At 40.3% G+C, this 276,667-nt stretch overlaps 14 protein-coding genes and 1 long non-coding RNA gene across 33 annotated transcripts in view; 5 read left to right on the forward strand and 10 right to left on the reverse strand.

Annotated features, from left to right (window-relative positions):
• The window catches only part of nuak1b (NUAK family, SNF1-like kinase, 1b), a 25,157-nt gene extending 19,469 nt beyond the window's left edge, over positions 1–5,688 (reverse strand). The window contains exon 1 of the mRNA XM_017706755.2: positions 4,406–5,688. Within this exon, the coding sequence (XP_017562244.1) occupies positions 4,406–4,666 (261 nt within the window). The 5' untranslated portion in view covers positions 4,667–5,688. The remainder of the gene's footprint in view (positions 1–4,405) is intronic.
• A 9,437-nt stretch (positions 5,689–15,125) lies between these two features.
• depdc7b (DEP domain containing 7, paralog b) lies at positions 15,126–23,638 on the forward strand. Of its 3 annotated transcripts, none has more exons than XM_017706756.2 (9): positions 15,126–15,242; positions 16,566–16,989; positions 17,916–18,037; positions 18,195–18,387; positions 20,584–20,849; positions 21,781–21,923; positions 22,436–22,561; positions 22,951–23,023; positions 23,256–23,638. In XM_017706756.2, the coding sequence occupies exons 1-9, from the start codon at positions 15,167–15,169 to the stop codon at positions 23,477–23,479; spliced, it is 1,647 nt and encodes a 548-aa protein (XP_017562245.1). In that variant the 5' UTR covers positions 15,126–15,166; the 3' UTR covers positions 23,480–23,638. The 3 variants fall into 3 exon arrangements, with proteins under 3 accessions (XP_017562245.1, XP_017562247.1, XP_037398681.1); XM_017706758.2 differs by having other exon boundaries at positions 17,943–18,037; XM_037542784.1 differs by lacking the exon at positions 22,951–23,023 and having other exon boundaries at positions 23,256–23,411.
• A 1,855-nt stretch (positions 23,639–25,493) lies between these two features.
• ppib (peptidylprolyl isomerase B (cyclophilin B)) lies at positions 25,494–28,411 on the forward strand. Its single transcript, XM_017706759.2, has 5 exons — positions 25,494–25,714; positions 26,589–26,702; positions 26,793–26,886; positions 27,685–27,869; positions 28,023–28,411. Exons 1-5 carry the CDS (start codon positions 25,580–25,582, stop codon positions 28,143–28,145), a joined length of 651 nt encoding a protein of 216 aa, XP_017562248.1. The 5' UTR covers positions 25,494–25,579; the 3' UTR covers positions 28,146–28,411.
• Positions 28,412–28,479: 68 nt separating this feature from the next.
• snx22 (sorting nexin 22) lies at positions 28,480–44,061 on the reverse strand. The gene is made up of 6 exons (XM_017706760.2): positions 43,782–44,061; positions 32,775–32,963; positions 32,582–32,676; positions 32,443–32,481; positions 30,553–30,620; positions 28,480–29,267 (listed from the first exon to the last, which is right to left on the reverse strand). Exons 1-6 carry the CDS (start codon positions 43,842–43,844, stop codon positions 29,080–29,082), a joined length of 642 nt encoding a protein of 213 aa, XP_017562249.1. The 5' UTR covers positions 43,845–44,061; the 3' UTR covers positions 28,480–29,079.
• LOC108432717 lies at positions 33,785–36,706 on the reverse strand. Its single transcript, XR_001858245.2, has 3 exons — positions 36,449–36,706; positions 36,273–36,327; positions 33,785–35,862 (listed from the first exon to the last, which is right to left on the reverse strand). It is a non-coding gene; the product is annotated as an uncharacterized LOC108432717 (long non-coding RNA).
• A 4,730-nt stretch (positions 44,062–48,791) lies between the features above and the next one.
• On the reverse strand, positions 48,792–60,653 carry snx1a (sorting nexin 1a). Its single transcript, XM_017706761.2, has 15 exons — positions 60,490–60,653; positions 58,324–59,056; positions 57,671–57,807; positions 56,539–56,605; positions 56,024–56,067; positions 55,701–55,842; positions 55,077–55,155; positions 54,864–54,939; positions 54,635–54,748; positions 53,542–53,635; positions 52,481–52,686; positions 52,066–52,209; positions 51,302–51,382; positions 50,864–50,935; positions 48,792–50,735 (listed from the first exon to the last, which is right to left on the reverse strand). The coding sequence occupies exons 1-15, from the start codon at positions 60,610–60,612 to the stop codon at positions 50,685–50,687; spliced, it is 2,163 nt and encodes a 720-aa protein (XP_017562250.1). The 5' UTR covers positions 60,613–60,653; the 3' UTR covers positions 48,792–50,684.
• Positions 60,654–61,478: 825 nt separating this feature from the next.
• sv2 (synaptic vesicle glycoprotein 2) lies at positions 61,479–75,917 on the forward strand. Of its 2 annotated transcripts, none has more exons than XM_017706762.2 (13): positions 61,479–61,737; positions 63,265–63,357; positions 64,477–64,638; positions 66,115–66,277; positions 66,783–66,904; positions 70,079–70,242; positions 70,606–70,686; positions 71,586–71,684; positions 71,975–72,063; positions 73,555–73,682; positions 73,875–73,970; positions 74,200–74,359; positions 74,575–75,917. In XM_017706762.2, the coding sequence occupies exons 1-13, from the start codon at positions 61,662–61,664 to the stop codon at positions 74,756–74,758; spliced, it is 1,617 nt and encodes a 538-aa protein (XP_017562251.1). In that variant the 5' UTR covers positions 61,479–61,661; the 3' UTR covers positions 74,759–75,917. The 2 variants fall into 2 exon arrangements, with proteins under 2 accessions (XP_017562251.1, XP_017562252.1); XM_017706763.2 differs by having other exon boundaries at positions 74,200–74,327.
• Positions 75,918–75,958: 41 nt separating this feature from the next.
• Positions 75,959–86,308, reverse strand: cpeb1a (cytoplasmic polyadenylation element binding protein 1a). The gene is made up of 11 exons (XM_017706764.2): positions 86,002–86,308; positions 85,571–85,756; positions 83,663–83,877; positions 82,734–82,983; positions 82,382–82,495; positions 80,660–80,749; positions 80,288–80,424; positions 79,277–79,475; positions 79,097–79,191; positions 78,868–78,948; positions 75,959–77,345 (listed from the first exon to the last, which is right to left on the reverse strand). The coding sequence occupies exons 1-11, from the start codon at positions 86,027–86,029 to the stop codon at positions 77,235–77,237; spliced, it is 1,506 nt and encodes a 501-aa protein (XP_017562253.1). The 5' UTR covers positions 86,030–86,308; the 3' UTR covers positions 75,959–77,234.
• A 6,479-nt stretch (positions 86,309–92,787) lies between these two features.
• LOC108432657 (ras-related protein Rab-13-like) lies at positions 92,788–97,544 on the reverse strand. Its single transcript, XM_017706644.2, has 8 exons — positions 97,447–97,544; positions 96,803–96,920; positions 96,333–96,450; positions 96,113–96,194; positions 94,915–95,029; positions 94,601–94,708; positions 94,445–94,521; positions 92,788–93,423 (listed from the first exon to the last, which is right to left on the reverse strand). Exons 1-8 carry the CDS (start codon positions 97,515–97,517, stop codon positions 93,336–93,338), a joined length of 777 nt encoding a protein of 258 aa, XP_017562133.1. The 5' UTR covers positions 97,518–97,544; the 3' UTR covers positions 92,788–93,335.
• A 241-nt stretch (positions 97,545–97,785) lies between these two features.
• LOC108432722 (EF-hand calcium-binding domain-containing protein 4A) lies at positions 97,786–110,176 on the reverse strand. Its single transcript, XM_037542337.1, has 10 exons — positions 110,055–110,176; positions 103,560–103,804; positions 103,045–103,156; positions 102,823–102,934; positions 101,854–102,000; positions 101,470–101,560; positions 101,085–101,180; positions 100,811–100,998; positions 100,390–100,461; positions 97,786–99,243 (listed from the first exon to the last, which is right to left on the reverse strand). The coding sequence occupies exons 2-10, from the start codon at positions 103,800–103,802 to the stop codon at positions 99,087–99,089; spliced, it is 1,218 nt and encodes a 405-aa protein (XP_037398234.1). The 5' UTR covers positions 103,803–103,804; positions 110,055–110,176; the 3' UTR covers positions 97,786–99,086.
• Positions 110,177–110,977: 801 nt separating this feature from the next.
• On the forward strand, positions 110,978–115,919 carry tmem138 (transmembrane protein 138). Of its 5 annotated transcripts, none has more exons than XM_017706768.2 (6): positions 110,978–111,118; positions 112,356–112,439; positions 112,569–113,216; positions 113,429–113,600; positions 114,462–114,537; positions 114,729–115,919. In XM_017706768.2, exons 3-6 carry the CDS (start codon positions 113,089–113,091, stop codon positions 114,839–114,841), a joined length of 489 nt encoding a protein of 162 aa, XP_017562257.1. In that variant the 5' UTR covers positions 110,978–111,118; positions 112,356–112,439; positions 112,569–113,088; the 3' UTR covers positions 114,842–115,919. The 5 variants fall into 5 exon arrangements, with proteins under 5 accessions (XP_017562257.1, XP_017562256.1, XP_017562260.1 ...); XM_017706767.2 differs by having other exon boundaries at positions 110,979–111,118; positions 112,283–112,439; XM_017706771.2 differs by lacking the exon at positions 112,356–112,439 and having other exon boundaries at positions 110,979–111,118; positions 112,554–113,216.
• A 774-nt stretch (positions 115,920–116,693) lies between these two features.
• Positions 116,694–119,182, reverse strand: tmem258 (transmembrane protein 258). Of its 2 annotated transcripts, none has more exons than XM_017706646.2 (4): positions 119,067–119,182; positions 117,817–117,926; positions 117,446–117,574; positions 116,694–116,905 (listed from the first exon to the last, which is right to left on the reverse strand). In XM_017706646.2, exons 1-3 carry the CDS (start codon positions 119,067–119,069, stop codon positions 117,448–117,450), a joined length of 240 nt encoding a protein of 79 aa, XP_017562135.1. In that variant the 5' UTR covers positions 119,070–119,182; the 3' UTR covers positions 116,694–116,905; positions 117,446–117,447. The 2 variants fall into 2 exon arrangements, with proteins under 2 accessions (XP_017562135.1, XP_017562134.1); XM_017706645.2 differs by having other exon boundaries at positions 116,694–116,858; positions 119,067–119,181.
• A 4,591-nt stretch (positions 119,183–123,773) lies between these two features.
• LOC108432724 (adaptor related protein complex 3 subunit beta 2) lies at positions 123,774–184,415 on the reverse strand. Of its 10 annotated transcripts, none has more exons than XM_037542716.1 (29): positions 184,217–184,415; positions 159,231–159,306; positions 154,398–154,472; positions 151,855–151,950; positions 150,987–151,147; positions 150,164–150,230; positions 149,622–149,804; positions 149,277–149,474; positions 149,005–149,102; positions 147,691–147,745; positions 147,040–147,111; positions 146,860–146,922; positions 146,636–146,768; positions 146,397–146,506; positions 143,533–143,709; positions 142,057–142,243; positions 141,218–141,336; positions 138,522–138,560; positions 137,751–137,865; positions 137,013–137,202; positions 136,754–136,922; positions 135,264–135,351; positions 135,025–135,134; positions 134,688–134,916; positions 132,535–132,619; positions 130,364–130,461; positions 129,857–129,871; positions 128,036–128,174; positions 123,774–126,855 (listed from the first exon to the last, which is right to left on the reverse strand). In XM_037542716.1, exons 1-29 carry the CDS (start codon positions 184,327–184,329, stop codon positions 126,705–126,707), a joined length of 3,411 nt encoding a protein of 1,136 aa, XP_037398613.1. In that variant the 5' UTR covers positions 184,330–184,415; the 3' UTR covers positions 123,774–126,704. The 10 variants fall into 10 exon arrangements, with proteins under 10 accessions (XP_037398613.1, XP_017562262.1, XP_017562269.1 ...); XM_017706773.2 differs by lacking the exon at positions 184,217–184,415 and adding an exon at positions 174,366–175,601; XM_017706780.2 differs by lacking the exon at positions 138,522–138,560.
• Positions 184,416–194,642: 10,227 nt separating this feature from the next.
• Positions 194,643–207,521, reverse strand: rbpms2a (RNA binding protein, mRNA processing factor 2a). Of its 2 annotated transcripts, none has more exons than XM_017706783.2 (8): positions 207,016–207,521; positions 203,745–203,822; positions 203,507–203,545; positions 203,366–203,428; positions 202,206–202,356; positions 200,664–200,827; positions 195,615–195,687; positions 194,643–195,500 (listed from the first exon to the last, which is right to left on the reverse strand). In XM_017706783.2, exons 1-7 carry the CDS (start codon positions 207,067–207,069, stop codon positions 195,622–195,624), a joined length of 615 nt encoding a protein of 204 aa, XP_017562272.1. In that variant the 5' UTR covers positions 207,070–207,521; the 3' UTR covers positions 194,643–195,500; positions 195,615–195,621. The 2 variants fall into 2 exon arrangements, with proteins under 2 accessions (XP_017562272.1, XP_017562273.1); XM_017706784.2 differs by having other exon boundaries at positions 200,679–200,827; positions 207,016–207,520.
• A 59,556-nt stretch (positions 207,522–267,077) lies between these two features.
• oaz2a (ornithine decarboxylase antizyme 2a) lies at positions 267,078–276,199 on the forward strand. Its single transcript, XM_017706785.2, is given in 6 exon segments — positions 267,078–267,304; positions 272,201–272,267; positions 272,269–272,349; positions 273,533–273,705; positions 274,314–274,399; positions 274,569–276,199. Coding segments are annotated over 6 exon segments (648 nt in total). The 5' UTR covers positions 267,078–267,194; the 3' UTR covers positions 274,700–276,199.
• The last annotated feature ends 468 nt before the right edge of the window (positions 276,200–276,667 follow it).

The raw sequence follows: 276,667 nt of genomic DNA on the forward strand, positions 1-276,667 counted from the left end.
TATTGAGGATTACAGTAGTGCTTAAAGAACACTGAACAGCTGTTTCAGTAGAAGGAGAGCACCATTAGTTCTGCTTAATTGAATACAGTGCAGCACAATTTGTGAAACGATGAATAAAAGCTATTGTGTTAATGACAGTATTTCTAATGTTACTCTACTGGATCTGTTTTTTCATTTTATCAAACCTTCAAAAAATGACATATATGTCGTGTATCATGAAAATGTCTTGGTGTTTTGTGATGTTATATGGTTGCCATATTGCTCATTCCTAACTCCAAGGATTCACATTAGCAGTAATCAGGATGAAGCCTTTAAGTCCTCAGCCTCTGCTACCTTATTGTCTTGTGGCTGCAGTTTCTAGGATGACTATCTGTGCTGAGGCTCTCTAAAGAAACCTCTGTCCCTACGAGAGATAACACAGGAATGTATGACTGTGAGTATTCACTGGTGATAACAAATATGTCCTGGTCTGGACAATAGCACACACACTGACACACACCCACACAATCCATGTCCACACAACACTCTTGATTTTTGTTTTGGTCCCTCAGGCAACAGTATGATAACACAATCATGTATTAAACACATTGGCTAAGCAAAACTGAAGGTGAAAGCTAAAACAAATGAAGGTGAAAGCAAAAATATTAATCTGGTGTATGTGTATTACAGATGTCATTAATTGCCATGGCCCACATTCATTTCCTAACCCAAAAACTGCCAACAGGACACACAGAAGGTCATGGTGAGAAGGACATGTTGGTGTGCATCAGAGTTGCAGTTCATATTTAGTTTCATTATCCAACAGTCATACACTCCCATACCACCAGCTGGAGAAAAAATGGACACAGACACAGACACAGTTCTGGCACAAGGCCCAAAAACATACCCCAGCCTCAGTGTGTGTATGTGTTTGTCTGGGTGGGTGATGTATAAACAAACACTGCTCCGTGCCAGACAGCACTGGTGGTGCTGTGATTTAAACGAAGGGAGGGACTACACAACTCACCCAACCATAAGAGTTTAAAGCGCTCCCAGTGGATCTGGTATTGCTATAGTGTCATAACATACCACATCAGTGATTCGTGTTGCCATGGAAACGAATGTCTTTCATGGTCTCTTAACCACATGCACCCACCCACAGGGATAGACTAGGCGTTCATTAATACACAATGCAGTCCATGGTAAGAGATACACGTTGACTGCATGACTATATGCTGTGTGCGTATGGGGTTTGGGTGTGTAAATGAGAGATAGGGGAAAAAGCTGCTCTGGTTTGCGTGCAGTTTGGCTCGTGACTGTGACACTCCACCTAAAAACCATGATGTCATTTTTTTTCAATTTTATGGTTGCCTTTATCTCCTATTCTCTGTTTTCTCTTTCTCTATTGCAGGGGTACACAGATACAAAAATTTGCACTGACCACTACATTAGGCCACCAATCCAATGAATATTGTGGCCAAAACATGTTTAAAAACACAAAACTTATGATAAAAAACATGCTGCCATACAAAAAAACACCAGGTTTTGTCCCACATCCACTTGTTTTTTTGGATTCACTATAAACTGTGGTTGTGTTTTTGAATATTACCTTATAGCTACAAATAACCTTCAGTGAAGAATGAACTTGTGGTGTTTGCCTCTCTTAGAAACTGACTATGCGCTCGACAGGACTTCAAAATCCTACCAGTCACACTGGCACTGGTAGTAAAGTCGTATTTTAACAACTAAGCCACTGGGGCAGGCTATGAAGCTCAGTGTTTTGGGAAGAAGTCGCTTGCTGTCTTGTTAACTACCATGGAAGTAACGTTAACGTTCCAGTTTGTGAAAGAGGCCCTGGGTCTTGTGCTCATTTTACTGAAAATTTGATTAAGCGATGCATAGATTACAAACAAGCACAACGGCTATATGCTGCGAAAGGTCATTGGCATCAGAGGCCCTAGAAGACTCCAAGCAGGGGTGGGCAATACGATATTTATTGCTGCCGTTATAAATTACTTTTATTATAAATCACTTAATGTTACCCTGGGCGCCTCCCTCGGGAGGTGCCACAGGCAAGTCCACCCGGGAGGAGACCCCGGGGAAGACCCAGGACACGCTGACGAGACTATATTGCCCAGCTGACCTGGGAGCTCCTCGGAATCCCCCCGGGGAGCTAGTGGAAGTGGCTGGGGAAAGGGCGGTCTGGGTTTCATTGCTTTGGATGCTGCCCCCACGACCCGAACCTCGGAGAAACAGAAGATAATGGATGGATGGATGGATGGATGGATGGATGGATGGATGGATGGATGGATGGATGGATGGATGGATGGCACTTAATGTTACAATATGTTTTTTCTGAGGCATATCGTGGACATGGTCAGTACTTAAAAAAACACTGAACAGGTCATTTTTAAATAGCCAAACCATCACGGCAAACTGCGAAGAAAGGCTCAGAGTTCAAGAAAGGAGCTGTCTTTAGTCGCCACATTAGCTATCATGGTAGCAATGTTAACATTTGAGTTGGCAAATTCCAACAAAATCTGATTTGAAGCACTAAGTTCTGTGACCTACAAAACAGGTTCTAGATATCACAGAATGAAAGAGAATGAAAAGTGGTTGTTTGGTTATAATTGGTGGATGTTTGTGAGCATGTGAAAATTCTGGTCATGTCCCAGTTTCATGGAAGTATCTTAGTGTTAAGATCACCTTAACTGGTAGAGAGAGTGACACTTGCTCTAATATTTAAGAATCATTTTGTGGTGAGATGCTTCATGTAACCTAGCTCTGGTGGTGCAACTTTAGTGGCCAACATATCCTACAGCATCAGCATGTACTGTATTTTGTTTACTTCATGATAATTTATGTGTGCATCTGTTTGTGGATTTGACCTTCTTTCTGTGCTTGGAGGCAAAGTCAACAAATAGGCATGCCATACTACCACATGGGTTAAAATGCAGTAGTGTCTAAACATGGATATACTGAGAACTGAGCTGCACTAACACTAACACACACATCTACACAGGCATTGCACTGGGCAAAGCAGACTGGGATTCTCCCCTTGGCCCCCCTCACACATGGAAATATCACCTAGTGCAGCCAAGCAGGCGGCTTTTCCGAAGTCCGATCCTGCAGCATGTGCAAATCCACCCTCATCATACAAAGTCCTGCTGGTTTTCAGATGCTGGAGCCAATGCAGGGAACTGTGATGCACTCGAATCCCATTACTGATCAAATAGCCAGACAGCTGCTGTGTTTGCAGATGACCATATCAAGCAGACATACTGCACAAGACACATCGTGCTTGACCCACATACCCTAAACACCAGTAATCTTGAAGTCCACGTCTGAGGGGAGCTATTTGTGTATTTAGGGACTTGCATGAGGCGAGGCATTGCTTTGACCATGTGGTACTAATATTAGATTACTTATGGATCTTCTCTATGTTTCTCATGGTCTTGGCATGTCGCAGGACTCTGAACTCTTTAACCGTGAGAAGGCGTTTTACGCATGCTGACTGGAGCACTGGGTTTTCCAAATGATGCATTTTATTGAGGCCATTAGAGGCATCGGTGCATCAGCATGGGGATTTGGAACAGCTGTGCACGCTCTTCATGTGAATGCACTTTCACTTCCCCAGGTCAACGTGTGCTCTGCGCATCCATGGCTACATGCAGGGGCGTTAGTATGGATGGGGGAACTAAGCTCTTACTAAGAGGTATAAATGTATGCGCTTAAAAAAGATGGTTCTTTAGTGAAGAAAATGGTTCTATATGTATTGCATATTGTAGAATCACGAACACTCAAAGAGCCCTGTCATGACAAAGGGTTCTGTGCATTCTGAAAGAGTTCTTCAGATTGATGGAGCATGTGCTTTAGATGGTTCTGTGTAGAATTTTTCTCAAAAAGGTTCTGTTTAGCACCAAAAGTGTTCCTCTATGGTTACAAGCTTGATATTGAAACAATAGCAAAACCCTTTTAGGTGCTATATAGAACCCTAAAAAGAACCATATATCACTGTTATATATATATATATATATATATATATATATATATATATATATACATACATACACATACACATACAGTGAACGTGGAGACAAGGTGGCACAGCTGAACAGTGAAGAATCATTTAAAAACACTGCTGATGATTTGAACTAACAATGAATATTCATTTAGGGGGTCTAAAATGTCCTACGCTGTGCACGGGACCCTTGGAGACGCGGAGCACGAGCGCGCATCCTGACAAGAGTCCTGCCGCGCGCGCTGTGCACGAGAGAACTCCCGAGAGGGGAGAGACGGGCGCTCGAGCCAAGCACAACACATTAGCCCCGTCCAGCAGCTGCCGCTGTTCAGCGCGCCTCCTCACTGCCTTCACTGACACACAGAGAGTTAAGGAATCACGGAGTGGTGAAGGGGCTGCGCTCACCTCTCTGCCGGAGTGCCTCTCGATGGCCTTCTTCACTTTGCCGTACGTGCCCCTCCCCAGCGTCTCCAGCAGCTCGTAGCGGTGCTTCAGGTTGTGCTTGTGGTGGTGTTTCTTCACGCCGGAGCCCCGTCTGCCCTCCGCGGAGTGAGACGGCGGCGAAGCAGAGAGCGGCTGCTCCCCGCTCGGCCCGCCCGCTGAAGGCTGAAGCACTGCGCCCTGAGAGCGGCACTGCCGCTGAGGCGAGGAGGCACAGACATCCATCACCAACCAGCGGGGAGATCGATTAAGAAACCCCCCCTTCTCCTCCTCCTCCTTCCTCTCTCTCCTTCTCCTTGATTAAATGTCTTTCTGAACTAGTTTCTCTTTCAAAATATCAATAATAGTACAAATTACTATTACTACTAATAGGCCTAATTATAGTATATATATAATCAATAAATAAATAAATAACGACGAAATGTTAACATGTTATGTCAACATGTAGGCTTTATGCCTGTCGCTTCCCTCATATCAGGCCACTGTAATCTACCTATAGCCGGCTACGGTAGGCTCTCTAAGAGCTACTCTCTAGGCTGAGGGACGAGCAGTGCGGGCTAACGCGGTCACTACAAACCACACGTATGTTACAAGGCATATTAAACACGCTGAGCTAACTAACTACGGCTATGAAATCAGACGTGGAGCAGATGCTGCGCGCTGAAGACGCCCCCCGTGTCCACTATCTGGATTTCATGCCTCCTCGCTGCAGTCCGCCACAGATACATTAGCTAGTTAGCCTGAGAAACGGACAGAAATAAAGGCTGTTTGCCCTCAGAGCGCACCGCCGACACCTTTCTCTTCTCTTCTCTCCTCTTCTCTTCTCTTCTCACTCTATCAGACCATCTCTGTCACACAGGGCGGCGCGCAGCCTACGACCTACCGCTAAACAACAGTTCACCGAAAAACCGAAGCCATGAGCAGTGAAAAAACAACAACAAACGAACGAGAGAAAAACCTCAACCGTCATTGCTTCCCGAGAAAGCAGCGACGAAGCCGGCGGCGGCGGCGGCGCGTGTCCCTCATTCTGTCCGCCGCTGCGGAGCGGCCTGGCTGAGCGGAGCTCCGGCCGAGGAGCGGGGGGTCCGTGACCGGGAGAGCAGGGGCTGAGGGTGGAGGAGCCGCGGGGTCTTCACTGCTGCCATCATCTCTACGGACTCCTCTGTGCAGGCCGGCTCTGTGTTTGTCTCTGTGTGTGTCTCTCTCTCTCTGTCTCTGATCTGCTCAGGTCTGCGGAGGGAGACGCGTATAAAGAGCGCGAGACAGGCTCGAGCAGGAGGCGGAGCTACAGCTCCAGACTTCAGAGTGCGGGGGTTTTCATTTCTGTTCGGGGGCTTTCCTCTCTCACAGAGCTCAGGCAACCAAGACACCCTTTACAAAGTATAAAGGGCTCTTTAGTACAGATAGTGGTTCTATATAGAACCACGGACACTCAAAGAACCGTTTACATGCTTAAAGGGTTATTTGCGTGGTGCAATGGTCCGTGATGGAGAATGTGCTGTTGATGGTTCTGTATAGCACCAAAACGGTTACTGCTATTGATATGATGTCAAGCTTGTAATAACAGAAGAACCCTTTTTAAATAGGTTCTGTATAGAGCCATGTCCAGCACATTCTTCGCCAATCTGGAGGACCATTTTACCATGCAAAGAACCCTTTAAGCATGCAAGAAGTTCTTTGAATGTTATCTATATAAATCTACACCAAACCACTATCATTACACAAGAACTACTGAAGAACCGTCTTTTTTTAAGAGTGTACTTATGTGCTATATCTGCAAGGACACCACTTTTTCCTCCATTTCAGCAGTTCTATTGTTTCTCTTCTGCTGGATCAGCCACTTTACTGTATCTCACAGCGCTCACTTTCAAGCTTTAGCACTTTGTTTTAGAATAAAGGTAGCACACAAGGAGAAGTATAGCACCTACAGACTGGATTTCCTGCTGACTGACATTGCTGGATTTATTAAAATGTTTCATTGCAGTTCTGTAGAGGACTCAGTGCTTGGGTAGTTTTTTGATCGGGTACTTTTTTCCTCCTACTCTGATTATTCTTGGTTTGGCAGCTTTCGCTTCTACGTGAGCCATTATTTCATTAAAGTAATTACACTTTTGCCTTAGTACAGGTTTAGGCTGCTCTCCTCTCTTCAACCCCCTTATCATCCAATGTTGTGTCAGTGAAATAGGCAATTGCAAGTTTGTCAGTGAAACTGCATGAATTATCATCTGTAAGTGTGGTCCTGTTTACACATTTGGCATTAAAATTTAAAAGACAAGTGTACAGTACCAAGAAAAGTCTTAGCCCCTCTCTTAGTTTCCTCTATTTTTGCATATTTGTCACACTAAATATAATCAGATCCTCCTACAAACTCTGATGACAGAAAGGAGAGAATGAGAAAACACAAAATACAGTTTTAAATAATCATTTAAGTAATGAAGAAGTAATTCCTCCCAAACTTAATTTTTTGCCACCTTTAGCAAGATGAACTGCAGCCTAACACTTCCTATAACTGGAGATCAGTCTTTTACATCGCTGTGAAGGCACTTTGGCCCACTCTTCTTTACAGAATTGCTTTACTTCAGCCACGCTGGATGGCTTTTGAGCATTAACAGGCCAGTTAATGTCCTGTCACAACATAACAGTGAGGTTCAAATCGAAGGACTTCAAAACTTCAATTTTGTTTTTTCTTTTTAAGATACTGAGAGGTGGACTTGCATTTGTGCTTTGGATCATTGTCTTGCTGCTTAACCCAAATGTGCTTGAGCTTCAGATCACAGACTGATGACTGAATGGTTTGGTAGAGAGCAGAATTCATGGTTCCTTCAGTTATGGCAAGTTGCCCAGTCAATGAAACACCAAAGCCTCCCCACACAATCACACTACCACTACCATGTTTGATTGTAGGCATGGTGTTCTTATGAAGTGCTGTGTTAGCTTTATACTACATGCAAGCAGATCCTCTTGTTCCAAAAAGAGCGACTTTTGACTCATCAGTCCACAGAACAATATTCTTAAAGGCTTAGGGGTCATAAAGGTGTTTTATTTGCCAAATTTGTGGCGAGCCATTATGCAAGCAGGCAAACAAGCAAAGTTTATTTATATAGTGCTTTTTACAACAGGTGTTGTCACAAAGCCTCTTTACAGAACAATCAGCATTACAGAAAGAAAGAAAAGAAAAATCTGGGTCCAAGCCCCATGAGCAAGCCTGTGGCGACAGTGGCAAGGAAAAACTCCCTAAAAGAGGAAGAAACCATGAAAGGAACCAAGACTCAGAAGGGGAACCCATCCTCCTACGGTCGATACCGGACAGCAAACATTGTTACTATGAAGTATTACAGAGTAAAGTGGGGAAAAAAAAGAAAGCAGTGGCTAATTTGATTAGTTTATGATTATGCTGCAGCAGCAGCAGCGGTGGTCAAGCCGATGGCTGGTGAGCAGTGGCACCCAATCAGGGCAGAAGGGCCAGCAGCATCAGACGCACAGGATGGGCAGCTGTTCAACTCGGCAAAGAAAGCAAGAAAACACAGAGTCAGTTCTGTAAAGAGTGACTGATCACAGCTTACAGTATAACAGAGCAGCAGAAACTCTGGCAGGTCTAGATCTGACAGGGAAGACTAATTACCAAAGGCTTGACTATACAAGTAAGTTTTTAGCCTAGACTTAAAGACTGAGGCTATGTCTGAGTCCCGAACATTAACCGGAAGATTATTCCAGAGCTGGGGGGCTTTGTATGAGAAAGCTCTCCCCCTGATGTAACTTTGTTAATTCTATGTACCAGTAGTGAGCCAGCACCTTGTGATCTAAGTAGGCGTGATAGTTCATAGTAGGAGAGAAGTTCACTCAGGTACTGAGGGGCAAGTCCATTTAGAGCTCTATAGGTCAGTAATAGAATTTTATAATCAATGCGAAATTTAACTGGTAACCAGTACAGGGTTGATAAATTTGGGCTAATATGGTCAAATTTTCTGGTTCTTGTGAGCTGAAGCTTGTTGAGGCTTTTGTTGGGACATCCAGACAGCAGGGCATTACAGTAATCTAGTCTTGAAGTAATGAATGCATGAACTAACTTTTCTGCATCCTGTAGAGATAATTCATTTCATAATTTAGCAATATTGCGGAGATGCAGGAAGGCTGTTCTAGTGATATTAGTTATATGTGCATCAAAGGACAGATCAGGGTCTATCACGACACCAAGATTTTTAACAGATGAGCTTTATGCAACTGAGAATTTGTTAAGTTTAAGAGGTAAGTTAGATAGTTTGTTTCTAGCTGCTTTTGGACCAAGAAGCAGGACCTCTGTTTTATTCAAGTTATGTAAGTGAAGGTTACTCGACCTCCAGTCTTTTATGTCTTTTACACAGTCCTCAATCTTGCCAAGTTTGATTTTTATCATCCGGTTTGCTTGATATGTATAAGTGTCATCAGCATAGCTGTGGAAATTTATACTGAGTTTACTGATAATGGTGCCCAATGGTAACATATAAATTGTGAATAATATAGGTCCTAAAACAGAGCCTTGTGGAACACCATACTTTACTTTTGCAAGGACATATGATTCACCCTTTACATTAACAAACTGATAGCAATCAGTGCGGTAGGACCTGAACCAGGAAAGAGTTATTCCTCTTATCCCTGCAAGATTTTCCAGTCTATCTAGTAAGATAGCATTGTCTATTGTGTCAAATGCTGCACTAAGGTTAAGAAGAACTAGCAGAGACACATTTCCTTTCTCAGAGAATAATAAAAGATCATTTACAATTTTTACTAGTGCTGTTTCTGTACTGTGATGTGGCCTAAAACCAGACTGAAATTTCTCAAATTGTGCTAAATAATAGTCTAGGATTATTCTTATTGTTTTCTATGAGAGAGGAGAGATAGCCTGAGCGTGCTGTAGTAAGAGCTCTTCTATAAGACTCTCCTTCCAGATGGACTGGAACACTTCTAATTTAGTCAGACGCCATTTTCGCTCTGGTTGTCTGTTTTAAAGCTCGGGTATAATCATTATACCAAGGGGTGAGTTTTTTCTGCCGTACTATTTAATTTTTTAATGGAGCCACATTATCTAGAGTAGATCGAAAAGTATCCTCTAGGCACTTGGTCAAAATAACTCGGTAGGGTTAGATGGACAGCTGGCAGAAGCTGACAACTACGGAAGGTTTCTGATGAAGCTGCCAGCTGTGGAGGAAGTTATAGTCCTCTTAATATGATAACATGGTGATGAACGCACATTACCACTAAACTGAATTTCGTATGAGATTAAGTAATGGTCTGAGACTGCTGTGCTCTGGGGGAGAATGGCTAAGTTATCTATGTCTACACCAAAGGTGCATACATGCTCCTCTTGCTTAGTAGTATTTGCAACTCTCCCATGGATAACATTTTTGCTCAGTCTCTTTCTAATGGATTGCTGACTTTACCTGAGGTTTTTGAGGCCTTCAGTTCCTTAGATATTCCTCCCGTTTTTTTTGTGACTTCCTAGATGACTCATTGAGTCATTGGAGGGTTTTTTGTAGGCTGAAACCTCTGAGAAGATTCACCATTGTTCCAAGCTCAGAGATTTGGACAAAATGGCTCGCTAGAGTCCCTTAGCCTTAGAAGACTTTGTAACCCTTGCCAGACTGATACATTTCAGAAACTTTCTTTGTCATGTCTTAGAAATTTCTGGGATAGTAGGTTGCTTGTTGAGACATTCACCTCAGTGTGTCTAGTTTAAACTAAATTTGGTTAACTGGTTGATTGAGTAACCAAGGGTGCAGTTACTTTTTCACACAGAGCCATTCAGTGTTTGATAACTACAATAAATGAAATGTTAATTTAAAACTATATGTTATGTTTACTGAGGTTGAAGCAAATAAGAGTGATGAGGATGCAAAAACAGAAGAAATTGATTTGGGGGCACTGTAACTGCACTGGGAATCGGAATATGTTCAGATCTAGCTGGTTGGATCCCAAAGTAGTCAAGCATGCACTGCGATCAGATCTAAGATAAATGAGGCCCACTGAAAACTGAGGCTTTTAGATAGAGTAGTTGGTACTGAAATTATCTTGAATAAAATACATGTGAACTCAAAGCTGGGAATGATACATAAAGCACTCATCAAGAAAGCACTTGACTTTAAGAAACAGAAAGTCAGATTCCCCCTCTGTAGAGTTTTAATGGTCTCCACTATATCAGTCTCATGGCCATAGTGAAGATTATTTTCAATCCTAAAAAAAACACACTTGTGTACACACACACAAACCCATACACTCCTCTGTGCAGCCCAAATACACTCATGTGCAGTGCAAACACACTCCAAGTTAAGAATGTCTCTGGAAATCAAGCCTCTTTTCCTTTGTTTGCTTCTGTTTGGATTTAGTACAGTGCACTACCCCAACTGATTGCACCAGAGGAAGTCTGAGTCAAACACTCTCTAAACTGAGCGAGTTGTGTCCATTTGATCTCAGTAGCTTCAGGAATCTGGGGCATTTGGTGTTTTGGTCTGCAGTGGGTCAATGGAGCATAAACTGAAATAGTAACTCTCTCTGTATGTGTGTGTCTAAGATTTGCATCTCTGTCAAAGCTTGGCCTTACATGCACCCTGGTATCAAATATCAAAAGTAGAACACTGTCATCTAGCGATGGAAATGCAACAGTCAGTCATACGCTGCCAGTTCTGCATTCCTCAGGGGACATTCAGGAGTTTTTAAAACACTGCAGTAACTTAGTCATAAAAGCTAAATACAAAGTTATCTGCAGTAACAAAATTAGAAAGAGCGCTCACACTGTTCTTTTCGGGAACCTGCAATTTAAAAGGACAGTTCTAGAAAGGAATTAAATGTACCAGTAAAAAGAAATCAAAGATAATAAAATGAAGATCTTAATCCACAAGTATCCATGCTACTAGAAGGTGTACTGTGAACTTTCACTGATTATTGTTTTTGAGAATTACAGTAAATCCCAGAGGAGAAGGCAGTAATAACTGAAAGTACGTACCCTAGTCTGTAGCAATAACATAATTTTTACATCACCAACAAATTTCCCATCTCTGACTGTGCAAGATAGAAAAATCAAGGAATTCTTAATACTTTCCACTGAAATTTGAAGCTTTCCTTTTCTACTGGACCCAGAACAAAGATTTCTTTGAAGATGTTTTATTCAGGTATTTGACCCCCTGCAGGCATTTGGCACAGCCTGCTGACTGCAGTCATTTCAACATCATCAGCAGCGTCTGCACACAGAAAGGACAACTGAGCAATGTACCACTCAAGGAGGATTTCTTCCAAAACAAGCCTGAATGAAACTTTAAGGATTAATCTTTTTCTATGGGAGAGTTGTATGGGAAGGTTTGGGCACCGCTTGTCAAATGACATGCTTTGTTGATTGACTAAGAAAAGAACAGATGTCCTCTACAGAGAACACACTTCTGCACATATTGGGAAAAAATAAGACATACAATGCGGCCTTTGCAAATGTTATGACACAATATATTTAAGTGTGCTCCCTGTAGAGGATGTGTTCACTTCGTCCATTCATCCATCTTCTAAACTGCTTATCCTTCTGGGTTGCAAGGGGGTGCTGCAGAATATCCCAGCACTCATCGGGCAGAAAGCAGGATACCCTGGACAGGTCACCAGTCCATCACAGGGCAGACAAAGATATCCATATTTATACACACACTCACACCTAGGGGGAATTTAGCATTTCCAGTTCACCAGACTGCATGTCTTTGGACTGTGGGAGGAAACTCCACACAGAAAGGACCCTGGCTGCCCAGCTGGGGAATTGAACCCAGAGGCCAGAGGGCAACAGCGCTACCCACTGCTGCCCTATTTTTACTTCAACAAAAAAAAAAGCAATAAAAGCTCTGTTCTAGAGAAACTTACCGACTCAGAATTCTTCACTGTAGTGGTAATAGGTACCATACGTCTGAAAAAGCCTCTTTTAAAGCCTCTAAAGATTACTCACAGAGGTTTATTACAATAAAATGGTTGTAGTATGCTGCCTGAGACATTGCTGTGCAATAGGCACATTTTTTTGGAATATTCATAAAATGGCTACATTTGTTTTGAAGACATCCTGACCTATGAATCCTATCAGTACCATTATAAAGAAGTCTGAACCTGTGCATTTATCCACAATGAAACATTTGACATCCAACCACTCTGAATGACTTTGTCTACATCTCAACTGAATTATGCAGGAATTATTAAAAATCCATGGAATTCCCCATTAACCATAACCACATACCTTAGACATTAAACCCATGGCTAACATTAATCTTAGCACCTAAATAACAGAAAAGAAAGAATCACATGTGTTTTTCTTCCACTTTCTGCACTTTTTCTCATGGAGACTTGCTATTCATCTGGACAAGGTCACTGCTCTGGCATTTGACTTTCCTTGTGTGCACATGGAGTTCCCACACAGAACAAAAACGTGTACTCACATGCTCATACACAAACACAGAGCCATGTTTTTCACTGACACCCTGTTTACGTGCATGGTGTGGAACATTGCTGACATGAGTTCACACGCACATCTTATATTCTGAACATTGACAAGAGGGATCCACCTGCTTCAGAGACGGAAAATGCATTCTGCTGCCAGCCGCCAAGCGAGGGAGACGAGAATAGTGCAGCTGAAAGGTTGTCCACAGGAGGACATGCAGGCATACACACTGTCAGATGAGGAAAATAGAGGCAGCAGGCAGACATACGGGCAGACAGGCTATATTAATGCGGCTTAAGTGATCTTACATATAACTAATGATATCACAACTAATGTTGAGCCAATGTTCTAACTGTTGTCTAATCACCTTCCTTTATTGTTTCCCCATTTTACTGCGTACATGTTGAAGAGGTGTCTGTTTTTTTGTTTGTTTCCTGTTTTGACCCAACTAATACAACTCATCCCTTCATTTGACCAACTGCATCAGACATATTAGAGCAAACAGTAAGTTTCCCTTTGTGTGGGAGCTTAGACTGGATCAAAAAATATACATAAAACAATGAAATAATGGAATTAATCTGTTTTACCAACCCGCCAAAAATACACAACAAGGGTATTCTGAAGTGACTAGTTACAAAGCAAACAGTTACATTATAATATATCTGTTCATAAACCTAAGCTATGAGTGCCAACGTTTACTGCTATAAATGAGATTTAAAAAGAAACGTTTCTAACTCAATCGATTCACAAAGCTGAAACAGCTGATGGTGCTGCCATTTGAAGAACACTGCTAAACTAAGGTGATATGTAATGTTCCACCAGTTTTCAAAATGTTTGCACAGTTCAATGGTTAAAATGTAAACAGCATCATTCGGAGTGATTTGGTGTAAAATTCTCCATTCTAAAGAACCTGAGTCAGATATTAGACTAGACTGCTACAAAGACTAGACTAGACTGCTGAGTAACATATTAGACTAGACTGCTACAAAGACATTGCCTAATGCCTAAAGTATGGTTTTACAATAGTTTTGGCCTAAAATGTATAATTTAAAAGTTGATTCATGGCAGAGACATACATTTAGGGTGTTATGAGGCAAAAGAGTCTACAGAAACAGTTGGTTTTCGTTGTTACTGTTGTTGTTCTTGTTGTTTTTAGCATATTATTAACAAATAATCTGAAGAGACACATGTAGGTGCATAAAATGGAGATACTTGCACCGTAGACATCTTAATCTATGGTTCCTAACACTCTGAATGTCTTTGTTAACATCTCAGTGACTGAATTACACAGACATTTTGAATAATCAGTGGAACTCCCCTTTAATACATCCAGCATCTTTTAAATCAAATTAAAATCATGTTTATTGTCACATCACATCTTAGGTGTATAGCCCCCTTATAGAATTTAAATACTGTATGTATGTATGTATATATATATATATATATATATATATATATATATATATATATATATATATATGAAAAAAGAAGTATATAAACACTGACTCTAAATATATACACATATACACAATATACACTACTATTTCCAATGTACAGTTGGTTAGGTTATGAAAAAAACTTACTGAATGAAATGAAGCTACGGTATGTACTGTTGTACACATATATAGGTGTATGAAATTAAGTTTGTTTTGGGATGTTTTTTCCTTTTTGTGCTACCTTTCTAAAAGGCCAAGGGACAACCAATCCATTAATTACTGATGTGTTATGGGAAAGTAGTAGAGCTGAGTGCTCCTCTGAGGGAGGGGGCTTTAGGGAGCTCCATGTGCTGTGTCTATGTTCTGCTGCCACCTGCTGTGCAGCTTGTTTTAAAGCTCTTTGTGACTGGAGAGCAGTGGTCCACCCAAGCTCTTCCCGGAGCTTGTTTTTCCTCTCTTTAAACCTTTTTTCTCTCGTTTTCTGTGGGCTGTGTTGGTACCTCCTTGCTTATTGGGTTCGACTGTTAAACATCATTTCCACCACTGCTGTTCAAGCTTTATCCGTTGCGATGTGCATCTGTTCCTTGTCTTGTTTTGTATATTTTCCTTGTGCTTAGTGAAAAAAGCGTGGTCGGAACTGGACTCTACAGGAAGCCAGATCTCCAGGACTGCGTCCAAAACCACACTCTACTGTTTGGGACGCAGCCTTGGTGATGCCTCTGTACGCTGATTGGCTGACTGCCGCAGCTGTGAGCCAATAGGCACAGGACCGACTAATTAATAGTGCGTAAAGCGCGTCCGGTCCAGCTGTGTTGAGTTCTGAGTGAGGGACCGTTCGGCTCTGGGTGAAGGAGAAGCATGGCGTCGGTGAGAGAGCGGGCAGCAGCGCTGGACCTGGCGGGGAAACTCTACAGCCCCATGCACCGGCCTGGGGGTAAGACCAAGCGCTCAGGACAGCTGAGTGAACTCCTCTTCATGACAGGAGTTCAAAACGTTGGTGCCATAAACATTTTTTATGAACCGAGGTTGATAAAGAATGTGAAGTCTTCTCTAAGCAGCTTCGCAGGTCGTTGTTTATGATCGGCTGACTAGCATGAACGGTAGGAAGGCAGCGGTTTCTCTGCCCTACATTTCCAAGGCCCTGTGTTCCTCGGGTCTTGTGTGCCCTCACAGTTTTCTAGAAAAACATATTTCTGATATATTTACAAATTTACATATTGTCCCTGTCCAAAGACGAGAAAACAAAAAAAAATCTGGTAACTTTACAGGAGACCGTAAAACGTTCTGTACTCTTAATGCAGATTGATGTAATAATGATTTTGGACCATTTCCGTTGAGCCTTTTATGAGGACACTTGACCAAAGTCCAGGACAGTTGCTTTGCACAACTAATAGAGAAATTGACTTTTTTTTTTTTAAACATTGGCAATATTTGATAAATGTTCATTAAATAATGTCTGAAATGGTGCTCTTATTGAAACACCAGTGAATGAGAAACTGTTTTTTTCTTTGGTAGTATTTAAATGTTTTTACACAATATTAATATTGCAAAACATCACTATCCAGTACTGGTTAGGCCTCTAGGTGGATGAGTATAGCATACTGTGTTTAAAATCGGTTTGAAAACCTGTTAGTTACCACTTGAGGGTCTGTTGAGGCCTGCAGTGACCCTTTGACCCCAATCATGGTCTTAGACAGTCTTTCATAGGTTCATTTGGTGCACCACATTTAGGTATGATGTATTATATAAGGATCTGAGGGAACCCTGAGGGGCCCTGGGAAAATGGTTTTACTCTCCTGAAATAGCATGCACTCATACTGTGATAGGATGTTAGCTGTGTATTCTTTTGCATGAAGTAGCAGAGTATTGGAGTAGTTTGAGTGTAATGGTCTACTTTGAGATGCTCAAAATAAATGAAGTGCATCAGTTGTAAATAGCTAATTTAAGTGTTTTAAAGGTAAAAAAAAATTGTGCCAATACCCATTGTTTTAATATCTGTATCTGCGTTGGAAAATAAAGCTAGGTATTTCCAGTTTTCTCCTTTCCTTGAAAATGTGACTTAGAAGTTTGTTTTTCCAGAGGTAAAACTTATGATTTGTTCCTTTTCAACTGTTCTTTTAAGGCCAGGTCTAATTACTTTATTTAAGCATAAACTGCCCTGTAAAGGGGGTGTGTGTGGGGAGTGGGAAGTGCAACTAAGCAGATTGGTTACCTAATGGTACCTTCATAATACAATTTAGAATCTTTTGTTCTGTAGATCACCGGATGGTCAGTAAGCCATTTCAGTGCAGCATCATTTGGAGCAACATCATTGCCCACCTCCAGGCAGAAGTGAAGGTGAAGCGGCGACGTCACTATCTGAAGTCTCACAGTAATTGCTTCCTGGGCTCGGACGCTGTAAGCGTGATTGAGGCTTATATCAATCAGAACAAGATCTTGGGTGACATTAATGCCACTAGGGCTAAAGTGGTGCGTGTGTGCCAGGCACTCCTTGACTGTAAGGTGTTTGAAGCGGTTGCTTGTAAAGCATTTGGGAAGGAGAATAAGCTCTCAGTGTTCCAGGACAGTGACAGCAGCCTGTACCGGTTCCTGGGTGCGAAGAATTCTCCACTGAGGAGTGGTGAAAACTCCCTTCCCTCTTCTACAGTACAGAGTCAAACACACAGCCAGCAGCTGTACAGGTGATCCTCTCCTACACTAACCCCATGCTGTCCCAAAGCCATTCTGGCAGCTCAGAATATAGATCTGTTCTCAGAGATGAGTTGTGTAAAACCAGACCTTTTGGAAAATTATTGCTGTCTCTTCTATACACACAACAGATTTAAACAGAGTTATAGAGCTTTATTTGCTTCACTTTCCTGGCCTGTTTCAAAGACCACACTTGTACTGAAGTGTCCTATTCCTCATACTTGCAAGAACACACTGAAGACAAGTGAGTCCTGCAGTTGAAAGCATTGTTGATATTCTAATTCAGAGCAATCACAAAAACACAAATGAAATTGTTGAGGAATCGTGGATAGCTATGACTAACTGATCACCAGTGGTGGACAGTAAATAAATGTAATTGGTTACTGTACTTAAGTAGTTTTTTTTGTGTATTTGTACTTTACTGAACTATTTACATTTGGAAACTCTTTGCCTTCAGTGTTTTGTGCTTATGATAATTTTAATAGACATCAGCATCAGACTAATTGACATTCTGTTAAGACTGGTTTACCAAGAGTGACACTGGAGTATTTTCACCTAAAAAAGAGTTAATGAAGCAAGACTCTTGATACAAGAATGATAATAGGAAATTAGTCATAATTTTTTAGTACTTTTGATACTTAAGTACATTTGAAGGCAAATGCTTTTGTACTTTCTCAAGTGGCGGTCTAAACTGAGGACTTATACTGGAGTAATATTTTATCTAGGTAATCTCTAACTCAAAGGATGTGGTTTGTGTATTTCATCCACCACTGCTGACCACAAAGACAACACGGTTTTGGAAGATCACAAATCACAAGTGTGGACAGACCATCTCTTATTGCTGTAGGCCGCTCTGTCCATTTGGAATCAATGTTGAATCTCCTCTCCTAGTGTTGCTAACTTCTGGATTACCATACAGGCAGGATGACCCTGTGTTATTCCACAGTACTCCAGTGAAGGCAGACCACATTATGGACCTCCTCCTGGAGGAGCCTGACCTTAGCCCCAGCTTTTTGCAGACTGAGACATTACCACAGTCAGGTAGTTCTTGGCACAGTTTTTGTTCATGCAGGCACAAGGTTGGGCAAGGCTTGTCGTCTCTTAACCACTTTAGCTTAAAGTCTGCCACAGAAAAGTAACTACAGGTTGTAAGTCCATTTGTAATTTTAAATGTTTATTGCTGTTCTCTCTCATTTAGTGATCAGTCAGGTTTGGCAGGAGCAAACAGTTCAGCGGCTTCTGCAGCTGATAGAGCTCCCTCTGCTGGATGGAGTGTTGGACTGCAGAGAGTGCAACACTCCTCTACCTGGTGCTGAAAATAATACAGTTGACCTACTCTATACCAGCAACTACCTGGACAGAGAAATCCTCAAGGCTTTTAAGGACTCACAGTAGGTTGTAATCACTTTCATGGGGTGGGGTCAATTACACCATGTAACAATTTTCAAAAAAAATTTTGTTCCCAGTTGTTAAGTGTGTTTTCCTGATTGTTTGTACCCTAAATGAATAGAAAAAAGTTATTCCCTGTAAACTTTGCTTTTGTGGTCAGCACAATGATATTTTGAAATTGATCTATTTTTAAGGATATTCGCCATATTTCAAGATACTTAAGAAGCTTCTGGAATTGTGAGAACTATCAAGAAGTTTCTAGAACTGTCCAGAATTATCTAGAACTTTCTGGGACTGTACAGAATTGTAGGTAGCTGTATAACTACAGTTATATAGGGCCACTATAGCCCTTCCTGAGAGACGGAGAGACATGATCTAATTGATTTGGAGTGCATAGTAAGTGGGCAACAGCCATCACAGACAAAGGGGAATTGACCTAGACAGACAGGTGTGAATTCATTCTCTATTCAGATTCTGATAACGACAGTATTCACACTTCACCCCACACCCATTACAGGAGGAGCTTAGGAAGGACCACTACTTTCATATATATATGTTGTGTTACTCTGCTACCGGGTGAACAGTCTTGCTCTGCTGAATCCTCAGTACACTCTTGTACTTTGATACTGCATGGAATAAAGATTGACCATTTTTATCGAGTTTGGAGAGACATCCTTTTTCCTTACAGTACACAGCAACATAGTCAATTTAGATGGCGTCAAGAGGTTGCATACATCCAGCAGACGCATTTTGCTATGTATGTGGCCATTTTATAAAGACGAGCGAAAAAGTACTCTGTGGAAGCATCTGCTAAGATGTGTGAGGCCTACAAAGCATACTTTAGCATGCCTGTTGGTGACCAAGACAAACCATGAGCTCATGGTTTCACCTGTATCACCTGTAACCCGAATGAGTGGCGTCTCTTCATAGACAGCTCATGCAAGAGCCTCAAAGCCGTGCTGCTTCACAATGGGAACAAGTACCCATCTCTTCCTGTAGCTCACTCGGTGCACCTGAAAGAGGAATACACCAGTGTCAAGATGTTGCTAGGTGCCTTGAAGTATGACGAGTACGGCTGGGAAGTTATTGGAGACTTCAAAATGGTGTCATTCCTGATGGGCCTCCAAGGTGGTTTTACTAAGTATCCTTGCTTTATTTGCCTTTGGGACAGCCGGGATACTAAAGCGCACTACCACAGGCGGGACTGGCCTCAGCGGACAGAGTTCACTGTGGGGAAGAACAATGTAAAGTGGGAGCCACTGGTGGACCCACGCAAGGTGCTGATGCCACCACTACACATCAAGTTGGGGCTCATAAAACAATTTGTCAGGGCTCTAGATAAGGAGTCGATAGCTTTCAATTACCTCCAAGATCTTTTCCCTAAGCTGTCTGAAGCAAAGATCAAAGCTGGTGTCTTCGTCGGACCACAAATCAAGAAGATCATAGAGTGCAGTGAATTTCCCAAGAAGCTGAATAGGAAAGAGAGAGCGGCTTGGAACAGTTTTGTCGCAGTGGTTCGCGGCTTCCTAGGCAATCATAAAGATAAACTATGTACAACTGGTCCAGACTCTGATAAAGAACTATGCTGCAATGGGCTGCAGGATGTCACTCGAGCATCAAGGATATGGATTTTATCTTAAGTTCAAAGAGAACATGGGAGCTTATTCAGAGGAGCAAGGCGAGCGCTTCCACCAGGACATTATGAACTTTGAATGCCGTTACCAAGGACAATATAACGAGAACATGATGGGCGACTATATTTGGGGATTGATTCGTGAATCTGATTTGCAGTATAGTCGTAAATCTCGGAAAACCACACACTTCTGAACAGTTTTTGGTAATCTGTGTAAATTTGCAATGCCTATAGTGTTCTTAGTCTGACTGTATAAATGAGAAGATGCAAAATCGTCTGTTTCTATAATAAAAATTCATAATTTTCGTTGCCGTGGTCACAAAAGCGAAGTTTATGATGAATGTAAGCAATTTTTAATTTGTTTTAGACATGAGCAATTGGAATATAACATTAAAAAGCTGGGAACAAAACTTGTTGCATAGTGTTATCAGTAAAGACAGGGTGTCTGAACTTAGTTGACTTCAGTTTTACGGATTTCATTTTCAACTTTCTGAGTGCCTTTCAGTATATTTGGATTCGGACTGACATGGGTTATGGTAGATGTTCTTTCTATCCTCCTCTGCAGAAAAGATGAGTGGATCTCAGCAGCATTAGACCTGCTGGAGTTCCTTCCAGACCAGTTGGTGGTTGAGGTGAGCAGGGAGCTGCCCAGCTTTTCATTGGAAAATGATGAGGGTGATGAAGGCCATGGCCCCTCCACATCCCTAGGTGTTGAGCAGTGCAAAACACTGCTGTTCGACATTCTGGCAAAACACTATGGACAGGCTACTGTCCAGCCTCTCCTCACCAGTGCCTTGAACGATGTCTGCACGCAGATTACTGAACTTCTGGGTAAGTTAGCAGTGGGACCACCAAAAAGGGTTTATGGTTATGCTTAAACTAGGGCTCATGGGAGAAATAAAATTTGAAGGGATTATATTGGTACATGTGATGGTTGTTTCATGCCTCCCATATGTAACACTTTGGGAGATGTAAACAGGGTGGTTTGATGCAACATGCTCCGTTCTGGAGAATGGGTCATGATGTTCACTATAGAAAGTCATTCTGGGTTTTTTTTTTTTTTTTTTTTTTTTTTTGTAGTGATGGTTTGATTTGAGTAATGGTAAAATAATGCCAAGTCTGACTTTCAATGGTCTTGTACCTCTCTGCCATGAATGGATTTTTTTTTTTTAAAGTACAATTTAGGTGAAAATCTGATCTCAGAACCATAGTAAAGCTGCGTCTAAGGCATTTGCCAATGTATTTGTACCCAATTTATGCAATAACTTTCTGTGAGGGAGCTTTTAGAGGCATTAAATACCTTGGACATCTGGTTTCTGTCATCCACCACTGTGAACAAATCTGACTTGAAGTTTCTCTAGAATGGAGCATTTTACATAAAACCGCTCTGAATGATTGTGTTTACGTCTTGATGTAAATTAGCCTACGTTATTTTTGAATAAAATTATTTACTCATTGAATCATGTAAACCTTGATTTATTATAAGTCAGAAAGCAATCTGGAACATGAGTTGTTTTAGGGTGATCAGGAAACAAAAAATAATTTGGTAGTTGGCTCTTGCATCCTGCTCTCGAGATCAGTATTGCAACGGGCAATACCGCAACAATGTCTAACAAATCTAAAACTATGAATTGCCAGAAGTAATTAATAAATGTTTCATTAATGCAAAAGCTTTAAAACCTTTTAAACTTTGTGTTGGTCTTCAGTGTTGCATAATGCATTTTTAAATTCCTGAAAATGTTGCAATCATGACTTTCTCTAGTGAATGGGAAGTTTGAGGTAGCTCTAGAGGTGCTGCAGCTGTGCCTGAAGTTGCTTCCTATGGACAACAGAGAAGAGCTTTACAGGCTACTGAGATTCATGTCGCTGGCTGCAGAACCAGAACATGTGCGTCTTCATAAAGAGGTTAGGATGAGGTGTGTGTGTGTGTGTGTGAGATCCTGTTGCATTTATCACCATATTTTTTCTTTAGTATAATTTTTATGCCTATATTTTATATATGCATGCCTGTTATTGATTTTCCTTGTAAAGCTTGTAAAAGATTTTGAAACTCTGGCTTGTTTTATGAAATGGAGGTTCCAGGCAAGACAAACCTTGGCGAAGTGTTCAGTTGTCTCTGAAAATGAACAAAATTGCCAGGAAATTTGTAGGAGTTTCATTGAATACTTGTTCTTTGAATCACATGGACACGCATTGTCTCAGGTTATCTGACCTGAGGCCAACAGAGAATGCAGCTGGATACCGGTTGCTTACAAATGTGAAATCAGTCTGGTCCATTCTAACATGCTGGACTTTAAGGTGGAGGTGAAAATAGTTGGTTCTAATGTCAGTTCTCAGCTTTTGTTTCGTTCTTGTGCTTGATTTTAGTTCTGCTTTGCATTTCTTCTTCTTTTAATAATTTTCACTTGTTTTTTCAGACTGAAAATCGGATGATGGTGAAGAAGACCTTTTCTAGAGCCATAATACAAAGCAAGTGTCTTCCAAAGGGCAAAGTGGACCTGCTTCTGCTCTTCATGCTTGACAACTATCAAGAAATCTTCAAGGTAATAAAGACTATGTTCCACTGTCATGGTTCCCACAGACATATGCTGTGTCCTTAAAATGCACATTCTCAGGTTTTAAAATTTGTTTTAGCATGTAGAAATTGCAGCACTTTTATAAACAGCATGTCCATCACAGGCTTTAGGGTTTTTTTTTTTCCCCTTTTGTGGCAGCATGTAGAAAAAAAAACTCAGCTTTGAAGCTCATTTAGTGAACAAAAAAGAAACCTGATTTATATACTAATGCTGTCAAGAAGAGCGTTACTCTTGTGCAGGGTCTTGACAGCAGCTTGATACTCTGCAGTAAGTCTTTTAATGCTTCATCATTATTGCTGGATGTAGCTTATGTTGAGTATGTATTGTTCATCAAGTAAGATAAATAATCTTATTAGATTCCAGGTTCTCTGCACAAGCTGGTCAGTGACAAACTGGATGATCTTTTGAAAAAGAACCCCAACACACACAGTATGTTATTTCACAACTAAAAACTACTGTTATCATTTTTTAAGCTCTTATTTACCACTTTATTCCACTCAAGAGTTAAGTAGTTAGGTTGCCATTGTATTGAACAGCTCTTGTCATTTCTTTAACATTTGCACCACAAGAGGTGTGAGGTAAAATAAGTGCCTCTCATGTGGATGAACACCCAGAAAACTAGTCTTTAACACCTCGCTTTGTTCTTTTTCTTTGTTCTCAGGTTATGCATTCTGTCAACAAATGTCACGCAGCTTGTATGAGAACACTGTAAAAGAACTGACGAAGAGCGAGCTGTTTGTGCTGCTCAGGAATATTGATGAAAATGAAAAGTATTCCACAAAGGAGAAGAACCGTCTGCTGTCACAGTTCAACAAAGGCCATCCTGATGTTTTTGCACAGTATTTTGGGTCTAGACTGAGCACCATCAACTTGTTTGAAGTGTAATTGTCATTTTGTTTTCCCCTGAAAAAGATGTGCTGTTGTGTGGTGTAAAAGTTGTTTAAATTTAGATAAATGTAAACTATTTTGTATATTGAAAAAGGCATGTAAGCCAGTGACTTAAGTTTTATAAAGAATGCAATAAAAATACCTCCCTCCACTTTCCTGCAGTCTCAGTGTAGGTGTACACTTAACAAAAAAAGTTACTCAAGGGTTTTTTTGTTTTTTTTTTTTAGTAAAGACTGGTTATAGAACTCATGGTTCTAAATGTGTGGTGAGCGGTTTCTCCAGATACTTTTTGGTGCGACATGGAACCATTTTAAAATATAGAACACGTTCTCTATCAGTTTGAAAGATTTTCACCACGCAAAAGAACCACTTGGGCATTAATGGTTCTATATAGAACATGTAGTTCTAATAATAAATTAAGACGCTTTACATTTGAAACAAGTCTCAGTGCTACAAAGCAGGGAGGGGGTTCCATAAATGAGCTGTGGCGCAGCAAAAAGCCTGATCACCCATGGTGCTGAGCTTGGTCCTGGGAACGCGAAGGCGATTTGAGTTTGTAGAGCAGAGAGATTGTGATGAGGTTTGTGGAGTGAAGTTCTTTCGAGTATGGAGGAGCATTTCCATGGATGCATTGGTAAGTGAGTAGGGAGACCTTGTATTCAACCGTAACGGAGATGGGAAGCCAGTGGAGAGAGTGAAGGATGGGTGTGATGTGTTGATGTTTCCGTACTCTCATCAGGATCCGAGCAGCACTGTTCTGTAGTTTTTGAAGACTCTTGTTAGGAATCCCACTGAAAAGTGTATTGCAGTAATCCAGTCTGGAGGAAACAAATGCGTGAACCAGCTTTTCAGTATCTGAAGCAGTGAGTGTAGGGTGAAGTTTGGTAATATTTCTGAGATGATGAAAGAAAATCTTGCGAAGATGTTTGATATGGGCTTCAAAAGTGAGCTGAGGGTCAAGTTTTATGCCAAGATTGGTAACTGTTGTTGATCAAGGCGTGGTGTGACCGGACAGTGTAATATTGGTTACGGGAGAGGACTGAATCTGATGTTTTTGTACTGTTCAGGTGAAGAAAATTGTGTTTCATCCACACGTTTATCTCTTCCAGAGACAGGCAGTGAGAATAGAAAAGGCTCATGATGATGGAGAGGTAGCATCAGACGAAGTTGTCAATCTTCCATGTAAAGTCGGCATAGCAGTGAAATGAAACTCCATAATGACTAATAAACTGGGGGGACCCTATACAAATTGAAGAGGATGGGCCCAAGGACTGACCCTTTGGGAACCCCGCAGGTCACTGCATATGATTGAGACTTTGCAGTTCCAGTGGAAATGTACTCAGTTCTGCAGGTGAGATAAGATTGAAACCAGGCGAAAGCAGTGTCCGAGAGTCCAATGGTATGGTACAACCGGTCAAGGAGTTCTAAATAAAACAATCCTCTTTACTAAAGAACATTTTGAAGAGCCACGATTTGCTTGTTTAAGAAATCACGGTCATTCTAGGTTGTCATGGTGCATAAGGTCTCTCTGACCTCGCCGGTCTGTGTCAGGACCCGTGTTCCCTTTTGAGTCAATATTTTAGTGGGAAAATCAAATTCCCAGTTCAACCCAAATGCCGTCTGTCAGCCAAGCCGGTTGATCAGAAGTTTCATTTTAGGCTCCACTGCAGTGGCGCTACTGATGTCGAGTTATTAAACCCGTACCGACCACAGCTGGGGTGAAGGGTGGAGGGGTTACACATGTTTAACATGACTGTCTCTTTATCTGCGGTGTCTTATTGTTAAACTCTCAGCCAGCTGTTCGTCCTTCCAACCTTTACGCGTTTCAAACTCTGATTGGCTCGTCCTCAGAGCGCTCGCCCAATCAGGGCTCAGTGCGTCGCGTCTGAGCCGCAGTCCGAAAAGTGCTCCTTGCTCTTAGCCGCTGATCTGGGACCTGTTCTTGGCTTTGTCTGTACGCATGTGTGGACGAGCTTCTGCGTGAGCCGAGCTTTTCCTAGATCAGCTCTAAGCAGCTGGCCGCGTCAAGCTCCTCCAGTCTCCTCCCCGGCGTCCCCCTCCAACATTTACCGCCACACGGACAGACTGGGCTTGTTCATGGTGCGGGGCTTCGAGAGAAAGATGAAGTTCCTGGTAGCGGTGACAGTTATCGTCGGGTCAGTCATCTTCCTGCTCTTCCCGAACGGCTCCGAGGCTGACGAGAAGAAGAAAGGGCCCAAAGTCACCGCCAAGGTAAAGAAACGACGGTGGAAAGAATGGGCCTCCGAGCAGCGCCGGAGCAGAGCGATGTGTAGCACGGCGCTAACGCCTCCAGGAGTTGTTGGAAGAGCACACATTGTCTGATTTAGCGCAGTGTTTCTCGGTCCTGATGCTCGAGGCTCGCTGTCCTGCACATTTTTGAGCTTTTCCTGCTGTTACCCGCTAACGGGCTGTTACTGAGCTGACTAGCTGGATCGGGATCCCTCCGGGACCAGGGTCGAGAAACACTGATTTAGCCGACACAATGAAGTCTGCTAAGTGCTGTAAATGTGTGTGCCGCATCTGCGCTGTGCTGCGTTAGTAGAGGAATGCGCTCTGAGCTGAAGGTGCAGTGTTTTGTTAAATGAGCTGAAAAACCAGAGCCGGTAAAAACCAGTCGAATTAGCGACTGCACGCGTTCATCATTAGCAGCTCTGTTTGCTAAAGGTTTACTTAAAGCGGAAATGTGCAGGTTGCCCATTTCGTATAAATGCACATAAGGCGTTTGTGAGACCTGGACATGTTAATGGTTTGTAATGGCGCATAGGCCACGTCTGCGTTAGCTCGTTCTGCGCGCCATGACGTCCAGGTTCGCCTGGTCCGGCCCTCCGAGTTCCGTTAGCATTTCCCACCCGTATTCCGTCAAGCCCCGCCTCCTGATTTGCTGGCAGACACACGTCTCCTGCGCTGCGATTGGCTCGGATTTCATAATTCAGGCGGGAGTGGGCGGGGTTTGTGTGGATACGAGTAGGAAAAGAACAATTTTTGTCATGGAAAAAATCCAAACTGCAGCGCCTGCGTTCTCACACATCACCGTCCTGCTGTGTGTGTTTCATCAGTCATACTAATAACCATTGTCTTCTCTAAGGTGTACTTCGACATCCGGATTGGAGATGAGGACGTGGGGCGCATTGTGATCGGCCTGTTTGGAAAAACAGTCCCGAAGACCACAGAGAACTTCATCACTCTGGCGACAGGAGAGGTGCAGATAATTACCGATTACATCTAGTACGAGTGATTGGGCATGAACAAACACAAAGACGATGTTGACTCACTGCACTTGTCTCAACAGAAAGGATTTGGTTACAAAGGCAGCAAATTTCACCGCGTCATCAAAGACTTCATGATCCAGGGAGGAGACTTCACCAGAGGAGATGGCACTGGGGGTAAGAGTCTCATCCAGAGCTTTACAACATCCTGAGATACCGTGTCTTTAGTGGATGTATTTGTGCATTGTAAAGAAATGTCATTTTACTTTTAATTAAATACTGCATAAAACTTTGTTCATCTATCTTTAAATAAGTCTCTTAGCACCACTTCACCATTCGCCTTTCAAACACTATAGGTGTACAGTTTGGGCACAACACTACTATTGCAGTTATATTGCTATATATATGCTGCGATGTGTCTAGCATAGACACATTTATATTAAAGTGCATTGATAAATCAATAACAATTATTTACTCTTTTTGGATTACATCCATACTCTGGTCAAAACGTTGTGCCCAGATGCTCCCTGAAAATCGTCAACATTTTTTATAGTTTAGAACACCACAGCCCAGTGTTTGCTTTTGTGGACAAGGTCTGAAAGTTACCCTAATCCCACTCTCTCAATCAGTGAGAGAATCTAACTAATTACTTTCTCATTTTCCTTTTTAAAATGGTCCTTTGAAGTAGTTTACTAATGGTGTGATGTTTTACAAATCTATTTAATAACCTTGATTTGAAATCTACCTAAAATCTTTATTTGCATATATTTTTTTTTTTTTGGCCTTCAGCTTACCAGACACTGCACTTTAGCCCACCAAGACAAAAATTTGGGCACTCCTGGCGTCAAGGGCTCGTTTGCATATTGCAGCCTGTTGCAGAATCAGGATTAAAATAGCATCCCTAAATGATCAATATTAGTGCTCTTCACTGGCAAGTATAACTTGGTCCCCACTAAAGTGAGATTTTTCTGATAGGAAAGAGTATCTATGGTGACCGTTTCCCTGATGAGAACTTCAAGCTGAAGCACTACGGCCCAGGTTGGCTGAGCATGGCCAATGCAGGCAAAGATACCAACGGCTCTCAGTTCTTTATCACTACTGTGCAGACACCGTGGCTTGATGGCAAGCATGTTGTCTTTGGCAAAATCCTCGAGGGCATGGTGAGTTTGGTTTTTTTTTTTTTTTTTTTTTTTAATTGAAGAGAATAGAATTTGGAAAGATTGTCATCTAGCTCAGTAGTAAAGTGCTGATCTTTGACCATTGTCTTTTGTTGCTGCTATTTATTGCTGTGTATTTGCTGACCTTTTCTACAGGATGTGGTGAGAAAGATTGAGACCACTAAAACAGATGGCAGAGATAAACCTCTTAAAGATGTCACCATCCATGATTGTGGCAAGATTGAGGTGGAGAAGCCTTTTGCTGTCGCAAAGGAGTAAATCACCCTCGGGGGGCGGGGGGAAAGCAGGACTGTGGTTTTCTGGGGATTTGACAGGTGTGCTGTACCACTAGTATTGTAGTGGTGTATGTGTATGTGTTTGGGGCTGTATATCGGGGCCCCTTGCGCTCATCTCTTCACCTGTAGCAGTCCGCAGAGCGGCACAGCTTGGGTCCATCTCGAACAAGCATTCCATGTGGTTGGTCAAACTGATTTAACAACTGTTTTTTGTAAACAAATCTCCAATAAAGGATCCAGGTTTTGTTACTTGTTTTGTTTCCCTCACTCTCGATGCCTTCTAAAATCGTTAAGGTAAGCACTTCAGAACATGGACAGAAACGTTCACTCATTTATTTTAAGAAATGTGTAAACAAAATTTACCCACATTTGAAATGCAGCTGTACTGAATGGAGCGCACTGTATATGACTGTTTATACTTTGAGTGGAAAAAATCTGTTGCACCAAGTTTGGTTTATATCAAATATCACACACAAACCACTTGTGAGATCTCAGGCTGTCTAATACTTGCTCCCTGTAGAAAGTGCAGTACTCTAAACACTCTGGTATTTGGTGCACAGTACTGATTTTGAAAGGATCACTTCAAATAAACCAATACTGACTAATTGAGACCTCCCTGTGAAAGTGTCATAAACTCATCCCAGTCTATGTGATGCAGTTATTGCAGAGACTTATTAGTTAGACTGCTGGACGCTATGTGAAGCATAAGTGAATCATACAGGACCGCTTACATCTATTGGTCTTTGTAAACCATGTGCTAGTATGAGCATCCACTCGTGTCCTTACAGAGATGAACAGAGCATCACTTTCAAAACATTTGTGATGTTGAGGGCACTCTTCACCTCTTAAGAGAACAAAATGCCAAAATTATTCCAAAAGCAAGAAGCATCATGAAAATTGGTCATGTGTCCAGTCTCTCAGGTCCTCTGTGTCTCTGGCAAGGAGCTTAGGCTACCTCTGTCTATGATGATTGAAGGGATGGAAGCATGCCTAGGCTGTCGTGGAGCAGGGTTTACGCTGGGTTTGGAACAAGCCTTAAAGCTCACTTTAGTGTCTCTGGGGTAGAGGCCCTGCAGGACACCAGCCACTACCACATCTGGGAGGTCTGTAAAGTTAAAAAAAAAAAAGTTAAAAAGGTCTATATATTTAATATATAGATATATTATAAATATATTTAAACATCAACACAAATGTTTAATGAAGCACAATTTTTTTTTGCAATGTTGACTTTAAATTATTCCAGAATAAGAAATTACAAACCAAACAAGTGTATGAAGGAAGGGATAACATTATAGTCTGTCAGCAACCGTCTCCCAAAAATCACAAGTCTCACAATTGTGCTTATAGAATGCTAGGCTGCAGTGCTCCAGTCTTAAATTATTACCAAGTACAAGATGAAATGACCATTAATGCATCAGCAGTTTAACATTCATTGAACACGCCTGTGTCAACGGAACTCTTTAGAACAAAGTGCAGTTAGGTAATTTTCCCGCTTTTACCACACCAGCTAAACCTGGCCATTAAATTGCTGAGTTTAATTGGCTGTGCTTGAGTAGGAAAATCAGGGGCAACTGGTTCCACCTCTACTGCAAGCAAAGGCAATGCAGCACCATGACTTCTTTGTTCATTTATACGGTCCACGTTTTCAGCAACTATGTTTGCTGCTTCCGCCCTAGAAGGCCATACTGTAAGCAGTTCAATGTTTTCTGCACTATAAAGTGTCTGTTTCTCAACACATCAATCAATCAACCTTTATTTTGACTCGGTAGTACATTGAGGGCAACCCTCATTTTCAATGTAGCCGTGACATGACAAAGAAAATAATAACTACATTTAATCATTATAAATTAAAAGAAAATGTAAAATAACAGTGAATAAAAGATAAAAGTAGATAAAATAGAACTTGAGATTTAAATGATAAGAAATTAAGATCAAAAGCAGATAAGAAATTAGTAAGGTAATAATATAATATCACAAATTTAAAAAAGTAATGATAAAAAAACAAAAATAAACTGAGAGGAAATAAATAAGAGATAAAGAACTAACACAAGGAGAACTAAGACAAAAATAAAAGTTACGATTAAATATGATTAAGTAAAACAGGTACAGGTTTGATATTAAAACATACGTAAATCATAAATATACGTAAAACATACGTACCTCAATGAGCTGATAAGATTGAATCAGGTGAGTTAAATGTGCAGCTGGTGTTGGGCTACTATCTTCAGTTGTCAAATAAGAAAGGTATAGACCACTGTGCACTACTGTGAAACACTAAAGTAGCTGTCCTCAACAACACTGAAGAAAAATACTGTTTTGAGGGGACACTCAGTGATAAATGTTGTCTAAAGAAAGATGTCTAAAGTTTATTAGTATAATGAATATGTTACCTGAGTCTGATGCGATGAGATAGGGGTCACCTGAGAAGCCCACCACTCTCTGATGCAGTAGCTGACAGCTACAAGAAAGAAAGACTAGTGAACCAAACTTTGAACTACTGGAAAACAGAGTCCAGCAATTTAGCAAATTGTAGTTGATGAGCACAAATGGAGGAATCAGTCTCTTTATGTGTGAAGTCCACTCTGGTCCATAATTAGTGGCACCCTTGACTAAAATGAGCACAGATAAAAGGGAGGAAGAGAGGAGGTCTGCTATTTAAAAATGAAGCTTTGAACCGCTAATGATGTCTAACAATGTACCAGATTGCACTCAGTGGAGACAAATGGAGGAATCAAGCTCTGTATGTGTTTAGTACAGTGTGATTACTTACAATCATAAAGAAAAAGAGATAAAGAAGCTAATTTTTCAAGAAATTGTTCGCAATATGAATGAAACATTAAGAGACTATAACACAGCAATGAGAATTCCTGCACTGGTAAATCTAATGTAGATTAACAACCAAAGTGTATTAGGTTATTTTAGCTACCCATTTAAAATGACGTAAGTATCGATATAAGGGGTACTACAAGGACGTTATGGGACGCAATCGCTCACCGCATTACGGACCCAAGAATGATTGTCCTGCATTGCAGGTAGCCAGGGCAAACAGTTGTCATTTTGGAATCACAATCTGAGGCTAATCCTCATGTTTTTGTCCTAGTACTTGGTGGAATTGATATTTTGCTGCTTATCTTAACAACAGCCAAACGCAAAAAAAAATGTATGAGGTGCTTTTTCCTTTCATGAAGCCCTGTTTTTGCACAAAAGCTCTATTTTTGTGCTTGTCCAGCCATGCTACTCAGTTCCTGTCAACATTTTAATGACAGTAAGCAAACTCCAGGCATGTGATTTTGCTGCAGATATGCTCTCATTAAGAGCTGTCCTTGGGCAACCCTTGCCACTCTTTCACTGGTTTTATAATTGGTGTCTTATGGCAGATTTTGAAACTCTGTGGCCTAAATACACACACCTAAAAGCTGTTGCTGATGTATAAAACTTTTTGATTATTTATATATTATTTGTTTAGTGGTGTCTGCTATGTGTGCTCCCTGGTTTTGTCCTTTAACCATAAAAATGTCAAAATTACAATGTTTGTCTTGACAGTAACAGTATATTTAGTGTAGAATTATATCTAAAAGTATTACACACATAAAATAGAGCTTACTTATTCTGCACCTCCCTCTACATATCAACATGAGGGATGAAAGAAAATATGGTCACTATATATTATTTTCCTTTCTAATGTAATTCTCTCTTCATATGCTCTCCTGTATCTGTTATTTTCTTATAATCTTAACCATGTTTATTTTAGAGTGCTAGCAAATGGTCTTTCGCTTGCCTAAGCTTGCCCCCTACCTCATTTTGTATTGAAATGACCCTTTGTCTCACAACCCTAAGGTGACAACAACCACCCCCCTATCTCTACCCCCTACATGTCTACTCATATTCTCCTTTTACAACCCCTCCTTATCTCTCCTCAAACTCCTTTTCCTCCTTCCTCCCCCTTAGTTTTCAATGCATATAAGGTCCTTCCAAAATATTCTTGTTAGACTGGACTGCAAACTGGAGTGCTGACCAGACTAGAATGGACTGCTGACCAAACTAGACTAGTGACATACTGATGATCAAGCTGTGCCCGTGCATGATCATCTGCATGCACGTGAATAAGACTAGACTCCTGATCCTGCTGATTGACTGTTGAACGACTGCGCTCTGTATATGGAAATAAACTCCAGTCAACGCTGAAACGCCAGTGTCCTGACTCTTGTCGAATTTCTAACAACGATGAAATCACATCCTGCATGTAAAAAATAGTTAACTGAACTCAAGAAGACTCTCACCTGTACCCGTGTTCTTGAGAGTCATTCCATTCTTCTTCACTAAAAGGAAAATAATCATGGTATGTGACTTACGGCATGTTTGACAAAATGACAAAATCTGATGAGAGCATATCTGTCTACTGGTAGGTACAGTACATACTGAAAACTGCAGATCTTGTTGGCTGAATGGAAGTGTTTAACCTGAAGAAAATCCAGCAACTCCTGAGGAACCACTTCATTCTGGTACAGGATTACCTACATGGAGAAAAGAGCACTAAAACACAACTTCTTGACTATGTACTACAGAGTTAAAGGAAGCAGTTAAGGAAGGTATGGTGTGATTCCTGCTGTACCTGTATGTAATCCTCTAGCTCCTGCCGTCTCTGCTCCAGTGGTTTAGTGCGTAGGTGCTGGTTCCTTTTGCTGGGGAAATCAGGTAGCTGCACGATCTTCTTGAGCTTCCGGTGTAACGTCTGGAACTCACTCTGCCGCCGCAGAACAAAGTGTTTCCTTCCATTGAACAAAATCTCCACCCTGAAGAGCTATAAAAAATACAGAAACCAGACAACGGGTCTGAACAAGTGGAAGAACAAACATATACCATGACTGTCCATTTTGAGGGAAGACCAAAACTGAGAAGTGTGCCCTCTACTAAACTGATTTGGTTATGTCCACCTTGAAATCTAAGCTGAAGCACAGCAAACAATACAGCCAACAAGTCTTTCACAAAAAAAAAAACATCTGCATGATCAAGGTAATGACATGAAATGAATGCTTTAAATTGTCTCTTTGATATTTCAAAAGAAGTCAACTTCTTGTTTTTTAACGTGATAACCAGTCAGGCTACTTTGAATGGGATGATGAAGCAGCTTCACAAGAGAAAATGTAAAGAGAGCTACTTCACGCCCAGGGTATTACAGCACAGGTTAGCAACAAGCCCTGCAGCACCTGGACTCACCTTTCCCCATTGTACATGACCTAAAGAAAAAGAGCTTACTGAGTTTTTGTGCCTGGTTTGAAACCTTACCAGCTATGGTTCACTAATGTTCCTTTCTCACAGGTACCTACAGAGTCCTACAGACCATTTTATGAACAGACAAGAGGAACAAGGCCTACAGCTGCTGGATGCAAACGGAAACCTAAAATGTTTCAGACTCATTTATAATAGTGTATACTGGTTAGCATTTTAAACTGTAACCAAGACGTTTAATTATGATACAATGAAGGGTGGTTGGTTAGTGTAGTAGTTAACACCTTTGCCTTCTACGCTGTAGACTGGGGTTCAATCCCAGGGCAAGCACCCTACACTATACCAATAAGGGTCCTTGGGCAAGACTCCTAACACCACCTTGGCCTACCTGTGTACAATGATCAAATTGATAATTGCTCTGGATAAGAGCGTCAGCAAACTGCTGTAAATGTAAGGGAGCCCACAAAAGAATTGCATTTCAGGGTAACGAACGCAGTTCGTTATGTCATGGAGTCATGTTTGGGTTCCAGTAAGAGCTGGCAAAGATTTTATGTCCTTGAAGTTTCTCATCTTCCCTGACTTACAGCGGAACTTTTGGTACACTGTGAATAAATGTTAAGGCGGCCAAACTTGAAATTACTTAGTAACTTGTTTGCACAGCTTTAAGAGTTTATTCAACTTTTTGTTCCATTGTTGCACAGACTTAAAGATCAACACTGACAAACAGTGGGCCAAACTGCTTAAGTTAGTTCGTCACTTCTTTACATTAACTTAATTAACTTTACATTTACACTGGGTTCCAAAACTAAAAAATGGTTTAATAAACTAAAAAAATTATTAATAAACTAATACATTTCCACTATATCTTTTAACAACACTGCGCCAGGACTGGCCTGATTCTGGTAACTAAAAAATATTTACATTGTGACTATTACTTACACAAAAATAACTATTATTTATTGTATAATTACATTATGCTTATCCTATAATTAAACATATATTGAAACATTTTATTTGGAATTTTTTTTTTCACATCCAATTACTTTCTGCATACATCTAAACTGCTTTCTTTATTAATCAAAAGCCCAGCTCAATCAAAAGCATCTGCTCAGATGTAACAGACCGAGCATAGCAGAGGATTCAAACAAGCTCATAAGAAAACCAAATTGCTCTTTCTCACCGCTTTCCTCAATTATTTAAGGTAAACATTACCACTCAGAAGAGACCAGGCAAGTCCAATCCCAGTGTAGACAGTACAACATAGGTGAACACACCTGAGCAAGCAACTTCCACAGGTTTAAAAATTAATGTGCATCATCAGGTATGAAGCCACGTTGTACTCTACCACGTCTTGAAAAGGTAACAATTCTTAAAGCTCAGCTGTGTCCACCTGTATGCATGTATGAACTGATTAACTGATTACATCAGAAATCTTTCTGAAACAATTGCTTTAATTGTCTAAACAAATTTTGCACACAAGTCAGACACACGGTTGGAATAGAAAATACACAGGTAAATAAAGTTACGATGGTGTTTACAAAAAACTGTCATGCGCAGTACATCATCATGCTTATATGTATAAACTCACTGGCCACTTTATTAGGTACAGCTACCTTGTATCTACACTCATTTTCCATTAAATCAGGTCCACTTAATATTAAGGTGCACTTTGTAGATCTTAAATTGAACACTGTAGTTCAGCTGCTTCTGTATATAACTTGTTAAGCCAATTCCACCCCGTTCATCAAAGACCAGGACCCCTACAAGACCACCACAGAGCAGGTATTATTGTTATTTGATTCACAGCACTGTAGCGGTGCTGACATGGTTGTGTGTATGGTACTGGTACTAGTGTATCAGATACAACAATGTTTTTAAACACCTCAGTGTCACTGCTGAACTGAGAATAGTCCACCAATCAAAAACATCCTGCCAACAGCGTCCTGTGACCACTGATGAAGGATTAGAGGATGACCAACACACACTGTGCAACAGATGAAGATACGCTATAATTTGTAACTTTATACATAGAAAGTGGCCAGAAGGTAGGAGTGCCTAATAGAGTGGACAGTGATGGACAGGGTGTTTAAGTACTGCTGTGTCTGATCCACTCGTACCAGTGCAACACACACTAACATACCCCGATCCACATCAGTGCTGACAATGATCCACCACCCAAATTACACTTGCTTTGTGGTGGTCCTGTCGGGGTCATAACCACAGTGAAAGGGGGCTAAGAATGTATGCAGCAAAACAGATGAATTACAATCTGTAAGTTAGGTGGACCTTAAAGAATGAGCACTGAGTGTATTTGTAGCATATGTGTGGGAAAGAAAGAGACAGCAAGAGAATGAACATCTGACCTCTACCCTGTAATGCTAAATATACTCAGTGCTTAACAGATGCAGAGGTCTCTGGTCAATTTCTTTGTCACTTGCAGTGTGTGAATGTGGATTCTTCATGAAATGCTTCTAAAATGAAGAAAAACATAAGCAAAATTAGTAATAAAACATACACTAGACAAAACATAAACATACAAATCATCCTGATAGAATAGCATACAGTATGGAAATAATAATAAATCTACAAAGTAATAACAAAAAAAGAGTGGTATGTGCAAAAGAATACTAAAAGGAGCAGGTTTTGTGAATAACAGTGTGCTATGTTTTTTCTCACAGTAACAGGGTCTTGAAAGCCATGTCACTTTTATACATTAGTTTTGCAAAGTAAAAAAACAAAGCAAAGCAAGTGAGCCACTGTTTCAAATACAGGTTAAAATACATAATACTGGCAATGTCTTATTCTAAAAAATGCAGTAAAATGTGCAATGAAATATGGATTAATATTACAAAGAGAAAGTCTATACTACAAATTAATGTACCTGGGACAAGCTGTAAGTCCTGAGCAGGCGAGAAACAGAGGCAGCAGATGGACGGCTGAAGGCAGACAAAACATTGGTGAAAGGTTTAAAAAACTAACTTCAACAACTGAAACAGATACAAACTCATTTATACAAACTCAAGCCTCTCAATTCCAGTAAAGATGTTGATTCCATACCTCAGAAATACCTTTCTTCCCAGCCTCTTTTAGGTTTAGGTGGTCAGCAAGGAGCAGGGTGGACAAAGTACACAACTTCTTACCCGTAATGTAAGACAAGTGTTACTTATTTGAATAAAACCAGAAATACTCTTGGTTAAATATTACTTAAATTAAGGTATTCTGTCAACATCTGTACATATTTGTTTTTAAAAATAAGAAGACTTGTGTGGCCACAGACATGAACAGTTAAGTCTAATGCCTGTAGCCGAATAGGCCTCCTTTACAGAGAGTAAATAAAAATATTATGAATTTTGAAAATAAATAAATAAATAAATAAACAATAATACTGCTTCAACACTGACTTCAGAAGCTTCAGACCTTTTAGAAGTAAAAACATAAACAGAATACTTTTACTTTACATTGAAAAAAAAAACACAGCTTTTAAATTTAAAGTAACCAGGTTAACTTGTGTTCTATGAACTCAAATGTTTAGGCTGACCTGGTAACTTACCTTTTTAAGTTTAAAAGCAGCATTTTTTTACAGTGTAACTCAAGTAACATTTTATGAAAAGAATTTCTACTTTTATTCAAGTTCAGAAGTTTTGCACTTTGTTCACTCCTGGCAAAAAGGCTCCTATACCTGAGAATGTGGTGGGTGGGTAGGGGGCCTATAAGTAGAAGAGAAACGATACACCAGTTTATTAGAAAGAGAAATGAAATTCAAAACGTCTCAAATTTAAAATGGTAACTTTTAAAAGGACTTTCTGATGGACTGTCTTCTACTTTGTGAGAGCAAACGTTCATGTAAAAGAGGTGGCTTGCTATCCTACCACAGTAGATAACTAGTTAGCAAACCGTTAGAAAGCAACAGAGTTCAAAATATAGGAGTAGGTTTGAGTAAATGTCAAAATAAAACACTACTGCTACTTCAAATAAACCAAACATCACTCACCAGTAACTGTTGCAGAGCCTTCAGAAGTTCCCACCACTCGTGGAGTGTTGGTGATGGCTCGGACCTTAGTATGGGTGAGATCCATTTTTTTGCTAACACTTAATTTGCCAGGCCGCTAGATGGGCTGAGTCCAGGTGTCAACACCACTGCCCAGCTGCTGAGGCCAACTCTTTATGTTATTGCCCATTAACATCTAATTAATCTAATGGTCAGACGTCTATAATGAGAGCAAAATTTGCTGAGTCCGGGTATAGAGAGCATAGGATATAAACCAAATAGGGTTTTTTCAGCAAAACTCTGTTTCTCTATGTAGTTTGCACATTGGGTGTGATTCACTCCATTACGTAGCTCCATGTTTAATCAGTTTGATGATATTTAGTCAGTTCCTTCAGACACCCACCCCCCTCGGCACACAAATGAACTGATTACATCGGATGTTTGTCTTTAAAGGGATCAGTTTGATAAAGTGAAGTACTATTTATTAGGCAAGGCAACTCAAGTAAATTAGGCAAGGCAACTCAATATTAGGCAATATTAGGCAAGGCAATATTAGGCAAGGCAACTCAAGTAAAACATAACATTAAATTGAAACCGTGAGTTGAGACAGTGTGTCTGCTATGAAGGGACTTCAGAGCTGTTCAGTCAATTAAACCATCATTAGAACAGTGGCTGGAGTTTTTACAGTGTACTCACTTCCACTTTATATTCTCATCCTGACCAACACGTTTCACTTCTCAGCTGCATCCCTTTTGAGAAAATACGCCTCTTTTACTTTCCGTTTGTCAGCACAGATTGAGAGAAACATAGAGATCTATTCAAGCAAGCTTTGACAAGTTAGAGTGAAAATGTACTCAACTGAGTGAAGGAAAACTACATGAGAGCCTGAGTGCTGAGTCTAAGGACCAGAGGGCTATGACTCATACACACAGAATCTAAAAAGGTAGACCCCACTGGAGTTCTAGAGGTGTCTACAGATTCAACATAGACTTCCTGAACTCACACAGATGAGTACTGTGCATTATTTGGGAACCCACTTTTCATTTATTTAGTTTCTGGTGCCAAAAAAGAAAGAAAGAAAAGAAAAAAAGCAGAAAACATACCTTACTGAAGATTACACAGAACCCTCGACAACTACATATAACATTTTTCAGTATTTATTGTGTCCACCTATTACAGCATCTATTCTTTTTGAAAGAAATTGCTTTGGGTTTTTGAAGTAAATGTGCAGAAATTTTTTCAAACCTCCAAAGTTCAGTCTTAGATGTTAGCTGCATTTTCTGCTTTTCACGTTCCAATCTCATTCAGTGACGCATCAGTCCATAAAAACTTTAAACTTCTGTTTGAGTGTTCTATTACTTGACAGTTACACATCCTTTCAAACTCACAGTGGAAGGATGGACAGAAACCCCTGTGGATGTGAAGAGTGGAGTTTGATTTTCTCCTCTCTCGCAGAGATGAAAGCTTTAACCCCTTAAAATCCCAGATTTTTACATAGTAAGGCTTATTATACAGTAACTACAGAGAATTCAACATAAGCTGGTTGAGTTATTATCAGGTTATACAAGTGTGTAAAGAAACGTTGGGCCCACTGGGCATTTAAGGGGTTAAGATAATGACTGTTAAGAGTCCCATTTTCTCTGTATGTTAGCACTCCTGTTTTTCATTTTCCTCTTCTGAATGCAAGTGGATTATCTTCAGAAATATCTCCTTTAGCCATTTTAGATGAAAAGAAATGTAAGACGGCTGCTGCTTGTGTGAGTGTCAGAATGGACAAATTAATAGATTTCATATTTTAGTTGGTGTTGGAGGCTTTTTCTCTGTTTTTGTCTGACCATGAAAAACTTTAACTAAATGAGCATTTACTGTAAATTAAATAAACAGTAGAAAACAAAACCTAGAATTTCAGCAGGCAAACACTCACATGATGAGCAGTGAGATCTCTCAGCGTTATTAGTTAAGTGAGTTGGAGGAAGCCGAGCAAAGCAAAGAGCACTCTTCTGTTCACTGTGCTGACAGCGGACAGTCTGTCTAGCAGACACTGATCTCTGTGCTCTGGAGACACTGCAGGAATGCGATAAACAGCATGACTAGCCCATAAACTCTGGGCTGAAGCTGCTCTTTTAGGTTATCTCGATCTTTTCTAAATAAATCCTGACCTTAGTCAGTATTAGCTCTATGTGGAAAGACAAAAAGGACGGTCTATCACTAACAGGGACAGCAGTCTTCCAAAGCCAGCTGGAAGCTGTGGAATGGCTTGCAGGAGAGTATGGCTTTCACTGTGTTGTTCTTAACCCTGAGCAGAAAGATTTGGAGGAACACAGGCTATGTGTAGGGTGCTGTGTGTTTTGGGTCATGAGCGCTGCTCGTAAAGAGCTCCATTCAGCCTCTCCGTCTCCTTCCCTCCCTCCCTCCCTCCCTCTCTCACTGACACACTCTCACACACTCTGTCTCTCACTCATAAACACAGAGCAGCCATTGTCACCGATGGGCAGATCTGGACGTTTCCGCTAGGATGAAGCTCTATCACACAGGAGCCCCCGTGTCCCCCCACACATATACACACACAACACCAATGTGTTCAACATACAGGCACCATACAGTAGAGTGGAGTCAAACATGGTCCACAGCGCACACAGTCAGTATTACATCACTGACGCCTCAGTTCTAGAATGCAAAAAAGTGAGAACTGTGGAACTCCAGTTCAGCTGATTCTAGAATAAGTGAGGTACAACACTGACTGTTCACACACAGACTGTTAGTTCAGTTCAAATTGTGGATTATTTACTTTTAAGGGGGCAGAACATTTTTTTTATTTAATTAATATACATGTTCTGTTTTTCAATATCCTATATTTCATTTCTTATGTAGTTCATGGCCCTTGCATGTTTAGAAACGGCCCTGCTGGCCAAGCACTTTGTAACAAACAGCAACATTCGACTATGTACTGTTGTCGTTGGAACATCTAGAAAAAGAATTGAACCAGACAAAACCAAAGGAACCAGAGTAAATAAGAAGAGAACATTTTAGACCACCTAACTGCCCAAGATGGTACCTGTGGGTCAAATCAAATATCCTTGCAGGCCAACTTTAGCCCGCAGGTTCCATGTTGTCAACCATAACTCGCACCACTGAGAGAACGTATTTTTATACAGATTCTTATTTTTTACCTTCATTTTTTTCTTTAAATATTTTATTCTTTAATTGCTTTCATTTTAAAAAAAAACATTGTTACTGTCAGAACAAAAACCTTGTATCTCCAAAAAAGTCATTTTTATAGGGGAAGGAAAATGCATTATTACTACATAATTTTCAGTGTAAGTTAAAGTAATAATCAGTTACAAGTTAACTGAGAGGAAATGGTGGTGGCACACAGAGAAGATGAGACTTGGAGACCACCAGAGTGAATTTTAAGGGAAGAAAGAGCACCTTGTATGTTAGGAAACAACTGGAGTTTTTAAGTGTACTGAATAAGAATTTACTGACAATGTGCAAATACCTAAGGCTTTCAAGTTGCTAGCTAACTGTTTTGTCATCAACCCACCATAAACACCCCCCCCCCCCGACAAACGTCTTTTGCACCTGTTCTAGATCAACCAAAGGTTTCTGTTTGTTTGTTTTTGTTTGGTCTGTGGCTCTGGTCTTCAGTGTCAACCATATGAAAAGGAAGCTTGTTCAGGGAAGTAACAGCAAATTCAGTCTTAATTCAAGTCTTAAAAACTTTTTAATTTAAGACATTTGAATGCTGCTTTAAGAAAATGTACTGTCATGTAACCCTGAACATGTGCCAGCCACACATATTATTATATAGGTGCTGTTTAAAGCAGAAACCTTCACTTCATGAGTAGAATGTTTATCCAGTAATGCCCTTCTCTTTCAGTCACAACACATACAGAAATACTTTCTGAGTGTGGAAGCTGTTAATTAGTCTGTGTCATATCTGGGCTGCAACTGTTGCACGGCTGCTATAGGCAGCGACGGAATGCATTCCAGCTTTGAGTGACATCAGCACCTTCCAGCATGGCTGTGATTCAGCTGTCTCCTCGCACAGGGCTCTACATTTAGCCTGACAGATAAACATCTCACATACAAACAAACATATGCACACACATGTTTGTACTTTGTCAGGGCATGAAATACATTACAGTATTGTTCATTCAGGTTTTGCTGGTAGTTTAGATAATGTTACCCATTTTCATTTGGATTTCCTACATAGTCAAGACTTTTTTGCCCTGAAAATATACAATAAGTAATGCATATACAAAGCTGATCTGAGTGTTTCTGACTGACTTAATAGATACATTACTTAGTTTATGCTTGCCTAAGTCAGAGAGCTCATCTTGGAAACCGACATATTTGCCTCTTGCTAATGGCACTGACACGTGTTTTGACATGTTCGCTCCAGTGGAACACGCTTCAGTGTGCCATAAATATTCATTTCCTAGTAAAGAGTGTAAGTAGAAATTACAAAACAACAAAAAAACATGTTGCTTATTCAAAGAATCATAAATGAACAGCATCATATCATGCTTTTAGTGCTTAAGCATGTGTTTTGTGAGAGCACAATAACTTGCTTTCTGTTGCTCTTTGGCTGGGGTTTAAGCTATGGCAGTAGCCCAGAGACATGGGCAGGTGGCCGAATGTGTGACCCAAACAGACTGCCCAGCGGCCCAGCTACACACAAAGAATCTCAGAATAGTAGTGCTGATCCAGGATCAGATTACTCTCTGTATTTGCTACTGTGAGCTGTGTCCTGTAAGCAAGAATCAGATTCAGAAACAGTAAGCTGATGCTAGTGGCAGTAGAATAAGCTGGAGCATCAATCAGTTTCTAACACTTTGGTGATTAACCTACCCTATTGTTATACACAACCTAAAGCTAAAATCAGGGTATTGCTTTACGAATACCTTGTTTTGAAAACCCAAGAAAGGAAAAAACTATTTAGACCATTATGGCATTAATTAATGTCAATGTTATTCACACTGTGGTCAGCATCTGACCACAGGACTGCTGGCTGGATATTCTCAGTTGGTAGATTATATTCCAAATGAATTTTACTAAATGAAATACAAAATGAACGACTCTTATCAGCCAGGTCTTTAGGCATTATCTTAGAGTTTAACACCATTAGTATTAATTTTTTGACTTTACATTTCTAAGATCTATTTTAAGGCTTTGTAAGACTTTTAAGGAGCCCACAAGATTATGGACCTCTGTCTGAGTTAGTATGAGGAACTATGCAGGTTTGGAGGTTTGTGGCTCTAGACAGCTGAACCCTCACCTGTTATTGTGATCACTTTGAAATGTAACCCAGCCTCTACTGTAAATTTAGAAAATGATGTGGTGACATTAAAGCTCTCATGAAAGTTCTGGAGCTTTCACTGAAACATATTTAAACCCTTTCATCTGTTCACTATCTGTGAAGCCATCCTAGATGTTCCTCAGGCCACCACAGTGATTAGGCTAAAGTATTAAGACTAGAAAATTCTTACATTCTACTTCATATCTAATCTAGAGACGTGTAAAAGTGTTACAGCTCCATTCAAATCGTGGACAACCGCCAGAGATAAAAGCAGCTCCCGGACACAAAGGAGCCACATCAGTCTTATCACAACACTGAGGTGTTAAGAGTTGGTGTTCCAAGACTAAGTGTAAGTAAGTTTTACTTTTTTGATCCCACAACCGGGGAAATTCCACCTCCGCATTTAACCCATCCGTGAAGTGAAACACCACATACACTCTAGTGAACACACACACACACTAGGGGGCAGTGAGCACACTTGCCCGGAGCGGTGGGCAGCCCTATCCACGGCGCCCGGGGAGCAGTTGGGGGTTAGGTATCTTGCTCAAGGACACCTCAGTCATGAACTGTCGGCCCTGGGGATCGAACTGGCAACCTTCCGGTCACAGGGCCAGCTCCCTAACCTCCAGCCCATGACTGCCCCTAAGCCTGCACTCTTAGAAAAGATGCTTCTTCAAGGGTTCTTCAAGGAACACAAACGTTCTCTACAGAACCACGAGCACTTTGCACAATGAAAGGGTTTTTTGTATTATGAAATGGTTCTTCAGACTGATGGGGAATGTTGTATATTGTTCTGAATAAACTCCTTTCAAAAATCATTAAAAAAAAGGTTCTTCTATCGTTATAAGCTTGACATCGTACGACATCTCTATCAGTCTGGAGAACTAATTCATGATGCAAAGGATTCTGTGGGTGTTAATGGTTCTATATAGATCCATTATCTTTGCTAAAGAACCCTTGAAGGACCACGTTTTTTAAGACTGCAGGCAAACGGCACTGTATCACTCCTTACACTGTCATTTAAACTAACACTAGGCTTACTGCTCGTCTGTGAAGCCGTCACTTCTCCACGCTAAGCAGGAGGCGTTAGGTGCACTTACTTTGCGTAACTTGCCCGATTCATCCACTTCCCTCTCCAGGGACGGTATGGACACCTCCAGCATCGCCCCCGACTGCGAACACAGCCCTCCGCTCTCACAGCTCCACAACCACAGCGCTCTGCTGCCCGCCCGGGGTCACGACCTGTCCGCCAGCGGCTCACAGACTGTCTCTGGAAAATAAAGTGAGTGAAAATAAAGCACAGCCTAGCAGGTCACCTCAGCGCGCAGGTCCGAGTCTCCACACACACACACATACACACAAACACACACACACACACACATACATAAAGAGAGAGAGAGAGAGAGAGAGAGAGAGAGAGAGAGAGAGAGAGAGAGAGAGTGGAGCACGAGCGCGTCCTGCAAAGCCCCGCCCACAACACACCGAGCGGCGCGCTGATTGGTGGAGCTCTCAGAGCGTTGTAAACAATCAAAAGGTTCTCTAGCGTTAAAAATGATCAACAGAACTGAAGTGAATGCTTTAATTCTTTAATTAACTTAAAGAAATCATGAATAAAATGTGCTTTACGTGCCACTTGGCCTGATGAAGCAGAACTGCCCTTTCATTATTCGAAATTCCGACTTATTTGTGAGTTAAACTCACGTATGAAGCAAAGTAAACCTGTCTGTAAAGTTTTTCCTTAAAAAAAATCGGCCTGTGTCCGATCATGAGGCGATCATGAGGACCGCTGTGACTAACCCTGTTCATGCTGAAGCAGCTAATTCATTCACGTCAATGACTGAATGGCCAAAATGTCAGCCTTAAAAATAATTCTAAATAGTCGTGCACACACACTAAATCTCCAAAAGAACACCTCCAAAAAGCTTGCACAACTTAATCTAAAGGGGAAACAAACAGTATTTTCCTTTACTCGCCGAGTTTCTAAGGTCTCTGACACTAAATGCTCTGTTGTTCGTGAGCTGTTTCCTCTCCTTAACCACTGCAAGGGAAGCTGCAGGGCTGCTCGGAGGTCAGCTCTTAATGCCTTCTCTCATTCATTTACACACATCACATGATATGTTGTAACACTCAGCCATTGATTCATTTTCCTGCTGACTACAGACACTTGTCAGCATAAGAGCAGCATCTGCTTACAGACTCCAGTGCCCTTCCAGTGCCCCACAGCAATAACACTATAAAAGTACTCCAGCATATATTTTTACCATTTCAGAACTGCACAAAAGCAACCTAGGTAGGTATAAATAAAGCTTATTTTATTCTCAGGATATGTACCACAACTTGGGTACTTGAAGTGGCTGGATTTACCAAGCAAATCAGACAGGGCACCGGTTAAAATTAGAACTTCACTAAGTTGCATAAGTATAACAGAGTGAGAGAGAGAGAGAGAGAGAGAGAGAGAGAGAGAGAGAGAGAGAGAGAGAGAGAGAGAGAGAGAGAGAGACAGAGAGAGAGAGAGAGAGAGAGAGAGAGAGAGAGAGACAGAGACAGAGAGAGAGAGAGAGAGAGAGAGAGAGAGAGAGAGAGAGAGAGAGAGAGAGAGAGACAGAGAGAGAGAGAGAGACCGAGAGAGAGAGAGAGACCATATCCTCCGAAGTAAGAACATCAGCAAACTGACCATGTGCAGACGGGGCAAAGAGGAAGTTTGCAAAGGTTAAGTTCATAGTCCAGTCCTCTCTCCCTCTAACACACAATCTGACTCCTTCAGTACACCCTTAAAAAGGAGTGGCCCATCGAGAATTTTCATATGGCCCATATCCTGGAAGAGCAAATGTTCCCTGACTTTACAAAATAAAGTTGGATCTAGTATGCAAATTTCAGAGTTGTAAGATAAAAAGTTTCAAAACCGGTTTATTCAGTCAACATGTAGAAACTACAAACCACCCCTTTAATTCACTGATTTTGTGTCACAAAAAACAATACATTTACGAATATCCACCTTAAGCCTTCAGCCTTAAGCAGTTTAGCCTCAGCCACTCACACTGAGGTTCTGGCAAGAGTTTCAGCTTGGACTGTGTTTTGTTTTTTTTTGTTTTTTTTAGCATTACAAGGCAGCCAATGAGAAGAGAACTTGTTTACATATAATATCTTAAAGGCACAGTAACAAAAGCAGCCAGTTTAAATCTAAGGAACAATAAGACGGTGGAAAATAGCCATGTATAACTGGATTAAGTGTGTTCATGGTATATGAAACCAAACAAACATAATAAGTGGACCTTGAAAAATGTAGAATATGAGCTCCTTTAATGATTCCTCTGTGATGGAAAAAGTGTTGAATGGTTCTTTGAAGCATCATTTGTAGCACCACATAAGGTTCTACTTTACAACTCAAAGAAACTTTGAATCTATTTGGTAAGTGGGGCTGATAAAATGAACAATGACTGTAGAAAAAATGAGGTTTTGATGTAGCTAATTGGTGTATTTCTGAGAATGACTTGTCAATAAAATCCTGATGTCACTGCAAACTAAAACAGACTGGCTGTTGGAGTGGATGTGTGCTGCACCCACACTGAGTTTGATAAACACTCTGGCAGTGTGACTCAGCACTTAGCCAAGTAGCTAGCCTGACTTACAATTTGATCATTTTACACAGGTAGGCGAAGGTAGTGTTAGGAGTTTTGCCCAAGGACTCTTATTGGTATAGTGTAGGGTGCTTACCCAGGTGGGGGATTGAACCCTAGTCTACAGCGTAGAAGGCAGAGGTGTTACAACCTACACTACACCAACCACTACCTACACTACCCACTACACTACACCAACCACCTTACAGATTGTCTTATCCAGAACATACTTTGTTACCACTTGATTTACATCATGTTATTAATAGTCTTTTTTTAAATTTCTGCTTAATTATCATCATCACATGTATTGTTATCGAGGTATAATATAATATAATATAATATAAATAATATTTATTGCAACCTGCAGATTGGAATTCAAGTTACAGACAATGGAAAGGAAAATAACTGCTAGTCTAACAAACGATAAAACTGACATTCTAAACTCATTATGTACAATGACTTAAAACAGTCATAATGACAATATAAGAGCATTAATTGTAATTTGTTTACCTAATTTTAAGTTTATATTGCTGTATGTTGGCTATTGCCTCCTGATGTTAGACCCCACCACTTGTCAGACCACATTTTCACCCCTACTTACAAGCGTAGTCTTGAATTCTGCTGCTTTGCAATGTGGACAAGTGCTCAAACCTCTTCACACCAGTGTGCTTAAACTTGAGCCCTCTTCACTGGAACTGTGACAGCACATTTGCACAGCGTTGTTGGAGAACAGGAATGTTTCCACATGAGCAAACAGCCAAAGAGGTGTTGCCATTTTGCCCACCTCAAACAATTCTGGGACCACTGAAAACACAAGAACACCATATACAGTACACAACACAGATAGGAACTATAAAGGGCTTTATTTGGAGCAATGTCTGTTCACAAGTATTAAGCCTTAATTTTTGGCCCAATTCATAGTAGCAGCTGCAGGGCTGAATGACACTTGCTTCGAATGCTTCTATTTTATTGCTTCTGCAGTTGTTATCCAGCAGTTTAACCAACCACGAGAGCTCACACAAGCCCAAGTCTTCTTCCAGAGCAATGAAGAACAAAATCATATGGTAGAGACACATGAGGGTTGCTGCTGTATAATTTTTTAAATTGCACATATTGAAAGAGAAGGATCCCAGGATCAGTTCCCTCTTCACAGTGAAGTGGAACATTCCCTTGTCACATAGAGGAACAAGAGCTAACTGAAAGTGTTTCAGTTCTGCATATTAACTGCATACTTTTACTGGACACTTTATTAGAAACCCCTACCTTGCTGATGTTTAGAAACTGTAGCCTGTTATATACAGTTTGTTTTAGTCATCTGTCTAGCCCTTCATTAATAGTCAGTTTCTGACTCAAGGGCAGCCCTTGACTGGCTATTTTTGGGTGGACCATGTTCAACCTAGCAGTGACACTACAACGCTGTGTCTGATGCACTCATGATCTTGCTCTGCCAAAGGTTAGATTTTTGTTAATACTTTAAATGCAAAATTAAAATTATAACCAACGATAGTTGTGAAGAGCACACACACACACACACTATTGACAAAAGTATTGAGACACACCTCTTAATCATTGAACTTAAGTGTTTCATTCAGTCCCATTGCCACCTCTGTGTAAAATCAAGCACCTAGCCATTGCAGTCTGCCTTTACAAACATTTGTGAAAGAACATCATTCTAAAGAGCTCACTACGTGGTACTGTAATAGGACACCACCATTGCAACAAGTCAGTTCGTGAAAATGTCTTCCCTCAGACATTCCACAGTCCGGGGGATGTGCATAGTGCAGAAAACACATTGTGGAGTGACGAATCACACTTCTCAATCTGGCAGTCTGAAGCATGTGTCTGGATTCAGCAAATGCCTGGAGATCATTACCTCTCTGACTGCTGCAAAGTTTGGTGGAGGAGGGATAATGCTATGGGGTTGTTTTTCAGCAGTTGTTCTAGACCCTGTAGTTCCAGTGAAGGGAAATCTCAATGCTTCAGCATTAAGCATGCTTCAGCAATTGCATGCTTCCAACTTCGAGGGAAAATTTGGGATATGGCCCTTTTCTGTTTCAGCATGACTGAAAGAAATCTAGTGTGCAAGAACTTGACTGGCCTGCACTGAGCCCTGACCTCAACTCCATCTAATATCTTTAGATTTAACTAGAACAGGCCAGGCCCTCTCGTCCAACATCAGTATCTGACCTCACAAATACTCTTCTGGATGAATGGGCAAAAATTCGCACATACTCCACAATCTTGTAGAAAGCTTCTCACCACAGTGGAAGCTGTTGTAGGGAGTCAAACTCCATATTAATGCCTACGAATATAAAAAGGAATGTCATAAAAGCTCCTGCAGCTGTGTCCCAATACTTTTGTCCATAGTGTATATATGTTTTTGTTATTTAATTCTACAACTGTAAACTGTACACTTTTTGTTTATAACTATAAACTTCTGAATGGTAACATCTGAGCAGGAAACACAGTCCAAGCAGACAGAGAACTACAGTATCCTTTAAAACTATCTTTATTGTGTTGCCCAACAGAAGGTGCGCTTAAACAATATCTACTGGCTTGGCTGGAAGATTAAAAAAAAAAAAATACAGTCTAATAAAGAAAATGTCTTTCTGATCATTTATGGCAGTTAAAGGGACTATCATGCCAGACTCATGAGAAGGACCCTTAGATTGTGGTCCATAAGGGTCCCCCTTCATGCATTTCTGACACTACTATCTGGAGACACAAGCCTGAAACAAGGAAAAAAAAAAAAATCCCAACCCACTTTATGAACCACTGGAAGGAGACAATTATCAAAAACAAGGTCAGCTGAAAGCTCAGCAGCATCTGGGGAAATCTGATGACCGTCGAACACCATGATTAATTATCACAGGTACAGAGATAAAACAACAAATACCATGATTATCAAAAAAAGTGATGCAAGAAAAAAAGTTTCAATAATTGTTGGCATAAACTATACAAATGGTGGCCATAAAGAAGCACACGTCTGTGTTTAAAAGAACAGATGACATTTTAAAAAACTGAACTCTGCCTACAATCCCAGTTTTTAGGAGGAACGTTTGATTTTACGACACTTCATGTAAAGCAGAGACAGTATAATGGAGATGCCACAGCCAGGGAACTCCAGTCAATCACTTGCTGGCAGTTTAAGTGCTCAAACACGTTTTAACCTCAATGCTTCTCTTTCAAAACATACTGCGCAACAACTTCGGTTAAACTGACAGCTGTAACGTTTGTAGTTTGAAGATTTAACTGCATAACTAATAAATGAAGTTTAAGTGCAGCCTATGTGAATCATGTTTAGCTCCCAAATATGACCGCCAAAGTGTGGAATGTCACCTGTATGATCAGGTAAAAGCCATTAGATGTTGATATTTGGGTTCTAATGTAGGCAATATTGTAGGTACTGGACTAAGTGAAAAACAAAAAAAACGGAGGACTGCTAACATGAAAAACTAAATGAGGGACCCACAAAAGTGGTATTACAGTAGATGCTTTTCTCATAAGCATTCCATTTTGGTAAGCAGATGCACAGCAATGTAGAATCCATGGTCACTCTTGTGGGACTCTGATTAGCTGACAAATGTGACATCCAGTAAAAGAGTGATGCAGCATTTCACCATCCTCTCATCATCCCAAGTAAACAGACGGGATCCACCTTGTTCTGAGAAACCGGTGTTGTCTTGTCTTTACTTGCACTTTCATTTTAAGCAACTACACATTTCCTAATATGTAACCTCCCACTCCTTGGAATCACTTCACTGAATCATTCTTAAATGTTGAGCAGACGCTCACAGTGGCCCAGTTCATCAAACTGCAAGCAAGCGCCCTCTCATTGGCAGCTCTCTCTTATCAGGGAAAACAGAATGGAAGAGAAACCTAGTTAAGTGCATGTGTGGAAGGAGAGGGCCCCCTGCTGTAAACGATTAGCACTGCTGATGAGTCAAATATCAAGAGTGCAACATGCCTCCCTCTGTGTGGTGTGAATACTATTCACACTAATGGCACCTACTATCTCTGAACACCAACATAAAAACAAAACCAAAACAAAAATAAATTTGCATACACATGAGGAAGACAACACCCACCCCATCACCATGCATGTACATCCCCTAGCAATAGCTTTGTCAATAAGAAAATATAGGTGGAGGTTAAATGAAAAATATACAATTATTAATACAACTGTTAGAGTAAAGAGCTGTAAGTTTCTGGTGATTAATTAAAAAACAAATAAACCCACAATTATCGATTGTTTCTCTCTTTCCCTTTGTAACGCATCTCTTCTCTTGGTTTATAGGCAAGAGGTAAAGTGTATAGAAAAGGCAGACTCTTAAGCACAGTCTTAAGCAGGCCTGTGTATGTGTGTTTATCTGTGTGGGGTCACACTCATGCGATTGCTTTCGCCTCCGGCAAAAACGCCTCCCAGTACTTTATCAGCTAGAGAAGAGGAAGAAAGAACAACAATAATAATGATTTACACACATTTATTCACAGCAACCAACAAGTAATATCTTCAAAATAGCACATCAGACATACACATCCAACAACTTTTTAGACAATCTTACCTGTTGTTGTGATTGTAGCAGAGACTCAAGATAGCGAATAATCTGCTTCTTGAAATCCCGAGATTTCTCTTTCTGTTACAAAAAAGCCCAAGTACAACCATCACCTCATCATCTGTAATTACAGCTAACAAGCATACAGGGATGCAACAACACTGGAATTGTGAGCTGATGCCGATATCTGATATTTTTCAAGGACATATCTGCAGATGCCGATACATAAATAAATCTAAAAGTAACTATAAACAGCAAAATTTAGCACTAATGATACCTAGCTTAGCATTATGGGAAAATGTAGCATTTATTACTATAAGCCTACAAATGCTTATAATCTAAAGTTTGATCATTTCCAATTTCGATACTGACTGAATCTGATCTCATCATGCACCCCTACTAGCATATATAAACACACACTCATACACAGTCATGCTGCATGCCTACCTCAAACCTGATGACTTCTTTGCGTACGGTGGCAGAAACCCTTTCAAACTCTCTTTCATACTGACTGACCTTGGCCTCCCACTGCAACAAAAAAATCCAATAATCACATCAGACTCTCTAGTGATTCATGTACACTCAAGGTAGCATGTATGAATGAAGGTATGTATGATAAACTGGATATGCTCCTGTTATTACAGTCCTTGATGTAAATCTTGCATCATAGCACTGAGGGTGTTTCAATGTTAGCACACATGTAGACTCAAGGAACCACTCATGCAAACTCTTCACAGTTTGGAAAAAAAAAAATTGAAGAGCGAGGAGTACTATCAATCAAATTGAACTATTTGGGGCGAGTGATTTTCTTACTTCATTTATGAGTAAATGAACACGATTCATGTGCTTTTTGGGCAGGATGGGTAAAACAAGGTAAGTGGTATTGGTTAATTTTGAAAGTGGACAAGATTTGAACAGAAGTCTGACAGCTCAACAATTTAGGCACTTTTTTTAGGTCAAATTCCTCCCTAAAGTGAAACAAACTCTGCAGAGTTCAACAAGCAGAGCACAGTACAAAAAATGTTAACTGAAAATTAAAATGTTGGTTATGCTCAGTAATCAGGTTTTAAAAAAAAAAAAAAAAGATGAAAAGTTACTGCTGACTGCTTTTTCAGTAAATCTACCCTTGTCTCTATAAAACACAAAACCAGATGACTGTTCTAGACATCCCAGCTGTGTTGTGTGTGGTTTGTCCTTTGGTTCAGCGTTACCTCAACAATTTCGTCCTTGGCCTGCTGCAGTTTGTCTGGTTTGTTGGCCCAGAGTAGCTTAGCCTCTGTCTCTCTCTTTTTCTGCAGCATGTTTTGAGCGTCCTGCCATCGCTGCCACGCCTTCATCCTCTGGTCAAAGCAAGCCTGGACAGGCACACATGCACACACATGGTTTGGGCTAGAGAAAACTAGGTCAGTTTCTGGACCACAGACCTATTTTATGTCCTATGACAGCCACCCATGACCAGCTCTCAGAAAGCACTAAAAAAAAGGGTTTGGCTGCAAAGGGCTAAAATTCACAGATTGTAAATCTGGGACAAGATGTCTGTCGATGTGAATATAAAGTTCATAGACATTTTATAGTCCATTTTAAATGAACTTAGGTGTGTATTTTGGTATGTACGAGTCTCCATACCCTGACAGCCCCTAGCAGGCGTATGTAGTCAGCAAGGAGCTCAGCAAAGATAAAGAAGTCATTAGAGGCCTGGTCCTGATGAAGCTGTTCAATGCGATCTTCCACCTCAGCCAGCTGGGACAGAGCTCTGGAGAGTGCAGTGTTATCCTCTGAGCTCCCCAACATCGCCACACTCTTAGCAAACATGGCTGTATTCACAGACAATTCTGTAACCAAACAACACACGTTAGTTAGCACTTCTTTTCACTATTCAAATCAGTGATGCTGAGCATATGAGTAAGCACTTATATTAGGGCTGTGTTCAAAATAACAATATGGCAAAACATACTGAGGATTAAACTTGAGGTGATAAGTGTATGAATACATTGCACTTGCGCCTTTAACGCAATTCACTAAAAAGCTTTGCTACACGTCTTCATTCTTCCTTGTTTACTTGCTGTATCTTCTTTCGCACTCTCAGTTTTCACTGGCTGCTGGAGGAGCCCATTTAGATTGAGTCGTTCACCAGTGTACTTACAGACACAATACATACTTGTAGAGCTGACTCGTTTTGTAGCACTGTTTAAAAAAAAAAAAACAAAACTAATGCCACTGTAATGTATGTGAGCTGTGACACGTGTTGAACATTTTTCTTGTTCACTGATTGTTCTGCAGCAACAAATGCTCTCACACATGCAAGTGTCCAAATACTGACTATGGCCTTGGTGATTAAAAGCACAAAGAGTTGACTTATCTGCCTGTCTGTGCTCTGACCAGCTCTCTAGCTCCTGTTTAAAACTAATCATAAATATTTTAGCTAATTATTAATAGACAAGTGTCATGATCAATCTCCCCAAGCTTATTGATTTATTCATTATTACTGTATTTTTTATTATTTTTTTTTATTTTAAGGTTATGAGTGACCCAAAGGGTTTGGTCAACCTATTGCTTTGTAAGGTGCTGCTTGTATTGTGACCGGTATCATATTGTGAAATTGCTGACAATATCCTGCCCAAACTGATATCACAAGCCTACTCACAACCCTGTAAAGATACCTGAAATGAAAAAGAAGTCACAACTACCTTTCCTGTGGTTGACAAGAGACTCCACCATGGCATGCAGCTTCCTTAGCTGCTGATCCTCACTTTCAACCTCCTGTAGCTTCTCTTCAAACCACTGAAAACACACACACATATACATATTAACACACACAATCACTTATAATTAGGGATGCACCAATACTGGTATCAGGTATCGGCCTGATACTGCGCTCATCTACTCATACCCTTAAAAATGTACCAAAACCAAAATCCGATGATAACTGATAAGAGGCGATGTAAACTTAACTCAGTTTCAGCATTTTCAAGTGGACCGGCAAAACACAGCTTTTCAAAAACGCTGATTTCACGCTCTTGACTTGCATGTGTGGTTGTTGCCATTTTCATTTATTGAGCATGCAGAACTCTGTCGAAAATACAGCTGACAACTGGGCTGTTCCTGTCTGCTCTGCAATTTGGAGGCTGATAACATGCTTTTAGCTAAATATAGCATTCCTTTTTCATTAGTGTCATGCTGAGGCATCAGGATCTACAGCGATCAGTACTTCTGAACATGGTGTAAGCTTGATTATAAACATTACACACATCTCAATGATTCTAATGATTTGTGACTAAGATCCTGTGATCATTTATCTGATTTTGTGATCAATAAACAAAGCCAGATGTGGAGAGAAAAAATATACACCACCATTACCAATACTAGAAAATTTATCTGCTTGATCAGGACCTTGAATGTTTCCTGTAGCACAACCATGGCAACATAAACATCCCCAAGGGTTTTTCTACTTTTTCAAGTTTTGACTTTCTTGGCAGAAACTGGACCTTAAATATCAAATTATAGAGGTCTGACGGCCTGCATGTCGCAAGTCAAACAAGCCTATTGTGACTGCAGCATGATGCAGTCACTTTGTCATCATCTATATGTTGTGTGACATGTATAGTCGTAATTTATCTGGGTTTATAATCCCTTTTGGGCTGGCATGCTTATGCGAGTGCTTTTGAGTCATTTTTACATTCGTGTAGACAGAGATTTTTGAAAACGTTCTTCAGATAACCATGTGTGTGAACGAAGGAGTCTACAATAAGTTCTCTGTGAGATGCAGACAGCATTACTTACAACATCCGATTCGTTCATTTTGATCGTCATCTTGCTCACTGCATCTGTTGCCTTGTTGATCATTTTGAGGAATCCAGCTCCGCTCAGGGCTTGTGTACTAACTGCTCTGGGTAACTAACAGAACACACACAAACACACACACCATTACAGTAAGGCCTCACATAAACCTTTTAACCCTCTTGCTTTAAGGCATTTCAGAGATATTTAGCAATATCAGGGAGAGAATTACCTCCTCTTTCTCTAAAAACTCTCTCACATCTGGGTCCTGCAGCAGAGACGGATGTGACACGACTCTGTGGAGGTACCTAAGAACCACATGAAAGAGACACGTACAAGTAACATACATAAGCATATTTGCCCATCAATTTGATAAACATCAATCTCTATTTTTATTCAAAGAAAAAAAATTATTGGTTTAAAAAAAAATTGCTCCGTGAATGACCTTTCTAGAGCAGCTCTCCTCCTTTCAACAAACTCGGCTGATGAGGGGTCTTCTTTACCAACCTTCACTTTCGTCATTCCTATTCAAAATAGACATATATCTAGGGTCAAATTGAAACTGACCATGAAAAGCCCGCATTTAATTTTTCCCCCTGAGATTCACTTGTGACATTTGCATGGTTTTCAGAAAGGTAACCATAGACTTTTAGAACTTCTCTTTATTCCTTAGTAATCAAGCAGGCTAATTTTGTGACTGTACTCAAGACTGATATTTGTAAATGCTCCGTTCTGATTGGCTGCCCTCTCTTGTAACTTCAAAAAGCATTCCACTCCAAAATTATGTGTGAATGGGCAGGGCTAAACTACTGTTTAGGCTATATATACCGCTGGATATATGTTAATGCATTTGTTTTTTTGTGACACCACAAAAACAATGAATTCAAAATGCACTGCTTTTGCAACCTAGTTTCTATATATGGACAGGTGGGTGAACATTCTGTTTATTTAATTTTAATGTTTACATGTTTAAGTGAGTAAATGAAGTTTATGATATGGCCCTTTAACAGACATAATTACAGAATCTGTTGCATCTTAATTCAAAAGTTCCCCTTAAAAAAGTCCTTACCCAGAATGCTCTTCTCTGGCGGTGGGGGCACAATATATCCATTCTGTGCATGTTTCTCAGAGAGCTTCTCATACAGACCAAGGAAATCACTGAAGCGCCTACGCACTGTGAACTGCTTACTGCGGAACATGGACAGCGACGTCTGTGTGAGAGAAGCAGAGGCAGCATTGGAGTGACATGTATATGCAGCGCAGTCTAAGAGCAGACAACATACAGCTTGGATTGTCTGCAGTCTACATGAAACCATCATGTGAAAAGAACACAACAGGCACAAGTGCATTAATGTAACATGCTTGAAAAAAAAAACATGCAAAGGAAAATACCTGCGTTGAGACTTTGTAGGCCATATAGGCGTTCATACCATCACCTGCAAGGAGGGGGCCACAGTGAGTAAATCTAAAACTAAACACATATCAGAACTACTCTGACACAGTTACACTACTAAAGGGTCCATGGACTTATCTACTACAGATTAACACACTCATAAAAGGTCACTGTAATAGATATGACCAATACTATAGAGGAAACAAGAAGACATAACAGCTCAACAACAGTGGCCTACTTTCATCCTCAGAGGGATGGACAACAGAAATATAAACTAGCTGCCATAAGGCAAAAAGAGGAAGTGGCATGTACTCAGAGTTTCTGTTGACCATTGTGTTGCAGTGACATAAATCAAACAATTAAACTGTCCACAGGTTAATGTTTATATTTCCTTTCACGCACCAAAGGGTCAACTGTCAAAAATAGCTTACTGTCATGTGTGGCTCTGACACTGTGTTTATGCAAATCATTTCCTTAGAGGTAAGCCAAGAGGAACGGTTGGCGGTGGACTTACCAACTTTCTCTGGGTTTGTGACTGAAATGTTCAAATCAAATGTGTCCTCTTTCTCCTCCTCCTCCAGCTGTAGTGTGAGTAATGGAAGAGCGTGTACAAGAAGGGAGAGGGAGAGAAAAACACAATTGGTAATCCAATTTATGAAAGATCAAAATAGCCCTTTACAAAAAGTTTCTACTGTGAAACAACTAAAGGAATGGTTTGGCTAAACATGTAACTCATGCAGTTTTTCCTGTTACCCTTAGTCCATCAGCCAAAACAACCCAAATTTTGCGTCTTTAGTGCCGACACTACGAGACTAACATTGCTAACAAATGAAAGTCAAAAGTCACTCAAATTTCTTTTCTTTTTTTTTCCTTCATAAAAAAACTATTCACAAAATTTCTCTCGACCAGCTCAAACAGTTAAGATTGCACAGCTTGTCTTACTACACAAAAAAACAAAACTTCACCATGTAACTTCACATCGCAGGCAGCCACTTTATTCACCATATGTTGTGCCAAACTCCCCATTCATATACATCACATGGACATACAGATGGCAGGCTGCATTCGCAAGTAGCATTGTTAATACTTTTAAACATATGTCCAGTTTGGAAATTCAACATTAATAATTATTTATAATTAGAAACAACAGAAATCACAAATGTACATCTGCAGGGTCCATATGCCTGCATAACGTACATGCACTCAAACAGGAGGTTGTTGTTTCAAATGTATGTCCACTCCGTTTAGCTAAATGTGAAGTTTTGTTTCAAAGTCGAAGACCTGGATCTGGTTTGAGTGGGCTGAAAGAATTTCTGGTGATGTATTTAAAGAAAGTGTTTGTGACTATTGACTTCTAGGGCTTATTAGCAATGTTAATCGTGTAGCTCTAGAGGTGAACTAAAGTAAGATCATGTTTTGGCTTATCAGCTACATCTAGGTAAGTGATTTTTCACCTTTCTTTACATGTCAGTATAGCATCACTATCAGCATTTGTGCATGTCTGCATGTGTTGTGCTTGAACAGAAAGTGAGAAAAAGTATCCTAGATCAACTCTCTGGTTAAGCCAATATATGTTTAAGTGGAATCTAATCTCACACCATGCTCTGGGTGCCATTATGAGAGGTGGGTTGGTCTGGAGTTCATACCTCTTCCAGTGTTTTAGGCTGAGGTTTGGAAGTGCTGGCTGAGGCCGAAAGAGAGGGAGCTGGTGCTGAGGGCTTTGCTGCTTCTCTCTTCCTTCGGTCATTATGAGGACTGTCCAGTGACAGCTCAACCGTGGCCTCTGAGTAGGAGGGAGAGGGAAAGGGAAAGAAAAGGAGAAGGATTTTTGAAAATTCAAATGCCTCAGTTCCCTGGAAGCAGAATGCAGCAGACCTTCTCCAACATAAAAGGAAAGAGAGTAACACTACTGAGAAACACAAAGCAAATAACACCATCTCATGTAATAACAACACCAGCAAGTCTTATGCCTACTTCCTATAGGACCCCAAGGTTCATGCACCCATACACACATTCTTTGGAGCTAAATGCTTTCATCAGCACAGTGAGGGCCAGGTCAATGTGGAGGAAGTTTCTCCTGCTCTTCCTGAACTCTAAGAAACATGCTGAAGCTGCATTTCCTTTACAACCTCTACAGAAGGGGCTGTACAATCACTTTCCGCCTTATTCCACACACATACACACCACAATCATCTATAAGCACAAGAAGAAAGGATTAGAAAAGCAATCCTAAGTTAAAAAGGAGCACAAGCTCAATGTGCCAAAGTCACTTAATTAAAAGGCTACCATGACTGCATACCTGCAAACAGATCTTCTTCATCAGAGTGTAATCCATTGGTCTTTGAGCTGGTGTTCACGCTGGACTTTGCAGCAGCAACAACAGGTGTGACTGTGAAGGCCTCCTCAGTGAAAAGATCAGCTGCAGCACTATTAGATTGCTCAGGTCGGGCTGCCTTGGCCTCCGATTTCGCCTCGGTGAAGAGCGATCCTTGTGGTTTCTTAGTCATAGCTCCCAGGGGCTCCTTAAACAGGTCCTCATCATCATCATCACCAAACAGGTCAGTGCTTGCTGGTTTCTTTCCAGCAGCATTGCCATCTTTAATGTCAGTGGGCAGGTCTTTAGCAGCACCTTTCGGAGGCTCTTCAAAAATGTCCTTTTTGATGACGTCATTTTGAGGTGCACTGAGGACCTCAGTACTGGCGTCATCCTTCCCTGCACCCTTCTTGATAACATCGCTCTTTTGTGGTTCCTCACCAAGGTCCAGTAAGGGTGCAATTTTTGCATCAGTCACTGGTGCAGCTCCAGACTCACCTAAAGAATCACTGAACAGATCATCCAGCTCCTCATCGGCAGCCACTTTCACAGGGACAGCAGCCTGAGCTTTACTGAGCCCTCCACTCGCTGCCTTCTCAGCACTCGTCTTATTTAGTGGGTCCTTGAAGGTATCTGCTGGGGGTTCACTGAAGATGTCTTTAGGAGGCTCACTGGAGCTCACAGGAAGTGGAGGGTCCATCGCAGAATCAGAGAGTGTCTGTAGGAAACAGTCCGTGTCTTAATTTAAAATGGCCAAAAATGATAATCCATCGCTTTTGTACTATTGTTCTCAAACTACTAAGTCTAATATGGACTTTAATCAAATGAGGATTCACAAGAATAAGAAAACATGATTTAAAAGTATCACAAGACATATACGTCTAACACACACTTAGCAGAGCTTACAGGAAACCCCAAAACAAAAGCTGCATAAACTACAATTAGTAAGTCATTTCAACACTCCTGGCTAAGCCGCACATCGTATTTCAACTATCCGGGCTCTTCCTGAATGAAAACCAGCAGTTGTAGCGTGTGAGCACATCTGAAGCTCACATGACCCGGGCCTCAGCCAGTTTCACCAGCACTGTGGACATGACCAGAGAACTTTGGCCACTCATTTATACGGCCGCCTCTGCAAACCACTACGCCCAGGTACTGAGTCACTCAACTGGCAACGGGCTTGCAGTACTACTTGAGAAGACGGAAGGGAAATGCATTTTGCTGAACATGAAATTGTACACACTGTTTTCTTCATAAGTCACTGACTTCTGAGAAATCTCTGACTGCTCAGCATAACTCACATCTGGACTGCGCTACTGGTCATCTGTTGCACGCAGTACAGACTCGAAGTAAAGCCAAAGCAACAGGCCTGGAATGATGAAGGGATAATTCGAGTTCATAAGTGATTTACAAAGAAAAGCAAATATGGGGCAACCAGTTGCTCAGCTTCGGGACCTCTGGCCATGATAAACAGGAGACTGTTTGCACTGCCAGGGTCACATTCCTACAAATCCTACAAATGATGGCGTTTGTAATCTGCAGAGCCAAAAAAGGCCACTAAAACTGACGGCGGTAACTTAGTTAGCCAGCAACAGGGTCCCTCTTTGGGTCCAACAGAGAGCCAAGCGCGCTGTCCAACAGCAACAGACTTCTGAGTACATTTCCAAGGCTCGTCTTGCAAGCCAGCTAAAGCAAGTGGGAGTACAGGAGTGAGTGAGTTAGTTAGTTTAGCTACCTTATCAGCTAGCCAGCTCGGTATTCTTTAATTCAATCTCTTAAAAAACACCACGCCACTGCCACAGTCACAGCTAGCTAAACTAACGACGAAGTCCGTTTGAGGAAATGTGAGGCACACGGCTCTTCCCTGGCGCTGCTGTGAGTGACATTACAAACACAGAGCGACGGAGCGGCTCTCGTCCGTTGCTAGCTTAGCCGCTGTTGGGGGGTTTCTTCGGTTAGCAGGCAGCGTTAGCAACAGTGAAAGTGGAGTGTAGCAGGAAGAGAGAGAGAGAGAGAGACAGAGAGACAAACAGAGAGAGGGAGAGGAGTTCGAGCTTGAAGTTTAGAGCCTCAGCTAACGTTACAGCTCCGTATGCCCGGCCTGATCCGAAGCAGCACGGCTCTCTCTCAGCCACCCCGCACGGTACTCACACCGCCTGTGAAAATATCAGCGCCTTCCTCGCTGTCCTCCTCATCCTCCTCTAAGTCGTGCTCCAGTTCCTGCTCCTCTGACTCGGGGAAGGGAGGGGGACTCCGCTCTGAACTGGCCGCCATCTTCACTCAGTCTGCAGTAGACAGGCGAGGAGGAGGAGGACGCATAAAAACTTTGGTAAAGACGGGAAAAATCACTCACAGGGGAGAGCGCCGCCTGCCGGCCGGAACTGCTGCTGCATCGGCCTGCTCCAGTCACAGAGTCACAGGGGCCGCTGGACGCAGAGTTTCTGAGTATAGGAGATCAGAGGGAAGTGAGAAATAGTACGGTTTTCGGTTTTCACATCATATTATTCGAGTGGTTATTATTTTAGTTGCCACACATGCTGCAGTTACAGTTACAGCCTCTTGTTTTTTTATACAGACATAGACAACATTTCACTTTGATACTGCTTTGACCCAGCTTACTAACTACAGAAGTTCTTCCTGGTGAAATCTCGACCTTTTCATGTTTAGAGTGACAGGAAGAAAAATATATAAGATTTACATTAAATCAAGTGTGCTCACACCCTGGTCCTGGGGATTTATCACCCTGCAAAGTTCAGATCCAACACACACCTGGCTCTCAAAACAGATGCCTCTAAAGTCCTTCATTACCTGGATCAGGAGTGCTAGATGAATTTAGGAGCTAAGCTCTGCAGGGTGGTAGATCTCCAGTACCAGGAGTGGGCTCATCTTCAATCAGTGATTAAACAGATACAACTGAAATGTATATTTCTATTTTTTTACATTACAAACCTTCACAAGTAGTGTAGATGTTATACTAGCATGAAAAGACAGTCTAATTAGATCCTTAAAACGCGTGCATAGATGCTGGCTGCGTCCCAATCTGCGCACTGGGAATGAGACCAGCTAGTGTACAAGTACGCATAATGCTAAAAGGAGCACAGCCGCCGTTAAAGTCAACTGAGGAATCACCCACAATTCCGCGCTTTGTTTACAACCGCGAGGCTTCAGTGCTTCATGGTGGACTTTATGAGTTGGGTTCACTCCCAAAGCGTTTTTGTAAATCGCTGCATGCCGCTGATTCGCAAAACCCTTCCGCGATGCTGTGTGCAGACATAGGAGGCGGAACTAACGGTGTGATCGCGGTGTTAACCACTTGATACTCCATGTCTCGACGGAGTGAAGTAGACGAGGCGAGGCGGCCGCTGCTCGGCTTTCGCTCAGAGGACCCAGACAGCGGCGGTAGGGGCTGAATTTAACACGGCGTCAGGCCACACTTCGGCTTCCATGATGCTTTGCTCGCACTAAGCCGGGCTGTATTTATCTGAGTTCTTAAAACAGCGAGTAAATGTTTTGGGTGGCACCGAAGTTCCCCTGTGGTCGATACGCTGGTGCTGCTCGTTCAAAGAACGTGAAAATATTAAAATAAGAGACATTATTGAATGAAACAGTGTTGTTTGCGCCTTTCAAGTACAGTGTTGTAGGAGGAGAGTCTCCAGTGGTGGACAGTAACTAAGTAAATGTAATTTGTTACTGTACTTAAGTAGTTTTTTCGTGTATCTGTACTTTACTTAAGTTTTTCCATTTTGGGCGACTTTTTACTTTCACTCCACTACATTTCAAAGTCAAATATCTGACTTTTTACTTCACTACATTTTGAGAAACCTGTCGTTCCTTTTGGTTTTTGTGTGTATAAAAACGTAACATGTCAAAACGAAAGAAGTGCAAAGCCAGAGCACCAATCAGGGCACAGCGGTCACTTTGTTCTGAGCTTGTTTTGACCTGTTGGTCATACCAACCCAGTGCAGCACACGGTTCAACGTCAGTGCAGCAGCGTAAAAATACATACGTCTAACTAAATGATGAACTAACCTAACTTTGTGTAAATAGACCACAATATAGAAATATGTCCACATATGCAGTCGTGACTGGCGTGTTTCTTTTTTTCTGAATTCATACAAACACTTTCATTTTATAGTAAATTAGTTTGGGTTAGTTTATGTTTATGAACAGAGACCTACAGATCAATATAGTAAAGGAAAACTTATTTGTGATCCTGAGTTTAAAGCCAGTTTTTATTCAACATGTAACTAAGTTACAAATAAATCTTAAACTGAAACTTGGCTTATTTGTAAAAAGTGATTTCAGAGCCACTCGGTTCTCCCTGATGGAAACTGTTTACCTTCAGTGTTTTGTTCTCTCACAATCACATCATTTTAATAGAGATCAGTGTCAGACTAATTAATGACGTTCTATCAAAAGACTGGTTTACCAAGAGAGACACTGGAGGATTTTCACCTGAAATGAGTTTATGAAGCGAGTCTTGTTATAAAAATGATAACAGGACATTTGAGTCATAATTAATCTTTTAGTACTTTTACTTTCAATACTTAAGTACATTTGAAGGCAAATACTTTTGGACTTTTACTCAAGTTGAGGTCTAGAGTAAGGACTTTTTCTGGAGTAATATTTTACCTTGGGTATCTTTACTTTAACTCAAGTACATGATTTGTGCACTTCGTCCACCACTGCTGGACTCTCCTCCTACAACACTATATTGGCAGTAAAGATACCACACTGTTCATAAGGCTACACTGTTACTGTTGATTAGTCAGGTAAGATACACAAGCCGTCTAGTAAATAGTGTGATTTATGTCCTTTTTTTCAATGTATTACTTTTTTCAGTAGCATAACAGGACAGCATGTAACTGTGAATTGTTTACCCCCCCCCAACTCAGCTAACTCTGCCGACTTGTATTTTGGAATCAGGTGATGCTCCCTCTGAGAAGAGTCCAGACTCCACTGATGACCGCAGCGATGACCAGCCGAAGCTGAGCTATGAGGAGGCAGTGGAGGAAGCAGGTGTGAGCAGGATTTCAGCCTATAAAGCTGAAAGGGGAAAAATGCAGATTCTTCTAAATGTCAATATAATGGAATGTAAACAAAGCCATTGACAGTGTTTTTTACATGGAATGGTTAACTGTAGAAAATTTTACAGACTTGGATTTCTTTACATTGGTGGTGATATTCACGACACAAACATAGCAACTTTATGTTCGAAGCTTCCAGTGAATATATACATCATCTGAGTTTTAATAAGTAACAATGTTGTAATTGTAAAATAGTAGTAAATCTGGAAAAAAGTTTAAAAAAAGCGGGGGGGGTGTAGGGGCATACAACACCTTGAATAATACAAACATTTCTTTTAGATCAAAACCTCACCAGAGAACTGTTATAAAACAGTGTGTTCAGCATCAGGCTGTGCATTCATAACCATTTTGTGTGTTAATTTTCTGTGAGGGAGCTTTTACAGGCTTTAAACGCTGCAGACCCCTGCTCCTATCACTGTCACTCTAAACAAGTCAGTACGACAGTCAGCTTATCTAGATCAGAGCATTTCGCATTAAACCGCTCTGCATGACTTTGTTTACATCTTAACAATTGCCTCCTGCAGAAATGTTGAAAAATCAGTGGAATTCCTCTTTGAGTAAAGGCTTTTCACTCGTTGTCGTACTTCACATTGTTTAAAAGCAAGTCTACTACCTGTTGCATGTACCTGTTATGCTGTATATTAGCATATAATAATCATTTTAATCTCTGAAATTTTCCTTTGTGTTATATTAATCTGTAATACATGTGTAGAAGCAAGCAGCAAATTGTATTTACATTACATGGACTGAATATTTTCATATTAAAATGCTTATAATTGAGTATGTTTGTGTGGAAAAAAATATAACAAGCTTCCATTCATATGCTGATATGGTGGATGTATTAAGGAGTGTCACTGCAGGCGACTCAGTACCTGAAGTTTTTTTAATTGGAAACTTTATTCTGTAGTCATACTCAAGTCACTTTGTGGTAGTTGCTTTTACTTGTGCATGAGTCATTATTTTGCTGAAGTAATAGTCTTTTCTCCCTAATGTGATTACCACCCTTATTCACTCACACTGACCTTATTTGTCCTTTATCCTCTGTTCTCAGGGTTTGGTCTGTTCCATGGCCTTCTGTTGCTGGTGTGTGGCTGGGCCAATGCCAGTGATGCAGTGGAGATACTCTGTGTGTCCTTCTTGCTGCCTACGGCCCGCTGTGACCTGCAGCTCAGCTCTGCGGATATGGGATTACTTACTGCCAGCATATTCCTCGGTCAGTCACAGAAATTTAGTCATCAATCAGTTACATTTCAGACCTCAGTTTAAGTGAACAAGTCATTTTATTTTGCTTGTACGTTACATGCTACTTGCCCATTGCAAGCTCAGTGTTACAAATTGCAAGATTTAGCTTGTGGGTTTAACACAGTATAACCATAAAAAGAGTTAAATATTTAACAGTGCCATGGCCAAGATGTTCATACTCTTCAACTGTTCAGTAGGTAGACTAATCAGCAGTGACCTGAGGTTGTGATCGTTTTCAGCAGAAATAAAACAGTGGCATAACATAGTAATAAGGTTAATTGCTCAGACGAGCATAGTTGGTTTTTTTTCTAATATTTAATAAATAAATACATTTTTTTTCTATTAGAAAGACATTTTCATGTCTTTCTGGTGTGATCTGCACACTGTCTACGTCTTATTGAACGTCTTGCTGTGTTTCATTGCAGTCATGTTTCAGACACTGGAATGAAGAAAAAAAGGAAATAGTGACACTGGCTCATCAAATTTAGTTCTGCATTTAGCTAAGCTCACTCCTCATGACAGGAAAATGACCTAAAATGTGCATAGTAGATACTATTTAGTTCACTACTTATACCCAGGTAAAGTAACATGTTTATAATAACAAGAACTTGGCTTCATAATTCAGTACATTTTATGGTATCAATCAAATAGCTTCACTACTACCAGGTGTTTAACGATGATGTTCAGTACTGGACTTCAGTACCTCAATAAGTCTAAGCATCAATGAACCAATAAACAGGCTTGTTTTGAAATCTAGACTGCAGATTAGCTGTCTAAATTACATGCTCTATGCATGTTATTAACACCAGCACTGCTTGATTATTGAGGTAGTTTGTTACAGTTAGTAAATACACCCACAACCAGTGCCTCACCTTTACAATCAAACATTGTAATTACAAAGAAGGCATTGGAAAAGTATAGTTCAGAAATCAGAATCAAAATGAAGGTGTCAGTATTAGTATCATTATTGAAAATTTGCCAAATCTGGTCATCAGAATCTTTGTCTAACTAGACAGATATGATAGATTTTTGCAGGATCGTAGGTATTTGGATTACAGTTGTATGAAAAAGTTTGGGGACCACAGTTCAAATGACATTGTGTTTATTTTACATTTTTTAATATAAAATAACAAATTCTTTGCAGAGAACACACTCATGCAGGTGTTAATGCAAACTTACTGTTTATGTGTTGAATTTAACATATTGGAAAAAATAAAACATTTGCAAATGTTATTGCACAATTATATTGTGTTTTATTTGTTTATGTTAAACTCACCATATTTGAGAAATAGTGGAACATATCATTTGATAAATAGTGTTCAAATTTTTATATATGGCTGTATATAGTCACTAGTCATAGCCTGGATTATAAGTTTAGATTGTGAAATTTATTTTACTGTACTGCAGTTTTCAATATTGGTGTAAAGTGGTGTTTTTTTCTGTGCAGGAATGATGCTGGGTGGGTATATGTGGGGGTATCTGGCCGATCAGAGAGGCCGTCAGAGGGTGCTGGTCATTTCGCTTGCAGTGAATGGGACATTTGGTGCGGTGGCTAGTTTAGCCCCGAGCTTCTGGCTGTTTCTGCTTCTGCGGTTCCTCAGTGGAGTTGGGTAAGAATCCCTCAGAACATGCTGACGCAGTTACTGTCCTTCAGAGTTTTATAGAGGAATTGATCATGGAACTACTCCAATATAGGGCTAGTTTTCTGGCCATAGACCAAAACCAGTCCTAGACTAAAAGTGTTTTTCAGTGGAAAAATCCCTCCAAAAGTAAAGTTAAGGTAAGAATCATATAGGTCAGGGTTGTCCAATCTTATCTGCAAAGGGCCAGTGTGGCTGCAGATTTTTGTAGCACCAAAGCAGGATCTCACATGATCAGTTGTTTAAAGAGTGAGACTGATTGATTAAACAAGTGAAATCAGGTGTCCTCATCTTGTTTGGAACGAAAACTTGCACCGGACACTTGTGGATAAGATTGAACCCTCCTGATATGGGCTGTTGCAGCATAAGGTGTACATCCACAAAGGCTAAGTAAAAGTTTGAATTTGTGGATTAGATGAAACACTATAGCTAATCTCAGTTACCATGGGTAAGTAACTGTGTATTTCATCTCTAGTGTGGGCGGCTCCATCCCAGTTATCTTCTCTTACTTCTCCGAGTTCCAGCCGAAGCTGCGCAGAGGGGCCATGATCAGTGCTCTTGCCACTTTCTGGATGGCTGGAAACATTTTAGCAGCAGGTATGACACTTTTTAAAATGAGAATTTGATGTATTATCTATCTTATCATGTAAACATTTGTTAACGGTTCAAAACATCTCTTCTTATCACTACATGATTGTGATGTGACATCCATGAATACATTTGCATATGACCACATATGGACATCGAAGTGATAAAGATTGTTGTTGCTGCAGACTCTCCGTAGCACAATTATTCAAGCAGAAGATGTGTGGAAAACAATTGAATGTTGTGATGAGCCAGACAGTGAAAAATAGGGTATGAAGTTCATCTTACATCTGTGTGTTAGCAGGTGCTGTTTGTTAAAAATGCTGATGTAGAAGCAAATAATGACAGATTTTGGTGCATGGAGCAGAGCTGTAGGTTTGAATTTCAACCTAATCTGAGTCTGGAAAAAATTCTGTCTGAATTCAACCCAAAAATGACCACCACCAACCAGGCACTGAAGAAAGTTGGTCTTCCATATGATGTTACATTTTAAGTTACCTTACCACCACTGTAAAGCTAGATAACTATGATGACAGCCATTATCAATTCATTGATAAATAAAATAAAATAATAGCCTCATTTTCACCAGTCCAATATTAAGTTGAAATTCTACTTTAACATTTAGTTAACCTTGGACCTTGGAGGGCGATGTTGCCAACAGCACAAATGACCAGTGTGTCAGACTAAGTAATAAATATTATGGTAATAAAACTCAGGTGAATGAATAGCATAAGGAGAACTATAGTGTGGGTAACTGCAGTCCTTTAAAGGTGGGAGACTATGAGAAACCCAACTTAAGCACAAAATACTTGAAAAAGGGTGTCCAAACTCCAACGTTGGCATCTGAGTACCCTTGGGTTCAGAAAGATATTATAAGCTCTACAGTCCCTGACCAAAGTCTTGTCGCTTATCCAAGTTGTAGGAACAACAAATAATAACTTCACTTGTAGTTGATCAGTTGAAATCAGAAATGGCTTATATGAAAGGCAAAGCCCTCTAGATTATGCTTATTATTCCAAAAGAAAGTTTTGTATCATTCATTGAGTTTTATCATTTAATTAGGACAGAAAGGTTAGATTTTGCTTGGACATAAGTCGTATACAAAACTAATGTTGAAATTGTACATATACTTTATATTGAATACACAAACATACTACAATAACATTAGAACATAAAGTCTTGGTGGAAAAAATGGAAAAAATAATATTATGTATGACTTCCATGAGCTTGGAGGACTGCATCCATATGTCTTGGCAATGACTGAAATAGCTTATTGATGAAGTCATCTAGAATGGCAAAGAAAGCAGTCTTACAGGACTCCCAGAGTTCATCAAGATTTTTTTGGTTTCATCTTCCATCTTTCATCTTCCTTCTTCATCTTATCCCAGACATGCTCAATAATGTTCATGTCTGGTGACTGGGCTGGCCAATCCTGGAGCACCTTGATCTTTTTTGCTTTCAGGCACTTTGATGTGGATGCTGAAGTATGAGAAGGAGCGCCATCCTGCTGCAGAATTTGCCCTCTCTTGTGGTTTGGAATGTAATGGGCAAGAATGTGTTGATACTTCAGGCTGTTGATGTTGCCATCAAATCTGCAGAGCTCTCAGACACCCCCATCCTGGATGTAACCCCAAACCATGATTTTTCCTCCACCAAACTTGACTGTTTTCTGGGTAAATCTTGGTTCCATCCGGTTCCAACAGGTCTTCTGCAGTATTTGTGGCGATTGGGATGCAGTTCAATGGATGATTAATCAGAAAAAACTCAACCTTCTGCCACTTTTCCACTGTCCATCCTTTCTGCAAGCTGTGGGCCTTGGCAAATGCGACACAATTTTTTTTGTTGTCTTCTGTTTAATGCTGGTTTCTGAGCACTAATTCGGCCATGAAGACCACTGTGTGAAAGAAATTGACAAACTGTTCTTGTAGATACAGCCTTTTCTGGTGACCAGTTCTTATGTTGCTCTGCTGCAATTGAAAATGGGCAGGTCCTAGACTGTCGAGGCAACAAACAGTCCTCTCAAACAGTTGTCTTAGGGGGTCTGCCTAACCTGGGCTTGTCATGAATGTCACCAGTTTCTTAATCTTTTTCTTATCCTCTCCACTTGATGTTTGGATACATTAAAGATGTCTGCCACCTCAGCAGCAGACTTGGTCTTCAACGTCTTGATGATCAGCACTTTGGCTTGCGGTTGAATCTTTGGCATGTTGTCAGTGGTCAGGTTGCACGTCACTGGTGTGCTGGGGTTCTTTTTATACACACCTGGGAATGTGTTAATTACTTTATTTGTCCCAGGTGAAGCTCTAATCTCTGATTGGTTGAGTCATTTAAAGACACAACAAGACTTTTGTCCTTGCAAAAACATATGTTATGGGCTTTACCAAGCTGTGGACATCAGGACACTTTTTGACAGTTTCATTTTGGACCCAGTTATGAAAGTGAAAGCCCTTGACATTAACGTGAACCATTTATTGTAACAATTGATTACAAATAAAGTTATATACCATTTTAAGTTACTATGTCCTTATGTGACAAGACTGTGGGACTGTAATATAAAACTACACAGTCCTTAAAAACATGAAGACAGAAATCAGCTTAAATCTGTTCCTAATGATCTTTTTATCTGTCCAGCAACATGAGTGATCTATAACAAAAAACACTAGACTTACTTAGAAATATGTTGAAATGAGAATCATAAGAAGAGAGAGAGAGAGAGAGAGAGAGAGAGAGAGAGAGAGTGACAGAAAAGAAAACATAAGAGAAAGCTGGAGTGAAAGTGGGATGGCGGACTGTACTGTCCTTATTTGCTCTGGTTCACGCTATGAGCTTGCAAACAAAGTATACAGTTTTTTCAGTTGTTGCCTGTTATCTCTTTGATGTGGCCTGACAGCTTTGTATCCAGCTGAGCTCTGTGCTCTGTTCCTGCTATTACACTCAGCAGAATGTTTGTGTGTTTTGTTGGGGAGAGCTGGCACTGGCACACTGATGAAATGCCTGGCATTCATTCCTCATGCCAGCAGCCAGTGTGTGCATGGAAAGTGGGATGTTGCACTGCTTTGCTGCCTTGTTTTGTGAAGCAAGTCACACCAAAGGAGTTTGGAAATCAGTCCCCAACAAAGTCAAAGTAGGGGAAGCATGCAGCCCTAATGTGTTTGTATTCATGCGTTTGTATGTACTGGTGTACAGGTGCAGCCTGGTTAGTCATTCCCAGAACATTTCTGCATGTTGAGCTGGGCTGGTTGGATTTCCAGAGCTGGAGAGTGTTTGTGGTGCTGTGTTCAATCCCCAGCCTCACCTCAGCCTTCATCTTCAGTCTGGCCATGCCAGAGAGCCCCCGCTTCCTCATAGAGGTACACCCATGATCCTGTCATATGTGTGTGTGTGTGTGTATGTACATATTTAGAAACATTATTATTATTATTATTATTATTATTATGGAATTGTATAGGCATTAATGTGAAAGGAGCTCAACTCAACTAGAATTTAGGTGCTCATATCTAGACACCCTGATGTTGGTCTTGCTTGGATTCAGTTTTCTGCTACTGCTCTGCTTTGCTCTGTTCACTATTACTACACTATTAAATAGTTTTGAAGGTACCATTTATCTAGCCACATTATTTAACCTTTTTTATAGTATCATGCTGTTTTTGAACATATCGCAGGTGCAAAGAACTGCAGCCTTTGTGTCTTATGTGTCTCTGTTGTTCACTCAGGTTGGAATGGAGGAGGAGGCGCTGACTGTGTTCCAGCTGATGTACAAACTTAACCACAGAGGAAGCTGCAAACCTTTCCCAGTATGTCTATACTGTAGTCTTATCTGGCATTATGTTTGCTTATGATAGAATGTTTACCATTAGGTGTTTTGGCTTACAAATAATGAATAACGCCAGGTACACATAATGAAAAGCTTCTTTTAGTTAAACAATTCAGCTACTTTTAAAGTGCACCCATTGCTGCCACAGGTGTTAAGTTGTGCACCCACAACCTATATAATCTCCATAGAAAAGCACTGCTGTACATGAGCCACCATGCCCAATGCCAGATGTCGACTAAAGGGGTACAAATCCCCCATAATTGGGTTGTGGAGCAGTTGAACTGTGTTTTCTAGAGTGATGGAGCTCCATCCAATACCTTTGGAGTGAAATCTGTGATGCAGAACTAATTATCTGACATCAGCGTTTGACCTCACTAATGCTTCTCACAGCAGTATTCCAACATCCAGTGTGAAGTCTTTCTAGAAGAGTAGAGGCTGCTACTGCAGCAAAGGGGGTAATTCTTATTAATACTCTTGATTTCAAAAGAAACACTGAATGAGGAGGTGTCCGCAAGACTCTGGAGATTATAGTATAAGCAGTAATCAACAGTGCCAGAATTGGTCGTTCCTCATGGGTCACTGAAACTGGTCTGAGTCTGCCTGTCACAGTGCCGCTGCAAACACAGTCATGTAGGCCAGTTTGGTCAGGTCTTTGGAGATGCTGTACTCAGCTGGATGGGAAACTCTCACAGTTTTGTTGAAATGAACACTGATGTGTGATTGATCAGTGTAGCTTTCACAGCAAAAAGCAAACTTTTACTTATGGATTATGATGAGTTATTATTATTATTGTATCTTTTTTGTTATTGTTTTTCTAGTTACATAGTGGACTGCACACATTCATTATGAGTGAAGCTTACTGTGTTTGTGTGTTTAAAGGCATCTGGGCTACTTGTTAACCGTAAAGATGATGAGGATGAAGTGGAACCACTGAGAATGCGTGGATGCTGTGAACATCTAACCTGTTTTTTTAAACAGGTTGGCTCACTTTACACATCACTTGGTCTACTCTTGTGCTAAACAGGTTTAGGTGCATGAATGATCAATGTAATATTTACATAGGATCATATGTTTCTGATGTTTTATGCTTAGTGTTGATTTCATTATTCAGATTCAGTGCTGTGACCCTAGAGATCTTAATTGGATAGAAGGAAATTTTACCCTAAAGTTTTCTACAGTTTTGGCAAGAGAAAAAGGGTCTTGAATTATAATGAGGTGGAAGCTGATACCACATCCTTACGGTTTCTCATTTTTGTCTCATGCCCCAGGGACTGGCTCCAATCAGACAGCTGTTTGTTAGATCCTTGTTGTCCAGGAGCATTGCCCTGCTGATCATTAACTACTGCATATCATTTGGGTATGTGTGGATGTAGGCTATTGAATGTAACATCACTGCTGTAATGAAGGTTTATATCTCCAAAATGCAAACTTTACAGGAAAAGGAAACATTGATAACTTTAATGTATAACATTAAAACATAAAAACATTGGATGCTGTGAAAAATAATTCAAGAATAACGTTTAATGTAAAATGGATTTTTTTTTGCTTTTCTTTATGTATGGTACATAATATCATTAAAAGATTCAGAGAGTCTGGAGAAATCTCTGCAAGGGACAAGGCCAAAAACCAGTATTTGCTGGCTGTGATCTTTGGGCCCTCAGGAGGCACTGCATTAAAAACAGACATGATTCTGTAGTGTAAATCACTGCATGGGCTCAGGAACACGTCTGAAAACCACTGACAGTGAAAACATTTCATCACTCAAGTTAAAACTCAAGTAAAAACGCAAAGAAGAAACCGCATATAAACAGGATCAAGAAATTCCGCCAGTTTCTCTGTGCCTAAGTTCATTTAAAATGGACTGAGGGGAAGTGGAAAAGTGTTCTGTTGTCTGACGAATCAACATTTGAATTTCTTTTTGGAAATCATGGGCGCTGTGTCCTTCAGGCTAAAGACCACTCAGCTTATCAGTGCACAGTTCAAAAGTCAGTATTCATGATGGTATAGGGCAACATTAATGCACATGGCATGGGTGACAGGCACATCTGTGAAAGCACCATCAATGCTGAATGATGTATACATGTCTTGCTGCCATCCAGATGACGTCTTTTTCAGGGAAGGCCTTGATTATTTCAGCAAGACAGTGTCAAACTGCTTTCTGCTTGTATTGTAACAGCATGGTGCTGTGGTAAAAGAGTCTGGGTGCTAAACTGTCCTGCCTGCAGTCCAGACCTGTCATCACTGAAAACGTTTGGCACATTATGAAATTGAAATGAAAAATATGACAAACGAGCCCCCAAATTGATGAGCGGTTGAAATCAAGCAAAATCAAAAACATTTCACTTTCAAAACTATAGCAGTTGGTCTCCTCAGTTCCCAAAGCTTGCAGAGTGTTCTTAAAAGAAGAGGTGATGAAACACGTTTGTAAACATGCCACCGTCCCAACTTTTTTTAGAGTGTGTTGGTGGGATCAATTTCAAAATGTGCATCTATTTTTAAGAAAATAATAAAATTGTTTAGTTTCTACATTTGATATGTTGTCTTTATAGTATATTCAATAAAATATAGGGTTTAAATTATTTGCACATCATTTTGTTTTTATTTACATTTTGCTCAGCGTCCCAATTTTTTGGGGGAATGGGGTTGTACATTAAGTACAAGTAACAAGAATTTTCTCTTATAATTTTGATCTATCTGTTAATCCATTTATCATGGAACGTAGCATAAAGAGTACGTGGTATTTTCAAATGGTCTAAAAAGTTTTGATATTACAGTGAAAATATGTTACAAATACCCAGTACTTTCAGTGCATATACTAATGTAAAATAATTTTTTAAATCATTCGTAGGTACTATGGTTTATGGATGTGGTTTCCTGAGCTCTTCAAGAGAGCTGAAGATGGAGGTTCTCCATGTGCCAATATGTCTCAACCTCAAAGTCAAGAGAATGAGAGCTGCTATCCAGTAAAAACTGCAGGTAGAATATTTAAAAGAGCTATATGTTGACATAGAAAAGTGCATAATACAAAGACAACACAAGACACGACTGTGGAACATTAGAACTTGGTAAATCAAGGCTGCAAATCATCATTAGATGCCATTGCATTGTTACTATTATGAGAAGTATTCATGACATCATTGTCATTGCACAAATTTCCACTGTTTGCAGTTTATATGGAGGGCTTTGTGACGGCAGCCTCTAACCTGCCTGGAAACATCTTCACCATCTTGCTGATGGACGTAGTGGGAGGGAAGATCCTCCTCGGTTTGTAACTGTTCAGCCTTTTATTAGCAATAACATTTCCATAAAGATCTTGCACAAACCCCAGTACTGGGTTGGTGTCTGTTTAGTGTTGTTCGTCTAATGTACAGTAGTGTGTAAAAGTCAGAGAACATCCTTCATTTATTTCATTTCCAGTCAAAATGACCATTATGTACGAGTTATTCCCATTTTTCCAACTTTGTTCCACTTATTTTCACATGCTCTCTCTCAGCTGGGAGTCTGCTTTTGTCCAGCGTGAGCGTATTCCTGATATATGTGGTGAAGACTAAAAGCCAGAGTCTCTTAATGTCCTGTGTGTTCAGTGGGGTCTCCGTCATCTCCTGGAATGCTCTGGATGTGGTGAGCACCGAGCTTTACCCCACACAGTTACGGTAACTATCTTCACTACAACTCTGCTGCAGAGGTGCACTATACACGTCTTCTCTCTCACACTTCTTCTTCTTCTTCTTCTTCTCTCTCACACTTATACTGAAAATTCAGAATATTTTATTTTTTTAAAAATCTAGTAATAGCATGCTTAAAAACATGTTTCTTTATTGAATAAATATCTTCGACATCAATTCAGTATTATTTCATTGTCTTTTAGCTCCTCTGCATTGGGCTTCTTCACTGGAGTAGGCCGAGTGGCAGCGATCATGGGAAATGTAGTTTTTGGCCAGCTGGTGGACTCCAACTGTGCAGTGCCTATACTGGTTGTATCAGCTTTGCTGCTGGCTGGGGGTCTAGCAGCTCTTAAGCTACCTCCAACCAAACAGACAGATTTAACATGAAACACAGGCACAGTTAATATGACATAAAACACATACTCACACTTGCCAAACACACCTGAACAAACATGAAGGCTAAAGTAACATTGGTCAGCCTGTGCCTCCAGCCAGACTTTACAAACAGAACTTTATTGGAACACAAGAATCTGCTTGCAGCTGGCCATGATTTCTAGGTGGATGTTTTGATTGGCCTTGTGAACCATGGAACAGACATCCTCCCTTTGAGAAAGAGGAAAGGATGTTTCAAATAGAGAAGCACTGTTCAATGTTTTTTAATTGACACTTCTGATTCTGTTTTCCAAATTGGCTGATTTTTATTAGCCTTTTTTTTTTAATCTGAAGCTCACAATGTGTGGGGTAAAAGAATGCACTGGCACATTTCCAGCACTTTTACTTATTGGCCAAACTTACATAATAAACCTAAATATTTACTCTTTAATTGGCCAAATTGGCATTTAGATTTGTTAATTTTAAATAACATAAACCAAATAACTACATTGAAAGTAAGGCAATTGGCTGTTTAACACAATGAGTTGTGTAATTATGCTACGACAGATAGTACAGATGCAGCAGCTGCATTCAAATACAACACAAGTGCTCTTACTTGACTCATGTTAATTACCTCATAAAATTGTAACACAAATCAGCCAAAATAAAAAGAACAATAAACTGGCTGATGGCTGATTTCATGTTTTAGACATGTTGGATTCCAGTCTGGGCTGATTTTAGTGCATCTGTAGTTTCAGATGTGTAATTTTATTCACATCGCTCACAATCACAACCCAGAACCAAACATTACAGCAATCATTTAGACTTTTTTCTGCCTCTCATGTTGGACCAACCAGGTTCCAGTCTATTAGTAAAATAAAGTAAGATTGAGTTGGTGGCTGGACCTGAGACCAGTCTGAAATCAGAAATGCACAGCCAAGACCAAAGCCTTCATTCAGTCTCAGAGACGACTTGTTTTTTCAACACTGTCAATCAGTATCTTATAACTTTGCATTACGCAAATGCACTATATCTAGTTTAGATTGTGCTGAGTTTACTATATGATAGTTAATGATGGGCATTTGTGTGTTTTTTTTTTAAAATAATAAAACATACAACAGTGTTTGTAATTGTACTGAATTGTTACAATAAATCATGTATCTGGTGCTAAAAACTGATGATTATTATTTCGCACACATAAACAAAACAGACTCATAATGCTTCAATAACTTTATTGTGCCCAACTGGAACAACCTCCATTTTAGGTAACCATGGCAACACTTGCAGACCAATGAGGTAGAGATTTTTAAACTCTAAAAAGCAGCTGGGCCAGGCAACAAGCTCAGCACAACAAACCTGATCAAAAAGCAAGAGAGAGGGGCAGAGAGAGACCGGCAGGGGAGAGGCAGACAGACAGACACACTGACGTGACACTAGGTCTTTGGCACACAGCTTTAGAGTCCAAATAAAAACAAGGAGTTAAGTTGCATTTGATGGATTACAATAGATAGGCCTAGTAACACTTAACTCTACATTCAACAGTAACACAACAATATAAGAAAGGAAATTAAAGGGTCATGCTCTAGATGACTCTGCCTGCCCCATTCTACTGAAATACAAGAGGGGAATTAAAACCACCATCTCCCCTGTTTCCCCAAGTGCAAATAAAAAAAGTGCAACAATTTGATTAAAACTATGTACAGTCCACAATCTCAGAGGTCAAAGTCCGTTCCAACGTCGTTGCCATGTGTATCTGACCATTGATAGCAAGGTTGCTGCTAAGCAGCAGTGGCATTCAAAGATGGAATACTTAATGAGTGGATCTGCTGCATAGCCAGATCATGCATCAACCATTTTATGTTACTTGTTAAAATAAAATGAAAACAACTTTCAAAATCACAAACATCTACCCCAGGTAGTTAGAGAGAGGAGAACTACAGGTTGAATACTAACTAAAAAACTACCAATTCGGGCCCATGCTTCAGCCGAATACTGCAGGTAGGAGTAAAAACAGTGTAAAAATGTCTGAAATGAACTCCAAACTTGAAAACATAAAAAGGTCAGCAGACCTGCAAAAAAAAAAAAAAATATGTAGAGGCAAAACTCACCTGCCAACATAAGAGGCTTGCTTAATGAATACAGATGCAAGGCATTTAAAAAACTAAAACAGAGAAACTGTGAAAAAGCTCTAAAATCAGGAAGGCATTTTCTATTTGCCACCTGCAGAAATTTGGGGTTATCTCCATGGTGATGGTTGTCTGGGTAACTGTGCAAATGGGTCACCATCACCCAGCCCCTCTGTCTGCATAGTGCCTTAGTGAACAAGTAAACAGCAAAAAGAGAAAGCAGTGCAATACTAGAACTTTCTACAGTGATCCTCTCCTGGCTCTATCAGCTCAGGGAAGGGGATGGCACAGTTAATCTCCCTCAGCCCAGCGAGCCCAGTTCAGCCCTCTGGGTTAGCAGCAGAGTTACGGTTGGCGCTGCCCATTCAGCTCGAGTTGAGGCTCTTCTGGTTGCGCATGAGGGGCCGGTGACTACTCAGCACGTCCATGGAGTGCTGCCAGTGCCAACAGGAGCGGCAGTAGTACTTAAAACAAACCTGAGAAAACAACAGAGAAACATGGTTTACAGTCACACTCAAACATCTTATATTTGTATTTACATCAGATTCAATGTAGACTAATACACATTCATCCCTAACTATGACACCTTTCAAGGACTTAATTTCATAAATAAAGGTATTTTTCATCAATAATATATGTCTAAACGCATCAACAGTCCTAAAGAATCAATTCTGTAAACTTGTTTGAACATCATCGCCGTTTCTTAAGTTTTATTTTCTGACATCATTTGAGCACTGCAGCTGCACGTTGTGTGTGAATGTTTCATGCTGAGAGGAATGGTCCAAAATTAAAATTTTTAAATTTTAAAATAAAAATTTTTACATTTTTAAAAACTTTTACATTAAAAGTTATGGGTGTTTTTACCCTCTCATTTAAAGTTAACATTTCAGAGATACATGGTTTGGTTACGACAACGATGATGTTTGTAAACCACTCAAATGAACTACACAACTTACATATTTAGTTCTTTTGTACTGTTGGTTCATTTAAATTTTTATAAATTCATGTTGTTTTTGTTGCTGCTATAGAAACGTTCAGGGCACTCAATTATTCCTTAATGTCGCTTTTTGCACTTCTTGGTGTCATAGCAGTAACCTTAGTACTGGCAAAACATTGATTTTAGCAATATACTGTACATGTTACTATTTCTACTTTGTATTTTAAAGTTCATTTTATTATATGTGATTTACTAGGTGCTTAGAAGTGTTTTGAAAGAACAGCTTAAAATCCCTAAAAATTAAATAAACATGCTTTTTGGTCTTTTTTTATCTTTTACTATTTTGTGTAAAGATCTTTTATGTTAAGATCTAGTTTAACTCTTGCGTGGTTTTTATGTTTTTGTTACTCAGTGGTCTGGTGGACCCACTGCATTGTTGGTTTATTTATGTAAAATATTACAAACATATTATACTAGATGTTTTAAATATCACAAGTGGTCAGCGTAAGGTTCTCCTTTAGCAGCTGTAGCCACTCAGCAGCCTGTCCATGTTGTCTACCCTCAAAGTTACACACACACACATATATACAAACACAGAAACACACACACAAACAGCAGGCCATGTAGAAGGAGAACAGAGTGAAGGACACAGCACCTCCACACTTTTATTCCTTGCAGGTTCACCCAACACCACATGTGTAATTTAAATGTGTAGGGGGTGTACAGTGTGAAGTCATTAAAGAAGTGTTATTTTATATGTTCTTCACATACAATGAGCAAAGGCCAGTGAATCTGAGGTTGAAATAATAATAAATCGCAACTTTTTTTTCTTTTGGTAAACATTAAAAAATGGGTCCAACAGACCCAAACACCACACAAGAGTTAAACAAGGTACATCATGTTTATAAGGTGTTTTTTAGTGTAACTTTAATAACTTCAATATCATTTTATACAATGATATATTTAGAAAATATTGTAATATTAATGTTATCCATGCCACCCGCTAAGTGTACTGTAGCAGGGCTCAGAGCATCTGATACAGCATAGAATCACTTTCTCACCTGGTCTCTGCAGAAGAACGGGCCTGGCTGACGATTACATACTTGGCACATGGAGTCATCAAGGTATGGGTCAATCTGAACCTAAAATAAGTGTAAAGCAAAAGCATGAAGAGGCAGAAACAGCTGATAGAGAAGAAACTGACCATGAATAAGACTGTGCATCTTGTGTAACTCCAGATAATCCTGAATGCAGACAATGCTCTCTACTCTCTGTGCACAACTCTCTCACCTTCTTGGTGAACTTTGTGGTTTTGATCTCCACAAATGCAGCGCTCACTGCTTTAAGGTAGCTCTTCTGGTTCCTGAACGTCACACGTCCTGATCCTGTAAAAGCCAGATATCATAAACTGAACAGCCATAATGTAATTCCCATGATGCACGAACAGACTGTGAAGTCTGAATGGCAGACCTATTGGATATTTGTGCTTGTCTGTGTCAATCCCAGCGTAAGTGACCCCTCCAAACAGTTCTTCCATGATGTGGACCAGAGCTTCAGCATTCAGCATGCCATGCAGAGCTCCCACAAACACTGTTCTGCTGGGAAAGAGCCGCAACGAAGGGCAGCGCACAAAATTACTGTCTGTGATCACCCATGGAATTACCTGCACCTGTGTGAACAGGAAAAAGAAGAGTTTTATCACAATCCTTATTACAGCTTGAAGTATTTGTTCAGTCTGGTTTGGCCCCCATTTTACAAATATGTGTCAGGCTTGTGTCAGGTTCAGATTTCACGCGCAACCTCCCTCCCACTCTTTACAGATTATATCCAGCATTTCCCTCACTTTAGTTTCTCTGTTTACTTTATTGTTCCTCTCTACTTTCATTACCTTGAAACAGTTTTTATATGGCATGACGGAGTCATTCATTTGTGTTGTTTAGTTTAGCTTATTCAGTTTTCAGTGCCACCAAAAAGATGTTAATGTTAAATTCATCTGACCAAATATTTATTTATATGTTACATGTAATACGTTCTAGGTTACGAAAGTTGTATATTAAACAGAACTAACATCTTGCTGTATCAGCATGAGAACCGTGCATCACAGGAAGTTTATCCACAGTAAAAAACCTGAATGTTGTTTGAAAGCACTGCTTGATGAACCAATTTAACTGTAAATTAACAGTAATTTAACTGATGTTATCTTTAAAAGCATCAGGTTTCATTCAGAATTTTGGGTGATCTGACAAATTTTGTTGGACTCTGGTCAGTTTTGCACTCAACACTTGTTGATGTGGTTTGGTACGGACTCGGATGTTATTAATTGTATTGTGATCATGATCTACCTTACAATATATTCAATTAAAGTGGTGATCCAGTTATAACAAGTGTGCATTACTTTGACCAAAACTGTTTACATTTGAAGCTGAAATATGTCAGAGAGTTTTCTAAAAGAATAAGTATATTTTTCACTGTGATACTCACATCCTTGCATCGTATTCTTTTGCTAGACATCTTATAGTAATACTCCAGATAATCGCCGGGATGCAAATGGCGCTGGGTGCAGGCCTGCAGCAGAGCCTTCACTGACTTCTCAGACTCAAACACCAGGTACACATAACCTACACAAAACATTTAGTCTTAATGTGCATGCTGACAGATGCCATGATTGACATTGTGTGCTGCAGAGCAGCTGCCATTAGCTGACACCACTGCTTGAATCTGAAATAAGTATATAATAAGTGTTCAAATGTATAGATACTAATCTCAATCTCTTTATCTAAATGATGAAACTCCTGAGGATATATGCTAAAGAATGCCAAGGACCAAAACTGTGATTACCAAAAGGCTGATTACCTTGAGGAGGGCATCGAGGGTGCTTGCCATCCTTACCAGGCCATTCCACCTTTAGGGGTCCAAACACACTAAATGTGTTCAAAAGACTGGCTGTAGAGACAGATACATTCATAGAAACATATTATTTTTCACTAATGAATCTGAATGGTTTCTGTGTGTCTGTGAATTAACAAACAAACAGAATTCCATGCAGCAGGCAGGCAGCTTTGTAATGAATATACATGACAGACACCTGGTTTTGAAACACTGTGCAAGATATGCAACCTTTTTGTACGGGAATCACTAAACTGTGCTGTCTCCGGTCCTTAGTTCAAGCAGCTAGAAAGGTTAGTGTCAAATTTTGTACTTCACACAGGTAAATTAACTATCATATCATGTCATGCTTAAGCCATTTATGTATATCATCAATGTCAAAACAAAACAAAAAAAGAAAATTTGCAGGAGAAGAAACAACAATGTTAACTGTCAGTTTAAGTTAATGTTAATAACATTTAATTCCACGTCATTTTAGACTGTTTCTGTGATTCCATTTATCATGATTTTTGAAACAGTGCAAACAGCAGTTGGATGTTCAAATTATGAATAAAAACAACCAAAATGGAGGCACAACATTTTGCTCCATATGTGTGTGAGTGCATACACTATATTGGCAAAAGTATTTGCACGTCTGCCTTCACATGCATATGAAATTGAGTGACATCCCATTCATAATCCATAGGGTTTACTATGATGTCGGCCCACCCTTTGCAGCATTCTTTCAGAAGTGCATCTGTGAGGTAAGACACTGGATGAAAGGGCCTGGCTCGAAGTCTCTGCTCTAATTCATCCCAAAGGTGTTCTATTGGTTTGAGGTCAGGACTCTGTGCAGGCCAGTCAAGTTCTTCCATACCAAACTTGCTCACCCATGTCTTTATGGACCTTGCTCTGTGCACTGGTGTGCAGTCATGTTGGAACAGGAAGGGGCCGTCCCCAAACTGTTCCCACAAAGTTGGGAGCATGAAATTGTCCAAAATCTCTTGGTGCTGAAGTATTAAGAGCTCCTTTCACCAGAACTAAGGGGCTGAGCCCAAGTCCTGAAAAACAACCCCACACCATAATCCCCCCTCCACCAAACTTTACACTTGACACAATGTAGTCAGACAAGTTCCGTTCTCCTGGCAACCACCAAACCCAGACTCATCCATCCCAGACTGCCAGACGGAGAAGTGTGATTCGTCACTCCAGAGAACATATCTCAACTGCTCTAGAGTCCAGTGGCGGTGCTTTGCACCACTGCATTCAACGCTTTGCATTACGCTTGGTGATGTAAGGCCTGGATGCAGTTGCTCAGCCATGGAAACTCATTCCATGAATCTCTCTATGTTCTTGAGCTAATCTGAAGGCCACATGAAGTTTGGAGGCCTGTAGAGATTGAGTTGCTGTCGTTCCCAATCACTTCCACTTTTTTATAATACCACTGACATTTGACTGTGGAATATTTAGTAGCGAGGAAGTTTCACAACTGGACTTTGTTGCACTGTTGCACAGGTGGTGTCCGATTCCCAGTACCACACTGGAATTCACTGAGCTCCTGAGAGCGACCCATTCTTTCACTAATGTTTGTAAAATTAGTCTGCATGCCTAGGTGCTTGGAACATCAGTGACTGGAACACCTGAATTCAATGATTTGGATGGGTGAGTGAATACTTTTGGAAATATAGTGTATGTGTGTGCATTACTCACCTTCTGTGACGTCCCACGGCACTCCACCAAGGAACACTTTACAGGAGTAGATGGGGTTTTTGTAGTTGCGTGGAGGCAGCTGTCCAGCCCAGGTACAAGTAGCTTCATTTGTTGCTATGAAGAGCAGATAAACCTACTTAGATTTTAAGGACTTGATGACAAAAAACTAATGACAGCATCAATCAGTTGCAACCACAATTTAGATTCTCACCTATGAAATCTATATTTCATGTCATACAAATTTAAGTCATGATGTATCGTGCATCAACTACAAACAGACCTATTATGATTCAAACAGTGATTCTGTCTGACAATAACTGCTGTTAACATTAACATGCTGACAGAACAGTACCTGCAGCCTGCCTGTGTAGTTGAGCCTTCCTCTCAATACTGGCGGAGAGGTCTGGTGACCCCAGGGTGTCCCAACTGGGCCAAGTGGATGATTTCGTCCAGCACTTGGCCAGTGACCCTTCAGGCACAACAGGGAGAGTGGGGGCAAGAGGAGAGATGGGCTCCTCTCTGTGCCCTATGCCCAGCTTTACAGCATCCTTCTGAGAGCCAGACAGGAGGAAGCTCATAGGAGGAGAGATCCGCAGACTAGACTGCAAGAGGATGGAAACTTGTATTGTAACTCTAACTGCATTCAGTTTAACAGTACTTTCTCAGTAACGTGTGGTAAAACTTCACTGTCATATTTAATCTAGATTTTCATGGATAATAAGCAGCCTCTGTAGCCCAAGCGGATGCTTTATGCAGCATGTTTTGGTTCTGTGCCTACAATGAAGGCCAGTCCAAGTCACTCACCAGGTAGTCTCTCATTCCCAGATGCCCTAAGTTTTGCAAAGACATCTGCTTACTAGAATTTTTTTCTTGGAAGTCACTCTAACTGTATCTTGCTAGTTATAATAGCTCAAATAGTCTTTTTAAGCTTTAGCAGTCAGAACAGAATGAATATAAATGTTCTAATAACTTTCTTAACAATGTTAGAAAATGAATGATGAATCTAATTTTTCAGAATCCTCTGACTGTTTCAATAAGAGACAGAGCACCTTAATCACGCATGGCCATGTTGTGGTTGTGTTACAATCAATTAATTGAACGCCATTAATCAAATCCACATGATCCCGTTTGAATCCCTGTCTAATTTTTCAGTCACGCACTAAGTGCCAGTAATTTGCTAGAAAGAAATTACCATCGTCACTCAATAAGACGAGCTGATTCTACAGTTGTTGACCTAAACCCAGATGATGTTTGTATCTCCTGAAGTTCGATGCTGCTCACCAGGTGGTCGGATCCAGAGGAGATGCCACTGGTTTCAGAGTCGACGGGGCTGCTGGATCCAGAGTTTAGCAGAGAGCGAGACTCTATTGCTGGAGTAATGCGGGCCAGGCTGGGGAAATGTTCCAACAGGTCCGCTCCACCCAGAGAGCCTTGGCTCTGATAGCCCTGTGGCCTGTCCAGCGCATTCCCCAGAGGACTGGTCAACAACCCCAGCACTGCCACACACAGAGAGTACAAACCATAATGTGAGACACTGAATGTAATAAATGCAAAAGTTTTAAGCACCTGAGAAAATTACATTTAAAAAGGTATTTAACTGCACACTACAAGTTTATCTGCTCAGAAAATACAATAAAAGACTGAATACACATAACATTTTATACAGTAACTGATTTTATGTCACCATTTCCAAACTTTTCTTCATGGCAAACCAGTATTAAATTAAATCAGGAATGCTGCTGATGGAATTGAACAAATTCATGTGATGGCTGGGGGCATCAAGGAGAACATGGGGACCAAACCTTGTGTTCCTCTAACCAGCTTCTAAGATATTGACTACTTTTATTTGTATTTGTTGTGATATGTTACATAATAGGATTGTGTATACACATATTGTCGCTGTCCAGAAGAAAACGCATGCATCTTTAAAACAGTAACTTTACAGAAGGTGGCAAAAACATTGTTACCTTTTAATTTTAATATAATGTAAACGCTAGCTACTGTGCTTCAATGTTACAGAAAAACAAAAATAAAAATGGATATACATGCTTTGTTTTGTTTTTGGACAGTGATATTAAGAATATTTCGAATTAACCTTGACTACTAATGATATATCATATAGGACAATAAAGGAAACACCAAGAACAATACAAGTACAACAATTCAAACAAGTAACAACACAACAATAAACTGTCAGATAATAATGAGAAAAATATTGTTAAATCTAACAAACATACACCTAAATACACTAATTAAGCATGTGAATGATTTGATGTGTAACAAAGAAAAATGTCAGAGAGAGAGTCATCCTGGAGTGACATTCGCCCTGAATGAGACAGCAGAATTGAGCTGGTTTGGGTGCTGTGCTGTGCTAGCGTCTGTGTCATCTGCTCTATTAGGAGAATTGGGCCAGAGCAAATGTGAGGCACATAGGGACTTTACATTTAGATGTGTGTATGCGCTATGGACAACATCCCATCCAAGCATCAAGCATAGTTTAACATGAGGACGAATGTTCACTTTCAAATATCAGACTAAAACACTCCCATTCTGATAACCGCATGTTTTGGTGACCTGAACAAATGTTAGTGGATCAATAGAACAGCTAGCTCTGATGTGTTTGGCCTGGCTCAGGGGAAAAGTGATTAGTCATGCATGAGTTAAAAATATGAGACAGCACTAAGACTGAGCTCACACCTTCCAGAATGATCTATCATCCCACTAACACATACTCACTCTCACTCTCTATCTATGCCTCTCTCTCTCTCTGTGTGCCCATATCTCTCATAAACACACAGACACACAAATTCCAGAACGTCCAGAATCATCTATCATCACGGCAGCACATACTAATGTCCACATGCACATATACATGGACCTTTGCAAAGGGCTCAAAAATACACAGAAGAGTTAGAAAGAATGACTAACCCCTTAAACTCTAACCTTGTTAATCAGTTATCCATTAATCTGAATACTTATCATTCATTTTGGTTCTCACTGGTTTAACACTTACAGCTGGTTTCCAGATAAAGCTGGACCCAGATAAAACTTAATTCTAGACTAGAAAGGCTTTTCAATAGTTCAAGACTAAGCTTAATCTGTGTCATGGGTTTTATACACCAGCACGTAATGTTAAGTAACATGAGTAAGCATTCAATCGGTGTGTGCAGACGGGGCTATGGTACTCACTGGTCGCAGGGGAGCAGGGCTGTGCTGGAGGTTCAGACTCAGGGCAGCTCCAGGGCTGGTCCCAACAGGGCAGGCCGAGAGACTGCAGACCCAGGCTCAGCTCCGTGATGTCCGGCAGGCCAAGGGGAGCGTCCTTCTCCTGGCTGCAGAACGGCATCCTGCTAGCCACAGCAGAGCATCCTGTATCTGGCAGATCCACAGAAAAAACATACAAGAGATATAGTACAAAAAAGTAATATAAAGGAAACATAGAGGAAAGCATGCAAGAGACAAACAAAAAACAAAAAAAAAATAGTTTGACAAAAATGAGCTTACGCAGACTTAAACACAGTGTTTTGTGCCCAACCGACCAGGAAAAAACACACATACGCAGTTCAGAGACAACCAAAGTAAGCACAATGAGCTAAAAGATAAGAACTCAAGAGACCAACCTGCCACACTGCCCGTCGAGGCCTCCATGAGCCTCCGTGAGCATCACTGACTTGTTAAACATGTGACTGTTACAGTGAGTCTCTCACTGTCAGAGCCATTCCCCTCTCTAGCACATCAAATGGCCACTATCACATCCATCGCACCAGCTTCACTCACTCCAAAACACTTCCAAGCGCCTCAACACGCTCCGTATGTGTGTGCGGGTGTGCAATCGGGATATTGAGCTCTCTGCTGCGCTGCTCTCACCAGCTGAGCTGCATCACACCACTGATCTGAGGACAGAAGAGCAGTAGTCTCTCTCTCTCTCTCGCTCCCTCCCTCTCTCTCTCTGTCTATGCTGAGTCAGGCCTGAGGCTGGAGGCTGGCCAGGTGACAGGGAGGGAGGGGGAGAGAGAGAGAGAGAGAGAGAGAGAGAGAGAGAGAGAGAGAGAGCAGAGCTAGCTCCTGTAATCACTGTGATTCAGCTGGTCTGAGTGAACAGTTTTGTTTTTCCTTTCCAGTGAGTGGACCTGACACACCCTGGCTTAATCGGCAACAAACACACAGGCTTGAAGGAGTTCATTCTTCTTTATCTGAGCTGCGTATGCACAGACAAGCTGTACAGCAGGGGTGGGCAATATGATAGTATTTATCATTTTCGTGATTAATTACATCAGAATATGCTTTTCTGAGCATGCTGTGGATCTCATCAGAACACCAAACAACAGCATGTTTCATTACAAAGAGTATAATTAGTCTTGTTTAACTGGATTTAGTGCAGTGCAGTATGGGAAGACTTCAAAGGTAAAAAACATGCATAGAATGTGTTTCTAAAAGTACACAGAAACCCTTTCTAATCAGTGAATTCAGCTACTTTAAGGTGCACCCATTGCTGACACAGGCATTAAACTGCACACAGACAGCTTGTATAATCTTCAAGAAAAGCACTGCTAATAGAATGGGACACTCAGAAGCTGCACATGAGCCTGAGGTCACCATCATCAATGAGAGGTATAAAGCCCCCCCCCAGCACTGGGTGTGACGAGCAACGAAACTACATTCTCTGGAGCAAAGGAGATCCAGCCAATACCTTTGGGAGGAGATGGAGTGATCTGGAACTAAGCAGCAATTTAAGAAAGGTACCGTCCAAAATTATACTATTTAATGAACACAGCACTGAATTGTTCACTGAAGGTTGAAGAGAATTATATAAAGAGGGGAATGTAGCAAAGTTTGTGCAATATTTATGTATAGATATGACTATGTGGTTGTTGAAGCACAGAACCTGTTGGTGTAATTGTTTTTCCTCAGGTAAGCTTATTTCATTTATTGATTGCTAGTTTTGGGCAGGTGTGCATTGTGCAACAATCTGGAATTTTCCCCTTAAATGAACATCTTCTTACTATGTTTTGGGGGTTTGCATGCCATACATTTTTATATGCATGAAACTTCTAAGTAATTCACTCACTGATAGGTTTGCTAATGCAAGACCCTAAACTCAGTGGTATTGTCTTTAGTGCCAGGTGCAGACTAAAATTTTCTGCTGCTGCACCAAACAGCAAGCAAACCAGCATATTCTCATTTATGAAACAGAAATAATACAAAATAGCAAAATGTCAGACTTACATTATTTGCATACTTGCAATCTAAGTAGCTGCATTCCTACCTAGCTACTTATATATTCCTTCAATTTATTTTTAAAATGTACATGTAAACTAATAATCAAAATAAAGAAATCTGCTGGCACTCTATAGTCATTACAGACTCAGATTGAGCTCTATTGTTGGTCCTCGTGCTCTGAATCTGGTATGTAATTACATTAACAGCAGATTTTCATTAGTTAGTTTAACATTAATGTTTAATATTACTGTCTCTTTCCTCAGATGGATCACATCACTATCTGTATTTACATACATGTAAATATTACATCGCTCAGACACTTCTTATAGCTGTTATCAGCTTCTTTATGTATGTATATATCTGAAGTATACGTGTGAGTGTGTCTATGCATATGTACATGGTGAACATCACTTGAGTAATAAAGTTATTATGGCCGATTTTATCAGGAGAACTCATCATATCTCTATAAACGTGTGTCTGTATACAAACAAATCTTGACTGCTTCAACATGAGAGATGCGCAAATGTACTGCTGCAGATTAAGAACAGACATGGCATCACGTGGCATCTATGCATTCATATTTCCGATTTCAACTAGCCATCAAGCTAACCTGCTGTTGAACATTATTACTAGAGTAATTTAATCAGTGTCTGTCTAGAGTTCGACTAAATAAATGACTTCATATGGTTCCATTACAGTTAAAACCCTGAATACCTACACAGCTGCCTATGAGGGAGCAAAGCAGCTCACTCAGGATTGAGCCATGTCCACAGTGTAGTTTTTATAGCATTTCTTAAATGTGGCTTTCCTTTGGCTTTTTTGTCAGATTCAACTTATCAAACCTTTGAAAGAAACAAAGTATTTTGATAGACATTGTGTAAAATATCTACCAGAGTAGTGATTGTAACTATCTTCCTACAGCAACAATGTAGGCCACACATGATTACAAGCACATGCACACAACTGCCATGTCTATTCCTACCTTGTTAAATGCAGTAAGGTACAGTTGACTGTGAGCGTGTGCGCACATTGGCAGGGCCGTGTGCGACTTGAGAGTCTGGAATGGAATACTCACAGGAGCAGCATGATTCAGCAACAACTTAAAACAAGAAAACCAGCTGACATGGCCATTCTGATGCCAGATTCAGGCATTTACAAGAGCGCCGGCTTGGGAAAGTACATGTGCAGGCACTGAAACAGCTGTAGGAAACACATGAGGCACTACAGTAGCTCAGCAGCTAAACATCAGATGAACCAACCATCTTGTTGCTGTAGCTTTTTCATAACCCTAACCCAACATAATAGCTTGAAACAATATTATGTACTGAAAAACAGGAATCTGAAATATACAAACTACCATGTACAAACTGCTGCAAATTTACAGCAGAAATACTGCAGTAATCTACAATGTTCTCTAAGTACAGCAGACCACTGTGCATTCTGGGAGATAACACGTTTCTTGCCAAAGAATTTAAGATTATATTTTACAGCATTATTGTATTTTACGACTATATATTTTATGATAATTAGCTGTTATTTGCAGAGCATACTGAAAACGTGACCCATCTCTGAATGCTATAGCAATTTGGACCTTCCCAGCCTTGTGTTTTTGTTAGCTGCTTTTCTATTTGATTTATTTCAACCAGCTTTTACTTAAAGACTGATGCACATAACTGATATCTTGTATATAAAGAGCTACATTAAGCCAAAATTTAACAATATACACTGCTCAAAAAAATAAAGGGAATACTCAAATAACACATCCTAGATCTGAATGAATGAAATATTCTCATTGAATACTTTGTTCTGTACAAAGTTGAATGTGCCGACAACAAAATCACACAAAAATCATCAATGGAAATCAAATTTATTAACCAATGGAGGCCTGGATTTGTAGTCACAAACAAAATTAAAGTGGAAAAACAGGCTGATCCAACTTTGATGTAATGTCCTTAAAACAAGTAAAAATTTGGCTCAGTATTGTGTGTGGCCTCCACGTGCCTGTATGACCTCCCTACAATGCCTGGGCATGCTCCTGATGAGGTGGCGGATGGTCTCCTGAGGGATCTCCTCCCAGACCTGGACTAAAGCATCCGCCAACTCCTGGACAGTCTGTGGTGCAACGTGACGTTGGTGGATGGAGCGAGACATGATGTCCCAGATGTGCTCAATCGGATTCAGGTCTGGGGAGCGGACGGGCCAGTCCATAGCTTCAGTGCCTTCATCTTGCAGGAACTGCTGACACACTCCAGCCACATGAGGTCTAGCATTGTCCTGCATTAGGAGGAACCCAGGGCCAACCGCACCAGCATATGGTCTCACAAGGGGTCAGAGGATCTCATCTCGGTACCTAATGGCAGTAAGGCTACCTCTGGCGAGCACATGAAGGGCTGTGCGGCCCTCCAAAGAAATGCCACCCCACACCATTACTGACCCACTGTCAAACCGGTCATGCTGAAGGATGTTGCAGGCAGCAGATCGCTCTCCACGGCGTCTCCAGACTCTGTCACATCTGTCACATGTGCTCAGTGTGAACCTGCTTTCATCTGTGAAGAGCACAGGGCGCCAGTGGCAAATTTGCCAATCCTGGTGTTCTCTGGCAAATGACAAGCGGTGTTGGGCTGTGAGCACAACCCCCATCTGTGGACGTCAGGCCCTCAAACCATCCTCATGGAGTCGGTTTCTAACCATTTGTGCAGACACATGCACATTTGTGGCCTGCTGGAGGTCATTGTGCAGGGCTCTGGCAGTGCTCCTCCTGTTCCTCCCGCACAAAGGCGGAGGTAGCGGTCCTGCTGCTGGGTTGTTGCCCTTCTACGGCCTCCTCCACGTCTCCTGGTGTACTGGCCTGTCTCCTGGTAGCGCCTCCAGCCTCTGGACACTACGCTGACATACACAGCAAACCTTCTTGCCACAGCTCACATTGATGTGCCATCCTGGATGAGCTGCACTACCTGAGCCACTTCTGTGGGTTGTAGAGTCCGTCTCATGCTACCACGAGTGTTAAAGCATTACCAACATTCAAAAGTGACCAAAACATCAGCCAGAAAGCAGAAAGGTACTGAGAAGTGGTCTGTGGTCCCCACCTGAGGAACCACTCCTTTATTGAGTGTGTCTTGCTAATTGCCAATAATTTCCACCTATTGTCTATTCCATTTGCACAACAGCTGTGAAATTGATTGTCAAACAGTGTTGCTTCCTAAGTGGACAGTTTGATTTCATAGAAGTTTGATTTACTTGGAGTTATATTGTGTTGTTTAAGTGTTCCCTTTATTTTTCTGAGCACTGTATAATGTTTCCCTCAAACCTTTGTCCATCCTGGTTGACCAGCATACCAACATTCAAAACACAACATATGCTGGTTTTGCTGGTGACCAGCCACTCTGGTCTATGCTGTTTTTTTCTAGAAGGGATCAAACTATGAGCACCAGGAGACTTGGAGCTACATTACCTGTCATGTAAGGATGTGGGTGAGTTAGACTTTGGACAGGTTTGGTCCAAGCCCCTGTTGGAGAGTTCCCCAGCCAGATGCTCATTCTGCTGACGACTTCTTTATCAGCATGGCTGTCATGGACATGCAGAGCTTCATTCTAGTCGGACACAGTTATGGACAGTACAGCATTTCTACCACATTCATTTGATCCATGTTCACCTGAGGGTTATAGAACAACGTCACACATTTCCTCACACTGAGCATTTAGCTAGGTCAGGAACTTTTATTATCTGAAAAGGTGACTATTTCGAGGTTTAAAGGCACTAGAGAATGATATCACGTTCCCACAAGAGCTGTTGTTCCTCGCCGTAGAGGAGGAGTCAGTAAAAGGGCACATGGCGGCTAATGAAATCAGTGCTGACGATGTACAGAGACTCGCAGGCTAACATGGCAGCTCCCATATCGAATTAGTACAGAACTGATGTCTAAGAGGAAAACTACGTAAAAAAAAACACTTTAGCCACTCTGGGTCTTCAGCTTCCACGCTAACTGTACTTACCCTAGTGAAGTCCATGCCTCACTGAGCTAACACCACACATCATCCTGAACCAACCGCCACCTTGATTAGACTCAGACGCTGCCCCTGCTTATATTGTTATTCTACGCGCACTAAAAGGCAGTTTTAGCTTGAATACAGTGCGCTGAATACTGGGTCACACTTAAGTCCTCTGAGTGAGCCTTTTTACATGAAAAAAGCTGATTAATGGCGTAAAGAGTCTGAGGACTTACCCGTTTTAATGCCATGAAATGTGGTCCATGTACAGCAGTTTAAGAGCTTCAAGGCTTTCTTCTCTGTAATATGACTGCTGTCGTCTGTTTCTCTTTTTACTTTTTCATTAGCATTTCCTTTATGCATCACTCTGGCACATGTCCATGTACACTAGAACAATAAAAGCACTGAAAAGGGCCTGGACAGTTTTATTCTCTGTTTCAACCAAAACTGCCTCATAAATATCACTTATGTTAATGACAGTGCAACCATTTGAACATGACTGACAAGGTGCAATTAGTGCTTTTAGGAAGGCACATTGTGTCATTCATTTCTGCATCTGAATGAATTAGCAGGCCTACAGGTGTAACAAATCAATACGTAACAAAAATAACAAAGGTTTGGATGGCTTGACACACATTTTCTGTAATTATTACAAAGAATTTTAGAGTAATTTCCTCCATTACCATGAGTTCAGTTGGGTTTGTCAGTTCTTTATTGTAAACATTACAAAGCCAGCAGCTAACGTTATAACATACGTTTGCCTGAGAATGCTCCATCAGTGCAGTCTTCACTGCTCATTCTCCATGACTGAAAGTAAACAGGGTTAAAGTAAACAGGTGAAATATTTCAAGTATTACAAAGATTATTTACCTCCACTTGCATACTGTAATGAAATTACTTCATTACTTTCCACCACTGTCCATTCATTTACATTTTCTCCACAGCGTGTGGTGGTAGATACCTTCCCCACAGTCTCGAACCATACCACTGAAATTTTTAAATGAAAATGTGACAGTCTGGTCCACTATTGAACTGTTTGAAACAAGCACTGAAGCTGTTCCAAAAGCTATAAAGTGACCCCCGCACTAGACAGACACACACACACACACACACACACACACACACACACACACACACACACACACACACACACACATATATATATATATATATATATATATATATATCACTGCTGTCTGAACAAAATCTTGTATCTCTGTTTTTGACATACTTTGAAAATGTCTGCTGCTCTTTACATTGTGTGTAAAATTCATAATGACTGGACCAAAGATAACGGCCTAAAATGTCTTAGGAAAAAGTCTGTTTCCATTGACTTACATTATATAATTAAAGTAGGTTTTTTCCTTCTCCTGTAAAGTTACCATTTTGGAGATGGTAGAGAGGTTTATATATATATATATATATAATATAAGTTTATATAGTGTACTTGGCTGTGTGCAATAACAACAAATATGTCACCTAACAAAGTATTATATCAATATTGTCTATGATTATATACATTTCTGTTAAATACTGGCCTCACTTTGGGCTGAATGTACTAAAAAACATATACAAAAAGCATACAAAAAGCCACTGTCCAAAACAGCCAAATGTAGTGAGAACCTCTTCTTGTTCCATAAGTGCTCTGAGATTAGGTCGTGTTCCTCTTGGTGTGATGTGGGCCTCTGTCAGAAGTTCCACGACCAGCTGACTGGGTTTTATATCCTCACATGACGCTACTCCTCTAACTATTTGCAGCAGTGCCCTCTGTTGCTGGAATTGTCATGAAGATGAAGGGCAGACTCACACTGTTTATCTTGCTGTGCCGCCATCAGTCTACAGAGACACAATACAGTGGAGGGGTCTGAGTAGTTTGCGCACATCCTGTGCTCTACGTGGGTCTTTATCTCCAAACTGTGACTGCGTCACACCAAAACAACTGGAACAGTTGTGTTATTTAGTTTATTTATTTACTGTACACACAACATATAAGACAATAAGAAATCATTTCCTGTAAAAAAGTAGATGTGAAAGATACTATTTACACTTTTCTAAACTTCAAAATAGAATATGTAAGTGTCATGTACGTGCACAGAACTATTTCAAAACTTTTGACTGTTATTGTTGTATAATAAATAACATAAATACATTTCAAGATGTATGCAACTCGTGTTCTGTGTTAAATTACAGGTAATCCAGTGATTATTTAAATTGCCATATAAAGGTAATGAAAAGAAATGGCCACTATCTTTGATCTTTGGTAACTGACATATTAACAAAAAGTTATCAAATTAAAAGAGTGGACATCACAGAGTGGACAAATGTCTAACAGCATGGACAGCTAGAAAGAATTTAGTGTAAATTTACACTAACACAATCTTAGTAATCATATCATAATCTTAGTAAAATTACATATATTGATAATATTCATAATTTCTGTGATTTTATTTTTGCTCCCGCTGAATGTACAAGCAAAGCCACTATCAAACGAGTAAAATATAGTCAAATTAGTTGTAGTCTAAAGCATTTTGTTTTTTTTTGTTAATTTAATTTATATGAAATTCAGACACATCTGCCTCGAGGACACGAAAGTGCATGTTTACCAGTAATGATGTGCACATGAAAGTGTTGCTATGAAAATCGCTTCTACCAAACAAACAACCATGTTGCTACTTTAGACCAGAGGTCGTCAGTTCGGGTCCTGAAGGGCTGGAGTCCTGCTTACTTCCTTACCACACCAGATTTAACTCAGCCACTAATTACCAGGCAGGGAAGAGCAGGGAAATCACCAAACAGTGCAGGACTCCAGCTCTTTAGTACTGGAATGAATGGCTGCTGCTCCACACTAGAATCTTACCGAGCCAGGTGTGTCATGGACCTCTGGATATTATGGCCACTCTTAGCGCTGCATTCAAAGAATTCTGCCTGGTACTCCTGAAACACAGTCACAAATGATAAAAAAACACTAGGGGAGAAGCAGAATACAGATAAGAGTGTTTGTATGGTTTATCACCTCAGCCAATTTCTGGCCCTGTCTGGAGGTCACTTGTCTCCTTCCCCCTTCCACCATGTCTGTCTTATTGCCCAGTAACATCAGACATGCTCCCTCAGCCATGTCTTTCTGCACAAAGGATGGGCTTACATTAGAATAACCAATTGTGCAACCAGAACACCATCCACAAACTGGCATGCAATATACTTTATGGTCTTTCGGTTAATATTTCCAAATCACTGGACATCTTTATGTTCCAATTTGTTATAGTAACTTACCTGTGGGAATGCAACAACTCCTGAAAATGCCTCATTTGCATCTCAAATTAGCCTCACCTGAATTTGGTCTAGCCAGTCACGCAGTGCCATGAGCGAGGTGGCCTGAGTAACATCATACATGGCCAGGATTCCGTCAGCCTTGCGGTAGTACTGCTGAGTGATGCTGTGGAATCTGAGACAGAGGAAAGAAAAGCTCTTCATTGCTGAAGTGCTTTTCATTTCTGTGATTTAGGTTTACAGAAATATTGTACTTGACTAGCCCTTTAAAGAGGAATTCTACCATTTAAAAAAAAAATCTGAATGATTAAATAGTTTAGCTGTAAACAAAGTCATTCAGAGTATTTTGGTGTGAAATGCTCCGTACTAGAGAACAGAGCTATTGTTCACAGTGGTGGGGACAGATAGATAGCTCACTTACAGAAAGTTATGATGAAAATAAATTTTACATGAATATGAATATTACATGATGCCTGATAAATTGTTTTACACTAGTAAAGAGATAAGATTTAGGTCTAAAACAGGTCTTTGTTATACACAGTAATGGCAGAGTGGTACAAGCAGGGCATTCTAAGGCAAAATAGTGTGCCCCCCCCCCCCCCCCCATTCCTTTTTTTCAGATTTACCATTACTTTACCATCATCAATACTACAAATAAAAACTCAGAAGACATGTGTAGGTTCACGGGTGGTTTTGGATAGTAATAAAATGGCTATATTAACATTGTAGACATAATGATTCCTGGTTCCTATCACCACCACTATAAAGAAATCACAATAGAAAGATTTCTCTACAATGAACCATTTCGCATCAAACTACTCAGAATCACCAGGTTTGAATCTTTATGATCTTTAAAGAATTTTTGAATAAGTGGTGGAATTCCCCTTTAAGCTCTAGGCTTATTAAGTTGGCTTGAAGCTGTTTTTTTTGTTTTATTCTTATTACTAAACTGGAATAGCAACCACCTGGGATATCATAGTAGTGACCTAACAACACCTTAGCCTTAACAAATACTAAGCAAAGCCCTAACACCAAGCTGGAATACATCTGGATACCACCTGGAATGGCTATATAAACCCAACGTAAAGTTTGTTCACAAACTTTCCTTTTCTAGCAATTAAGATGTTATCCAGTAACTACTATAAAACTAATGTGTAGTTATGAGCATGAAGAAGGGAAGTCTGCACCTCCACAGGGTTTAAGGGGTTAAAGCAGTAATTTATTCCAGTTTTTTGGAATAGTGCAATAGTGCTCTTACCTCTCCTGTCCTGCTGTGTCCCAAAGCTGAAGCGCAATATGGGTGGAGTTAAGTTCCAGACTTCTCACCTGGAAATCCATACCTGTCAAGTAAATGCAAATGGCTTTGTGTTATGAGAAGCTGCTCACCACTGCATCTGTAACCAGTTTTGAGTTACCTTGCTTGGGACAGGTTCTTTATCTAGGCACCAGTACAGGCAGGTGTTAGAATTGTGGCTTACCTACAGTAGCGCTCATTTTATTTGGGAAATGGCCTCTGCAGTAGTGGTGGATGAACGAGCTCTTGCCCACTCCTGAGCTGCCTAAAAACACCACCTTAAACACACGCTGAGGGCCACCCTGAGAAAGAGAACAACAGGGTTACTGAAACAGAGAAAACTGTACCACGGCATGCATAGAGAAGACATAACTCATAATTATTTTAATATTTGACATTTGATTAGATCTGGTACTGTAGAATGACAGTAATTCAACAATCAGAAGGTACTGTGAGAGAGAACGATCAAATGTAAAGAGGTGTCATTGAGGCAAGTTTAATCTTCACTTTCTGCCATGCAAATTTCTGACTTTCTGTATTTGCATGTTATATTACAGCCTAGCAAATTCTTTCTTTCTCTCTCTGTTTCTCCTCTCTCTCTTTCTCTCTCTCATAAAAAGGATGCAAAGCAATTTAAAAGATGTACAGAAATACCGTATTGCTGTCTAGTAGCGTGACAGCTGTCTGGTTTCTTTCTGATAGTTGTGTTGTCTCTGCCGCAGGGATCACATCAGGTGAGCCGTTCTTCAACTGAGTGGCAAAACTGAGCTGCCTTAAGCATCAATAAGAAAACATACCAATCCTTTAGAGCATACTCCTCAAGCCAGATACAAACACAGCACAGATCAAATGTTCCAGAGCATTTGGAACCTGGCATTATATAAATAGTTATGTTTGTACACTGCATAAATTGTGTAATCACTTAATACTTCAGTATGTCAATAACGTTCGACTTTTCTCTTTTCTTAGACCATATAAAATGATATTTGTCCTTTGAGTAAACATTTCAAATGGATTGACAGAGAACTTTGAATGCAAGTCAATATCAAGACTTTTTTCCAGTTGCTATGAACTTTACAAAGAACGCTTGTATTTTTAAATTATGTTAAAACATGAAAAATGACAAACGGAGATTTTGTTCTGACAGGAAAGATGCGCTATTTATGCATTTTAAGAAGTTAATCAAAAGTAATTGCATATAAACCTTATGTTAATTCAAATGGTTCTGCATATATAAATACTTTGGTTCAGTTGGGTAAATTGTATCGTAAAGAAGTTTGTGAATTTCAGTGACGCACCTGCTGACAGGCTTCTTGGCCAGGAAATAATCCCCAATTATTGATCCTTTCTTCTCTAAAGGTCTCTTCATCTTAGGTGTCTATGGAACAGCCCATGGGACAAATTTTGTCTTTAGGTGAAATCAGGAGTAGAATGTCAATCATACACAAGAGACATAACTGTACACTCTTCCACTGAATAGCTATGAATTGTATCTCACTATGTAAAGCTAAGGGTTAAATGTGTATTTCTTAGGGTGCTGACCTTTGGCATAGTTGTCTTAGCAGTGTGTCTGTGTGTGTACACGCTTGTGTGTATGCATTCGAGTCTTGTGCAATAAGGACACGTATAGGGAACTGTACCTTCAATAAAGACTTTTATTGTGCACTGTGGAGGTGCTGGAAAACACACCCATTTGTTCATAACCTGACTAGTTTCAGATTTACAAACTTTGTCTTTGTTTTGTTCATGATAAGTCAGATTTTTTCATTTGAGGAAAAACAACCTAACACAGAGAAATCAGCAACAAAAACATAAAATAATAAATTAAATTCACATTATTAATGTGTACCACAAAATGGTACAGATACATAATGGACACACATAAAACAGAAAAAAAGATAAATAGCTTTGTCCTGTCACAAATTTTTACATAACACCTAGCAAACTGATTTAGAAAAGCAATCATTCAGAGCAACTGGGCCAACAGTCTCATTTATAGTGTTTCCCCCATGACAAATAGGAGTTATCTCCTGGGTGGAGCTTCTAGTGATGGTTATAAACATGCTGGATAAGCACTTGAGCTTCCAAGAGCTTCAGAGTGAAGTTGGGATGGATTGAATGAATAAGCAGCTCCCATCCCAATGGTAAAATCTAGCACTCTAGCTGTGAAATACATTGATATTTCTTATGCTAGTGCATCCTGAGTCGTTTTGCATATTTTAAGTGTCACTTTTTAAGTAACAAAAACAATCTAAACTAAATGATACAGTAAATAATAATAATCAGTGGGAAACACTGTTGAGCTTTCTGTAACAGTTACAAAAGAAAAGCTTTTTTTTCTACTTATCCATCCTTCTAAAACAGAGAACAGTGATTACATTCACAGCTCCAGACTGGCCTTCAAATGTGCCCTACACAGTCTTTCCACTTAAAAAGAAACCCATCACATGTCCTTGACTTCACAACAGTTATGTGTTCATATTCTCATAGTTGTTCATTGTCTTAGCTTGGGGCTTTGTGCCATCTGCCTCTAGATAATGTAGCTTTACACTCTTGTAGCTTTCAAGTAGGTGAAAGGCCATGGAAGGCCAATCTTACTAATGCGTCTGAAGACTCATATCAAACCATTTGGTTTCACAGATACAGTTTAAACCCAGTCCTAAATCAAAAAGACTTTTTAACAGACTCACTGGAAAACTGAATTCCTTGTCTGAGTAACAGGGATCAGATACACCATATCAAATCCACACTTTTGCCTTATATCAAATAAGCATCAGACAATCGTTCACAAGCTCATATCACAGCAATGTGCAAAGACTGTGAAAGAAGGTGAAGATTCACTGTTTTCTGCTGACCAAGGACAGACAGGCACAGCGCTGCCCACAGCATTACGTCACAGACTAGAAGCAACCTCATCTGCACCAGCACAGAGTCCGGCTCAGTATGGGTAAAAGGAGTACACCCAGGATGGGTTGCCATGCCCACAGCTGCACTGCGAGTAAGGGAGGATAGGTGGCATGAAGGACTGTCTGTGACTAACCCTCTTCTGATCCTGGTGTGCGTCTTTCTCATCCCGCAGGCGCTTGTTCATGTCCCTGAGAAACAGATAATGATGGAATTACATCAAAACAACAATCCAAAGCATTTATAAATCATCTACTTCGGATTTTGTTTCTGCTGTTGCATGTTTGGTCCATTTAGTTTTCATTAAGTACTGGAGATGACCACGATATACTGAGAAAAGCATATTGTAATTTAATGCATCACAATAACCATTAACCATCATATTGCCTCCCATAGAAAGGGACCCCCTTAGGACCACTGCTGACCAGATATTGTTTGGGTGATGGACCATTCTAAGCACAGCAGTGACACTGATGTTGTAGTGTACGTTGCACTAATAAGAGTGCATCAGGCACAGTAGACCTCAAATCTCAAGGGAAAAAAGTGATGTACAATATTTTAATTATCAGTTAATAACTTTCTGTTCACAGAATTCCAGAAATATATAAATATTGAAAACTACTGAAAACATTTTGGAGAATATTTTATAATATTTAAATTCACACTGAATGTAAATGTTATTATGGTACATTGAAATTGTCAATATGGCAGGTGATTCCAAAAACTTTTGTATGCGGTAGTGTACAGTGTGGCAGGTGTGTCTACTAAAGTGTCCAGCAAAGCACTAAGACCAGTCCATCACCCAAACAACATCTGGTCAGTAGTAGTCTTATGGTAGTTCCTTTCTAATGGTGGACAGGGTAGAGCAGGGTGATAAACTGTGCACCACAGATGGGCTACAGTGTGTAACTGTAAACCTGCAAAGGACATCTACAGTAGGTTTTTTACGATAAAGCAGCCAGTCCATGTAGATTACCAGTCCAAGTAGGTTTCTAATAAAGTGGCCACTTGGTTTATATATGGGCTAAATTCCAGCAGAGGAACTCCCTTCTCTGTGTTTTCTGTTATCTCGCTCAGAGGTTATCAGTGGGCAGGCCCTGAGAGAGTTCCTGACTTTATTCTGAGCTAATAACATTCTTTTAACTGCACATGATTTCCTTGTCCTACATACTGGCGAGAGGATATGCTTCGATCCATGTGTGCAGTGTAGAATATTCCCAATCTTATCTCACTGATAAAAGCAGATAAAACTGAAATGGGCCATGTCCTGTGCAGACACACCACTGACACACCTACACACAATTACGTGTTAATGCAACACAGCCAGGCAGTCCTACCTGAGCAGATCCAGCTGCCTCGTCAGGCTCTCTCTCTCTTTCTGCATGTTTCTGGACACTTTTAGCACTTCTCTGCTCAGAGAGGGGAAAATGGAATTAAACAGTGAAATATAGTGCTGTCTGAAGTTTGCTTTTTTAGCTTTGCAGCTCTGAGGCAAACATGGCTAACAAACAATGGAAGTTTACAGCCACTAATTGGCACTGAGCAAACTGCATAGCTAAATCAACATATAATTACCTCAAACCACATCAAGTTATTAATTAATCTCAAATAGACTTTCTTGTGCCAAACCATTCTTTAAATATCTGTTTTTAAGGCCAACCAGAAATGCTGTGTAAAAAAGTATCTCTCTTAAAAATATTTTTTCTCCATATTAAATGATAATCCAGGTAGAAAGCCTAGGCCTTTCTGGTCTCTCACCTCTGCTTGCCCTTGTGCTGTTGTGTGATTGTGTCCTGCAGCAGCTGTAGCTGGCTCAGGGCTCTCTGCAGCTCCTCCCGGCTCTGCTCCAGCTGGTCCCGCAGCTCAGCGTTCATTTGCTGCAGCTTTTGGTTCTGTCCCCGCGTGAGCATCTGCTCCCGACCCAGAGCCTCGATCCTAGTCTCCAGCTACAGTGAGAACAAAGGAGTGCATGTTCTTTTGGAGGTAAAGCTTTGAAATGGGTTGGAACTGAGCGACTAAATGTCTTGTTTACCTCTTTTTGTTTGGTAAGTGTGAACTCTAGCTCCTGCTCTCGTGTCCTCAACTCCAGCAGCAGCTGCTCCCTTCTGTCTCCCTGCTTCACACTGTCCTTCATCAGAAAACCATTATCAGTATTATTATCATGCTGTCCATCAAAGACCTTTATCAATATTTTAAAGATAAATTAGGGCAACTGTGGTCCTGGAGGGCCAGAGTCCAGCACAGCTTGGTGATCTCCCTGCTCAAATACACCCACTAAACCTGGTAAATAATTGTTGAGTTTGATCATGTGTGTTTGAGCAAAGCACCAAGCTGTGCAGAGCTAAGGCCTGCTGGATCAGCGGTACCTCATTATATTGTACTATACTATACTTTTCTCCCCATTCATTAAGACCTACCAGAACCCGTCGTTTTTCTCTCTCTTCTTTGATTTGGTTCTCCAGGTCTTCATAGAGTGAGCGCACCATTCTGTCATGGTCATCTTCTCGCCTGACAAATTGCATAACCCATAAGCAAGGTAACACATGAGCACTGATTTAAAGAAATATCCAATCCTGCTGCAGCAACACCACAGGACAGTCCATCAGCATTTGTTCAGTTGGTCATGTGCAACATAGGACAAGTACAGGCACCAATGCAGCTCATGAGCTTTCTGGAAATGCTTAGTGTTGTGATCAGAAGTTGGGTTTGGTCAACATTTAGACTGATCTGAGACAAGTTTAGCAGGTTCTCCTACAAATTCAGGAGTGCTGTTTAAGCAGAAGGGTCCAGTGAAGGCTGACCTGCGCAGTGCCTTTTCCAAACTATCCCTCTCCCTCAGTGAATCCTGAAGATGAGTGACAGCATGAGAGAGAACTTCTTCCAGCACACTCAATAACTCTGGTTTGTCCCTCTGTAAATCACACCACAGAGAGCACAGCTCCCACTGACTACACACACACACACACACACACACACACACACACACACACACATTTATGAATAAATCTACAACAGAGCTCAGTGATTTTTATAAAGTACACTCACTTATGTGGTTTCTGACACTGAAGTCACTTGCCACATGAAGCAACATCAGCACAAGAAGTGTGCGTCAGGAACTTCATGAAATGGATCTTCATGGCCAAACAGCAACTTGGCACAATGTCAAGTGTCAAACGGAACAGTGTAAAGCACGTTGCTACTGGACTCTGAAGCAGTTGAAATGTGTTCTACACATATACCCCCTACAAAAATGTCTAATGCCAACAGTAAAGCTTGGTGGAGGGAGGATAATGGTCTGGGGCCGTTTTCAGGGTTTTTCTCAACCGTTTAGTTCCAATCATGTTAATGGAGTAATGTTAATGCTACAGCATACAAAGACACAAACAACACACTAAGCCGCTTCTCCCTCAGGCTCCCAGCTGTCATCGGGCGGAAGGCAGGATACACCCTGGACAGGTTGCCAGTCCATCGCAGGGCAGACAGACACACACAATCGCACCCAGGGGCAATGTAGCATGTCCAATTGGCTTAACTGCATTGCTTTGGAGAACCCAGAGGAAACCCACACAGACACGGGGAGAACATGCAAACTCCACACAGAGAGGACTTAAGTTGACCAGCCAGGGAATCGAACCCAGGAGCTTTTCTGCTCATAAAGCTCATGAAGGAGTAATAGTCAGATGTCCATATTAACTTCATAGCTCCAATGATAAGTTAAAGAAGCAAACCGCAGACACCAAAATATGACTTTTCTTTTATATTCCACTCACTCTTTAAAGAGTTTATCTGCTCCGAGCTCCATAAGAATCTGTGTGAATCTGATCTCTGTTGGATCCACTCCCCTCTCCTTCTCCTCACACTCCTCCTCTCCTACCAGCTCCCCTAAGAGAGAGAGAGAGCGAGACAGAGATGGAGAGAGAGAGAGGGTTCTATATAAAGCTTGTTGGCAGTTTCTGTGTACCAAGGCGCTGTATGTCACAACAAACACAAACCAAGGCCTGTGTGAAACTCAAGGGGAGTGAGGAATCCATTTCTGTCTCGATCCAAACTGTCAAACACGGACTCCAACTGCTCTGGGGTCAAGGGCAGCTCTCCCTGTAACCGCTGACAATCACACCAACACACACCAAGACAACGTGGTGACAAAATGAAACACAACACAGACAAATGAGCTTCATTTATAATTCTTGACAAATACACTACCATTCCACTGTTTACTAGTATGGCAAGTGACTCTAATCTTATTACTTTAAAATAACACAAGACTACTATACAACAATAAGTAACAATAAACTTATACAACAATATTTACAATGTAATTTGAATTATTATACATCAAAGGTATCTACAAAATGGTAACTTCAGGAGAAGACAGGTCTTTATTTTTAACGCAAGGTAATGAGATTTTTCCAAGCTGTGCTTAAATGATGTAGAAAAGGGTAAAAATGGTGATAAGAAAGTGACCTTTTGAACAGTAGTGTATAGTGTTAATGGATTTAGAGCACACCTGCATGTCTCTCTTGGTGATGAAGCCCTTGCCCTCTTTGTCACACAGCTCAAACAGCTCCTTGGCTTTACTCATGTGGTCCTGCGGGACAGGGCCTGCAGCCTGGTCTCTGTTCACTCCACTGCTGGGGGAAGGTCTTCCCCCTCTGGCTGGCATGGGGCTCCTCAGCCTGGGGGTACATGGAGATGACTGACCACTGCCCTCACCCTCCAGCACCTCTCCATCCTTCAGCCAACTTGACATTACTGAGAGAGAGAGAGAGAGAGAGAGAGAGAGAGAGAGAGAGAGAGAGAGAGAGAGAGAGAGAGAGAGAGAGGAAGAGAAGAGAAAGAGAAGGAGAGAGAAAGAGAAGAGAAGGAGAGAGAGAGAGAGAGAGAGAGAGAGAGAGAGAGAGAGAGAGAGAGAAGAGAAGAGAAGAGAAGAGAAGAGAAGAGAAGAGAAGAGAAGAGAGAGAAGAGAAGAGAAGAGAAGAGAAGAGAAGAGAGAGAGAGAGAGAGAGAAGAGAAGAGAAGAGAAGAGAAAAGAGAGAGAGAGAGAGAGAGAGAGAGAAAGAGAAAGAGAGAGAGAGAGAGAGAGAGAGAGAGAGAGAGAAAGAGAAAGAGAAAGAGAAAGAGAGACACTTTCTAGGTATATTTATATCTCTATCTTGTCTAGTAATGTAAGCCAAGCTAAACATTAAGCTCTCTGTGTTACTATGTACCTTTTACTTAATATTCTCAAGTCTTTTCTATAAATAAGTGAATTCTGAGTTAATAAATGATCCAAATGGGCTTCCTTCAGGTAAAAATGCAGATCCTAGCAGTGCTGAGTAAGAGAAGCATGCAGGAACAGTTAAAAACACCAACCAGGAAAATGATAATCCCACTGAGATTGACTGTGCTGACCTAATGGAAGAATATGGCAACTCCGACAACTATACCAGGGCAGACTGCTACAATCTCACCCTGGCCTTAATGATTTCAGAATAAGGGACCTTTTAAAAATCCTGTTGCTGTAGGCCAGAAATGCCATTATAAAAATATAGAAACTTGCAAGAGAAATTGTGGTATCTTAAATCTAGGGATGCACGATGATATCAGATGATGTTTGCTTTAAAAAAACAGCTGGCATCAGATATATGTTTAGATTTGACCAATGATTTAAACCAATATTTGCATATGTATTTAGTGTACTACAAAAGAACAGAATAATTCAACGACACTGGGATGTTAGACTAAAATAAGACTTTTTTATTAATTAATTAAGCTACCCTTATTAGTCCCACAATGGGGAAATTTCACCTCTGTATTTAACCCATCTGTGAAGTGAAACACCACATACACTCTAGTGAGCACACACACACACTAGGGGTCAGTGAGCACACTTGCCTGGAGTGGTGGGCAGTCCAATCTGCAGCGCCCAGGGAGCAGTTGGGGGTTAGGTGTCTTGCTCAAGGACACCTCAGTCATGTGCGGTCAGCTCTGGGGATCGAACTGGTGACCTTCTGGTCATGAGGCTGGTTCCCTAACCTCTAGCCCCTGACTGCCCCATATTTATTCATTTTATTGCATATGTTACCCTGTATCCACAGTGCTAATCTAGGTAGATATAGTTCCAGTTTCTACATTTTATAAATGTTTATCTATCGCCATCCGTCCATCTACTTCTACTTGTCTGCCTAATATGATATTGGTCCTCCACATGCTGCCAAAAAAGCTCCATCCCACCAATGCATGGACTCTACAAGACCGCTGAAGGTGCAACAAGACGTTATCAGTAGATCCTTTAAGTTCTAGAAGTTATGAGGTGGAGCCACTGTGGATCAGACAGGTTGTTCCAGTACATCCCGCAGATGTTTAAACTTTTTTGTCATGTTCCTTAAACAACTCCTGAACAATGTGTGCAGTGTGACAGAGTGCTTTATCCTGCTCAAAGACGTCACTGCCATCAGGGAACACCACTGCCATGAAGAGATGTACCTTTAGGTATGTGTCAAATAGCTGTCCACATAAATGCCTGCACCCAGAGTTTCCCAGCAAAACACTGGCCAGAGCATCACTCTCCCTCCACTGGCTTGTCTTCTCCACACAGTGCAACCAGGTGCCATCATTTCCCTATCCATCCAAGGTCCAGTTCTTCTTCCATCCCTCCAAAGTCCAGTTTTTCTTCCATCCCTCCAAGGTGCAGTTCGTTCTATCCCTACAAGGTCCAGTTCATCTTCCATCCCTACATGGTCCAGTTCTTATTCCATCCCTACAAGGTCTGGTTGTTCTTCCCTCTCTCCAAAGTCCAGTTTTTCTTCCATCTCTCCAAGGTCCAGTTCTTCTTCCATCCCTCCAAAGTACAGATCTTCATGTCTGCTCATTTCTCCCAAAATTGACACTGACACGTTGAACCAGCTGTTCACTTACTGTCTTTGATGCATGCAGTTATTCAAATATTCAACACTATTTGCTTGATCTGTGAGTGGTCATAATCTCATTCTACTGCCAAAACTTTTTACAAAAGATTTAACTCAAGAGATAATAAGACAAAGTGTTGGTTAGAATAACTTAAAATACGTAACAATGTCTAGATCTTAAAATCCCTTTTTTGCACAGTAGAGAAGCTGCATTATTTAAGCTACACCTAACTGCATGACTGCAAACATGCTTCAGTTTCAAGATGCTCAGTTTACTTTAACCCTGCAGAGTCAATAGAAGGATTGTTCATGCTCTGTTATCTAGTAGCTGTAATGAAACAACAAAGTAACTCCACAGACAACTACAGATACCTCTGAACAACACTAAGAATATGTGTGATCTACAGAATACCAGCATAATTATAATTGCTTCGTTGTTTGAACTGAGGCTTTAGGCAGTTCTGCCCTTAGTAAATATCAATGTATACGTACAGTAACAGTGACGCATCCCAGCCAGACCATTCCAGACAGGTTTAGATTTAATCTACAGCTCACATAAGGTTTTGTAAAATCAGTTTACTCAAAAGCACTTGATCATTATTTGGTTAGAATAATACTGCAGTGTTGAATGAGTGACATGTTTGGAGTGTGGTGCAACTTCAGCAAACATGAGAGGGGGGGGGGGGAGTAAAGCCAAAATTTGTATGAAGCAGCTGGGAATTTCCCAACACCACACACAGATGGGACAACAGTCACTTCACCAATCAAAGAATCCAATGCATTCCCACCATGCAAACATTTCTCTCTGCTTTTCTCTTTCTCTCTGATTCTACCTCCCTCTCCAGGATATGGACAGCAGAACCCTGTGGTCATGTGACAGGACTGTGAGCTGTGTGCTGATAGGGAGTGGGTGCAGAAACAAAGTGAGATGCAAATAAAGCCTTAACGCAGGTTTGCAGTCATTACAAACTAAAGAAAGCAACGATCTCCCCTCAGCACACATGTATATATATTCTCTCCTTTTTTGTCTTCCTCCAAAGCTCCATGACATGGACAGTAGAACAGGATGGACTGTGTACTCACAGCGAGTGGGTAAAGGAACAAAGTGACATGCAAATAAAGCATTTACACAGGTTTGCATCAGACACTGTCCATTACCATGAGCAGCAATCGTAGGCTGAGACATGGGTGGCTGACCTGAAGTTAATGGTAGAGAGTTGGAGAACTTCAGCTCAGTGCTGAGCTTGTACCTGGGGACATCTGTGCCCATGTGCAACCAGAAGGGAGAGGGCACTGGTGTCCTGGAGGATGGAGTCGAGAACTGTTTGGTGATTTCTATGCTTAAACCCACCTGCTAAACCTAGTAAATAACTGATGGGTTGAATTTGGTGTGCCTGGGCAGGAAAATCACCAAACTGTGCTGGACTTAACAGGGCTTCACTCTAGATGGGCTCCTCTGGGAGGTCCACCCCTCAGCTAGTGGTGGAGAGAGAGTTTTGTGGCTAAATCTCAGTGTGGACAGTGCAGATTCTGATCTAAGAGGAAATGTCTTTAATGATCGATTGACGAGCGCCTGAATGGCACTCTGGCTTTTCCTGGTTTAATGAAATGATGGTTTAAATAATAGATTTTAAATGATTAACTTTCATCTAAATAATACATGTAACAAAAACGCTTTAATAGTTATTTCTGCGGTCGGCACACCCATGTACTGAACATGAGAGCGACTTGTCTGTATTTGAATAATTGAAATCTGAAGGGTTCTCACATTGGCTTTGAATATTCCATGATGCACAGGTTGTTTTCAGCTTATGTCATGATTTTGGCCACTAGTTTTTAAAAGTACTATTATTTGAGATTATTATTTGAGATATTACTATTTGAGATTTTAAACACATCATGAGTTTTTCTGCTGTGTGAGCTGACCCACCTGCATGGACACTGATAAATTTGCTAGTCATTGTAAACTAGTGAGTAAATGATTAATCAGCCAAAACAGCACTAACTAGAGCCAACTAGAGAAAACGCTGCAGACTGAAAGCACCGTGCAGACAATGTCCGGCAGTCATGCGATGTTCATCTCCAGACTGACGATGTCCGACAGTTGGCAGTTGACATATTAGGACCCTGGTGTGTCAGGGTCCTAATAAGTTCACACCATAAGTACATTGTTTTCGGCCTACAATCAGACAAAAAAATCTTTTCTACCATCATCATTTCTAAAAATCATATCATTACAACTTACAATTACGCATACAAGCATTAGAATCTCTTATCATTTTTAAATCCGTTTTACTCTACAGTGTAGACTGAGATGCTATAAGGTAGACACGAGAATGTATTATAAGACATCCATCCATCCATCCATTTTCTAAGCTGCTTCTCCCTCAGGGTCACGGGGAGGTACTGGAGCCTATCCCAGCAGTCATTGGGCGGAAGGCAGGATACACCCTGGACAGGTCGCCAGTCCATCGCAGTCACTCACACACTCACTCACCCCCAGGGGCAATTTAGCATGTCCAACTGGCCTGACTGCATGTCTTTGGACTGTGGGAGGAAACCGGAGAACCCGGAGGAAACCCACGCAGACACGGGGAGAACATGCAAACTCCACACAGAGAGGACCCCGGTCACCCGGCCGGGGAATCAAACCCAGGCCCTCCTCGCTGTGAGGCGACACCATGCCGCCCTACTATAAGACATTTTATTCACAATATCAAGCTTTTGGGGATTTTTTTAATGATGAATAATAGACTGAAATTACTATTAACAGTAATTCCTACACACTTAAAATGATGGCTCTTCAAGAAAATGGTTCTATACAGAACCTTTTTAAAAACTGTTCTACATAGCACCAAAAAGGGCTCCTCAATTATCACAAGCTTGACATCCTAGCAATGGCAGAACCCTTTTTGGTCCATTATATAAAACCATTTTCAAAAAGGCTTTATATAGAACCATCTACAGCACATTCTCCATAGACCAGAAGAACCCTTTCACAATGCAAAGAACTTTAACTAGTCAAATGGTTCCTGAATGTTCATGGTTTTATATAGAACCGTTTTCTTTACTAAAAACCCCTTGAAGAACCAGGCTTTTTAAGAGTGTAGTGAAGCTGTCTGTCTGAGTACTGATCAGCACGTTTCAAATATTATTAGGACTTAATTCTCAGTGTTTTTTTCCGCTTCCTCGGTCATTACCTACAGCTCTGAATACATCTTCACCTTTTATAGCCTACAAATGAGAAATCTGTTGAGTTGAGAGTAGTAGCCTCATAGTATAACGGTCTGTACATTCATCTGAAATATTTTTGTTTTTTTCTAAACTGAAAATAATGATCCCAAAGTTTTGAACTGTGATTTCAATCTCTTGAACACTGAAGTATTTGTAATAGGAAATGATTAATACTTTTCAGTAGTAAATGCACACTGAAACTGGACCCTGCGGCAGGTGGTTCTGCAGTTCTCAAGGTTAAATACACACTCAAACTCACACTGCTGAACAACAGACGGACATTATGAACGGTCAGACAGTACAAGCTTAGAGCCTCTGAACCGAACCCGAACTGAACGGTTCAGATGAGTACGGATCATTTACAGACAGCGAAGGAAGTCACTCCAGCTTTTAATGAAAAGATGAGGCGCAAAGTGGAAAAGGCCGTAAAGGCGTTGTTTCTCTTTGCTTACTACTGAAAAGTCATGACCAAGAACACAGCAGCAGTGCGAGGTAAACCTGTCCTAACACCGCTCTCAGCCAGCTAACAGGACTGTGCGCATGTGTTTGTGTGCGCTGATGTTTTGTTGAATCTACAATTTCAGACAGTTTAACCGGAGCTGAATCACTGAACCCAGGACCCTGTTTCGACGGTAGTTCTGATAGAATTCACTGAACAGATCCTTCATACAGGACTGAGGCGGTCAGCGAGTCAGCGAGTCAGTGACGGTGTAGATCCTGGAAAGAGGATCCTGTTTGAGCCATACATAATTCAAGAGCAGCCCGCAGACTCCTCACACCGTTAATCTGCTCCCTGTCAGCGGAAACACTCAAATTCTGTTTTCACCCTTAAGAATATATCATTTACAGCATTTCCAGTGTAAAACTGGCTCTACACTCACCTCTGTGGAGTTGGGGACGCGCCTGCTGTTCAGCACAGCCACCTCAGGTGTTCTCAGGTGTTCTGCGGCTCCAGCGCCTGCCTGCCTGCCTCTCCCTCTCTCTCTCTCGCTCTCTCTCTCTGTATCGCTCTCACTCTCTCTCGCTCTCTCTCTCTGTATCGCTCTCACTCTCTATCGCTCTCACTCTCTCTCGCTCTCTCTCTCTCTTGCTCTCTCTCTCTGTCTGTCTCTCTCTCTCTCTCTCTCTCCACACGAGGGCAGAAACGCTGCGGGATCTTATTACCGTAATCTCCCTCATAGCGGGCTCACAGCGCATCATGTCAGGCTCACACCTGGTATTGACTTCACAGCTTAACGCGTTTTAAAGGTGACTTCTGAAGAATGAGATTTTAAATGGAAGCCTGTTTCCGCCCCTGGAGAAAAATATATAGCCATTATGATAAAACTATGACTGTATTTTCTAATAATAACTCTGTGTCTCATAATTATCACTTAATATATCATTATAATTCATCACTGTCTCATAGTAATGACAAGAGTTTCTTATAATTTTCAGATAGAAAGCCGTTATCATGAGATAGTAAATAATTGTTATGAGATAGTAAGTCGTTATAATGAGATAGAAAGCCATTATTATGAGATAGTAAGTCAATATTATGACATGAGTAAGTGATTGTTATGAAACAGAAAGTCATTCATATGAGATAGAAAGTCGTTAATATGCGAGGGTAGGTCATTATGAGCCATTATGAGCCATTCATTGAAAATCATCCTATAATTATGATTTATTAAAAGTCTATACGTTTCTCTCCCGTGACGGAAACGGCCTTCCACACTTGAGCGTGTCGAGGCGTGAGAGCTCCCAGCTCCGCTCTGCGCTCGTCTCTGAGTCTTTACGGTAGGCAGGTCTTGGGCAGGTTGCTATGGGAGACGTCGTTGTCCTAGTCTCTGGGCTCTCAGCCGCGCTTTGGTGCGTTTGTTTGTGAGCAGAGGAGTCCACTCTGGTCACACCGCTGTTAGCGTTACTGCAGCCCTCTGCAGAGCCCTTCTCTCGGTTATGTAAGGTAAGCTGTTGCTTTCATTCAGAGGGCTCTGATGTGTTGGCGGGTAGCGAGACAGTCTGTATTAAACATGACGTTAAATCTCCTGTCTAGCCCGTTAGCCTGCTAGCTGTTTGTGTAAAGTTAGCCAAGTTAACGGCGAGGAGGAGAAACCGGAGTTCATCTCACGAAGAGGGCTGTGAGATTTTACTCAGGAAATCTACTCAAGTATTTCACAAAAGAAGGTTATGAAAGAGCAAGATAACGTTAGCTAGGGTCGCTAACTTGAATGTGCACGCGACGCACCGATATCAACAAAACAACATCTGCTGGGTCTGTTGAGGTTTAGTCTGTTGAGAACGTGAGGTGAACGTTACATGGAGATTTCTAACCTCCCATCCAACCTACGGCTGCCAGATAATTACTGTTCGCTAATAGTTTGCTCATGCTAATATTACATTAAGTATGTTGTATTTCAGGGGTATTCAGAAGAAACTGAAATGAGCGAGTTTCACTGTGGCGCTCGATGCTAGCTAACTTAACACTGTTTATCAGACATAAGTAGGGCTGGGCGGTATGACAGTATTTATCGATATCGTCATAAATTGCATCACAGTATGTCTCAGTATGCTTTTCTGGATGTCATCAGTACTTAGAAATCACTTACCAACTAAAACAGAGCACAATTAGTCCTGTTTAACTGGATGTAGTGCAGCAGTGTGTAAAACGTTGAGGGAAAATATCTGAATGAATCGTTTTTGACAGTATTTTTAAAATTTGGGCTTACTTTGTCTGTTCTAACTCATCAGATGTCATAAAAAATAAATATCGTGGTATGTCTTGTATCATAAAAAACCTTCTTTTATTGTGATATAAAATTTTACCATATTGCCCACCTCTAGACATATGTCAGTTAATGCAAGGCCAGCTTTGGCTCATCCAGTGCTATTGAAACAGAGTTTCACTCTGTCATCGACTGGCACACTGCACCTCTGTCACCTCCTGACTAACTCAGATCTAGTGGCACTCAGAGATCTGTAGATGGTTAGGAAAAAGTCCAAAAGAATCCGATACAACTATGTATTTCTTATGGGCTTTGTGTCGTGTAAGTAAGAGTCAAGTAGAGATTAGAGGGAACACAGAAGATGTCTGTCTCACTGCTCAGTGAAATTAAACCTTAATCCCCAGTGTGACCTCTGCTTGCCTGTGTAACCGCCGACATGTGTAGCACCTTGAATAACAGAGGCTGGCTGTGACTCAGTTACAGTACTCAGAACGGCGTGTGCCGATGACGGAGGAACATGAGGCCAGTGTGACAGTGATGCGTACAAGTGGTTATCTGCAGGTAGGGAATAAGTGATGGCTTGTGCATCACTTCAGCGATGGTTTGAGAAATTGGCAGTGAGCTTTTTGAAACATTGAAAACACTGAAGCCTTTATTTTCATTTCTCATTCTCAGTGTGTCTCGTTTCAGCTCAGTGGAACAGTACGAGATGACCTTACCTGAACTTGACGTCACCAGTCGTAGACTGATGGGGAGATCTACAGTCTAGAGACTCTTGAATAAACCTGATTATTACGGGGAAAAAACATTGTAATTGGGATAGAGTTTCACTAAGAAACCAGTGCTTTTTCAGACATGGCTGAGGCTGGAGCCGTATAGCCGACTGTAATGCGTGCAACATTTACACAAAAGACCACAACATTTTTCTTTTTCTTCAATTTTTCAGTTTCACCCTAGTGGAAAAAAATTCAACAGGACAAGAAAATAATTGCCACAGGAAAGAAACACTATTTCATCAAAAAATATTTGACCATATTGTTTTGAATTCTAAAGCTTATATGGAGAAGTGCTGAGACAGTGGCTTTTCCTCATTTTCCATCACTGTCAAGAGGAATATCTGGGAAACCAGAGCCACAGTGGCCAAAGGACTCACTAAAGCCCCCAACCTGAGCTCCTGGCTGGAGCTGTGGGGCAACACTGAAACCTTGAGATGCTCCAGACCAATAATTACTCGCTGGTCCTGTTGATCCAACTGGCTCTTCTAGCATTTGACCTATTTGTTAACTCCTTCAGCGAACTTCTGAGGGCAGCCCCGGTCATACAGCTTGTGCTGTTCATGTAAGTAGAAGAGTGTAATTTTAAGGAGTGATAGTTGGGGTAAATTGTATAAACTGTGGATGTGTGCAGCCAAACACATTCACTTCAACAGCTATATTTTTTCACCTAAAATATTTTTCAGCTGTACATTTTAGATATGTTTTAGATACATGTATTTTACTTGTTATATGATGTTTAATTTTCTCCTCTCTTCATTCTCATTCATACTGCAGAATCCAGGATATTGCCATCCTGTTTAATGTTATCATCATCCTGCTGATGATGTTCAACACGTACGTGTTCCAGGTCGGGCTAGTGTCTCTGCTCTTGGAGAGGTTCCGAGCACTGCTCATGCTTTCGGCTCTCTACCTCACCCTCAGCATCTGCCTTCACTGCTGGGTCATGGTAGGTCCCCAGAATTATATTAAATTGCTAACAGTAATAATTATCCCAAATTACATTGAATGTCAATCAGTGTAAAAGGTTTTACCAGTATGTTCCAGCACAATAATTAAAGTTTCCTGACACTGTACCACATTTCAGACACACCCCACTTCACCTGTTTCCAGATTAATTGCACTGGGGAAATCCTCATGGTTGCTTAAGCCAACAGCTGTTTAATTTCATAGTGCAGTTAGCCAATAATTGGATGCTGACAGTTTTGTTTTTCTTTACTCCAACATATTGGACAGCAGTGACTATGAGGTTAAAAGTGCACAATGTCCGTTCTGATGTGAAGGTGTTTATATTTATATTGGGTAAACAGTATTCATTGTTTCTAAGATCATCTGTGTATTCTTGCTTCTTGCCAAACATGATGCAATGATTTGATTATGTTTCTGTTTCATTTATTCTGATGTTTAAGCTAAGCTTCATGATTGCCTTCTTTCCTGGCATTGCTGCTCCTTTGGCTTTCACGTTAGAGACAGAAGCAGAACTCCAAATGTAAATGGCACATCTAGAACAAACTCTAGACTTGCTGTTAGCTCTTAGCTCTGTTATTAGTTCTCTAAGAATATTAGTTCTCTTGCATGAACTAATATTCATTGTTTCAATTCAGTGTGTCAAGAGCCAGGACAGAAAAAACTTTGTGCAATTATTTACAGACTACACAATATAATTAAACAATATTTGTTTTCAGCAGTAATTGAGGAATTCACTTAACTTGATACATTTCCTCCACTATTTAAAAATCTAGATTTGAGTGAAGTGAAGCATAACAGTATAACCAGAATCCTTGTTACCTATTTGGCTTTGGCTTTACAGAATCTGAGGTGGATGGATTCAAATCGTTTTGTGTGGACGAACGGCTTACAGGTGCTCTTTGTGTTTCAAAGACTAGGTAAGGAAGACATGACTAAATGTGCTTTTTGAGTTCCTGGCCAAAGTTAGTGTTGGATTGGCTGCAGCCACAAAAATAATGTCAAGCCTTCCTCAGTTCTCTTTCTCTCACATTCTGATTGTGCTTTCAAATATTCTTCTCAAAAGCAGAAGAAATAAATAAATAGAAAATGTTTTTTGTGTTTTTTGCAGCTGCTGTGTTGTATTATTACTTCTACAAGCGCACAACAGAGTACCTTGGAGATCCACGATTATATGAGGATTGTCCATGGCTTCGTGATGCTTTTGCTCGAGCTCGACAGTGACTCAGGCCTGAGGACCATGATGAAAGAGAAACTACAATCTGTTGTGTTTAGATGGAGGCACTTGTGAGATTTATGAAGACATCACACTGGTCAGGTGTGTTATCTGATACAAAACTAGGATCAACATTGATGGCAGGAAACAAAACTAGAAATTGAGCTGTAAAATAATTAAGGGACTCCTACATAGAGCCTGAATGCACACAAGTATGGATCACCTTACTGCACCAGCAGCTTTTGCTTAATCCTTAAGAACCAGTGAGATGGTGGAAGAGACAGTGGAACCCAAAGGTAAATCTAAGCATTTTTTAAAAATTCATTTTGTAGTAATATCAAACATAATTCACTGAGTAGATCCAATAAATCTATCCTGTGTCCAATTTTTGTGTTTTGTCACTCACCAATTAAGCAGTGTAGGCTTGAAACTATTTTTTTTTTTTCACTTAATTTGGCATCCAGAATATCCAGGTCAAGTTTTACCAAATATAAGGTGCCATTTCAACTGCTGATATTTTCTGTCTCACAGTATGTGAATATTTTATCAATGTCAAACTTTAGTTAGTATTTTTATAAGATTTTTATCAAAGAAAATGGCTATTGGAGGGTTTTAGAATGAAAAGGCGGTCTTTATATATTGTCGATGACAGAATGTTTGTAAATGTCATTCTGCTTTTTCACAAACCGAGTGAGATTTTGGTCAATGGAGTTTGTTCTGCTGTCATTTTTGTTACTTTTTTACTGATTTCATTATGAACATCCAATTACATTTGAGATTTTTAAAAAAAACTTTCCTCAAAACTTCCTGGTCACCAAAACATAACCAAAGTGCCTCACTCCTGATCTTTCTACATGTTTGCAGTTGGTACATATTGTAATGTACAATCGTAAGATCACAGCATTGTCAGTGGAACGGTCTTCCTCTGATAATAGGTTAACATAAATGTGCAGCGTAGCCATTGGTGTCTGTGATTAGGTCTTCAGTCTTCACTCAGCTGTGACTGTTTACTTTCATGAGTGTCATTTCAGCAACTTTAAATGTTCCAGTTATGTCAAATAAATGTTTTCCATTTCGGTATCTTGACTGTCTATGCAAGTGTTCTTCATTAATGTAAAATACATAATGTATAAGGTCATGGACCATTGCTCACTTGGCCAGGGACAAGTATGTACATGTTGTAAGTCACTCTGGATAAAAGTATATGCTAAATGTTATAACGTAGTTATTGTGAAGGGTTACAGGCCATGGCCTTCAAGGCTGGCCAAGAGTGTGGCACTGACAGACTGCTCTATTCTTATCCGTGAGATTAAGATGGGATTGGGGGTTTAGGTGCTACAAAAGGCCTTCCAGACGCTTATAGCCCAGCGTTTTCAAATACCCAACCAATACATCCCACTGACTCAGAGCAGGAGAGTTAGGGTGTTCTGGAACTGCATTTCTCTGAAAACAGACAATGGCTTAGACTCCATTACGACTGAGACGATAAGGTTTACCTTGATTAAACATGCCTCTAGATGTAACCTATAGGTGACCTGCCCCTAAACATGTTTCTTGACTAAGTATGTGCTCTATACGTTGCCTTTAGTATTAGATTTACAAAAATATTTCCCCACTATCATGTAAGATCATTCAATGTCTGTAGCTGGCTGGACTGGCTGAATTTAGACATACAGATACAGAAAATAGACCCAAACCTAGCCCTAGACTACAAGACTACTACTTTTTATTCCTGGAGAACATCCTGTCAGCTTAGCTAAACTGAGCCAAATATTTTTAAAAAAAGCCTAGTTGTGCTGTAAAGAACCATATGAACAATAAAGACAAAACATGACTTTTACATTAATAAACTACACATGCAACATTCTTACAAAATCTTTATTTCTGAAATCAATCCCAATTCCCGATATCCTGCCAGTGCAAAGTCCATTCCTGTTCCCAGTGCGTGTGGTAGAGTTTGAGGCCCGGAGAGAGTGCCGAGCCACCGGAATGTTCTCGACTTGTTCCCCTGTGCATGTGTAACCTCTGGTACAGAAACACACGGGCCAGTGAGACTTGCAGTGAAGAATATTCTGAGCCATGTTTCACATAAACAAGAATATTTGGTAGATCAGTGCCAATGTGAAATAATAACAGTCGGTGCCTGTAAAATACAACCTCTTTAACAAGCAACAGTATTCTCACATTTCCCTGGCTGACATTGCATGACTATAAAAGAATATCTTGAATGAATGAGGGTTTCATGCCATTATAGCATGGCTTTAATAAGAAATAAAACAAAAAAAAAAGGCAACAAAAGCTACCAGCAATAGTCAATTTTATCTGAAGGTAAGTGTAGTAATGTTACAGATGACATCAGATGGCGTTATTAGTAATCTCTCTAAGCATTCAAAAATTATTTCTGCAACATTATCGTTATTCCAAAGATGCTGAATGCATTTGACAACTTGCAACTCTGTGAAACCTGGTTTGCTCAACCAAACTACATGTACTATTATGGTTGAAATAAATGATAAACTTCTAAGAATAACACTGTAAAACACTTATCCAATTAATTAACATACAGCTTCATAAACTAAGATTCACAAACTGTGGCATGTTTAAATTCTCACCTTCAGACATAAATTCCAACCCAAAGTAGCAGGAAGAGAACCCCAAAGCCCATGAAGAGTGACGCAACCAGTGAGATGAGCAGCTCTTTGTATACATCTCGTGTGTATTTTGTGGATGTTACCTCATACCTGGAGCAGAACAGGTTAAGGAGGAAACCTGCTAACCAACTAACGACTTACTCAGCGTTATAACAGGTCATTAAGTGTGAACCTCCACATTCTCTCTATTTACCTTCTTTCATTTATCTCCATTACTGCTTATGCACCACCTGTTCATTTTTTGGAAGCTAAGCTAAGATGTACTGCAGTCCTTACTAAATACTTAAAAGGTCTGTGCATCATGCCACTCTGAACTTTGCTGCAAAGGATACACAAAGAACCATGCTGTGAAGAACATGCCAATGGCGAGCAGCACCACTGTGAGGTGAGGGAACACAGCCGGGTTCACCGGGCTGGTGTATCGGGTCATGGCTTCCAGTTCCTGCACAGACAAAAGAGGACACAAAATCATAGAATGCATACATGCTCCAACTGATGTACACTCACTCTGTGCAGTTCTGTATTAGGCTGTGTCCCAAACTGCATACTACAATGCTAAATAGTACAACAAAAATGTACACCACCAATTCATTTGTGTATTATGTAGTACAGCCATATGTGGTTTTGAACGCAGCTTTAGATTCTGCTCTCCAACACTCAACTTAATTAAACTCTACCTGACCCTCAAGACTGGAAAACAGGCTGCGTCCAAAACCCCACAGTACCAAGATATACATACTGCACCACTGTATGCACTTCTAATGGTGGTGTACTATTCTTAGCATAGTCTTTAGTATGGCCGTATGCGGTTTGGAGCGCAGCTACAGTCCAGTGTCTAGAAGTCTTTTCTTACAATTAAATTCATTCTTTCCTGTCGAACTGTCAGCAGCATCTCTCGCTCTAGAATCCCATTAGGATTGTCATTCCTGGTTCCTTCGTGAGGCTCGTTCCTGCATATTACATTCTAGCATGAGTTCGACTTCCATTATAACTGCACATCTACCAGTTAATTCCCATAATGCTATTTTTACCCCTCCCCTTCACCTGTGTACACGTAGAATTACGACTACGCTTCTTGCGTTAGGCCTTTTAAAGGTGGAATTCGTGTGCATGAACGTAGCTTGTATTGAATGTGGTGTATTTCGACTGAGCACCAGAACTAATCCCTAATGCTTTCTAATGCAGCCATACGGCGAATAAACGGTTCTGACTCGGTTAATAGAGACCAGCGCAGGTGAGGGAACAATGTCAAGGCAGCGAGCAGTGACCAACAGCGCGAATCGGTTTCTCACAGTAAACGGATAAGCGGGGCAGCGTACTCGTCTCTGAGGAGAGAACTGAGCAGTTGTAAGTTTTAGCTACGGTACCGGTTCTGGCTCCAGCGAACAGCAGCCCAAGACGATGGCGTTATGGTGGTAATTAGCACGCTAGCCTGCAAACAACGAGCAACTTTACAGCCCTAATACAAAAGTGGACAGGTAGGAGAAGCTGGAAACACTCGTCGACCATTCAACAAACGATCTGCTCTGACAAATGAGTATTTAAAATAATATTTACACCACCAAGTACATGAAAAACCTACCATGACGGCTAGATCGGCTCTCCTCTCCGACAGCTCCAGGAAAAGCCACGTATGTGAAGACACCAACTCTCGCGAGATCCTGAGAACGACTGATGGGAGTAACGCATTTCATACTAAAAGCCTTTTACTACAGAAATCACCACGCTGTCTGCTGAGCAGTGATAACGGCCTGGGACGTGGGAATCCTGCTGAAGTCAGACTGTGATGCTGGACGAGAGGGCCTGGCTCACAATCTCTGTTCTAGTTTAATCCCAGAAGTGTTCAGTGGGGTTGAGATCAGGACTCTGTGCAGGCCAGTCAAGTTCTTCCACACCAACTCAAACTTTAAAGGGTTTAATTTCAAAATGCTCTGTTTGATACTTTTGTATGTTTGACGTTTTTGAAAGGAGCAACAGCTGATATGCAATGGAAATCACATCTTTATTTATTATTAAATATGGTATTGATAACATAACATTGATATGTCTCTCATGTAAAGCCCACACCTAGTAACATATATCATGAAAAATTCTTGTAAGTGGTCTATAATTCGTTGTGCAACATAACCCTTAATCACCCCCAGGGTTTGCGCCTACATTTATGTACGTGCACTAAGACCATGAACTGGCTCTCAACGTGCTAACTAGCAGGCTGGGCGAGTAAACAGTGTTGCCGACTTAGCGACTTTTTTTAAAAAGCGAGTAGCGACAAATCTAGCGACTTTTTCTGGTCCTGTTGGAGATTTTTGGAGACTCTGAGGTGAACACACATGTTCTTCAGTTACTGTCCTCAGCGAGCAGCAGGTGCAGCCGAGAGCCCCGTCCCACAGGACTCACAGTGCTCGGTCTCACAGGCAGAGCAGACCCACACCGCTCCACGGCCACACAGCCGCCGCTGACCCCGCCCACTATTTACAGAGCGGGATGTAAATATAAATAAAAATATATATTTTAAAAAATTGAAAAAAATCCCCCCCAAAAAACAAACAAACAAAATAGACAGAAAACAAACAAAAAACAAACAAAAAAACTAAGTAACTCTGTCAAAGTGTATCTTTTAAGGTCACTTTGGAGGAGGAGGGTTGAGCGTGGAGCAGCAGTTCCACCCCACATAACAGTCTTTTGATTAAATTTGATGTGCTAACATTTAACAACACAGGGCAAAATTGATTTATGTAATTTACGTAAAAATGATTTAAGTTATGTGGGTCTAGACAAAGCATTAAAGTCATGAAGTTATTTTGAGAAGTGACGGCCTGTTTCAGAGGCAAAAAAAAAGAATTAACATCCATCCATCCATCCATTTTTTTAAGCCGCTTCTCCGTCAGGGTCGCGGGGGGGAGCTGGAGCCTATCCCAGCAGTCTTCGGGCGGAAGGCAGGATACACCCTGGACAGGTCGCCAGTCCATCGCAGAAAAGAATTAACAGAAGAAGTTAATTTATTTGTAGTTCATTTGTAGTTCAGGGTGTTTCTTACTCACCTTCTTCTCTCCCACGCCGTCATTCCTTTATTCCACAGCTTCAAATACACGCAAGCGGACCATTATGCAAATTAGACGATGGCGTCACTCAGCGACTGCTAGCGACTTTTAGTACAGCCAATAGCCGCTTTCCTTACCGAGGAGATGTCAACACTGCGGGTAAAGTGATGAAGCAGAATGAGCGCATATGGACAGTAGACTTTCTGCAGCCTTAAATCCCGTCTGATTATAGCATTTCGACTGTTATGGTTTTGAAATGTTAAACATGTTACAGTAGTTTCCTGTTACCGCTTACAAACGCTTGTCTGCCATGTCTTGACTTTCAACAGGGAATTAAGTCAAGTCACAATGATTTCTGGGTAAGTTCTGCTAGTGACCACTTGGTTCCTCGGCCCTCTATAAAGGCTCATCTAACTCACTTCACTTCAGCTGTTAAAGTCATGGAACGGCGCTTAAGATTTAGTCGAGGATGGCGTCGTAATGACGAGGAAAAGTGGACGAAGGCTTCTTAAAACCGTTCAAACAGGTGGTGTGCCGAATTCGGCACCCCTTCCACGAGATGCACCCCCTCGCCGGAGCGCGCGCGAAGTCTTTTGCTCGAAAGCGGAGGTAATCCGCTTTTACTGTACATATATCGATTTGATGAACTTACAAAACACCACTTTAATTTTGATCAAGAACACAATAAATAGCTTTTAAAGAACAGAAACACCCCAGAAGTTCTTCTAAAGTACAGTGACTTGTAAATAGTACTACAGAAGTGTAGTGTAGCCCACATACACCGCTGCTTACATATTCTACGGCATAGGAGTCTGCATTGACCTTGTATACAGCAAAACCTGTACGTTACTATTTGTCAACATATGAATATATGATATATCATATACATATGAATTTCACCGACTTATCGTGTCATGTTTCTCACCAGTCTGGATCAGGTTCTTCAGATCTTGCACTCTAAAGGCAGTGACGTGTAAAAAACTCAGGGGATGCAACTCATTATAAATTGGGATATACTCTTATTGCTGCCATTCAACTTGCATGGATACATACCGTTTGCAAATGCACACTGCTAAAATAATTTCATGGTAGGCTCGAAAGAAAGAACATGACAGGAAAATGCTTTGTATAGCAGAATGCTGGCCAGAAAATGCCAGTTTTTGCTAAATAGGTGTTGCATCCCTGAAAAGGTATTGCAGAAAATACACACTGACCTAAAGTGTATATTACTAACATATTTCATAGTTCTATTCATAAAAAAAGTTACAAGAAGATGCATTTCAAGTGGGTCCACCTGTCAGGAAAAGAACCCTGTTAGATCTGGCTGGGGGTTGTATACTTGTATAGGTTTCACATGTTGGTCACAATTACGTGTGAATAAAAACATGTTATAGATGTGTCATCCTGCCAGGAAATACACCCCCACTAAAATCTGGTTACGTGGTTGTTGCATCCATGAAACTCATACAGATATGGAATATTGGTCCAAAATATGTGTGATTAAAAATGTGTCATAATTGTGTCAACAGGAAGAAAGTTATTGGGGGATGCCTTTTAAGGCAGACCACCTGCAAGGAAATGTATCCCCTCTAAAATATGGCTACATTATGATTATGTCCGTGATACTCATACAGGTGTCGCATATTGGTCTAAAATATAAATTACTAAAAATGTTTCACAGTAGTATCAACAAACCTGCTGGGAAATGCACTGCTTCTCAAATCTGGCTAAATTATTATTACATCCAGGATGCTTATACAGGTCATGCATATTGGTTCCAAAGATGTTGAAGGGACAAAGATTATCCCCCATAATCTAATTTGAATATTTTGAACAGACATGGCAGTGACCAATGGTAGAGCTGTTTGTGGCACACCACCTTTCCCTTTCTTTTATTTGGCCATTAAATGTAAGAATACTTTGTGGAGTGAGTGGTCATTTCCCACAAATATGGATCATTTAATGGCCAAATATAAGAAAGGGTGCATCTCGTGAAAGGTGGTGTGCCACAAACAGCATCCCCCTGTAACTGTAACCTATAGCCACTGCATAGTTGATATAAATTAACTAATGTATGAAAAACACCCGTTCATAATTTATGTGATGCTATATGCTCCAAAAACCGGTGGTCGGTATAGTGTAGTGGGTAACATCTCTGCCTTCTACGCTGTAGGCTGGGGTTCAATCCCCACCTTGGCAAACACCCTACGCTATACCAATAAGAGTCCTTGGGCAAGACTCCTAACACTACCTCTGCCTACCTGTGTAAAAATAATCTCTGGATAAGAGCGTCAGCCAAATGCCATAAATGTGAAAACTAAAACACATATTGAATTTCAAAAGTAGTATAGATTATGAAATTTATTTAATAAAGAAAAATTTTTTTTTCAGGATAACAAACATACCAAGGAAACATACATTAAAGAAAATATAAAGATAGAGAAAAATAATCTCTTGTTTGGCTTGTATTATTGTTTGTATATTGTTGTATTATTATGTTCACTTAACCTCACACACAAAGGCTTAAAGCTTAACGAAAATTAGCAAATCAGAGAGAGAGAGAGAGAGAGAAAGGCAGATAGACAGAAAGTGGTGGGGTGAGAGCCCTTGCAGGTGCCTTCCCCATCTAAAACTTCATCGAGGCAGTTAGAAGCTTTTTCATATTAGATGTAAATGAGACAATCTACTTATATAATTACTGATCCATCATTACAAAACTATTATAATATAGACTTAGATAGGCTTAGAAACAAAACTGCACAGCCATTGGTGAGATTCAGTCAACAAAGATACAGTGTCTGATAATCTTATCAAGAGTCTCAGGCATAATTGTGACCAACATGTGAAACCAATACAACTATCATAGATGCAACAACCCCCAGCCAGATCTAACAGGGTTCTTTTCCTGACAGGTGGACCCACTTGAAAAGCATCTTCTTGTAACCTTTTCTATGAATAGAACTATGAAATATGTTAGCAATATACACTTAGGGACAGCATGTGTTTTCTGCAATACATTTTCAGAGATGCTACACTTATTTAGCAAAAACTGGCGTTTTCTGGCCAGTGTTCTGCTATACAAAGGATTTTCGAGTGAAAGACTCCAGCGAGGGGGTGCATCTCGCGGCAGGGGTGCTGAATTTGGCGAAACACCAGCACTGACACATGCAGCGAGGGTCATTCTGTACAGTGTTACCCATCACAGGCAGATCAATGAAGGGATATTAAATAAACCAAGCCCAAACCTCTGAGTGCAGAGTTTCATTTTATTGACATTTGAAAACATAAATAAAGTAACAATATTTCACAATCACACAGCAAGGAAATGGTAGACTGAGTATTAGATACTGACTAGATGACACAACCACAAAGGACAGAAAATACAACCCCCTGGCCAAAACCTTCATCTTAACCACACTGTACACATCTACCCCTGCTCACCATCCTCTGACTGAGACACCACCCACCACACAGCGCGCCATCCTGACTGTCCTTTGCAGCTGTAGCAGCTAGACTTGACCCTAAATAATGGAGCATGATGACTTTTGTATCTTCAACCAAAGCACATGAAAAAGCACAGGCCTGTGAGAACAGTAGCAAATGAATGTCAGCCACTTTGCTATAGCAGTTCCTTTAACAAGAAAAAAACTTAAGAAATAAATATTACATTAGAAGAAATAAATATAATTTATGTTGAAAAAATCTAATGCTACCTCCTCCACGACATGGCCCACAATGCTCCCTCCTCAATGCTGAAACTGATGGAATACAGGATGCTAACTACATAATGATGCAACACCAATAAATTATTCTGCATTAAGATTCCTATAGCATGTTCTAGCATCATCTGCAATGGGTCTCTTTGGGGAAAACATAACAAGGATTTAACCTGTGATTTACTATTTACTCATTCAACAACTGCTACTCAAACATTGGTTTGCATCGCACAACCCACCATCATTTCTATAGACCATTTGTCATTTTCTGTTGTAAACTCAAAATTGATGAAAATAAATAATACAATAACATCCAAACTAAGCACAAAGTCTACATTTTGTCTGTCATTACAATATGGGAGGACACCCAGATGAACATGTGCAGTTACGGTGTGTAATTACAAACTCAAAAGAGGCAAAAACATGGCAACACAGTCTAAGCAGCACGGTTCTTTGAAAGGATAACTGTGATGGGATTCTCATATAGCCATACTTGTCACACATTGAAATTTACAGATTGTTACCCTACTGTTTACCTACGATGTAAAGGCAGGCAGAAATGAGTTATACATTGTACAGTTCATGTTTTTTGCAATTTGCTGTTACTGTGAATGAGGTTTTTTTTCTTTAGCAGAAGTACTGATACCTTTCCTGATATTCAGCACATTGGTGTGCTTAACAAGTGGACAGGACGCTTTGATTATCACGACAGTGGAATTTTCACTTGGGTGAATGCAATACCCTGTTTTGTTTAATGTCAGAACAGTCTGGTTTTGATTGGATACTGATGTAAATGCACCATATATTGTGTTTAAGATGGGAAACAAAGCAATGTTTCTGCTTTTAAGTACACAGATTTATGGCAGCATATTCCAGCCTTTTTTTTTTTCAAATTACTTAAGACATAATACAAATTCAAATGCAAAATTTGTAGTTGCATTTGTATTTCTGTGTGGAATAGCTAGAAAATTTGGAAAAGCAATTAAATCTGTTAATCCCTGCCTATTTGTAACAAGTGTGTTAAAACAGGGAAAGCACTAAAACATGTAGTGTTTGTCTAGGACTAGTGTTTCTCCAACAGCCTGTGAGCCTCTGCCTGAAGCCAGTCACTGTGTCACTAACATTGGTGCTCCTAGTTGGTCGTAAGTCACTTCCACGCCAAACAACATAGAATGACGCTGCGCAGAATTATCCACGGCCCGGTTGGCAAGTGGTTGCCATTGTTGCCTCCATATTGTAAACAAGTGTGCCAGTACCACAAAAGTTTATATGCTTCCAAAAACACATTCTACTATTGCTCTGTTTGGCTATATAATATAGTAGTATGTGGTCTTGGACGCATTATACACAAAAATGCAAACGCAAATACATTTTGCACACTCACTTGGGAAATACAGTTATAAATACATATTTCAATTAGCATTTTCAAATCTGCATTTGAATTTGAGTCCAGAATACACTGCCATACATATATTAGGTTTTGCTGAAACAAAGTCTGATTGTCATGATTCACTGAGTCTGTTACACAATAACAGAAAATGTCCTGGGGAAAGCCTGTCTTGCATAGTGACAGACAATCCATGCCTCAGGATACCTGATCCAGCTAATGAGGTAATTAACAGGCCCTTTATGAGCGGAATCAGATGTATTAAGACAGAAAACCGTTGAAACTATGCAGGACATAGGATCCCCAATACCAGAGTTCAGAACCATTGAAATAATTCCTTAAATGGGCTTCAAAACTACGTGTGTATGACTTTGTGTATAATTAAACTCATGTACATCTGTAAGTAGGATATCTTGCTTCACACTGTTCACATTGTACATACAGAATGTGCTGTAAGATTTTCTGTGTTAAAAAAAAATCAATAAATAAATTACATTAAACTGAATTACACACTTTAAACAGACATGTCCTGTTTGGATATTTGGCAAGTATAGACCTTCTTGTCTATAATTCTTTTAACCCCTTAATATCCCAGGCATATTACAGGTGTTATTATCATTAAGTAGCTACAGGGACTTGAATGCAAACTGGCTGAGCTTGACTTACAGAGGTGTGTAACAAAACTTGGGCCTACTGGTATGCCCTGGTCATTGAAGGAGTTAAAACGTTGAAAGTGGGTCATGCAACATTCTGCAAACTTAAGAGATAACTGGAGATTTTTACGGACGAGTGCTTGTGTGTATTGTATTCAGCTATATTCTGATCTTTGGGGACAAAAATAAATAAATATTGGAAGTGTATACAGTATGTGCAAAATGGTTAAATGTTCCCAAGTGATTACTGATCTGAGATTTTATATTTATATCCCCTCTCATAACAGTTAACAGTATTTAAATAAGCATTGAGTAATGGAAGCTGGTCCAACATCAATGCACAGCATCGAGGCAACGTCTACACATTGCTACAGATATATGCAGAGAGGGTGGGGGCAGGGAGGAGAGCTGAAGAGGCAGCCATCACTGCGTCAGAGCTTGGAGGATGTCCTTCACGAGCATCGTACCGATCACCATCTTTTCACAGTTCACCGTAAGCAGGGCTCCTGCTCCATCCTTCCTTGTTACAGTGACCAGCACAAGGCTTCCGCTGCTGACGGTTTTCCCAGCAAACCTGGAAACAGGTGAGGAAGGAGGAGGAGGAACAGGAGGACTGAAGTAAAGAAAGTTCAACAGTGCAACAGGCCAGAGATAAAGAAAAGAAATAGGCAGACATATGAAGAGCAAATTTATGCACTAAACCATAACTCTACACACAATATTACCCCTTAAACTGCTCACATATGAGGGAGAGGGCTGCTACTCGCCCCAGCAGGTATTGGGTTTCAAGCTCACATACAACATTGAGTTCTGTTTGATCTCAGTGTTGTTTTCTAATTTTTATGTAGTAGATTTTTTTTTGAAGGATTACACCTAAATTAATTTCTTAGACCTACACACATTCCCTCTCCCTCTCTCACCTATAGCTGCATTTGAAATAGCTTTACAGTTTAAGTGAAGATGTCCTCGAATGAAACCAGGTACACCAACCAGGTAAACTAGATGTAGTGCAAGTTCAGCAGTATCAGTCTCAGTCAAAGCAATGATGATAAGAGGGATGTTTGATTTGGTGGAAGGTCACACTGGATCTTTCCTCTTGCTCGTCAATCTCACCGAAAGTGAGAAAGGGAAATTCCACTGAATTTTCAAAATTTCTTCATAATTAATCTCACAGAAAGTTAATACATGATTATGATTATGCTGCCTGAAGTCTGAGACATTGTTTTATAAGAGCTGAGGTACATGTATGTATCAGCAATTCTGCAAAAACATACTAATAATAAACATTGTTCATAGTGTTGCAGACATGAAAGATGTTCAAGTGCTTAGTAACGAAGCTTTTATCACTGTGTCTGTGATAATCTATCCACTATTGTGTGTGCACAGGTTTGGTTTGGGTACAGATTTTCTATTTAGCAATAGCAGTTGGGCCTAGTTAGGTCTCAAAGTCACAGGCATGGGTTGGGTTTGGGTGCCAATTTCATGACTGTGCAGACCTCTAATATGTGCTCACACTTTAATTCCTCTTAACTACATATATACACGTATCTACAATTACAGAAGTCTTAAAATATAACTTATGATTAAAAACGGATCCATTTATATAGCCATTTCACCTAATTAAGTACTAAATGGCCTTAAAGATAGATGTATACTGCTGAATGAATCTCCTGAGAAGCTTGTGCACACAAATTGCAGTGAAAGCTATGGTACTCACAGTATTTTGAAATTTGTAGGTTTTTAATGTGAAGTACCTGCTTTCTTTATCTGAACCACAGGGTACTCTGCTGAGGTTAGCCGTGGAGGTGACTCTTTCTACGATGACATGTTCGCTCTGACACTTCTCCCCCAGGGTTAGCTTCTCTGAGATCTCATTCATTCCCATCAGCTGACCTGCAGGTAAGTGAACAAAACATCACATGATCCACTACACAAAATCAGCACTCATGATTGGCACATCCAATAGTGCAGCAGAGCCAGTGCACCTTAAACAGAAAGGAGGACCACTGGTCATCATTAAGCACATTCTGTTGAGTCTACAATATAAAACAATATAGAAAGGTACTGAAGTTAGTATCACAGACTGACTGGGATGCATAAACTCTATAAATATGTTCGAGTGACTACATGTGCTAAAGATACATACTAAATGGAATTTTTAGACTTCTGTGATTATTACGATTCTGCACAGCATCCACTCAGCAAAATCCTCAATGTTGTATTCACTCTTAAACTGTTCATTTGTGTTCAGCTTAAACAAAGACTGTAGGTGTTATTTCAACACCAAGGATTTTGCTGTGCAATCATAATACAACAACAGTTTGTGTTGTGTTGCTACTTCTTACTCTAGGTCTGTCACTGCATGTATAGTTGGTGCAAAAGTCAAAGACCATCCTTCATTTTTAAAATTTCCAGTCAAAACATCCATTAAGAACAATATTCATTTTCCAAAATACTTCCTAAGATAATAGATACAAGATAATGCACTTGAAGAGAAAAAAACAGGAGTTTCCAGGAGATCAGAAAATTATTAAAAGAGAGAAAAAAATGTAACTCCCAACAACCATTCAAGACAAGAGACCATCAAAACTGTCATTATCAGATAAACAGAGCATAAATCTTTGAGAGGAGAAAATCAAGCTCCACTCTTAAAAAAATCCAATTTCAGTCTATCCTTCCACTGTGAGAAGACAACTCAACACTAAGAGTCTGAAAGGATGTGTAGCTGTCAAGATGTTACTGAGAATAAGAAACAGATAAAAACAATCATTAAATAATTAGAAGCAAAAAAATGCAACCAACTTATAAGACTGAAGTCTTTTGAAGAATGAAAGCTGTAACAAATGCCAAAGGGTAGTCACACTACATAAAGAAAAATGTTATTATATTTAGTTATTGAGGTTGGGTAATTTTCTGTTAAATACATTTTCTGTTTCTTTTGACACTACAAAATAACTTCTACGCAGTGGCCATTTTGACTGGAAATAAACACAAAAGGTGGCCTCTGGTTTTGCATCGTACTGTACGCTGAAATAATTTACATAGGGCCGGCCTCCCAAAAGCATCTCAGTGTTAAAATCATCTTAACTGAATCAACTTTGTGCATGTTTTTGGGAATCCCAGCCATAGTATTCCTTTTTACATACTGACCTGCACTATTATAAAAGTGACTGGTAAGGTAATCTATTAGAGATTGAAACAGAGCATCTAAGTATTCTTAAACACTGCTGCAGAGGTTTAAAAGTACTTAGACACTTCATTTCCTGTGTTGGCATTTCCGGAGTGCTTCCTGATGCACTGTGTGTGGGACATTTCGGGGCGTTAGTGGCTTCACAAGGCTCATTCCTGGTGGGATGCAGCGGACTGTTCACCCAACGCTCCGTGAAACAGCAAATGCACAGTTATGGTCACTGTCACCATGGCAATAGCTAGGTCTGACAATGAGGGGAGCAGCTAGAAGCAGAGGGAGCAAGATAAGAGGGGCTGATGATGTGTGAAGTGGGGCGGGTGGGGTGGGGTTGAGGCAAGTGGCAGACTACCAGCATAAAGGAACCAGGTCCGTAGGAGGAACTTACCATGTAATAGTGTCTCTATTGGACGGCAATAGAATAAACCCACACACAGAGGGAAAAATGAAGAATATGACAGAGGTTTAAATATATACAGTCATTACTTTCAGCTGGTGTTGAGAGCCACACTGACGCAGGCCAAGTGTTGTTTAGCAGTTAGAGTTTAAACAGTGAGACAGAATGAATGATCTGATGGATGGTAAAACTTTGCTCTATGTAGCATGTAAATGGCACAGCAATTATAAGACACTTCTCTACATGCTAGCATAGTAGATGCAGCAAGTGTAGCAGTGCTACATGCTAACATCAGAGCAACTGCCTGTGACCAGCTTGCCTGAAACTAGACTGAATAAGGTGCAAGGAAAGTGAATAAGCATTATGTATTTAACTACATCCTGATCGCTGAAAAACAGTTAATAAACCAGAGCTAGAAATAATCCAGCAGCAATTGATGGATATAAAACAAGGTTTACTTCAGCACAGAAGAACTGCCAGGGAGATTTGTGATCTCACCTTGCTCCTTCTTAAACTCGTTCTCTGTCAGAAAGGCAGGCGTCATCAGTTCCCCCACTGGTGGTTGAATCGACACAAAGAACTTCCGGATATGAGTGCTGAACAAGAACATCAAACTCATCTCAGAAAAGATAATCCATGGTGTTCCTTATGTGCAAAATCAAAAATACTTGAAACAAAAATAATAATTATGGAGAAGTGGGCGTGGCCGAGCGTCAAATGCGGGACAGAGAAGCAGGTCTGGCTGAACCAGCAGGCTAAGTAGCTGATGATGCTCACCTGTACCTTGTTTCTGCCAGCCTACTTATAGCCATCTCACCCTGCAGTAGTCGGCAGAGCCCCGAGAGAGGAGAGAGAGGTTTGCTGGGTGGAGGCTCCTGCCCCTGAATACGCCGCCATGTGAGCCTCTGACAGCTTTGTGGCCTCGTCCATCGATTCTGGTTGGTGGCACTGGGCCCAAGCTGCTGTCTCCTCAGGTAAGCGGGTGATGAACTGCTCCAGCACCACCAGGTCGAGGACCTCCTTGGAATCGCACTCTTCTGACAAGAGCCACCTCCTGCAGGAATCTCGGAATTGTTGCGCCAGCACAAAGGGCCAGTCAAAGGTGCGGAATAGCTGACGGTGTTGCTCCAGAGTTCAACCAACCCTCTGGAGGACGGCCCTTTTCAGCTCGTCGTACTCCAGCTGCGATTGAGTGGGGAGCTGTTGGACAGCAAGCTGGGCTTCCCCCGTGAGCAGCAGTTGGATCGGACCGGTCCTTTTTCGGCAACCCCCAGTCTCCCGCCGCTCTCTCAAAGAGCTTCTTGAATGCTTCTGGGTCGTCTTGCAGAGTCATCTTCGAGATGGAGATGGTTGCTGGAACTAGAGTACTGGTGGCTGACAACAAACTCCGGAGAGGCTTCCTGTCCACCTCCTGGCTGTGAGCCAGGGCCTCAAAGCGGGCCTGGTTTTCCTGTTGGACGTCCAGGAGAGCTTGGTGTTGGGTCTGCTGCAGGAGGGAGAGGGCTTTAACTAACTCTCCAAGCATTGAGGACTCCATGGTGACGTCCATCCACTCCTTCCCGGGTTTTGGCACCAATGTGTTCTTCTTCTTTCGGCTGCTCCCTTTAGGGGTCGTCACAGCGGATCATCTGCCTCCATCTTGCCCTATCCATTGCGTCCTCTACTTTCACACCAACCATCTCCATGTCCACCTTCACTACATCCATAAACCTTCTCTGAGGTCTACCTCTTCTCCTTCTACCCGGCAGCTCCATCTCCAACATTCTTTGCCCAATATATCCACTATTCCTCCTCAACACATGTCCAAACCATCTCAACCTGGCCTCTCTGGCTTTATCTCCAAACTGCTCCACCTTCACTGTCCCTCTGATCGGCTCATTTCTAATCTTGTCCAGCCTTGTCACTCCCAACGAAAATCTCAGCATCTTCATCTCCGCCACCTCCAGCTCAGCCTCCTGTCTTTTAGACAGAGCCAGTCTCCAAACCATACATCATAGCAGGATGCACTACTGTCTTGTAAACCTGTTTTGGCACCACTATAATGATTTTTAATGGTGGGTGGAGGAAAGACGCCGGGGGCAGGGGGTGAAAGCAGAGAGCTTTCTTTTACTGTCTCAAACAAAAACACTCGGCTTTTCAGTCTACAAAATAAGGCACGGCTCACGGAGACTTTTCAGTCCTTTTTCTCTTCCACTCGTTTAGCTCCACTCAGTCAGCTCAGTTCAGCCCGGCTCTGCTCTTGCGCCTTCACTGGTCTCCTTCTCCCTTGGGGCTCTGCCACCTACTGAAGCGAGAGATGGCTATAAGTAGGCTGGCAGAAACAAGGCACAGGTGAGCATCAGCTACTTAGCCCACTGGTTCAGCTAGACCGGCTTCTCCGTCCCGCATTCGACGCTTGGCCATGCCCCCTTCTCCACAATAACAAAATAAAAATACTAATCCTATTTTATAACTGAATTCACTCATGATATTCAGGGTAAAAGTGTTCATGGGGCAGTACATTTGGAACTTTAACCACAGAATATTGTGGTCACAAAATTCCATTTGTTTTTTCCCCCACATAGAAACAAGCTCCTGGGCCCTGATGCTTATTGTGAAGCACAAGATGATGACACAACATCAGAGGTCTACTAATAGAGTTATTATAAAAATGAAAGTTGGTTGCCCACCAAAGCTGGAAGTTGGCTGCTTGTGTGGAGTCGCAGAAATCAATGCCCATTACTACATTAACTGACTCGCCTGCAGGTAACACCTCTGTGAAGAAAAAGCAGTAGATCACATGAGAAAGACAAGTACACATCACATTTCACAAGGTGGGCTGTTAAAAAGATAAATCCACCAATTTATAAACATTTCTAAAATAATTAATTGTTGAGATAATGACATTAAGCATTTTGATGTGAAACTGTGCATTTGCATTTAAATGTACTAACTCTAATTTCTTTATAATAGCAGTGGCAGGAACCAAGGTTTGCAATTTGTACAGTGCAAATATAGAAATTCTATTTACTATTTAAAACTAACACTCAACCTACACATGTCTTCTACGTTTCTATACAAACATTGATAATATAACATAATTTCCAAAAAAGTTGAGATGCTGTGCAAAATGTAAATAAAAACAAAATGCAATGATGCACAAATCATTTAAACACTATATTTCATTGAAAACAGTACAAAGACAACATATCAAATGCTGACACTGAGAAATTTTATTGTTTATAGTGTTATTTTAAATATGCCCATTTTGAATTTGATGCTAACAACACATTCCAAAAAAGTTGGGACGGGGCAAAAAAAGTATGGTAAAGTTGTGTAATGCTAACAAAACCTAGTGGTTAATTGAAAACAGGTCAGTAACAAGACTGGATATAAAAAAGCATCTCAGAGAGGCTCAGTATATCAGAAGTAAAGATGAGGAGGGATTCACCACTCTGTGAAAGACTGCAGGATCAAACATAAAACAGCAAAGAACTTGGGGATTTCATCATCTACGGTACATAATGTCATTAAAAGATTCATAGAATCTGGAGAAATCTTTATATGCAAGTGAAAAAAAACAGTATTTGCAAACAGAAATTACTCTGTAGTGAAAACACTGTATGGACTCAAACCACTGTCTGTGAAAACAGTTTGTCGCTGCATCCATAAATGCACATTAAAACTCTAAAACGCAAAGAAGAAACTATATAAACAGGATCCACAAACCCTGCCTTCTCTGGGTCCGAGCTCATTTAAAATGGAGAAAGGCGAAGTGGAAAAGTGTACTGTGGTCTGACAAATCAAAATTTGAAATTGTTTTAAGAAATCATGGACACTGTGGCTAAATACCACTCTGTTATCAGTGAACAGTTTAAAAGCCAGTATTCATGATAGTATAGGGGAACATTAGTGCACAGGGCATGGGTGACATGGACATCTGTGAAGGCACCATTAATGCTGAACAATATACATGTTTTGGCAACATATGCTGCCATCCACATGATGTCTTTTTCAGGGAAGGCCCTGCTTATTTCAGCAAGAAAATATCAAACCACTTTCTGTATTGAAAGAGTCTGTGTGCTAAAGTAACCTCCCTACAGTCCAGACCTGCCACCTGCTGAGTACATTTTGTGCATTATGAAATGGAAAATGCTGCTAATGAGAACTGTTGAGCAGCTGAAGTCCTGTATCAAACAAGAACAGGAAAACATTTCACTTTCAAAACTATAGCAACTGGACTACTCAGTTCCCAAATGCTTACAGTGTTGTTAAAAGGTGATGAAACACAGTGGTAAACATGCCCCCATACCAACTCTTTTGGAACACGTTGTTGACATCAACTTCAGAATGTGCGTATAATTTTCAAAAATAATACAATTTTCAGTTTCAACATTTGATATGTTGTCTTTATAGTATTTTATAGTCCTTTAAAATATGGTTTACTTGATTTGCACATAATTGCATTTTATTTTTATTGACACTCTGCACAGCGTCCCAACTTTTTTAGAACACGGGTTGTAGTAAAATTTTTGAAAATCCCCCCAAAAAACATTATTTGTAAACATTTAGTGTCTTAATTGTGAGGTAGCATTTAGAGGCATTAAACTAGAACATTCTCTAGAACAGCATATCTCATATCAAGCCACTCTGAAAGACCTTACATCTCAATTATTTAATTATGGAGAAATTTGGAAAATCTGTAGAATTCCAAAAAATAAAAATATATACTATGTATTCGTGCACCACTAGAAGAATGTAACATTATGATACAGGTAACTATACTAAACAAAGACAACCACTACACCTCCATTTAAAATCTAACAATATTTTTATGGCTGACCAATTTCTGGAAACTCCTTGATCCTCATGCCAGACTGCAGTTTGGGCTCTTCTATGTGCAAGCTCTTTGCCTCAGAAGTAGTGTTGTTGGTGAACTGGATCTGCACAGCCACCATGTGAGGGTCAGGACTAAAGGGCTGTCTACTGAAGCAGTATTCCACTGCTAGACCCTCGCCCGTGATCCGGTGCAACAGCTCATACAGCCTCACAGAGCTGGATGGGGCGATAGTCTGAAAACATGAAAAAGAAACCAGGCTTTACAAAGGTGTAAAGTAGAAAGTACTTTTCAGGCAGTTTTAAAAGAAAGCAAAAAGAAAGATGTGGTATATGGGACTCACAGTGGGGGCAAGTACCGTGTCCGTCAGTGACAAGCCCTCTAGATCAGTCACCAGACTGTTGGACAGGAAGCTGTTGACGGGGGTCACTTGAGGTGAGGGTGTAGGCTCAACTGAGGTAGAGAATACCAAAGTGTTGTTAATGATGATAGATGTGTCCCTTCACAGTCAATATGACGTTCTTGCCTTATACTAGATAGGCTTATGAAACATCATTAAATAAATGGACAGATTTTACTTACAGTCATCCAGATCTAGTAGTGACATTTCCTTGGTCTCTTTCTTGCTTTCTTTTTTGGTCTGCTTTGGAGGTGGCTTTGATGCAGCTGTCTGTAAAAACATAAGAAAACATACACCAGAAAACACATAATGGTTGGTCATATATATTTTGCTGACATGTGGCATCTTCTGTGTGTATTAACTCTCAACTAAACAACATAAAAATGAAATCATTGAACTTGCGTTAGGAGAAGGAGCGAAATTATTACATAGCAAAAAAAACATCATAAGCCTTGTTCATTCTAATTTGAACTACTACATTTTAAACTTTAAACGATCATTAAAAAGCAGAGTATTTTTATTATATCTTCAGTTTTATGACACAAGTTGCACAAGTTCAGAGCATGCTTTTCATGTCATCAGCCAATCTGGGATCAATTCTCTGTGTTCCTAGCGTGGTCAGTGACATAAAATGGTCAAAACAGACAGCACAGACAACATTATTTAAATGAACTCATTCTTCACTTCGGTGATGTTGGAGCTGCAACTACACAACAATCAGAGACCTATGAGAGGATGACAGAAGTCAATGTTTGCAAATATCCACACTACAGTTTAAAACTGTGTTTTCAAATCTATCTAGCCCCGGAGATCTCTTTTAAAAATATGGTGGAAATAGCACAAGGCCACTGGCAACATAACACTAAGAACATTTATAGTGGTTTCAATTTTGTCCCTAACTAACTACAGTATCTTCTGGAGCAGTGAGAGCTTTATTGAGAGAAAGAAAGAGAAGAAGCCACAGCACACTTGTAGGCACCTCTTGCCAGTCTCCACTGAGACCAATTTGCCCCATGCTGTTGTCAATTACTTTCTCTTGTTGCAGGGTGGTGGGAAGGTGTGCGGGGGAATGGGGCTATGGAGTAGTAGGGGAAGGTGATGGGGTTCCAGAGAAACATAGAGACATGGTTAGAAGGATGGTGTGTTTGTCGTGGGGAGCAGGACTAGAGGTGGGTAGGGCACAGTAAAACCATACTCCAGTAGAAGAGTTAAACGACAAAATGACTCCAGTTGAAGTAAAAGTAGCCCACAGTAAAGACAACTTAAATCTGAGTTTTAAAGAACAGTTAAAAAGCTACTGAAATATAGAGAACTGCAGTAGAACTTTTGGCATCGATCAGCACAGGACCTGAGGTTTGTTAGGCTCTATTAATTACTTTTTCAATAGTTTTGGCCAGAAAATAAAATGTTAAGCTCAAAAGTTAGAGGTTCATGGCACTGCAAAGCAGTTCAGATGCTAAAATAGAATTAAATTAAACCCAAAAAGAATCGGAAAGTCCATCAATGTGTAAGTTATATAACATTCAGCTAAGCAAATGTAACTATTTGCTACCCACCTCTGTATATGATCACAAATGAAAATGAAAAAAAAAAAAATCAAATTACAATTAAACCAATTACAGAAAACTTTACTTAAGCTAAAGTTGCAGCTGATGTTATAGTGTGTTCAAACCTTCTTCTTCTTCTTGATGTCTGTGTCTGACTCGGACTCTTCCTCAGACTCTGACTCGGACTCACTGCTCTCAGACTCGCTCTCATCCTCACTCTCTGACTCAGTGCCACTTCTCCGGTCCTTCCCTCCTTTTCGGATTCTCTTCTGCTCCTCTCCGCTGCTCTGATCACTGGAAAATTAATGTTGCACATATATAAGTTCTGAGCACAAAATGCATTTTCTTGCTGGTAATAGCTGAAACAATTAAGGTGAAACAGACCTCTCAGCACTCTCAGGTTTCTTAGGTTTGCTCTTGTCTACTTTCTTCTTTTTCTTTGCCCTCTCTTCCTCTTCATCTTCCTCCTCTTCCTCTTCCTCCTCAGACTCCGATTCCTCCTCACTCTCTTCACTCTCTGAACCAGAGCCACTCTCCTCACTGCCACTCTGTGACCCACTACCTGAGTCCGACTCTGCAGAGGAGCGAGAGAAACGTATAAATCCATGAGTTTTGAGACTAAAGCAGCATTCACACTATTGGGGCAAATGCATATTGCATGCTGCCCTGTACAGCGCCAACATTGAGCTACTCCAGCACTCAAGGTGTCGACCAACCCATCACAGGGATTAAAAAAAATGTTTTAAACGGACTCTGTTGTGAATAAAGAAAACCTGTAATACATCCTATGTGTTTTTTGATATTGTACAGTGACATGTTTCAATATATGTTAACTTTTAACTCTGCATGCTGAATAGCTCCAGGCAGGTCGGTGCAGGGGGCAAACAACAGCTTCAGTAAACATGAACACCCAAGATATGCACAAAAACGTTTTGTTGTGATAGTGTGAGCAGTAATCTTTAACTATGCTGCAAGCCACATGCTTAATAAGCTCTAAAACACTATGAAGTAAATCAGTAACACTTATCTAATTGGTTGCATCCTTTATAACAGTGTATAACAGACATTTCATTATCAGGCCCTGTGCACCAAATGGTGCCACAGCTTGGTCTCCATAGTTACCACTGTCAGCTGACTCTGTGGGTCCAGATTCTCCCTCCGAGTCAGAGTAGAAAGGCTTTTCTACCTTCTTCTCCTTTCGTTCTTTCCTGCTGGTGCATTTAGTCCATTCTGGAACCTGAGGAAGACCACAGGACACTATCAACACACAGACACTCACACGACTCCGTATGTGTTCAGTGTTAAGAAGAGGTGAGGCACTGTGTGGCCATGAATGCCTCTCCCACCACTACAAGCTGTAAATGCAAATTTCTGATTTTGGAATTAACATGCTACCTTACTATTTGACAGCTCTTTTCTTTTTCCGCTTTTCTGAATTATGTATTCAGCGAAAGGTGATGCATTCATGGTCACTGCTGTACTTATTAAGTATTGGGAAACATCTCCTTAAAGAAATCACATCCTAAAAAGTACCAAAGGGCCTTCCCTGGAGTTATTACAGTGTTTTAGTGTAATGCTACATACAGCAGTTTTTCAACAAAGGGATCTCAATGAGGATAAAGTATCATAAATTAAGAATGCTACAGTAATAGAGGAGGGCAGTTGGCACTTTATGAGGATCCAGCTCTTTAAAGGTAGAGACAGAAAATGAAGCTGAGCTGGGGGCTTTAGGCTGATCTAAGCACTGGACAGACACTAGGCTAGGCTGGGTGAGAAGGGTTATGGCTGGACAGGCGCTAGGCTAGGCTGACTGGCAGAAAGCACTTTGGGTTTGGCACTACACGGATCGAGACTCAAAGATGCGCAGAGCTCTTTGTGAACTGACAGACTCACGCTGGTTAGAGTCGTGACTCTTTCGAGCAGCCTAATAACCTGGCGGACAGGAAAGAAAGAAAAAAAGAACGAAAGAGTGATGGGGTGAGATGATGAGAAGAAGAGCCCAGAAAAGAACAGAACAGAAAAGGTTTAAAAGGTACACACAAGGATTCAGGTTGCACTTTTCAACATTATACTGCAGGTACATCAGGTATGATCCCATGTACAATAAATCATTACCTTAAATGTAGAATCTTATAGTACTCTGTTATAATACTACTGAAATCAGCAGTCAGAATGACTGTCGCTCTACCAACCAGAAATATGTTACGGTACTGCCACTTTTGTTTGTAGAATAGATAAATTTGTTGCAAAATATAGTTGAAATGGATCCTTAGTTATTATAAAGCATGTGTGAGCATCTATTGTGTTTAGTAGCAGTGTTATGGTAGCCTCTGTAAGTTGTTCAGCAATGGAAGTGCAACAGAAATGAGATGAACACCTGGGTTTGGATGAAGATGGAAGTTAAACATGGACCAACAGCAGATTTCAGAGTGAGAGAGGATTCAAACACACAGACACACACAAAGGCAATGCTTTGGTAAAGGGAAACTCGGTCTGACTTCTCCTTGTTTGCTTAAAAGAGTTTCACTAATATTAAAATTGCTCGGCAGTCTTTTCATAACTTTACCAGCAAAAAACTTACTACATCAATAAATAACTAAATGCATAACTAAAGTATCACTTCAGAAAGCCTTAACATATAAATTCTTGCTCTAGTAGCAATTGGTCAGAACAAGAAAAAGGCATGAGACAGCAGGAGGGGAAGCCACTGCACACTTGCAGGCACCTCTCGCCAGTCTCCAAGGAGACTAATTCGCCCCTCACTGGTGTCTATAGCTTCCTCTTGCTGCGAGATGGTGATGTGGTGGGAGAAGGGATGAGGGGTCATAAACAGATAAACAGAAATGGTTAAAGAGGGGAACAATCAAAGGGGTGAGGTTCACTAAGTTGGGGGGGGTTAAATTACAAACAACACAACTGACTCTGCAACAGGAAATCTGCATTATGAGTGGTGTAAAGTATGCATTATGAGTGATATAAAACAAGCACACAAAAACACTGCTAAACTGAACAAAGAAAACTGAGCAAGGACAAGACACAAATCAAACAGAGCACCCTGCTTTGAGTTACGGTTGCACCGTTACAAGCGCAGGTAGATTTGATTTGATCTTAGCCCTTTGGAATCTCTGCGACACTGGGTATGGAGTGGCACGTTTTAATGGATTTTAACAGCAGCCTCATCTCAGAAAGAATAGGCCTCCTGTTCTCTGTTACATATGTCATCATTTCATTCAGATGATTTGTTTCATATTTGCATTCCACAGATAGACAGAGCAAACCTAGACTCAACTCATCACTAGCTCTGAAAACTTGAAAATCTGACTGCAGTGTTTCCCAGCCCAGTGCAGCACATTTTTGCTCCAGCCTAACCTTAAGGACATGTATACTATGTTTTCAGTGCTATTAATAGGCTTATTCATGATTAACTGCACTTTGCCCTGGTGGTTGTGAGATTAGCTGGTTGCAGTTCGGGAAAGTGAGCTGTCAAGTCAGACAGACTCACCAGCAGCACCCCACATGAGCCAGCAGCAGAAGGATATACATTTGATATTCACATGTGAAAAAAGTAAGTCTACAGCCGTTGCGTATGTCTACACGGTTGTCTGTAAAACGTCTGGCCAATGAAGACCAGGCTCTGTCTTCATCAAACAGTCTCTAAGCTTGTACAGGTGGGCTATGAGCACTGTGGGGCATTGCTCTGAAAAATATAGCCACTTTGCCCCTGCAATGTTATAATCTATATCGTTGTGACAAGCCAGTGGCACTGATGCAAATCAGACAAAAAATATACCTGGCATTCATTGTACCAGGTGACAATCGGTCTGCATAGCCCATGTTAAGTCGAATAAACTGACGTGTGTTAGAAATTGTGGACTCTCTGGCAGGGGCTGAGGACTGGATTTGAAAACACCATTCCTAGAACTTCAGTTAAGTGCCTGCTTACTACATAATTCAGCTGGCTGAGAGTTCTAGAATCCCAGTACACTCGCCTGGGACAGCAGAACTTTTTATGAGTTGAGATGGTTTCAGTCTGAGTGTGGAGTGCAGGCTTTATGAGGGGTGAAGGACTCTGTGGGCACTGCTCTTCCAGAGGGCCCAGCAGAAGACTGGCAAGGATGGTATGACATGGAGATGCCCCATGGGCATCTGAAAAGGCCTGACACTAAGCAAGAGCATTATGCAGTAATACAGTATTACTCTTCAGAAGTGGAGCCTGCTAATTTCTCAACACTCAAAAGCATAACACTCCTCCTTCATTTGGCACAGGGACAAAATATCCTCTGTGACTTCGCGTTCACCTATAACACCCAAGACTCAACAGGAGTGCAGGATGAAGTGCTGAGAGCCAACTGGAATGCAGGATGTGTGACTATGCGTGATGAGGGTGGAGTTATGCTGATGAGCGAGGAGAGAGATAAAAAACATGGCTGAGGGGAGAGCCGATTTTTGTCAGGGGGTTCATTTTTTCTGATGTGTCCTGCATGTTGGGGCTCCCTCTGGTGGGGCGGAGGAGCAGTGCCCACAGGCCTGAGCCCCAGGGCCCTGCCTCTGAGAGTAACTGTTCCCCCTGCACGCACAGAATCCTTCACCTCCACGTTGCGCACGGAGGGGTCAGGTGCCGACTCGGGCCAGTCAGGCAGCTCCTGGTAGCCGCCTGCTTTGGCATTCAGCAGGTGAGACAGCGAACCCAGCTGGAAATGGTCTCGGTCTGTAAGGCAGAAAAGCATACAACAGACAAGAGAGATCACAACTCAGCTTCAAACTTCCTTTTTAGAGGTGAGATAAGTCAATAAAAATATGACAAGAACCTAAATTGTAAAAAGTGGGGCAGTCAGAAGCTGATTTAAAGTCTTTGTGTGATTCATTGTGATTCACTGTGAAATATTGCTTTTGTACAATTATTTTGTACAGGTATTTATTTGCTTTGCTTTGTTTCAATGAAGGCATTTATTTGACCAGAATAAAACCAGTTGAACCACTTCTCAGGTTTTTCTGCTCTAACATACCCACATCTATTCAGGAAATACCTTAATTTGCTTATTTGTTTTATCTGGTGTGTCAGAGCAGGACACAAAACATGACAATGCAGGATAGGGAGTACTCCAGGACCAGGGCTGGAAACTACTGCTTCACACATAGACCCTTAGCAGAGTATGAACGTGTCTACGATAATTATAATATGCAAAGCATGTATGAACCACTATTTTGGTTACAAATTAATTCATTTCCTTACTGGCAACATTATCAGAACATTAATGAAAATCTAAATCACACAATCAACAATAACATTTTTTTTTAGATTTTTTCTAAGCCTAATATTACTTAAAGGTCTGTAGTTCTGTATTATTAAAATTGCATCATTGAACCTACAAAAAGAAGATATCTGCAGCATTTTGTGCAAGTATTTCATAACTGAATGTTGCTTTACCTTTAAACGGAGACTCCAGCACAGGTGCAGGTTTGAGGGCAAGGAAAAGTTTCTTGGCATATTTGCTTAGAGCTCCACTCTTATCGGTAGGGACAATGAGCTGACGGATGAACCGTGCCCGGTCTCTGATGTCATAGTTCTGGTCATATTTCGCCAAGTTGAGCACATACTGTGTAAGGAGCTTAGTCTAAAATGAAGACAGAGAGAGAGAGAGAGAGAGAGAGAGAGAGAGAGAGAGAGAGAGAGAGAGAGAGAGAGAGAGAGAGAGAGAGAAAGGAACGATTTTGAGCTTTGTGTATGTGTGGGCATGTGTTTTTGTGCATATCACTATCTCAGCGGTGTGACAGACAGACTGACTTGGTCACGCCTGATAAAACAATGACGCACACTTGTGTTTCAGGACTGTCTCTCACACGTGTGCTTAACCTCTCTCAGGATTTCAAAGTACAGTCCCCTTCTGAGACAAGAAGATTTATTATGTAGTCCAGTGTCCTCCAAACTGTGGCATGCATACCCCCAGAGGTGCCACCAATGATGTTATATGTAAATTTAATTTAAGCTGAGAAAATAACTATCAGTCTAGCTGCCGTTACAGCATATTGGCAGTTGTGCACAAGATAGTTTCACTTTCAAAGAAATTAAAAGGTTTAATTTGCATTTGTTGTAAGTTTGTAGTCTGTTATGATTAGCACTTAGCAATTAGGATTTTGGTTACATCTTTCTACAGCTGTTTTGTGATGTGGCTGGAGTTGCCTTGTACAGGCATCATAATGTAACGGCAGCCCCATTTAATGTGGAATGGAAAATTCAAAGAAGAAGCTAACTTCAGCTTCATTTCTTTGTCTTGTATCGGTGTTAAAAAGTGAGCAGATGATGTTAGTCTGCTGAATGTGCTCTGCACATGTGTGAGTACTTTATTCATGTGTGAGTACTTTATTCACTGTACAATTCTCTTTGACTCTCTCATGCCTCTCATTTCTGTGCTCTGACCAGCACCCCAGAGTGTACCACACCTGTGAGACAGGTCTCAGAAGCATTCCACATATTACTTGTTCTGTATTATTCAGTGCATCTGGTGTGTTGTGTCTTTACTTCATGAACATGTTTGGTATATTAAGAGGGATTATAATGTAATAAATATGCATCATGGATATATATAAATGTGCATGAGAGGGTGTTTGCAACAGACGATTACAGAGTCTGTAAAAACCTTGGAAATCACAGCTGTAGACTAATGAGCAATGATTGTATCTAATGTGCCTCTGAAACTCCCACATCTACAAACAATCAGTAATGCAATACAACTACTTGGTTTAAACTATTACGTGACTGGGTTACTGAGTGACTACTTTTCAGGACCTCTGACAGCTTCACAGAACAGATCACTGAGACCCATAGTGTGTCTTGACACACTGCAAAGACCATAAAAGCCACCAATCACTTCTGAGTGGCTGAATTCAGATTGCAGGGTCACACCTGTTTGGAGTTGGTCAGGTAGAGTTTGGCAGCCAGGTTGATTATCTGCAGCTTGACAATGTCCTCCTCATTGGTGAATGTCTTTGCCATCTTCCTCAGAACATCAGGAGCAATTTTAGGTACATGTTCACAGTACTCGCCAATTAGCCACAGGATGCTGGCTCTCGCCATCGGCACCTGAAAAACGGGGCAAAGGCACTTGTTAGCGCTATATCCTAAAGCTAGTGAAAAGTGTTATCTGTATCTACTGCACTGCTGAACACAGATTTGGTGCCTCTGAAATTTTGTATCAGATTTTCTTTACAAAAATTTATTTTTCCACTGGCCTTTCATGTTATTTGGAGTTTATTAACCCCTTAAAATCCCAGGCTTATTACATATTAAGGCTTATTATTCAGAGACTTCAATACAAACTGGCTGAGCTTACTTAGATTATGGAAGTTTCTAATAAAACTTTGGGCCTGCCGGTGGGGCATTTAAAGAGTTAACTCAATTCAACATTTACTGTCATATCAATAAAACTGTTTGCAATTTAGATCAGTGTGGAACAATAAAATCAAACAATAGACCACTGAAAACACAGATAAAAACGACACTACAAACAAACATAAAACATAGGGTTGTATACCCTATATACTACTGCATCAGCATTATCTCTGATACCACCCTTTAAAAAGCAGTATTAGTATCTTTGATGGGGATGCCGATATCTATGACTAATACTACGAGGCAGGCATGCTGCTGAGTGATATGTGCATGCACGCTGGAACATAACACGGAGGCGGTGTAAGTTCACAAGCAGCAGTAAAAATGCTCATGGCAGAATCTATAATGCCAGTAACTTGTTGGCATCTTGAAGGCAATAACATTGGGTGACAGAACAGTTGGAATTTGGAACGAACTGCTGGTCTTTTAGGGTATCTATATATAGTTCAGTTCTATTTTTAACTACTTTGCTCAATAAAAATATTGTAAATTTACTTCAGTTGTTGTGCTTATTAATTATGGTTATTAATTATAAAATAGTAAACACGTTTTATATATAGTAAATACAAAATAATACATTGCTCAAAAAAATAAAGGGAACACTTAAACAACACAATATAACTCCAAGTAAATCAAACTTCTGTGAAATCAAACTGTCCACTTAGGAAGCAACAGAAGCAACACTGATTGACAATCAATTTCACATGCTGTTGTGCAAATGGAATAGACAACAGGTGGAAATTATTGGCAATTAGCACTGCCAGAGCCCTGCAAAATGACCTCCAGCAGGCCACAAATGTGCATGTGTCTGCACAAACGGTTAGAAACCGACTCCATGAGGATGGTATGAGGCCCGACGTCCACAGATGGGGGTTGTGCTCACAGCCCAACACCGTGCAGGACGCTTGGCATTTGCCAGAGAACACCAGGATTGGCAAATTCGCCACTGGCGCCCTGTGCTCTTCACAGATGAAAGCAGGTTCACACTGAGCACATGTGACAGACGTGACAGAGTCTGGAGACGCCGTGGAGAGCGATCTGCTGCCTGCAACATCCTTCAGCATGACCGGTTTGGCAGTGGGTCAGTAATGGTGTGGGGTGACATTTCTTTGCATTGAAGCTATGGACTGGCCTGCCCGTTCCTCAGACCTGAATCCGATTGAGCACATCTGGGACATCATGTCTCGCTCCATCCACCAATGCCATGTTGCACCACAGACTGTCCAGGAGTTGGCAGATGCTTTAGTCCAGGTCTGGGAGGAGATCCCTCAGGAGACCATCCGCCACCTCATCATGAGCATGCCCAGGCGTTGTAGGGAGGTCATACAGGCACGTGGGGCCACACACAACACTGAGCCTCATTTTGACTTGTTTTAAGGACATTACATCAAAGTTGGATCAGCCTGTAGTGTGTTTTTCCACTTTAATTTTGTGTGTGACTCCAAATCCAGGCCTCCATTGGTTAATAAATTTGATTTCCATTAATGATTTTTGTGTGATTTTGTTGTCAGCACATTCAACTTTGTACAGAACAAAGTATTCAATGAGAATATTTCATTCATTCAGATCTAGGATGTGTTATTTGAGTGTTCCCTTTATCTTTTTGAGCAGTGTATATAAATATGTCATTCATTCAAGCTTAGTACGATTTATTTGTGACACAGAACACAGCTTTTACCAAAATAAAATTTATAAATAAATCAAGACTTGTTAGCTAGTTAGGTTAGAATGACTTAGTATCAGCCTTGATACTCGACACTGGCTGACACTAAAGGTTCAGGCATTGGTAACAGTATTGGAAGAGGAAAAGTGGTTTTGGTGCATCACTGATAAAACAGTCATAAAAGCAGACACTGTAAAAAGTACACTAAAAGTGAAATGTATTAAAACAAAGTGGAACACATAAACTCCAAATGTTGCTGAAAACCACTTAGAATTTTAATTGCCTTGCAGTTGGTGCTACTGAGAAATCTTTAAAAATAATTAAATTATTATTATTATTTTACATAACGTAAATACGTCAGCAAAGAACTGAGCTCACTCGAGCCAACACTATACAAACCACCAGGCAGAACTATGTCACCATACAACTCTGCTTTTCATAAAGCTGTTCATTAAGGAAAGGTGGCTTATAAGCATTGTTACAAGGGCCTTGATGATGTTATGGAGCTGTCATGTTATGATGAGGGAATGTTTTTTTCACAGTAGCCATAACATTTCTTCTTATCATCTTTATTTGATTATTTCAATTAAAAAATATCTTAAGTCGATTTCTGTTCCGCTGCTGAAATGGCCACTAGGGAGCCTGCAGACAGGGGTTAGGTATTCTAGGTATTAAGAAAACTGAGCTTCTCTGAAAGAGATCTGGAGTCATCCACCTGTATGTTGTCTGTGAGCTTGGCCATATGCTTGATGATGTCACTGTGCTGCTCTGGCTGCATCTGCAGGAGCTTCTTAATTACCACCACAGACTCAGCTACTACCAGCTCTGTATCATGAACACAAGCACATATATAGACAAATTGTAATTTGTAACTGCATTTTCCATATTATATTCTGACAACACCACTTGTCTCACATCTATAACCATCTGTATAATATTTACACACATACTCACCATCTCTGTTTGAAAGGAGTTGTACCAGACCGTTGAGGCAGGTGTCTCTGACCTCCCCAATGTTAGTGGCACAGCGGCCAATGGCCTGGATTGTGGCTGCCACAAAGTCCTTATCCATGCTTTTGATATAGGTCTATGTAGGTCCACAAAGACAGCGAAGATTACCATACTTGTCAGCAAGGCATTCATTTGACTTTCATCTGCACTGTCACAGTTTTCCTTACCTGAAACTCTCTCAGAATTGTTGATATGTTTGTTTCATTTGCCAGATTTGTTAAAACTTCAAGCTGCAACGTTGATAAAAGAAAAGCAACATCAATAAACAGCAATCACTCTTAAAACACAGCAATGCTCCATAAAGTACTGACATAAAATGAATCATCTCAAAATGCTTCAGTATTCACCTTCAGTATTTTGATCTGTGTGGGATCAGTGGACCGGATATAGAAGCTCTTCAAGTATGGCTCGAACATCCCCTGCAGAAATACAACCGCTGTGTTAAGGCACAACAAGGAAGAAATTAACATTCACTAAAGCAGGACAGCAACAAAACAGCATTTAAATCTACTGTGATAGAATGACTTTCAAAAATATCTAGAAACCATCAATCTAACATAACTACTAAAAGATGACAGATTTTAAAGATTCAAAAGATGTTTCATTGTTTTTGTACTCTTGTCCAATTATTTAAATATTTGTTAACTCCCTATCTAGATCTCCTTTATTGGACCAACAGGGCTACTGCATGATTCCCCCATGACAAATGTGGTCAATCTCCACATCTTTCTGAAATTCTGCTTGAACAACACTTTAGGGTATCTAAACATACTTAGAAGAGAGTGTTCACTGCTCACTTCTATAAATGGCCTAACAGACACCCATAATTTGACTGCACATGCAGAACCTGATTCGAAAGAAGAACTCAACCCCCCCCCCCCCAAACCAGCAACATTAAAATCCCTTTAGGGCCAGGTCCAAGTAATTAGACACTTTAACCCTTTCTGCTGTGCTGTAAAGCCTGAACCACTGAAGTGCAGTAACTGCAGAAAACTCACCCTCCTTTTGATGGTCATGGTAGCAACGTTTTGTAGAACTACATACTGAACTTCGCTGCAGAGAAATATGAAAAAAGAACATCATGTCACTCTACAACACAGAAATACATTGTAGCAAATTTACATTTTAATTCACATTCAAAAAATCAGTTTAAGTGGACAACAATGATCGTCTGTTTGTACAAAAGAATCTGCAAGTATCTATCAAATAAAGCTGAATAGGTGACTTGCATCTATTGCTAGAATGAGCTTAGATCAGCCATGTGCACTAAGCTTGAGCCAAAGCGCCTTTGTCTTCAGACTGTACAAGTGCCACCTTGGTTGGTGTGTAGAGTAATTGTATTTTATATTGCCTCAGCCATTCTTCAAAAATCTGTTTCAGTGAGAAGAGGCTCAGCCTCACTATTGAAATAGAGCTTGTGGGTTGGCTGGGGTTTCTAAGAGATTTATTGCTTTCTGGCATTCCCTTTGCTGCAGTACTGACTAGCTTTGGTTCTCTTCGGTAACTCCCACCTGCCACGCTGGAAATCGTGCCAATAAAATTAAGATAGTATCTTTGAGAAGGAGTCACATTGCAAATGTGGTTATTTTGAACAACAACCAAACTTAATGTCAGCAACAAGGGGTGTCATAAGTTGTTTCATCAAGTTTTCGTCATTGTGAAAGAAACAGGAATTTATGAAACTCTGGGAAGCTCTTAAACAGTTACACCAAAATACTATGTAGTGAGTAGCACCATGGCTTTACACACTGCTGATTGGGTTTCTTATCCTTGCATAGAAAATAATGTTAGTTATTTTGGCTGCCTTTTGACAAACTTTCAACTCTGTTTTGGTTTATCTGAAACATACTTACGGTGGGTTTCTTTATAAATGTGACAGCAAAATACAGTAAATTAAATTTCATTTCTGTTCAATTTGCCCCTTTTCCTCTTCAAACCCTGCCTCCAAATATGTCTGTGCACAAGCCTGATTTGGAACTTTTTTCACAATTTGAAATCAATAAAAGAGTAAGATAAGTAAAAGAAATGAGTAAAAATCAGATTCTCTGCTCTTCAACCTTAGGTCTCCTGGTCTCATTATATAGTACAGGCAATGCCAAAACTCTCAGACTCAAAGTTGACAAACAACAGTGTCAGTCCCCTCAGAGCTCAAGGGCAATGCAATCTCATCCTGGCATTTATCTGGCACTAACTGATGACCTTATCACTGAACACCTGGCCTCAAAGGTCTCATAGAAAGTTTACAACCACAGAATTAGCAGAGCCTGCCAAGGGGAAAGCCCTCATTTCATCTCTGTTCTCCTCTCACTGACCTGTGGCTCCTCATCAGCCTCACCAGAGCCTTGGCAATGACGCCGACCTCTGCTTTTGGAGCGAGATGGAAATACAGCTGAGCCACTGCCATCACCACCTACAATAATGCAGAAAAAAATTTAGTTTGACATGTCAGTACAGAGCAAACATTTGACAGTATCAGTGACTGATGCTTCTCTGAATATGTACTGAGTCTAAATCGCAGCCACAACATTCTTGTTTCATATTCTATATGTGTGCGGGTGTGTTTAGGCCTTAATATTGTACTGACCGCAGCATTGCGGCTTTGTAGCAAGGGTTTGGTGTTTCTGAGCAGCAGTCGGTGGTCAGGGTCCATAACGTAGGGCTTCCTCTTGGCCAGAGCAGCGGCCTCGGCTTTTTTCTCTTCATCGTCATCATCATCATCATCATCATCATCATCATCAGAACCATAAAAAGCCTTTTCTCCTCCCTCTTCCAAAAGTGACTCCTACAGCACACACGCACAAAAAAAAAAAAACAAACAGCATATCATAAAAACAGACAGAGAAAACTTTGCTCTTCTTTAAATGTACTGAATATTAATTATGACAGCAACAAAAGAAAAGAATTGGAGACTTCCAGGCGCAGGACTTACATTAATGTTAGGGTTGAGAAACTGGGTTCTGGCATAGCGGGTGAGCATGTTGATGATAACCACCTGACCCCACTCCTCCACATCAATCAGCAGATTGCAGAGCTTACGGTAGTTCTTATGGATCAGATCAATCCGCTCCGGACATACTTCCTCAAATGCCATCACTACACTGCCTGCTACCAACTACACAATAAATACATGCATAAATTGTTGGAATAATGGAAGGTATCTTATTACTGATTAGGGCAGGATATAAATGCAATGCTTGATAAAGCTGTTGGATATCATTATGATGTTATCATTAAAAACAAAAGTTAAATAAATAAAAAAATACATTAGAATTACTAATAGCTACTCATCACTTATTAACAGAAAGACTTTTTGTGGACTGAAAGGCTGAGAAACAGCATTTCAGTACACAACATATTAGAGGCACATCTTAACAATGTGTTTATCGCAATAATGATGCTAATACAATTTATCATGCAGCCCTAATGTTAATCTGTGATCATATCAGTAATACCGCCACCAACTTCACTTACAGTGGTTTTATCAGCAAGCAGCTTTTCAATGACCTCAATAAGCTGGTCTTTCTGTTCAGGGTCCAAGCTGCAAACATAGATAGATAGATAGATAGATGGATGGATGGATGGATGGATGGATAGATAGATAGATAGATAGATAGATAGATAGATAGATAGATAGATAGATAGATAGATAGATAGATAGATAGATAGATAGACGGATGGATGGACGGACGGACGGACAGATGAACAGACAGACAGATAGATAGAGACAGAGAGAGAGAGAGAGAGCAAGTATTGGGATTCACTGGCACTTGCTTCAAAACAAGAGGGCTGTTTACTTGTTTACTTCTTAAATTACTGTGTTATGCTCAGTGCTGAGATATTTTTCTGTAATTTAAAATTTTGTAATCATATTTCTCAGAAATACAAGTGTAATTTGTATTAAGTCAGTAGACTTAATACAAATTACACTTATATTTCTGAGAACAGTGTAAACTAAATGTGATGCATTTCTCTATATAGATTATGTGGTTACCCTTAATTTGTACACATGTGTACTACCTGCGATAGCTAACTGTGAGTTTGACTGTAAATATGAGCAGTGCAACACAAGCACAGGAAATACTGCTGTAAACTCAAAAAACAATCTGATGATGCATCTAATCATGCTTAAATGAACCTGGTGGCTAAAGATCTCTGTGTGGATCAATGCATTTTGATAGAAAGTAATTAGTAATTTGTAATGGCTTGCTTTCTTGATTATCTTGATAATTTCCCTGACACTAGTTATGCATACGCTTTGAATAGGAGTAATCATCAGGACTCATTAGACAGCTACCTGTAGAGTTTGGGGATGGCATGTGCGGCTGTCTTGCGGACATATGGAGACATATCAGAGGCAGCCTCTTTAATGGCCAACATCATAATGGGCACAATGATAGTGACTCTGATACTGGAGAGAACACGCAAAGCGCTCGCACGAATCAGCTGATTAGGATCCTGTAGGTTTGGGAAAAAAGGCAAAATGAGAAATATGTTATGGTGTTAAGCCAGTGTCAAATACATTGTTAATGCCACAAACCAGTGATTCCCAATCCTGGTGCCTGAGTGAACTTTTAGCATCATTTGGCTCCAACTATATGTAATTAAACACAACAGCTATTAAAGAAGCCCTTCATGAGGTTATAATGCATATGTTACAGGTGAAAAACCAAAACAAAGGTACTGCAACACCAGGAACGCACTTAACTATGGGGTAGCAGATAAGTCCTTTCCTGACATAGTCACTAGATGGCGTTTCCACCACATGAAGACTCCAAAAGCTAATGCATAGTCATGGCCAATGACAATGCGTGACTAGGAGACTTGTCACACAGTCAGGGGCTGTATGGCTCAGTGGAGGGTGGGATCATACAGAGAATTGAGCTGTAAGCTTCATCTTAAAGCTTGCTTTGGCTGAGTAAGAAAAGCAACACTATGATGATGCTCCAGGCTCAGAGGACTAAAGTGAAAACACATTAGCACAAAGCAGGTTCTTTAACTCACCATCTGCTGTTCTGAGGTCAGTTTGCCATTATTTTTTTGTGTGTGTACATATGAGTTAAAAATTAAGTTATGTTGCTTTGAGAGTGAGGAATTTAAAATATTTAAGCAATTAAGAAACTACATATTATTAGGGGTTTAAGATACAGCTCATAAGTACTGACCTTGAGTCCCCGCTGAAATGTAGAGATGGAGAGCAGAGCCAAATCCTGCTGCTCCTCAGCATAGCGCACTAGATACACATACACCAGCTTCTTTACCTGTGAACAGAAGAACATACATCAGAAACTACACCTTTACATATGTTCTGCTCTAGGGATAGGGGAAAAACTTGATTCTTAGATGCATCGCGATGCAGATGTGAACGATTCTGAATCGATTAATAAACGTCAAAAATAGATTTTTAAAATATTTAATTTATACCATAATGTTGACGGAACGTAAAAAGTGGAACCTGGATATGGGTAAGTGCAGCGCCCGGACAGTCTGTGGCGGCACATAACAAAAACACAACTGGATGAGCAAGAAATTCGAACGGCTCACTGTGCATTAAAAGCCAGGTTAGATCAGGAGTCACAACCCAAATGTTAAAAAGAGACATTTTGTCCTTTCAACAAAAATCAAACCACCTTGGGAGCCACAACATTTAATGTCTATGTCTCAGTGTGTGATAATGTCCTAGTATAGGCTAAAAAACAAACAAAATAAACAACAACACAGACTGACTTTGCTGTGCTTTAAGCTTGAGCTCAGCTATAGCTGCTTTCCTCCCCTTTCCATCAGGAAACTTTTCCTCAGCTTATTATAAAATGTCTCTCAAAGTTCAGCTGTTTTACGAGCCTGAAGTCGCGTCTCATTCTCCAGCTTCTTGTTCGAATTTTCCCGTTCCACCTTAAATTCTGCCTGCGGCACCGAATGTAGCTGCTGCAGAATTTAAGCTGGAAAGAGGAAATTTGAAAGAGAAGCAAGGGTGTATTTTTAGTGTATGACAGCCTCTCATTGCAGATTTAACATTCCAGGAATGCAACTGTGCTGCTTATAAATGAATGTCAATTTGTCTCTAAATGTTCGTCTTAAATCTCATTGCCTTTTCATAGCTACTCACTCGGCGAGACTTCGTTGCTATGTGACCTGCAGTCTTCTCAGTTGTTGAGAACCAGGACGTTTGTACTTTGGAGCCGAGATTCAGCGTCCAGTCTCGAAGATATTTTACTGACACAGTGACCCCTGACTCTCTATAATGAGACCAAAACCGAAGTTATAAAATCACTGAATTAAACAGGTAGGACGACTGTAACGTGCTCCATTGACATCCATTACCACTGGATCTTATGTCACCCTAACAGCACATGTTATCGCAGATTAGTGGCAGCAGCGTCTCAAACAAGAGCAGTGAATGAGAGCCTTCTAGATCACTTCCATTTGATTTATTAATAAAAGATATTGGAAGTAAATCCATTATGGATCATTACAAATACTTTGCTTTAAAACTACCCAGTCCTCAGACAGTGAGAAAATAGAAATCCTGTATAGAAAATAAAGATGCCTCAAGATGCATCAATAATCATTTTATAATCGCAGCCCTCTGAATTGTAATCAAATCAAATCTTGAGGTGCCTAAAGATTCCCCACCCCTATTCTGCTCACTGTTATGAATAGTGTAGCATAAACCCTTTCTTAAATATTAGTGTCACTTTATTTAAATAATGACTTCAGTACAACTAAAATGAGACAAGCAAAAACAAAAACAATCTAGCATCCATCACTGTTAAGGTATTCTTCTCTTTTTGGTCTAAGGCTTGTTGCATCAGCTGTATGTAAGTTGTAGGCTAAGCTAATTAAAATGTATTTTTTAATTTTATTCAGTTCCATTGTAAAAACACCTACTTGTTTGCATTATTCTCTTCTATACTGGATATTTTTTCATTGACTGCTAGTTTATTGATTCTGTATGTTCTGTATGGAAACACTATGTTAGTGTTTGACACCGTCAGTTAGTTGTTACATGTTAAAAAATGACTTACAGATTGATGGTGCAACTAAATTTAGTAAAATGACAGTTTGCAACTAACTAATGTTAACTAAGGACTGAAAATTTTACACACAAACTTAAATGCAAACTTTCACAAAACTGGTGCAACTTAGTCCAAGTGCTGAACCAACAGAACAGAATAAAAAAGGAGCTGAAAACTATTTGAGAATTAAAAATGCAATGGCTGAAGTCTAAAATGTAAACAGTAGGTTACTTCCATCACAGATATACTTCAGTAGAAGTAATATCACTTGAAATCACTGAAAAGCACAACTTCATCACTTTTTTACTTGCATACATGCAACTGAGTAAAGGTAACAATTCTAATGATCACCAATTTTTGCGCACACACACACACACACACACACACACACACACACACACACACACACACACACACACACACACACACATCTTCAAAGGATGGCCAGATCACTAATAGGGCTTGAAATAAGCTCTTATGATTCAGCATTTCAGCTGAGTAGTCACACAAAGTCAGAAAGGTTACTGAAGAGCTGCTACATGTAAATATGTGATGATTTGAACTCCCTAAAATGTCAGCTTTTTCCCACATTCCCACCCCTCTTCTCAGTTTATATTTGCTCTCACTGATGTAGCACAGAAATGTCAACATGTTATGCTGTTTTTTTCTCACAGTCCTCTTTTCAAACTCACCTCAATGTTCTTGCAGGCCACATTCTTCACCACAGCAGGAAAGAGATCAGATGCATTTTTCCCTCTTGCAATCATCTACGGGCAATAAAAAAGACCCAACACAAAATCAGAGAATGTCACGATGCTGCTGGGAGCTGTTGCTTATAAACTGTCAACACAGGGACCAGTTATAACGAATATGAACTGTGACTGGTGATGGTATATGCTGTATATGGCACTGCAGGCACTGGATAGATTTATATTGTGCATTACACAGTCATAAAGAAATCCCTCTGCACGTTTACGCAGACAACATTATGATTAGAAGCCGAAGGGGCTGGGCATCTGAAATAAAGGATAACATATCTGTTTATGGCCCTCAATGAGCTGTGACAGCGAGACAGCGAGACAGAGAAAAGACTGCAGAGAGAGAGAGAGACCCTACAGACATGACTGTCAGCCACTGGTGATGGATAGTGAATTTGGGGATTGTTTAGGCACCATGATGTGGCCTACAGTCCTTCCAAAGAAATAATTTGTACCATGTATAAAGGACAATACAAAACTGGTCAGTGACTGAGATCAATCTGTACAGATAGATTTTTGTTCCACAAGACACAAACAACATAAATGAACCCTCAAACACAAAAGTTACAACAGTGTCCTTAAATGAAAATTCCAGTGTTTTTTTTTTAAAAAAAAACAGCATAATTAAATTATTATGATGTAAACAAAGTCATCCAGTGAAATTTAGTGTTGTATCATTACACATAATCTACACATTACACATAGTAAATAAATAGGATAGTAAATAAAATGCTTATATTTGTGTTGTGGACATTGAGACCTTTGGGTCACCACCACAATTAAGAGTCCTACTTTCTTTTTCTAAAATAAACCATTCTGCATCAAACTACTGATGGACATCGTACATCGTAATGACTGAAATGTGAAGTAATATTGAAAAAATTGTGGAATTCCCCTTTGAAGTCTGATTAAATGAGTTTTAAAGGTATACTACATTCACTTCCCTAGGAGAAAGATACATACTGTATTTGTACCTTTTCTTATCTTAGAGCCTGGAGTCAAGACAGTGTGTTTTGAGTCAATGCAACTTATTAAAATAAGTGCAACAGAATATGGTTCAGTTATGTTCCTTGAGGGTACAACCCCAGTGAAAGAAAAGTATCCTGAAATGTGCATTCTGAAAAGTCCATTTTCTTTTGATAGAGAAACAATAACATTATTCTCGTACAAAAAAAGGCATACTGACAATATATTATGCTATACTGTAAATACTTGGAATATAATGTCAACATATCTCATTTTTATTGGGGTTTTGTAGAAGGGCCTCTCTCAAGGCCTACTACTATAGCCCAGTGAAAACAGGACCTAACATGCTGACTTAAGATCAGTTTGTTTCCCGTTTCTTTTATAAAGCTAAGGTTAGATTTAAGAACAGAAAGTGGATCTGAGGTGAGCTCTAACAGGTACTCTTAAGCTGTCACCAATTCCACTGCCTCTTGCTCTGGTTCCACGAATGGAAACTGAGTCAGGCCGGCATTTTTTTTCTTCCCCTCTGCTTCATCCGATAAATATTTCAGCCGTTAGCTGCTCCTCTGCAACCCTGAGAATCTGACACCAGGAATGAATATTTAACACCAGGCTGTGCAATCCCCCCTCTCCTAGCACTGTCCTATTTAATATCACGACATCACAGCAAAGCCCTCTGTGTGCTATAGCAACTGCGCCTAGCAGCATAAAAATTCAGCTCCAGCAACCGCCATAAACCCCAACATCCTGCAAGGAACAAATCGCTCCTCCATGAACTTAGAGCAAACACCTCAGACTGTTCCAGAATTAAATTATTTTATCTACATAGTGTACAGCCCTGCCTTGCTCTTATCTCTTAATTCGGGCATGTAATGTCATGCATTTTTAAATCTAATCTTTTACATAATAGCTTCTATACAACGTCAAAGGAAGAAAAAACGTGTTTACATGACTAGCTACTAATCCACACAGTCAACACTGTATTCTTAAAAGGCAGATGAGCTCTGTATTTGCCTGACCTTACTGGACACCTCAACAAAGATGAAAAATAAATTTTTTATTATTATTATTATTTTTTTGCAGATGAGACTTCACTGCTCAATAAAATAAAGGGAACACTCAAATAACATATCCTAGATCTGAATGAATGAAATATTCTCATTGAATACTTCTGTACAAAGTTGAATGTGCTGACAACAAAATCACACAAAAATCATCAATGGAAATCAAATTTATTAACCAATATTGGTTAATTTGGAGTCACACACAAAATTAAAGTGGAAAAACACACTACAGGCTGATCCAACTTTGATGTGATGTCCTTAAAACAATTCAAAATGAGGCTCAGTATTGTGTGCGGCCTCCACGTGCCTGTATGACCTCCCTACAATGCCTGAGCATGCTCCTGATGAGGTGGCGGATGGTCTCCTGAGGGATCTCCTCCCAGACCTGGACTAAAGCATCCGCCAACTCCTGGACAGTCTGTGGTGCAACGTGGTGTTGGTGGATGGATCGAGACATGATGTCCCAGATGTGCTCAATCGGATTCAGGTCTGGGGAATGGGCAGGCCAGTCCATAGCTTCAATGCCTTCATCTTGCAGGAACTGCTGACACACTCAAGCCACATGAAGTCTAGCATTGTCCTGCATTAGGAGGAACCCAGGGCCAACCGCACCAGCATATGGTCTCACAAGGGGTCTGAGGATCTCATCTCGGTACCTAATGGCAGTCAGGCTACCTCTGGCGAGCACATGGAGGGCTGTGCGGCCCTCCAAAGAAATGCCACCCCACACCATTACTGACCCACTGCCAAACCGGTCATGCTGAAGGACTCTGTCATGTCTGTCACATGTGCTCAATCTGTGAAGAGCACAGGGCGCCAGTGGCAAATTTGCCAATCCTGGTGTTCTCTGGCAAATGCCAAGCATCCTGCACAGTGTTGGGCTGTGAGCACAACCCCCATCTGTGGACGTCGGGCCCTCATACCATCCTCATGGAGTCGGTTTCTAATCGTTTGTGCAGACACATGCACATTTGTGGCCTGCTGGAGGTCATTTTGCAGGGCTCTGGCAGTGCTCCTCCTGTTCCTCCTTGCACAAAGGCAGGGGTAGCAGTCCTGCTGCTGGGTTGTTGCCCTCCTATGGCCTCCTCCACGTCTCCTGGTGTACTACCCTGTCTCCTGGTAGCACCTCCAGCCTCTGGACGCTACACTGACAGACACAGCAAACCTTCTTGCCACAGCTCGCATTGATGTGCCATCCTGGATGAGCTGCACTACCTGAGCCACTTGTGTGGGTTGTAGAGTCCGTCTCATGCTACCATGAGTGTGAAAGCACCACCAACATTCAAAAGTGACCAGAACATCAGCCAGAAAGCATTGGTACTGAGAAGTGATCTGTGGTCCCCACCTGCAGAACCACTCCTTTATTGAGTGTGTCTTGCTACTTGCCAATAATTTCCACCTGTTGTCTATTCCATTTGCACAACAGCATGTGAAATTGATTGTCAATCAGTGTTGCTTCCTAAGTGGACAGTTTGATTTCACAGAAGTTTGATTTTACTTGGAGTTATATTGTGTTGTTTAAGTGTTCCCTTTATTTTTTTGAGCAGTGTAGTTGGAGGCGAGGAACTCACAGCTCACTGCTTGGGTTTGCTCACTAAAGCCATAAAGCACCACCTGTCAGCACTGCTTCAGTGAGCATAATGGCCTTACTTTTATATCTAGGACATTAAACTTTTCCATGTAAATCAAGAATTTTTCTGTAGGACGAATCAGATTATCACACAAGCCCACAAGCCGATGTTACTTCAAAAACTACACAGCGATATAAATCTCTTAACGGGATAAAATTCCATAAAGTGAGCAGATGTATTTAGAGCACAGACGCTATAACAAGACATGTCTGCAGCTGTCTCTTACTGGAAATTCTTCCTGAGAGCTCAGAAGTCTGATTAATAGCAATGTCAGAGTGGACATATTCGTTAACTGCATGTGATCTTCCCTCAGGGCTGACTTCCATTTCATTACATACAGACAGCCAATACAAAAAAATGATTGAAGCACTTGAACGATTCAATTTAAACACTTGTGGTGTTCTCCTTGTGTTCTCCTGTGAAAGGCCATTTAGCTGATAAATAAGCTGACTACAAAGTAAACAACTGCTGAGCTATGGTTTAGGCTAAGAACAATAAGCAGTACATTTTTATGGAGATTAGAGCTTTTAATGTTGATACTTTTTTTTTTAAAAGGGATGTACTCTTTCACTTAAAGTAGGATTCTGTTCTACAACTAGAATTTAATGTTATTTGTCGCATGTTTGTAGCGGCACAGCAATGCATCCTTCAAGCTCATCTGTTTGTTGTTCATTGGTGTTCTCTCACTACAATACAAAACATGCATTACAACAAGTGAACTTGCACATACATATGGGAATTCTGACTGCTGATGCAGAGGCTAATAAATACAGATGTGATATTCAGCCTCTTAGCTGCTTCCCTTCTGCATTCATGAGCATGCAGAGAAAAAGGTAACATTTCAAACAGCTCAACCTCATGTATCTACCCCAAAATTCTTGTGGTTTTTCAAAGGTTTCTCCCACCTTCAAAGGATATCATCAGAGAAGGTTTCCTAGTTTTTAAACCACAAAATCTATATATAAGACTATTGTGGAGCTGCAGCAGCAGGCGAGTAGACATGCAATGAAGGCTAAATGTTTAATTTGGGCTGGAGTATCCCTTTAGTGTGGATTTCACTTAGACTAAATTGAGTAAAAGCTTCCAGTAGACCACAGCATACTCACCGCAACAATCCTTTTCATGGCCTCCAGTTTCAGAGAGTCCTTATTGCTGTCCAGCATCTCCTTCAAGTCATCATGCCTGAAGAATTAGAGCAAAATACCATTAGCACACATAGAATCTACAGTTAATCGAATATCTTTATGTCCATTATAAGCTCTACAACCCATTTCTGTCTTTGTCCGTTTTTTCCTTGCAGGAGATCTCTTCATATTATGGTCGCTCATCTCTCTTAATAGAGGGAATAAGAATGACTAATGGATATGATCAACTTGTAACTCCCCTCAGCTGCACAATAGCAAAGCAACTGTTCTCAGAGACTGAAGACACAGCAATTGAATCTTGAGGACTGTAAAGAGTTGTTCAATATGCATGCTGTTTTAAAAGGCTTGTGCTGAGCTTTTTCAAGCTTCTCTCAGATCATACCTTCCGCCTCCTTATCCTCCCGCGTGAAGCCAGCGGAACAGACGAGTTAAATATGTGATGGACCTTAGCTTATTATGCTGCAGGCCCCGAAACGGAGGAACAGGCCGACAGACACACAGATATATTCTCTCTTACAAATTATAATTCTGCACTCTCTCTGATACACTCTAAGCAAGTGTAAGAGCAGATCTAGGGTGATTATGTTCAGGAAGTCGTCAGGAAGCAGTGAATGCAGATGACGGAAGCAGCTCTCTGTTGAAGTGATTAGCTCACTCTGAGAGGCTGAATGGAGAGACAGATTTGACTAAGTGATTTGTGCTCCACTGTGACAGACCTTCTAGTGCTGGGATAAATAACCGTCTAATGGCGAGGAGATGGTAGCACACTCAGACAGCTACTAGTAAGAAGACAGAAATATCTGTGCTGTCTATAGCACAATGGCTCATCACCAAATGAACCACCATTCAAGTGAAACAAGACGTCGTGATCTAGCGTGTCAGCAAGTGAGACACAAAAAAACATAATGGTCTTTGACCTAACCTTGTTATTTGTGTGTATGAGAAGGGATTATAAAAGCCAGCAGCACTGAGACTTCCTATATTATTAACAATGTTGCCTTAAGTTTTAAGAGGGGAAACCTAAGCTAATAACAAGGACATGGTGTCACGCATCCCTCTGGCTCAGAGGTTTCCATGGACTCCAACTTCCAGAATCCTCTAGGAGATCACATGACTCTTGACCTTCCAGCATGCTACAATCAAAGATCTCTTTCACCTAAATACTAATCTGTAATACCTCTCATTAGCTTTAGTATAAAGCCCGGGCTTTTAGAATAGTTCAGTGCGAGGAACTGCTTATTTATTGAGCCACTGAGTGTTTATATATTGTGTTGTGTCTTCTGGTTTTGACTGATCTTCTGTATTTTGACTTACCCGCTTTTGCCTGACCCTTTTTGGATTATTTTTTGCCTGTTGTGATGCTTGTCTGTATTTACTTGCTGCCCTTACTGGATTTGACCTGTGCCTGTTTCCTGACAACGATTTTGGTTGACGATTCTAACAGTAAAGCCTTTCTTGCCTGTTTTATCCATGAGCATCTGAGTGGTTCTGTCATGTTACAGACAGTGATCTGCCTGTAGATGAGTTAGACCAGGGTTGCCCTGGAGGATGGCAGAGTAACCTAACCACACCTCCTCACACTAGAAGAGAACCAACATGCTTTTATTTTATATGTAGCTTATTAAATGCTTATTTTAAACTGTACTTTTGAAGCATTTCAGTCAGAAAATATAGTGTAATGTTTGAATTTTAAAAATCTATCCACTTTCTTTATTTATGCTTTATGCTTTTAGCCCTTGTTTCATCACAAAAATTGCATTTTGCAATTAGATCAATCACAAGCAACCAAACACTTATGTGCTATGTCCATCACAACACAACTGCAATTAACTGGCAGTTGGACACAGTATGTCAAAGTGAATTTTCTGGTTCTTGGTTTCTTGGACAAAATAACAGCACTGAACCTTAATTTACCATAAATAATCACAACTAAAACCGCAGTTACAATATTGAGCAGAAAAACGGTGATTGGATATTTTCTCCCACATTCAACTCTACAACAGGGGCCAAGAACTTTTCATTCAACAGTTTAATATTTTTCAGTAGTAGACACCATTATACTATTATATTTTATTATTTATATTTTCTTTAAAAAGTCAATGGGATAGTTATTACTATTGATAAAAACATCAGTGTATGTGCTGATAAAAGGCTCAAATATTTTTATGAAAATTATTGTACAGGTACCAAACACAAGTGAGCAAGGAAGGAAAAAAAGATAGAGAATAATAAATGTGTTCTCTGTAGTCATTGATTTACAGAGAATCAGAGCATGGCTGCCTCATGCCTGAATAACTCTCTAACTTCTCTGTAAGTCTCTAATCAGAGAATATGCTACCTAATGAGACTTTAGAGAGCTGAGGAAAGGGAGAGCAATAGAGTCAAAGAAAAACCATGAGAGAGAGTTGAACTACTCCACAAATTACTCCATGTACTAGATTACAGTGGTAGATTACAATATTGTCAAGAAATCTTCAGCAGCCTAGAAAATAACAGCTCCTTCACACTTATTGGATCCTGTATATTTTTTGTGATTTAAAGAAAATCTTTCTTTGGCATTTTACATCTGAATGTAACACTCCTCCTTTGATTTAAAATAAATCCTCATAAACTCATAAAGCTAAGTCACGTTGTATGCCACTGCCATTACAAACAGAGAAGAATGTGGATCTTGTTGTTAACAGATTGCTGGCCAGATGTGATCATGGCTACATGCTGTTCCAGAGTTTACTTGAAGATTACGTTAGGCCAAAGCTATGGCAACTCTATTTGAACTAATCTAACAAGCTCGTCCTCAGAAAGCAAGTTACTATAGCAACGCTATCTGAGTCAGTGCATTAGACACGAGCAGGTGATCAATGGAGCCATTAGCCTTCTTCTCTATAGGTGTGGAAGTCACAGAAAAAATAAGACGAATGACTCTTAACTGGGGAAGAAGCAGCAAGATTAAAACTCTAAGTTATGTATGTAAATCAATGGGAAGTAGCCAACTGCTAACTACTACTTCCTGTTTTAAATGTTGACTTGACTTTGTGAGCTGTTTATCATTTTTGTTCACCACCACTCAGTATATCTACATTACAAATAATAGACAGACACACATTTTGACTTTTCCACCAGCTGCTTTTTAATGGATGACAAAAGGGCCAACAGACATGATCCAGATATATTTGCCTTAAAGTATTTTTATCTTAGAAGTCATGAATATTTTTCCTTCCCCTGTAAAGTTCATCCCCAATATGAGTGCTGTATAAGTGCTAGCACCAAGAGTTGATGTTCCCCTGATGGCACTTCAGTACTGCAGCTTCAAGATAATGAGCTGCAGATATTCAGAACCACCATATGATAAAACCAGAAGCAGAATGCAGCAGAACAAAACTCTCCACAGCCTATTCCAAGCCAGGAAAATGAAAATTGCATATTGAGTCATTCTGAGAAGCAGCTGTTCACCAGATAAACATGCTGATACTTTCAGAACATCCATTAGTCCTTAATACTCATCAACATTTGCAAAACCCTAAAAGGAGGAGAGCAACAGGTCAGGTTCTAGCAGTGCCAGTATTCAGCGTTCAGTATGACAGGATTCCATTTACAAAATCTCAATTCACACAAGTCTGGTCTAATAATAATGCTGAGCTGCTCACTGCCTGTCCCTTCTGGGAGCTGGTAGCAATGACTTGGGTGATTTGAGAGAAAGACAAAACCAGTCTGCAGTGCAGTCTCATTTGTTAAGAGTGCTCTCTCTCTCTCTCTCTCTCTCTCTCTGTCTCCCTCCCTTCCTCTTTTTCCACTGATATGTTCATGTGTCAGGTGGCAAGGCGCCGATGCTAGCTGACTACCTGGTGTGTATGGGGGTGTACAGAGGGGAGCACAGAGGGGATCCAGGATGATACATACTCTGCCCAGATTCATCACCTAGAGGGTGGGCTTGGCCAGGCCCTACACCAGCCAGGATTCAGGAGAGAGGGTCTGGGCAAAGGTACAGTACCAGTCAACATTTTGGACACATCTAACTACTTAGTTAGAAGAAAGTTCTTCTCTATATTTCACTCTTTTCTACTTTTTTCATTAATAGTGAAGACATGAAGTAACTCATTTTGAATTACGCAATGACCAAAAAAAGTGTTCAAGAAATCAAAACTATAGAGCTTCATGTGGAGCCAACATCGTGCTTTTCCAACAGGTTTAAAGATGTGACATATATGCTGAGCACTTTTTGGCTGCTGGATTTTTCTTTGATTTGGGAATAAACTCACAAACAGGCATCACACTGACTTTTTATATTTGTAGAAATATACTTCAAGCAATTAACCATAAGATTTTAGATCAAAATGTCCTCAAAATTGACAAAGAACAGTGATGTCACAGCCGTTAGAACATAACTGGCCTTGCTCTCTGTGAGTGTGTGGGATGACCCTCCCTCAGCCCCCATTACTCAGCGTCGTCTGTCAGGATGTCTGCTAGCTGACATAACAGAACTGGCAATCAGCATTCTCCTCCAAGCCTGTTGAGCCATCCAATGACGTCGAGTTTAAAATAATTCAGTGGTACTATGAAGAAAGCATGTGCTAGCCTTCACCTTTCCAGCTTGATCGTGTGATAAGAGGAGAGATACCTAGCAGGTGGGACTGGACTAAATAGGGTGAAAAAATTCAAAAAAAAAAAAAATTCTATCAAGACAGTCCAAACTTTTGACTGGTAGTATCTTCCTACAGCAATGTCAGACTATTGAGTGAGGGAACTCCATGATTGATCTTACAAAGTCCCTCTGCAGCCTCATTTTCATTCTGCCTGTCCTAATTACACTCCAGCTCCACCTCTGAGCCAGCTCCACCTCTGAGCAGTGCAGGGGCTTTGCTGAAAAAGGTGTGAAAATAATTCTAACCCAGTTATTTTATCCCAGAGCTCTGAATGAGAACGAGATCAGAGAAATCATTAGAAAACATCACCATATGCCTCCACCAATTACGATTGAGCCAGATTGACTCCAAATCACACATCTACAAATATGATTACAACTAAAACAAAATAATGGCAGTGAATAAGAGATATTTAGAGAGCATTCCAATTTGCTGGTATCACAGTATGTTTGTCCCATTACTGCTTTGAATTTTAATAGCAGTACATTATTACAAGGCTTTTTCCTCTGTGGACACAATTTGCATAATTACAGAGACGTCCGGTTCAAACAGCAGTGACAAGTGCACAACTCTGATCTGAGACCAGTTTATCATCCTAAAAATTCCCACTGGACTTTGTGAGACACTGCAGTGAGCCGCTCCTAGACCAGCAGACAGCCCACACTGACAGTTATTAGCAGAGAATGAGAGCGATGGAGACAGAGCGAGTGAGCAGAGGAGCTCAGGGAGAGGAGACAAAGCAAGAGGCAGTGATGCTAAGAGATCAGAGATGATGGGCAGAGAGAACTAGTGAAAAGGAGAGAGAAGGAGGGAGGGGGGACAAATCTGAGACAAACATTTTGTTAAGTTCAAAGAAGACATCCCTCTATTTCTTGAACTTTCTGACATAGAAAAACTGAAAATACTGTAGAGAAAGGCATGTTTCTCTGGCTGCCAGAACTGCACAACAATGCCACAGCTTAAGGGATACTGGGTAGGCACATTGATAACACCAGTGTTAGTTTGTACAATAATGTACTACACTGCTGAAAACCTCATATCTCCAAAATGCCAACTTTACAGAAGAAAGAAACAACATACTTTATTTTTAATGTAAGTCAATGAAACTTTTTTTTTGCCAAGTCATTCTGGGCCGTTTCTAAAATGTAATTTAGTCACAATGTAAAGGACAACAGGCATTTTCAAATTATGTCAAAAACTGGCTTTCTTCCAACAGCAGCGTTATATAGTGCAATATATGGTCAAAAATATTACTGTTTATATATATTTTCAGTCAAACGTTTGAACACTTATGTGGACATTAAATAAAAATCTAAACAATGAAATTCAAACAAATTCAAATGAAATACAAATAGTGAATCAGATAACTACATATATAATTATTTTCAAAGCATACATTGTATAATTTAATTTATTAAATTAAATTTTAAATTTAAACATTACTATTGAAACGCCTTAAAACAACAACAAAAAACCAAATTTATTGCATTTAAATTTGCATTCATTCTAATATCATTTTATGTTTTTGAAACCCATTTTTAATGCAAACATATATTACTGCAATAAAAGTAGAAAGATTTACTTTTTTGGAAAAATATTTTTAAGTAATCCTTGAAACGAGTTAGAAGAACAGCTGTTTGATTCCAGATTTCTACCTGATGGACCTACATACCATCACATGGATTTGTTAAATTCCTCCAGCAGCACTCCTAATTCAATTCAATGAAGGACTGATTAACCAAACCAGGTATTGGATGATTACTACAACCAATACTGTGCTTTCTTGAGGTTTGGACATAAAATGACTGCTTATATCACTGATATTTTTTGTAATTATTCTCATACTAATATTTTCCTAAACAAATAAGCACTTAAACCTCACCTTTTTAAAGATATATATTTGGCCCAAACAATGCAGTGGTTTGAGTTTGTATGGTGAAGCACTGGTGTGCACTAGCTGCACAGAACTCTTAGTGTTATATGTTCTGAGACCCTGCCTTGACTGCGATTTGCCCAATGTCACATGGTTGCCTGCATTGCAGTTCTTATGCCATCTGGCTTAACAGACATGTGATGTATGACAAATCAGATTTAAACTTTGACAGCATTAAAACTTTACAATTCATTCCAAAAAGGATTTGAGTTGAGTTGAAACAAAGAAACAGTGAGAGACAACAGACAGACCACTATCCATCCACACAACCACCCACACTATCACAGCAAAGTGCTGAAATGTCTAGCAGTGTCCTTATAAGACAAATAAACTGCAGCAGTCAGTTGACATTGGCTTGAGACACACCAGGAGAAATGTGTCACATCAAGATGAGTTTTGTGGTGAAACCATGCCAGTGCAACCATGATGTTACTATGACAGCTGCAATGCAAAGAGCTATGGAAAAGTAGAGATTTCAGCCAAGCAAATCACCAACTCAAGTCACTTGTGAGCACCACTAGCCAACCAAAGCCTGGGCATTAATATGTTATAAGCTGGCACAGGCAACAGTATAAGCTAATTAAAAACATTCCCCTTGAGTACGTCACTCTGCTGCTGCATGAACTAAACGCCTGCGATATCTCACGACACGCCTCGCTTCCGCACAGTTGTTGTTTCCATGGCAACAAAGAAAGCAATAAGGTGAAGTGAATAAATTCACTGCTGGCTTCACACAGCTGCTGTTGTTTTAGGCAAGCAGAGGATGATGAGGGATAAGGCACAAAACATTCTCCCTCTGACATGGTTTAATAAAGCCTTCACTATGTGACAGCTATGAAAAATAAGCACATCAATCACACCCCCTAGGAGAAGCTCAGTTAGACCGAATGAGTTTGGTACATTGGACACACTGTGCTACAAAGGTCCTGACCTATGCCAATAACTACAATCTTTTTTTTTCTTTTTTTTGTAAATATTGTAACAAAACCTTGTCTCTGCAAATCTGGAGACTTTTCAGGAGGAAAAAAGTTTTGGTTAGTAGTGGGTAGTATAGCAAAAAAAATATATCTAATAATTTACATTTCTGGCAGTTTAAGAACTACTTTTAACAACAAACAGTAAGCAGTAGGCCCAACAATAGTAGTAAACAAGGCCCAACAACAGTAGTAGAAGGCTTCATTACTTCAGGAGGCTGAGGAGAGCTAACCTACCATATTAGCTCCACTGCAAATTCTACAGGTCCACAGTGGAGAGCATCCTGACCAGCTGCATCACAGTCTGGTAAGGCAGCTCAACTGCTGTGGAATGAAAGGCACTACAAAGAGTGGTGAAAGCCATCCAGTCCATCAATGCTGCTGTCCTTCCACCCAAACAGGACATTTACAATAAAAGATGTGTGTGGAAAGCCAGGGGTATCACCTCAGTTCCCACACACCCCAGCCACTTCTCTGCCATCTGAGAAGAGATATCAGAATATTTGAGCTAGAACCTCCAGGTTAAAGAAAAGTTTCAACAGCTGTTAAACTGGCCACACCCACAGCACTCATTAGATCATGAATACAAACACTACTGAACCCATATGCACATCACACTTTAATCTTCTTTCAAACTATTTTCATGCTTCTTCATGTACTGTTATGTGCGTGTGCACTCATGTCCTTGTCTTAGTATTTATGCACCAGAGAAGGAGCCAGAATATGTTTCGTTCTACTCTGCCACCGTAAATGCACAATGACAATAAAGTTGAATTGAACTGAACAGTATTAAACCTGAAATGTTTCTATTGTACACAACAATGAAAAATAAAATTAACACTGTTGAATGCACTTGACTGAGTCAAGCAACTCCTCAGCCAGACCTCAATCGTCAGGCTTTGGTGTGTATGCATATGTGTGTACACTTTTGTCTATGTGCCCATGCTCAGCAGGAGTTGGCATTTCCTCAACATGCTTCAGTGAATCTGTCTGGTACCCACCTCAGGCTGAGGTTTGTGTGTGTTTGTGTGCTCCATCGTGACAAGGGAACAATTGGAGACTTCGCTGTGAGGAGCCAGCAGTCATGAGCGACTGCACTCTGTCAGCTTTACTCATCTCACACACACTCACACAGAGTAATAATACTCTGGCTTGTGATGCTCTCTGACAGAGCAAGAGATGCAAGCTTAAGACAGAAGAGGATCAGTAACCTGGTATCTCTCTTTATTTCAATAATAAAGAAGAGAAAGTCATAGAGCTGCAGAAAATCTGACTTTAAATATTGTCAGAAGGTTATACTGCCTGGCATTTCTCACTATACTGCAGGTCAAAATCCATCAGAGATTATGAGTATTCAGTAAATGCCAGAGTAGAGTCTGTTACCATATTACCATGTTCCAGCTAAGCTTGTACAACTGTACTGTGCTGTGCAAAAGTCAGAGATCACCATTCATTTATTTAAGTTCCAGTCAAAACAGTCATTAAGTACAACTTATTTATTTTTCAGCATCGGGGAAAAAGCAGAAAACATATATTTCACAGAAAATGAAGTTGGGACATTGTGTAAAACATAAACAAAAACAGAATACGATGATTTGCAAATCCTTTTCAATCTATATTCAATTGAATACACTACAAAGACAATATATTTAATGTTAAAATGAATAAACTTTATTGTTTTTTGCAAATATTCACTCATTTTGAATTTGATGCCTGCAACACGTTCCAAAGAAGTTGGGACAGGGGCAACAAAAGACTGGGAAAGTTGATATCTCAAAAAACACCTGTTTGGAACATTCCACAGGTGAGCAGGTTAATTGGAAACAGGTGAGTGTCATGATTGGGCATAAAGGGAGCATCCCTGAAAGGCTCAGAGGTTCACCACTTTGTGAACAGCATTGTTGAGAACAATGTTTCTCAACGTGTGATTGCAAGGAATTTAGGGGTTTCATCATCTACAGTCCATAATATCATCAAAAGATTCAGAGAATCTGGAGAAATCTCTGCAAGTAAGCAGCAAGGCAGAAAACTTCATCACTGAATGCCCGTGACCTTCGATCCCTCAGGCAGCACTGCATTAAAAACCCACATCATTCTGTAATGGATATTACCACATGAGCTCAGGAACACTTCAGAAAACCATTGTCAGTGAACACAGTTCGCCACTCCATCTACAAGTGCAAGTTAAAACTCTGCCATGCAAAGTGAAAGCCACATATCAACAACACCCAGAAACGCCGCCGGCTCCTCTGGGCCCGAGCTCATCTGAGATGGACTGATGCAAAGTGGAAAAGTGTCCTGTGGTCTGACGAGTCCACATTTCAAATTGTTTTTGGAAATCATGGATGTCGTGTCCTCCGGGTCAAAGAGGAAAAGGACTGTCCGGATTGTTATCAGCGCAAAGTTCAAAAGCCAGCATCTCTGATGGTGTGGGGGTGCGTTAGTGCCCATGGCATGGGTAACTTGCACATCTGTGAAGGCACTATTAATGCTGAAGGTACATACAGGTTTTGGAGCATCATATGCTGCCATCCAAGCAACGTCTTTTTCAGGGACATCTCTGCTTATTTCAGCAAGACAATGCCAAGACACATTCTGCACGTGTTACAACAGCGTGGCTTCGTAGTAAAAGAGTGCGGGTACTAGACTGGCCTGCCTGCAGTCCAGACCTGTCTCCCATTGAAAATGTGTGGTGCATTATGATGCACAAAATACGACAACAGAGACCCCGGACTGTTGAGCAACTGAAGTTGTACAACAAGCAAGAATGGGAAAGAATTCCACCTTCAAATCTTCAACAATTAGTTCCCAAATGCTTATTGAGTGTTGTTGAAAGGAAAGGTGATGTAACACAGTGGTAAATATGCCCCTGTCCCAACTTCTTTGGAACATGTTGCAGGCATCAAATTCAAAATGAGTGAATATTTGCAAAATGTAATAAAGTTTATCCATTTGAACATTAAATATCTTGTCTTTGTAGTGTATTCAATTGAATATAGGTTGAAAAGGATTTGCAAATCATCGTTTTCTGTTTTTATTTATGTTTTACACAACGTCCCAACTTCATTGGAATTGGGGTTGTAAATATATCACTTTTTTTCAGTGTTTAGTTTGTTCTCAAAAGTCCAGTCTTAGAAACTGGTTGCATTTTCTGCTTCTCACGATCCAAGTAATCTCGAACACATTCATTAATGTAGAGGACTGGACTCCGTTGTTCTAAGAAAATCAGCAGCTTTGTTTATATGATTTGAAAAGTTTCTTCTTCTTTTGGTCCATCTTCTTTTCTCAGTAACGGCTTCTTGACAGCTACACATCCTTTCAGACCGATAATGTTGTGGCTTTTTTCAAATATGAAAAGCTTTACTTTCTCTCAAAGATGAAAGCTTTATGTACTGTTATCATTATTATGACAGTTTTGTGGTCTACCAGGTTTTGCATGGTTGTTAGGAGACTCATTTTTACTTATTTCAACAACTCTGTGACCTCCAGTTTCAGAAACTCAAGGTTTTTTTTTACTTATTTTTCTTTGATCTTCCCCTTACTGCATACAAATTATCTTATATATAATTTTAAGAAACATCCCCTGAAAAATTACTAGCTTGTACTTTTTTGCCATTTTGACTCGAAATTAAATGAAGGGTGGTCTGACAATTTGCATAGTACTGCATGTCTCTATACAAAACAGAGAAAAAGAACAATCAAGTGTTTGTCATGACAAAACAGATTTAAATGCCTTGATTCTAATGCCTAGTTTATTTTATCAAGCCAAACAGGTCTAAGATGTTTTAAGCTGACCAGCTTAAGTGAGCTTCGACTTTGAACATACATTGTAAATTTATGTTTGCCAGGTGATTTATGTACAATAGATCAGCCAGTACAATCTGACAACAGGGCAACAAGAACTCTCAGCTATATTAGAAATAGTGTTTGCTAATTAGAATTCATCATAGTGTAAGAGCAATATCTTTAGAGTAGAACTATACAGGAAAAGCACAGTAGAGGCTTTCCAAATTCACTCAAATACTTGACTGAAGAACGTAAACCCATCTTTACATCTTAAAAGGTAGCCTTTTGCATTACGCAAATGAATTTAAATTTATCTCAACAAAACCATCACAGTGTGCCAGGTGTAAGTGTCTTTTAAGCAGTTGAGAGAACTGGACACACATCTCTCCTAATGCTCAGACATATCTACAAAAAGAAGAAACACCGAAGGCTTTAGTTGTTTTGTAAGGAGAAGAGAGTTCCTCCATCATTTTAAAACACAGCTAAAAGGTGAGCCAAGAAAAACAGAACAAGGAAAAACAAGAAAAAAAAAAGGAACAGCGTATGGAATGATGCTGATATCTCATTCTGGTTTGGGTCAGGTTTGTTTAAGATCAAAAAGCAGAAAGACATTCTCCTCGTCTCCTACTCAGACAGCAGGGCTGATGGGTCTAACAATGGCAACACAACACCACTGAAGAGTCTCAAATTTACTGAGCTGGTCTCTCTTCATCGGTTCACCTGCTTTCTGGTCCATGTAATTAGAATGATGTATAATTCAGCACTTCACAATGCTGCATATGCACACACAGACACACAAAACGGACATAAGGTCTGCAGAGTCAGATTACTGATAACAATAACCTGTCAGGAACTGTCAGGCCCTGAAATCTTCAGCAGCTGTGTGGTCACCATCACTCACCGAGTTACCTTTGCTACTGGTATGCACCTAGAATTACTGGTAGCCATTTAGGACTGCCTTTTCATTTCCTCTAGGGTGCTTTCTGTACAGATCTTGGAGGACAAAACACAAAGGGCCTTGTGTACAGTAGGAGCACAGGTTCAGTGCAAAATGTGATCCCAACATATGAGTAAATTTAATGTTTACTAAGGGTGAGGTTTCTCATGCAAAGTGTGTGCAGCTCTGTCCATTAACTGTTTGCTGGTGAGCTGCAGCCTTTAAAAGATGCAGTGAAATAAAGAAGCCATTAACAAATTCAAGACAAAACAGAGATTATGAAACAATAACACAAACCACAAACATATTGCAGCCACATCACAGCATGCCTTGCATTTCATCTGTTCACATAAGTATACCTGGTCCTAAGAATTTAAGCAGTGTTATTCTGATGGTAAACATTCTTTCAGCACATGTTTAAGGCTCAGTTCTCTGTTTAATGGCTGTGTCTCCTGTTATTGTTAAAGAAAGTCTCTCAATACTGTCTTTTGAGATTCTAAAGCACATTTACGTCTGGTTTTAAAAGATAGAGGAAAGCCAGCCACTGCGAAATGGCTAAACCTTCGTAAATCAAGCAGAATATATAATCAGCTGCAAGCGTAATATCTCCACACACTTTTTTGCGCAGTCAACCCTCAAATAAATCTGAGGAACAGAAGAGCATTTTGTGTTTTACCATGCACACGGCTCATAAACTGAGCACTTAGGCTCATGTGGCAGAGTCATACATAACACGCAGGAAGAGCGCGCCCTATTTGCACCTGAGACTGGTGCAAAAGGCTTACTACACTGGGCCCAGCATGCATTCTAAGGCACATATCAGGCTGACTCTTGTAAGCATGACTAAACAGAAGTGGCCGAGTGTACCCTCAGCACTAAAGGGAACAAGCTGAGCTGGTTCACAGCATCTCTACAGAACACCAGACTGTCTCTGATCACAATGAGAACAGAAACCCTGGGCTCAACATTTCATTCATTTTGCCCTTTTCCTAGATCTGTTTATCAGTTTGGAGTCTAATAATGACTCATGCTGACTTTTCCTCCAGCTACCAAACCCTTAGAAGTGAAAATCAGAATGCACAATGTAACCACATCAATAATTTAAACTGGTACCATTTAAAATGGGTTTGCAACACAAAGTTCCCTCACAAACTGTGAAGGAAATGTGTTTCCCTTTCACAAACATATCCAGGAATTAGAATTAGACCTACTTTTTTTTCCAAATGTTAACTGGAACAAAGAGTGACTATTTATCTTGTGAGGCAGAGACCAACGCGTGTGTGATATTAAAGACCAGAGCAGAGCTGACAGCAAACAAACAAACAACAAAGCGAACAAAACAACAGCGCTATGGAACAGAGTCCACACTCTGGAGAAAAAAGACAGCTACAGTTTCACAATAAACTGTGGGCCTTCTTAAAATTAATGTTTGATCTGAGACTGTCTCTCATCATCAGCTCCTAATGATAAGCAAAGAAACATACAAAGATGACATATACATATATGTGTGCATGCACACCCACATTCATTCTGAGAGACATTTTGTTTCAGGCTTCTTTTATTATCTCCCAAGCAATTCCTTTTACCTTAAAATCATCTTTTTACTAAAAATCTTACTCTTATCTTTACTAAAAAAAATTGCATATTTATCCCTTTATCCAAAATGTAAATAATCAACTAAGACTTCTTCGATGTTTGATTCTTTGGTTTTGCATTGGAGCTACAGGTGGGCCACAGTCACTACTAGAAACTGATAAACTGCATGTTTCATTAAAAAGAGAGCACAATTAGGTCTGTTTAACCAGACTTAGTGCAGTACAGCATGTGAAACGTGTAATAAAAATCTGCGTTCACAGAGATTTTGACAACAGTTTATGAATGCGGCTTTACTAGTGCATTGTGCCTGTGTGTGGCAATATTGTGACATGTATTGTGTATCTTTAGGTATCATAATATCATATTTTTGCCATATTGCACCTAGTTGATGCAACAAGGCCAATGTGGCTAATAAGTAATGGAAGCGTAGATCACAAAAACGGAGTGAAATGCATGTCTAAGAAGCCGTCTACACCTCGCATTAACACGGTATTCTGTTCATGTTTGGATTTAATTTGATTGGATGACAAGCCAGATGTAAACACACCCAGAAAGCGCTGTAATCAGATTAAGACTGAATCACTCAAACCATATTTGGAGTTGGTCAGAGATGGATCCTGACAACACAAGCATAAATCGAACGCGTTTTCCATATCAGCATACAATTACCTAAGCACAAATGGGTCTGCCAAGTGTTGACTAGCAGGTGGGAGATAAACAAGGATAAACAAGATGGAGGATACACGAAGATGAATTTATCCCCAAACCATGTGCCTTCTCACATTTTCAGCCACTGAAAGTGTCCAAGCCAAGTTTACTGATTTATAGAGTAACTGGAAAAAAGTAAACAGAAGTAAATGATGTTTGTATGTGCTTTTTACGGGGCAAAATAATACTAGATCTCATCTGGTCACACTAGGGACACATTTTTAGTGAAAAATGTAAACGGAACCCATCCATCCAAACTATTTTTAGATACATTCTCGGCACAAATTTTAATGTGTAAAATTTTAAAGCTGTAAATAGTCTCTAAATCAACACACACTTGCCTAAAATTGCATAGTTTCTGACACTGTACGACATACTGTTAACTATAAAACAGGTAAAATGACAGCAGTGGTAGCATCCACCTGGAAGCCTAAATTTTGCGCATTTTCACATTGATGGGTTTAAAGGGAAAGTTATAATGAGGTTGTTACATATATAGCTGTAGGCTTTATGTGGCCTTACCGCAGCGGTTGTGTCTGGGCACTGGAGAGCCCTTCCTCCAGTGTGCCTCTGTCCTCCCCCCACTCGCCCCCTCCCTCTCCACCTCCTCCACCTGTCGTGCTGGCGGTGCGGAGGTGTCGGAGCTCCTCGGGTTGGACGGCACTGTACCAGTTCTGCTGCCCACTGTCCGGCGTCAGCACAGGGCTTCGTGCCTCCTCCTGACCCTGTGCCACCCCCTGCACTGTCTTCACTATGTTCACTGCATTGACCGGCAGCTGCAGCAGCTTCTGCATGGCAGTCATGCTCAAAGCCCGACAAATGAAGACACACACCTGTCAGAGTCTTCAGCTGATGAGCCCTTACACCTGTCCCGGAGGCTTGTATGCAACTCGCCTGAGGCACCTGAAAGCTCAGTCAAAAGTGCACACTCTCCCGCTGACGTGCCCTCAAACCTGCAGGCTTATAGCACTGCTGTCCTACGAAAACTTTCTGTGTCAAAAATGGTAACTTTATAAGAGAAAAAAGCTCCTATTTTAACATCAATTAACGTAAACAATTACACTTTGCTTTTCAATGTTTCTACGTCATGAAAGTTCACACATTACAAAAGCAGATGGTGTTTTTTAAATAGTGCAAAAACAATAAAAGGTGAAAATAGGTTTAAAAAATGGTTATAAGGTCTTCCTGTGACAGTGACGATTCGCATCTGTAAGAGTTGTCCAAGAAAGATTCCTTAATGGTCACAAACACACACCTGTAGAATCATAACTCCAGCTGCTTCAGCACTCTTAGAGAGAACAGCTCCTCGACTTCCGGGAAAGCCTGGAAAGCTCTTCAGTGGTCTATCCAACAGGTTTGGGATACCTCCGAAGCTTAAAGATTCACTACACGGTGCTGGAGTGAGGTATTCCCATAGACAAATGCCAAGTCTTAGTCTGTTGTGGATCCAAACCTCCAGAGTGAGAGACGATGCTGCTATGCCTGATGAAGCCTCCTCCACCGCTGGGGACGTTAGAGAGTGATGGCCCTGCACAACGTGAATGAGTGGAGGAGCGTGATAGCAGTGTTTTTTGGGTTTCTCCAGGGAGAAAGCTGTTCTCCGTCTGCTCGGTGGCAACACTGCATGTGAGCTCAGCCCAGAGATGTCTAAGCTTCACTGTGCCTCACAGCCACGTTAGCACACCCCTCCCTTCCATTCTCCTCTTACAACACCATCACACCATGCCTCTCTCCCTTTTTCTCTCTCTCTCTCTCTGCTCCCTTCTCTCTCCAACACATTTATCTCCCTCCTCCCCTGCTCTTTTTCTTTCATGCTGCCACTCCTTCCTCTTTCTCTGTCTCCCTCTCCCTTATACATCTTTCTCAGTCCATGCAGGCTTTTTCTTCCCAGGATTAATCGTAATTCTCTCTTCAACAAAGCCTCTCTGTATATATGTCTCTCTCTCTCCTCTTTTCTCTCTCTCTCTCTCTCTCTCTCTCTCTCTCTCTCCCTCCCTCTGTCTCTCTCCCTCTCTGTTATTGTGCAGGCTGGCGTGACTCAGCTGTAGCCGCTCTTTTGGAGCAGCTCTTTGCCTCACAGCATCTACTTTATTAAGAAACACGAACAGAAAGGCCAGAGAGAAGGAAAAGCCTGCTGTTTGATTTTGGGAAAATCAGGGGAATGTCTTCTGATACCAAATGCAAACCCAACATAGAAACACACCCAGCTCTCTGCATATGATCCTATTTAAATGGCTGTACTGTGTGCTGATCTGTAGGTGGCAGCATATCAGCTCTGTTAAAAGTAAGGACTAAGCAAACAGGAGAAACTGTATCTTCCGGACAGTTATTTGGACTTTCTTATTAGAATTTAAATTATGAGATATATACAGTAATGTATATGGTAGACATGGATACACCAATAAGATTACATCTATCTGGATTGGCATTGCAGAGGAATATATTTTTTCGTAGAAGGTGAAAAAGGCAGTAAATGTAATAAATTGCAGATGCTATGCCTTAAAGAATAAAATAAATACGTTATCAAATATTGGTTTCAAATTTCATGCAAATATAAACATCTGTCCAATGCTGATATTCTTTTTTAAATGATAAAACTACCAACATCATTATGCATCCCTAGTATACGGCATGCTATATACAGCTCTGCAGTAGCAGACTCTTCAGTTGTGTTTAGAGACCCACATGACTGTGACATTGGGTGCAAGTGTGTTGCACAAGCACACTGTTTGCATGCTGTGTCCATGTCTGTGCAGAGCTGAGCAGATTCACATACAGATGTGGAATTCACACTGTCGCGAAAGTAAAGGGGTAGAGAGAAAGGGTGAAGAAGAGAGAAGCAAAGCAATAGTGTCATTTACAGCGCATACCTCACACCCTCCTGGGTAAATATGGCATACTCTGGCACTGTAATTTACTTGACCAGCAACACTTATCAAGCAGCCTGTTTTAATTACTCAGGAATATGAATCACGTTTGTTGAGCAGAGATAGAGTACAGTAAGCCAGGCTTAGAAGGGAATGTTGCCAAGGCAACAGCATTGGAGGATCCCTCCTACTCCGTGTTTGCTTTGGATCCAGCAGAACTGCCATTTATCTGTTCACACACACACACACACACGTTGGAGGACTGCAACAGAGAGCCAGAAGAAACTTCAAACAAACAGAAGACGAATAAATGCAGTTTGGCCTCGCTATGCAGGTTAACGAAATTGACAAGAACATCCAAACAATCAGCAAGAAACACCACCTGAAACCGACTAAACTTTTTATTCCTTGTGTGTCTCATAGTTCCTCTATTATGATATAATAAAGACAGATTAAACTTTAATCACTTCAAAAACTAAAAAGCTTATATCTCCTATTGAGAGAACAGACTGTGGGTTTTCATGCTCTTGTATCAGGGAAAAATACTGCCATCATTATTAGCTGCCTGCTAAATCCAAAATAACCTGTAGTTTCCATAAGGGCGTTTTCCTTTACAGCTCAAAGGGATTTATTTGAAAACAAGCAAAAATCCTTCAGCCATCTGCATGGTCACACTGTAAAAAAACAATATCTTAACAGGTCGATAATCTTACATTCAATCATTAGATCGAATATTTCTCATTTGGAGATTGATATAAGAATATTATGGCACCACATCAAAATGTGATGTGCTGTATTTACCTTACTTGATTGTATTTTAGTGCAAAAGCAAATCCTATCTCCTAATACAAATCAAACAAGCTTAACTGTGCTGCAAGCCTAACAGCAACATTTTTGCATCTGTTTTTTCCCCCCATTAAATGCTGCATGTAATTTGTAAGGACCTGCAATGCATTCTACAATTTCTTATGTATTCATTTAAACAGTGTTTCTCACGCGGGAAAGGGTGGAGAGCCCTCTCTGGGTCGGGGATGAGCTCTTGCCTCAAGTGGAGGAGTTTAAGTATCTCGGGGTCTTGTTCACGAGTGATGGTACAAGGGAGTGGGAGATTGACAGGCGGATTGGTGCTGGGTCAGCAGTGATGCGGGCTCTTTACCGGTCTGTTGTGGTAAAGAAAGAGCTGAGCCATAAGGCAAGGCTCTCGATTTACTGGTCGATCTATGTTCCCACCCTCACCTATGGTCATGAGCTTTGGGTAATGACCGAAAGAACGAGATCGCGAATACAAGCGGCTGAAATGAGTTTCCTCCGCAGGGTGGCTGGACTCTCCCTTAGAGATAGGGTGAGAAGTTCGGTCATCCGAGAGGGACTCGGAGTAGAGCCGCTGCTTCTTCACGTCAAGAGGAGCCAGTTGAGGTGGTTCGGGCATCTTGTTAGGATGCCTCCTTGGGAGGTGTCACAGGCAAGTCCACCGGGGAGGAGACCCCGGGGAAGACCCAGGACACGCTGGCGTGACTATATCGCCCAGCTGGCCTGGGAGCGCCTCGGAATCCCTCCCAGGGAGCTAGTGGAAGTGGCTGGGGAAAGGGAGGTCTGGGCTTCATTGCTCAGGATGCTGCCCCCGCGACCCGAACCCCGGAGAAGCGGAAGATGATGGATGGATGGATGGATGGATGGATTTAAACAGTGATCTCTCCTGCTCATCGCCAAGTGATACAGTTAACAAGCCATTCATATTACCACAAGTTAGTCCATCTACAGCAAGTCTGTCAAGGGCCATATTTTTAGTATAGCAGGCCATGTTCTGCTATTTAAATGGAATTTGTGTCTAGAACACTTACACTATATTGGCAAAAGTTTTCGCTCATCTACCTTCACACACATAAACTTGAGTGATATTTCATTCTTAACCCATAGGGTTTAATATGATGTCGGCCCACCCTTTGCAGCTATAACAGCTTCAACTCTTCAGGGAAGGCTTTCCACAGGGTTTTGGAGTGTGTTAATGGGAATTTTTTACCATTCTTCCAGACGCACATTTGTGAAGTCAAACACTGATGTTGGACGAGAAAGCCTGGCTCAAAGTCTCTGCTCTAATTCATCCCAAAGGTATTCTACCGGATTGAGGTCAGGAATCTGTGCAGGCCGGTCAAGTTCTTCCACACCAAACTAGCTCATCCATGTCTTTATGGACTTTGCTTTGTGTACTGGTGCGCAGTCATGTTGGAACAGGAAGGGGCCGTCCCCAAACTGTTCCTACAAAGTTGGGAGCATGAAATTGTCCAAAATCTCTTGGTCTGCTGAAGCATTAAGAGTTCCTTTCACTGGAACTAAGGGGCTGAGCCCAACTCCTGAAAAACAACCCCACACCATAATTCCCCCACCACCAAGCTTTACACTTGGCACAATGCAGTCAGACAAGTACCGTTCTCCTGACAACCATCAAACCCAGACTCATCCATCAGATTGCCAGATGGAGAAGCGTGATTCATCACTCCAGAGAACATGTCTCCACTGCTCTAGAGTCCAATGATGGTGCTTTACACCACTGCATTGGACGCTTTGCATTTTCCTTGGTGACGTAAGGCTTGGATGCAGATGCTTGGCCATTGAAACCCATTCCATGAAGTTCTCTACTCTGTTCTTGAGCGTATCTGAAGGCCACATGAAGTTTGGAGGTCTGTAGTGATTGACTCTGCAGAAAGTTGGTGACCTCTGTGCACTATGTGCCTCAGCATCCGCTGACCCCGCTCTGTCATTTTACGTGGCCTACCACTTTGTGGCTGAGTTGCTGTCGTTCCAAATCACTTCCACTTTGTTATAATACCACTGACAGTTGACTGTGGAATATTTAGTAGTGAGGAAATTTCACCACTGGACTTGTTGCACAAGTGGCATCCTATCACAGTACCATGCTGGAATTCACTGAGCTCCTGAGAGCGACTCATTTCTTCACAATTGTTTGTAGAAGCAGTCTGCAGGCCTAGGTGCTTGGTTTTATACACCTGTGGCCATGGAAGTGATTGGAACACCTGAATTCAAAGATTTGAATGGGTGAATGAATACTTTTGGAAATATAGGGCATATACAACTACTGTTCCTTAAGCTACTTTTTATGAAATCATTCTGCTGTTACAGTTCAGAGTATCACAATTATAAAATGCACACTGCAGTCCTAAAGTGAGACTTTGCTTGGGACCTGTATAACTGGGATATCATATAATTCCGAAGATATACTTCAATTTAAGTTTCTCTGAGCACTTGCGTCATATTCTATATGTAACTAAGCACAGCAGGAGCAGGGCTGGGCTTTGCTCACCCGAGAGCCTGCCAACTAACTAATCTGCACTAACTTGATGTTTGGCGCTCTCTTCTGGTTCAGAGAGGAAATGGTCCTCCACTGCTAAATGTGGAGCAAAATTAATTTGCAATGAGTTTCTGTTCATGTTGTCCCACTGGGGCTGACAACTACACAAAGTTTATTCCAGTAGAGTCAACACATCTTCAGATTACAGTTTAAGCTACATGATACGTGAATTATATTAATTGTGCTCTCTACACTGAATCTCACCACAACCACTGACACAACAACTATGTAAATACACTAAATAAAGGTTTGTCGACACCAGTTAATCCAACATTTATTCTGAAATCAAGATTATTAATTATGCATCAATATCATCTTTTTCAGACTGTGTGCAACAACATATTTTTAGTACTTGCCACTACAAAGTCCAATATCATACTACACAACCTATGTAGTATTAAGTAATTAAAGTAAATGAGTACAACGTACCTTCAATATTAAACCACTAAAATTGAGCTCATTTTTAAATTAGGTGCGTTAGCCAACTATTTTACATAGTTACCTTGGATCTAATAGTGTAGAAAAGTTTTGTTCTGTGTCACAAAAATACTTTGGTAGAGCTCTAAGTAAAGTACGTGTTATAGTTTTGCTCCTCACCTGTCTCTCTGTAGCACAGTGACAGCAGAAATCACATCTGAGACTATCACATCACATCTGATGAACTTACTTGTGGTGTTTTATGTCCAAACTCTTTTGTTTGGCTTGTTGAGCTGTATTTAAATGTGTTCTAAAGCCAAGCATACAATGTGCCAATTCTACATACAATTCTATTCAGTCAACAGAGTAAAATATGACTTTGGTAGCCATTGTCAACTTTTTCTCCCGTTTGTTAGCCTATGTGTGTGTGTGTGTGTGTGTGTGTGTGTGTGTGTGTTTAAAAATGAGTTAAAATCATACAGTGTATGTCTGGAGGATACCATGACAAAAAGTTTAAAGTGATCAATAACTTTGTGTCCAACCATCACAGGGGTCAGTTAGCACTTCTCTGTGTGAATAGACACTCATTCACTGTGTTTGTGCATTAGTGCTGCAGCATACACCAGACTTACACAACATAGTATCAGCTGATGTCAGAAAGTTTTATGTTTTATAGAATGTTCCACTGTTCTACAATTTAGCTTAATTTATAGAAAATAAAATAACCACATCTGAATCACAATTGCAATATTGGTCAAAAGAATTGCAATTAGGTATTGTCCCCAGATTGTTCAGCCCTACCTTTAAGAAGTTGAAATCACTAGTAAGGATGTCTGGATACTTTTAGACATTTTATCAGTGTATCACCTCCAAAATGGGAAGTCCATTCTTGAGTATTTTGTTAGATAAGGAAGTAGACACAGAAACCACCTCTAGCATTAACGTAAAACAGACGGACACAGTCACCAAACAAGGCACAAACAGATCAGCTAATCTGACGTGCCCCTGACAGTGATGGCAAAAAAGCAATGTGACACAGTTTTGATACTTCATCCACATTGATCGGAAAGAGTAAAAATAGCGCTACAGACAGAGGGGGGAGGAGAAAGAGAACGAGAGAAAGAAACAAGACTGCATCAGAATGTAATCAAAATGCCCCAAAAATCACATCTTTCCTTGGTGATTGTAGTTTCTTCAGTTCTAGTGTGCAGTTTGCTCTACAAAATATCCATTCATAATAAACTCTGACCTACAAAAATGTAACATTGCTTCATTACTAAACTGAGAATCTGTCATTCATATTAAAGCTGAACAACTTGCATATCACCAAGGACAAAATGCTCAGAGCTGAGTTTCAGTAAGACACAGAATCAGAGTCCAACTGAAGTGCAGTCTGTGTTCACAGTACCATATTACAAATGCACTGACCAAAAACACAATAGGTTAACTCAAAACACTAAAATTCCCACGGCTATGGTCATGGTGCAAAGTGACCCTAACAAACCTGTTTCCCACTGGCAAGTCCTCTGCAATAACAAAAATATATTCAACAATAAGCACCTTCAATACATTTGGCATTACATTTTCTAAGGCTGTTCCACTTCTAATACTTTGGAGGGTCCAACTAACACTAAAAGTGAAGGGTCAGTTCTTCTGCTGTTTTTAGTCATCATTTGTATGCCACTAAAGGAACTTTCTTTCAATGCAATTTTGAGACAAATGGTCTGATTCACATAAAAATAAGAGAATGATTTAAGATTGCTTTCCTAAATTAAGTTTAAGCCTAGCCTACAAAGGGTTTTAGTTTCAACTGTGAATCACCACTGGCACAGCAATTTAGACCAAGATAAGACATGTGTGGGCCAAGACCTGTTTAGTGTCAACAGTATGCATCTTTTTGCCGTGGGGCTACAAGGTTAATATAATTGAACTCCATGTCACCTAAAAACATCTGTGAAAAAATTCTATTACTTGTTAGCTATATTAGGCTTAATGTTAGCTATATTATAGCTTAATGTTGTGCATCTTCTAGTTGATCCAATCCTTTAATAAATGCGCAGGGAAACATTTTGTGTTCCTCTTATGTTAAAGCTGCACTATGTAATGTGTGAGGATTTGGAGACCTCTCTGGTGGACATGTGTAACTGCATGCAACGTGTGTAAGAATATTTTGTCAGATGTGCTTCAGTCCCCTTTCCGAGCAGATGAATCTGATGATTGCAAGCGCATTGAACGAGCATTCAAAGAAAATTCAGTTAAAACATAGTGAAGTGTATTCCAAGCATGTAAGTGGATTATGATTTTTTATCGTAGTCCTCATATCTTCATCAGTGTGTTGGTTTCTTATCTGAGACCTAAACATTGCGCCAGAGGTTCTTTTTGAGGCTGTGCATTTCATGTCAATATGTAAAGACGTATAATGTGATACCAAAAAAAAATCCAACCTCTGACTTTTAATAGTAATACTTAATAATACTTACGTCAGGTTTTACAGGGTGGCTCAAGGCAGAGCAGAACATTTTAGCATGTTTCTTTCCCTCCTGACTCAGTAATGCTATTTCTTTCAGCTTTACCAAAAAACAGTGCTGCTTTAAGTCAGATTTCCCGGTGTAGTTTGGGTTACTGTAGTTTAGCCCTACTATTTAACAGAGATTTTTCAATGTTTCTGCATATTTATAACATTAACATGCACACAATGTAATTTAACATGGTTCAACTTTGCTCTAGAAAAGCTTGCAGAGTCAGAATTGCCCATCTTCTCTGAGTATCCCAGGTTATAACACGAAATAGTTATGAATATGCTACCTGCTGCCTGAGGCACCGTTTTGTGGTAATTTAAAGATACAATTTTAATGGCAGACAGGTACATGAAGGCAGCAAAATAATACCAAAAGAAAATGTTTTCTTCTTCTCACAAATTTTCGACTAATTTGACATTTAAAACTTTGAAGACACGTTTAGGTTCACTGATCGTTCTGGAGAGTAAATAAAGTGAACACATTTGCGTTCCAGACACTGCGACCCCTGGTTCCTTTCATCACCACTGTAAGGAAAATCTGACTCTCTGGAATCGAGGAGTTCAGACAAAACCACTCTGAATGTCTTTGTATCGCAGCCGCTGAAATTCTGCTCTGAACACACAGCAAACAAAGCAAACGCGGCATTAAGGTGTGGTGGGTCCTGTACTTCTGTGAAGTTAGACCCTCAGGCTCGTTTCCCCCACCGCTATGCTAGCTAACGAGGAGCGCTGTCCACCTCTCTCGGTTCTGAAGCGCAGACACAGCGCGACTCTCTGCTCCTCTGCACAGAAACGCTGCTGAACGCGGCGCTGTGTTTTTAGCGTCCGGGCGCGGCGGTTTCTTGTTCTTTCTCCCGTAGTGTTGTGTGCGAAGGGGCCGGTGTCGCCTCAGCCCGTTCATGCTAAATCACAGACATGCTAACGGAGGCGGCCAGGCCCCGGTGTGGGAGACAGGGACACACACGAGCCCTGGCGGCGAACATATCACAGCGACGCGGCCAACCGTCTATAAAACCTCATTATTATTAGCTAAAACCCATGTATTATTGTCTTTATCGCCGCTGAACTCGATACAAGACGTCGCTACCATCATATATGGGCTCCCACCTCGCACCTCCCCCCTCCTTACTGACACACACACACACACACACATACAGTCAGGACGTTGAACAGCAGCCCGGTTCCTCGCTCTATCCCCTCTCACCTCTTGTAGTCCGAGGAGAAGATGCCCCCGCTGGCCGGGTCGTGTCCGTACTCCGGCTCTCCAGCGCTGGACGAGCCTCCTTTCTCATCGTTGAACGCGGAGCTGGTAGACATCGCCGCCGCTCCGCCTCAGCAACACACACAGATATGGAGATTTAGAGTCGGGCTCCAGCCACTGAGGCTTCAGCACTAACACACACACACACACACACACATACACACACACACACACACACACACACACAAGCAGGATGAACGCACACATCACGTGACGTAACAACGACTCCCACCACCCCTCCTCGCGGTGGTAAAGCAGAGTGAGGGGTTCATTGTGAGGTGCTGAAATGAAAACACTCACAGTCTTTTTCAAACAAACACTACGAGTTTTGAAAACTGCTGTACACAAGAACAGCGACGACAGATCACCGTCCGGTTACACACACAGAACAATCACTGCACAAACAAGCAAACAAACACTCCACTGTAAAAGCCGGCAATTCTCTCAAGCTCCTCACTGGTAGTGAGAGATGTCAAATAAAAACAGTTTATCAAAAATAATGAAATTACAATTTGAAGATAAGCATATCCTCTGTCTTACATGTTTTGTGTTAAGCACTCTCGTGCTCATCTTATAATCTGTTATCATTTAAACAGTTTAAAATATGCAAGAAACAAAATTCATGTTCTACAGGTTTTCATATTGAAGAAAAAAGATTAATTGAAAACTGTGCTGGTAATGAAAAAACAGAGGATAATAAAGAGCCTGTGATTAATGTTCTGATTCTGCTGCACCCTTTAAGCATCTACTTAACGCAGATTTTTATAATAAAGACTTTTGAACAGCGCTTCACTGACCCACGTGCTTTAAGGTGACCACTCTTTTCCTGTTTTAACATATTCTAAATATGACTGACTGCCATCACCAACTGACACTATACTGATTCTCATTACTACTATAGGGGTAGGTAGTTTTCCATGTTGGGATTGTTACATTTTGGCCAGTGTATAATAAGGGTGTAACAATGTCAACACAGAGACAAAAATAAAAAAAATGAGTACTGAAAATTAAGGCTGTTTATTCAACAGTTCGTTCTGGCCACGCAAGCTGATTGGTTGAGAAGTGTTCTAACTGTGCTGATATTTTGCTATCAGATCACGTGTTTCACAAACACTGTATCACTCCCCTAAGACACCATTACTAAGCAACAACTTTAACAGCTGTAGGAGACGCTCAAGAAATTTGAACGTTTTCACTTTTACTTTGCGAACAAACAGAAAATGGACACTTTTAAGATCACATTTGACTGACGGCCGATTTGGTCAGACTCTGAAGATGAGATTACGCTAAATTCTGAAACTGTCAGTTGATCTGTGTGGAGCTGGAGAACGAACTGCCGGCAGTGCAGAGTGAGCAGAGCTCGTTATTCTGATGTAGAAACGAGCTGCCTGTTAAGGAACTATAATTTGGCGGAAGGAACTGCTGACATAAAAAAATATATTAAATGACATGTTCACGTCCCAATTTATTTATTTATTTATTTATTTAACTGTTGTATAAACGCAATAGAACACTCGAGGATGTGTGTTATTGCTATAACACGATGATCTACGGCACTTGCCTTCAGCGTGCCTGCGACCAAATCACAGCCACGATGTTATTTTGCGATAACACACTCCCTCTCATGTTCTATAGCTTAAATCGTTAGTACACCCCTCAGTCTTCTCTAAGGGTCCCTTATTTGTTGTCTTTCATGAAAACCACTGTAAATGATCAAAACCTGTAACTTGTCACAGTGTGTTCTATAAGAGTAAAGTGGGGTTTATGCTATTCTAGTAATAAATATGCTTCAGTAAATTGTGCTCATGATGTAACTGACAATATTAACAAGTCTCTGTGGCGGCTGTGAAGGTGTCAAGGAAAAATATGGACCCAAGAAATTTGTTACTTTTTATTGTTTTAACGTTTATTTGAATTATGAATATGACTTTATTCTAATGTATATTGTGATAAACTCACTGCTGAGGTAAATTGTTTAAAAATTTGCTTAGATGCCTAAAACCTTCGCACAGTAACGTATATACACGACTACAGAAACAACGACCTGGAAATATGCACAGATATACAGTCGTATGCAAAGGTTTGAGCACTTCTGGTCAAATTACATAATTTGTCAATTTTTAAGTGAAAGGAAGACCTCTGCAGCAAACTATTTAACAGTTAACATTTTCTGCAGATGTTAATGCTTTATATTCAATTACCTTGTACAAAAATGAGCTTCTTTTAAAAAATTAAAAATTAAATAAAAACATGCAATTTGGTCAGAGGTGCCCAAACTTTTGCAAACAACTGTACACAGAGAAATAGGGGTCTAATGATGTTACTACAGACATAGCAAAGTCAAGTCACTTGGCTCACCTGTGCTCTAAAACTATCCATCCATCCATTTTCTAAGCCGCTTCTCCGTCAGGGTCGCGGGGGCTCTAAAACTAATAGTTTCTATAAAGGCAATGTAAATATGTTCTCCAAGCATGCTGAAAAGCACTGCACTTTTCTGCAAGAATACTACACAGTACTGAAACATTGAACAGCTAGACATATGCATATAGAGGTCACATTAAGTTCACCTGTAAAGGTTAGAGTATATTTTAGGTTCATCCTGAAATTTCACCGGAAAGCCAAATATGCCTAAGTTTTTTTGTGAGTAGTGTATAATTATATAACAGCGATGTTCTAAGCATTTTGTAATCCTGCTACTCGCTGCCCACAGCACTGCACTCCTCCCTTCTCCAACACACCTGATCCAGCTCCATATTCAGTCGATGAGCTGGATCAAGGAATACTTGTTTTAAAGAAGGAGACCTGTCTAAATCAAGTTGTGGAGCTGTGTTGCGCCCTCTGACGACAATCACATCCTCTAATGAAAAAAATCTGGTTGTAAATTACTGAGTAGTTCGTTTGAGATCAGGACCTGTCACATCAAGTGATGAGAGGCTGTTATGCTGGTTTACCGAGCATTACAGCAAAAGCTAATGCTAGAGTGCTAAGCTATCAGTTAGCTGTTAACTCGCTTGATGAAGCCAGTTTACAAACTGACCACTTCTTCAATTTGCACAGTCACACCACACCACATCACACACACACACACACACACACACACACACACACACACACATATATATATATATATATATATATATATATATATATATATATATATATATATATGCGCTAACCTAGTTGTGCTGGAGACCAGCCACTTTCGCTGGCTTATCTAGCACTAGTTATAAAGGACTCAACTAAAATGAACATTACACCCCGAAAAATTAACATGCCCTTAAGTTTATCAGCTAATTATCCAAATGAAATGCAACACTTATAATATACAAGTCTGCTAACAATATGTGTGCAGGGATATTAACTCTCAGGAAAACAATATAATGAAGTAAACTGTTTCACCTGTATTCGTTAGTATCAGCTCCGTGTCCGTTAAATTTGAATTTAAAACATTCGCTGGGCTGCAGTTAGCTCAGTAGCTAACTAGCGTTTCGACAAGCGGTGCGTTTGAAATGCTGTTTTCTTTCCCCTAAAACTTTCTGAAATCCCAAATTATGTCCTCCCTTCAAGAACTTGGTACAGGTGCAAACAAGTCTATTGTGAAACTAAAATAATTTCTTAGTCACTGTATTACCAGCAGTGCTATGAATGAGCTGCCATTTCACTGCGACGTGCTGCACTTGGATCTTTTCCCACCGCGGCGCTCTGGGTCGTCCTTCTCTTCCCACGATGAGCTCTGTGCGCAGACGACAACCCAAAGAAATAAACACAGGTACTGTGAAGCATTTTTACCACTCGATTTAATGACTCACTGGGACTGAAACAAAGCCTGACAAACAGCAGTATTGCTGTTAGGCACCAGATGGCGCTGCACTTCACTCCTGAGGTCGTTTACGATAATTGCCCTCCGTGTGAAGCCCCTTTAGTTGCATATTTCAGGATGTTCTGCAGCTCAGTGTCCAGGAGAAGTACGGGGTAACTTCGTGTAGCGAACAGAACATTTGAACAAACATAATCAACTTCAAATACTTGCTCTCTCAGTAAATGAGAGAAAATGTCTCAGTTTCATCCACAGGGCGCCTTTTTGCCAGGTACAGTTTTAGGGTGCAGCTCAGCTCGTACAGATACTTGCCTATCTGCATCGAAATACATCAGTTTTATCTGGCTCTCTATCACACCATATTCTAAAATTAAAGTATAACTTATCGCTGCACGTTTCGGATGGTATCATGTCTCTCCTGGTAGGCATCCTTTTGGCATTGTTCAGGAAATTCAAGCACGATTTTTGCGTTATATCACCAGGCGTACCACAAAAACAGCTACGTTTTTTTCTTCGTTCATCAAGGTACAAACAGTGTAAATGTTCCCTCAAAGGTACATCAGTGGTTTTAAGGTGCAGTTGTGCACCTTAAATAAGCTTTTCCAATTGAAAAAGTGCATATTTGTACCTTTTCATAATTTAATGTTTTAAAACAGAACAATAAAATAAAAAGTCTGGAAATAAGACAGGGTGTGTGGAGTCAGTACAACTTAGAAAATATGATTTCAATGGAATACAGTACAATTACCCCCTCAGTGACAGTTTCATACTTTTTTTCTGAGACTGCACAGTAAATATGTAGCTACACTGTGTTCAATCACTCATTTTAACACAGCTGTTGGAGGATGGAGTGGAGAAGCATGGAGTCAGGACAGAATAAAATATTTTTAGGGGGCAATTTCTGCCCTCAGTGACTGACTAACTAACCATTTAAATTCAACAGCAGATAAATTACAAATCAAGCTGTGCGTGGAAGCTTTGTTGTTTATTTTGTTGGGGAAAAATACAAAATGATTTATGATGAACGCTTTTGGATTCAGACATTGTCAATTGCTGGAACCTCTTGTAAAATGTAATGTGCCATTTGATGAGCAGATCAGCCCGTTCACGCTGTCAGATCAAGATCAGGAGAAGTTATGTGTGACGTAGAGGTGGAACAGTTGATCGGCTGCGTATCAGTATTGGCTGATTTTCAGACTAAGTAAGCAGTGGGTGATCGACAGATATTTTTCTGTGTGGGGGCCCTCAGTTGCAGGACCCTGCAGTTCCTCATTCAAACGCAAGATGGAAAAACAGATCTTCTGACTTTTTACCACAGAAATAAATGCCTATGTACAGAGTCTAAACACGCATATACTAATGCTGTCTTTTACACTGAGTCCATAGCTGATGACTACAACACTGTGTGTTTTAATCACAGCCTGCTCTATTTTCTGCCCTGCATAGATGCGTTAAAATCAGGCTCCACTGTAATGGTTGCATCCTAAACAAGTGTGAAAGCATGGCGGCAGAAGTCTTGAAGTAAAAGCTTAGATGACTAGGCAACAAAATGCAGAGGATAAAGACAACACATAGTGACTTGACAGTGAGTTTTTGTAAAATGGGATATACCCACCGTGTGCACTGTTTAGTTGCAGTGCTTAAAAGAAAAAAGGTTTGAGTGTTTAGGCAGAAAAACGCCTCCAACTTGGTGTGAAGGTCCCACTATGTTAAAATAGTGCTGAAATGCCCCAAAAACACTGATCAGTCCATCTCTAGTGAGAAGTGTCTGCTGTTTAATTAGTGGTATAATGACATTGACTGACATTGATTTGTTACATTTAGAAGTTGATGCATGCATATTTATTACATTTTGGGAGCAATTTTGACATATTACTTGTTTTCAATGGGCAAAATGTTAAATTTTTTACAATTTTTTATTTTTTTGCCCCTTGCCTTACAGCTGGATGATACACTTTGTTTCCAAAAGTATTCGCTCGTCTGCCTTCACACGCATATGAAATTGAGTGACATCCCATTCTTAATCCATAGGGTTTAATATGATGTCGGCCCACCCTTTGCAGCTATAACAGCTTCAACTCTTCTGGGAAGGCTTTCCACAAGGTTTAGGAGTGTGTTAATGGGAATTTTTGACCATTCTTCCAGAAGCACATTTGTGAGTTCAGACAGTGATGTTGGACGAGAAGGCCTGGCTCGCAGTATTCGCTCTAATTCATCCCAAAAGTGTTCTGTCGGGTTGAGGTCAGGACTCTGTGCAGGCCAGTCAAGTTCTTCAACACCAAAATCGCTCATCCATGTCTTTATGGACCTTGATTTATGCACTGGTGCGCAGTCATGTTGGAACAGGAAGCGGCTGTCCCCAAACTGTTTCCACAAAGCTGAGAGCATGAAATTGTCCAAAATCTCTTGGTGCTGAAGCATTGAGAGTTTCTTTCGCCAGAGCTAAGGGGCCGAGCCCAACTTCTGAAAAATAAAACCACACCATAATCCCCCCTCCACCAAACTTTACACTTGGCACAATGCAGTCAGACAAGTACCGTTCTCCTGGTAACCGCCAAACCCAGACTCGTTCATCAGATTGCCAGATGTAGAAGTGTGATTCATCACTCCAGAGAACATGTCTCCACTGCTCTAGAGTCCAATGATGGTGCTTTACACCACTGCATTCTACACTTTGCATTACGCTTGGTGATGTAAGGCTTGGATGCAGCTGCTCGGCCATTAAAACCCATTCCATGAAGCTCTCTATGCTGCTCTTGAACTAATCTGAAGGCCACATGAAGTTTCGAGGTCTGTAGCAATTGACTCTGCAGAAAGTTTGTGACCTCTGCACAATATGCGCCTGAGCATCTGCTAACCCTGCTTTGTCATTTAACATGGCCTACCACTTTGTGTACAGCTGGGTTTATATGTGTTTGCAGGGTGTTTGAAATTGTAGTGAAAGAACAGTTCAAAGCACATAAACATGAAATCTTTTTCCTTTTTGGAAGGCTGATTTCCGCAATACTCTTTATGGTTTCCTTTGGTGATATTTCGTTTAATAGGCCCGTATTCTGCATATTTGTCCCTGAGGTCCACCAATTCACATAGTTTTATGTATTAAAAACAGTCATATCTTATTTTACTTGACCTTTTTTTTACTTTTCTAGCCTCTCTTTATTTGCTGTGCTGCATTGACATTACAGCCAAGTGAGGCAGTTTTCATTTTGTCTCTTATTCATTTCTGTACAGACAGTCAGCAGTTATGCTTGGGGAACTGTGAGAGCGACAGCAGTGAGAGTGATAAAAAGTTGAGCTTTTGCAGCTTGGTGTCCATATATGGTTGTATAGACAGGGGAGTGAGTGGTATGTTTTTAAACTTTATCAGCATTCACATAATACCAAACTCTTTTATTTCAAAATAATGAGGAAAATTCCATTTTCCGTTATATGGAGCCTTTAAGACAGTGTTTTAGAATAGAGTACTAGTACTGAGAAAACATGGGTTCATTAACTTTATAAATGCAGACATATATGTCACCTGATGCCTATATATCCGAAAAATGGTGACATTGAATTTTATCAGTATTGCCCAGCTCTACTTTGCTCTCGTTCATTGTGACACTGCTTGGAACACAGCAGCCTGGAATGAGTATGGAGTCTCTGCTTGATATAGTGGATTATCAATGATCGAGCTTAAAGCTCATGATCTTTAGTTAAGATAAACTTCAGATACACAGCTGGGTGTAGGCAGCTCCACTTAAAAACCCCTGTGGTGGAGGACAGACTCATGTTTACAGTGGACAGTGTAAACACAGAGTTAAATGAAAGAAACCACTCTATCTGCACTACAGCATAAACATGCACAGAGAAGTAGCTTATACTCTACATGTACATGTTTTGTGGAGAATGAGGAGTTTTGGCCAAGCTTTGTGTAGATACGTCCTTGTACTTGCACGCACATGGAGATTTAAGGTGGATACTGTTGGTATTTCTGTATGATGATGCTGCATGCTTCCCACATCTTTCATCAAGATGATTGTATTAAAATGTCTTCATTTAGAAATGACAGTGGAGCTCATATTGAATGAAAGAATATGAACAGGGGTCAATTAGAACTGGGCAAACAAGAGTTATTCGTTGTATAGTTTTTCCCTTGAGTTCATTTTATAACATTTGTGTGGATTTATGTACCAAAAGCAGTTATAGTTCATTTTGATATAATAATTTTCCTATCTCTCTTCATCCATAAGAATTTAACAGGCTGTTTTTGTTACTAAGAGTGATACATGTAAATGATCTGAGTTTTGATTGGTTGCTCTGTATTGTGTCTCATTCAAAGAGTACTGTGCTAAAACACTGCTTAGAACTTCAACATGAATCAGTGGAACTAAACTAAACTAAACTAACGAATGGGGCTAAACTGCTGTTGGCTGAATTAGCAGATATATTGAAATTAGTTCTTTTTTGCGATATTAATAAAAGTAGTGATCAAAAAAAGGGCTTCCAAACTAGCCTCCCTATATGGATGGTATGGACAATGTTTAGATGCTACATCATGATTGCAGAAAAGTGAAGGACTTTGAGTTTTCCATGACATAGGCCTTTAAAACATCCAATTAAATTCATATTGGAGTGAAATGAAACTACCAACAACTAAGCTAATTTGTCTTTGTCTAAGGAATTGTATTGCCAGTCAGTCATTCCACTACGCACTACTGAACAAAGAAAACCATTGATTCATGTGTTAAACCTTTACCTTTTACTTTTGATACTTTTTTACTTTCACATAAGTGTATTTTGGCTCCATGCTTCCACTTTTACTTGAGGAAAATGTTTAAACAGTACCCATTCTGTCAGTTAAGTTTTCTTCTGTACTTTTTCCACCTTGTGCATAAATGTGCCTTCAGCTGTTGCCAAAGTGTGTCTCAGTCCAACTCTAACTACACACAAAACTCTGTGTATGTGCTTTTGGGTGGGATGTGTTAATTAAAGCAATTGTGATTTAATTCTAATCTGATGTGACAGTGAGCACAGGGGCCCTCCTACCTCCTGAATCACTCAGCTGCTCCATTCAGATAATTCAGCACCCCATCACCCCTCCACACACACACACACATACATACACACATACCTACATGTGATCACACACTTGGCTTCTCAATAGGAGCTCTTTTGTTTGGCTGTAATTGTTGGGTTACTACAATAAGTAAGCATGTAGTGCCTGATTGTTTCATCACTGAGTCAGTGGCCCCCTGCTGGAGATTAAGAGTCATTGCATTAAATCTCCAACAAAAGTCTCAATAAAAAAAAGAGAAACATTGTGTTGGGAGAAGTGTTTGCGAACTTTAGGGTCACTTTCTGTTTTGATTTTTCTCTGTACCCCTTCTCTATTATGTACACACACAGGCACCACCCAGCAGTGAGTGGGAGAGTTGGGCATCTTTACTCAAAGTCAGGAAATTCCTTAGAGAGGGGAGTACAGCTTCCATATATCTGCTCAGTATCAACAATATGTAACTATCCTGAAACTTCCAACAGTGAGATGGATTTTCCACTTCACACAAAGAAATTAAACAATGCAGGCACCAATTAAGACTTAGATTTACTACCTTTCATGTCATATGATACTAGAGCTTTTAAAGCAAATATTACAGTTTTGTAGTAAGAAAATGGACAAGTACACACAGACAGTCCAGATCCTCTGACATGTATTGGTCTGCATGCAAGTTTTGCACCAGGGCTGCAGAGCCCTTGAACGCTCAACCCAGCTGGTTTGAGGTAGAGGGATTTCCTCTCTCAGCTCGATTCGTGATGCTATCAATCCTCAAACATTCCTACATATGACACTTTCCTGCTAGGGCTGCTAAAAACAGGCCACAAATATCAAACCCACAGCAAGGACTGCGTCACAAAAAGGCACAAGCTGTTGAGTAATTGGGCTCTTGACTATAGTGCACTTTGATATGTGTTTGAATAATGACCGGTTACATCAACTGTAACCTTATGCACAAAAGGTTTATGAAAAGATAAGGTTTACCAACCTCAACGTGAGTGATTCCTAAATAGTATGGCTACTGGGAATTATTGATCAAGGCCTCTCAAATTAGCTAGAATTGCACAGGAGTGACCATAAATGGAGAGCCAGCTATGAAGGCGTTTATACTGTATGTTTCTGCTGACTTTGAGCTCAGCATTTGACCTTGGAGGGGATAAAATAACACCCCAGCTTCTTAAAGAAATCCAGCAAGACTTCTCAGATCAATCTGTTTATTATCCAGTTTCACATTCTGGAAAAAAAAGCATTTTCCACTGTTTATTTTTTTATTTATTTTTTTTGTTTTTGTTTATTTATATATTTTTTTTTTACAGCAATCTCATCTTAGCAGTCCATTTTAAACTAGCAGTTCTGCCACAGTCTGTGTAGTTCAGTATTCAACACCAAGCAAAAAAAACTAAACAAAAAAACAAAAAAGCAAAAAAAAAAATTGCACTTCTCTACTATAAACAAGATAGAGACAGAAAAAACATTCATCAAAATAATATCAAAATAACACAAGGGAAGACTTAACATCTTATACAGATATACTTATTTAATTGCACAAAAATGCATAAATATCCATTATTACACAAATGTACAAAAATACTTGTACTTTTTTTTGTTCAAATATACTCTAAACAAAACACAGATACCGGTATTTTGGCAGATCGGGTCGTTCAAGGGCGAGGCGTTCAAGGTCTGGAGGAGAAGGGTCTCAGAAGGACTTGCCCATCTTAGACAAGCTTACAGTCAAGATCATAAAAGATAAAAAAAAAAAAAAACCCAGTGCATATGGAAATTCATTCTGAACACACGAAAAACAAACAAGACTTGATAGTAACAAGAAGTTGGCCTCTACTTTGCAAGTAACACCATACATGTAAAAAGCAAGTCAAGCGCAAAGATCTTCACAGAAGCTAGACTAGGATATCGAAAAAAGCTAAAGGGAGTTGACCAAGTATTTTCACAATGGCAACACAAGGAATAAAGAGAAACCAAAACAGACACACAACTTTGCATTCTAATTTTCATGCCATATACTATACTTCAACATGCATAATGATTAACCCCTCCCTCCGAACACACACAACCAATAAGAGAGCAGCTAGAGTGTTTAAACTTGCACATGATCGGCTCATCACATGTTTGGCTTTGAAAACGCGGAGTGTGTACCATTAGGCCATGAGGCCCCAGCTGTGGATAACCATCCTGTCTTGTCCTGTTCAGAGTCCTTCAGAGAAGAGTTTTCTCCAGAAAAGTAAAGTCCTTTTAAATGCTCTTTGCATCTGTTAAATAAACCTGATTAAATTAAATGTTGAGCCCAGTATGCCTTTGCTCCCCATGGAGAGAGAAGGAGGAAAAAGAAAAAACCTTCAGGTACTGACTGGCGTCTGTGGAGAGAAAGTAAAGTTATACGCTGAAGTGAATGAATTGAGCGAGAGAACAAAGCGGCTGTTGCTAGGTTTACTCTATAGCTGGAGGTCAGCAGATTTAGAGATACTCACTAAATACTTAACAGAACTGGCGGGATTTCCACCCGGGCTGTGAGGTGTCAGATGGTGAGGGGTACCAGCGCATCTATAGGGCAGAAGAGCAGGTTAATAGCACATTAGAGTCCCAGCATTAAGGCAAAACAGGCAATGAATATCAATTAGCACAGGTTCAAAACCTTAGTCCTGGAGTACCTTTGCCTGCATTTGTGTTTTCCCTGCTCTAATGCACCCACTTCCTAATTAGCCGATTATTTGGATCAAGTGTGTTAAAGCGGAAAAGTATTAAGAAGGAAAATCATCTTAAATTAACTACATTAAGAAAAAAAGCTGAGAAATACTTCTTTAAAAAGCCTCGTTGTTCTGAATTTCTTTCCTCTTGTAAAAAGTTATGAGGGTAAGTGGTGTTTAAGAACATGCTTTTTCAAGAATATTTTCTTATTCTTACAACCGACTGCAGGAATGAGTTTCACAACACGAGTGTTATAATAAACCAAGAAGGATTTTCCAGCTGGATATTTCCACCCCCTAACTTCTAATTCTTGTTTTCTGTGTCTTTTTTAATGTTTGGTTTTATATTTTATTTTACCTTCATTTCACTGTCCACTGCACTAATGTGATTAAACTGAATTAGAAATCATAATTTCTGGTAATCTGTAAAATGCAACAATCCCAATGTATGACAACCTATAGTCAACACACAAAAACAATTAAATTAATAAAAGAATTCTTAGGGAAAAAATTAAGACTTACTTTAAGAACATTGGGCCTTGTTCACCAATCGTTCTTAAGAGAAAATTTCTTTTTTGTTTTCATGAAGATTCTGACATTCACCAAGATTCTTATTTGAGATTTGTTCTTGGGTAAAACCAGAATCTACACCCAATCAAGAGCACAAATGCGTGAACAGTTCTGTGGTTTAAAAATCATGAATCTGACAGACTTTTTCTTAGGACCTTTCAAGACAACAAATTTAAGAAAAAAATCTTGAAGATATTGGTGAATAGGGCCTAGTTTTATGAACTTTAGGTTTTGTCTTAGGATAATTCATATGCTTTTCCTTAGGAAAGCCTTCACAAGCCCCAGGACTGGGTGGGAATCTGTGAGCTCCAGTCATTCATGTGAATGTGGCATTCATATTTAGAAGCACTAGGGCAGAAAATAAATCATTTTATGTCAATCACAATTTGTAGGAATGTAATTTTGAAAATGCCAGAGCAACAATTTTGATTGTAACCAATATGATCAACAGTGCTGTCTTAAATAAGTTGTAGGGGGAATGTAACTACATTACAATGAAACCTGTTGTGAGGGTAAAGTAGCACACTCCGTCATCCCTGATTTTACTTGCTGTGGTCTCTCAGACCAAAGCTGGTGGACAGGAAAGTCGTAACAGTCTGCAGAAATCTTTCACCAGGTTGCCATTAGCTCTCTTCCGTCCTGGCCCTTTCTGAGGGCTGGAAAGAGAAAGTGAGGGCAATGCCCTGTCCAAGGGCAAGAGAGCTCTAAACAATGAGCCTGGCACAGATATAGCGGCCCCCGCTGTTGGTCAGCCATTCCATCGTTCAGCGCGAAACGACCCACATTTCTCTCACGCTCGGTTTGAGAAACGCACCAACAATTAACTTCAGACAAAGCACTTTGGTCCATACAGTGCAGGCAACTTTCCTTTCAGCCGCATCGGTGCTGCAAACAGGAGACATTCTACTGTAAGGAGGTGATCAAGACTAAGAGCAACTTGTCTTCACATGTTTCCATTTAATTGAGAACACCGTTATCATTGTGCTAGGACTGAAACTGATCATAAAAACATTCCAACATGTCCTTTTTTCACTGTTCATTATACATACATGCTAAATTTCTATTTTCAAATCTACATCGAACTGTTATGAGCACATAATCCAACTGAGCACATGTAATTATGGCTAACTATATTGTTATCCAATTTATATTATTGTCATCTTTTATTTTTATCTCAACACCGTTCCAACTCCAGATTGTCTGATTGTGTGAGGCATGCTTGTATACAGATTTTTGATTGGATGCACGGATTCCATGTAGTAATGGAATTGCATGTCAATCTACAGTACTTCTGCTTGCCCGAACAACAACGTTTTGCAACAACAACAACACCTCCCCCCACCCCCACCCCCACCCAAAAGCCACCAAAGTACACGTACTGACTCAGGGCTGGTCCCCAAGCTCTAATCCACAGACATATAGAGGAGTGCAGGTCAGTATGGCTGTTGATTAGAGCTTGGAGACCTGCCCTGAATGAGTACATACATTTTCGTGGCTGTCGGGCAAAGAAGTGATAGAGTTTGAATGGTGGCAAAAATTAATGGGACTCGAGAGATGGAATAAAATGACAAATGGCTGAGTGGGGGTCAGAACAACAGCAAATTCATGCTTAGAGGCCTGTCCTGATTAAGTACACACATTTTGGTGACTGTCGGGCAAAGAAATAAGAGTTTGAGTGGAGGCGAAAATGAATGGTACTATACTGACCCACATTCCTCTATGTGTCATTTTTTCATCCCTTGTTTCTCGCTCATTTTGTCCTTTGGTTCAAAAATGTTGCAATTTGCATCTTTTTGGCACTCAGCCCTACAATGAAAGTTTGGATTTTGCTCACCACAGCTGTGCCCTTCCTGAGGTATAGTTTATAGCACGTTTAGCATGTGTGCATGTCAGGTTTAAGCAGTCATGTGTGCATGTGACCTTGGCCAGCAACTGCATTTTAAATGGATATGCCATCGTACCTTTCTCTTCTCTCTCTCGCCTTTAGAGTCACACTAAAGAACATCTCTTTGCACCCAGAGGACAAGGCCTTTCACAGGTGTTAACCTACAGAGACCACGGCATCACACTTGCACTCAAAAAGCCACTCATTGGATCCCAAACAGCACTTTTGAAACAGCCAAACCTCCATTATTCCCATGTATGGATCCCTAGTAAAATGGAAATGGTGAAATAAGAAGGAAGACTAAGGATGTAATAGAAGAGAGTGCAGATTCATAGAAGCCTCTAAATAACTGATGGACTGGCTGGGCTTAAGGTACAAGCAGAGTATGTATGTGCATAGATGCTCAAGAGACGTTTTCAGGTAAAAGCTTAGTCGACCCTTTCATCTGTGACCTTTAGCTTGCATTTTGTCATTGTCATGACAACGGAAGGCACAGTTCAGTTGCTCAGTCAATAGGCTTGTCAAGACAGGGTCCTCTCATCCAGTCACATTCGATTAAGTGAGGGAGTGAACAGCATTAAATATTAAAAAGATCCTAACTGACAGTAACAATGGATTAGACCAGTCTGTAATTAAAACTTCTGACACATTCATAAGCTGTCAACAATACTGACTTTATAAATCGAGGTCAGAGACCAAAAAGCCTAGGCATTATGTGCCACAAGCATATAATATTATAGCATTAAGGGGATATACACCTCCATTTAAAAAAAAAAAAAAAAAAAAAAAATATTTGCATGCATTTTAACATCCTTATAATTGTGCACAAACTATGCCAGAATGTTAAGCACTACTACATACATAAGAGTTGAAATGTATGGGAGGAACAAAAGCTGTGATATCCTTCACCTGCATAGTTTTATTAGGTCGTAAACAAGCATTTTGGCTAAAGTTTAACCGGTCTTTACCGGCTACAAATTTACTCAACCACCAATGTATAATCCAAACTGAGAGGCAATTAAAAACAGATTTTCTGTGTTGTGATCCCTTAGCAACGCTGGCAAATGGAGGAATGTTTTGTGAGATGTTAGGAAAGAAGCTGGTCAGTCACTGAAGACTGCAGATGGTGATAGCATGGATATAAAAGGGGATTTAAATATTATATATATATATATATATATATATATATATATATATATATATATATATATATATATATATATATATATATATATATAAATATAAAATGAGGAATTATCATGCCGAGTCTTTGACATATGAATCCAAGTGGCATGTCGAGAGTGATGACTGGTCCCTCAAACATTTCACTGATCTTTCAGATCAGACGCAACGCCAACAGAGTATGTTCACATATACTCTAACCACAAAGCCAAATGGTCAGTACATTATAAAAGCATCCTAACTCCTTATCTCATTAGTCACCACTACAATTACAGACTGAATTTAGGACAAGAGCTATTACAGAACAGCATTTCCTTAGTTCATCATATCTTAGTTCCAAACAGGAAAATAGCATTAAAGAAGCTCTGACCATGACCCCAATTGAAAATTTCCTAAATGCTATCTTAACCTTAGGACAACCCTGATCATCTCCCAAGTTCTGTTGACTTTGTTATTAGAATGATATTCATATGCATCTGTAACAGTTAGCATAACATGTTCACTAGCATTAAGTAGCATAAGGTTACATTTACTAATATTGTAAAATGCACAAATTTCCCATTTCAGATAAACTTGTTAAATAAAATATTGCAGGGATGGCAAACTAAAAAAAAGGCAATTAAACCACTACATGAGAGTTGAAGTCGGATGTTTAATAGGAGAAATAGCATGGTGTGTGATTAAAGCAGGTTGCTACTTCTTGGGAAATGGAAATCTGGGCAGTAGAAACAGTTCTACTGAACAGCAAGGGTTCACCAGAGTCATTTTCTTAGCTCTTTATACTAGTTTTGGTAGACTTCAAGGACATTGCACTTTTACTTTTATGGGTTTTTTTTTGGTTTTGAAAACAGTAGTTGTTTGGCCAACTATTACTTACATATTTTGTTTATGTAATTTCACTTGCATGTCAGATGCATACACAAAAGGCATAACTGATTATCAGTCTTGACTGATTTAGGACTTCCTAAATTGAGAAGCTAAATTAAGATAGAACTCCAGAATTAAGATAGGATTTGCTTTTGTGGTATGAACGTGTGTCATAAAGACAGAATGTTTCTATAACACGCCCCTTTAGAGCTTTAGAGACCCAGGAAGCACACAGCAATAAAGTTTGCCAGGTCACTCTACAGTACAGCATGAGCCGATGTGAGTGTGTATAGGGTGTGTAGTGTGAAAGGTAAGGAGAGGGAACACACCGGTTGGTCCCTCACCTGGGCGTGCAGGGCGGCGGCGGCTGCAGCGGCTGCGGGGTAGGTGAATGCTGCATGGGGCAGGCCAGGGGTCAGCTCAGTGGTGTAGAGAGGGTACGGAGCCCATGCCTCCGGGGATGCTGGGATCAGTGCTGCACCAGTCAGGTCATCTACAGACACACACGTGCCCGAATGAGACACGTGGCACATTCAGAATGGACAGATGTGTACAGAGAATCTGCAAAAGCCCAGGAAACCTGTCTGCCTGCCCTTACACACCTGCTATACAATTTACTTAATTTTTACAGCATAGAAAAGAATGAAAAAGCTTAACTGTAGTAGAAAAATCTTTTATTAAAAATATCCTTTGCACTACTGACACACCAAGCATTTTAATATATTTAAAACACTCAACACTAACTGGACACTCACTTCTGTTACAGTGATGATATTTACTGCATATTTCATTTGAATGCTTAATGTGGCACATAATTAGGGGTGTGCGATTTTGCAAAAACACAAAACATTTTCATGATAAACAATATGCATCATATTTCCTGAGGTCAGATCATTTAGAACAGGTGTTCAAAAAAACAAATATATATATATATATATATATATATATATATATATATATATATATATATATATATATATATATATATATATATATATAAAAATCACACACACACAGTACTGTGCAAAAGTCTTACCTCACCTAAGACACACTACACAAATAGATTTTGAAAGTATGTGTTTATTTGCTGAGAAAAGTATTATTTAAATAAACAAAATGTATTTTTTATATATATATATATATATATATATATATATATATATATATATATATATATATATATATATATATATATATATATATATATATATATATATATATATATATATATAAAATAAATTGTGAATTTAAGGATGTTAGTGTGTTCGTTTAACCATGGTCAAACCTCTCCTGGAGGAAGCCCAGTATTATATGTTGTTAAAAAGCAGCTTCTGGTTTGATCAGTCAGTGCTTCAGTAAATTGTGCTCATGATGTAACTGATAATATTAACAAGTCTCTGTGGTGTGAAGGTGTCAAGGAAAAATATGGACCCAAGAAATTCTACCTTTTATTGTTATGTTTGAATTATGAACATGACTTTATTCTAATGTATATTGTGATAAACTCACTGCTGATGTAATTTGTTTTAAAATATGCTTAGATGCCTAAAACTTTTGCACAGTACTGTGTGTGTATATATTGCTTGTATGTGTATATCACACTCACACACTAAATACAGTTATTAACTGTGCTCCTTTTTCAAATGAAACATGCAGTAAATATTGTCATGGTGTCCAGGGGATAATATTTTCCATACTAATTAATAATTTATCCATTTTTTTCTGTATAAATATAAAACCTGCACACAGAGAGGCAAAACATTCTAAAGTTCTAAGGTTAATGTATCCACAAATGCTGATCTATCCTAACTAGAAAATTCTATATTACCATAGAAATCTACAGAGAGAGATGAGATTGTTTTTGCACTCACATGGGTCCCGTGCAATGAAGTGAGCCCCAAGAGCTGGGTGCAGGCTTGAGGGGTTTGGCGTGGCCATCAGTTTACTCTTTGCCATCTTGGTGTTGGCCTTGGCAAACTCCAGACGCAGTGTCTGAGGGTTCTCCGGGTCAAAACGGATTCCCTTAGGATGGACAGGACAATGTAAGAGACGGAGGAATTCTAGTGTCACTTCAAGTAAAAGTAATCAGGATTATTGTTTACTCTATGTAAATGAGCATGAACGCATTGAGGAGATAGAGGAGATGAAAAGGTGATTAGATAAGAAATGAGCAGATATCAGCAGAGGTTCAGTATCTGTCCATCTATGCTCTAACAGATAATACAGAGGGAGAACATTAACAGCACCAGCATCTCACAGCACAACTGAAAAACGCTACGCTACACTATTTTGTACTTTCCATAAATAATCTCCTTGTCCTTTACTTGCATTAAACTAAAGAAAACTATGAATTTAATCTGACCCCCCCCCCAGTTTAGACACAGCATCAATTCTTACTTCAGCCTTAATTAACAGTTTCTCACCAGATAGTTTAGCTATGAGTATTTTTAAATAAGCTACAAGTGACAATGAAAATAAAGTAGAACCCTTGCCATATGAGCATCAGTAAAATGGTTATGCTTCATGCTGATTAATAAATGAGCGTCAATGTTGTCAGAACGAAGCACAATCTCCAGAAAACCTTTCAGGTTTTTTTTTTTTAAGACCCTCTTAATGTTTAAAGATTATTAATTTAATAAGACTTTCTTCTGTAAGTACGTAATTTTGGATATTTCTATCAAATATTTAAAAAAATGGACTTTGATGCGACAGTGACAGCATACTGGACTCCTGGTCAGCAAACCCATTATGAACCTGAAGTGGACCAACTCTAGCAGATCCATCAAACTTCTGTTGAATTTTGTGAGGACAGAGAGCTTTTAAAAACTGAGCCAACAGCCTGTGACGTCATGGAACTTTCCACTTTTAGGGCCTGAGAGCGAGTCAAACTTATTTAGACCCAAGAGCCTGAGATGAAGTCAAACCCTTAGACGTGAGAGCTGTGGCGCAGAGGGCGGAGGTCTGATCAATAATTCAGAGCAGCATACAGAAGGATGAACATTTACTTACAGACGGTCGAATGATTACTTACATTTAATGCATTTTTCGCTGCTTCAGCGCCAGACCTGCTGTCAAAGGTAACAAAGCCAACAGGCTGAGAGAGCGTGAAAGAAAGAGATTAGATCAGGACTTCACAACTGAGTAAAACAACTGAGTAATTCACGAATATTACCTGCTTTGAGGTTAGTTTTATGAGTGAGCCTTCATATCCCTGTAGAGAAAAGAAAGTGAGCATCTAGCTGCTTGAACAACCAGAATTGCAATGGAAAACAGCCAACATTGTTTAATCATATACATTTATATTAATTAGATGTTAAAATAATCGTTAATAAGTTGGCCCAAAAAATAAATAAATAAAAATATTCCACCTCGGGGTGATTTAATTCTGGGCACTCTGTTGGTCTGCATACCTTGAATGGCCTGAACAGCAGGTACAGCTCCCGTGGCTTGATGTCTACAGGCAGGCCACTGACAAAAAGTGTTCGTACCTAGAAAATGAAAAGGGCTTAGTAACTAAAGAACATGAATTATAGTGACCCATAGAACATGTGCTCTGCAATAACTAAAGTGAATCAATCTGATGAGTTAATAGATTTAAAATGGTAGAGTCTCATGTAAAATGTGGTTTTACTGTGAATTCATGTTTTGTGGAACAGTAATGTACCTGAAAAAAGAAAAAAAAAAATACTGTGTATATGAATCAAGTTTCAGACTACCTTTAGTGCTGCCCGCTTGCAACTTTTCCCTTCCTATTGTCTCAGAAACTCTCTTCATTTTCTGCAGCTTTTGTTCAGTACTTAAGATTGACTGTACACAAAAATCATGAGAAACTGTTAGTTAAGTGAAGACATTAAGTGTGTGCACGGCTACCAGGTGTGAGTGAGCGGACTGAGCGTGGAAAGTGTTTGTGGATGCAAGAATCTCTCTATGGGGAATGAAAAGGATTTCTACTCCGATGCAGTGATAGGCAGAAAATCTAGTACAGCTACACAAATGAATCAGATGAAGCAAATGATACTGAAGTGGTGGGTACAGAGAGAAACAGTGGTTGGAAAGGCCAAAAGAAAAAGTTCATTTGAAAATTTACCACGGCAAGAAAAGAAAAATTAATTGATAACGCTCTACCAAAGCCAAATTATCACAGACTCACAGATATCAGGACGGCTCTGAAATTTTATATACACACACTACAATAAGCTTGATCTTTCTAATAGTTCTGTGTAAATACATCAAACTATGAAACTCATACAAGTCCCGTCCTCATTTGTGGACAACTACTACTGCTGCACAGTAAGAGCTGAGAAAAAGTAGGACAGGTGGGCAAACATCCCAGCAAGAAAATCATAAAACAACCAAATCAAATTAAATAAAAGCTTCACATTTAGTGGTCATAAAATTATTACAAGGCAAAAACAAGCCTATACATCGACACGTCAAATTTAAGCCTATGACTCTGCAGCAGTCAAAACTTGAACGTGTTTTTTTTTTTTCCCCCACTACACATGGGCTAAAATGGCCAACAGCACCCACCTCAAGCAGAGTTTCATATTTCTCTACGCGTCATTTCCACCAATACAGGGTCCACTGGAAATTAGTCATCATTTCCTTCATTTCAGAGAGTGCGGCCGTGTTGTCGGGGGCTGGACCAAGCTGAGGATAATCTCCACACAATGCTAACTGCCGGTCAGAATAAGTGACCCCCAACAACACCTGACAAAATTTTAAAGCCTGCGCTGGTACTCAACCTTGACTCGGACCATTTTCCTTTTTTGACTGAATCAGCAGGTAGAATTACACATAGGAGTTTGTCACTGAAAAACTGAAGCATTGTGTTTTATAAATGTCTGAGAATACCATTCAAAAGTAAGGAAACAAAGATGAGGACAGCTACTTTGACAAAAAGGCATTAACTAGACACAACCAAAAGAGGGGGTCAATAGCCTGATTACAGGTGATTACACTAACACCACCACACTAAGAAGAAATAAACTACGTTTTACAGAGATTTAAGAGATGAGCAACAAAAAAAAATTGCACATCATCTGCAAGCCAAAAAACACCATTTACTAACAACCAAAACACACACTTCGGGCACATAACAGCTAGAAGTAGAAGTGCAGCCCTTGGCCTGTTTTTACTGGAGTTTCAGGCCCCAACACAATGGGCCATCTGAACACGGTGAGCCAAATCCACTAAACTAGGACTGCAACCCTCCGCAAACACAATGGACCCCACACAAGCGGGACCCCGTCCACCCTAGCCGCCCATACCAAAACACTGAGAACCATTTCCACACACACACACACACACACACACACACACACAACCATGTTGGTGGACTGTCTCCAAATACAGCTGAACTTTAATAACCAGAGAGATACGGTCCAAACTGCTTTGCTCATCAAGATAGAACCAACAGTGATATTCATCACAGCTGAATCATTATCACAACAAAGCATAACAGGAGTATCAAGAATATGTCATCAAAGCTGATGTTGTACTCCAGCTCCAAAATGTTTTATGGTTCTCCAAACACACGGAGTGGAAGCCTTGCCTGGTTGCTGCATGCTTTGATCCATACATTTAAATAACTGGACAGGAGTCCTGGAGAGAGACCAGCGGGTTCAGGTCTCCTCCAAGTTAATTGAAAAGCTAAACAGAGCAGACATGCAGCAGGAAATCCCTCCACATCGCACTCTGGAACGAGTCCAGGGGCCAGAGGTGACCACCGGACTGCACAACACTCCTTCAAGCTAGGACGGATTCATTTCAGCAAGACACTTCAAGAAAATAGAGACATGAATTTTAGAGCCACTTTTCAAACAGGTCAACTGGTTAACCGCATGAGACGCTTAAGCCATTAGTGAACATTAACTAAGCCGGCTCAGGCTTCCATACACGCCTCAGCACAAGGAATAGCAGCTTTATTATACTTTATTCTTACTTAATAAGACAGATTTATTAATAGAACTACACAACATGAGTCAGTCAGTCAGGGCTGGACATTAGAAGAGCCTAACCAAAGCTTCATGTGTTAGGAGATGCTACCCCGTCACAAACTTTATAAATTACTTTCCTGCTCTACAGCAGCGTAGAGGGGAAAAAGCATGAAAGCAGAAGTCTACTTCAGGGTGAAAAGTTCCTTAGAGAGCACACAGGCTATACAGGCTAGATGTGAAGTTACATAGACGACATAGATCAAATACACTGACTGAATATACAGGCTGTAAAGGTAAAGCCATCAGGTGTTATAGTTCAGACTGAGGATTAATCATCGACCAAACTGCACGGTGAACAATCAACTCCTGTTCAACTCACATTCCGCAATAGTTTGCAGGAAAAATAACAGAAAGTCCACCACGGTCATTTAAAACTGGCTTGACAAGGGAAACAAAAGTATTTCGACACTTTAAAAAAAAAAAAATCACCGAGGTAAAAAAAACAAAAAAAAAAAAACAAGACCACAGGCTGAAAACCCCGCGACAAAACCGCCTTATGAACAGAGAGACGAGAGAAAAGGCGTGTTACAGCTTTAACACCGACTTTTCTGACCGCTACGAGCCAAAAAAGGGGGGAAAAAGAAGGAAAGTTCACACAACAACAACAAAAAAAGTCCCCGCCGTCCGGAGAGACAAAACAAACTTTAACTTCACTGAGTAAAGAGTAGCAGAGTCCCCTTACCTCCTCCTCTAATGATACATTGTTGTTCGGCTCAGAATCTGATTTGAGACTCATTGTGTAACTTTAACGCTTCTTTGTGAGAGCGAAAAAAGAAGAAAAAAAACAACTTTTCTGTTTTGCTTTTCCCTGTCGGTGGATTTTGTTTCCCTGATGTGCGTTAAAGTTGCAGAAGAAATCTTGGTGCCGTTTTTTGGTGAGACTTCAGAAAAGATGTGCCCAGGTGAAGCCGTGCTTTAAGCCAAGTATCCAAGGAGGTACCATTAAAAATAAAAAAAAGAAAAAGCAAAAAAAAGCAAAAAAACTAAAGGTGATGTAGTGGAGAGGTGCACTGTGAGGGTGAGAGAAGGGAAAAAAGAAGTGATTTTTTTTTTTTTAATTTTCTTTTGTTCCTCACATCAAGCTCGTTTTGAGTTAAACTGAACTGAGAGAGGTAAAGAGGGACCCAGGTCAGGTTTAAAGGTGGAGATGAGCGGAGCTCCTCTGTCTCCTCATTCGCTGATCGCTCCTATTAAAGCGCCGAGCGGAAAAGTGCCGCTGCAGATGGAACTCAGCTGGAAGAGTTCGAGGCCCCGCCCACCACTCCCTAGCAGCGCCGTCGCTAGGGAAGCGCTCTTCTTTGTTTTTGTTCCCACCCGTAATACGACAATGCCCCGCCTCTTCTGCTCTAGGATTGGCTATAAGTCGTTCACTCTCGTGAGAAGTCCGCCTATCAGAGGCTGTTCTGCGCAGGAGGGCGGGGTCTCTCATAATACGGGTGGAGAAAAGAGGCCTCGGTAAAGCGTCTCTACATGGAGAACCGGCTGGGAGCCAATCGGGGACCGTGCACGTGACGTTTTCTTCAGATTTAAACGTCTCTGTGTTCACCGTTTGGACGGTTTCTGTCCATATATCGAAGGGTTATGTTCGTTTTCTGTTTCATTACAGTGGCTGACACTAGTTGCGCCCAACACCGCATAGCATGTGCTATAACGATACACAATAGGATATACTGTACATACTAACCGGACCTCCCGATCTCCTTTCACATTGGCTATTCTTTATTCTGTTTGCCATTTGTTTCGTTTTATTTTACTTTTCTCCTAGTTTAATACGTGTTAACAGTCTATGTGCTTGTTTGTGATGGTCAATGTCTTACATCTCCTACATGTGTACAAACACACAGGCACATTCCTGAATCTGATTTAATACGTTTATGCAGAGTTTTGTGAATAGAGGGTGTCGGTGTAAGTTCTCAGTAACGAAGGTCGCCCAGATCGTTTCTGCTGTGCTTGTATTTTCCTGCTGTCTGTATCTGTTCCTGTGAAGATGGGATTCGTTATCACGTATAAACTCGCAGGTCTGTAATGCCTCATGCTCTTTGCACATGACACAGTGCTGACTGACTGCACCTTCATCACTTCAGTGTCATACAGGATATTGGGCTGCATTCTCAACGGTGTGACTGCTGATTTTTACAGCTCTCTCTCACTCTCTCTCTTTCACACACACACACACACACACACACAACACAGGAGCAATAAAGAATATCATGGATTTGTGACACCTCACATGATGCTGATTTGCGAAACGGTTAAAGTATTAACTGTTAAAAGTATTTACAATTTTGTCTGCTTTAAAATCAAAAGGAAAAAATAAAACACATAACACATATGGCATAAAATGAACAGAATAATTACATTTTGATGGCATTTATTTTGATAATGACTATAGAAATGAATTTGAATAAAATCAATATAAAAAACTAAATAATAAGAATATAATAATATGCTTTAATAATAGTAATATTCTACTGCCATCAATGCAAACTCATTGCATATTTGCATTTGTAATAATAATAAAAATAATAATAAATAGCATTATTTTTATGATTATATTATTATAATGAATGTTGTTTTGTTATTATTATTAGTAGTAGTAGCAGCGTTAGTGGTTTTTGTTGTTGTTAATATCAGTCAAATCAATAATATCACTAATAGTTCTATTAATATGGTGTTTTAAAAAAAGTAGATATCAGTAGTGTTTTTAGCTCTCTCTTGGCCACTGTCCTCTGCAGTGAGGGATTAGATGAAGGCTCTGAGGAATCTCAGAGGGGTGAGGCATTCGTGGTGCCTTTAATGCTGTTAAGATGGGGGAGGAAACCCAGACCCTCCCAGAGAAACATTCCATTTCCTGCTATTACACTGTTTTCCTTTTCCGCTGATCATGAACCAGTCTTGGTCATCAAAAGAAGATTTGGGCAAGAAAAGCTGCTTCTAAATCAGGGGGCGAGGGCCTTCCCTCAGGTGCTGCTGCACCCTCCATTCCCTCTATATCTACATCTGTGACGCACTCTGGTCTGGCCACTGTAAACAGGCCCGGCTCTGCAAATTAAACAAAAATGCCCTGAAATGGTAATGAAATGCCCAGAAGAGAGGACGCTGAGGCATAGGAGTGGTGTGAGTCTTGACTCAGTCTGGTGTCACGAACAGACATAGACATACACTCTTGCCAGTGAAGGTGCTTTGGCTCCTTAATGAAGCTTTCAGTGGGTGGTTCTTCAAATAACCACCATATTCCATTTTGTTATGATCAGTGTTTAAGATGTGAGGGGTTGTCTCTTGATGCAGTAAAAACACTTAACTTCACATATATGCAAAATTTTGTTTTGTAAAAAAATGACAAAAAACATCACTTTACTACTTTAACTGTAATAAATGTTAGAACAAAAAGTTCTGCTATTGGGTACAAGTCATAGAACCTTTTTTGATTTCTCTATAGAACCTTCTTTCTGGACAAACATGTAGGACAATAGGTTGAGAGGCTTAGAGTGAGGGACATAAAAGTACTTATTTTAGATTGTTTTGCTTCTCATGAATCTGTATAGACAGCGTAATAGCAAATCAAGGTACCAGGTACATGTTGGCTCAAGTCTGGGCTCCACAGTGATTTGTGAATTGTGCATATTTGGCAGGTGGAGATAAAGCAGGTGGGTGAATGGAGGCTGGAAAAGAGCTACAGTGCATAGCATTCAGCATGCTGTAGTTTGAAGTGATTAACTGTTAGTATGTTGAGGCAGCAGCAATAGCAAGACCCGTTATGCGATTTTCTGGAGGTCTGTGGCTGTCCGCGTCAAACATCTCAAAGATTAGTAACTCATGAAACAAGTTCGCTGAGGTTGAGTACTATAGCATGAGGCCAGGTTTCAGGTTATGTGGCATGTACATGTATTCCTCTGTGAGTAGCCAGGAGTAAGCTTGCTTATGTTTGCAGCAGCAACAGCAGCCAGCTTCCTGACTTTGTGTGAGAACACAATCAGGGAAAGGCAGAACACTCAGGAGGGTGGCTCTGGAAATATTTGGCTCTTTTGTAATCATTGACCTGCTGCTGTTTCTTGCTGCCTGTCTAAAAATAGACTAAACCCTCCACAAATTTACTCCTAGACTTTCCTCCACATGCCAGGCAGAGGTAAAATATTATCCATCCTAATTAAACAACTGCAGCACAACTCAAATTTGTCTGCGTGTAAAGGATTAAAAAAGAAACAGGCGACTGGAGTTACAGATATGGGAAAAGACATTCAAGATCTCAGCTGTTCATTCGTCTGCTACTCTCCATATTTGGCCAAATGTATGGGTATTATGTAATGCATTGCCATTTTTCCTCAATCAGAGTCCAAGTGTTTCAATGCAAGAATAACAATCTGGAGTCATACCTCTATTTGTAATCTTGAACGAATCTTAATCTTTTCTATCATAGACGCTTTCTCATTCATAGCTTTGCGGTGAGTAATTATCCATGGGCAGATCTTGCTGTAAGGATTTGTTGGGGTCACCATTTAACCTTTTCTGGGCTGTTAAATGCAAGAACATGTCTTGGGGTTAATTTCCAGTCTATAGGAGTGAGAGAGGAAAAAAATGTTTGCTGTGGTGTTAGACAGTGTGGTGAATCTACCAGGGAACAATGAGAGGTTTTTCCTAGTGTAGCGTGATTTAGGAGAATTGATCTTCTCCTTCACTCCTTGATCATCTCACGCCCTGTTACTGATTTCAGGCGATCCTGCATCAGGTTCCAAATATTTGCATGTTTATCTTTACTGCTGAGAAAGAAAACATCTAAGCTTGTCTGAGGTTAAAGGGTCAGGAGAAGATCAACCATTTGGAAAACCATTCAGACTCTGTTCAGTTTTAGCTCAAGGTTAATGAAGTATATAGCTGTGGTGAGTCAAGTCAAAGTGTATTTATATAGCGCTTTTTACAACAACAGTTATTGCAAAGAAGCTTTACAGAAAAATTCAGGTCCAAGCCCCCACGAGCAAGCCATTGGCGATAGTGGCAAGGAAAAACTCCCTACAAGCAAGAGGAAGAAGTTTTGAGAGGAATCAGGACTCAAAAAGGGAATCCATGCTCCTCTGACCGAGACACAATAACAAACAATAGCAAAAGAGCAAAATGAACAGAGTGAGAAATTCTAATAAGCTTGGACTTTTATAATGATCTGTATCAAATCATGGCTATCAGAGTTAGGCCCAATGCAGGCCATAAAGGCCAAAATTTGGTGAAAAAAAAGGGAAATATGCCTTTATGATAATGTTAATTTGTTCTAGCACCTCTATGGTTCTACTAGTACGTTAACACTAAATTAATGCCAATTAACATGATTATTTTTTTTGGCCTTGCTAGATTAAATGTAGCAAATAATTTGAAGCTTATAAATTCCATGTTTTATTTGAATCTTCTAACAGACATTTACATATATTTAACATTGTAGCAGTTTTACAAATTCCACCCCTTTACATTTAATTCATTGGTCAGGCTACATGAGTTTTTTTTTCACACAGACTTGGTCTCACCCATCTGAAATCAAGGCCCAGAGAGCTCCCATTCATCATGATGGGTTAAAATGATGTATCTTTTTAGAGTAATGATTCTCTTCGTGTTTTGCTGAAGAGTTTTCACAGCTGCGTGGTTCTCTGATTAACATGAGATGTGAGAGGGATGATAAAGGGGTTGATAGGCAGGTTGTGGTGGTCCCCCCCCACACACAGCTCCAGGCTCCCCTCCATTCAGTATGTAAACGGAGCTGATGAAGATAAAGATGTCTCCCCTGCTGCCACTTCTCTATCAGCCTCTCAGGGGTATAAATAACAACAATCACATTCTCACATTCCCAGTACACACAGAGATAAGACAGAGGGCCTGGTGAGAGCTTTCACACTGAAACAGAGCTAAACCTGGCCCAGTCATATCTCACCTTGCAGAGCTGGACCTATCTCATTACTCTGAAGCTGTTAAGGAGTTATTTTACTATGTCTCAACAAAATGTCCTCAAAAGAGTTTACCTTTTGGCACAGTATGATGGCATGAAAATATAGGTTGTTAGTAGATAAATCTCTCACAATGATTTGATAACAATTCTTTAGGAAACAATCCTATAAATAATGAATACTTAACTTTCACAAAAAGATCACTTTCATTTTTTTCCTGAACTATTTATACTATAGTGGGATATAAATAACTAAATGTTTTGGATTTTTATTTTTTGATAATTCTTGAAATGTTTTATTCTGGCCAAATTTTTACATTTTGGTGCTGGTGTTGTAACAAAAAATATTATGTTGGATTTATTTTGATTTGATATGATTTTGGTTAAATTAAAATGTTAAATTGTCTAGTAATAAGTTGACAGAACGTAACACAACAGTACATTTCTGGTAACCCTTAGACGGTCAATGAACATAATAATTACAAGTCAAACTGAAATCAAAATTGGGCCTTTTTACCTTATTAGTTAATGTCCTTCATCATAGTGAGCTTATATCAGAATACCATAACCATTCAAAGGACAAAATTCTTGTTTTCATTCTGATTTGATCGAAGTGAAGTGCCTTTTGCCTGCCTTCTTCTAATATTAATTAATAGTATCTTGTTTCGCCTCCCCCTCCACAAAGAGCAAAACCATGTATAACCTGGAAATACATCACAGGACAGAAGAAATATGAGCTATGTTTTCCATTCATGTTGACTTTCAGAGAACCAGGTTACATAGGTTTTTAAGTTGAAACATCAAATCTATTTTTTCAGAGTGCGTTTTTACTGAATATTATAATAGATTATAATCTATTATGACACCCCAACATCACTCCTGCACTATTGGGGCCTAAAGCACACAAACAAAAACCACAAACTCCAGAAAGCTTAAAAATTTGGAATTGAACCAATAAGTGACATCAATGGTCTACAAGACCAAATCAGTCAAAGATTTGCAGCCATGTGGCCACTGCAGGCACTCAGTGTACACCATCTTCATATATAAGTTACATCCCTGTACAGCGTGCCCTCTTTATATATAAATTACATCTGTGTACAGCATGGCCTCTCAGGCATCTTTAGCATGACAGCATACCGATCACAAGTACAGGTGGATCACAGCAAATCAGAGCAGCATTGTTTGACAGCTGAATGAAAATCTTTCTTCCTCAGTTCTACTGATTTACTCAACCAGAGGATTAGAGATGCCCCGCTTCCAAACACAGAGCATAGCAGAGATGTTCTGGGCCTAACATCAGCCGAAAGTGTGGAGTACAGGACTCTAACTCCCCGGACAAAACATCCAGTCCTTTAGAGTCAGTGAGATAAAAGTTGTCAGATGTTTGTGTTTTAAATATTACATTCTAAAAAGCAGGAGTGCAGCATCATTTAGGATTGGCACGTGCAACAGTTATTAGTCAAGGTCCTCTAAGTTTTGTCAAAAAGCTGCCATCAAAAGTCTGGGGAAATCTTTCTTTTTTTAGCAGTCTTTGCTTTTCACTTTTACTTTTAATCCTTTTCCAGAGTAGCTAAAAGAACACATTTTATTTATTTTTTTTTTTTTTTTTGGGCAGTTGTACATGATTTTTGGATATGAAAAAAAACATCTCCTTCATATCTCAGTAGTTTTGCCTAGACAACAATGAGATCAGATGCAAAGACAAAGTGAACTTTTGCTGAAGTCTCCTGCTGCTCAGTTTTTTATTTCTATGCAAAAAAAAAACCTCCAGACTCCAGAAACTCAAATCACCTCCTTAGTTTTAAGAGGGTAGATAGTCAAGAATGTCAAACATTGTTCTCAGTTTTGCCAAGATAATAACACTTTTGCAGCCAAACTCTTATGTCTCTTTTATGTCTTTTTTTAACTCATGTTTCTGCTTTTGTCTAACACAGTTTCTCTTAAGGATTTTTAAAATAATCACTATTAAGTCTCCAGACCCATCAAAGAACAACACATAAAGCTTCATGATGCCTATGTAAGATTTTTTGTTAAAATTGAAAGAAGTAGCGTTACTCAGCTAGAAGACAAAAGAAACTGTTTTTTTTTTCACAAGTTTTGACTGAGTTCTCTTTGAATACTCTTTCAACACACATCAATCGTCTACTCAGAGAAGGGGCCCAAAGTGCAACTAATGTTCTTCTGCAAGAACTTCATGTTGATTAAAGTGTTTTTATTAATGGAAGAGCACGTTTTTACTCAAATAATGATGTGACAGCACCAAACTTTCTTTTGCAAACTATTGTTAAAAGCAGATTTTGAAACTCTTTTAACCCAAGGCTGGTTGAGCTGAAAGGTTTGGTTTGTGTTCTGATGAGTGCTGATATCATAACAAGGGAATAAATATTTGGAGTTTAGCATTATTACCAGGATAGCAATGTCACAAATGAGTGACATTGATTTCCTCAAAATGAACCTGCTACATTTTTTTAAACATGTTATGTTGTTATTGACAGCACTTTTGAAAAAACTGGGGGTTCCCAAGCTTTTAATGACCAGTGTAAATCAAAACTACACTTGAGTTAGAAGGTCAGAGGCCTCCTCAAACTTCTAACAGCAGCTAACTTAGGACTGAGATTGGGCGCATCCAGCTGGGTGCAGCCTCGTCTCCCTCTCTATCCTGTTAGCTGTCTCTGATAGACTTCAGGCTCTGGATGAAATATTTAAATGCTTTTATTACAGTTTCATGTCTGTCTGAAGACGTCAGGGCGGTAAATATTTTAAAGACCTATATTTGTTCACTGTACAGCCCATACACCCATCAAGCAAAACACCTCACGAAATGGATGCATTACCCTTTGCTACAGTGAAAGCACTACTTTGCAGAGGCACCTCAAGCAGCAAACAACCAATACACCGCAAATATGGTGTTATATGGACAGAATGTCATGACAGTATATAGAATACATGGCCTGTATTCTGACTGAATGACCAGTCTTCCTTGGTACAGTTCAAACCATGCTTATATATATATATTAATTTTTTTTTGTGTTATAAGCACCACAACGGCAGTAACCAAAACCCGAGCAGGCGATGCAGTCTCAACATTCTCTTGCAAAATGTTTACCCGAGGTATAAACTGTTTGTGACTACTGTCTATTTCAGAATCAATACCTGGGAGAAGAAGCATTTCCAATTTGTATTTCAGCATGATCATGAAATAAACAGCTTTTGAATACTAGCCCAATGAGCCCAATTCCCAGCAACATTGTCTGCTACAACGATAATGATGGTGTTAAGGAACTCAGCTGTGTAAGGTGGTAATGGGTAACACCCCCCCCCCCCCCCCCCCCCCCATTTGCACCCAACTTGACCCAACACCACCCATGTGTCATTCTACTGTCACCCGCACCACCGTACTCTCTCACTGTTAGATCTGAGCACGTCAAACATAAGAAGAGTGGCCATTTGCAGGGGAGCAGCGCGTCTATAAACTCTGGGCTGGAGAGTGTTCTGAGCAGGCATGCACACACTCACACACACACACACATACAGCATGTTCTTTGGTTTATGGAGCCACTCTGGCTCCTTTTAAGGTGATTTCTCCATTTTCTCCCTGCTCGGCCGTCTCCCTGCCAAAAGACACTGAGAGACATTTATAGTGACTCCCCCCACCGTCACCACGATGTTCCCCAGCCCACACTCAGCCATTCTGCCACCCCTCTATCTCCCTCTCTCTCTGTCTCTTTCTCTCTCTCACTCTGTCAAATGCTACTTCCCATTAACTATTTACTCCCTCTTACAGCAAAATTCCTGTACACACAACTTCTGTTCAGAAGAGAAAACAAAAACAAGCTGCATAGCAAAGTCAGCAGGGTGACATTATCTCCTGCAGATATAACTTTAATTTTTAAGTCAGAGTCAGAAAACACAAAACTGTTCTCAGGTCAGAGGGTCAGGAGAATACCAACTTTTGCTAGATTATAATGACTGTTTCATTATGTGAAAAAAGATATTTAATTGGGCGGTCAGTAATGACTCGATGTTTGCCAGTGTGTTCATTTAACCATTTCCAAAATTGTAGTTTCATTAAATACCTGATTTGTTCATTCAGTATTTTATTAAATAGATTTGAACAAATCCACATGATGGCTGGAGATATCAAGGAAAAATCTGGGCGAACCTGTTACTTGTATTGTATTTATGTTTAGTTATGTTTCTTCAAATATCGTATAGGGTTTTTACTGGCAGAAACACTCTTACTGTCTAGATAATGGTTTAATAAAGTTTGAATAAAGTTCCTAAGATTTTTGCATATTACTGTAAATATATATATATATATATCAGTACAGAAGACTAACACTTCTACAGTTCTAATTAGTTTTACACCAGGTCAGTGAAATGAGGACATAGCTGTGGTCTGAAAACCTTCAATAAGTTGAAACATTAGGTTGTAAGATGATAGTTGCAACATCTATTTCACAGAAAAAACTGAGGACTTTTTAGATTTTCTGGCCCATGTTACAGACTCATTTCACTGGCCAGGGTCTAAAACTGAATGCTGAAAGTACATTACAGTGTGTTAACCCTTCACTGTAGTCTAACAAGCTGAAACTTCACAAATATGGAAACGTGATTAATTTACACTATGCTATGTGAGATATTTCTATCAGTATCAATCAGGTAGGGAGATCAAGACTTCTTAGCTTTATACATGAAGAAAACGTGTAATTGCATTCAAAATATTGAGATATGATTGCATCAGAAACACTGTGTAAACAATTTATTTATTTTTTGATGAATGACAAGTGTAGTAGGTGAATGCTATCTGATGACAGCATATTACAACAAATATAAATTGAGCATGATCTGGCATAAGGTATTATATTTGGAAATGGCATAATTATCTCTGGAGGTTAGGGACCCAGCCTTGTGACCGGAAGGTCGCTGGCTAGATCCACTGAGCTGACAGGACGTGACTGAGGTGCCCTTGAGCAAGACACCTAACCCCTAACTGCTTCCTGGACACTGCGGATAGGGCTACCCACCACTCCGGGCAAGTCCTAGTGTGTGTCTTCACTAGTGTGTATGTGGTGTTTCACTGCACAGATGGGCTAGATTCCGGAAGTGAAATTTCACCGTTTTGGGGCAATTAAGGGTCTCTAAATAATAACTAATTGTACAGCTAAATGTCATATTAGCTAGCGTTAGGCTAGTAGAGTGAGTTTGTTTCCAAGACATTAAACGCACTGCCCTGTGAGAGATATTTCATTTTCCTTCTCTGTGCAATTGGACCACCACACAAAAACACTATGCATTTCAGTAGTCTTGTCATGATCTTGAGGATTCATGAAATGGGTCAAACCAAGCCCACTTTAGCTTCTAGCTGTTTCCTATTACCCGGTTTTGTTATTACATTATTGTGAGGAGGATTTGAGCAGAACTAGTATTACTGAGGGATTACTGAGCATAATTAATTCTGTTCATTATTGCTGAACAGACTTGTAAAAGTTATAGACGTGGCAGATTAGTACTGGATAAAAATAATGGAACTCATCTGTAATCAATCAAATTACAGAGCCCTCGCAAGTAAAACGAATCCAGCTCAAATAGGATATAAATGTGTACTAATAGTAATAGATCACATGTTACTTCAAAAAGGAGTTAGCGGAAAATAGTTAAAGCCAGCATTTAATGTCTTTTGTGATGTTTATATTGCTCTGTAGTGCAGTGTTGTATCAATCAGCCTCAGTTTGACAGGATCCACAGTTTTGTTTACCAGCTGTAATGTTAGCTATCTGGCTTCTTTCTGAATTAGTCAGCCAATGGAGGAAAAGTTGAGGGCACTCAGTACCAGCCGCAAAGCGCTTGTAGTTTTTCAAAGTTCCCTCTATAAAATACATCATTAGAAGGGGGACAAGTCTTTAAACTGGAAAATCACTACAGTGGCCACTGCAGCACCGGTGTAGGAGGTGAGCAGGCATGTTTACAACAGATGTAGTAATAGTATATAGTAGTGGTGACTTCTACAATGTGTTATAAGGGAATGAAAGCAAATAATAGTAGTTGATTTTAGACAGAAATTGTGTAATGGACTATTGATATTTGGCAACAACAGTGCTCAATAATAATAATGTTTTGAGTGAACCCAGAATGGCCATACATGTGAATTATTTTGATTAATGGAAAATTGTGCTATTAGAGGAAATACATCACTCTCCCAGAACAACAATGTAAACAGTGTGCGCTTGAGTGAAGCAGGGCCTTATATGGAGTGGGAGTCTGCTGAGATGAGCTCGTCCTGACCTGTTTATTTTCCAGCCCATCAGAAGACAAGGAGGCCTCAATCAGAACTCAGTAGCAGTTACCTCCAGCAACAGCAGGGTCAGGAACGAGAAGAGTAAATATGAAAGAGATGGCAGCTGAAATGTATCAAGCCAGTTATCAGTGTGGAAGATCAGGCTCAGACGGCTAAGCGTGGTCAACAGAGCCTGTGAGTGGTTTATTAGGCCGATGATATAAAAAAAGGGCTTTTTAGTGGTGTTCAGAAAAAGGCTCATGCTCTGAGGCCTTTTAGGGAAGAGAGCCAGTCATAAACATCAAAGCATGAAGAATGGAGACACATCTCTCTTTCAGCTATCATTACACTCGCATACTGGAAGTGTATGTGTGTACAGAGGGGCAGACTATCAGGTTGTGACATAACATGTACTCTTTCTCTGTGCGTGTGGTCATTACACTACTCGAATCGTCATGTGTGGTCAAAACTGTGTTTTAATCATTCATAATACATCTCTTAATGCAGTAATAAAGTGTGCATTATAGAAATACATAAAAAAAACAATGTGTGCTAACCAGTCAAAATGAACAACAATAAATAGCTCACCACCACATTTGAGAGCTCCTTGCCATCTCTGGCATTGAAGCAATTAAATTAGCTGTCTAGCTACTGGCCACACTTAAATGTTAAAAAATGTGATAGGCATCATTACCTTAGTGCTATAGCAAGCTAGCAGAACAATCCCATAGGGGTGGGCAGTATAAGAATATTTTATTCTTATTGTGATAAATTATGTCACAGTATGCTGAGCATATTGAGTACATCGTCAGAATAGCTACTGTGTGTCATTATAAAGTGAGTACAAAGTATTTTTAATATATAAAAGGTTTTATTTCTATAAAATATAAATTATAAATTCAGGCTTCATATGAAGTAAGTTAAGTAAGTAAGCAAGTGTGTGTCTATTTTTTTTTTTAGTATTTTACTGTGGCTTCAATGGTTTAATACACATCTCAGCCAATTGGATTTTAAAATCAGACCTATCTGATTCATCTGATTTGCTGACCAGAAGAAACAGTGTAGCAGGAAACAACACTAACAAACCTTTAATCATATCTACAGATATTACTGGAGGCAGGTGGGCAATGTAGACTTAAAAATTTAGTCCAAATGGCAAACAAATCTATGGGGTGTTTCACTAAATTTACATGTAATACATCACATCACATTTGATATATAATCTGTGTGAATCTGCAGTTTGGACAAGGTCAATCGGTAGACCACAAAAACTTGTTACCATCAGATAAACAAGACTTTTATTAAGCTCCTTTGTTGCTTCAGATCTGAAAAAAATCCACAGGATTTTCTGTTCACCCTTCCACTACTCAACACTGTGAGTCTGAAAGGATGTGTAGCAGTCAAGTGGCTCTGTTACTGAGAAAAGGAAACAGACAACAAATAAGAAACTTTGTTTTAGAAAGCTGAAGTTGAACATCTAAAATATGGAATAGAATTTTATGGACTTTATTTGGAATAGTTGGATCATAACAAGCCCAAACTAAAACCAGCTTTTAAGACTGAGACTTGACAGTGTGTAAAAACATGCTTACAGATTTCATTAAAGAAAAAAATGCTAAATCTGTACATGTTTTTAATGACTGTTTTGACTGGACATTGACTGATGTTTTCACAGTATGTAAATGACAACATTATAGAATGTTATGGAATATTCTTGGGATATTCTTTCATATATCTATCTAACTGCCTCCCATCTCTTCTGTCCCCACTGGATGTGAGCTTTGCGTGGAAGTTGTAGAGGGTCAGCACCCAGGAATAGCTCTGAATGTAGAGGGGCAGAGAGAGAAAGAGAGCCTGCCGCCTCGAGCAGGGAGAAGGCATGAGCGAGAGACAGATAAGCATGACTTTCTTTTCCTTCCTTAAAAGGACCAGTCTGTCAGTTGTGTTTTCGGCAAGGGCTTAGCAGGTGACCAGGGCCTTTGTGTGTGTGTGTGAGAGTGTGTATGTATTCAGTCATGAAACTCAGAGGGGGTTGACTGATAAGAGCACTAAGGTCCCACTGCAGCAGAAACACTGTCTGCACCAGGGTCAGAACACACACCAATAACGCTGATCTATAGCTGCCTTACCAAGACAGAAAAGATCCATATCAGGTTCAAACAGGAATAACGTCCTGCCTATTTAATTGCTCATTAAGACATGAATGGCAAAAGAACTGATCCGAAACAGCATTCTTGCTGTTATTATCACAAGGTGGTTTATATGCTTAAATGTTGATGGGTTGATGGGAACATGCACATGGACCTAGCAGATGACCCACTCTCAAGCATCAAAATATTGCTGTCATATCAAAACCTTGAAATATTTTAAACATTTTTACACCATTTCAATACAACAGGTGTTCTTTTTATTGACCAATAAAAGTGATCCAAAATGACTTCTAAAATCTTGTTCATAATACACCTGACCATCACACCTGTATAAACTTGTTGGTCATCCTATTGCAAAACCATCAGCATTAATATGGACTTGCCTCCCTTGCGGTTGTAGCAGCCTCCACTTTTCTGAGAAAGCTTTTTATGAGATTTTCCAGCGTGTAAGAGGAAATTTGTGCCCATTCAGTCTAAAGAGTGTTTGTGGAGTCAGGCACTGATGTTAGAGGAGGTCTGGCTCGCAATCAACATTGCAGTTCATCCCAAAGGTGTTCAGTGGGGTTGAGGTCAGGGCTCTGTGAAGACTACTGGAGCTCCTCCACACCAAACTCATCAAACCTTGTCGTTACAGACTTCATGCACACAGGGGCACAGTCATACTGGAATAGTAAAAGGCCTTCCCCAAACAGTTTGCACACAGTTGGAAGTATTAAATTGTCTAAAATATCTAAGTAAACTGTAGCATTAACATTACCCTTCACAGGAACTAAGGGGTATAGCCCCAGATCAGTATCCCTCCACAAACAAATTTTATTGTTAGCACCATGAATTATGGTAAGTATTGTTCTTCTGCCATCCACCGTGTAAATATCTAGAGTGCTTCATTGTTTTTAAGTAGTTTTTCACTGTGGGCCTATGTATTGAACTATTGCACTAGAATGGCCCATGTAAGCAAAGTAGAGCCTGAACATTGCACAATTGTTTGTCCCAAATGCACAGTTTAAACCTAGAGCCCACAAGGTTTCTTACATTATAGGCTTACACATTGTTAAGTGTGGAAAGGAGGACTGCAGGACTTAGGGCAACATTTAGGACTGGGCTTAAATTTGATATCTGATCTTGAGTTGAGCCAGGTGTGTTTAGGCAGGGAAACCACCAAACTAGATTGGACTCAAGCTCCCAGAGCCTGACATCCCAGATTTAGATTCTTCACATTTATGTATTGGGCAGATACTGAAGCCTGTGTTGTGACACTGAGAGCATCAGTAGTAGCTTGTATGCTATACCAACCAATTCTTTAAGGCAAGATAATAGTTTGGTGTGATTAAACTAGATTAAGAAAGGTCTGAATCACACAGCCCTGGCTGCAGTGTTGTCCATGGCTGGTAGAGGAGGGAGGCTCGCTAGTTGCGTTCATTCTGCAGGAAGACTGTAGGTGTTCTGGGTGACTTCGTGTAGATGCCATGCAGGGCTTATAGAATCATTTTTTTTCAGCAGGGAAAGTGGCTGTGAGGCCGTGCATTCAGGGTTGGTGTGCTGAGCTGTCGGCGGGTGCAGTGCAGGCAGGCTTTTAGCAGTCCTCCGAGGCTCTGTCTTCCGTCTCACTGCTTCGCCTTCCACACAGTCGATTCTTCTGCTTCATTACCCTCCGCAAGTTCTGAACCACCGCACTCTCGCCATCGCCTGCTTTTAGGGGGATCCAGCCAAATAAATGGAATGCAAATGAAAAATAAATGCCTGTATAGGGGGGTGAATGAGTTGAAAGCAGGGCTCCATGGAGCTGTAAGCATGAGTTCTTAATTAATCCATGCTAATTAACTGGTACACTCTTGACATACAAGACTGGAGAAGGCCTAGGGATACATTCTGAAAGCTTAGAAGAAAGCACTGTTCAGTCAAAGAGAAGGTAAAATGGACTGAAAAGACAAAAGACTCTGTGAACTACATTTCGTCACTGTCATAATAAAATCTTTGAAACGGTGACTTAGGAGAAAGAATGTTTTCATTTATAACAGTGTTTCACAACGTTAACGCAAAAGTGTTTTTATAATGGTATAAAAAATGATTGCCTTCACTGCAAAAAAAGGTGTCTTAACAAGAGACGTTATCGTAAATCGTATCGTATGGATCTAGTATTTCTCATGTTGAGATTGTTGTAAACTTATAAGATTATTTAACTTATTTCTAGATGTTTTTACTTGTTTTAAGTTTTCATCTAGTCAAATTCTTATTTTATTGGCAGATAAGTTTATTGTTTCCAAATGTAAGGAAGAGCATGTGATGTGCCAATAGAATAAGACATATTCACTAAATAAAAGGGCTTTAAACAAGTAAATGGTGTTTTTAAATTTTGCCTGGTAGTAATGTACACTCAGTGGATCTATTATCAGTCCAAAGACTTTTTGATTGGGAAGTATTGGCCTCAAGTGATCCCAGTTCTGCCAGCCAATTGATGCTTTTCTCATGCTGCTGCGCTCATGCTTTTCTCATGGTGCTGTTCTAATGCTTTTCTTGTGCTGCTGCACTCATGCTTTTCTCATGCTGCTGTTCTAATGCTTTTCTTGTGCTGCTGCTCTCATGCTTTTCTCATGCTGCTTCTGTCATACTGCATAAAGATCACTGCTCTCAGCCACAACATGCCTACTGTCTGGCCTTCTGCCTGTATGTCTGTGTGCGTCTGGCTCCACGTATGTTCTCCTGGGTCCCTGTGTGTTCTCTTTGCATTAGCCTCCTGCTAACACCCTGCAGGCTAATGCAGTCTGACTGGGCCCTCTCTGTGCATGCTCAGGGCCCAACCCCCCGGACTCCATCACCTTTGTCGCAGCTCTCCTCCTCCTCCTCTTCCTCCTCAGGCCGAGTTAGCAGAGCACCAGAGGCGGACCATGCCTTATTCATGTTGCCCAGCTCCGAGTGGCTCTCACTGGGGAGGAGAGGCTGCGGTGAGCCCCTGTTTCCACTGGAGCTCCATAAATCATGAGCCCAGGAGCCATCGCATCTCTGCACCTCACAGCAGCAACACCACAGGGACAGTAAATCATTCACGGGGCCATGAAGAGCAGTACACAGACGAAGCAAAGTTTCTTCTTCAGTTCTCTTTATTAATACATGGAAACATTAGTGCAGCCAGCTTTGAGCTGGAGTTTAACCCATAAACTGCAAAACTTATTATTCAGTTATTAACCCTGAAGAAATGGTTTAGCAAAACATCTAATTTATGCTATTTCCCAGTTACTGCAGACATAGTCAATCAACTGAGACTTGTTTGATGTCCAAATTTTATTTGTTTTGTTTAGCGCTGCAAAAAATTATATTAGCATCTGAAATTACCTTTCTTTCAACATCCAATAAACATTTTGAGATTGTTGTAAGCTTATTATAATACTATTTTTATGTATTTCTAGACATTAATTACTTGTTTTGGGTGATTTTAGTTACATTTAGTTAAATAGTTAAATTTAGTTAATTTTTCTGCCAATATAATGAGATAATTATTTAAATCACTTAAAACAAGTAGAGAAAGTAAAATCAGCAGCACTATTTGTCCTTTGTAGATGATTAATGAACTCAAAAATCTCAGTGAACTCAAAAACATCAGTGAAATAGCGGTAGTGCAGCATCTGAATACATTGAAGTAAATATCTTGCAGATGTTCTGTTGGTACATTACTTACATTAAGTAGATTAGTGTTGTTATGTTACATGCAGTAGACTTTATATGTTACTTCCACTAAGTACAACCTAACCTTACCAAAAACCTAATCCTAACCCTAACCCCTAACCTTAATCTAAAGCCTAACCCTAACCCTTATACTGGCCCTAATCCTAACCTTAACCCTAACCTCAACCTAAAACTTAATCCTTACCCTCACCCTGGCCCTAATCCTAACACTAACCTTAAACAAAACCTAATCCAGTTAAACTCCAGTCACAGAACATTGTGAGCAGCATGTCTATAACAACTTGTTGACCTCTCAGCTTCACATCTAGATATATGAACTCTGACCCTCTAAATAAATTGAAAAACAACTGGGTTTACAAACAATTTTTATTTACATGGTTATTTAAAAGTCTCTTGATAATCCACTGAATATATTGACTCCTGCTACATCATTGATTTATTGTTGATGTTACTGAGAGTCTGCTGAGTGTTTATTTTATTTAAAAAGGGCCACTCAGTATAATGTGTCAAAAAATTTAAGAAATAAAGTTCTTATAATCTTGCAATAACCTTAAAACAATCTCATTATGACATAGGTTTAGACATATATAGATTAACTAGTTCTAAAATAATTTCACTTGCCAAGACATTTTTTGCAGTGTGAAATTGCTGAAAAACACTAGAAGTCAATAGTCACCCAAATGTTTTCTCCAAAACGTCTTTAAATCCACTCAAACCACATAAGGTCACACAGACGTCTTGATGTGGTTTAGTACACAGTATGACTGACTTACTGTGAGCTATAAATCAACAAAAATTCAGGTACATCTACCTACATGATTTTGTGCATTTTTATTTTTTTCATAGTAAGTTATGCTGTGTCTGTGTCTGAGTGTGTTGAGGCACTCGCTTGTTGAAAACAAAGACAAGAAAACAGAAACACAAATAAAATGAGGATGTGACATCAGTCTATTGAAAAGACACCTGAACGTATAGCAGTTGGGATGACAAGAGTAATCCATTGTTTCAGTGAGGGCTAGAAAATGCAGATGTTTAATGAATCAGGCCCTCAGTCGACTCCTTACATGGCAACTAAGATCAGATGAGTACAGTTCTAAACTTTTCACAATTCCAAAGATTTTTTTTTGTTTGCTTTTATTATGCTTTTAAATCTGCAATAAGCACAAAAATCCCAACATTCTTAAAGGGTAATTTCACTAATTTTTTCTTAATTTTTTAGACAAATTTACAGGCTCAGAACTGATTACTGTGATGATGAGAGGATCCAGACGTCTGAATAGTTTCATGCCTCTATAATCTACCACATAGAAAGTCTTGATGTCTGAGGCATATTTTATGATAGTATTGAGATAAGATTTTGGACTAGATATAAGAAGAGATAAGCATTTTTCAAAATCTATTAATGGTGAAGAGGTGTATGTAGGGCACTGTGAGCTAAGAGTCCCACAGATTTACCACTATCTTACCATGATCAACAAAAATGAAACTCAAAAGACACACGTAGGTTCATTGATGGTTTTGTATAGGCTATATTTGTGTTGTAGACAAGGCAACCTCTGGTTCCTTTCACCGCCACTGTAAAGAAGTTTCTCTACAATCAAACCACCCTAAAAGAATTTGCTTACATCTCTGTAATGTTTTTGTATTATGCAGAATTGTGAAAAATAGACATATTTTTCATTTAAGAGTGAAGCAGTAGAGGAAATGACCCCATCTTCGATACTCCAAGTGGTCTATATTGTAGATAACATTCAGTTTAGCTATAGTCATTATCAGGTTTAAGCAGAGAGCTGTCAGCTGTGATCTACACAGCTGTCCCTCACAGACAACCCCCTTTCAGTTAGACTCCCATGAGGAGGGTGGGACTTCACATTACTTTCTGCTGTCTGGTGATGACATCACAGCTCCACACACCTTCTCACTGCAGCTTGATTGATCGGCACTTCTGAAGTCTCTACAGTGATAAGAGCTAATAACTGCAGTGAAGCCCCATCTTCTTCTTTAAAGAGACTGACTGTAGTCTACAGAGGTGGCCCGCTTTATCTTTAGTCCCTCTGTCTCAAAGGCTACTGCAACTGCTCTCCATCTACCATCCCCATTTCTTCTTCCTTCTGTCACATATCTCTCCTTCTCTCTCTCGCCTCACTGCAGCCATCCAATCATGTTAACCTCATCTTGCACTCTCTCCTTCACTCTTTCGCTCTCTGTCCTCTATGCTGCATCTATTTTCAAGTCACAGGAACACTTTGATGCTTCCGCAGTATCAGAGAACAGGAAGGACATCCACCTTTTTGCTTGTAAAGTGCTTGTGCTTGATAAAACAACATTTTCCCTTCATCTTATTAACCACATAATAGTGGTTATCACACCAAATTATCACTGGGCTTAGCTTGTATAGTATTTAAACTATAACTTTGTCTTGGTGTTTGTTTTATGGTATCTCTGAGCCCTCAAGGCCCAATCTGATGATCAAACACCATGGAGAATATGATGGAAAACATGATGGAGAGCATGATCTTTGTAGCTAGTATCCCACACCCTAAAACTTCAGAGTTTCAGTACCAAAGATGAAGAAACCTTTATAATCTCTGTGTATGTTGTCAATGTCCATTTAATGTTAATGAGCACTTCACACATGCTACAAAATGCCAACCACACTCATAAAAACAAAGCTGCCAACACAGGTTTTGTGCAGCAATGCTACAGAAGAACCACTTAAATTTTTTCTGGAACCTTTCAGAGGTAGGTTCAAAAAACATTTTTGGAAATGAAAGGTTCTGTACTAATTAAAGGTTTTCCTGAGAACAAAACATCCAAGCTAAGAACCACTTAGGAACCTTTACTTTTACAAAAGAATTTGTTGAGATGTAACCAAAGTCATTTAGAGTGGTTTAATTTATAGAGAAACTTACAGACTCTGTACAGATTTCTTCCTCACAGGGGTTGTGATGTCAACAATGCAAATACAGTCCTTTCATTTATTAGCCCAATTTATTACCACCACTGAATGTACATATGTCTTCAGAGCTTTTATATATAATGTTTTATATATAAAACATGTAAAGTTGAGACCATTGTAAATCTGAAAAAAAATTCTTTGGGGACTATTAGTTTAAATATATATTTTAAACCCCATGTGTCAAACACCAAGTCAGGCCATGGTGCAATCCTATCCTATTTTAATTTTCTATTAATGTTAGCTCATTTCACCATGAACTGCACTACAATCTCCATCATGCACTGCAATGTAACGTATGCACCCACTTACTCCCCAGCAAGGATCTATGGGACAGTACCACAAAAAAAATGCCAGATGTGTAGTGCAAGCGAATGGGCAGTTTTAAAGACCTACTGTACACTCGGGACACTTAAAGAGTTTTAAAAGTTACCTGCAGCCAATATAGTGTATGTTGTTTATTTAAAATTACTTTTGAATCATTCAAGTATTGAGTGCCTATTTTTTGCCATTGTAGTTTTGGCAGATTTTAACCAAATAATAGCCAGTTGGGGTCATGGCAAAATGTTCAGTAAGTAAAATAAAAACAGCTGGCCCACAGATTTGTTGAAATTTTTTAATATGAGTTTGACAGCTCTGTTTTAGACTAAATCCTTATTCCAAAACTATCATTAAAATGGTCTCAACCATCAACCATTTCTTGTAATGTTCTGTGCAGTAGCTTTTAGTGGTATTAAACTTTTCAGATATCTGGTTCCTATCACCACCACTGTGAGCTACTGACCTGATAAGTTTCTCTCGAATGGCGCATTTCATATCAAACCACCCTGAAGGACTTTGTCTGCATCTTTATAATGTAACATCATTATGCAGAAATGGTGAAAAATCAGTGGAATTCCCTTTTGTGTAGGCTGTAAATATCTTCAGAGAGATAGGCTGAGGCAAAAGGCAGTTTTTGTTCTTTCTGTTGCTCCTCCTGATGTACTGTCACTGGCCCTCTGGCATCACTTCCAGTGTAACATTATCCTTATCATTTTTGCATTAGTCTGCCAGTCTTAATGAATCAGAATGGTATCCAATCAGATATAGACTCTCAGGAGAGGTGCTTTGTTTAGCTTTGAGGGAGCAGCTAGCTGCTAATCGGTGGACACAAAGAGGTCTTGTTTTCAATCATACACACTTCAAAGCTAAAAGAACTGTGAAACTCCTCCACAGTATCAGAGTAACCCAGCAAAGGAGCCACACAAACCTCTAGGAACTCTCTGTCTCTTTCTCTCCGCTCACTCGCTGTGTCTCTCTCATTGTTTCTCTCTCCAATTCTTAAGCTTAGTAAATCTCCAAAGCACCAACCATCAGAACACTGTGTCCTAAAGCCGGAGTGTTTACATTTTGTAAAACAGTTCTACTTACTTACTCCTCTCTCTCTCTCTCTCTCTCTCTCTCTCTCTCTCTCTCTCTCTCTCTCTCTCTCTCTCTCTCTCTCTCTTTCCTGTCTCCCCCTGCTTCTTCCACTCCCTCCCTCTCTCTATGGAGGAGGACAGTCCTCTGGCATAGTGGAGACACTCTGACTGAGGCCAGCAGAGTGAGATATTTAAATGAGAAGTATGTGTATGTGAAAGCTGACCAAAGCAGAAGAAAACCTGTGTACAACGTTCTTCTCTGAGAAAGAGCTAGAGTGTCCACTGTGTCTATTCTTATCTCATTCTAAACTACCGGCAACTATTCATGAGATCATAGACAACGACTCTGAGAGAAAAACACTCAACATGAAGTCTTGTTCCAAAAAGTTCAAAATAGCTCAATAACAAATACAAGGCTGAACAGGCTAGCAATTAACTACAGACCCCTTTCTGCTCACACACACACACACACAGGCACAGTTACAGACATAATCACATGGCACACACACAAGGAAAATAGGAAATTCCAGAGGGGCTTGTGTGAAGAGCAGCTCCCACATGACGTCAGAGAGAGAGAGAGAGAGAGAGAGAGAGAGAGAGAGAGAGAGAGAGAGAGAGAGAGAGTGAGTGAGAGATACAGAAAGAGAGAGAGAGAGAGAGATTGAGTGAGAGATACAGAAAGAGAGAGAGTTTTCTGGCCTGCTCACTCCTGCAGCGTTGGCTCTGACTTCTAGGAGTGTTTCATTTCTGTGCAGGTAAAACAAAGACAGTCAGCATGTCTTTCTTCTAAAACATCTCAAATTATTCAGATGGCATCTAAAAAGTGAACAATGTCTCTCCATTATATAAACTGTAAGTTTACTAAAGGTCTCGACAGGCCACTCTATGTGATTAACATAATTTTAAAAGGGATGGGGACTGTATAAAAAAATACATTTACATTCAGGTCCATAATTATTAGCATCCTTGCTAAAGATGGCTAAAAAGGTTATAAAAATTCTTCCCAATCTCAGACTGAAAATGCAAAAGAAATCTATTCTTTAATCAAAATAAATTTAGTCTAAGAAAACAAAAAACAGAACAGGAAAGCCCTTTCTTTAATCTAACCACAAATGGAACAGCCTATAGTTTGCTAGATGCTACTGGGACTTTTATTGGAACCACGTCCCAGAAGAGTTTAAATAAAAGTCTGCCTGACAAAAAAGAAAAATTGAGCTGTGGTTAGATCTTCCAGGAGGACAATTTTCTAAAAATGGTTCCACACAAAAACGGTTCAGTGACCACAGAGTCAAGCTTTTGGCATGGCCATACAAGTCCTCTGACCTAAACCCCTCTGACCTAAACCCCTGTGAAAACTGGAGAGGCCTCTCAATGACTCAATGACCTTCATAACAGTACTGAAACTTTGTACCAAATGTAGTGACAATTTTAGCTCATATTGAGCATAACTCAAAAATGCTAGCTAATACATGACTAGCAGCCACAGATGTAAACAGCTGTACACACAATATCATAATATTTTTATTAAAACAAAAAGTTTACTTTGCTGGTGACTGTTTGTTACGGCATGGGCGGGAGCACAGGGGGTCGTCACACTGTTCTTCATATTACACACTGACTTTGGGACACATTTACTTCAAAACAATTTGTTCTGAAAGCTCACCATGTGGGATGCAATCTTACTTCCTGCTCTAAATTGCAGGGGTGTGGCCAAAACAAGGCTCCATTGGCTATAACCCTTTGTGTTTGGTAATCACACGAAAACATGGAACAGCATTTTAATTTTTATTTATTGTAATTACATCTATTTGATAAAAAATATGATCAAACATTCTATTTTGTCACAATGAGTATGATAATAATGGCTCAGAAACTTTACCAAATGTTTCTGTAGCGACTGTTTTGGTAATGAAACCTGTAAGAAATCTGCCTGAAACATCACTGGAGACACATGTGGTCAGTGCTGCTAGGTCATCATATTGTTCCAGAGAAAGATCCACAAGCAACTGTAGTACCGGGCGACCACTCACAGCTAAATGGAGTACAGCTCCCACACGCCTTCACTTTTATAGCGTGGAAGGCAGATGCTCCCTCACTGTGTTACCAGGCTCCATCTTGGCTCCACTGCTTGTCCTTGCCAGTCTTATTCCTTTGCTGTCTTCCTCAACTAGCCACCTCGTTCTTGGCTGGCTAAACCTGTCAGTGAGGGGCCGGTTGTAGCTTTTTACACAGCTTGATTTATTCCAGCTCAGCAACTGTATTCTACTTCAGACACCAATGTAGCATTGTCGCAGAAAAAGACAGAAAGTCTGCTATTTTGTATATTTTAATGCTTTTAAGTGAAAAAGCAGAGAGAGAACTACTCAGACACAGAGCAATGGCAGAGGAAAAGCATCTCACAGAGAGGGTGTACACTTCAACCATGCTAATTAACTTTAAAAGGACTCAATAAAACTCAAGAGGTAACACATATAATGGGTTATAAACAACAACATTTAGAGCATTAGATTTAAATTAAACAAGGCTGTGGAGAGGCACGCTCTCACACTGTTTCCCAAAGTCCTGAGTCCAGTGCAGGCGCTACAATATATTCTTATAAGGTCTTGTATTCCTGCTATGTGTTATTCATAGAACTTTAACCACTGATGAGAGGTTGTAGCATATGTTTTATAACTTTATTATAAGACAGTCATGCTGACTACTGCTGATGTACCCTCAAAAAAGTCACATAACTCCAAGTCTCCTGTTCTGTTACTCTCAGGTCTGCAGACACCACCAAGTCCATCTATCCTTCTGGTCTGCTGCTCATGATGGAGCTGATTTCAGGACTCAGAAAGGGCAGAAGGTTCCCAGCACACACATGGAGAGAAACATATGGATTACTGCCACTGTTACTGGGAACACAAGCTTGGGGGAGGGGGTGGGGGGGGGGGTGGGGTACTCTGAAGAACTCAAAGGGGAAAACCAAATTTTCCTCAGTGTTTCAGCTGTGCAGCCCATGAGGGATCTGACCCTGTGTGGAAAAAGAGCCAAGAAGTTAAACAACACTCTTCTCAGTTTAAGATCGTAAACTGAAACAGAACTAATTCAAGAGGTGCTAAATTTAGTTTTCTGAGAATCCAGAGAGGAAACGTGGAGTTAAAATCTCTCCCACTCACTCTCTCTCCCACGTTATGATGACATGAGTTCATTCTGTGAGTTACACATATATAATGGCTGTTCCCTGCAGTCTGAGAATGACCCTACTGCATCTTCATCTTTCTCATAATCAATTCCTTTACCGCAGAAACACTGATCCTGGATCAGCTTCTCTTCTGGCCAGACTGATCTTAAATCACAACGCCCAGGCAATGCAAACTGATCCAGCAACAGCTCTTCTCTCACTCCACATTTCCAAAGACAGCTGACCCAAACTGCATTGCATGAAAGCCTGACACTGTGGCCCTCATATCACTGTCAGGGGGGAACCCTAACAGTGGGAATACAGATTAAGAGCACTGCTGCCTCCCTTTTGCTTTTTCCACTCAGTGTACCCCACTTCCTCTCTGTAGTGTCTGGAGACCCACTCAGTGTGGGAATTCACCCAGCACGCCACACCAAACAGAGCCAGAAATCACAGAGCCAGTGTCCTTATCAGTTAACAAATGAAAGGCTGTAAAATTAGAGCACTTCCTACATTTGGCTAAAATATTTTAATGCTAAATCCATTATTGTTCCTAACTGATTTATGCTCCACTAACAAATGTGTTCTTACATAGCTGGGCGTGTTTTTAAAGAAAGCTCATAAAAATCCAATTCAGCCTAATGGGAAGCTGCAGCATGTTTTTATTAAGATACCTACATTTAGAGTGTGGTATTCATTTCAAATGATATTTATTTTGTGAACATATGACAGGTCACACTGTTCATAGCTCAGGTTTATTTTTTTCCTGTGTAATTCAGCTAATGTTAGCATGGTGGATAAGTTGTGGTTGTCATTTTCAACTTGCCCAGTTTCTATTAGTTACCACAGCATAATCTAGCTCAGCACCAGAGCATTTTAAAGTGCAAACTTAACATTAGGTCGCAACTCTTACAGTTTCTCATTAGGCTAAGTAGGCTTTGTAGCATTCTGTAAAGCTGTAATCCAGCCTCACAACAGTTACTATGACCGAATCCTTCTAGGGAAGAAGCCTTCTAGGATAACATATCCTCCCCTTATAGTCTCTTCTGACGCAATAATAGGGGATTTCCCTGGAATATTCCCCCGGGAACTTTTTGGGGTCAGTTGATTTAATTTTTTAGCAGTGGAAAATAGTGTTCTGTGCATTTATACTACATTGTACAAGAAAAGTTGCTAATATATGATTATGAGGGGCTTGAGGAGAGATCAGTACATTTGGTTTTGAGTGTTTTTTTCCTCTTGATGTGAAAATGTAAAATTAGATTTTTAAGAGGTAAGAATTTAAGGCCAAAAGCTTTTCTTAGAACAGAATCATAAAATAATGTCTCGGGCATCAGACGATGCATTCTTAACCATTTCAGGTAATATGAAGAACTCTGATTCTATGTTTCTCTACAGTATGGCATTTCACATCAAACTAGTTTGAATGACATTGTTTACTTCCTAATAATCAAATGGAAAATCAATAGAATTCCCTGGGAAATTTCCTCCATTAGCTCCAGTTGTTATATGAAGAGCACTCGGTTCTGTGTTTATGATCAATCTCTTGTATCACGGTCATGTGTAACTTTGCCGGCATCATTAAGCACAGCCATGGAACATCTGGATTCACTTCACAGTGCAGTTGTGTCAGGTGTGAATTTACTTAATTTCAGATTAAGGCTATCTGAGCATATTTAATAAAACAATTTGGGAGAGAGATTCAAAACAGATGTAGTGCATTAGGGAGTCGAAGACGACCCTTGAACTTCACTTGACTGAGATAAGATCACAGAGGTCACATGGTGCCTGGCATTGATGGCGCAGATTTGTTACTCATGTCCGGGAGGACTCTATAGACTCTACCTGCGTAGACAGAGAGAGAGAGAGAGAGAGAGAGAGAGAGAGAGAAAGAGATCCAGTTTCTCTCTATGTGTTTTTGGATAAGAACTATATGAAGCTGTATGGTCTCTGCACACATATGACCTGAATACAAAAGCATGGCACTGAGATGTTGTCTTATCCAGTAATAAAATCTAAGCCCTGATTTTGTTTTCCTAATTTTCTGGATGTTATCCCACATGAGAGAAAAAATAAAAACTTGGCCACTGTGTGTTGTGTTTTGAGTGACCTCCGTTCCCGGACTCCTGAACACACAGAACCCTTGCTTGCTCTCCCACTACACAAATCTAAGGATGATTCGGATCTGTCAGATGATTTTGTGTTGCCATTAACTGTTCACTGTCTTTCTGAGCACTTCCAGCAGGCCTGCTTTCCATCCAACAGAAAACAGCCACTCTAGATAGACATTAAGCATCAGTCCTCCATCTCTAAGTCAACCCTGTTAGTTTTGCACCCCCTCAAGCTTATGGGCTTTGTAGTGATTTGACCCTGCTCTCTGTTTATGACCATTTGTTTTCACCCAGAATTGACTGTGTGTGGATTTTGTGATTTTCTAGTTTCTCCTAAGCTCTCCTAAAAATACTCTGGCATCTGCAGGACCTGCGAGAGTGTCCCGTCTCTGTAGGGTGAAAAAAAAACCCTATCAGAGGGGATCATAACACTATCAATCAGAACACTGAAATCCAAACAATCCAAACACACACACCATCAATGTTTAGATCTCTCTCTCTCTCCCTCTCTCTCTCTCTTCCTTCCCCTCCACCCTCTATATCTCCATGACCTGGAGGAACTCTTCAACCCTTTTGTTGTCTGGATCACGTCTATGAGCTGTGAATGAGAGACACCAGGCCTACCTATGCATCTCTACTCTAAACAGCCAGTCCACATACTCTCTCTACTCATCACGTCTCCCCACTGCACCCCTCAATCACACCTCTCACACTTTAGGGCTGGATATTTAAAGGCCCCTGGCTGTAGGTTCCATCCATGAAACACTAGTGAGATTTATATGTATCTTGTAGAATGGGAGGCTGAGAGAACGCACTTAAAAATAAAGGTGCAAAATGGAGTTCTTTGGAGCGATGCCACAGAAGAACGTCTTTATGCCATAGAAGACCCTCTTGTTACCGTAGAAGACCCTTTTTTATGCCATTTTTATTTGAATCCAAAATAGAATTGAGCACAACTTTATTATCCAATAATGATGGAAATTTGTCTTGGTCTTCCACTGTTCTGCTACATAAAATAGCAGTCACAAGCATTCTTGACAAATAACATAGAAACCCAGTTCCCAAAAAAGCATTGCACTTTCACCTTTTGAACAAACACCTTTTGCTCAAAACTGGGACAGGAGCAGTTTAAGACTAGGAATGTTGTGAAACGTTAAAAAATGTTAAAAAAAAACCTCCGCATTTAACCCATCCGTGAAGTGAAACACCACATACACACTAGTGAGCACACACACACTAGGGGGCAGTGAGCACACTTGCCCGGAGCGGTGGGCAGCCCAATCCGCAGCACCCGGGGAGCAGTTGGGGGTTAGGTGTCCTTGAGCTCATGTGCTGTCAGCTCTGGGGATCAAACCGGCGACCTTCCGGTCACGAGGCTTGATCCCTAACCTCCAGCCCACGACTGCCCAATGTCATACCTGGATATAAAAGTTTGTGTAAAAGGATCATCCAGGAAAAGCCTAGTCCTTTATGAGCGAGGATGGGTAAAGCATAACACGTGTTTTTAACCATTTTAGTTTAATCCAGGTTAAACAGAGTTTACCAATCACTGCTTTCTGTTTTTATTATATTTGTTGTTGGCACACGAGGATGTTCGATTTGACCCTCAAGAAAGTTACCTAGTGAGAAAGCAAATATATTTTTACAAAATATATAATATACAAAATATTATCACTCTTGGGACAAACATTTTTGTGTTTTTTTTTTTTTTTTATGAAATTGAAAATGGCAGTTTCCGTTCACAATGTGTTAGAATTTCATGATAAATTGACCAATAGAAATGCTTCAAAAATTCTTCTTTTCATTTCTCTAGTAAAGTTTCCCTTTTAGAGATAGGAGGCTTTGTTCTGACAGTGAACATCATACCATAATACAGAACATACATTTTTTTACAAACTGAACTTATATATGTGTCTTTATTTGTATACTGGTTTGTTTTTGGCCCTTTGGCTCCCCAAGATAAAAAGTTTGTGCACCCTTGCTTCCTCTGCCCAGCAGGCCTGTACCTTCTATGCCCGCCTTCTCAGGATCCTGACAACGTTGCCTTTATTTCTAGCAGTTTGCTTCCCAAACCAAGTCTGTAATATTAATAGCATAAATGCTTTTCACCCAGCACCTACTGAAAACAACCTGTTGTTTGTTCTCTCGGTTTTAGGAATGAGTTTAAAGAATATGGAGCACTGGAGGGTCTTTAAAGGATCAGTTTTGTAAATGAAATGTTTTAAAATCCACATAATGTTAAACTTTTTATATTTAAAGGTATTTCCAAGAGTTATTTCGGAAGCTTTATTTTTCAAAGTGTATCAGAGCAGATTGAATTTTATTCCCATAGGTCTGTTAGCTTTTTCTCAAAACAGAACTTATTTAAGACATACCCATCAACCAACCATGAAATACGTGCATACATTACCATCTATGGCATGGCAGGGCAAAATGGAGAGGAATGCTGATCTTAGATCAAATGTACTTGTACTTTGGCCCACACTGATCTAAGCTAGTCCATCTGATCCAGATCTATCTTTGCTGATCCCAAAAGCGGCATTCAAACTGAAGGGAGCTTAATGAGTGCGGCTGATCTTTAAGGCAACATCAGAGCACGTCGGGTTAAAACCCCTCTGTTCCTCTGTGTCTGATTCTTCAGCTGCTCTACTTAGGCCTCTGTGCAGCGGCCACTCAGAGAGGATGCAGCGAGCAGAACTAATCTCATTAAATATGAAAGAGAGAGAGAGAGAGAGAGCGAGCGCATGTCTTATGAGTCTACAGATTAGCCTGAGACAGGCAGCCCAATAACTGTCTGAAGAAACTTTGCTGAAACAGGTATATTTGGTATAAGCATATAAATAAATTGCTCATTACCATCTGCCCTGAGGCCCACTGTGTTACTTATGCTTATGCTACTTATGCACTAACTTTCAGTAATACTATGTGAAGGAATTTCCTGTTTGGACAGGAGTGTGATTTAGCTGACAGACATCCCCAGCATCAAATGAGAGCACACAATCTGATTTATCCTTCAGGACAACAGGAAATATCCACTGCTCCACACACTGTCCCTGTTCCGCTCACGGATTCTCCTCTTAGAGACAAAAAGAGAAAGCAGACAAAAAGCTTCTCCGTTCTTGTTCATTTTCCTCGTCCCCCTTCATCCCACTGTTTCAGAAATATGAGAAATCCCATGACCTGATAAGCCAATTAATATGTCAGAGAAATATGAGTTCAGAGCTCAGGGGAGAGAAAGAGGAGGCCAGAAGCTCAGAGAATGAGTGAGCGAGACACAGAGGTCAAAATAAGCATTTTCCTTCAGCCTGTGCAGTGCTAAACAACTCCTCTAAGACTACACGCTCTTAGTAATTCAAGTGACTGAATTTAATACAGCAGTCCAAATTGTAAAGCAAAATAAATGGGTAGTGTTCTTATATGATGTGAAAGTCAAAGCTGTCAATGGTTTCTTGTGAATTTTGCATTTTAGAGCTATTATTTGCATTGTTTTTTAATACAGCTAACAAACAGCGAGTTACTCGATCAGTGGGATATATTATGCAGCACTTAGTTTCCCTTAAGCAGAATTTTCCCAAATAACAATTTTGGCTTTCTTCCCATTTCTTTCTCTTTCTGGTTGTTTAGCCTTTGTTCCCCTTGTTGTCACATATTAAAACTCCTTTGGTCCTAATATGATACTATAAACAGCTTGAGGTTTGAGAGCTGATGATTGTTGACATCACAACAAGGGGATAAATACGTTGGGTCTGGCATTATTTATGGAGTTCTGTCACAGATATTGTTACAAATATTTACAAGAGTGATATTGTTTTCCTCATTGTAGACCTGGATATTGAATATGGTGCTTTTACTGATTAAAAGGTAAATATTTATACACTATATGTCCAAATATATCCAGACACCCCAATTCTTACTTTTGGGATGAGCTGGAGTGGCATTTATTATCCAGAGCTAATCATCCAGTATCAGTACCTAACTTCACTAATGCTCTTATGGCTAAATGTTGCAAAATCTAATGTAAAACCTTGTCAGAAGAGTAGAGGCTGTTATTGCACTAAAAGGGGAGAAACTTATTAAATTATCACTCTTAATTGCAGACAAAGGTGACCAGGTGTGTACAAATAGAAATACTGTGTATCTTTAACTCCAACTCCAACTGCTGACTGACTCTAATGTCTCCACCTCAACACTAATGTTGTCCCTGTGGCTCTACTATTCAGTTCTTGAGTCTGGGTTAGAGCTGCTTTGTGACAATCTTAATTGCTAAAGCAAATTATAAAAAACAAATTGATTTGAGTTAAATTGAATTGAGTTATTGTTTTGAACAATGTGTTTTCTGTAAACAGACAATAGTTATGAGCATGTTTGAGTGATGTGTGATGTCTGTGAAGATGTCAGTCATCCACATCATTAAATTGTCCAGTAGTACCAATCATTTAACAGTTTAAATGGATGAAGCATGTGATGAATGACCAAACTTTGAGCTTACAAAGCCCCTTGGATGAACCTTCACGTTTATAGTCCACTCGTCTCAATACACTACCACTAACCCTGCAGTCCCTTTCACTCAGTTTGTGAACTATGATGTTTTGGAGGTTGTGTGTCTCTCCACTGTACTGTACGCTGGATTTGAGAAAAGCAAACACGCCGCACCAGAGCAGAATTTCATACCCCTCAAAAAAGAACAGTTATTTATCTATGCGATAGGCATAATTTGCTGCTACACAGCAATGACAACAACAGTCAACTGGTTTAATCAGGTGAGTGGAAGTTTGCCGAATATGGGTGCTGTGATTAGGACGGGCCTGCAGAGGAGCGGAAATTTGAATACAAAGGTTTACTTTGCTTGGCAAGTGGAGGCAGAGTTATCTAACATTACAAAAATGCAAACCAAACACAGCCGAAGAAAGAAAGCAAGCAAGCAGGATTAGAGACTCTGCACACACACAGACACACACACACACATATACACACACAGGTAGCTCCAGTTAAACAGCGTTAGGCCTGTGAAATCAATGTTTCTGGAAGATGGTTAAATCAGTCATCTTTAACCTTATTAGTCAAGTTTGGGGTCAAAGTGACAGTTTCATCCACAGACAAATCCCAGTGTTTTAACTTCTCCAAGTATTTACTTCTCCTGGAAGTTTGTTTGCCTGTAGAAGACCAGACAATAATGGATGGTAGGGTGCATCCACTCTCTCTCACAGAGACAGACAAATGCAGACACAGATGCATGCACTTTATATGTTTACAGCTTTATCTACAGCGACTTACAATTTAGTCAGCGACCTGACAACCTGTCAACTTAATCCTAATAGAAAGATGGAGGCAGGTGATGGAAAACCACAAGCCTCCCCAGTACTTTCTCCTGACCTTTTCACCTTCATTATTTAGGTCCTATACAAATACAAATTTAGCTTTTCTCTATTACTGCAATTATTTAAAACATGCCTGCCAGTATTTTATTTATTTATTCACTTGCTCAATCAGCTGATACAGATATTGATGATTGAATAATGAACTCTGTTCCATATGCCTCTGTATAAACCATGAGACTTAACAGCTATGCATTAGGAGACTTGCTCAAGGACTATTTTGGTATTGTATGGAGTTCTTGTCAAAGAAAGGAACTAAACCTCATCTGGCATTGTTGAAGGCAGCAGAATTACCCATTATGCTATGCCATCTTTTTGTGGACTCTTCAAATTTTACACTATAGGTAACATCTGGTCACTGTTGGGACAAAGGCTTGTATTTGTCTATTCCTTAAAAAAATTTACACACAATGCAATGTTCAACTGGAAATTTCAAATTATGTAACAAAAACCAATAAAACTGGTGATACAAGGTTTTGTTGAGACAGTGACGACATGTTCCCCCAAGCCGAATAGCTGATGTTCAGTGAGTCTCCATAAACAGCCCCTTTACATAAAGCAGAGGCCACTAATGCCTGCATGTGTATTTTAAGGGCTGATGCTGGCAGATGGGTGTGTGTTTTCCAGAGTCTTTCACTGAGTGCGAGCAGCCTGGTACTGCAGGTGTGTGTGTGTGTGTTCAGTGCATACGCCCCCCTGTCCCAAAGCCGCTGCTTCTCCCAGCGGGCTCTCCATGTTACAGCCCCACACTTCACATCACATCAGTGCGCCTGGGCTCCGGCCTACTTAACAGGATAAATATTTCAGAGGCACCTTCCCCCCTCATGTTGGTCTGTCGCTTTCTGTTTGGAGCTGCAGCTGGGCACCATACAGTCACAGCCTCTCCAAACTCCACAGAGCCTGCATTATTCAGCAGCACCCAACTCACAACTCCCCTTATTGCAGCCCTCCACTAGCCCCCCCCCCCTTCACCACTCTCTTTGTCTTTCCATGGCTTTCCACTTTTCTGCTCTTCTCTGCACCGCCTCCTCCATCCTCTTCCACTTCATACTAATGACAATCAAGGACTTTGGTGAAAAATTTAATTTACACAATTTCCCCCAAATGTATTCAATCAGGCAAACATATTTGCGATCTGAAGTACTTCTTCAGTTTTGTTCTGAAGCTATAAAATTACTGCTGAAAATGTTGATGAAAGGTTCTGAAATTGTATAAACAGTAATGACAACAAGGTAAAAATATGCTCTGTGACAATATTAAAACATTTTTATTCTACCTTTAGTGAAAAGTTAGATATAATAAAAATGACTATCATTATTTTTATCACTATGTTTCTGCTTTATTAAACAGATCTAATCACAGGTATTTCCAAAGTAGTACAAAATAGTCAGTGCTGGAAAGCCCAATGGGGAAACTCACAAAGATAATGCTAATTTAGCATTAGCACCCTTATGTAATTTTCTGTGTTAGCACCAAGCTAGTGGTGAAGTTTTTCCACACTTGAATGAATGCTAATTCAGCTTGAACATTTGAAGCCATTTGAAGCTTGTAACAGCCTCAACAAAGTGCTTGTAATAGTCAAACAACTTTCTTTCATTTGTATGTTGTAGTTTTACAGTGACTTGAAGCATGTCTTTAGATAGAATCGGAGGAGCCTAGATAGATAGATAGATAGATAGATAGATAGATAGATAGATAGATAGATAGATAGATAGATAGATAGATAGATAGATAGATAGATAGATACTTTATTGATCCCGCAGGAAATTTAGGCATCCAGCAGCAACAACACAATACAGTAGGAAACATATTCAACATCTATCAAACACAGAACAATAGAAAATATATAAGGGTATAAAAACTTTCTGTACAAGGTAAAGAACTATCTGTAGATGGAGCAGACAACTTTCAAACAACTTTCTTTCATTTGTATGTTGTAGTTTTACAGTGACTTGAAGCATCTTTAGATAGAATCGGAGGAGCCTGTTAGCACATAAGATGGATTAAATAATAACTGGTCTAAAGAAAGTGCTAAATAGGCTGCACAATGTAGGTGTAACTACTGCCTGTTAGCTAACTACTCATTTTTAGTTAGACACTCGACAGTGGGCCTAGGCATCCCATTCTATTGGCAGTGTTTTTCTATGGAGGTTATACAAGCTGTGTGCTCAACTGCATGCTTGAGTCAGCAATGGGTGCACATTAAAGTAGTTGAATTACTAGACTTGCAGCTTGAATGATGCTAATAAATCACTTAGCTAAATTAGCCTAATGACTCCAGTGCAAAACTAGCTGATTGCCTACTTTTGGGCTAAAGGGAAAATCGTACATATTTGTCATTTCACTAAACTATTCCAGGGCATTCTATGGGAGAGCGATTAAAGAAAGCAGACTGATATTGCTCACATTCCTGTTTAATCAATGCTTAGTAAATGAGTGCAAGAATAGACATAGATGTTATCCATTCAAAAACATAAGAACTTTGTGTAACAACTCAGCAAGATAAATATAACAGTAGTCTTCTGTTTTGGTAGACCCCTGCCAACAGCAGCAGTGCCTCTGACCTTGAGTCAGTGCAGAAATCAATGCCAGCACCTTTTGGGGTTGTGCACCGGGACCCTGCAGTACAGAGAGGGGAGCAGAAGGGGAGTAGCATCAGGAGTGATCAGGCTTACATGCTTATATTATGAGGCAATCCAAAATGGTCTCCCACACTCAGATACAGGCTCGCGCTCTCACCAGCCGAATTCCAGAGCACACGCCACGTTCCAGCGCGGTGACGTCGTCGGCCCTTGATACTGAGAGACTCCCACTGAAAATGAAGAGCAAAGACCATTACATACTACACACTTCTTCACTAAGACAGTACTTTTTCCTGCTTACATAGTCTGGCATTGGAATGAGAGTGGATGGATTACAACGCCACAGTTACCGCCTCTAAACCTTTAACTTTTGCAAAGAAGCCATTTGTTGTGTTCCCTTCTAGAGTCTGTCTAACTGGCATGTTTGCCATGCAATGTGTAATGATTTTAGTAGTTAATAAACAAACATTGATGTTGTTTTTAAAAGATTTTATGTTTTCAAATGACTCTGTAAATGTTCTAAAGGTATTCTTCTAAAAATGTAAAAGGTAATTGTATACGGAATACTCCCTTTTTAAAATGTAACTTGAAATGAATACTTAATTTCTGTATTCTGAACACATACTCTCAATACATATAGTGTGTTACAGCCAAACCCTGGTGAGATTGAATAGTGTCCACAGTTCCCACACTTCAGATTTGACCTGATGTGGCATGACATCTGGGTACTTCGTGTCTACTGGTTGATGAATACTGTTGTTTCAGACACACTTATCTGTCTTGAGTGCTATTTTGGTATATTATTTAGAGTAGAAGTATGTGATCTCAGATACAGCCTTCATCAATGACAAACTGTTCCGATTTGGACATAGATTAGACCACCACAGTACACTGTTTTTAATACATTACGTCCTGTTTAATACATTACATCCTGTGTTGACCACAATTAAGATTAAGCAGAGAGGCATAGTCCACCCTAGTCCAAAAACAAAAAAGAAGACCCCAAACAGCCTGTTTTGGAATTGCTCAACTGAAATGTTAAAAGTAAAATACTAAAGAATAGCAAGAATGAATTATGGAAGGCTGAAAGTCAGTATTGACAATATTTCAGCCAAGAAATATTTTACTTGGGTACCTGATGCTGTCTGGAACAAGGTTTAACTCAGTGCCACCAACGCAAAGCACAACCGCTGTTTGTGTGGACTTCCACCTAGTGGGCAGATGGACTAATTACCAGATTATCAGTCTAAATCTAGTGGTCACCGGCAACTTGCCTTCCTGCAGAGTTTAATTTAAACCTATTCCTGCTGAACATGATCTAGCTAATTAATTCACTGCAAAGACATTTGTCAGCTTTATCGGATGTGCTAGTTCTGGGTGTGTTAGGTAGATCTTTGGGAAGAGTGGCAGTGAACACCATTCTAATCATAACATTTTACTGCAACCAGTGCAGAATGGAAATATGGGCAGTACAGTATGTTTATAAACATCTTCATTCCCCTGTAGTTTCCCCTCAGTGTGTGCATACCATCAAACACCCCATGAAATCAGAACATGACTGTCCAGTCTATTACAATGACAGGATTCAAGCAAGTATCCATATTTATGACAGAACCCGAAGCTTTATGACCACAGTATGAAGACAGGCTTTTGGCCTTCAGTGTATTTTGAATAAGCAGCCCAAGATTGCATTCAGATCTGACCTGTGAATGAGTCACTTGCACTGAATCATCTTTCTGAATGTGCCGTACAGCAACCGCTGGATCACAGCTATCTGTATCTGAGTTTTAACTCTAGAAAGACAGTTATGCAATGAATTAAGCAATAGGTGTCCTGTCCAAAGCAGATATAAAGGATATAAAGGATCCACAAGCTGGTGATAAAAGATTAGTCCAGGTCCTGAAACCTTTATAAGCACTCTCAACTGATCTTAACTCTAAGTGCTTTTGAGTTTGAATCACTGCTGGTCAGAATTCACACTGTCTCTCAGATAATAAACATGAGCTATACAAAAACACGGACCATAGAAGCTAAATGAAGGCCTTGTTAGTGGAGTGCACTGTTTTGTGCCGGTGGAATTCAGTTTGAGTTTCGTATTTCACTTTCATAACCCAGCACTAAAGCAATGATGAAAAATTCAATAAAGTCCTGATGATTAAAATAAAGTCCAAATGATTCTGATGTAATGATGACGCAAGTTAGATCTTTTTGTGCCACACTTAAAACCTGTGAGTACCACAAACATTTTCCCTGAAGATGCGCCAGAGGTTCCGTCCACTAAAACTGCCAGCACCACTTCAAAATTCATGTGGACTGAGAAAGAGAAAGAGAGAGAGAGAGAGAGAGAGAGAGACAGAGAGACAGAGACAGAAAGAAAGGAAGAGGGACAGACAGAGAGAGAATGTTGTTTATTGTCTCCAGCTGTGAGCTTTGTGGGGCTTCTAAGTTTCTTAGCTCACCTTTCATCCCTGACATAACTCAGCTTAAGTGTGTGTGTGTGTGTGTGTGTGTGTGTGTGTGTGTGCGTGTGCGTGTAAGTTCAGACCTGCAGAATGAAGTGATAGACATTTTATTTATAGCTAACAGTCATGCTGAATCACTCTATCATACCATTTAGTCCAGAGCAGTGGTGATGGCAGATCTCCAGCTGATAAGGGGCTCATATTGAGGTAAGAAGATTTTGCCCTGTCCCCCAAACTAACATGTTGGCACGTTATTCACCTGTAAGAAGACGATGGTTCCTCCCTTGCTGAAAAAAAAAACTGGACTGACCAGCATGAATTCCATAATAATCTAAGTTGGTCTATGCTGATTTATGATGGCCTAGTGCTGGTTATACTGGTCGTAGAGCATGGTCATGCTGGTTGAGCAGCATACCAGCATGGAAAAAGCAATAAAAGTTGATTTTGCATCAGCATGCAGTGCTGTAGCATTTAGCTCTGTTGACTCATTAGCTCCCGAGAAGAAGTTGCCTCTTTTTCTCATCCAACAGGAAAAATTGTCAATGTCCCTCGGCTATTTTCAAAAAATAAAGCATGTTTTAAATGTGTTTCTGTGCTGATACACCAGTGCTGTAACCTAATGTATCAAATCAAATCAAATTTATTTGTATAGCACTTTTTACAACGGATGTTGTCACAAAGCAGTTTTACAGAATTTCGGAAAAGACAAAGTTTTAACAGGAGTGTAAGAATGTACAACACCCCCCCGGTGGGCAAGCCAAGGGCAACAGTGGCAAGGAAAAACTCCCTCAGAACTGAGGACGAAACCTTGGGAGGAACCAGGCTCACCAGGGGGGACCCATCCTCCTCTGGTCAAACTACCTACAAGTGATTATACTACTAATATTAATATCAGTAATATTGGTATTAGGAATAGCTAGGAGTCCATGAGAATATCAGTGTAGGGTGGGCAGCTAGTCTAAGGCAGGTGGTGGCAGCTGGGGCATGGGCAAGTGGTCTGAATTGGGTATCAGGAAGGCTTGGCAGTCGGTCGTCCTTCAGTGTCCGGCCAGACATATGGGTGATTCTATCCGTTTGTACATAAACAGGGGATGTAAACATTTATAGAGTGTAATGACTCCGGCAGATCTGACTATGACAGCTTAGCTAAAAGGAGAGAACCAGAAGGACACACAGACACGGCAGCACTCTGAAACAGTTTGGCATCCCTCCGCTCCACTGTCCACAAACTTGAGTGACCGCATGCATGCAGTGGGACGACAGTTAACCATTTGGTTAACTGATTATCTGTTTAGTAATCCGTATGGATACTGAAATATTAACTAAATGCACATCCCTATTTTAAAGAATATATAATGTTAAGTATTAAAGTATGAGTTGTAGTATGAGAACTTTAAGCTGGCTTGAGAAAGCTGGCTGATAACATTAAAACAATGGAGGACTTGATGCTAAGGTGTTGTTGGTGGTTGCTAAGTTTTCCCAGGTGAATCCTGAGGTTACTAGGCTGGTGCTATGGTATTCCACATGGTTACTAAGGTGTTGCTAGGTTGTTACTATAGTATCCTAGGTGGTTGCTGATATGTTGCTAGGATTTGCTAGGTGGCTACAGATTTTATACGGAATAAGTTGCATACAGTATACAAGGTTGATTAAGTTTCAGTATGTTGAGTAGTGCCCCATTTATTTCCTATGGGAAAAAAAATCATGTTTGAGCAAAGAGTGTACAAAAATCTTAAGGTGGGTCATCAAAAAGCACACTATTCAGATCTATTATCCTGACAAATTTCAGCTGTATGTCAGAAACTGAAGAAACTGTTTAAATTTTAAGTGCACGATAATAAAAAGAAAGTTGGCTTTCTCAAACCAGAGCTGTAGTCTGAGAAGAGATTGAATATTTGTAGAAGGAGAGAGAACCATGCCAGAAGGTGAGAATGCCCTTTGATGAACAGAGACTGAGAGATGACTGAGGAAGAGGGAAGAGATGAGGAGGTGGCAGGGTGTGAAAACTTTGCATAGAAAACAGAAAATGAGATGAAAACATATAAGAAGTTAAATGGAAAGGAGAAAGAGGTTCTGGGTTCTGGAAAGTCTTCTGCCCAAACTTTAGTTACTTCATAACGTCCATTTGTATTTTCATGGTTTTAGTATTTGGATATCAGTGGTATTAATAATGCAGCCAACTTTTGTATTAGATTGTTAAAAAAAAATCACTAGCTTTTACTTTATGCCAGTGGTCTTATGAAAGACATAAAGAAGACAAATGATAGTTGGAATGAAATGTGTAATCTGGATAGTTAAAGCATCAGCAGTATGAACCTCCTTATTTGCAATTATGAAGTATAAGCAGTAGTTCAGTACCCCTGAAAACGAAGCTCAGGCTGCACCAACACACATTGCAATTAATGCTATTGTTATGTCAGTTTCTTCATAAGTTAATCACTTTTATGCTGCATTAAACTTAGCATTGATTAAACATTGTTCTGATCAAAATAAATAAAGTATTATTTCATTTTCATCCTTATATACAAACTAATATCGTTGGAGTCAGATGTCACTTATGGCTCCTAAATGTTTACATACAGCAACCGAGCTGTATATTACATAAGATTTGCCAGGCTGCCAGAAAACTGCAATGTTAAGGCTGTTGTTACATTGTTACACCCTCACAGTGCTTCTTTTTCAATTGGAGCGTTTTGGCTCTGGTTGTGTGTTTAGGGTTTCTGGATAAGAGAGAAGGTATACATCATTAAAACCACTCAAGATACAAACACAGCTCATTAAAGGGTTCCATTCAGTGACTGAACGCATGAGTGACTGTAGCTGGGAGTAAATGTTAAAGATCTGGAAGTTGTATTTTTTTTGTAATGTATGATGTTATTTATGGTGAACTTTGTCATATTGTTGTAATGTACTGATTGGAATACTTATATATTGATGTTCCAATAATAGATTGTATTTCACTATATTTGGGATGAGTGCCCCCTAGTGGAGAGATGTCCTCTCTTTAATTGTAAAAGAGCTGCTAAATGTTGAGAAAAGGCAGCAGGTGGCACCCTTTGCTGCCAAATCTATGTAGAACAGCAGTGAAAACAACAATAGAGCAAACCCACTCTCTTTAGCCTGAAGCTAATCAGCAGACAGTAAACCCACACATTCTCATCATCAATGCTATTCAGTGCAGTAATCAATATCCTCCTCTCCAACCACACCGCTGTTATAGCAAGCCTGACTAAATACAGCTACACCAGCCATATGTCAGCTGTGTCAGACTGCAGGTCATCGGTCAGGCTGACAGGCTGACATGACTGTCTGTTAGAAGTGCTCTTTTGTGTCTCTCTGGTGTTACACAGACACATCAATACAGCACTGCGTTAACCTGATTCCCTTCACTTTGAATCAATGTAGCCATCAACTTGTCTCTCAGCCTGTCTGATTCTCTGTCTGTCTCAGTGCACGTGGCTGAGCTGATGAGCAAGACAATTGCATAAGAAACAAAGCCTTATTTCTAGCAATGTTCATTAATAGCACAGCACTGCACTTTCATTGGATACACAAATATAATGAGGGATGACGTGGGTTGCTGTTTCCTTAGATGGAGGAATCACACACTCAGGCCTTTCTGATGAGCTGTGCTTTCTCACTGTGGAGGATTTTAGATGTTTGATGCTATTTATAGTCATTCTGGACATCAATGATGTAAAAATCACCAATTTAAGACATAATACCACCGTCATCTTTGATTCAGCTCACATACCAGTAGATATCACAGTCACATGAGAGATTCCTGCTGAGATCTTTTGTGATTAAAGGGTCATTTTGTTTACTGTAACAGGTAGGCAAGCGTAGTATTAAAGGAAAAGGTCAGCTGTTATTTATAACAACAAAAGCAACAAACTCCTTATATAGTCCTCACTTTGCTGTTTTCACAAAGACCACTGTATCATATGTTTAAACTGAAAGAAGAAAATTTTGCTAAGTGGTTAGAGGCTTGGGTGATCGATCACAGGGTTGTGGGTTCAATGTCTGGGTCTGCCAAGTTGCCACTGTTGGGCCCTTGAGCAAGATGCTTAAGACACCATATCATGGCTGATCTTGCTCTCTGATCTCTCTGTTTTCTAAGTTGGAATATGCAAATGATGTACATTATTTTTAGACATTTTTCATTAAAATCTTTGATGTAATTTTTGCCTAAAAATGACAAATGGTGTTATAGTAAAAAAAAAAAATAGAAGTACGGTGGTTTCAAATGAATTGCCTGTGATAGTGTTAATCGTGTAATATCCTAGAACAATCAATAATTTCATAACTCATTTTTCTGCAAAAATGGTGGTGTAAATTTAGCAGCACATCCATTAATTTATTTATTTATTTACTGATATTTTAACGTTGTATTACAATAGAGGCAGATGTTTTGTTCCATATTTATTTTCTTGAAAATGATTAAAAATTCTAGTTATATTCTCACTGCGTCAATTGTCTAAACCTGTTACCCTACTTGAGAATGCTCTTAATTGCTGTGTTAAGTGCCAAGTGTTGCTTTATTAACACTTTACTAATTAATGTTGTGAACTGAACTCAGCATTCAACAGTCTGAATGTTATATTGTGTTTTACTGTATGGTCAAGATACTGATATAGTCAACACACTCCTGGACAGCTGAAGACATCACCTGGGTTCTGCTGCAACATGCAGATGGTAGGGAAACAGCAAGAAAAAGTGGACCCAAACTGCCTTGTGTGAACAGTTCAAGCTGATGGTGGGGTAAAGTTATGGGGAATGTTTTCTTATTATTATTATTATTATTATTATTATTATTATTATTCATTCATTCATTTTTCTAAGCCTCTTCTCCCTCAGGGTTGCAGGGGTGCTGGAGCCTATCCCAGCGGTCATTGGGCGGAAGGCAGGATACACCCTGGACAGGTCGCCAGTCCATCGCAGGGCAGACAGACAGACATACACAATCACACGCACACTCACACCTAAGGGCAATGTAGCATGTCCAATTGGCCTAACTGCATGTCTTTGGACTGTGGGAGAAAACCGGAATTAATAATAATAATAATCATAATAATATGTCAATATTAAAAGTAGTTGGTGTCTACAGAACCCTCCAACAATCAGGAAGGGCATTTTCTTAAAACATATTGGGCCCCCTAATACCAGTTGAAATAAACCTCCACCTATGTATGTGTGTGCGTGTGTGCACAGGCGCATGCGTGTGTTTTGCTGCAGGAATCAGAGAGATGATCCTCAGAGTACCATTACATCACCCCCGCAGCCTTGCTGATCTGGCTTTGTCCGGGCGCTTGTGTGCTGGGACAGATTGTGTGCTCTGCTGCAGCTGCCATACACAGGATGCTTTCACCCTTTTAACTTTCACAACCAGAAACTGAATGTCCAAAGCCGGTTGAGCTGATTCTAGGCCAGGATTTTCCTGCACACACATGCCTTTTAATCCGTCAGCACTAATATTTAGAGCACAAAGGCCCAATGCAATTCTCTGTAAGGCTGTGGGTGGAGAATGACTGGCCTGAGGCCAGGCTCAGTCACCATTTCCCCTCTGCCCATTCATACACTCTCACACAGTACACGTGTGGCCTTCTGCACCTTCCACTGAGACCTGCTTCTGCTCTGGTGGACCGTGAGAATTTCCCATTTAGGCTGGCAGGGATGGACTGGCATCAAAAATAGGCCCTGGAACTTTGTCCAGGCCACCCCAGCCCACCAACACTAACCGTCCTTCCACACTGTCTCAGTGTATGCAGTGGACTCTTACGACTACTCGCTTAATCTATACTGGAATGTCTCAATCTAAAGCTATCTCACTACTTTGAAATCTCACTGCTTTACATATGCAACTGTTATTTGGTCTTACTGTGTTTGATTACTTGCTATTTCTTTTAGATTTATCTGGTTAATACCAATTTCTCATTTTTACAGCAAAACAGGCCGAATTGAGATACTACAGCACTATCAGGATTAGAATAACAAACACATGTAAAATGCATACAGACTTAACCTTTACTGAGAACAACAAGTACCTCTTGTTAAGAACAGTGTTGATAGAAAAACAACTAATAAACAGAAACCAGCAACTATCAGCTACTAATATTAAAATATTTTTAGCTTGGTGTTTCACATAAGAGACACAAGTCTATCCATCAGGAGAAGTGAGAGACATTTCTACTGGTCAGTACACCCCCCTGTGAAACATCACCACTGGTCCACTCACATGGCCAATTTGTCATGTCAAAATGTTTTGGTCTTTTAGGTCTTGCATGGCTGTGAGGAGTCCTATTTCCTCTTTATCTTTTAATCATTCGTTGAACTCCATATCATTTTAGATGCAGATAAGAAAGAAATGTACAAGGCAGCTAAGGTATGTTTGGGTAGTTGCTTGTTTTAATGTTGGTGTGTCTTTAAAGGGAAAAATAATGTATGGAATAGCTCAACATAATGCCTTATTTTCTTAAAATATTAGCTTACTATGTTAAAATAATGACTTTGTGTCTTATTTTTGCAAACTAATAATTTACTTTCTTGAAATGTACTTTTTCAAACTGTATCAACTTCAATTATTTCAACATTGTATCTCAAAATCTTGAGAGAAAAGTCATTATTTATATATTGTCCATATTTTGAAAAAGAAACATACTTTTTGAGATATGAAATCACTGTTTTGAGATTTAAAGTCAATATTTTGAGAAAATAAGTGGCAGAAAAGTCCAGTTAAGAGTTCAACATTACCAGTGTGTCTATTACTTAGGGCTTGGCTTTTACACTATACAAAAATGTTTTTTAATTGGATAATTTTTCATTTTCTCCTCCTTTAGCTGCAGGTTGGACAGGTGTATCACACATGCAGCATGTATGAGTCTCTCTCTCTCTCTCTCTCTCTGACTGCTGGAATGCAGAGTATGACACGACACAAGAGACATTTGACACAAAGAGCAGCAATAAGCTGTTATATTATTAATCTAATTTTGCAACATTCATGTTCATATGTGACAGGACATGTGTGTACACAGCCACTCCTGCAGGGAGAGAGGAGTGGAGCCGAAGGCTTGTTTGTAGAATCCTCAAGACATTGTTTGAATAACTCAGCTGTTTCTTGAGCCGGGTATCTGTTTACTCATGTTCTGTTTCCCAACAAGCCCCCAAAAAGCTAACACCAGTGAAAAGGAAAGGAGACACTGGCTCGCAGAGTTGGAGGTCTCATCACACAGGATTTGCATGTATGAAACATGAGGTGATCTGTCACACAAAGGTATTTTGGTTTGTAGCACTGCTTTCACAGATTGAGAGAGAGAGAGAGAGAGAGTTAAAGGCTTGAGAGTCACATACTCTTCGTTCTTGTTTGGTCTCTCTCCTTCTCTTCCTCTCTCTCTGGCTCTCTCCCTTTCTTGCTCTCTCTTAGTTTCTGCTCACTCATTATTCTGTTTCCTTCTTGTGCAGAAGTTTCCTGCGTACATGTTTCCCAGCACGCAGTGCTGTGTGCTCTCAGTGTAATCAGTAATACGGTCATTATCCATTATAGAGATAAAGACAGACACATACCCCTGTCTCTGACACACATTACAGACACTGCTGACAAAGTTCTTGAATAGCCATACCCCACACAAACTGTCAATCAGGTCTGACCTCATCATTCAGCTGCTCTGACAGTAATTCTATAATAGAGATTAAATTCCCCCTGAACGCTTGTTCTGTGGAGGAATTTTAGGGCCAGTCTGTTTCTGGAGCTGCCGGCCACTAAAACTACCACACTGAGGCCAGTGAATGAATACTGAGAGAATAGTGTGCATAGAATAGTCACATATACAAAGTACTGTGCAAACATCAGAGAGCACCCTTCACTCATTTAATTCCTAGTCAAAACTGCCATAAAGCAATCAGTTCAGTCCTAGAAGTTTTTCTGTTTTGCATGTTGAGAGTTATCCCAAACACATTCAGTCTGGACTCTGGGGTGGTCAGTTAATTTTATCTGAGACCCAGCAGCTTCTATGTTTTGACTGATTTGCAAACATTCTTCTTTTCTCAGTAGCAGCTTTGTGACAACTACACATCCTACACATTCTGACTCAGAGCGTTGAGTTGTCTTCTCACAGTGGAAGAATAGACAGAAACACCAGTGGATTTTTCAGATCTGAAGCAAGAGTGAAACTTGATTTTTTTCTTCTCTCTTAAAGATGAAAGCTTTATGCACTGTTTATGTGATGGTGACTGTGTCAGTGGTCTTTTATGTCTTGCACAGTCAATAGGAGTCCCGTTTTCTCTGTATCTTTTAATCATTTTTTGAGCTCCATATCATTTTACTTGCACATGAGAAACAAATGTGCAAGGCAGCTAGAGTGTGTTTGAGTAGTTACAGCTTTTGTTTTGTTTGTTGATTATAATGGGAAGGACAACAAAATGAACAACATGTACTTAATGGCTATTTTGAATGGAAACTGTAAGGGTTTTACACAGTACTGTACATCAGAATCACCACAGGAATGACCTAATCCTGATGAACGCGTAGTGCGCCAAAACTGGACTTTTCATAGCAGTCAACCCCAGATAAGAGATATCTAGTCATTCCTTGGTAGACAACAGCTGGAGTCTTGGACTCGACTCCAGCAAGATGTTACAAAACCGCCAAACATCATCCATGCCAGATCTAATAGCGGTTGCCTGGTAAAGCATTACAGGCATTCCTTCTTATCATCCACGCCAGCCAAAGGCCTGCTGAGGAGGAGCTCCTTGTTTTGCCCAGACTCAGTCACGCATACACTGCCTCACCAGGGCAAGTATGGCAAGAATTCCCTCAGCTCGGCACAAATCTGCTCCGCTCTAAACCCCCTGTTGTGAGGCTTGGCCTAGTTCAGGCCGGGAGGATTGTGCAGGTCCGGAGAGCTGAAACAGTGTTATTCTACAGTTGTTCCCTCATGGAGAAGAGCACAACGCTCCGGACATATCTGGAATAGCTGTCTCTCAAAGCTTTGTTTCACACTCATAGAGATTAGGGCCACACAGGGCAATAACAACACGCTGAAAGGCCTTAGAGCTGTTTTGGTTCAGTACATGTGCGAGGCCCTGTTTACCGGCACCTCCATTGACCGGAAAAGCATAACAATATCAAACAAACTGGGGTTTGTCACTGGGGTTATATTCAGTGATGTATAATGACTTTGAAATTTTACTGGCAGATTTTTGCTTAACAAAATATCGGTACTGGACAGATGTTCACAATTGACTTCAAATCAATATTTTATTATAGAACAGCAGAGTGTTTAGGCAACCGTGGTGTACTTGGTTAAAATATCTGTGTTGTATTTTTTTTCTTTCATGTTCATGTATCTGCATCGGTATTGGCATATGCATGAAGAATGTTGGATATCAACATCAGTCCTCATTTCCCATATCAGTGTATCCCTAGTTATATGTTCAGAAATTCCTAGTACTATGTAAAAGTTGCCTAAGCAAGTTGTTTAAAACCATTTATCTTTGCAGTAAATGAGCTTTTGTCTAAATAATACAGTATATTACATTAAATAGATACAAATAAAGCTACAGTCATACACAAAAGAGTTTGAACACTACCAGTTAAAGTTTTTTTTAAGTGAAAACATGTTAACGTGTCCTCTATAATGAACAAACAAATATGCCAGTTTTGCACTGTTTATTTCCTGAGTTTAACATATTGGAAAAGAATAAAACATATAATATATCTGTCATAATGTCTGCACAGGACACATTTTATGTTTAAGTATTTTTTTCTTGTTAATATGTTAAATTCACCCGCGACCCTGACGGAGGAGCGGCTTAGAAAATGGATGGATGGATGGATGTTAAATTCAGCAAATAAACAGTAACCGTGTATTAAAATGTGCAGAAGTGTGTTCCCTGAGAAAGATGTGTTATTTATTTTAAATTATAATCGGGGGTGCCCAAACTTTTGTATATAACTGTAAATAATTAAAAAAGTACACACACACAAACACACACATACACACACACACATACACACACACACGCACACACACATACACACATTGTCCAAGCCACTCATCCTTATGGATTGAGAGGGGATCTGGAACCCATCCCAGCAGCCACTGGGCGGAAGAAGGAAACAGCGTGGACAGGTCGCCAGTCCATCATACAGAGGTAAAAAAGTAATACATGAATTTCTTGTTCACAGCAAAGTTGTTGATATCTTAAAAGCTGGCTGGAAGGCCACAAGCCCCGGCCTTGTCATTGGTCCTCCCAAGCCATCACATGTTTTTATTTTAATCTATTTATTTAAAGCAGCTCTCCTGATTTAATTTAACGAAGTACCGATTTTCTAAACCGGGTACTGGATTATAACTACCAGTAATATTTTCCACAGGGAGAGGTTTCAAAATGGTTAAACATACATGTTGACACACCCAAAGTCAATTATTTATCCTATTATTGTTGTTTGTATTTTCTGAGAAAATAAAGAGCTTTGGATAATCAAAATAGCTTTTTAATTGAAATGTCTTGGGTGCGAATACTTTTGCACAGCACTGTATATGCTTATTAAACACTACCAACCTTATCAATGGCCTCAGTTTCACAACTTTCAGGTCAAGCAATTATCTCAATACTGAGATTTTCTCTATTTTAGGCCTCACAAACAACAGGCGAAGAGCGGATGCCATCAGTCAAGAGGGCACAAATGGAATTGGAGAAACGCATGAAGATAAGGTAAGACAAACACACATACTGTCCAAAAATGGACAAACACTCACACACTCAGTCCCAGTCCTGTCCAAGAGGAAATGGATCAACAAACAGAAAAGTAAACAATGAGAGCTGTCATCGTGGGAACGTAACGATGGGAAACGGAATCATGGGAGTTTTTTTTTCTTTCAGAGCGTTTCCATGTCCAGTGAAGTGACTGTGTCAGAGAGGCCGAGTCCCACACCCCTCTCCAGCATTGTGGTGTGCCCATGAGTGCGTGCATGTGCGTGTGTGAACCTTCCAGTTCTTGTACATTGTTCTTCAGCTTCCCCACGTCTTTCTTCTGCACTCTGTGGTGGTTTGTGATGTTTTCGGGTGGAAGTGCTCCGAGTCCTGCTCACATTGTTGTTCCCACGACCTCCTGCACTTCCTCCAGCCTCGTGGGCCGTACAGGATCCGGCTCCTGCTGTTCTTTAACACACTGCACACACACAGGATACCACACTGCTCCCTGAGTCCATACACACACTCATATACACACAGAGCTAAATCACAGTAACCCCGCAGCAGGCTGGCTTGTTGCTGTTTTTATTTTTTGATAGATTACATTTTTCCACTGAAAATAACAGTACAAATATAGACCAGACCCTGCTGGGAACTGTTACAAAACTGTTGGGAATCTTGGGACCTAAAGCCAGGACAATGAATCAGTTCACATATAGTCAATACAAAAAATGTATACTTTCACTTCCATGTAAGATTAGCTACTTTCAAATTGACTCAAAGAAAAAAAATATATATGACCATTTTCAGCCCTCAGAAAAAAGATTTAATCTCTTTAACCACAAGCTGTATTATCTGGTTATTTAGTTAATAATCTGAAGACTTCCTATTTGGCGTCTACTACATATATATGAAGATATACGTTACGAGAAAACAGGTGAAATGCCTCCCTTAAGAACAATGTCCATTTTCTGAAAAACTAAATCATATCGAAGATGCCCCCTGCTACTTGGGGTAAGAAGCCCTCCTCCTTTATATGTAAAATCACACTTAGTCTTTGCATTTCTCAAAAACTGTGTTATTAATAAAATTTTAATAATATTTCATTATTCGAACAACATTAAAATGTATATTTTGACATGGAAAAAAAGGCTTATATCAATGTATGTCGTAATAATTGCCCTGCATTTAAATGAGCAATGACAAGAAACACATTTCAGTAAAATAGAAATGTTTTAATATCAATTAGTCAATTAATTATCCATCCATCCATCCATCCATTTTCTAAGCCGCTTCTCCCTCAGGGTCGCTGGCAATTAATTAGAGTTTTATTATTATTATTATTATTATTATTATTTTAGATTAGTTCTGTATGTAACAAATCTTTAGCAAGATGACTATAATGTAAAATGTATCCTAATGTTAGCTAACAATGATTGTAACTATGCTAATGTGGGCTAAATGTACTGCTCTGCCACCTCCCAAATGATCATATTATTCGCATGACCAATGATCAAGTGACTAAAAGTTTCTGGGGGGATAAATCCTAAGAATTAAGTGATTCAGGTGAGGAGATTGGATTTGGCTCTATCATTTGATCAGGAGAGAAAATGTGGGTGTACAGGACTTTTCCCCCAACTTGCCTTTAGTAGTGGAAAATTTAAAATGACTATTTGCCCTTAGGGTTTAAAAGGTTCATCTGCCATATTTATTAGAGGGTTTTTTTGTGTATTGTGTGTGTGAATGACAAGGATTGTATGAGTGATTGGTGTTGATGTCCATGGCAGCAGTAAACACAAACAACTCTGAGAAAGTGATGACTGCTCCCTTATATGAGCTCATATGAGCTCCTCGTGTTTGATTCTATGGAACATCGTGTTCTCTGTGTCACCTTGCTGTGTCAGCTGAAACCCTCACAGTAAATCTCTGAACTCCCTGGTGACTGATCCTCATGTGGAAAATTGATCCTGCAGCAACCCAAGCGTGCCGGTGATGGAGTCAGATGAACTCAGGCAACGTGCAGGTGCTCTTTAGTGAAGCCCAACACCTGTGCTAGGTCACAGTGGATGACAGGAGCCGGACTGTGCTCTCTATCTGAACCTCAGACTCAACATTTACTGAAGCACAGGCTGCATTAGGGGCATCCAGTATTCATTATATTCATCTGTTATAGCATCCTCCAATGGGACAGTGCTGCTGCACTCCCAGAGCAACAGGCCAAAGTTACATAACAAAGCCTGAAGCCAGACCTTCTTTCCAGAAACCAGGCCAAAGCAGGACCGTGGGCAGTGTGGCTGGAGATCACTGGTGCACAGCCTGATCTGCCATGACAGCACGTAGTGGCGTAGAGCATCTCGTCTGCCTTCACCAAAACTCGTTTCGTAATAGTGATGTACAGTAGCAGAGCAAGTTTGCACTATTGACTTTGACCCCTTAGAATTCGATGACCCAAATGTGGGTCTTCACTTCAGCTCTTCACTTGCACATCTGCGTAGCACAATACTTATTGAACATTTTATAGTAGTTACTAAACATACAAACAATGGTTACTTGTTGATTCTACTGATGGTGTTATGTCTGATTTTTCACCATAACTGCATCATCAGGGCTTTTTTATTTATACTTGAACTAGCTGCCGTCTATTTCCGTCTAGATCCAGCACCATGTTCACCTATTTGAAAACAATGAGTGCATTTACGATCCGATAACTGCAGCAAATCAGATTTTGTCAGTAATCTGATCAACATGTTTATATGCACCTAAGGTAATCAGGTAATGGGGAAAGTCTGGGTCTACATGAATCAGACAGTCATCAGATTTCTGCTTTGCAACCTGCCAGTAAACTCACAGAAGAAGACATAATGTAAACGTAATGTAAAACTCAAACTTCATGTCGTTCTTCATTTTTTTTTATAAAACTTTGCGCCACTTTACCTGAAAATATGAATGCACATCATCTAGAAGATGAATAATATTTAAATCCTTCATTTCGTCAAACATGAAGTTGGTTTCAGCATCACTCTAACACTGTTTTGCTGTCATTTTGCTCCAGTGCTGCTTGCTTATTTCTGGTACTGCGGTCTGTTTTCGTACATGCACATGACTGAGAAAGCCGAGAGAAATCAAAGTAAGAGTTTACAAACACTGAGAAATCTGATTACTGGGCTAAAATACAGCTCTCTTTATCAGATTTCTTCATTTGATTTCTAGACCTTACTCTGATCTAAGAAATCAGAGTATACTATTTACATGACTTCTTGAATAGTCAGATAACTGCAGAAATCTGATAACAAACAGTTTATTGAGAGCATGTAAACGCACTTAATGAAGCGGAATCTGTAGAGAGATATAGAGAGGAAAATCATAATTTTTTTACAAGCAACTTATTACAGATCATAAAATAATGTGTAAAAGTTAACTAAGACGTAGTATGCATGCACCATCAAATTCAACTCCTGGTTTGGATGCATCCGCAACAGAAAAGGTAACAAAAGCAACACTGATGATGTTTATCACTATACTCTGGGCCCATTTTCCTGTCCCATGTTAGTGTTAGGATCATCTTAACTGGTAGAGAAAGTGATCACTGTAATGCTTGCTCTACCATTTAAGAATCATCTTTGTGCTAGGATGCTTTTGCTAGATACAGCCATGACTGTTCATCCTTCAAAAGAATAATGCTGACATAAACCACTGGTTTGTGACATTAACTACCAATGCACTGAATCCTTGTTATTATGTACATTTTTACATTTTTTTTGTTTCTGGATCTCCTGTCCCATTGTGCTCCTCAGTGTTCCAGGACCTCGTTGTTTACAAATGAAACCCTGTATATTATTCCACTGGCCGGCAGCCGCTAAGACACAACAGTGGTCACTTTTCTTCTACTTTGCAAAACTATTAGAACTGTGTAAAAGCAGAAAGCGCTCGCTTGCTACAGAACATGAGCAGGACTGTGTTAATCACCTTCCACTTACATCTTCAACCACATCACAGCTGTTCTATTGCTCGAATGACCTTTAAAATAAAAACTACATAATAAATCACCAGGTTACGAAATGAATGACTAACGTCTTCTGCCTGCAGTTATGCTGCTGTACCCAAGACAAGTCAATTTTAGTTTAATGTAGCACTTTCTACAATAGGCACTGTCACAAAGCAGCTTTACAGAAATCTGGGTCCAGAATGCTCCAGGCAGTTTTATGAGGAGTGTGGACACATAGCAGCTCTCTCTCTTTCAATTATGCACACACACACACACACACACACAAATGCTGTCATACAGTATAAATCTGAACAGTGGCTAATGCACCACACAAATGTGCACCACTGAGTAATTCAGCATTGAGTTATATATTGTTACAGTCATAACAAAGCCATCAGGCAGGACTCGGTCAGTGATGCTTTGCTAATGTGTTTGGGAATGATCTGACAAGATTTGGATTGTCATGTAAAGCCCTCTGTACTCTTATAGGGTATATTTCCTTCATATACATACCTTGTTTTATGTTAAAGTGGGCCTAGAGGTCTGCCTACATTTCACCTGAACAAATTCTGCTTAAAAGACTGGCTACAGTACCTTCAGTGCTACTTTTTAAATCTAATTAAAGTCTCTGCTTTGCAGGAAACATAAGGTAGGTGATTCTGTGACTGAAGAATTCCAAGAGAGATTTTCTTGATAGAAACAGTTGAACATCACTATACAAAAGCCGGCTCAGCAAGTAACTAGTAGTCTGTTGTAAGGAGGTGCACAATTTCTAAGAAGGCGCTAATGATCTAAATCTTGTTCTGAATCCTTTGTGTTTCTTGTTGTGTGTGTGTCCCATGCGTGGGCCTGCCATGGAAACTTTCAGCCAAAGGTCTGAGTGGTATTATTACCAGACAATCAGCTTAATGCTTCACCCACTTTACTCACTCTACACACTGCCCAGATGCACGCCACGAAGCTTTACCCTCTGCCAAACACAGTCCAGCTGCCCAAACTGTACAAATTCCCCTCACGGCTAAAAAACTCAACCGACTGACAGGGATGACCTTTGCTTGTTTCTAGAGCAGGGGTGGAAAAATCCAGTCCTGGAGAGCCAGATTTCTCTACAATTCCTGCCCAAGCACAACTGATTCAACTCATCAGTTAGCTACCAGGTTTAGTTGGTCTGCCAGTACAAGGACATTACCAAACCATGCAGAAGCCTAGTCCTGTTTGAGAGTGTTGCACTTTGCAGGAGTGGCTGTTTCTTTATTAGCCCCTAATGATGGGAAAATATTTTTTCATTTCTATTTTAAAATAAAAATCTCTGATGTAGTATGTAAATATATTTGAAGTTTCAAAATGTACCATTCACTCTCCTGTCCACACAGCCATACAGAAACTAAGCTGTTCCAGTTTCCAGTTTTGTATATGTAATACATTTACATACGTCTGTCTATTAAGTTGACAGCAGCACGGACAAAAACAGCCCGATTAATTCTAAAGAGAGGTTAGAAACAGCCATCTAAAAATAACTTGACTGTTTTTGGTACAAAAACCCACACAAATGTCATAAGTTTACCACTGAGGAACAAATACAAGAAAAACTTTATGGGCCCTTTAATGTTTATCTGTGTCTTTTTGAGTGAAGGTCCCATATGTATTATGGAAGTGCTTTCATATGCCTGCTAGAGAATCAAATGAAATCTTTTTACACACTATAACACTGTTCAGATGTACTAACTTACAAAAGTCAGAAAGCAACCTTAATCCAGACATCATGACAGCATGCTTCATCAGTGGCTACACTTATTGTATTAACAGCAGTTTAAGATCATAAAAACTATTATTAGGGGTTATAAGAGGTGAAGTCAGACTTTTCATGGGTTCCACATCTCAACATGAAAATTAAATGGTGTGTTTAAATCTGTCGGATACTGCAGAATAAGGCAGGCGAACAGTCATTTAAAATGACTCCAAAAAGTATAAATGGACCGACAAAATTCAGACTTTAAGATGGACGCTACTACTGCAATGTCAAGCAGTCTCAGAAACCACAGAAGCAAAACTGTTTGAGATTACTCAACGCAACCTGGTTTGAGGTTGAGTTATGAGTGAGAGCTTCCACATAGTTCAATCCAAAAAATGTTCAGCCTAACCCTTTAAAATCTCTAAAAGGCTTTTTACATACTTAATCTTGTCTAAGTAAATATGATGACTTCAGTGCAAACTGGCTGAGCTATTCATAAGTTATAGAAGCGTGTGATAAAACTGGCCATTCAAGGGGTAAAATAATAAAATAATAACCCACCAGATGATCAAGAGAGATGTGTCAGGCATTATATGTTCCTCAGAAACACTTTTACCCTATTTCTTACTTTAATAATTCGACTGATTTACTGCCATCACCGTTCTCATTGCTGGTTTGTTTTGAGGCTCTGTCAAAGATTTTCCTTTGCTTGACAGTGGACGTTCACCAATTATTGCCTGTAAATCATACTTTTAGAAATGGTCAAACTGAAAATATAAACTTCTGAATTCATTTTGCATGTTAGTCCCATACTGCACATGATTGGTTTAGGTCTTTTCAAAGTTGTATAATGTTGATGTGTGTTAGAAGTCTAAGCATGTAGTAGTCAAATATATGCAGTGTGCGTATTTGCGCTGCAACACTGCAGATTAATTTTACTATGTATGTGTGTTTGTATCTGAATAGTCAGGAAAACTATTTTGGCACCAGCATGTAGCAACATTACCAGCTATTGACAATATTGTTTGGACCACTTGTGCCTACATTTGCAGACTGTTCCAGTGTGGAGGTCCATTTGCCTCTCTCCTGCCACCTGATTGACTGAAACCTCCTAGTCTATGACTCTATCCATGTGAGCTGCGATGGAGAACATACAATCATTTACATCAAACCACACAGAGAACAAAGAGTGAATGAGGAACTCTTTGAACCTACTGCAGATGAAAGTGCTGTAGATGAAGCTGATGAATGCGCTCTCTGAACAATTTTCTGCCCTGATTTTCTCTGTGGTAAGTCATGCAGATATGGATCACTTATGCCATTAACCAAAAGCTCGCTTCATAAAGTCTGGATCAAATATCTGTGTAAGGCCATGCAGCAACTGTTTCTGTATTCTGCAGGAGACACGAGAGAGAACTTTTGAAAGAACTTTTATCACAAAACTAGGAGCGCTGCTACTTCCTTTGTCAAGAGAATTAGAAACCCCTACATAATTCCAGAGAACAAACCTGCACTGAGAACGGCAGTGGCAATAAAGTACTCTGAATTATTAAACTAAGAAATGGTGGAAAGGTGTTACTAAGGACTGTATAATGCCTGTCACACACTATCTTGAATATGTGGAGGATGGTGATGTTTTTATTTCAGTCTTAAAGATGAAAAATATTTTGGATTTAATTAGTAATGTGGAAGACAATATTCACAGCTCACTGTCAAAACTATTAGCAGGCAGCTCGAACTTTGGCTTACCTTACTTGCTTAAAAAATTAATTTTGATAAGATGATCCCATAGTCCTTTTTGTTCATTTTAAATTAGCTTGTAAGTCTGCACTTATCACATGGTAAACCCAGTTTTGGGTTTGTAAATTGTTCTCCTCTGTGCAGTTTTCAGTTTTCTTGTGTACTACTGTTATGGATGCTACCTGGCAGACTGATGGACATAGCAACAATAACTTACTGAGGCAATACTTGTTAGAATTTTGCAAACGGTAATTTATAATGTTATCTGGGGTGACCATTTTTTGATTTATAAAAAAAAAATACAATGAGGGCTGTAGGGCAACACAGGGAAGACTGTAGCAAGCAAATGTCAAAACTGCAAAGATTTTAGACCATTCAAAGACAAAGTCCACACCAGATGCAATTTGTAGGACATAAAGTGGAAAAAAGGACATATGGTCACTGTAATGTTAACATTAAAATGAAAAAAATGTACCATCATACAAACAAAATTCAGGCTTCAACATGACTGCTACTACTGTTTTAACTATGTACTTTTAGGTACTTTTGTCTATATTTATAGATTACAGTTCAGACAATGTCAAAAACCACATCAGCCGATCTGAGATTACTTAATAACATGACGTGGTTTGAGGAAAGTGTGTAATAGTTTGGATAAGCTGTTCACACCATGACTAATGGAGTATAAGCGTTCATTGCCTCACCTTGTAGCTCCAAAGAAGTGAACTTCGGACATTTGCTGATGGGCTACATTTGAGTTTAGGGAAAAATTGTTTTAATATCATTTTTTCCAAACTGTTAGGTGCTGGTGAGTTTTGGTATAGTGCCTCTGTCAGTCAGCTGCAGTCAGGATCTCTGATCTCTGCTGCATACTCTCTGTTTGCTATGATTACCTGACACTGTAAATATACATTTCCCGGACATGGGAGAGAGCCAGAGGGGAAGAGATACAATGGGGTCTTTAATTAGATCAAGTCCAGGGGATGTAGTGATCGGGAAGACACAGCCCCTCTCCTGTTGCTGGACCGGGACTTCATCGGAACTAAGCATCAACATAGGCCTTTGCACTCAGAGGAGGAAAGTTGTGTGCATGGTGTGTGAAAGTCCAAAGGTCCTCGAGATTGTGTGTAAGGGTGCTAGAGTGCTTACATATTGTGAGCATGTACAGTATACGTGTATGTAAACATATGGAGACTTTGCAGACAGAGTGCACTCCTGGGGAGAAGATATTTCCTCCCCCTGATTTTTCTGATTAGCCGCTTGTCTCTTATCTTCCTGCTCCGTCTGGGGAGAAGTCATGTCCTCAGCTTGGGTCCAATTTTCCATCCTTTGTTCTCCGCTAGCACTGCTGAATATTTCATCCCTACAGCGCAGGCTTGGGGCCGACAGCAGGCCAAGGATCGTCTTTCCAAAGGTGAGAAGCAGGAGTGCGGATCAGCCATGTCTCTCACGTAGGCCAACGGTGCGTAGATGTAAGTGAGGGAGGATTACACCGGAAAAGCTGCTTTGTTTTGGAGTACCTGATGTGCAGACAAATCATAGCTCACATTCTTCTGGAGTTTCATAGAGCACTGAAAACGAAAACATCTCTTAAGTGAGCTCTAATTAAGTCTGAGTCTTAGATTGACACTAGAGGAGATGAGTGGACAGACTGGAGCAGACCTGTCATTTTAGGCTGAGACAATGCCTAATTCTCAAGAACAATGACTCAGGTTCCTATGGGAAGTGCACACAATACACGTGCATAAAAATTGTTTTTCGAGATTAGTGTGAGACTGTTTTAGCAACAGTGCATTCAAAAGAAGAGGAACATGACTTAATTCAGCATTTACGCACAACGTTCACAGGCCTTTTTTCCTCCTTGTGATTCCTATTTATGTTAATATAAAACACTATTAGCAGCAAAGCCATACCCTCTCATTATGTCTGTGTGTGTCATAGGCTTTAGAGTGTGTTGTCCGTTACTTGAGCATAGTGGTTTTGTGTTTCCAGTGGCTGTTCTTCAGACACTAAAAGCCTTTACTGAAGAAACCACAACTAGGGTGTGACCAGAAGCCGTGGCAACAAGGCATGTGTTTTCCACCAAAGCAGAATTAGGTCGTCAGGCCTGTTTATCTGTTGACGAAGGAGAAAAGAGTTACTCAAGGAAAAGGATTATTCAATGTTTATACAATTTACAATAAATTATAATCATTATGCCTCAGACCTTCACAGGTTCGTCATATGAGCTGCCAACATGGAAGTTTTAAAACAAAAAAAGCTTTCAGGCGCAATTTTCTTATACTCTGCATAAAAAACTCTACATAATTAAATTGTTGAGATGTAAACAAAGTAATTGAGAGTGGACTGATGTGAAAAGGTTCATTAAAACTTACTGACTCAGATCAACGCAGATATAGCCATTTCATTTACTAACCAAAACATCCAGTGAACCTATATGCTACTAGCTCTCACTTGTATTGTTTTTGAAGTTGAATCTAATGTCCATGATCACAGCAGTGCAAGTTCAAATCTATTCAGATTCCACTGAATCCTTTAACCCTGAAGGTGCAGATTCCAAAATGTGATGAATAACAAAGCTCCCCTTTTTAGTCAGAGTTACAGAGACCTTAATGGTTAATGTCAGTAGATGGTTATTTACACATCTTCTATTAAAGAGTCTTATCTGTCTGACATAATGAAAAGGTCTGTCACAAAAACAACAACGCCACCTTTGTTTTTTACATACACAGACCAATCCTTTCTGGTACTCTGAGGGTCTGAGGGTCAATGTGCTGTACTTTTGGCTGCCTGAACTCTGCCCCTGCTGTGCCAGGATCAGATAACCAACTTGGTGTCCTGTTACTAATCGGTTAATCCATTTGGCAGAAGGTCCTTTCCATCTCCAGCCTTACATAAGACATTTCCAGGCTGTCAAACTGTACAAACACAAACAAATGGATCTTCACTTTAAATGTACCAACCGTGTAGGATTTAGATGAAGACAGAAAATGAAAATAAACTGCATGTCAATGCCCATCTCATCATTCCTTTCAGTTCATTGAACGTTCCTTATGTATGTCATGTACCGTATGTAGTTTTTTTCTATGAGTCAATTAATAAGCTATTGGTTAATAAAGAACAATGAAAAAAGTAATCACCATAAAAAAGTGAAAATGTTAAATGGGTTTATCTAATTTTCTCGATGAAAACAAAATGGTGTATAGATCTGTAGCTGCAGGTATCTTAATTGCGTCTATGACTTACTATTATATTGTTATTGTTTAATGAATTCTTACATTTCTTACATCTAACATTTTAAATATCAAAACCATGTGTTTCCATGTGTTATGGTATGGTTTACATCCCCATTTCAAATAATTTGTCATGCACCAACTGAGGCCTACTTTTTCTCAGACTAAAACTAAGAGCAAGGGTAATGACGCTGAGAAATAGTGGACAATAGATATAAAATTGCATAAAAATGGTATGTATTTCATCAGACTTGAGTAGGATTAACGGTGCTTTTAAGACTATAAATACACAAATTTTGCACTGAATGAATTACCCGTGCGGATTCAGAACCTGTTTAAATATTAATAATCTAGTGTGGCCAGGTGACCAGGGTCCTTTCTGTGTGGAGTTTGCATGTTCTCCCCGTGTCTGTGTGGGTTTCCTCTGGGTTCTCCGGTTTCCCCCCACAGTCCAAAGACATGCAGTCAAGCCAATTGGAGATGCTAAATTGCCCCTAGGTGTGAATGTGTGGGTGAATGTGTCTGCCTGTCTGCCCTGCGATGGACTGGCGACCTATAAAGGGTGTATCGCCAGATGACAGCTGGGATAGGCTCCAGCACCCCCCACGACCCAGAAGGAAAAGCGGCTTAGAAGATGTGTGTGTGTGTGTGTGTGTGTGTGTGTGTGTGTGTGTGTGTGTGTGTGTGTGTGTAATCTAGTGTGATGAAATGTAATATGCCCAATTAAATTAGAAAGCAGGGAAATACATACATAAAGGGAATACATCTCTAACACCTCAATGGTGCGCTACTTGTTTTAGCTTCGGCTGAAATGAGATTGTTTGCGCTACCAAAAGACCAAAGATAATATGTCCTAAAATTTTGTCTGTGAAAAAACTTACATGGTCTCAAACGAACGTTACAAAGCTGGACAGTTTTAGCACTACATCAGGCATTCAAAAGACGAAGAGCCACGAGACCCAGACCACACCAGACGAAACTTAAAACCATCTTCTTTCTACGGCCTTGCGAGAGTGTCACTTTAAAAACTACATTTCCCAGAAGCCTTCACTGCAGACTAACGCCTTTAAACATCCAAATCTCCAAACGTGCATTTCTGAAAAGTCAAAATGGCATTAATTTGCCACATATCTACATTAATGCAAATCAGCGTGTTGTGATTATGCGACGATTTAATACATATTTTGTAACTAACAAACCCACTTCGCCGTTTTCCCTCGCTGCGTGTGGTTGTTTTCCCATGATGCCCCGGGGCCAGTCTATAAAAGACCCCGGCCGGACTGCAGCTCACGGAGAAAGCGCTGCTCTGAGAGGGACGCCCTCTTCTCCGTGGATCAACCGGCCCGATTTAACGCGCTGAGCACAGCCATTCTCCTCAGGTCTGACTCGTTTACGAATGGTGAACTACTCCGTGGAGCTTCTGCTGAACAGTCACTGTTTTGGTTGTCAGACGAAAAATAAGATTCACGTTTCCTCCGAGGAGATCATGCGCGACACGGAGGAGAGGTAAGAGCACGGCGAGACAACCCGTTCACCGTCACTGCTCAGTGTGTCACAGCACGCCTTACTGACAACATCCAGGCATTCATGAGGGTTTAAAAGCTGACCAGCTGCAGATTTCATTACAGAGGGAGCATAATTAGACCCGTTTAACTGCAGTGCAGGATGCGAATAATTGATTTTGTTTTCTATAGTTACTTTTTTTTAAGTGGCACTTCTTCTGGTTCCTTTTTTTTGTCTGTTTCTGTGACTCAGATGTCAGGAAAATAACATCGTGCCATATCGCGAAAACCTAAGTATCGTGACGTAATAGTTTCGCTCTGTCGCCCAGCTGCTGTAGTTTAGCTACGTGAATATGACCGTGTATTGTGCTTTAAGCCGACAGTAGCTTCGTGTATCACGAGTAACCCGCGTACTGGTAGTTCTGAACGACGTTCGCGTTGAGCTGAATCCGCTGAAACGGAGTCTGAGTGTCGTTGACCTCTTCAGTCTGGTGTTCAGACTGTTGTACCGCTCGTCACACCGCACTGAGACGTCGAGCCTCTTCGTTGCGTTCATGGCTGTCTGACCCACTCTGGGCCTCGAGCGTACCCAGAAAGTGTGATCGAGTCGCCACCCACCTAGTCTCTTAACGTCGCCGAGGGCAGAGGGGTTGTGTGTTTTTTTTTTTTTTTTTTTTTTTTTTTTTTTGTTCAGGAGAGCTAGTTTTCCCTCCTGAACAGCCGAGGCTAAAGGATCGGGTTACAGCAGGAAGCTCTGCTCTGCTGTAACGACCCGCATTAGCCACGTTTAGCCGGGTTTCAGCCCCTCGGAGATGGTCGAAATGATTCCGTTTGGACTCGCAGACTGAGCCACGCTCCGCCAGGGCTGCGGCGAGATGCGCCAAGGCTGTTCAATCTCGCCCAGACAGACGGCGTGTCAGAGTCGGAGCCCCTCGACTCGCCTTCGGTTAATCGGCTTTGAGCAGGAGCAGCAGAGAACAAACCGCCGCGGAGGAGCTATGAATAGCTCAAACACGAGGAACAAGAAGTCCAATAGGTGTCAGGGCAGACGGTACAGCGTGTGTTGTGGGGGAAGCTCGCTGTGCAGACACTTCGTTTGCTATTCAGGCTGCTCTCCGAGCCCCAGTCGTCTGTGAAGAGTGTTTGAAGGCTCTCTGCTGCAGGCAGCCGTTGCATAACCTCAGGGCTGACACCTTGGACCTTTCCACACCTTGGTTTGGCACATGTGGCTCCAAAACAGAAGTTTGTCTTGTTGAATGACCCAAACCTAAGATGTGGACAGGTGGCTCTGTCAGCAGCTAAGCTAAATTTTGCTTGATCTGATATAGGAGAAGGATTAAGACTTCCTGGTTACCATTACTGGAAAGTATGACACCACCAAGGTAGATAGAGGTTGCGTAAGAGATGGGACCCAGAGATTCTTCACACAAAACACTTATGCCACAGGGTTTCAGGTGTCCTCTGAAAGGCTGTGCTCTTTAAATGCCGAAGGTGAGTTTAATTGTTAGGAAGGTTCTTGTGAGGCCAGGCTGATGGAAAGGACTTTAATTGTCCAGCGGCTTCAGTCTTTGACTGCGTTATAGGTGACCTGCTGTGAATTTAGCCAAGAGCCCTTTTTTTCTCTGGCTAGACCTGCTCATTTGAATTTACTGAATAACCTTTAGTCCGACTATAGCCAAACGGCACGGCGTTGACCAATGAGAACCAGCAATTTCAAGACCGATGGAACGCTGTCATCAAGAGCCATAGAAAATATGTGCCTTGCAGGTTGAGACTGGTAAGGAATATAATAACAAAAGTGGTGATGAAACAAAATGGCAACTACAGGGTAGTTAGGGGTTGAGATGGAGAAGGCACTTTGAAGTTACTCTGCTCTCGAAGCAGCAACGTCTTATCAGTATTCAGTAGTTCTGTAAATAGTTATACACTTGTATTTTTCATATTTTGGATCTCTTCTCAATATTTTGGGGTAGTGTCCAGCCCATTGACTGCCCATTTGACAGTCCATTATTGCCCACTTTGTGGGGGTGGGGTTGGACAGCCTAGCTGAGATGTTCTTCCCCATCTGTGACTGTCTCAAGTGTTTTTTTTTTTTTTTTTTTTTGTTTTTTTTCCTCCCCCAGCCAACCATAATGTTACACACATATGCACACTCATGTGGTTCACATTACCGCTGTCCCATACACTCTATGTTCTGTTTTTGGCTGAGTCTCGTGACTTGGCTTTGTGCCCAGGACCTGAAAAGCATTCCTATGGAATCTGTGAAAATGTTGAGCCCTCATGAGTCCGCCTGCTCTCCCTCTCCATCCCCGCCCCCTGGTTCAGACTATGGCAACAAAATAATATTCAGAGTTTATGCTTCATTCAGCACTGCTGGTATTGTCAATTTTAACACAGGAAATATTTATCTCCTGTCTTGTCAGACATGTCTGAAAACATTGCCAGTCATTAGACAGGCTGGCAACCCCACTGCCATGGCTGACCCTCTGTAGCTGAGCCTGATTTTTCCTGGAAGACTCTTGGCTTCCTGTTTTGGAGTTAAACCGTTCCTGGCTGACTGCCGGCCTCTCTCTGTCTCTCTGTCTCAGCCATGGCTAGTGCGGCATCTTACACCGATAATTACTGTGCAAATAATGAAGCGGCTTGAGCGCTCTGTGTAAAAAAACTAATGCAGTTTTTCAAGCGGACTTCCTCTCTTGACGAATGCTCTCCAGCCCTCTGCCTTTGAGTTCAGTTGGAGGGAAGTGTGCATGACCTGAGCGTTCCGTACTACTACGTGCTGCCATGTTATTTTATGACGGGTTGATAAACACTGTGTACTTAGCACATGCAAATAGGGTGTCTGCTGCAGTCATATCTTCAAATCTGTGGATTAAGTCAACGAAAAGGAGGAAAAATTAAGTCAAAGGTAAAGTTTTTGCAGTTGGATATTAAAGCTAAATGCTCCCCTATATTGTTCATGTAATGTCCTGGTTCTACATGCTGACCTATTTCCCTTTATGACTGGGAGCACGTAACCAGTGACATGGCTGGGAGCTGAGCTGGCACTGCGAGGAGGGGTGGGGGTCCAGTGTGAATGTCAGAGGGTGACGGCATTGCCTTTCAAAACAAGCTGGCATTTCAGTCACAGCCTCTTGCAGCTATAATAGGGCACAGGGGAGAACTGTACAAATCAAGTGCTTGGGGAGGGGCAGGCAACTGCTGACTTCTGATGTCATGAACATTTGTCAACATTTGAAGAGCCTTTTTCTAATCATCCCTTCAGTTACTGACTAAGAATTCTTTGGGCATAGGAACATTGGCAGAAAGAGCAACTAATGAGTTTTAAATCAGAACATCTTATGATTTGATGGTTTGAACAGAGAACCTCACCAGCAAGGGTCACTGAACGTCAAGTAGGTGCTGTGCAGCGTAACGAGTTTGTTTTCCAGCTTCGATGTGGTCTCTATGCAGATTGGGTCGCCGTGACTACCTGTCCAGTTGCCAGAGAGGCAGAGTGTAGCACAGCACTTCCCTTCCCTCATCTGCACAGCAGTCTGGCTCACACCTCCAAAACAAGCACTGACAGAGTTGTTTTCCTTCACTGTGGACTTCAGATAGCCTTTCAGTACCTGACCAAATTTGGCATCTCTTCAGGCAGTTGAGCTGGAGCCAGTTTTTTGGCCAAGCTTCAGTAGCCGTTTCTGTATATAATAAATTCTCGCAGACTTTGGTTGGAGCACAACTTGCTCTCAAGTTTCTGATTCCTTACACAAGCCAACGAGTGGTGTGAACTTTGCGTAAACCGATTTAATCAGAGGCCATGTGGCAGAACGGAAAGCGGATTGCACACGCCCCTCAGCCGCAGACCAGACGACTTTGAGAGACTGTGACCCCAGCCTCTTCTCTGAGTGAGGGGCTGACTGACTATTACTGGCTCTGCAACCCAGAGCTGTAATCCAAACCACCAATTATGCCTCTTCCCAGCCTTGCTGCTATTTAGAGACGTGTTTACAGATCACGCGCTAGTTTGCAATGAGTGTCTGTACCCCACACCAGCACTCTGCTCTCATTTCCTCTTACTGTCCAAGTCTGTCTGTCTGTCTGTCAATAAGTGATACATCTGGGTCTCCACAGAGCTGAGAGATCAGTAATACTGGGTAGCTTGGAGTACTGATCTAGGATCAGATTAGCCCAGTCCACACTGATCATGATTAATCATGTGCTGGAAAGAAAAGCTGGCTCCAGATCAACATGCTCTCTATAGAGTGAATGGTCTCTGCTGTTCTTCCTGTTTAAGCATTCGGCGAGGGTAAATATTTTTGGATCTGCTCCTTGCTTTGCTCATTAGCCTATATTCAGTGTCCTACATTCAGTCCCTGTGCTTTTCACTGTATTCAGTGTGCAAAGTACTCAACTCCTTATCAACAGGGCCCATTGTTAATGCGATTCTACTGTACTGGTGCGATAGCTGCAGTCTGGACAATAGTCTTCACACTCTGGACACAGTGCAGGCCTTTACAGGGTGTCAGGTCCTGATAAGGCATGATAAAGTGACAAAAGAAGCACAAGAAGAACTTGATAGCTGAGGGGTACAAAGGCACATTATCAAGGCATTATTTGTGCTGCAGAGAGAGGTGGTGTTCAGGAGATGGGGAGGTGCTATAGAGAAGGTGAAATATGTTGCATCAGTTTGTTGCTGCTGGGCTTATTTATAGCATCTGTTCATTAAATGGTCCCATGACATTGGTACATTGCTTCAGGAGAAGATCTTGCTTCACCCTCAACCTGTTTTCATTAGCAGTGCAATTACCTTAACCTCAGTGTTTTCACAGACAACATGGACCGCTGTGGATGCCCTGTTACATTACTAATGAAAGTGATAATTGTTTAATGACAACTTTTGTCTGTCTTTGTCTAGCTCTTCTCTTGTGGGCTCCAGACTGCATTGCTCCAGGCAGCAGGCTCCAGGGCCTCTGTGGTGCTCCTGATGCCCCTCACCCACTAACGAAGATCCCGGGTGGGCGAGGGACTGGAAGGGATCTCCCTCTGAGCGTTCCACTGCACAAGGTAAAATGCACAGCCACAGTTTTTCTTGGATTTCTGAGTTAATGAAATGGAAGTAGATGCTATATTTGTTGATGGATTGGTTTGTAGGGGGAACAGCGATTCTCCATAAGGATTTGAGTGACTTGTGCATGACTAGATTGGTCAGCATGCTTATAGCGCTCAGTGGAAATTTGTGGCTCATTGTCATGCCTGCTGATGAGCACGGTTTATAACAAGTAACACTTGATATGATGCTCCCAAAACGGACTGCAATGCGGACTGCATTCGGTTAGCTCTTACAGAAACCCTTGTGCAGTTTTTCCTTATGGCAGTCTTTTATGCTGAAATCTTATTTATTGCCTATTTGACATGCATGACTTAATGTAGGTTATGGTTGTTAGGAGCAGATATGATGCTTTGTGCTGACTGTGAACATGACTCCAATTGACTGTTAATCTTTCTATGGTCCATAAATGGCCTCAAAATGAGGACAGCTGAGCTTTTGATGTTGACCTTTTTACAAATGCACACAGTACACAAAGAGGCTTTTGCTGAGCCGTCAAGGTTATTCTGCATGATGGCCTGAGAGTGTGGTAGAATGAAAACAGTAGCTTGTTTTTGTCACATCTTGGCTTGATTACAGCAGGCATTTCTCCACACATACAACTCCCCCTGATATTCCCCCATGCACATGAGCCTCGTAGTTTACGGAGTGCTTGCCCATTAGCGTGACTGTGTTTATGTACAGCTGTAGGTGTCACCAGATTCAGTGCTCAGACATGTGACCGACTCGGGGGCTCACTTACACCTGTGAAAGGGCCTTTTGTTGAAGCAGATGGTGACCAGTTGTCTTTTTTTTTTTTTTTTTTTTTTTTTGCCCCATCCAAACAAAAGCTCACTTGTTTAGGCTGTGTCTCTAAGCATTAGCTACAATGAGTTCATCCAGTGTCATTTTGTATACAGTGCATGTGGTGAAGTAGAAACAATCAGGGAAGTGGCTAAACTGCAGTCCTTCAAATAAATTGGGCAATAATATTGATGGAAAAAGCTTTTCTTTTTCTATTGCCACAGGAATTTCAACTTTACAGTGCTGAACTGAGCAATGTGTGCATATCTATTCCTGTGTAAACATTGCTCTGTAATTGGGGTGTGTGCACATGCATGTATGGATTAGTTTGGTCACTGCTTTGTTGTTCCCTTTCAGGATGAAAGATTGACTGTGACTCAGACAGGGTCAACAAGTGCAGCACCCACTATCTTGCACTTTCAGTACCAGCTGAGTGAGCGGCGCTTCTCCTGCTGGGACACGGTGCTGGCAGGTGACTGCCTCTATCTAGAGATCCCCAGTGGAGCTCTGCCAGAGGGCAGCAAAGAGGGGTACGTACAATACCACTGCCATTAGCTGTGAACTGTTGTCATTCCTGTGGTGCAGTATTGCTCCTACTGGTACTACCACCTGAAAAGTCAAATTGATTCATTTATACAGCATCTATAACATTTCTTTTTCATTAATGAAGTGGGAGGAAAGTATTTGCACTGATTTTAGGTATTGCTTTACATGGCATTTGAAAGGGTTCACTTAATCTACATTAAAATGTATCTTGTCTAGGTTGGGTGTGCTGATATTGAGGTAAAATGCAGTAGAAGAGCATAAATTAGTAAAATTAGATGATATACTCCCAGCAGCCACCTACAGTGAAGGCTCTATTAGTGCAGTGTGCTCTCTTCCACGAATATAAATGCAACCAAATGAGAGTCCACCCATTTGAAGACGAGTCACATAGCCAGAAATGGTTCAGTCTTCTCAGATCACCTTTATAGGCAGTGCAGTGACTATTGTTTTGGGCAGCTGGAGTGGCCAGCAGCAGTAGTGTTAGGCGAGGGGCTAAATTAGCTCTGCTGCAGCTGCCCCTGCATTATTATGTAAGTTACTGATTTATATAAAACTTGAGTCATCATTGTCTCGCTTTTCTTCTGTGCTGCAGGCTTACCAGTCTGTTGGAGTTTGCAGAGGAGAGACTGAAAGTCAGCTATGTGTTCCTGTGGTTCTATAAAACCAGGGAGGACCGATGTAAGAACCCTTTCCACTAATAGACTCCCAACCAGTTTAATGTTAATGCCCCCCCCCCCAATTTGGTCAATGTTTATTGGTTGTGTCTGAGTGTCCTTAATTTTAAGCAGTTGTCTTATCATTACCTAGTCTGATTATGGCTGAAGCACTACTTCTTCATTTCTTACAGTATCCATCACAAGGACTTTCCACTATATGGGTTTTGAGATGGTGAAGCCTGGCCACCCTCTGGTGCCTGCACGGCCTGATGTCCTCTTCATGGTCTACTCTATGGAGGACAGCAGCTCTGATGAGGAATAACCTCCTGTTACTGTCTTGCTCTGAAAATGCCCCCCACCTCCCAACTATGCCTTCCACCTCTTCTCATTCTCCTCCACAGCTGTGGTGCTGTGCCCCCTGGGCCTCCTGAACCCCCTTTTCACCAAAAACTGACTTTTAATGGGGGCTGAAGGAGTAGGAACAGAGAAACAGGTGGAGCTAAGACTGACTTGAGTCCCTGATTGGTCTCTCCTTGTCTTTCTTTCAGATGGGGTTGGTTGGTGCTAAAAGATCTAAGGCATATCTGCTGTTAGTTTTGCACCGAATATCAAAAGGTCTATACTCTTTATATGTATGCTCTTCTTTAGACAGGACATAGTTTTTAAGGATGACAGTTTGGGGGAATCATATAAGGGAAAGAATTTTATAGCGATTGTAAGCCATTCCCCTGTAAAGTTTCTGCTTCAGGGTGGTGGTACAACATAGGAATGATTTGTCATTCTTGTAGAGATTCAACAATCCTTGTTCTTTCCTCATGTTGCTCACTGTTCCTTATTGTGCATCGTGAGGCTCTTTCACATCTCTGTTCTGGTTAGAAATGGGAAGCATGAGATCAGTTTTTGCTAGATGACATCTGAGTCCATATTTATCGTGTATGTCCAAGTATGCAGACTTGTTTAAGATCAGGCCTCTTTTGCTCATATGGTTGGAGCGAGTGACATTTAAAGACAAGTCGTCCTACGTGAACATGCATATTCATTCTCGTGTGCTTGGTAAATATAGGCCATCATGGTGAATAGTAATGTGTAGGTGGATAGCACAAAGCTCTTGGCAGCGATGATGTGTTCTCTCACCTGATTAGGCTGAGCTACAGAATTAGCTAGCATGGCTAACCAGCTGAATTATTCAGTAACGACAAGACTGTGGAGCGCCAGGGGGAACACGGAGTCCAAGACAGCATTCCAGCTTAGCCTCCAAGATTATAAAATCCATTCAGTGCTAGTTCGCGTTTAGCCGAGAATAGAATCAAGTAGGATTTGAGCTGATGTGAGTACACACTTACAGCTCGTGCACAGGCTCATTATAGAAGCTACTAGTTTTGAAATCTTGGTGTCCTCCTACTTAGAGCACTTGACCTGATGAGATGTGAGTGGTCTCTGGCTCTGACTTTAATGCAACTTTGAAATCATCCCTTGCCCCCTGTATCCTGTCTATCCAATGGCCTTTTAGCTGTCATTATTCTGTACCACTCCTGTATGAGTTGAAACTGAGTGCAGATGCTTATCCACACCAGTCTTACTGAAGTTGATTTTAATGTTTCCCACCGTTTGTCTTCACCATCCTGAACCAAACCTATAGGATAAAGAGCGGCCCTTCCGGCTCTCCCAGAGGGGCCGTTTACATGAGCACTTTACCTGTACACATGTAATTAAAGCAGACGTGCATTCAGGGCCCATCACTAGGGGATGACGCCCACACTTTTAAGATGTCGTGCTGTATTTAACAAGCTTGACAACTGCCAAAGAAAAGTCCCCACTCAAAGCTCAAGCATTATGTTTCACTTCCAAATGTCATCGTTCCAGGAATACATTGCTGCTTTCTTTGTAGTAGCACCCTTCAGCCTATAGTCTGACCTATTGGTCAGGACAAACCAACCTATGAATCAAAATACATTCCCCATCGCTGGAGCTTTCTGATCTTGAACTGTTCGCCTGTGAAAGCGAAGTACCAGCTGTGCTTGGGATCCAACTGCTGGGGGCTTTAGGTTCTGCATGTGTATATAAAACTCTTACTTTTCCATAGTTACATTTTGAGCCATGACAATAAGCTGTTAGAGGAAGTTTCTTTTCACCTTCTGAGATTTTATTTTTGTCTATCTGGATCAATTTTATTTTTGTCTTATCTAGGTTTCTTTTTGTAGTTTAGGATTTTGTTTACATAAACAGTAAAAAGAAAATCATTTAATGACAATCCATACTTGTATACTTTGTTTTTTTTTTTTTTTGTCTG

Source organism: Pygocentrus nattereri, chromosome 11, assembly GCF_015220715.1.
Source record: "Pygocentrus nattereri isolate fPygNat1 chromosome 11, fPygNat1.pri, whole genome shotgun sequence".
Lineage (NCBI taxonomy): Eukaryota > Metazoa > Chordata > Actinopteri > Characiformes > Serrasalmidae > Pygocentrus > Pygocentrus nattereri.

Excerpts from the sequence above, each read along its gene's own strand:
- depdc7b (XM_017706756.2), top strand. The coding sequence starts at position 15,167 with ATGGCGTCGGTGAGAGAGCGGGCAGCAGCGCTGGACCTGGCGGGGAAA. Across the intron at positions 18,038-18,194 it reads TGAGACATTACCACAGTCAG|TGATCAGTCAGGTTTGGCAG; the intron begins GTAGTTCTTGGC and ends TCTCTCATTTAG. Across the intron at positions 18,388-20,583 it reads AAGGCTTTTAAGGACTCACA|AAAAGATGAGTGGATCTCAG; the intron begins GTAGGTTGTAAT and ends CCTCCTCTGCAG.
- ppib (XM_017706759.2), top strand. The coding sequence starts at position 25,580 with ATGGTGCGGGGCTTCGAGAGAAAGATGAAGTTCCTGGTAGCGGTGACA. Across the intron at positions 26,703-26,792 it reads TCACTCTGGCGACAGGAGAG|AAAGGATTTGGTTACAAAGG; the intron begins GTGCAGATAATT and ends TTGTCTCAACAG. Across the intron at positions 27,870-28,022 it reads GCAAAATCCTCGAGGGCATG|GATGTGGTGAGAAAGATTGA; the intron begins GTGAGTTTGGTT and ends CCTTTTCTACAG.
- snx22 (XM_017706760.2), bottom strand. The coding sequence starts at position 43,844 with ATGCTGGAGGTGTCCATACCGTCCCTGGAGAGGGAAGTGGATGAATCG. Across the intron at positions 32,964-43,781 it reads AATCGGGCAAGTTACGCAAA|CTCTTCAGGGTGGAGATTTT; the intron begins GTAAGTGCACCT and ends TATTTTTTATAG. Across the intron at positions 32,482-32,581 it reads AACAAGATCTGCAGTTTTCA|TGAAGAAGAATGGAATGACT; the intron begins GTATGTACTGTA and ends TTTTCCTTTTAG.
- snx1a (XM_017706761.2), bottom strand. The coding sequence starts at position 60,612 with ATGGCGGCCAGTTCAGAGCGGAGTCCCCCTCCCTTCCCCGAGTCAGAG. Across the intron at positions 56,606-57,670 it reads AGCCTAAAACACTGGAAGAG|CTGGAGGAGGAGGAGAAAGA; the intron begins GTATGAACTCCA and ends CTCACACTACAG. Across the intron at positions 55,156-55,700 it reads GCCAGAGAAGAGCATTCTGG|GAATGACGAAAGTGAAGGTT; the intron begins GTAAGGACTTTT and ends TATTTTGAATAG.
- sv2 (XM_017706762.2), top strand. The coding sequence starts at position 61,662 with ATGTCTCGACGGAGTGAAGTAGACGAGGCGAGGCGGCCGCTGCTCGGC. Across the intron at positions 71,685-71,974 it reads TAACCTGTTTTTTTAAACAG|GGACTGGCTCCAATCAGACA; the intron begins GTTGGCTCACTT and ends CTCATGCCCCAG. Across the intron at positions 72,064-73,554 it reads AACTACTGCATATCATTTGG|GTACTATGGTTTATGGATGT; the intron begins GTATGTGTGGAT and ends AATCATTCGTAG.
- cpeb1a (XM_017706764.2), bottom strand. The coding sequence starts at position 86,029 with ATGGAGGCCTCGACGGGCAGTGTGGCAG. Across the intron at positions 83,878-85,570 it reads GCCCTGCTCCCCTGCGACCA|TGCTGGGGTTGTTGACCAGT; the intron begins GTGAGTACCATA and ends TGTGTGTGGCAG. Across the intron at positions 82,984-83,662 it reads CCTCTGGATCCGACCACCTG|TCTAGTCTGCGGATCTCTCC; the intron begins GTGAGCAGCATC and ends ATCCTCTTGCAG.
- LOC108432657 (XM_017706644.2), bottom strand. The coding sequence starts at position 97,517 with ATGAAGAGACCTTTAGAGAAGAAAGGATCAATAATTGGGGATTATTTC. Across the intron at positions 96,195-96,332 it reads TAAAATGAGCGCTACTGTAG|GTATGGATTTCCAGGTGAGA; the intron begins GTAAGCCACAAT and ends TTTACTTGACAG. Across the intron at positions 94,522-94,600 it reads AGGGCCAGAAATTGGCTGAG|GAGTACCAGGCAGAATTCTT; the intron begins GTGATAAACCAT and ends ACTGTGTTTCAG.
- LOC108432722 (XM_037542337.1), bottom strand. The coding sequence starts at position 103,802 with ATGTCAAGTTGGCTGAAGGATGGAGAGGTGCTGGAGGGTGAGGGCAGT. Across the intron at positions 101,181-101,469 it reads GAGAAAAACGACGGGTTCTG|GACAGTGTGAAGCAGGGAGA; the intron begins GTAGGTCTTAAT and ends TTTCTGATGAAG. Across the intron at positions 100,999-101,084 it reads CACTTACCAAACAAAAAGAG|CTGGAGACTAGGATCGAGGC; the intron begins GTAAACAAGACA and ends TTCTCACTGTAG.
- tmem138 (XM_017706768.2), top strand. The coding sequence starts at position 113,089 with ATGCTCCAGACCAATAATTACTCGCTGGTCCTGTTGATCCAACTGGCT. Across the intron at positions 113,601-114,461 it reads GCCTTCACTGCTGGGTCATG|AATCTGAGGTGGATGGATTC; the intron begins GTAGGTCCCCAG and ends TTGGCTTTACAG. Across the intron at positions 114,538-114,728 it reads CTTTGTGTTTCAAAGACTAG|CTGCTGTGTTGTATTATTAC; the intron begins GTAAGGAAGACA and ends TGTTTTTTGCAG.
- tmem258 (XM_017706646.2), bottom strand. Across the intron at positions 117,575-117,816 it reads TTCACAGCATGGTTCTTTGT|GTATGAGGTAACATCCACAA; the intron begins GTATCCTTTGCA and ends GTTCTGCTCCAG.
- LOC108432724 (XM_017706773.2), bottom strand. The coding sequence starts at position 174,646 with ATGACTGCCATGCAGAAGCTGCTGCAGCTGCCGGTCAATGCAGTGAAC. Across the intron at positions 146,769-146,859 it reads CAATTCTGAGAGAGTTTCAG|ACCTATATCAAAAGCATGGA; the intron begins GTAAGGAAAACT and ends GGACCTACATAG. Across the intron at positions 134,917-135,024 it reads ACACGGTACTTGCCCCCACT|ACTATCGCCCCATCCAGCTC; the intron begins GTGAGTCCCATA and ends TCATGTTTTCAG.
- rbpms2a (XM_017706783.2), bottom strand. The coding sequence starts at position 207,069 with ATGAGTCTCAAATCAGATTCTGAGCCGAACAACAATGTATCATTAGAG. Across the intron at positions 203,546-203,744 it reads TGCTGTTCAGGCCATTCAAG|GGATATGAAGGCTCACTCAT; the intron begins GTATGCAGACCA and ends TTTTCTCTACAG. Across the intron at positions 203,429-203,506 it reads TAAAACTAACCTCAAAGCAG|CCTGTTGGCTTTGTTACCTT; the intron begins GTAATATTCGTG and ends ACGCTCTCTCAG.